General features: G+C 39.1%; 3 protein-coding genes and 2 long non-coding RNA genes across 9 annotated transcripts; 2 read left to right on the top strand and 3 right to left on the bottom strand.

Moving 5' to 3' along the window:
- Positions 1-22616: 22616 nt before the first annotated feature.
- LOC115610025 lies at positions 22617-42404 on the bottom strand. The gene is made up of 3 exons (XR_003992081.2): positions 42223-42404; positions 38392-38537; positions 22617-22856 (listed from the first exon to the last, which is right to left on the bottom strand). It is a non-coding gene; the product is annotated as an uncharacterized LOC115610025 (long non-coding RNA).
- A 361-nt stretch (positions 42405-42765) lies between these two features.
- ID2 (inhibitor of DNA binding 2) lies at positions 42766-46181 on the top strand. Its single transcript, XM_030490961.1, has 4 exons — positions 42766-42996; positions 43661-44373; positions 44615-44679; positions 45357-46181. The coding sequence occupies exons 2-3, from the start codon at positions 44026-44028 to the stop codon at positions 44669-44671; spliced, it is 405 nt and encodes a 134-aa protein (XP_030346821.1). The 5' UTR covers positions 42766-42996; positions 43661-44025; the 3' UTR covers positions 44672-44679; positions 45357-46181.
- A 20764-nt stretch (positions 46182-66945) lies between these two features.
- On the bottom strand, positions 66946-142980 carry KIDINS220 (kinase D interacting substrate 220). 3 transcript variants are annotated; one of them, XM_030490964.1, is made up of 30 exons: positions 142832-142964; positions 134773-134920; positions 129324-129422; positions 127778-127876; positions 126178-126276; positions 125122-125223; positions 124554-124652; positions 123419-123616; positions 121250-121348; positions 118748-118846; positions 118055-118153; positions 116965-117142; positions 116266-116430; positions 114687-114866; positions 114164-114329; positions 113068-113219; positions 111800-112089; positions 110395-110535; positions 109513-109756; positions 109268-109356; positions 108123-108267; positions 105234-105396; positions 89007-89185; positions 87465-87691; positions 82730-82840; positions 81797-81853; positions 74872-75012; positions 73069-73167; positions 71685-71933; positions 66946-69343 (listed from the first exon to the last, which is right to left on the bottom strand). In XM_030490964.1, exons 2-30 carry the CDS (start codon positions 134884-134886, stop codon positions 68072-68074), a joined length of 5355 nt encoding a protein of 1784 aa, XP_030346824.1. In that variant the 5' UTR covers positions 134887-134920; positions 142832-142964; the 3' UTR covers positions 66946-68071. The 3 variants fall into 3 exon arrangements, with proteins under 3 accessions (XP_030346824.1, XP_030346822.1, XP_030346823.1); XM_030490962.1 differs by lacking the exon at positions 81797-81853; XM_030490963.2 differs by lacking the exons at positions 81797-81853; positions 82730-82840 and having other exon boundaries at positions 142832-142980.
- A 4304-nt stretch (positions 142981-147284) lies between these two features.
- On the bottom strand, positions 147285-242711 carry MBOAT2 (membrane bound O-acyltransferase domain containing 2). Of its 2 annotated transcripts, XM_030490965.1 has the most exons (13): positions 242509-242711; positions 224772-224917; positions 221264-221341; positions 186123-186218; positions 180992-181047; positions 172005-172059; positions 171012-171195; positions 164840-165032; positions 162423-162526; positions 162040-162104; positions 157140-157272; positions 154536-154687; positions 147285-153972 (listed from the first exon to the last, which is right to left on the bottom strand). In XM_030490965.1, exons 1-13 carry the CDS (start codon positions 242578-242580, stop codon positions 153750-153752), a joined length of 1557 nt encoding a protein of 518 aa, XP_030346825.1. In that variant the 5' UTR covers positions 242581-242711; the 3' UTR covers positions 147285-153749. The 2 variants fall into 2 exon arrangements, with proteins under 2 accessions (XP_030346825.1, XP_030346826.1); XM_030490966.1 differs by lacking the exon at positions 224772-224917 and having other exon boundaries at positions 242509-242690.
- Positions 242712-260407: 17696 nt separating this feature from the next.
- On the top strand, positions 260408-264996 carry LOC115610029. 2 transcript variants are annotated; one of them, XR_003992082.1, is made up of 3 exons: positions 260408-262173; positions 262909-263056; positions 263316-264996. It is a non-coding gene; the product is annotated as an uncharacterized LOC115610029 (long non-coding RNA). The 2 variants fall into 2 exon arrangements; XR_003992083.1 differs by having other exon boundaries at positions 263340-264996.
- The last annotated feature ends 23362 nt before the right edge of the window (positions 264997-288358 follow it).

Raw genomic sequence — 288358 nt, forward strand, 5'->3', positions numbered from 1 at the left:
CTTACTAATCACACAGAAGATTATTTCTGGTGAAAGAGATTTAAAAATCTAATCTAGTTTTAACCATGTATTCTTATTTAAAGGCTAGAAGGAAAGTATTATTTTACCGATAGTGATCAGAGACACCAGGAGACTTACTTTCCCACAGTTGCATTGTAAGTCTGTGGCCACACTGGCAATTGCATCCACTCAAATTACTATTAATTTTGCTTACAACATCAGTGCCTAAGGACTGCTGAGAATGGAGAGCCTTCAGTCTTGCTAGGCTCTGTACACACAGAGCTGCAGCCAGGCCCTGCCTGGAGCTCTCACGGCCAAAACAAAGAACAATGGAGGAAAGCCCTTAACAAATCCAGCAAATTGTGTGATAGACACAACTTTATAGGAGATCCAGTCATGGGTTTTCCTTAACAGGGTTTAGATAAGGTGAGGTTTGTAGAAATAAAAGAAACAAGGGACTGATGAGGAAGGAGAGATAGGCCAGGAGAGCTGAAGATAAAACAGCACAGATAAGAAGCAAAAATGAAGTGAAAGGACTGTGGGGAGCAGGAAGATGCAGACAGGAGAGAGATGGAGCTCCAGCGAAAGAGGGTGGGGTGCAGAAAATCCTCCAAGAGAGCAAGCTCTCACAGCACCTAACAGTCCCTATTTCAGCAACTCTGGTAGCTGTTCCTCTCTGTGGTTCAGTGGAGGCACCACTTGTGTCCTAACATCCTCTGAGCAAGAGCTCCCTGCACAACTCTGCATTGAGGGAAGGGGGAGGGATGGGCACTGGCCAGAGCCCATCTACTTCCCCATCTCCTCACAGCCAGCTCAGCATTGGCTGCCTCTGCAGCTGCTCTGCCAGCTAAAGAGCTTGGCCACAAGGCCAACCACAAGCCCAAACTTCTTCTCTTGCTAGTTGGTTCACCACTTGTATCTCTCACAACAGGGTGTTGTGAGCACGCCATGAACACATTGAACACTCCTGCTTCTCTTCCATATCCACACCATTTCCCTTTCTGGTTCAGATGAGCCAAAATATATACAACAGATGAGTGAGGAAGATAGGAAAGAGGAGAAAAGATGCATCTTTCTATCTCATCTTCTAGATGGTGTTTTAGGCAAGTGTGCTGACAAACATGCAATCCCTCTAAAAGCTGCTCCTAGTAAACCAAAACTGAATTTGAAGGACAGGCTTCTATCTTTATTATTTTTTCATGAAAACTTTCAAAAAACCAAGATTTCTAAGTCTACTCTACCAGAGGGTTATATCATGCATGCTTTTCCTGCAGACAAAAGGACACAGGCATACCGCAGATCATGGTCTATGATATCTGGAAACAGAAGATGGAGGCGCTGCCACTTACCTTCTTACCCCTGTCCCCTGTGGGAGGAAATGGAGTTCAAGGGGATGGATGTACAACCATTTCTCGTGGTATCTTGCCAATCCTCTGCCCCTGGGTCTATTATGATTAATGCTGATCCACCACCTGGAGTCTGTGTTGGCCGTTCATACTGTTTTTCATGGCGAGTAACCATAGTAAGCATGTGTAATGGATCTCCACCCAGATTTTTTGAGAGTTCTGGGTCTGCTGGAAAGATGAAGCGAAGTTAAACTGGGCCCCAGACCTCACCATGTAACTGAGTCCCTTGTCGATCTGCTCTCTGCTGAAGCACTTGTAGCAAAGGTTCCCTCTCCCTTGTGGGTATATTAGGAGTAGCAGCAAGAAAGGTGTTACAGCAGGGTCGCTTCTCAACATGCAGCAGGTAAGAGAAGATATTTTCTGCTCCTAAGCCATTCTGAACCCTGTTCAGAGGCAAGTTTCCAGAATCCTTCAGACAATGTGACACAGCTTGCTGCCTCTTAAAAGGGTGACCTTCTAACAAGAATATCAAAGTTAGGACAACAGGTTTTTGAAACATTTCAAACATTTTCTTGTGAACCATCATTAAAACGGCCATTAGTGGGTAAGAACAAAACCCTGAGTAAAGGTTAGCCCTCACATGCTTCTGAAAAGCCATGTGTTCTGTTAAACAAAACCATTACAGCACAAGCTGCAAACCATTTCCAACATCCAGAGCCAGAGATCATATAAAACTATCAGATCAGATTTGTATTGTAAAGTTTCTACTAAAATAAAGTCACGCCTGATAACATTGATATACTACATACTATTACATAGGTAAATCAATATTATCATTACCCCCCTGAGTGCAATACTCAAGCTAAGGTTTGGTAATTAAAGCAGACTGCATTTAACAGAATATCAGAAATATTTATGACGTCTTTAAACAATTGCAAGCCTAAAAGCAAGGGCCCTGGTGATTCAAAGTACAAAAGCAGGATTTTGACAGCACTCTGTGGAAAGAGAATTTTCTTTCTCCTTTTAGCACAGCACCATCAGATCCCCTGCATGAAATCCAGCCCTACAATAAATATCCAGGGCACATACAACACACGTATGCACCTAAAGATTCAGCTGTTGCAAACTACTAGTGCTTGCTTGACCTCAGCACAACTGTCCACAGCATCTGAGGATCTGGCCCAAGGAACATATTCCATCAGAAACTGAAAAACTAGTTTTAAGGTGGCTTTTGACAGATTAACAGGGTTGATGTTGTGTTTTAAATGAACGTCCTTTTAGGTCATGACAAGTCTTCAGCATTTTTATGTAACAACAACCATTTAAGCTCATCTGCAAAGTGTTCAGGTCAATGCCAACACACAGTATTGCCAGACTCTGGTGTTCAGGGCTTATAAATTATTACATTTCATTATCCAAACTAATGGTCTACAAACTCAGTTGAGATTTTAAACTTCACCCCACAGAAAGGCAGATTATGAGCTGGGGCTGAGACTGTGGCTTTGACAGAGAGGGCCTGGCTTCACACAAGCCCCACTGATTCTCATGCCTGCCTCCTCACCTAACTTTCCGAGATAGATGCTTTGCTTCCATGCAGACACTGCTGTGAATGGGAAGAACAGGCTCTGCTTTAACAACAGGGTTTTCTTGTCTTTCTGTCCAGTTGCTAAAGTGGGCAGGTCAGTAGGATCAGAGGTTTAGTAAATTTTACAAAATCTGCTATTAATACAGTTTGGGTGTTTGCTTTGGGAGGGGGGCGTTTACTAAACCATTTCATAAAAAGACTCATCTACTCATCTGTTCGTTCTCAAGAAATGTAAACTCCCTAATTCACTGCACATTTAGTTGAAAAACCCATGGCCCTGTGATGTATTCAGAGCTCTACCACCCAGAGCAGCACTGCAGTGTGGTGACACATTAAACAGTATCACTAGTGGAAGCAACTTCTAGGTATAAACAGAAAATCTTTACAAGCAGTGGTCAATTGCTCACTGAAGAAACTCCTGTTAGAGGGTCCTTTCTTTGGCTGATTGCTACCATCCATCTCAAAGAGTCAGCTGCCCCCACCGCAGAGCTCTTCTTCATTCCTATTACAAAGGCTAGAAGGTTAATTCAACCCAATGAAAGCTCTTTATTTTAAGCTGGCTGACATTGCCCTGAAGCAGATTCTCACTGTCTCTTTCCAAAGGACTCTGCTGAGGCAACAGCAGTACAAAAAAAAAAAAAAAAAAAAGAGATGTTGGTAACCAGCAACAAAAACGAAAGAAAATCTGAAACCACTGTGCTGTTCAACAGTGGATGTCTACTACATCCTAAAACACAAAATATCATTCAAAGATGAAATCTGCAAGCAAAACCAATCTTTGCCCACCAGTGCCTTTCCTTTGAAAGAGATCGAAGAAAAAGTAATTTCAGTGAAAAACTACTCCTCCTTTACCTAAACAAAATCTGGAGGAACTCTAGGAATACAGACCTTGGAGAAAATTGATACTTTATAGAAATAAGGTTCTGAAAATTATTAACAACTAGTCAACTTTTCTCATGGCAATGTTAGAATTTGAAGCTAAGGAAAAAGACAGTAAATCTCAGCAGATAGGTCTGAATTACATTTCTATAGTGCTCAGACCTGAAAGGTACCTAGACAGCAGTTTGGCCACAGCAAGTTTTTTGCCTCGATTTTTGTTTCTTTCCTGTGAAACTCTAAAATTGTTTTTTCTTTTTTAATTTCAGGCTGGTTTATGTTCTCCAATTTATTTTTTTTTTTCTTCTGTATAACTGCTCTAAATGGTGACTGCTTTGTTCTATACACAAATTTCAAATTCAGTTTCCAAGGCTTTCTCTTGGAAAATGCCAATTTCCTCTAAAACACTCTTTTTCAATGGGGCGAAAAAAATCTCTGCTTCTTCTCTTGTCTCAGGATGGATCTCATTTCAAACTTGCAGTGATTTGTCACCTTTTATTCCAAATCTTGAAATAGCAAGTCAAGATGAATTTCCAATTAGCCAGATCTTGAAATAAAGAGGATGAGGCACTTCCATGGAGCTTGCATTGGCCTGCAGGTTTCCCCTGTAGCTGTTGATGAAGACCACCTCTTGATGACGGCGGTGTTGGACTTTGCATGAAAGGAGGCTTGAAAGAGTACGAATAACCAGTAGAGAATAAAAACCTTTTCAAAGAATTTAAAACTTCTATTCCACTATTCCATGTCCTCACTGTCAGCAAATCTCAGAACAAATATAAGTTGTGCCGTTCAGTACTAGTATAACTGATTCCTTCATGTTCCCCTCATCCTTATTCTTTTAATAGCAGTCCTATGGAAGGTGAAACCAGGTAACTTCCATTCAGTCTAGGCATGGAAACCAGCACTGCATGATGTGGACAAGCAAGGGTCTCTCTGATTTCAAATGGAGTCTGTGAAACCAAGCAAGACCAGTCCAACACCGTCAGTCCCCAGATGAGGTTTCCCACACCCCTTCGCAGGCATCCCTTAGCCGTGACCTACCTCTTCCCTGCTGCTGCAACCCTGGGTCTTTTTCACACCAGGAAACAGCACTTACACCAAATTGTGAAGTGGTTTTATGAGGTGGAAAGGCACCAGCTAGGGGCTAAAGAAAGGCCAATAAACTCCTCCAACTTGTAACAAAATAACAGATTTAAACCCAGGTCAACTGAGGTGAAGGGCATTAATCGCCTGTATTAACAAGGCTCTGTGTGCCTGCGGCAGCACTCAATTGGAAAAGACAGTACATCTTGCTGTAAAGAAGGCAAATAAACAGCAGCTACAACAACAATTCTTCCCCCAATTTCTTTTACTTTTCATTACACAAGTAATCTGATTTTTATTAAGTCCTCTTCAAAGTCCGTGTGGGCCACCCTTTGTAATAGCGCCTGTTTACCCCAGCATATGTACTCTCACACATACATTACACTGACAAATGCCTGGAAAGGAACTTCAGCCAGTTTTGTTCTTAAGTGATAATCAAAGAAAGCCTCCATCACGTGTTGCGGCAGTGTGAGTCGGCCATACTGGGACGAAGAGTCATGCAGATGTTACCCAAGTGCTTCCATTAACTTAATCTTCCTCAGAAGAGCCCTTCTGCTGCCAAGTACTTAAGAGTGTCACTTGGGATTTAGATGCCATTTTTGCTCACTACTGAAGACTGGTCATGTGTAAGAATTTGCAGCCCTGATAATAGGGTTTACAGAACACCGGGAAAATAGATTACTGGCTGCTGAAACCATTTTAAAAAGACAATGTTACCTTTTACTAGTCTTGAAGTGTTTTCAGGCACGGAAGGCTTAATGATTGTTTATTCCCCTATGTTTTCTAGAACACCAGCTTAGAACAAAATAAGCATCATCATCATAACTGGCTGAGATGCTGATGATATGATACAAGAGGCTATACATCATTAAATGCTTCCCTTCACATCATTTTAAAATATAAATCTGTATTTCGTGATCAGAAAATGCATCAGACTCTTCCAATTGTCCTAGCATACACTGTTATGTCAGTGATGAAACCAGTTTTACTTTTTTCCTTTTTTAACTCAGTTGTTATGTGGGAAGATGTAGTAGTATAAAATAGCAAGAAATAGTATGAGTAAATTTAACTTGAAAAGTTTAGTATGTGTTTTAGAGAAGAGATTAACAAGTTCTATTTTTCTCAACTGTCTTTTTATCTCCATTTTTTTCATCTTGCATTTGCTTCAGCCAAGCAATTCCAACAGTTCAGAAGGACAGATGTTCCATCTCATTCTATTCCCAGACAAGTCACTCTGCAAAATTACATTTCTTTTGAAACATTAGTACAACAGTTTAAAGACCATCAAAAGTTTTAAAGGAGAATTGCAGAGGAATAATCAGCAATGTGTTTGGATCTAGTTTCTATACTGTTGGGGTTTTTTTTGTTGCAGTACCACTCCTCAGTGTGATACAGTTTGAAATGTATTTTCCACCTCTTGGTTCTTCCTGGTTTGTATCTATATAAGTACCACAAGCCTCATCACGATCCATACAGAGTATGCGTATTTATCATATTCAAGGGTGATGTGCTCAGGATGTGTTCAGTGAACCAAGGCATACCAAATACACCTCACAAGGAGAAAAAAAATGATTTAAAATACACTACTGTGCTGACTGGCTAATCAAAGCCTATTCAGTAAGGACATTCAGATCACACAGCTTCATTTCATATCATCACTGTTAATCTGCTTGTGCTAATACAATTCTACAAGAAGGCTAGAGAGGTAGGAAACCTTTGGTTGATTCTCTCAGGAGCCACCCACCTGCACTGGCTCTTCCCGAACAGGTTAGTGATGGCAGAAGAATGAAACACAAAGTCTCAGGAAAAGCAAATTAAGATTTAAAAGCAGTCACTTGAAGTGAGCAACGCTGATGCACAAATCACTGCATGTGGGTGCATCTGTATTACTGCTTTAGCTGGGATCACAAGGATGTTTTTGAGTTAAACCTCCCAACTATCCCCATTTACCGCACTTGAGCTCACACTGCCAGGTGGTCTCAGAGCTAAACCAGAAAGATGTGTCCACATTCTGTCTATGGTACTAGACTAGCATCAGCCTAAGGCAGCCTCCTGAAATGTGCACAGCGTGGGCCCTAGGGCCAGAGCGCTAACAGTTCCTTTCTGCAGATGTGTTGCTATAATTTCCAGGTTCTTCATCAGGTACAAACACTGATGCTTTCAAAATGGAAAAAACACCTCACCTGCATCTTCATGGTTTAAGTCAGGCCACACAAGCTTAAGGAAAGTACAGAATTAGGCCCAGGATCTCAATAATAACTGATCAAATCAAGCAACTCATATGATCTATTAAATACACATTTGATTCTGGCATATAGAAATACATCTCAAATTAGGCTCTTAAAATCCTTTCAATAGATCCCAATTATTTATCAGGAAACACAGACTTAAGTTTACCAACACTGCCCATGTGAATTTGTTGCTTAAAGTCCCAAACCTGCAAACACTTACAAACAAAAACCTCTTCGCACATGAGCATTTTATGTAACACCAGTGTTGCCTACACATAGTAAGCCTTAATGCATACGTCATCATTTTGAGATCAAGACACATAACCAAAATCAAGAACTTCAGGAAGAAAGGCTCATGCTCTTTTGCTCTTACCAAGATCCACAACATGAAATGGTGATCGATGAATTCAGGCCAAAATATTCAGTTTGAGCCAGTTCATGTAGCCTCAGAGAGACACCCAGCTTTATCCACCTTCCCATATCAGACACAGCTTGTTCAAAGCACACTGAAGAATTTGACTCCTAGCTTTTGAACTTCAAAGGCACCACTAGAGATAGCGGCAAGGTGCTTTAACATTTAACTTGGGCTTTTTTTTCCCTCTATTTGTAGCTATTTTGGAGTTAATCACCTAAGATTCCTCTACTGTCAATGGAAAGAAACAGGACACTTCAGGGTATCACCTTTATGTGATCTGAACCCCACTTTTATGGAAGGGCAGTTGACTGTAGCAATAACCAGGTGCAAAAGTGGGAAAATTCCTGCCATCCTAATGTCACTAGGAATTTTACTATTGATTTCAACGTGAACTAATGAAATGAGATTTCAAGGCAATTTTGGATACCCTTTAGTTATTTTGCACTATTTACAGCAGCATTTTGTCTTCTCTCCTTTCTCTAGCAGGAATTGAAAGAAAAAAAAGAAAGGATGCTCATGTTTGAGTGCAGAAATAGAAAATTGTTACTGTGTTAGCCTCCCTGAAAAGCAAGATAGCACTCAGTGGAAAGTGTATTAGGTCAAATCCAATTATTTAGTAACTCCAAAGAGGTTAACGGAATTGCAGCACAGATGAATTTGGTCCACTGTTGCAAATTAAGAAAGTTGAGCTAAATTCTGCCCAAGGTACATGCACTGAAGTAAGACTACACATTTAGCAGATACAAAAAAATTAGCTTGCAGGACACAGGATCAACTCATGCGTGCTCTCGCAGTGTAAATCTCTTGCTAAATGTAGTGGACCTCACTCCTCTAATTTGAAGAAGCAAGATTTGGATTTTTCTCTTTACAGTTACGTATAAATAATGTGATCGCATTAGGAAGATTTTCTGTCATTGCCTTTCCTCCAATTACAAAACAGAATACAGAGGGTAGGGGATATTATGAAATAACAGTATTAGACTGTATCCCAAAGCAAGAATTATATTAAATAAAAAGGGAAATACGAATTTGTTTCATGACTGTGGTGCTTCAGTTTTACTTAGATAATTCTAACAAAAGTAATCACTCATGCCTGATTTACAAATGTGCATGCACTGGACATGGGATGGAAGATCTTAGTAGCCTTCCAGGAAAAATGTGTAAAAGACATGCTCCCTAATAAAAGTAAAACCTGCTTTTATTATTGCATGACTATTCTAATTCATCTAGTATAGGTACAACAATGGACTAAAATAACCTGTAGCTCCATTACACAGAAATAGCCCCTTTCCTAATTTATTTCAGTGTGTTAGGCTTTCCTCTCCAAAACCTATTCCTCAGCTAGAAAGCAAACTTTCACCTAATATTATCTTGCACTAGTTACAGCTAATGCTCTATGCTTAGAAGTTGCAAAACTACATCCCTTATCATTAAACGTAATAGAGCTTATGAACTTTCAGAATCCTGCAGGTATTCTTAGGACTTTGCATAATTGGAAATGCAAACTGGGATCCTTATAGCTATCCAGCTGCCCAGTTCTTAAATTCCACTGAACATGGTACTTGCCTACTTTTGAGGATGTAGACCCCAGTCTCCTCCAGAATAATCCATCAGTACTCACAGAAAGAGGATACCAGCAAGTGTTTTTCAGGCTAAGCCCTGAATGAAAAACGTGGGAAAAAAGGAAAAAACTTCCTGTGAGATGATAACAATTTGTCTTCAAGTATCATCTGCTTTTTAAATTTTCAGACACTAGAAGGACTAAAATATCACATAGATGTTACATTTTAAAAAAGGAAAGTCCTGGAAGTATCAGAAATAAATGGAGTTCTCAGGGGCAAATTCTGCAGCCTTTCAGTGGGAGTCAGCCTGAGGGAGTGGGAGTGGAGCCACACTAATTGGTAACAAAGTCATTCAGTTCACTCCTAGACTGGTACTAATTTCATTATTATACTATATAGAAAAGTGCAATTATTTACAAATAATTTCACAAATAAATTGTCTGAATTTACACATGAATAATTCAGCTCAAAGTTACATTTTGCTCTGCAAAAGGCATTTTTCAGTAGCATACAAAGGCCCAGACTTTAAAAGAAGGGACCGATGCAAACATTGCCTCGGTATGTTCTGTTGATCTTACGTGAGAATTGGTTTAACATTAACAATATACGCCGCACAAAAACTCATATGGGCTGAACATTGCAAGGCTGCCAATTTAATTTGAAATGACTTGACAGAAAATCTCTAGGCCACCAAATGCTATTATAAAGCACTGTATTCTCATTAAAGGTCTGAGCCCTTTTTTTTCTCCCCGAGGGCAAACTCCTCGTGAGGCTGTCCCTCTGGCATAACATGTGATAGAGCTAATCTGTCTTCACTTGGACAGCATTGCGGATATGCAAACCCAGGTGGCACTAATAGGTTTACAGTAATAACTATGGAATTGGATACAGTATGTTACACTGTGAGAAATTCCCACAGATCAATTTTTGTGGTGAAGGTTAACCAACAGACATAGAGCCATAATATTCTTTTTTCATGGGTCTGTTAACAATTTTATGGAAGAAAGACTCTCCCATATTTGGACAGAATATAAATATTTAACTTTTCAAACATAGCTACAATATATGTGCATAAAAAATGCTCTCTTGGAAACACAACTTCTGTTGTCAGTTATTCCAGCACAAATCTGGAGGAATTCCATTGGCTTCAAAGAAAGATACCAATATAAATGAAAGCAGAATATGCCCCCAAAATGTATTTAACATAATATCATGTCATACCATTTTGTTCGTACATTTTAGTGGCACTTTTGTAACTTTATTATTGGAAATTACAATGAGAATAAAATTAGCTGCATAATTATAATGAATGCACTATACAATTGAAAATACCCTTGTTGTAGTAAAGCATTATAGGCAAAGATATAAAATTGTGATCTGACCATTTGTGGTCATTAGGGATCCCATGGTACTCTTTGTAAGATTAGGGGTTTTAATCTCAGTGTGCTGGCCAAATTCCAGCATGGGTAATTACATTCTCTCTACCTAAATTCTCTGCATTTTACCCAAGGTGGTTGCATTTCCATGGTGCATGAAGTGTTCCTTGCACATGGATTTTAAAATTCTGTAATACCCGTTAGCATGAAAGGTGTTATACAAGATGTGATATCCTTGTTACAATTAAGTTAGAGTACATTCATTCCAGAAAATAGAAAAAGCCATCTGTCAATCAACTACAACATTTAATGTACTGATTAAAAACATAATTTCAGCTCAAGAGGCACTCCTGTATTGTGGTATGTTATAGTCTTTGCAGTCATAAATTCCATACCCACGTTAGCTACCACAGATGGAACATATTGAGAAGTTAAACACACAGCACTGGTGACTGAAGAGGATGTATACAACCACACTGCAAATTCACCCAGCTTGTCAGCCCCCAAACAGCACTATTACTAGCTCAAGCCAAAGCATCTGTCTCACTTGAGAATAACAAAGACATCTTCTCATAATCATCTAGGAGAGGGAGTTCTGAAATTAAAAACAAAGCCAGACAAAAGAAATGCATTTCTCAATGCACAGACACATGAGCACTTCAAAAGCTGGGTACCTGTCTACCTGCAGCTAGGATGGTGGGTGAGTGCCTACCCAAGCAATTTATTACTCCTTCAGATGATTCAGGTAGTGCCTCCTACTTCAACACCTACTCATCCTCACTAGTAAGCAAAGACATATGGAAAGAAGGATGATGTACTACACAGCACTACAAGATGGCTTTCCAACCCAGAATGCCACCTCATGTACGCCTTGTGCCTATGATTTTGTCAGCCATTTTCGTTCATCTTTCACATAAAGAAATGGACTGGAAGTAAAATAACACAGAATCACTAGAAAAAGCAGTCGTGAAAAATACTTCCAAGCTTTCCTTTCAACAGCATCTCTTTGTCACATATTTGACACAGTCATCTTTTCCCATAAGAGGCCTAATATTCCTCAAGTACAGAATGAAATCATTAGAGTAGATTTGAGTTTCATACACTTAATTCATCTACTAAAGAGTAAAAAAACCTTTCAGGATTGTTCTAATCATTGATCCAGTAAGTTATGGGCCAGGTCCAGAGATTCTTACTCTAGCAGAATGGCATCTTCATTTGGACTGAGACTGTTGCACCGAAACTAGTCATGTACAATTCAACATAAGTAATGTCTCAGAGTCTAGCCTGGTGAAACCAGACTTGAATATATATATAAATATATATGTTAAGTGATTAACAATTAACACACAAATCACTTGTGCTGAGCGGCGCCATGTGCAATGATTGACACTAAGTGCAGTTGGAAGCAGGAAATCACTGATTTTCAATTAATATTTAAGCAGGAAATCATTTACTATTGATTGTTATTAGGCAGACACTGTTGTACTGAATTAGTGCAAAATGATCTGATACATAAAAAACCTACCATTAATCAAGGTAGTATTAAGTGAATTTAACTGCATACTTCAAACAGTTCTTCTCATTTGTTTAAGCCTTCCACAACAATCTACACAGCCCACTTACACAAGATACAGTTTACTGCTAAGATTAATGTTGTTTTCTATATTTACAAAAAGTCTCATGTGTGGGCCCTCACATCAGAAAAAGACTTTATACAGTGGTTTCTGCTAAAAGGTTGTTTGACAACTGATACTATGCAACTGCCACGGCCAATCCTTTTTCTCTCTAGAGAAAAGTAGAGGTATTTCAGACTCAACATCTGATAAAGATTTCAATAGCTTCTCTTTTTAACTCTGAATCTTCAGATTACCATATTATATCAGTATCATTTTTGTTTGATGTGGGGTCATATTCAACCTGCATATGGCTAACCAGTGTAGTGTCCAAGTTCAAGAGAACAGCATCCCCTTCAGATCACCCATAATCCAGAGCTTGCAGACCTGACTCCGTATGCAGGCAACAAAGAAGTTTGGGAACTTAAACACTCCATGACTGTATTCCCATTTATGCTTTGCATTGTACAGGCATATTAAGATCTGAACTGATCCTATGAAACATAGGCATCTCAGTGAGGTATCCAGTTGGAATACAGTCTCCCTTTGATCCATGTCTTGGCAGTAAGGATGTAAAGACACCTCAAGAGCATTACTCCAGTTGCTTCAGATCTAAATCAAGTCTGCCGCTGCCAGTCTCTTGATGAGGTAAGAAAAACCAAGACAAAAATCTTTCAGGGCTTATATTCTGAACCAATTAAACAGATGAATGAACAGAATGATGAACAGAAATAAACTATTATGTCCATTGAGTATGAAGATATGAGACCCGAATAGACACCTAAGGATACAGGAATGGCTCTCAGTTCTATCAAGCTCTGGTTTGGTATCTTACTTGTAAGATGCCTTCTCACCACGTGTGCTTGCAAAGACACAGGCTCCTCAATGTCTTATTGATCAGAGCCTTCAACTTCAGCAACATCTTCAAGCAACAGAGGAAAATAAAATATTTTTCATCAAAAAATTTAAACACAAAACTTTCAGTAGGAGATTCTTCCTACTTTACTTCTGAGGAAAAAGCCTGGCAGAATCTTCCAGCTTTAGAGAAAGGTCTGACTGAGTTTAAAGCCAACTAATAAATTAGTTAATTAATGAATTGGCAGCTCCTGAAATGGTTGCCACATTTTCAGTTACCCACATCCAAACCCAGCCTTTTATCTGAATTCCTCTCCCCCTTTCAGTAAAATTCCACATCACCTATTCCTACAGTATCACAGCATTAACCTCTGAACTGATCTCAAACAGTTCTCTTTTTTCAAAAAAGATATCCAATCTCCTGTATTACATAGACTCTTGAAACTACACCTTATGCAGTTTTATTCTTCACCAGCTCATCTTCACCTCTCCATCTTTTCTCAGTCCCCAGACATCAGTAGTCATCATTTTCCCATTATGCAACCCACATTTCCCAATACAAATCACAATGCTAAAATCACTGCTCTGCTTTGTTCTGTCCCTGCTTATCTTCATTTACTACTCCCTTTCCTCCCTCTATCATATCTGTCAAAGTTTCCCAACCTCTCCTCCCTCCTTCCAAGCTATCTCTAAAATGCCCCATGTGAATCCTCCTCACATTCTCATCTTTCTACCCCCCCCCCCCCCTTTTAGGCTTTGCTCTCTTTTGTTATTCACCAAGTTACTTTTCTTGTCATGCGCCATTCACTTGCAGTGCATTTCTCCTGCAAAGCATCTTAATCATAATGCTATAGAGAGATTTTTAAATCTCCATTAATAAGAAATGTGAATATATAACCCATGTATTTCGCACAGCTCAATACCTATTGTCTCTCTCAGCCAAGGCTATTGTAGGCTCCATGGGGCAGTCGCATTTTCTCCTTGTATGTCTGTATAGTACCAAGTACTCTCCTGGAGCTCAGCAAATAATAAAGCAGTTGTGTATCTTAAAGGAATGAGATAACGCAGTAATAATGACCATACACATATGCAGTAACTTTTCTCCAGATGGATCCCAAAGCACTCTATACCATTTGCCAATTAACGGTACAAAATAAAGTATTTACATAGGAATCATTTCACCCACGAACAATGGCATAACGCCAGCCATGCCTTAATTGCATAGAGTTACACAATGCAAATTTAAGACAGGAAGTGAAGACACACGTCATATTTCAGGGAGAATTAAGGCTGGTGTATTATAATTACCAGAACTGCTTGTAAAATGCAAATAAATTCTCAAATTTATAAAAAAAGGACAGTTTTTGCTAGAATTTTGGAAACACTCAAACCATGTTTATCTGGTCAGTGAAGGGAACAGTTAAATACACCCCAGACTCTGAGCACTTCCAAGGATTGATGCAATTTAAAGAAAAGGGGGAAAAAGAAAAAGGCAAAAACTGGTGTACTCCTGAATAGCTTTAATAATACTTAAAACTGGAAATTAGCCAGGACCTGGGCCCTCTTCAACAATCGTTGTAGGATTTTACTCATCATAAACTGGGACTTCAGATGACAGGAAATAACATGTTGTGGAAATCTCAAAAAAGCAATTTAACTCTGCATTCACACATTCAGATTAAAATTATAACTGAAGTGAATTAGCTTAATAAGAGATGAAGTAATTCCTGCTCATATTTTTCTACACATCAACAAATTCACAGGCAAGCTTACCACTGATATTTAAACCAAAGTTCCGTAAGTAAAAGCAACACTTAGTCCTCAAAAGGCTTTCAATTGGGTGAAGTCCTGGCATTGGTCAAATCATTCAGAATGTTTTCACTGACTTTAACACAGTCAGAGTTTCACTCACAATCCATGGGATGGAGGACTGAATAATGAAAAAAAAATATTTTGAATAAATTATTCTCTGATTGCTCAAAATTTATGAATAATTTATTTGGAGAAGAGTATTCAACCATAAATAAAGCTCGTCGAAGAGCGGCAAATGTGTTTCTGAGTAATTTATTCAACAATTAATAGAAAGAAAACTATTTGACATCACAAATGTCATTCGAATAGCTCTAGACTACAGTAACTTGGTTTCCAGTTGACTCAGTATGACACTTAGAAAAGTGACAGGTTTTCATGCACACTAAGCTTTCTTTCATTATTTGAGATCCTCTTGTTTCTATTTTTCCCTTTACCCTAGCAAAATAATTTCTTTTTCCAGTACCACCGCCACTGTTGCAGGCCTGAATTGCTTTGACTGCAAGCCCAGTATGCAACTGCAGTACTGGGCTTGAAACGATCTCTCCCTTCGCCAAGAAGCCTGAAGAAAAGGAAAATGAGGATATATACATTTAAATTCCTGAACATATACTAGGTGGGGAGCAGAGAGGAAATTCACCTCAAAACAACAGCATGAGTCAGAGGGAAAACAGAAGAGGTGAGACAAGAGTAGTAGCCGTGTTCCTCCAAAGCCCCTCTTCCACGCATGTCCATGCTTGGCCCTTCATGCCTGGAGGGACCCGGGAGCACCAATGCACAGCCGGAGTGAATTTCCATTCTCAAGCCACAACATGATTCATCGCAACCACTGGCCAACTAGGTTGCTGTTGAAAAGAAACCCTGGCATTTGATGTAATTATGCTTTCTTAAGTATAGCAATGTTAAATGCAGGAAATTCATTTTGTTATCATTGTTTTTCCAATATGCATTTAAAAGGTAGCATTGTGAACACTGGCTGGTGTTACTCCCTCCATGGGATTTTCTCAGTGCCTTGAGCACAGCATAATAGAGTGCACTCATCTTTCAACAAGTCGACACTTTTCCCTCCTCAAACACAACTTAAACAATAAAGGTCAGATTTAAAGACAGAGCAAGACAAACAGCTCTGCTTTTTTCTTTCTTTTTAAGTTATTTGCTAGCATTTAATGAGGATTTCCAGGGTACTGTAAGCCTGTCCAGGTGAAATAGAAATGAATTGCTAAATAGAATTTACCTGAAAAGGAGAGGTGGAAGAAGGGCTGTATGGTATTCTGATAAATATGGAATTGGTCCTCTTTATACACAAGGTGTGCAGAAATTGGTGACTTATTTCTTATGTTCTGAATAAGAAATGGCAAAGTGAAGAGTGAAAAGCAAAAACAACCAAAGCACAAGGCTGTATAATAGCTATTCTAAAGCAAAAAAAGAAAAAGCCAGTACTTTTCAGCCAGATCTGCTTTAAAATAATGGTACATAGAACTGTGTACAATATTTTCTTAATTTAGAAGTTTACAATACAATCTGATTTGGCATCTAGAATATACAATCATCAGCAGAATGTAAATGCTATAATCCTTGTGACAACATCTATATTCTACCTACTCTTTTTGCTGCTATTTTAGCTTGATTCTAAGAAATCATACCACAGCAAGTATTACTTTTATTAATAAAGATTAAGCATAGCTGAGTACCAAAATCCTATTTACCTGAATAAATAACACCCTAGAAATGATTAATACACACAGTAATGTGCACGCTTTCATTTACACATGATATACATCCGTTAACACTCACTGTGGAATAGAAGGTATCAAAGAGCTATGTGCCCTCTATCACTTGAATGAGATTTATTTAGCAGAGTATGATTTTAAAGGTAAGTTCTTTTCGAATACTTGGACTATTTGTTGGCCTGTATCAGACACAGATCAAAGAATGATTTTGGTTGGGATGAATGAGATCTGGAGCTGGAAACAAGATAAAAAATGGGTGGTGTGGTTTATGGTGCAAGTCACTCCTTCAGTGGCATTTATCTATGTAGGTCACACCTGAAGCCACACAGGGCCAAGGACACGATACCACTGGAGGTGCTGTCTCTGGGAGGAGATGTACAGCCCAGGTTAACCTTCATGAAACCAGCAGAAGCATGAGGTCACTGCTGGGAACAAAAGGCAGCAACCAGGGGAACCTGCTGATCACTGAACAGCCCTGGGGCTTACCACAGGCTTGGCGGGATCTCCAATCCTCTGACCTCGCTGATTAGCAAGATGGGAGAAAGGAGGAGATGGAAGGGGTTTGTAAGGAAGATGAAAGAGCAACTGAATCCTGACAAAGCAACCTTCCTAAGAGCCCTGTGTCTAATGTCAGCAGTTAGTTTGTATTTTCACATTTAATTTGGACACTGCTGGACCAAAGTCTCCCAGGCACAACCTGTTACCATGCCGATTTCAACAGTGTTAAAGTGGGATACATTTGTCCTGTTGATTACATTTTAAATTGCCCTCATCTCCTCTTTATGCTTGTAGCATTAGACTGAGGTTTCTTCTCTGCATGTATTTCAAGCAGCAGCCTTGCCACATATTAGAGCATTCACAATACTGACCATTTAACCACCCAACCCCCTGAAAGAAAAGAAGCCTCTTTCTTTCTCCCTCCCATCCCTAGCAGATCAATGTTCAGGTCCTATCCATTCTCTATGGAAATGACCCCTCTGTAAATATCCCGTTACCTAATATTTACCACACTGGTGCAGAGTCCGAAAGGTAAATTTGAAAAGAGGTGATTTCAGCCCTCATAAACAACTAACCAAGAAATGCTTGGGGAACGGCAGGCACGTAGGATTCGTTAGCTGTGGCAGGGCTACAAAAGCCATTCACAACACCCTTGTTGACACTGCTTTACTTCTTCAGGACTCTGCTTGCTAATAAAACTGCAGAAGGATTAACCAAGGAGTTTCACAGAAATCGCCACAAAATGCCTTAGCATTTTTAAGCAGAAAACCCTTGGCACCGATTTTACAGATGACATACTGAAAAGGTTGGGATTTTTCATTGCTTTTTTTTTTTCTCTCTCTCTCTTAAAGAAAATAGGATTAGAGGTAGAGGCTTTTATATTCCACCACTTCTGAGACATATGTTCTGCTCTCCCACCAGTTATGAAGTGATTACTGGAGTGGCACAAACAGATTTTTTTTAACAAAGTAAAGGTGTGATTTTCTCAGGTTCTGTGAGAACATGCACACTTATTTTTACCAACCCAATCTGTTTTCCAGTAGTTTAATGTCCGCAGGGTTTATAAGGCTATCTTAGGTGTCGGATGCAACGCAGCTTGCAGGGTGCTACCTGACTATGGAACTTTAAAGAAAAAGACACAGAGAAAGCAGAAATAATACGAGACTCAAAGTAATTTGGAGACAGATTTAAATATACAAAAAGACTGACCTTTTTTGCCGCTTGCCCATATACAGTTCTCTAAAGCCTGAAGGCTCTCATATCATAAATACTTGCTTCGGTTTAGAAACCTCACTGAAGATTTATCCCTAAATAATTTACATATACAGCCTGACTTTAAAAAGTATTATTTTTACTCCACAAAAAGGAATCTGATCTTATAAACACTCACTGCCAGGAACAGCGATTCCCATGTGGGAAATGGGACTTGATCTCTTGCACCTTGCCTACTTAAGCTGAATGTTACCAAAGGAACAAGAGGAGAGATTTGATTTTATATCAATTCACAGCCATTTTTCAGGTGTAGAAAAACCGAGACAAGGAGATTTCCCTACAATGCTGTGTAGGGAAAGGGTTCACACCTGAACTGGACTGCTCACCCATTCCAGATTCTCAGCCAAAAATCTATAACCACACTGGCAAAAGACATTGCTCCTCTAAGAGACTCTTAAAGCTAAGTTTTGGATTGTTACACCAGGACAAATTTAGAATAACCACTTCAAATGCAGTGAAGTTACTCAGGACCAGAGGAAGTGAGAACAAAATTTGGCAAGGACTTTACAGGGAAGTAGTCAGTTAACATTTAATCCTTGACGAAAATCTTCAGGTCAAGTGTTCACACAAAGAATTTACACTGGTTTAAAAACAGGTTATCTGAAAACCCTTTCATGGATTTATTTCAGACTGGCATAATATCAGCATAGCTCATAATTTAGCAACACAAGCTAAACTGTAGATTTCCAGCCTGGTTGAAATCTATACACTTGAGTGTCTGCAAAGTTATGAAGTACTTTTAAGTGTATAGTATGCCTGATAAAAACTCCTTTTGTTAAATCACTGAAACTTTACAGGTAGACAACAGTCTTACATAAGACAGCATGTCTGAAATACGTTTCTGCTCAATGACTCTACTTTGCAAGTGCTATTAAGAGAAGGTGTTTGCAGGGTATTTTGTTGACACAGGATAGTTCAGCCCTCCTGATCAAGATTTTTCCCAAGAACAGTCTTCATCCTTACCTCTACACTGAGGGATTGGACAGTGAGGTCAAAGTCATTAGTCTCTCACAAAAGCCTTAGCAGGTCCCACTAAGCACGCTCGGTAGGATTTTTTGTTGCTTGTTATTTTGGATGAACAGTACCCCCTCCTTGCAAACTGGGATTTTTAGCGCAGCCTTATATGAGTTAATCAGGCCACACTCACAGAAGCAGCAAGGTCTTGTGTTCAGCAGCAGAGGTGGAGACCCTTTGGTACAGGCATACAGGCACTTCGGACCCCTCTGAAATGCAGCTTACATGAAATGGACAGTTTAACTATAAAATTGATAGGAGAATAAATACTGGGAAAAATTCTACACATTAAAACTTAGAGAGCAGATAATCTTTTTGTAGGAAGCATCTAGAGATAGCCTTGGTCATTTCATTTATAAGACCTCTTACAATGCCAAAGGCACTTCTGACTTCAAAGTTGTTCTTATAGCTTTGTTTTTCCCTTCTTGCCTGTTACAGTATTTCCTACTACCGAAACAGATCCACAGAGACGGAATAGTGATGTTTCACTCATTTTTTTTCACATAAGCTCCCCATCCCCTCTTATCCCACTCATTTCTTTCCTTGGCTTTACCAAATTTCTATCAGACAAAGCTAATATTCCCCTTTTAAAATTTACTATGTATGCTGTGTTATCCCATAACTACACGATGGTCATCTCAAACATCTTGCAGTAAGTATAACAAGTTATTTTTATTTATTTTTACTATCTGCTTATTACCATCATTAAAAGGAAACACAATATAAATTAAAGTGCAATAATCTATGGCAATGCAAAATGTTAAGTATCTGCTTTAGATCCACAGAGGCAAGGAAATTAAAAGAGGCTTAAACTCTGAGCTAATGCTTCATCCCTAATTCATTCTCTTGTGCCCATATATTGAAGTCTCAGCACAATGAATCTGTGAAAGGACACATTAATGTGTTGTGGAACTGGTGTACAATAAATTGATAGGGAATTTAATGTAACTCTGATCAGAGACTGGGCCAGAGATTTCAGTGGTGAGTAATACCAGGCAAAGAATTTATATTTTAATTGAGGCTTTCCTTGAATTTTTGGCTTTAATTCATACTCCAAATACTTTTGGGAAAGAAGGCTTCTGCTGAGGCATCCTATACAAGGCAATGAATGTCTGACAGCAGTTAGCACTTAGTGATTTAATTGCATTGGTATTTCTTAAAAATAAAGGTCATATGTCACAGAACAACATCAGGGTCTGAACCTCTTCTCTTAAAGACTACTGAAAATTATTAAGTCCCATTTACAAGAGGAGGAGCATACCAGTTCTAATATTGCAGAGTATGTTTGTACTCACAAAGGGCTCACAAGATCTCATAATCCTATATTCTAACGAAGCAAAAATATCTTACATGGTATTAACATCAAATCAAACAGAAACTCATGCTCCGTGATAGATATGCTTCACTAAGAGGAGCTTGCTTTTCAAAGTTCTTTCTGCCTCAAGCTTGCTTCTTAGATTTGCTATGAAATGAAACACGAATTTAAAGAGTGGAGATTCAGAAAAAATAGACAAACGGTGTAATCTTTCCACTGTAAATACCCATGCTGAAATGACAAAGGAAAGTAGAAGGTGTATGCAAAATCACTGCAAATAAATTGCTACATGTGCCGTATCTCATAGAACTGCTGAACAGTTTTTATTACATTTTTGTTCATTGGAGATTGCTATAGAGATCTCTGCATTGCAAGTAGCCACACCATTTCAGTGCTTTGCTGTTTCAGAAGAGCAGATTTTCTTGATTAATAACAAAAGGTTTTGTTGGGATCAGAGCTGTTTCCCACCATCTCTATGCAAACCCGGCAACACAAACTGTGTACATTAGCATTTCAAGGAGCCTCCTATTAATGATGGCAAGAAAAGCTCCTCTCGGTGGGTAAAATCCATTTTGTCCTCTCTTGTGACATCTGTTCTAACTTTTAAAGCCAGAAAGGAAACTAGATAATGCCAGAGAGTCTTTTGATTTACTGTATTGGCACTTGTGATGATGCTTCAGACTATAAAAGCGTGTAACCCTAGTGGACATACATGACTGTGTAAATGTGAACATCTGCATATTCCCACAACATAGGGTGAATTGAAGAAGTAATTCCAAAGTTCTTTGTTAAACTTTTAACTAGCCTTTTTTTTTTTTCCAGGATTTCATAATTATGCTTTCAATTACTTCTATACCGTATAAAATTCAACATTTTAAATTGTATTTTTATGTAAATGTTTACTGCTACATATGTTTTTTGAATTAATTTCATTTCCCAAAAGCTTCACTTTTTTTTTTTATGTTTTTTTGTGAGTAAAGACTTTGAAGCAAATGGAGTTGGAGGAACTGAAATATGGTTAAAAAAATAAAACCCAAACAGTGTAGGATAAGAAAAAGTAAACTAAACCCTGCAGATTTCTTACCTCTTTATACCATCTGCGCAGTATTGCTCTTAGGCCTTTTACATTGGTCATCCTGGGAACAAAGCTGAAGGCAGATTCCAGCAGTTTTTCCATTCACTATTCATTCAGAGGTTCATCAGCTCCATATGGATCCAGCCAACTGCTGTGTTAAATCAGAGCCTTTTCCCAGAATTGACATGGTAATGAAGTCATGGTATTGCTCACAGAAAAGGCCTCCATAGGTATTTTCCTCTCTAACAAATCCAGCCTTTTCACCCCATTCACTCCCTAAAATTATCTCATAACGTTACAACATCTGTGAACTGGGTTTTTGCCTTTTAATGTCTAGCATGTTTTATTACATGACTATGCATTACATACTGGTTAACAAGACTCCTACATAACCAAGGAAATAAAATAAACTTGCACTCTTCTTTCTGCAGCTCAGATTATTTCATTCCCTTTACTTTTAATTCATACCTGCTACCTTTATTTTTCTCCAGATAGAGCTGTCCAAAGTAGTGATGTACAAGAAACTTCCATTTTTCTGATTTCTATCAGAAAATGGGTTTCGAAATATTCCAGCATGAAAAATTCTTTAACCACAAAATGGTAAATCCATCAATACAAAAAATTACTAAAGGGAAACTGTGTTAAGGGCAACTATGTTCTAACAGTTTTCTTCATGAGATGTATGGATCTGAATTTTGCTTGAACAGCAATGGTTCAATATTTGATAAAGAATAAATATGCAAAAGATTATTTCTGTAATATGCCATCTGCAATGAATATGTAGGTACTGCCTTGATATGAGAGCACAAGGTTGCTTTATTGGAAAACTACATCTTTCTCATTGTAATAACATACTTCAACAACTGTGATCTATAAAACCAGGTATCATTATAGATGCATACATCCAAGGTTAGCCATATACTGACTAAAGAGAAGAGAACAGTTAGTTACTCACAGTTAGCGTAGTTTTTGAGATGGTTTGTCAATATATATTCAGGTTCTGGTCCGCATATATCCCAGTATCTTTTTTCTGTGTGAGTCAACACTGTGTCCTGGCAGCCTCTGGCATTTTGTATTGGAAAGCAGAAAGATCTGGCACAGATGATCCCCTCTCCTGCGCTCTAGCATAACATGCATCCAACTGCACCTAAGTGAACTTCTGGAACTTGCTGATGCAGAAGGCTGTGGAGGGCGACTGCATCTGTAGGATCATTAAGAAAAAAAAAAAAAAAAAAGAGATAACTTGATGGACCAAAAGTCCATGAACAGATACTGAAAGGGCTAAGCAGGGCTACACTTTAACGTACCTTACACTGCTGCTGAGTGCTAGAAAAGTCAAGGGGAATGGACTGCAGAAAGCAGCCAGGCTGGTATGGTCTCCCTAAATAACATCTCCTGTTTCGCCTTCTGGAGACAGAACATCTGGGCAGCTGGACCTTGGTCTAATCCAGTTAGTGCCAATCCCAAGTTCTTTTTTACATCTTGTGCATGTCACTGAGCCATCAGATCCTAGACCTCAGCATTCGTTCTACTTAAACAATGACTGCAGGACTGCTCTGCCAAAACTGGCATCAAACATGGACCTAGTATTTAAAATAAAGCTGTCTAAAGGTAGACGGAGCATAAGACCAGGTCATAGAGCATCAGGAACAGCTTTGGAGCAGAAACTGAGATTTCTTATTCTCATCCAAGACAAATATTTCATAGTGTCTCCAGTAACAAAAGACACACTATTAGTGAGCGACAATGGTTGTCTTATGGGAGAGCTCCAACTGGGTATGAGACAACCCTGTGGGAGATGTGGGACCACATATAGTCACCGATACCTCAACTAGATCCTGCATTATAACTAGGTGACAACATCTGTGCTGAATTAGTTCCTGGGAAAAAATATTGTTGTCTGTGCATAGTGCAGTAAGGTGCACCAGCATGATTCTCTAGTGTATTTGTTACTCATTTGGAAAAGGAGCAACAAAAAATACTGGTAGACATGTGCTTCTCATGGGTGAATTAACTCAGAAGTATCCATTATTATTGGGACTAGCCAAACAAAGGTCTTTAATCCTCACATCTTTAAGACTGTCATATCCAAGGATACAAAGCTTCAAGTCTGCAGATATTCCTTCTATATGTTTAATGAGGGAGGGCTAGACAGCTGCAAGGCACAGTGACAGCTCCACCAGCACAGTTACTCAGAAACATCACCCTGGGTGCATCCAAATCTGTCCTGGGGTGCATGACAACAGTCCCATGAAGAATAAAGAAGCACTTGATGAGCATGTATAACATCCTTAAAATACTTAGGGCAATTTGGGAAAAATTATTAATCTGTTTGTATAGAAATAGAAAGAAATGCATGAAGAAATAACATCTGCAAAGAAACATTGCAAAGAAAAAACATATGGGACTTCTATAGTAGATGATGCAAAAGAATACCCTTTCCACAATGACTATGTTTTACCTATCCATGAAAAACAGCTGCTGAGTCAGAGCCCACTCCATTTGTCCATGCTTTAGCTTTCAAGTTAACTAAAGTTTCTACCATCTAACACAATGTTAACTGTTCAAGCAGGACATACAGAGCAAAGACAAATACAATACAAGCTACCTACAGGCTTCTCTGGTCCCTCTGAATTCAGACAGGACCCCATCCTGTGCAGTGATACTGGGCCTTGATGTAACAAGTGCTGCAACAAAAATGTGGAACTGAGAGCAAAGCCTAGGCGAGTTTCAAGTCCTGGTTAGTAAATCCTGCTGCGGCAGGCCGGTGTGGCAGCCTTGCACACCAAATGGATGGTTTCTACCATGGTTTTCTGCATGCCCTTTGACACCAGACAGTTATGAAGAGGAAATGTTACCAGCATCCTCAAAAAATCACACACGTGATCTCTGTGGTGCAGTATGTCTCTTCCTCTCCAGGCAGCAGAGTCTCCAAGTTGGTTAAACCCAAGCTCTCCTCCATAGCTAAGAGCTGAGATGTTGACTCGCCCCTCAGACAGCAGCAGAGGGCAGGGGGCAGTGGAGACGAATCCTCAGTGCTAGTGAGGAAGATGCACTTGCTCCAAGTCTCTGAGGACAGATGCTAAAGAAGCTGAGCATTCTCTGTGTCTGGGACACCTACCGACAACTGATCTCAGCCTTTCTTGGAAAGAGCTTTTTAACTAGTCAGTGCACTTGCACTTTAGACCTCTTCCTGACTCAGGCAGAATAGCTGTTTAAATGCAGCCTGGGGCATTGATGTATGGCATTGTGTTGCAACTGCTTCCCCAATACTTGAAAAGGGATTGCTTATCTATTACCCAGGTATTATGCATTTCCCTGCTTGCTTTTTCCTACAGGCTACTATGAAGCACAATGCAATCGTGTTTGAAAGTCTTTTACCCCAATATACATTCACCTCCATGAACAGCTCACACAATGTATTTACAACATCACTACACCTAATATTCTGAGATTGCAATGTAGTATGTCCCTGTCAGCCACCTAGCTATAAACCCTTGGAGATGTATGCCAAAGGTAACTGATGAAGGGAAAGACTGCTGGTTTGAAGTGGGATGCTGGCACCTCCTCAATGTGGTGTTTATTCCTTGGTCAGAGCTGCTCAGCTGTGCTCACATGTAGCACTGCTCTAATCATGAGAGGGTGAGGAGGACCTGAAGAGGCAAATCTGTCTCCGCAGCCAACCAGACCTATATTTGCAGGTGGAAACCTGTATATTCCAGCTCCTTTTTGCAGTGCTTGAACTGCAACTTCTGTACTCAGGGTATGGGCTGCTTGATTTAGTGGCACTACATGAGACAGGAAAAAAATTCCCTTGCCATTCTCCCAGGAGTTAGAGCCATTTTGCTCTTCTATTACACTTATTAGAGTTGTAATGAATGAAAATAAATGAAAACATAATTTGGTTTGGAATCAGACTCGCAGGAGTTTGTAAAGGAAGGCGGAAGCCTTGCTCAGTGCATCCCACGCTGTGTCTCCTTCACATCTACTCATGGATTTGGTACAGCAAGTTGATCAGTTAATTCCAATTTTACTAATGAGCTGGAAAAAAACTCCAACATGAGGACCAGCTTTGCTAGCCCCTTAGAAGAGGACGCGAGCTAACAGACACACAGGCTAGAACATTTTCCCAGCTAGAAGTAGCTGGGATTTGAGGTACAAAAGCTCAAAGCCTGGAGGAGATTCTGCTGCTGTTACCAGTGAAGGAATAAGGAAGGACACTGAAGGATCTTCATACCTGAAATTTTTCCTAAGTATAAGCACTCAATTTACAGAATGTAAAACATTATATGAATCACATGTGTAAAATTAGGACCACAACAAGATAAAAACATTGATTTTTTTTTTCTCCATAGCTCACAGAGTTCAATTCTGCTCTGATGAAACCAGCAGAAATCTTTGCCTTTGTCTTTCAAAGGGTGGACACGTTCTTTTACTCTCCCCTCAGAGAGCCCTCCAGCTTTTCACCTCCTTTACTTTTAGTCCAGCTTTCAACAACAGTCATTCAGTGATTCTTCTAAATTAGCAGTAAGCGTACAGCATTTCTATTTTTTATCTCACTTCTTTTCATCCTTCCTGCCTACTGCTGGTGGGGTTTGGTTTGTTTGTTTGTTTTTTCCCTTCTAGGCATCTCTTTTCAGCTTCCCCTCATCTGCTCCACTCTGGTGTTGCTGTCCTTGCCATTTCTTTACATTCTTGCTTTCTACTTGACATTTGGGTTTAGGTACACCTCATCCACAACATTGTTTGCAATCCAACCACTACCTGCAGCTTTTGTTTGCATTGACTAACAGCTCACCAGTATTTGCTGCCTTTACATTTAGTCCATCACAAGCCACAGGAGACCTGTTTTTCCCACGATTGTCTAGCTCTTGAAATCAAGATTGCAGATAATTTGTAGCATTATAATCAACATATATATAAATCAATAAAGAAATGTAGCTCAAATAATGACCACTCATACTTTTCAAACTACAAAAAAAAAAAAAAAAAAAATCAAAGTAGTAGAATATTTCACTGGTTACTTTAGCATTTATCTTCTAGGTATCTTTTTTGGCCCTCCATAAGAGCATCAGTAGTTCAGATAAACATTAGTGCACAGAACAAGAACACAACCTTAAAATGAGGTACTCATTAACATTAAATTTCATCATCCAGATTCCTTTCCAGTATGCCAAGAAAACCAAGATGAAGGACTGGCAGGAATTTCAGGCGTGCTGTATATATTCGTTTGTAATTTCTTTAAAGATGAGGTGAAAGAAAATATGCTTAGTTGTTTGTAAGACTCTTTAGAAAGAAGCAAAGTTTGCTTTGAAGTTCACAAACTTGTGAGTATTTTAGCTGTGGCTGTGATATTGAACTACTCGAAAAGTGCAGCAGGAACAATCTGTTGCACTATTAATTTAAGAGATCTATATACCTGCACTACTAACGATGCTGTCATTAAGAGGGGTGCTTCCTTCATAAGACCTGATCCTGCAGTGATCTTCATATTGGCAGGTTATCCATCAGTCTGGAACTCACAGATGGATCAGGTACCAAGCCCCTACTTTCTCTTCTTTCCAGTTTGTTTACTTCTTTTGCAACTTGCTTAATTTCATGTCACCTTAGAAATCTCAGCTGGACTCCAACTGATCACACAGCTAACAGTCAGAGGTATGTCAACGTGAAGATACTCGAGTTCACTCACATTTGGCTGATTTAGCCATGTTAACTAGAACCATAGCAGACCCTGGGTACCTGTGCCAGGTAGCAGCAACACCAGAAGCGGATAAACAGACAAAAAGTTCCAAATAAGCAAAACATCTGAGAACCAGGAGCTGGTGCACAGTTTGATATGCACTGACCTGTTTCCCTGTGCTGGGTGCACAGGCCATTCCAGAAAGGCATGATATAGCAAACCAATGACATGTAGGGTGGGAATTAGCTCCTGAAATAAGAGAAACAATTTCAGTGTCTATCTATAGATGTCAACTTGTGAATTAGTGGTCAAATACTACAGAGTCATTCAACTGACTCTAAAGTAGACATGTACTTTTGGGAAGCTGGTTAGACACTCCCTGGAGACTCCTCTGAGTGCACTGAGTAGATGTCTGCTGCCTACTGTTTATGTCACTTGAGGTACAACTAGGTGCCCAAGAAAGCCATGCAGGACTGGCAAGGATGTCACACCATGTATGTGACTCCTTTACCAATATGGAGCAGCAGCTGGAGTACAGACGGGAGAACTGAGCACTTCCAATAGTGCTGGACTCCTACATGCGGACAACTACATCAAGCCTCTGAATGCCGGTACCTTAATCTGTGAGGTGAATCCCATGCTTACTTATAAAAAAGCTCCACAAAAATATATAAGAAGATTTTAAGATGCATCTCTCAGTTTCATGGGACATAGTAGACCTCTGAGAGACAGCAGAACAGTCACCATAGTTTTGGTGGTTTGAGGGGGGTGAATGTCCAGTGCACACTCAACCTTTATAATTGTTCTATATTTTCAAGGGTTATTTTAGTAGAAAAAGGACTGGAAATCTTTTTTAAAGAATCTAGAAAGCCTAAACATTTTCAGAAGCACACAAACATGGGGAGTCAACACATCTGTATGAAGTGTCTCAACTGAACTCCAAAAACATTGCTTCTCAACGAGTAACTCTGGAAGGCTCCACTACAGCCATCTGGACTTTGTGAGAGACTGAAAAACTACATAATTCCTACCACTGGCAGAGACATGCTGTGTGATTGCACTGCAGTGGATGCTGCTGCAGAAGGTCTTACAGATGTTTATGGAGAATAGAAAGGTGCAATCTGGAAAAACAGACAAAAGCTGTAAACCAAATTTTCTGGGCAGTGAAGCCTACAACTCTGCCAGAGATATTCAAGAGTATAAACGCAGCTTTTGAATTGTACGTTATATGCAGCAGGTTGCTGCTGAGAGCCTCAAATGGGAAAGCAGTGGCAGATCACACAGCTTCTTGTATAGCTAGAAAAGTACCTCAACTGCTTTTGGGCAAAAGAGATCCCCAGTTCTGTTTCTCATTGTAATTGATTCCTCACAATTAAGGCTAATCTTTCATTTGATGTTTACTCAGTTTACTGCCTTTCTGCATTCTACACTGACCACATCTGGCATTATGCTTTGTATTTATTCTAGCCAATATACATTTATTCATCAGCTGTGTTTGTTCTAGCTATGGTTGAGATGGCAATCTCATTTTAAGTCTTTACATGCATTGATGGATACATTACCTTTCAGGTGAACCTTCTCATGCCTGTTCTCAGGACAGAACTTAACAATTTTTTCTACAAGTTAGTCCCTTTCAAACCTGTCACATTTAGATGTGAGAACGCGTCATTTAAACAGGAATGCTTTTTGATACGAAGTGCTTTTGTTTTTGAGGCTTTCCATCTTGAAGCAACTCTGAAATTATAGGCAGAAGTATTTCTTCAAATGTTATCATAAACGTGAAAAAGGAAGGCACAAGGCCATATTTAGGAAAGGTAAGGTTTGTAAGGAGAAGGAACACCACCACTCCTGTTCGTGCATGAACTCCAATGGGTGTGAGAATGTTAGCATCACGTTTGCATACAAACAGTTACACAGCACTGAAATGAGTCATGAAAATTCACAGTTTCTAAAATGAGTGGGTATGTTAATGCAATGGTGAGCTTGAGATTTCAATTGAAGATATGCGAAAATATTTACTGTTCTGATTTCAAAAGACTTTTAACTTCTGACCATTATTCCTACCTACTACGACAGCCTATGTAACTTCACTGAAGTCAGATTTTGCCAGTATTTATCTATATAGACCTTTGGAATCATTTTTTTTAAGGGAGCGTGGATTTTTTTTGGTGCAATCCAACATTGCATTTCTGGTGAAATGCATTATATGTCTATTTTGTGGCCACAATATCTGCTTTGTTATTCCCCCTCATAGAAACAATGCTTAAAAACAACACTATGCAACATCTTGAAGGTTATCTGAAGTAGAGCACAGAGCAGTGCTAACCCACTGACAACAGAAGGCACTGAAGAAGACGCGACCCTTCTCATGAAGCTTTACTTCCTGCCTGCAGGAACCACTGAAGTGATAAACCTGTCCATTGCAAGCACACAGCCAGCCTAAAACTAGCATTCAGAGTGGGCAACAGTGTCAGCTGAAGGAGTAACTGGACAGGATTTCTGGAAGCAAAAAAATCAGATGAGCAAAAAGAAAGCAGGGGCAGGCTGGGGCTCGGAATATACAGGATATATGTTTACGAAAGACATCCAGCAAAGAGGTAATAGCGATATCTTATCAAAAAGTCATAAATAAACTTAAATTCTGGTTAAAAAAGGCACTTGGGCTAAGATGCTCAAATGTGCTGTCCAGAAAAGCAAGGAAGGTGCCAGAAAGCTGGGCTTTGTGCAAAGAGAAAGATGGGAAAGAGCTACTGTTTTTTGGAAGAATGCTTCGGTCCTTACTTGCAGACCTATGTCAGGCAGTATTAGAGGATGACTGAAAATGAGTTAGGATGAGTACAGTCTTCTGTCACTATAATGACAAATATAAAAAAACCCAAACATATAAATTAAAAACCTGGGTGCTGTTAACATCCAAGACCCAGGAGACAAAGCAGCAGGCTTACCACAGCTTGAAGAGCTAACTCTCCATTAAAAAGGTTTATAAAAGCAAAGGTAATGTAATAAACAGCAGAAACAACAATGGATTTTTCTTTCTCTAGTACTAAGAAGTGCAATACCTAAACAACTCAGACAACTCTTGGTGATAACTCTGTTCCCATACCAGCTAACCTAAGCACTTACCCATGCCATGGGTAACACTGCTATTGCTCTAGGAGAAGACATCACGTGAGGACTACAGGAACTAAGTACTGTCTGACTTCTGCATCTGTCATCCTCACAAGCTGCCTGATTTTAAAACATTAGCAAAAATGGCAAGGTAACAGCTTGTGTTTGTTCTGTCATCCCCCCACTTCAGGACCCCAGACGCATTGAGAGACAGACTGCGGGTCAGGTTCTGCTCTGCCCCGTTCTTTCTGTAGTTATTTACACCTGTACAAACTGAGTGGAAAACATGCAAAATGGTACCATTTTGTTTTGATAGTGTTTTACCCTCACTTCACAGGGGTGAGAATGAATAGACAGGGTGCAAGGCAGTGGAGAATCAGGGATTCTGTGTATTAAAAAACAGTGCAGACAGCCGCAGAATGTGTCAAACCCCATACAAAAGGACTGTTCGTGCATTCATGCTCAGCATCTGTGATCTGGACAGTATAAACACAAGTCAGTATCTCTGTGCTATGGGGGGCTTATAGGGTTTTGTTTATATAATTTAAAAATCAGCAGACCTGCAAGGCTGAATGTTGCGGGGTGCTTTGCAAACAGCAATCTCACCCGTTCACAGCATTTCAGAAGCCTCCAGAGCATACGCTGAGGAATTCCCTTATTGTTGGTAGATGGTGAAGCCTATTGTCAGATGCCTGATACTGGCTCTCTGCCATGTGATGCTGGAGCCCACAGTTTTAATTAAAAACCCTAAAACAATGTGAAGAATTGCCTGTCTGAAGCTCTGATTAGCTAGGATGCCTGCCCCTTCCATACACAGTTAGGCAAGTAACAGCAACTAGGAAGGAAGCCCTTCTGCCACTCTGAAGGGTTAAGATCTGTGGCTCCACATGCAAGCAAGCCACCCCCCCAAAAATGGACCTTTGATGCTTGAAGCCAAGATGTGTTAACACATTCTGAAAGGGTGGACTCTGCATCAGTCCCCTAGCGAGGCAAGGGAGCTAAATTCACAGATGTGCAAGAGTCATGCAGAATGAAAGAAGAACGGTGGCTAAAAGCAATCTGGTAGAGTTGTGACTGAAGGAGAGGGAAGGTAACAACCAGCAGAGCTGGGAGCTGCTCTTATCTACGTCAGCTGCCAATGACAGGTGGTGATTACTAAACCGGCATTATGGCCTTGTCCTCCCCAGCAGGAAAGGGCTTGACAGCAAAACCACAGCAGAAATAACGTGAGCATGTTTTCACATAGGCTGCCTAGAAAACAATTTAACTTCCACTCTGCCTAGCTATAATCAGCAATGCCCCACAGGCATCAGGGTCAAAGTCCATCTTAAGGAGTAATTTGAAGGAGGACGGCCGGAGAGTATTTTCCAGACCTTTGTTTCAAGCATGGAGGATAGGATGCAGAAAAGCATGAAGATATCTGGGTGGGAAAAGGACTAACACATGGTAAAGGCTGGCATTGCTAGCAGAGCAAAGGTCACGTTCAGCAATGTGCTAAGTTATTAGAGCTGGAAAGAATGGGTGAAGAGGGTCCAAAAAAAGAGCAAGGTTCTTTTTTGCCTGAAGCACATAGGATGTAATGGAGGTTAGGTGCAGGTTTTCCTCTTTAAGTATCTGCTTTGTGAATTGATGGCATTTTTTGTTGTCTGGAAGAAAAACCCATGTATCCTGGGATTTTATTTTGGTCTCCCTCATACTGTAAGCATGCTTGAGAACTATTAAGTTGAACAGCCACTAGTTAAGCAGTTCAAGCTGGTCTCTGACAGGTTTCCCAAGCTGCTTCTAAATGTATTTGGCAAATAAATTCCTCCTCATCTGCTAATTTCAGACTTTTAAAATAATTTAGCTCTCAAGTACATAACATAAAGTGATTATCTTGTTCTTTACAGTCTGAGGGCAGAATCTATTTAGAACCTGAGCAGGCTGGCTACATACAAGTGGAAAGCTTTAGATAAAATTCACTTGCCAACCCAGAGCAGTGAAACAAATTCCCCCTCCACTCTCACGGGCAACTGCTATACTACCTAACTACCAGCTACATTCCCATATACATTCACAACCACACCTGAAGCTGGATCCAAAAGCTGTGAACCGACAGGGAGAGTCATCCTGGGTTTCACTGGATTTGCATCAGGCCCCATGTGCATAAAGCATCAAGACTACTGAGGCTCCATCAAAGGAGTTTCCACAGCCTGTTTCATGTCTAACCCACAGCCACCCCCATAACAGCTGATCCACGCAGACAGCCTGCTCTATTCTATACAGGAATGTACATTTGCAGCTTATACACATGCGCTCAACTCCACAAAACACTACCAAAATAGCAGAAAAGAGAGCAATTGGCACACTGCAGATTGCTCCCTAAAACAATTCTGCAAGGTGTGTTGCTGCTCTCAGTACAGAGCAGAGAGTACCATCTCCCCAAATGGCAATGACTTTACCAGGTTTAAAAAAGGAACGTCTGCATTACAGCAAAAACCACCTAGACAACAGAAAAATTACCTAAAACTTTCCCGTGACATTTGTTTTTCCTTGATGGAATCTATACAAACACTATTGAAAACAAAGCAGAAGCTCACATTAAAAAAAAAAAAAGACAAAACCACTGAAGCAGAGCATGGCCACTCTGTACTAAATAATTTGTTTCTGCAAACAGAGCCAAATACCCCCAAATATTCATCATATCTTTAACATCAGATATGTCTTTAAAGATATCTGATGCTGGATCCTACTGAAACATCCTGTACCCCAAATGATACTAAATAGATAGACGAAGAATGATTTTTCCCATCTTGTGAAACTTCTCAGGACTTCAGCAATCTTACTATCATGCACAAGAAAACCAAGAGTATTCTCTTGAAAATTTTCTCAGGAAACTCTCAAAGAAGTGATCTGATATTTAAAATGCCTGTCAAAAATCAAGGCTTCATATCCTGTTCTTCCCAGTTCAGACCATAACTCAGAATTTTCATTGCACCAGGTGAATGTCTCAAATGACCACTTCTGGAGTGCCTCTTATGTGAGGGTTATAAGGACCTCATTGGATCAGTCTTGAACCTGTATCTCCCATAAGCTACGAAATTTATCTAGCTAGGGCTAAAATCATCACAGTTTACTTCACAAGTTGTCCTAACAGGAGACAGAAATACAGGAAACTTTTTCAGAAGCATTCACTTTCCGGATGATGTTGCTTATTTTAGCTTGTCATTTTAAATGAAAGAAACATAAAGGAATGAATAGAGACCTGAAACTTGAATTCTCCCTCTCCCCTGTTCCCCTTTAATCCTTAGACTTCCTTGTTCCAGCTCCAAGTCCCCATCCAGCTATGACTGGTACTTTCCATGGTCCTCCAGCCCTAACATGCTCAAGCCAACCAATCCGCCACCATCTTTCTTCTGTCCCTCTCTATCAGTGCCACCTGGTCCCTGACAGTCACTTTACTGGCTCTGCACCACCTCGCAAGTTCCCAGCTGGAGAGCAGGAGCTGGAAGCAATCTATGGGCCCTGAAAAGCTTTCTAGAAAGGAGACTAGAATGTCCCTTACTAAAAGGAACTTCTGCCACCCAAGAATCATTTCCCACACTTACTAGAATACCCTCTGTCCTACTCTCAAAAGGGATATTCCCTTTTCAAGGAAAAAAAATTAAATTATAAGCTGTTAACCTTAAACCAGTAGTTGTTTGTGAAGCAGCTGACCAAAAAATGTACTGGTTAATAACTCCAGTTCTGGATGCCAAGCTTGTGATAGATGGAACCTGTACTTCAGAGTGCTTGGCATTTCCATTACATTTTAGATATTTAACAACATCTCCCATTGACTTCCCATGTGGTAAACAGTCTCCTGACAAAAGTCTGCTTTAAATGACTTGTCCATCATCTCACAAAAAAACTTTGTGGCAGAGGCATGGATTGAATTAAGTCCTCCACAGCAGAATTCAGCTGTTTTATGGGAGTGTCTTGCCTCTTTCACAACCCTTTGCATACCTTCCACAATAACTGAGGCAAGGCTCCCACAGAAAACAGCTTCCCTCACTATGTAAGTCTCATCTATGCCGCAAACAAATAAGCACTCCTGCAATCGAAGATTACCACAGTTAACAACAGGCTGAACTATGTCGCAGAAAAGCACAGAGCTTACAACTATGAGCATCTAGCCTAGAGATTACACTCTGTGGCCTGTAAATCCCCAGCACTCCACAAGACCACAGCCAGAACAACTTCTTGGTGAAAGTGTTTCAGTCACCACTCATTTTCTTGCTGCTCTTAAGTTTTTTAATTAAAATGTGTCAAGTCATACACAAAAAACAATAAAATTGGAGAATTTTTGAGGAAGTTTGAGACCATATCAAAACCAGGGTGTCTAGTTAAACCATATGCCAGCCGGGCTAAGGACAGCTGGACTCCGAAGTCAAAAGGGTATCAGGGTAGATCTAGAGTCTTTTAGACTTCTGTATTAGGAAGAAATAAGTCACTACAGAAGCAACGATTTTCCCAATTGCCTGTAAACTAAGTCTTGAAAGACAGGCTTAGAAGTAGACATTAACCAGACATATGCTTTAAGTCAAGTGAGGTGAATCCCATCTCCAGTGCCAAGAGACCTGTAGAGCTGTGAAAGAGAGTAAGAAGCACAAAACTATTGCTATTGAAGTGAAAACAAAGCAGAGTGAGAAGGCAGGAAATTCAGAAACTGCAAGAAGTCCAAATTCTCACTGTTCAACAGGGAATAACTGAGATCCTCAGCTAGGTATAAACCAGCTGTTTTGTTCTGGCCCAAAATATTCTAAGAAGTTTGCACATCCTTTTAATGTTTTCAGACCTCTTGTCTCTGCTGGAAACAATAGCTTGAGGCCTTAAGTAATTTAATTTTGAGTCCATTCCCAATTACTTTTATGTTGCCAAATTTAAACATCTTGGGTGCACATATAGTTTCAGTATTTTGACAAAAAAAGTACAAGGGTTTCTCAACCATGTGTTTTGTAATTGTTGAAGGCATTCAGCCTTATGGAGCAATTGACATGAACAATGTGGCGGAATCATCTCCAACTGTATTTGTAGCTAAAAACTCCTCAGGAGAACATACGACTTTAATTTCACCAAACTGGACTCTCGTCCACCACTGCCTCTACAAGACATATTTTGCAAAACGACTGGACATAAGCCTTTGATGACCTTTGACAAATATTAAATCATAAAAACACATAGCTTGTCTTTTCCTGCAATCATCCATTTGCAAAGAATATATGTGCACTGAACTTCGACTAGCACAAAACCCCACTTGCACTCCTGCAATCTGATAAGAAGGCTGGGTGACCTTTTGCTGATCTCTGATGAAACAATGAGGTACGGATTTGCGATTTACCCTGTAGTACACCTCAGCAGTGCTCCACATCATAAAAAATGAAAAACTATAGCTTTTTGAAACTGAAAATGACATGCTTATCTCTTCACGGCTAGGATTAAAGGTAACACTTTTGAAGACATCCAACCTCCAGTTTTAGAAGTTAGAGACAGATTTTTCCGGGAATGCAAGTGCATGAAATGCAATATACACTTAGTAATATTTTCCACAGTACTTAACTTTTTTTGATTTACATAACGAGCCTTCCAGCTTTCTGAAATTTCCAGTTGTAGCCTCTTTATATCTTCTGACATTTTTTATGCATATTTTTATGCAACTGGCTCCTCTCTTAAAAATAGCACGTAGTGCCTCTAGTCACTTAGACCATCTGCAAAAGAAGTTCGCACGATGACATGTAATAGTTCCACACTGAACTTCCAGGCATCTGGCACCAGGATTCATGAGCGTGAACTAGGGGCACTCATGACCTTTAGGCTCTATGGGCCTCAGAGAAAGCGATACGTCATCCCAGGGCATTTCACCCCACCTATCCATCTCCAGCCTCCCAATGGGAGGAATGACCATTGTACATAGACAGAACTCAACTAACCAACTTTGATTACACACCAAATTTTTAAAGGCTAAAACTGGGGTATGATGCATGAGAAAAATTAGTCATCTACAGTGGAATTCACCTCACTTGGCATCTATAAGTCAGGCTTCTGGTCAAAGTCAGTTGTCTAGCTTCTGCTGAGAACAATGGCCCCCAGTGAGGAGATGCATTCCATCTGGAGAGAGGTGTTGAACAGGCACAGAATGAACCACTCTTTGCAGGTGTCTCTTTTTCTCTCCTCCCACTGACTGCAGAGAGACACCAAACCTCCAAATAGCTGAGATAAGGTGAGATGAACCTCACCCCTCGAGAACGGGTGAGTCTGCCAGGCCAGGCCCAGCATTCAGGCTTCTTGCCATTCAGGAGATGCCTTTACCCCTGAGCTACAATGTCAGGCTCCCTCTTGTTTATAATCCCTCTGGCCCTTTGAAATTTGCATCTGTTTCTTTACCATGGCAAGCTTGAACAGGATGGGTGGGTGTCCTCCACCTTAGCCTTATCTCTAGTCTGGTCATTAGGGGTGCTTTGCAAGCAGGAGGGAGTTTATATCACCTCTGATGAGAAGAACATTGAATCTGAGTCTCTCCCTTCCAGGGCAAGTGCTCTCACGAGAAAAATTGCTTATAAAAAAGCAGCAGTTCTTTTTTTTCTCTCCCCCTGAACTTTTCGACAGCTACAGCTGCTGTGCTTTGTGCTAAGCTCCATGCTGTCAATGTGCATTTAAGCATGATCTGAGCACACCTCCTGGACCAAGCCTCTCAAGAGATTTAGACACATACCTAGTTTGTGATTCCCAGGTGGGTTTATGCAGGCGACAGTCACTAAGAAAGTCAGCTTAACCTAGATAACGCTCATTCTGGGCCTATAACGAAGAGAAGTTTTAACAGCCTAGGAAACTTCACTGGAACTCACATGGTTCAGGAGGACTCGAGAGGGTGCACTTGTATTTGAGATGTGGTACACACAGTTTGCTAAGCTGCACTTCCAGAATCCAAACCCTGAGTGCAATTATGCTCTCCCAACCACAGAAAATTTTGCCTCTATACATTAGTGAAAAAGGATTGAAAATGTTGTGGGTCCTGTCCTGACATAACCAGTAACAATAGCTTTGGTAAAGCACTACATCAGCACTGCTTGTTGCAAGGCTTGCCATCACATAACAGAGATAAATCTGCCTGAAGAGAACAGGAAGGCAAGATTATAGATTCACCAACAATTAGAAGACAGTCTCACTACAGACTCCATTTCTTCTCTATGTTCATGAAACATTGTTACTAGCTAGAACAAGGAGCATACTGTACAAACACATCTATACTCGAAATTATAATAATTTTACAATTTGAAGGGGGGGATGTGGTGTGTGGTGGTGTTTCAGAACATACCTGGAACAGATTTTCAAAATTTTCTCCCACCAATCCAATTCCCCACCCCTCCTTTCTCCAGTGAAATTAAGCCAAGCATTTTGTGATCTCATTCCTACAGACCTGTACCTAAAAATCAAAGATAGGCTAAAGTGGGAGGCTGAGGGGAGCTGGCCCAGCCACCCAGATAACTAACAAAAGAAGCAGCAGCAGCCCATCTTTTATTCCTTGGTTTATTCCTTACCGCATGAGAGGTACCACCAGTAACTTCCTGCCTGGCTCCTCTCCCTGTTGTATTCTAAATGGATTTTGCAGAGAATTGCTGGGGAGTGCAAAATTTGCAACATTTTATACCTATACTAATTTAAAGGTATCACTAGAAAAGCTAGAGAAGATGAAAACCATCTGCTATGTAAGCTATGCACTAAGAAATGAACTTGTTTGATCCCATAACATAAAGTTAGAGAGCCACCTAACTGGTTCACTTCTAAAAGACATGCTACATAACTTAATTAAAACATAGACATAGCACTAATAAAACAGTTCCAGATTTTTAAAAATAAATGTTTCTGCTTTAAAGTAAAAACGTACGAGTTAATACATGGATTTAATACACCCCACTCCAAGAACACTTACTATGCCAGAGAGATAGATGCTGCTTCCAGAAAAATTTTATGTCAGTTTTCTTCAAGTAGCATCAGGTAAGCAACAGCCCTTTGCAGGTGGCAGTTTACGTAGAAATGCCTTCAGGGCACTGGCCCTACTCACAGGAACACGAAATCCTACAAAAGAGAAGAAAATATTAGAACTGAAGTGTCTGAACTTGGACTTGATACAAATGTCCCAGCAAAACCCCACAATACAGGTAGAAACACCCCTCTTTGCAGGGTGGTGCTAGAAAACGCAGTCGAACTAAAAGGCATTCCTGCAGAACAGTAGTTCAGGAGTGTAATCACAAAATGATACCCATGTCGAAACTAAATCAGAACAAAGGCCTGTCCATCCTATAGTCCAGCACTTCTGGCAGAAAGCAGATGTTGAGAAAAAATGCAAAAATACATGTTTTGCCACAATACTTCCCAAGCCTCCAAAAACATGAAGCTTGGGAATACAACAGCAGCAGATGAGGGACGTTTAAAAGTGAGGGTGAGGGGAATGATACTGTACAAAAGCAATGTTATTCCAAAGCATAATGGGGGGAGAGGAGATCTTACAGGTGGCAGATCTGTGGCATTTGCAAACATGGCCCAGAAAAGGATGGAGTTTGGAAATGGGGGTCAGAGAACACATCCATGTGTTCCTTGAAGAACAGAGGGATTCAGAGTGGGGTGGGTGCACCTCGCAGCCAAATGAAGTAGCTGGAAGCGGGACGCAGTGACACCAGCCCAACTGTCCTGAGAGGTGCTGCCAGTGGGATGTGTAGAGCCCTGCCATCAGCAGCCAGGGGTGTCAGGAAGCAGGACTCATGCTCCCAGCAGCACGATTGCTCACTAACAGCCCTGGAGCAGGGAAACGTCACCTGTGTCTGCTGTGGGGCTGCTCACATGGCTTCCTGGCCAGTGGTGCAGAGCAGTGGTGTCCCACCCTTGGATCCACTCCACCGGGACAAGCACCTGGGCTCGGTGAGCCACCGGCAGCGTTCACACACAGCAGCATGCAATGGGCGCGTGGCCGAGAGCTTGTGGCCGCAGCTGTGTCCCTGCCAGCCAGCACTGCTGCGCTGGGGGCATGGGGACAAGAAGGCCCTGCTGCATGGCACAGAGAGGAGCACTGGAGTAGGGGAAAGTGGAAATAAAATTTAAAACAAGACAAAAAATTGCCTTCCCCCAAGGCAGCTGCGGAGTGCAATGAAACCCCCTTTTAGGCACAATCAGCCCTGAGCATCTGGGCAAGGATGAGGTGGGTGCAAAGTGCACGGAGAGGAAATGTGTCAGCTGCAGCATCTGAGAGCAGCGGAGCAAACTCAGACGGGAAATGAGCTTGCAAAGTGCACCCAACAAGATGATCGCGGGGATAAGTTGCTTCTATGGAAACTGCAGCCCGATGAACCAAAAAGCAGTTCGATGGCAAAGTTTTAGCAGGAGTCGGCTCATGCCTGGTTTCAGCTCCGCTCCCCACCCGCTGAAGAAAAAAAGGAAAAAAAGAAGAGAAAAAGCTGCACAATGTGTTTCTTGTTATGCACCAAAAAAAAAAAAAAAAAAAAAAAAGGAAAAAGAAGGCAAAAAAATAAATGGGGACACAGGTTTTTTCCTGTATGGGCTACATCATATTAAGCTGTAAGTTTAGTTCTGGACAAACAATCTCTTGTTGCATCTCTGGGATGGAGGTTAATGAATTCCCACAGATGATGTTGGCCAAACAGTGGTCGGCTTGTGACTTGATTTCCAGCATCATGATGTGAGGGGATCAGTATAGAAAAGCACTTTGAAGGGAAGAGGCTGCCTACAGCAGGATTGTTTCTACAAGCTAATTGTACTGAGTGCAGCTGCACAAAGCTGGATCAACAGTAATAGAAGGCGGCGCAGACTTCCTGACGCCAGCCCCGCAGAGCTCCCACCAACAGCCTGGCAATTCCAGATTGTTTTCCAGACCTTATCTCTCCCCCAACTTTTTTTTTTTTCCCTTTTTTTTTTTCGCGTGTGTCTTTTTTTTTTTTTTCTTTCGCCCCCTTTCTTTTTTTTAATTTTGTGACCTGAACAAAAGTAACAGGAAAATCCTTTGTGAAAGTAGAAAATGCTTCTACAGATCGGTGCCTTTCGCATAAGTTGTAACTAAATATTTTGCGTGCATTACTCTCCCGCTCCGAAGAAAGGAAAGCAAAAAAAACCCCAAACCCCAAACTTTCTAAAACTTTGTTTCAGTGAGTTGGAAACGCGAGGCAAACAAAAGGAACCGGGTGGTTGGTTAAAAGCAGCCGGGTTTAGGGAGATGTTTTACCTGGCACATTGAAAACTCCTGTATCAAAACGTATCTGGACACCCCCCTTCCCCCCATTCCCCCCCATGGCGCGGGGAAGCTGGATGGTGTCAAATGCTTGGAAACGGGCCAAGTTTAACAGATTTTTATTTCAGTCGGGCTTGATGGCTTAAATACGCGGCAATTAAACCTATTTGCATTATTGTTAGATGTCTTAGATAAGTTTCGTTAGAGCAGAGGCTCGAGGTGCATAGGGGGAAGCAGGAGCCCCCCGGACCCCCTCGTCCCGCCTCAGGGGCTGCTGTGGGACCCGGCGCCGCTGCGGGACCCGGGGCTGCTCTGAGGCGGCATTAAGAAGCGAGAGATCGGGCAGCCTGCCCAAAAGGCGTGATTTTTCCTCACAGAAAACACATTTTCTTTCTTTTCTTTTTTTGGGGGTTGTGGGTTCCACAGTACTGAGCCCTCCCGGTCTCTCTCCGCACGGCAGCCCGCCGCCCTCCTTCCCGCCCGGGTCGCGATCGGCGCCGGGATCTCTCCCTCGGACACCCCCCACCCCGCACGCGATTTTGCCCGTTTTACTCGATTCTCTTCTCTTTCTGCAGGAGCCCCCCCCCACATTCCCCTTCCTCCCCCCCGGCATGGCGGGGCGTCCGGCGGCGGCCTCCGCTGCAGGTGCGCCCGGGAGGGGGAAGCGGGGCCGGGCCGCCGCCTGCCGCCGCCGCGGGCGCAGCCCCGGTCGCCATGGCAGCCGCCTGAGCGGCGCCGCCGGGCCCGGGCGGCGCGGGCGGGGGGGGGCGGCGGCAGGGGCTGATGTCACGGGGCTGGCGCCGCGCAGTCCGGGCCGGCCCCGGGCGCGGGGGGGGCGGGGCGGGGCGGGGAGCGTCGCCCGGGGGGAGCGGCGGGGGGGGGGTGTCGCCCCAGGGGTGGCCGCGCACCCGCCGCCGCCACCGCGCACCCCATCGCCGCCGAGGGCTGGCGCCGGGGGCCCCCCACGGCGGGGCGGCCCGCACACCCCCCCCACCCCCGGGAGGGGAACCCCGGGTTTGTGCTTCGGGGGGCGGGGGGGCGGAGGAAAAAGCGGCGCTTTGTGCACGGCGAGCGGCGGGTCTTCTGACCAGATGTTTGCAGCAGCGGTGCGGGGCGGGAACCGGCTGTAAAAATCCCGGCCGAGCACCGAGGCGGACGGGGCTCGCCGGGGCAGCCGCCGCCGCACGGGGAGCCGCGCTCTGGGGAAGAGCCACCGGACGCACCACCGCTGGTTTCGGGGAGCCCCCACCCCGGCGGGGCTTTCGCCGCTGCCAGACCACTCGTGTGAGGGAGAGGGGTCGCGGCCGAAGCTCCTCGCACCGCACCGTAGCAGGGTGAGGGGTGGCGGGAGAAGCCCTCACGTACCGGCGTGCCCGCAGGTTTGCCTCCCCTCGCATAACTTCGCGGTAGCTTGAGCAGCATGCGAAGCCCACAGTACTGAAAACTGGATCTGCCAAGGGATCCTGTGGGGAGCCGGCCGCGCTGTCCGAGCGACAGGCAGTAACCGTAGGAGCAGTGACATACCTGTTTATGTTGGCTATTATTACACCAAAAATAGCGTCAAAATTTCGTCCAGGGGGGCGTTCAGCATACGGAAACACAAGCACGGCAAAGGGTTAAAACCTGTGGCCGCAGAGCAAGTACCAGAAACGCTTGAAATGGAGATTTCAGTTGTGGAAAAGACTCAGGTCGCTCGAAGTGGTGACTTTAACTGAGTCGTTAATTGACGGGATGGGTTTTATCATTATTATTTACTTTATTTAACCGCACCTGGGCATTGTGTTTGCCCTCCCGCAGGCTGGATGTCGGGACTCACCCCCGGCGCTCCAGGACGCGGGAATTCCGCCGCTCGCCGCCCTGCCCCGGGGCGAACACCCCGGGGCGACAGTGGCCACGACCTCCCGCTGGGGATCAACCAGCCCGGGAATGCCGCGGAAATGGGCAAAACCACCGACCTAGCTGCCCGCAGCTTTGTCCCCAGGTACCGGGAGCGTGCGTCCTCCCGCTTCCCCAGCGCAGCGCGCATCAGCCCCGCGCCTGTCTCCTTTGAGCGGTTATGATTGACAGCACCGTCCTCACGGACAGCGTGGATGTGTGCTGTCACTCCGTGCTTGCTTGCGGTGAACACCAATGTCCCTTAAACATCCGGGTGGCTACTACAGAACTGCTGCGTTTTGCGTAGAATTTCATTTGTATTAATTGTATATGTATGTCCACACTGTTCCTCAGGTAGCGTGTGAGAAGAGGGACGGAAGGTGTGTCGGTACGTTACACAGGCATTAGCGTAGGCGACTATAGGTAAATATAATGGGCCTAAACAAAAATAATCGAAGTTTCTTCTCCCGCTAAACACACACATCCCCTTCCACCCCCCTCCCCGATTTTTTCCTCTGGAATGTTTCTGGAAGATGTTTCATTGGCTGCAACCAAGAGCCGCAAAAAGTACAGCGCGTAGTAAGCAAGTATTTGCATTTGTCACCAGAAACAACCGGCGCATCGCTAGTGACAGCGCCGTGTCACCGCACCTACGGGGTGCGGACGAGCCGCCTCGCAAGAGCGATGCCTGTAAAAGCACCCCCAAGTGCACATGTACTTAATGAGCGCCAATGAGCGGCGTCCAGCCTCCCGCGGCGGGGGCCGGCAGCGGTGCGGCTCTGCCGGGGCTCCCGGTGCCCGCGCTCAGCGCGGCGAGGGCTGCACTCGGAGCAGTACAGCGCTCTGTGCTCGCGGTGCTCGCACCTGCAGCCGCTCACTCACGCTGCCGCGTTTCCGACAAGTACGCGCAGACCCCGCTCCACAACAACCCGCAGCGACCCCCGCCAGCCCCTCGCTCCGGCGGTACCGGCTTCCCCGCGCCTGCCCGCTGTACCCTGATGAGGCGGGAGGGGTGCGGCGAGCTCAGGGACCCGGGGCTCCGCGCCGGGCCGCGCGCCAGCGGGCCGCTCACTATTTACTCCCTCAGCTGTGCGGCGCGGCCACGCCCCCTGCCGGGATTGGCTCTCCGGGCGGAAGGCCCGCGCAGCCCCCGCGCTGCCCGCCCCACCAGTGAGGGCGCCCCGGAGTGATGGACGTGCCGCCGGCCGCCAATGGCAGCGAGCGCGGGCTGGGCTCGGCGGCGGCGGCCGTATAAGAGGAGGCCGCGCAGCCCCGCGCCTTAGTGCGAGCTTCAGCAGCGCGCAGGGACGGACAGCAGCGACAACATCGCTCCGGCTGCCCGCACGTCTGCCTGTCCGACCGACCCACTGCCTCTGTCAGCTGCCCGCCGGAGCCGCAATCTCTGCCCGCCGGAACCGAACTGCTCTGCGCTCTCTCCACCCGCCTTTCAGCATGAAAGCCTTCAGCCCGGTGCGGTCCGTCAGGAAAAACGGTCTCTCGGAGCACAACCTGGGCATCTCGCGGAGCAAGACTCCCGTGGATGACCCCATGAGCCTGCTGTACAACATGAATGACTGCTACTCCAAGCTGAAGGAGCTCGTGCCCAGCATCCCGCAGAACAAGAAAGTGAGCAAGATGGAAATCCTGCAGCACGTTATCGACTACATCCTGGACCTGCAGATCGCCCTGGACTCGCACCCCAGCATCGTTAGCCTGCACCACCAGAGACCTGGCCAAAACCCTTCCTCCCGAACTCCTCTGACCACCCTAAACACAGACATCAGCATTCTCTCGCTACAGGTAAGTGCCCTCCACCGAGCCCTCGGCTCCCGCTGGCCGAGGTTGGAGCTGGCGGCACCGGGTGCGGGTCGCTGCGGGGCAGCGCAGGGACATGGCGGTCCCCTCTACCCTCCCGCGGGTCCCCAGCCCGGCGTGCCGCGGGTGAAACCCTTCATGCACCGAGACCCTGTTCTCCCGCTTCCCCGAGTGCGCGAGCACCTCGCCCCCCATGACTTACCCCTTTCTCGTTTTCTCCTCGTAGGCGTCCGAGTTCCCCTCAGAGCTCATGTCGAGCGACAGCAAAGCACTTTGTGGCTGAAGCAAACGGTGAGTGCAGCGCTTCTCGTTTCTAAACTTCAGGCAAAAAGTGCCTCCCTGGGGAACGGGGGGCGTGATGGTTACTTCCAAAAATCGTTCCTAAAAGTTGATTAGGAGATGCCGTTATAATCAGAAAGAAATGAGCCGAAAAACTGAGCCTCGCAGTCCGAAGTGTATTTCGTTGCTAAGGTTGATGAGGCTGCACAGGCTGCTCGGATACTGCTCGCTGCTTAATGCAAATACTCTCGTTATCTTTTCTGGGAGTCTTGGTTTCCTGGGCCAAAGTGACTGATTAAGTTGGGAATCTTGGCACATTTCCTTAAAATTCTGTGATGTGGGATTGTCTGCGCTATCAGTTAAATGAGTGACTGCTTTTAATCAAATAATTGCTGTAAGAGGCAGACTGGCGCCTCCGAGCATTGCAGTTACAGAGATCTAAATAAAGATTGGGCTGCGAATCCTCTTTCTACTCTTTCCCCTCGAGTGTATGTTATTTTAATGTTCAATTTGCGCTTTTGAGAGCGAGTGTGTGAGCGTGTATGTGTTGCATCTGGACGCCAGCGTTTGCCCAATCTCTGAGTGTTTGGTTAAATGTTCAAACTGTGGCTTCCTCTCTGGCGCCAGTCTGTCCGGATCTCTGCCCTGTTAGCGTTCTCTTAAATATGCCTCTTTTCAATCTCTTGCAGGTGTTCCACTGATGAGATTTTTTTTTTTTTTTTTTTTTGCACAAGAAAATGTCTACAGGATCTTTTTTTTTCTTGAGGTGCTGAATTTATTTTTCAGCTGTATCTGGAGGGGAAAATCCACATTCAACTAAAAGGACCTTTTAAAGTTAATGAAGAAGGAAAAAAAAAAAATCAAGATTGATCTTTATCCCCACCCCATTCTTCAACTTGGACTGAACCTAGTTATTTATGAAGAGACTCTTAAATACCCTTTCCCTAGTTGGAAGGCTTCCTTTATATACTATTCCCAACGTGGGGAGCGAAACAAAAATCTCACAAGGAGTTGCCCATTTTAAAGCAGACTTTGCCTTTTTTTCCAAAGGTGGAGCGTGAGTACCAGAAGGATCCAGTGTTCAGTTTTTTTAGGGAAGTCTGTGGTCAGAAATTACCTTTTTGACACAAACCTAGGACTGAATGCTGTGTATATATTTATATATAAATATATATATATGAGTGAAACCTTGTGAACTCTTTAATTAGAGTTTTCTTGTATAGTGGCAGAAATACACATTTCTGCAAAAAGTGTAATGATGTACTTAATCATGCTAAACTTTTTATAAAAGTTTAGTTGTAAACTTAACCCTTTTTATACAAAATAAATCAAGTGTGTTTATTGAACTGATTGCTTGCTTTATTCTTTGGGGACCAACTGCTTGCTTGCTTTGATTTGTGTTGTGGTTTTGATTAATTTTTTTTTTTTCAAATACTTATACATTCTGTTATGACTTTACTGAGTAAAAATTCAAATATGTAGAGAATATAAAGAATAAAATTACCTGAAGTGAATAATAATTCTTGTAACTTGGAAAGTCATTTGAGTGTATATTCCAAACTTCTAAGTGATCTGCCTGTAAAACAGTGTGAAAGGAACTAGAAAAGGAATTTATTACACAGGGAATGCTATTGACAAAGTGTTCGGAAACATACAAAAGCAGTTAATCCTGAGACGTTTCCCTGGGAGTACTGCCTCTCTCCCACCCCTATGGATGATCCAGTTCCCAGTAGTAATGGCCCAGATCTGTTAATTTGTGTTTAGAATAATCACTTGGAATTAAGGGTTATGGGTGGTTGTTAGTCCCCCAACTATTACATTTCTCTAAAAAGGCTTTGAATGTGAGAGTTGGTGATGCGTTAACATGCGATCTAGAGTGATGAAGTGACTGTTGCCTTTCCACACTGGAATGTTCATGCCTCCATGCAATATTTCAATGAAATGGGGTTTCTAATCAGTTGCAGCAGCTTCTCTGTATGACTAAGATACTGAGAATTGAGCTAAATCACTGTTGTGTTACTGATTAAACTTTGGCTGCTCCTAAAGGGATGGACTCTCCATAAGAATTAAATTAAGTTTGAAATAGGAGTCTGAATTCCTGAAAGCCAGTAACAGTTTATTTCTTATTTCTCTTTTGCCCTCTGAAGCTATGTACTATCCCTTACTCATTAAAGGGATGCCTTACTGTGCCCTTTTGACTCCACTGTAGCTATCACTGCTCACTAGATCTGCTTAGTTGTCCTTATCAGATGATGTTCTAATTTAAGCTTACTCATAAACTTGCCTGAAATGGGAAGTTAAGTTTTGAGTCCTATGTATGTTCTGAAAAGAATCACTTGCAATAAGAATGAAGGAAGCTGCAGTGATGCTTTTGGGGCCAGGACAGCTCTCTGGCAGGCACCATGCCTTGGGCCTGAGAGAGTGTGTTTTGGGTTTCTGGGGACACTGAGCAAAAGGCTGGAGCCTCACCTGGGGCAGTAAAACTTTCACCAGCAGGCAGCAGTGGCTGCCTTTCCTTGCCCTTGACACCAAATCCATTCACGTAGGCTGGGAGAAAGCCAGCTCTGATCTCTTAATGCAGGAGCTGCCTTGCCCAAGCAGAAGCGTGCCCTCAGAGGATCAATGCAATCAGGAGACAAGAAGGGTTAGCACAAGCTGGGACAGGGAGCGGGGGGGTGACGGGACACAGAAGATAGAGCTGATCTCCTGCTTTTCCCCATGCCCTCCTCACCCCGTCGAGATGGAGGAGATCTCCCCTGCCAGAACACGCTGGCTGTGCCTCCGGTGGCCAAACCTCGCTACTGTCTCGACATCCGGAGCGCAGGTTTGTCCTAACTTTGTGCAATGAACGTTTAACCCTGACAGCCCAGTAGTAAAATATTTCATTGCCGCAAATCAGCACACCTCCGTCACCAACACGCTCCTTCCTTTCCCTAACTCTGAACAGTAGCAGATTCGGGGCTTTAATCACAGTATCAAGATCTTCATCTTTCCCAACCAGTAACAATCTAATGTAATCGCCACCCAGTTCCTTCCTCAAAACTAATTTTTCACCTTGTTCATTTTAGGGTGAGACCACAGCAAACATCACTTTAAACCCACAGTTTAGTTTACAAAATTAAAGAGCTACAACAGTCAGATCATTGCAATTGTTTTAAGATCAACCCCTTCAGAAACTAAGGCATTCGCACTTTGATATTTTTAAGCTACAGGATGATTAACACACTTGTAGAATGAAACCAATTTCCTTATCATGCGTAGCCAAAAGAGAAATTCACAATTTACAAGGCGTGGGGAGCTGAGCAGGAAAACAAACAAACATGTTTTAAAAAAATGTAAATTAAGAGAGGAAGAAAGATTTTTTTTCCTCTTTCAGAATTAACTAATTCATTGACTCGACAATTCATTCCTGCAGTCAGAACTAGGGGCTTGAGCTGGGTGCTTTGCTTAGAGATTCACTCTTTGGTTTTGTTCTTGAGATTTTGTAGTTCAAGGGTATACAGCAAGGTCAAAGCTGAGTGCTCAAAGCCTTGACATTCATTCTGGAAGTTTCCTTGAAGACGTAGGATGTCTATTCTATAGCATTGTCTCTCCAGAATACATTAGAAAACTCTCTGAGTTTACCCTGTCTCTGGACACAGTTCTCCCAACAGTCCTGCTAACTGACAGGCTGAAGCCAACAGATCAGAGGACCCATACTCAACTACGTGACAGCAGAATAGTTTCAGGAACAATCATATTTAAACACGGAAAAATCTTTTTCAGCAGACCATGTGTGAAAGTTGCAGATGCACCTATAGACACTTCCCCACCAGGAAAAAGGATCCAACAAGAGATTGAAGATCTGCTCAGGGAAGTGGTAGATTCCCCAGCACTGGACACTTTTGAGTTTCAGCTCTACAGCGTGCTGGGACATCAGGTCTAGGTCATGCTTTCCCATGAAATGTTGGCCCAGATGATCCTTGGTCCCTTCCAACCTGGTATTCCATGATTCTAGAATACTGTCTAGACCTTTCTAGGGGCTTCCAAACCAGGCATTGCTTGTGTGTTGCCATTAACAACAATTTGGATTTTCAGGGAACACCTTTGTGTTATAAAGTACATAATGCACTGGCGATGGGTATTCCAGCAGCCCGGGGCTGGCCCACCTCACATCATACCCGGGTGGCAGGAGTCCCTGCACCCCATCACCAGGTAAGGGGAACGCAGAGAGCAGGCGGCTGCGATTTGTCACTCTCCCGCGGGAAATCCGCCTCGTGCCCATCGCACCGAACCCGCGCACCAGCCGCTTGCGGGGCCCGTGCCGGTGCCCGGACAAAGCACGCGGCAGAACGGCGGCTCCGCGCCCCGGCCGGCAGCGCGCGGGCGCGTGGAGGGGCACTGCCCCCTGCCGGCCCCGCGTAGAACGCGCGCCGCGCTCGGGCCCGGCGCGTTCGGCGGAGACGCGTCTTTGAAACGGCAAATGGCTCCGTGCTTCGTGTTTCACGAGTCACCACCGCGGCACGGGGCCTCCCCGGGTGATCTGAACATCACGTTTTACAGCTGCATCTGGGAAACGCTGCTTTAGCTAATTCAGCTCTGCTAGCTGGGAATGTCACTCCCAAGAATTATCGTAGGATCACTGAGCAGTTTGGGTTAGAAGGGATCTTAAAGCTCATCTAGCTACAACCCCCCTGCCATGGGCAGGGACACCTTCCACTAGACCAGGTTGCTCAAAGCCCCATCGGGCCTGGCCTTGAACACGTAGAGGGTAAAGTGGTTTGTAAAAATCTGAAGAAAAGGTTGCATTAAAATAATAAATACTTTGCTTGCACCGTTCTGGGAAAAGCACCATTTGATTAGCACTAGTTTGTATTTGACTCTGGAAAGTAAAACACACTCTCTAAACAATCTGGTATGTGTTAAGGATTCTCCTATACAACAGTCTGGATCAATTCATGCGATGAGGAAAAGATATAAAATAATATACTAATGAGAATTATAATCTTTGTAAGCATCTCTTCCTTATTACTTTCCTTGCTTACTTGCAGAACAAGAAACACTTTATGCGGCTTTTACTGGAAGCTGTAAAGAAGAGGGATAACAGAATGCAACTGTGGTGTGACAAAAGGTTGAATAAACTACATAAACACTGGTACTGAATTTTGTTCAGAAAAAGGTTTTCACAAATGTCCTCTTTAAAACTACTGTTGTGCAAAAGGATCAGTATTTTCTGATTCTACAGAAAAATGAAACCATTGGTTCTTGAAATCCAATTTGTTTTACCCACATTACCATTCTTCTCTCTAGAACAGCCACCTAAGTTATCGTAATTCTAAAGTGTAAGAGCCAAATGTAAACACTATTTCAATAAAACAGAGGTTATATTGCACAGCAATAGCCACTGAAGTGTGAGCCACTTGCTAAAGGAAATCGAAGAAGAAATCCAGAGAGGAAACAAACAAATGCATTTGCTTTTGGAGTCAATCACTGTAGCTGAGAAAAACTCACATTTCAACTGGTTGCTTGCCTTGTAAATAAACATTAAAAATGAGGGGACATGGGGCAAATCGGGTCAAACTGAGAAAAATGAATAGAACAGTGCTGCAGTGGACTTACTGCTGCTAGCTGCCTAGAAAATGGCCCTTTACTTGCTGCCTATCCTCACAAGAATGTGATGAATTAATAGCTAATACAGTATTACATGAAGTTACAGGACCTATCCAGATTAGAAACAATTAAACTACCTAAATTACTTGCCAAAAAGAGAACATTGCTATAGTTTCCAGTAAATATCCCCACAAATTACACCATGTCTGTGGCGAACAGTTTTATGAATACATCAGGTATTTCTACTTAAAACTAAGAGCTTGAGCCAGCTCTTAAGTTTTACTGCTGATGGCAGAACTTCAAAGCTCACACAAAGCTCCTTTTTTTTTTTTTTTTTTTTTTTTTAAACAGACCTGGACTATAATTTCTCTTTCATTTGGAAGAGAACAAATGATTTTGATCCTTACCACCTTGCATTTGAGCAGACTTGGGACCAGTGGTACTGCCACACCGAAGCCCACCTCATGCTGTCCTCTCACTGACAGCTGCAGTAGCTGATGCCTCGGGAAGAGCATAAGACCATCGTTGGGTGATACTTCCTCCACGTGCTCTCAGTATCCTGTGTTCTCTGAGAAGAGCCTTCCTGATATTTTTGGCACATAGATTCACTTTGTTGTACTGTTTGTCAATACAGAACTTGAATAACCCTACCTGAGTTAGTTATACCTGTCATCTTACGTTTTTATCTTCCTGAGAAGAGTGGTAGCGCTTCGAAAGAGGAGAGAGAGAGGGCAGGAAGAAAAGGGGAGGACAAAAATAATGCAAGAAAGACTAAGTGTCTCCCGCATATTAGACTGGGCAAAATCAAAGCAGTGTATGTTACCAGAAAAAAAAAACTAAACAGTAAGGTTAAACTCTAAGTGAGTCTTGGGCAAGTTTCTTTCACTTTTCAACTGAAAAGTCTTGGGCAAGTTCCTTTCACCTGGAGCAGAGAGCCCAGACTGACCATCCACTCAAGTTTATGCCCCACAGGACTGAGCTGGTTTAGCTACCTCTGATACCAGCATCCCAGGGCAATGCAATGTACTGCACAACCTCTGGAAGTGTCCTTCAGCCATATTTTTGTAAGCCTCATGCTGTATGTGAAATTTCAGAAATCTATGTAGTACTTGAAGGGATGTGATTACAGTCTGCTGGAAACCAATGTAGAGAGCAGAGAATACAGGAGAGCCTGTGCTCACCACAGGTGTTGGTGCTGAGGTTTCTGCCACATTCAGACCAGTAGCTTCATACCCAGCTGTAGCATACTATATGCAAAAAAAGACCAAGAATATGAACATTTAAATATTTATTTTTAAGTCTAGATTCAGTGCTAACATTAGTTAATATACAGGAATAAAGCGATGGGAAGGCTATTTAAGAAAAAAATCAGTAAACTACATTTTGCAACTTCTTGGAAAAATATCTCACTTGTGCTTTTGTGTTTCTGCTCACAAGTACGTGATAAAATGCAACTAGGGGTTTGCTTTTGTAGTTAAAAAGTTGGTGTACAACACATTAAGTAAACCTTCCATTAGTACTTTTCAAAGGATGTAACAGTTTGAAGGGTAAATTATATGCCAAATCTATAAATTCAGTCTAGCTCTTGTTAAAAAGCTCTTTTACTGCACATAGATGTTTCCACCCAACAGATACAAAGTAAGTTGCTACACGTGCGGAAACATGTTGTTTACTAATCCTTACTGATTCCCTTTTCACTCAGATTACCCCATCGTTGCTCTTACCACGCTTGCAGAAAAAACTGGAAGTGTTGGTTAGACCTCATCCTGTAAATATTAAAACTTCACAGTAGCTATAAAATTAGATTTCTAAATTCCACTGTAAATCTGCTTCTTCAGTCAAAAAATTTTTAAGAGTTCCTTGGAGATTTAACTTTTTGACTGAATTGAGTGAGTTCAATTCATGCACTGACCGAAGTATCTTTTTATCCTTCCAATCTAAGTGTAATTTAGAAAAAAGCAATGCTTAGAGGAAAAAAAGCTTAATTGTTGACAAGTTTGGGCCTTTGTAATAAATATATACATTAAAACTGTGTATGTTATGTACATAGCACATCCAACATGCAATTAGCAGTTTATTGACAGCATGATGAAAAGTCTCGTAACCTGAATATCTGAAACAGATTGTGGCTAATATTCAGTGGTGCATTGGGGCTTTTTTGGCAGCTTTGAGTATTTACTATTATTACTATTTTAGGGGGGCTCTTGAGGTCAGCAATATTGTCTGAAAAGAGAAAAGAAAGGTAATAAACAGGACTTGCTAGGGGAAAGGAAGCACTTATGGAGAGATATCCAAAGGCAGAAACATGTACGTGCGCTATGAAAGACCTGGAGGAAAGCAGATTTGTGAGTTATGAAACCTAAAAATGACTACAACTTTTCAAATGGAAAAAGAAACTCAGAAGCCAGGCATCGGAGTGAGAAAATGAAGCAGCTACTTGAGGATTTATCGGGGGTTCCGCTGGAAAATGTGAAGTGGCAACAACCTGTCATAAAATAATGGAAATGTGACTAAAAGTGGAAGAACAAGACAAGAAGGAGACATGGGACAGAAAAAAAAAGAGTATAAACCTCCCATCCCGAAATAAAATCAACATAAATCTGCTGGGGGAAGGGAAGAAAAGCAGGTTCTATGAAAAGAATCACAGGTAATGCAAAAGTGGGAAATACAATGAATGATGCAAAGAAGAACTGCCCAGGTAAGAAAAAGGCAGAAGAAAGTATTTTTACAATGTATAAAGTGAATATAGTCACAAATTCTACATGGAAAAAAAAGCAAACCCAAAACAGAGATATTGGAACAAAGGTATGGAAAACTTACTTGTCCTGTGAACTAAGGGAGAGGATGGACTTTATCCTTCAGCCTCACTGAAGAGTTTACAAAGCTTAAAAACCCTATTGTAATTCCACAGTATTTACAAATATAAAATGTTGGTTCCAGCTGGCCTTGAACCTCAATCAGAATGTATTTTCTTTTTCCATTTTGTAAATTATTCACACTGCATAGCCTGGGACAAACTATGATTTTAGCCCTTGATTCTTCTGCCTGCCGTAACTGACCCAATCTAACATTTTTTAAAGGAAAAAATAAGGTAAGTACCTGTAAAAGTATTTCTTAAAAACTTCCTTTTGCAGGTTCATTTGCTAGGAAAATCATGAATGAATCATCTCCAGTAACTCAATTCCTGCCAAGCATACTGTAACAACAAAACATTATCACAGGAAGCATGTAATTCACTTAAAATCAAGGAGAGGAAAAAATAGGTCAAATTTGACAATCTATTTTTTTAGATTCCATACTCAGGTTCATTGAATGGTGTTACTTCTGATTAAATTCTATGTATTTATAACATAGATGACCTCACATACTATTTCAGGGGTTTACCAATAAATGTGTAAATAAACAAGTAATCAGGATATTTTTTACATAGTTCACATAAGGAATAAAAAGTGTTGGGTTTTTGGTTTGGTTTTTTTTTTTTCTTCAGATCTATATGCAGCAAAGGATAAAAAGAACTATTGTTATATAAAAAATAATAGACATGATGAGCAGAGTTTAGTAAATGACAGAAAAGAAAGGAGGACTGACACTAAAATCAAGAGTTCTGTGATCTAAATTTCTCTGTCAATCAAATTTGCAGATGAAAGTTGTTCAGTAGGAAACAATAATATCAGGTTCTTTTGATGTACAATTTTCAGGTTGACAAAGGAAAACCAACTATTTTGGAGGGCGTTAGTCCATGCACCAATCCAAAGGCTAGAGAGGAAGTGGTTGTGAAGATGCAGCATTTTTCCAAACTGAAAAAGGATACATCTGTGGTACAACTGAGAAGCATGACTGCAGAATGTGAGGAGGAGTCTAAGCAAGTTTTCATCTTCTTAGGGTGGGTACCAACACCAGAGAAGGTAGGCCTGTACAGACGTCAATGTAGCTGCCATGGAAAATATATACGAGCCTGTACTGACATCTGGATCTTCACAATCTGACTCCTCTTGATGCCTCAGACAGCTAGTTCAGTCATACCTGCATGAGCTGACCTAACACCAGCAGACTACAGTACAGACATACCCAAAAGCAAATGTCAGAGGGCTTCAGCAGAGATATACTTGGAACTATTACTTCACCTAATCAATTACTGGATATCTGTCCTTATCTTTGAGAGACTGTCACATTGAAATGTAGGACCTAAAAGTAAATGTGGGGTAACTGTGTGGCAATTTGATGTGAGTCATAATAGAAAAAAGGTCTCAAAAAAGAACACTTGCAGAGAGTCCTTCTGATGGAGACACCTCTTTTAATATCCTGCTCAGTGAAATGCTCAGTTTTTATAGACATTCTTCAGTTTCCTGAAGGAAAAAAAACAAACCACTTTAGAAATCTAATCAATTTCAAGTTTAAAAAGTACTAGTTGACTATCTCTTAGTCTCTGAACTACTGTTGAAATGTATTTTTAAGCTTCTACACATTTCTTAAGCACTTAATTACAAGTCAGGAAAGAAAGTCCATTTCATTTGATGCTTGTAAAGTTGGTGAATGATCGAAGTTATAGTGTTTAAGCAGCTCAAACAAGTAATTTATCAGCTGTTGAAGGTGATGAAATAGGGCTTCACTGATGTGGAAGCAAATAACAATCTCGTGGTTAAGACTTTAAACTGTGAGTTATGAGACATAGATCTTAGCCCCAATTTCCCACAGACGTATGTGACCTCTGCAAGTCATTTCACTCCTTCATGTTTCTGTGCATCTGTAAAAATGGGAAATTTAGTTCTCTCTCTCACGAATTCTTATGAACCAGCATGTCCAAAATGTTATGATACTTGGCTACTTTTGTAATGCTAAACAATGGCAGCTACATTCTTGGGCATTAAAATTAGTAATTTTTTATGTGAAATTGTACCTGCCACAAGCTCAAACACTTGTCAGTCATGACTTTGGAATTAAACAGCCTAGAAGCCCTCCCAGAATAGCAACTGCTTTTAGTATTATGTTTTAAAGACAAAGTATCAGTATCATTGGGAGAGATTCCATCGCAATAGGCCAAAGAAAGGTCCTTATCCCATTAGAAGTGTTAATGTAGATTCCAGCACTTGCTTTGCTTATGTGACTCGGTAAAAAAGAGCCAGGAAGAAAGCATAAGCACTGGGCATCCACACATCTCTGTGTAAGGAAAAAGCCATTTCTTTGGGCTGGGTAGATCAGGTAACGTGATTTTCTGTAGACTGCATTTTGCTTAAACAAGCATGTTAGATACACATTCTCGCTCTTTTCTTACCATCCTATAATAGTATAAAGATGATTTAAATTTAGCAGACCCATGAGGAAGTGAGCAATGTAATGTAAACAGTGAGGAGATAATCAAAACAAGAGCCTGAATGATACTGTGACAAAGGAGAGAGAGGGCACTGAAGTACAAAATTCCTTAAGTAGTAAACAGCAAACCACTTTGCTTAGATTTTTCCATGATGCATTCATTTAATATGCTAATAAAATTGTAACATGGAAGCAAAAATGCAACATGAAGATAGGCTGGGTGGAAGGCCACTGTGCAAGATACAGGAATCAGACTTGTGACTGGAAGCCTGGCCATCAAAGGCATGAACAACAAACCATTAATTTGATATGCAAAATATTCTGGCTTGCTCCTCTGAGCTGGCAGCCACTGTATCCCACACAACTGGCATGGTCTGGGGTTTCCCCTCTTCTTGCCACTGCCTCTTTGCCTCCAACCAGCATTGTGTCCCCTGGCACTTTCTATTTTACACTATGCAGTGTGACCTTTTGCATTTGAACTTCTATTTCTGCTCCTCTGAGGGAGAATTTTGCAACTTTTGCTCTTTCATGGGTATTTACACTAATGGAGGCCTACTTCACTAGTGATTTTCCCAGGAAAACACATGGCTTGGCACATGCTGGTTTTCCTTTGGGCATCCCAATGGTGGCGAACACAGTGACAGCTGCTGCTTGAAACACCTTTCTGTGGCTTTTGCCATGTAAAACCAAAAAGTGCAAACCAGAACGGCAGGAGGTCATCTTAGGATTCTTCTCTTTCATCTATTTACTCTCAAGCGCTCCCGGTGAATGAAGTTCCACAACTTCCCTAGGTAACATTGATACTACTTTATTAGAAAGCTTTTATTTTCAGAATATTGGTTGGGGTTTTTTTTTCCACCACAAATCAGAAGCTGATTAGTTTGTGCTCCACTGATGGAGCTTCTTATGATCTTTCTGCAACAATATTTATGTCCATTCAGCCTTCCTTCTTTTAAACTCAACAAATCCAACTCTTTCACTACTAAATACCTCTAAGTCATGTTTCTAGATGTTTTTGCCATTCTCCTCCAGTTGCTTATTAAAGGTGCTCAGGTGTGGACACAGTACACCTTCAGCAGCAGGGAACACCTCTCCTGGATTGCATCATACTCCTATTAATATGCCCCTCAGAGATTTCCTTTTCTTCCCTCTACCTTCAACTGCATCTTGTTAGTTCAGCACTGCTTTACTGGCCACACTAAAATCCCATGGTCTTCTGCAGTGTTTCAGTGGGTTGTACTCCATTTTATATTTCTGCATTTGATTTCACTTTCATAAGTGCAATACTTTATACTTGCCTTTACTGAATGACATCATGTGAATTTACAGTTCTCTATATATCAAGTAATTCTGTCCTTTGGGATAAGGCAGGTTCAGACAAAAGTATACTTTGGAATTCTACCAATAAGGTTGCTAATAAAAATACTGAATAAAAATGAACCAAAGGCTCCCATGTGATCCTACTTTGACATGAGATAATTAATAATCACTCCAAGTCTACTTTTTCAAGCAGCCTCCTTTCAGTGCATTGCATGATTTGGTTAAGCTTCAATGATAAAAGTTTTACTGAAGTTGAACATAGCCCATCTGCTGCACACATCTTCTGCAGGCCAGTTACTCAGTCAAAGGAAATCAGAACAACTTGATAAGGGTCATTCCTGAAAACTCCATATTGACTTTCATACTTGAAGTTTAAATACCTGATGAATAATAAAAGCTTCATGAATAAAGTTCTTGCAGATATCAAAGTAAAGATGACTTGTAATTCCCCAGACCCTCCCCATTTCCTTTAAATATGGTTCCTGGTAGTCCTATCTTCTAATGGCTACATCTACATCACACAGGTGTCTCTCCTTTTCTCCAAGAAAAACGATCATGGTTTAGAGATTGTTTTGACTGGATCCTTAGCTTCAACAGGAAGCAGAGCTAGACCATACTGACTTACGCCAGTCATTGAAATAAAAACAATACGGTTAAATTATTATCTGGACAAAAACCTGTTGGAATGCTGGACAGGTCTAAGTGTTCAGAACCTCCTGTTTCTCATCTCAAAAGTTTTCTTTTTTCTTTTTCTTTTTTAAATAATTATTAATTTCTTAGGATTACACAATTCCCTTGCATAATTCAGTTTTGTAAGATAACTGGGGAGAAGAAAAATATATTCAGAGGTGACCCCTTGGCACTGTTCTAAAACAAGCAAAACAATTATGTGGAGTCCAAGATCTTGAATTATTTTTCTGTTTCTGGAATGATTTTTGTGTTTCTGCTTGGTTTTCTTCAGAGATCATTAAACAAAAAACCTTACAATGGCTAAATGTGAATGCATCTTGATGTTTTTTTAAATGTATTTTCAAATCCAAGTAGTTCTAAGATATCTGAATATATAAACTTCAGTGCTACACAGGATCAATTCGGAAGAATTTAATGACTACCTTTACTTGTGTTTTTTTTCTGAATTCTCTTTCCTTTAGCAGTGATTTACTTTCTTAGAAGTGTTGTTCATTTACATATTTATTGTAATTGCACATGTCCCCAGGTAGTTTAGAATTTTCAGCCTTTGCTCTATCCATGGCATGTGTTCGCACCACATCCTTAGCTCATACTTGAGATATGGGTGCTGTGTCATCTCAGTCCTGGTTCCACTACAGAATTCCAGAGTTCTCAGAAAGACTTACCCTTCAGGGTAACCTATAAATAGCTTTTATCTCCATTTTTAAATATGTATTTAAGTATTACTCTCAGTGACCTAGAAAGGGTGTCCAAGTCCTTATACTAAGACTGATGCCACTATGACTAAGCAGGTTCCACCATAGACACGTCATGTATCATCGTCCTGTTCAGCAGCCTTTTCAGCTATTAACATGATCCTGACTTGATCCTGTGAAGACAAAACACCACCTCTTAACATCCTGGTCATGGAAGAATGGCCTAGGTATGGGAAGCTACATGAAAATTACATTCCCTAGTTAAAATAGAATCCCTTTGGAAGAGGGGAAGCTATAGATCTTCACAGATGCCTTATCCAAAAAAGTGAAGCATGTCTCCGAGAAGTGGTAATGTTATGGTCTTGTATTGAAAATATGTAAAGAGAGACATCTTTTTGCATCAAGTGGCTGAGTTTCGCTATCACAGTCAAGGATTCTTCAGGTTCTAGAAATATGCCATGGGATTACACAGTTCACAGCTAGACCTCAAAATAGGTGTTGATAGATACAAACCACTCCCAAACCCAAACCAAAAAAGCCCTAAGATGTTTTTCCGGGTATTACAGAAAGACTAGAAAGGAGCTCATCATATAGGAGGATGAGTGTCCAACTACTTTATTCAACCTTTCAGCCTGAATGAATCCTTAGGAGGAAAAAATCCTCTGATGTTTCTTCCATCCCCACTCTCCCTTGAATTTCAGGGGCTATTTAAATACAGGTTATGTTTTTTTTGTCTACTGGCCCTTAGGTGCTGATGCTGATGATAATAATATAAGAATCATAAGGTGCGCCCTCAGCAAGTTTGCCGACGACACCAAGCTGTGTGGTTTGGTTGATACGCTGGAGGGAGGGGATGCCATCCAGAGGGACCTTGACACACTTGTGAGGTGGGCCAATGCCAACCTTATGAAGTTTAACCAAGCCAAGTGTAAGGTCCTACACCTGGGTCGGGGCAATCCCAGGCACTGCTACAGGTTGGGCAGAGAAGAGATTCAGAGCAGCCCTGCAGAGAAGGACTTGGGGCTGCTGGTTGACGAGAAGCTTAACATGCGCCGGCAGTGTGCGCTTGCAGCCCAGAAAGCCAACCGTATCCTGGGCTGCATCAAAAGAAGCGTGACCAGCAGGTCGAAGGAGGTGATCCTGCCCCTCTACTCTGCTCTTGTGAGACCTCACTTGGAGTACTGTGTACAGTTCTGGTGTCCTCAACATAAGAAGGACATGGAGCTGTTGGAGCGAGTCCAGAGGAGGGCCACGAGGATGATAAGAGGGCTGGAGCACCTCCCGTATGAAGACAGGCTGAGAGAGTTGGGGCTGTTCAGCCTGGAGAAGAGAAGGCTGCGTGGTGACCTCATAGCAGCCTTCCAGTATCTGAAGGGGGTCTACAAGGATGCTGGGGAGGGACTCTTCCTTAGGGACTGTAGTGGTAGGACAGGGGGAATGGCTTCAAACTTAAACAGGGGAAGCTTAGATTAGCTATAAGGAAAAAGTTCTTTACAGTGAGGGTGGTGAAGCACTGGAATGGGTTGCCCAGGGAGGTTGTGGATGCTCCATCCCTGGCGGTGTTCAAGGCCAGGTTGGACAGAGCCTTGGACCACATGGTTTAGCACAAGGTGTCCCTGCCCATGGCAGGGGGGTTGGAACTAGATGATCTTAAGGTCCTTTCCAACCCTTACGATTCTATGATTCTATGAAGTAGTTTATAGAACCTGAGCAAACTGGTCTTACAATGTTTTTAGAAGCCAACCATTTTAGGCAAAGGAGTCCTGGTCCATTCCAGATGAGCTATCATCACTGACAGGTCTTGCTAAAAGACAACTAGTCCAAACAAAAGTAATATACATTTTTTTCTGAAAGTACAAATATTTTCAAGGATGAGACCAAAATAACAGCCCCCTTCCTATGCTGGAAAATAACAGAAGTGGGACTACCTTCCTAAATTTAAATTTTAAGCATAAACGCCTTCTCTTGCACATCTGGGCTGCACCACCATTGTACTTTCTGCTTGGAAGTGTGTGTACTGTAAATGCAGAAAAGTGAATTCTATGGGTCCTGGTATTGCAAAGAAGCTACCAGGTGCTTAAAGAAATTACTGTACAGAGAAGCCTGAAAGTTGATGTGAAGACTATGGGACACCAAAAAAAAAAAAAAAAAAAAAACATAATTGAACATTGTAGCCATGGACTACAAAATTAAAGACTTCGGTTCATATTAGCATATAAAAAGACCTGATAAAGCTGAGCTAGTCTGCCATCAGGCACAAGAGAGGCAGAAGGTAGCACAGATGGTGAAAACAGAGGAAATTATTCGTGGTTCCTCATCACACCTTGAAAGGAGCTACTGAAAAGATGATGTTGAAAATTAAGACCAGAAGGCCTCCTGGAATAACAAAACCTCTAAACCCTCCTTTATATTCCAAAGGTGTAAATATGTCCTGAGGTTAAATAGGCTTATGATTTGAGCATTTGTCTTTTATAGAAAATTTAAAAAAAAATTAAATTTAAAAAAAAAAAAAATCAACATTTCTTTTTATCTTTCAGAGTAAAAATACCTGAACACTAAAGGTTGGCCCTTAAGTCTTTAAACAAATGTAGAACCTCATAAATGCTAGCATACAAAATGAATGCTCATGAACATAAGTCTTCAAAGTTTGTCTTCAGACAAGGGCTAAAATGTCCTGCACGTTATTTGAAGTGCCATTCAGACCTGCAGCATCAAGCATAGCTTAGAGGTTCATAAGGAAAATTAACCCTTCCTATGTGCAGAATCTTAAACTAACTACTTACATAGCAGATGAGCTGACAACTGTGCTAATCTTATGAGATAACATTGCCTGATTATTTATCAGGAATAGTTGTAAGGAAACAAAGAAGCAGTTTTTTTTCCCCACTAAATAAAGTTTGAAGATTCTTTCCACTGGCAGATATAAAATAGTGCAGGTTTTTAGATGTGTCCATTACTGTCCACAACAAAAACATCAGACAAAATGTATTTTAAAACCAGATTTGTGGACTGTCAATATGTATATCACGTGAATTTTCCAGGACATGAGGAAAAGATGGAGGGAAGTGAGAAAAAAATTTACTGCAGAACCTCAACCTTGCCTAAGTTGTAAAACCTTCCCAGGGTAAAAAAATCACCAAACGAAACTCACCATCCAAGCAGAAACCACCACTGCAGTAAAACAGCATTTTCTGTCACTGCTGAAATGCAAAAAATTGCAGTGCACGGTGGTTCTGAGGTTATGATGAAAAAGTTGAACAGAAAGTAAGTCACGCTGTTACACTGAAACACTTCCAAGTATTCTACACAATGAGATGCTCTGAACACGGCGAGTGAGGGCAAGATAGAACAGAGGCATGTCTGGTAACAAGGGAAAGCAAATATACTTAGTCTCACATGACTGGCATGCCAAAGACAGTCAAAGTTAGAATCTTAACTTTTTGCCAACAAAAGAGGACCACAAACAGGCTGCAAGGTTTACAATCAAACAGAAAGCATAAAGAGAGTGGAAAACGAAAATGCTGAGTGATGACAGCTAACTTAATAGTAATCCTCAGTGTAGATTTCAAGACTTTTCATGGTTTAAATGAACACAAAGGGGGCCTCAAAATAAACCCCCACAACAGTATTTTATTGATATTTTATATTAATAAAAGTCCAACTTGTCTGACAGATGAAAGCTCAGGACTCAATTACTGACTCTTCTAGAAAATATGTATAATTCTGTATTTTACCATTGCTGAGGCGGTAAAGGATTTTTCTGGTGTCCAAAAGGAGGCTAGTAAAATTTTTCTGCTTCACAAAAGTACTACAGCAAATTCAGAAAGATTTGAAGGTGCCACGATATGTAAACAGATTCAAGAATATGTATTGCCTTTAGCCAAGTACAAACCATCACGTTATTTCAGAAGAGAGAAATATTAAAACCCAAAAAAGTTAAATCTCTGCTGATTGCTTTCCTGTAGTTTAATTACTGAGGAAAGGCAGTAAGGCACCACAGAATTTCCACTTTAGTTTTACTGTTCCCCACAGTCAATATTTTATGACTTTGTTTTTATTTCTAGGTCCCAGGGACACATATGAACCATTCAAAGTTTGTTCTTTTCTAAGAAATCATAAGAAATCCTGGACACAAATGGAATCTTACGAGGTACCACAATTATTCCTTTCCTCCTCTTCTTCCATAAACACGTACTCAAGTAATGATATACAGGCACTCTGGTTTACTGACAAACATCGTTCTGCAATCTAAGTTACTTCTGTAAGAAGCAACATGGATTATGTGATATCAGTAATTAGAAAGGAGGAAACATCAAAGAACCCTGTACACAGTGCTATGTAGTGTCAACACTAAGAATTTAGTAACAAAAAGTATGGTGTTGCTAGAACCCCATCTTTAAAAGAAATACACATTCACTCTCAAACACAATTTTTTGTTATGTAAAACTTCACATCCTCTCACCTTGTTTCCCCTCCAAACGACAACGTTCTTCCAAAATATTCCAAAAGGGTTTTTTTCCTTCTACTTCAGAAGAAGGTGACGTAAGTTATGACAAACTAAAGAGAAAGAAATTGGCCAATAGCATTTCCTTTAGAAGTTTATCCAGTGTCGGTGTCATAACAAAACATGCTTTGGGGGGAAAAAAGAACACTTAATGCTTTTTACGGCCCAAACATTTGTTGTTGTAAGTATCAGTCTTATTAAGGAACTACAATCACTTATGACTGAGGAAATACTGCGAAAAACCCTGTACCTCTGAGTCTTTCTGGAAGATGGGTCATAAATTTCTAAAACAAAACTCAACTAAAATACTATGTACATCATAGCAGTCAGACCTGCAAACGAAAACACAGATGATGGATTCAAAGATCAATAAAAACAGAAAACCTCCTCTATCGTTAGTCTTATGTTTTACCACAAAAGGACTGAACCATTACAGCGCCAGAAGCTGTGCTAAGTGGCAATAAACACGTCTCTATTAGAGAATTTCATGTGAAGAGTTTAACAAAGCAATCACAAGCAACCTAAGCAAAAGAGCAACGAAATTAAACAAGAAATATGCTATAGAAAGATATTAAAAATCTATCAGCTTTTCATCAGCTTTACATTGCATTTTGACTCCTGTAACCTGCTTCCATTTGTTAACCAAAGGGCAGAACATATTGCATACTCAGCTTGCATGATAAATGTAATTAATGAAAAAGTTATCTGGATGTTAAATAGCTAAAACAATCTTTTTTACACTGTCTGATAGGTACCCATGTGCCAATTAGTCTTCAGAAAATTCTAGATCTGTTGGACACATGGTCTGATATTATTTATACTTCGTATTAAAATTTTTGAGCACCCACTTCCCTATTTTTTTCTCCTTTTTGTTGAACTTCAGAAACCTCTAAGAACACGTCAAGCTTATGAAACATTCCTGTATTCCCATGGATAAAGATTCTAAGTAAAATTATCCCTATCCTGCCCATAAACTGGTGAAATAGACCTTAATAAAGATTTTGATCTAGAAAATAAAATGCACAAGGCTAACAGAAAACAGTGCTGAAGCTTAGCACAGTCCTTCCAGTCTTCTCTGCTTAACTGGAATCTGAATGTTGCTCCAAGTTTTCCCCACTGCAGCTATTATTTGGCACAGAAAAGACCAAAATCCTCACCGCAGGCTTTATCTTACACTAATTAGCACGTTGTATTTCTCTCACATATCTGAAAATTCCCTACTAGGTATTAACACTTCTATTTACCACAAGTGTGGCTTTCAGTTAGAAGACCTCAAATACCCAGGTATTATTTTCTTTGGCAACTTCTTAGTAATGTATTTAGAAACTTAAAATAAACCTGCCATAGATGATAAAGCTGATGAAAATGATCACCACCACAGGGCGCAACATGCTGGACTATGGATAACAGATGCTATTGGGAACCTCTTCCCGCGTGCCTCATGGCTGTCCAAAGAACTTCCAATATTCTTACCGTAAGGTCCAGAAAGCTTCCCATCAGAGATGCAAAGGTAAAAAAACAGGCTTTGAGGATTCTGTGGACAGAAGTGAACCCCAGACCACAAGAGAAACCACATATTTTCAGCATGCTAAGTGTGTCCCAGAGAAGTTTTCCAAAGATCATATAATGAAAAAAATAAAAGAAGAAACAAACAAAAAAGAATTTGTATTTGAAAAGAAAACTTAAGCTAAGGACTGAAAACTTACTAACAGCACATATATATTCTACTGCATGGGCAAAGGGTGATCAGATATCCCAGACTGACCAGGCCAGGGACAAATTGGAAACCTTTTCCCAGAGTCTCCAGGAATTTTACTATATCATTATTTTGTTGCAAGTTTTACAAGTGGGATGTAGAAATTTCCCTCCCCTCCTTCCTCATAAACTGCAACCTTGGAAAAACGCTGGCAAACAGCCTCAAGAGTCTCACATAAATTCTGGAATGTTACTTGCATCCAATTTTTCCTTTCAAAACAGATTTATTTTCACCCTTCCATGCAAACACATCCAAGCATCAGAACAAGAGGACAAGCCAAACTGTGCTCTTCAGATTCAGTTAGGCAACAAAGTCATGGTTTCAAGTTCCTGTAGTGTTCAGTCATCCAAAATTAGAGTGGATACATAAGCTATCATTACAAAAGTTCTGGAAAGTGGTGAGTACCAGAAATAAGTCTGCAGTTGTCTTACTGTTTTATATTCTTCATCCATTTCCATTCTCCATGGAACTCTTGGGTTCTGTGATTCCCACAAGTCACAGAGCTAACATTTAATATTTCAACACTGGAAATTGTTCATGGTTTCTTAACTCTAAGAATTGTGCAACAAACTCAGCAAGTGAGTAACCATAGTAACCGTGGTAGAGAAAAAAGACAAGTTTCAGTATGAAACTGCAGTGTATTTTTAAGTTTTGCAAATGTTATTTTCATATTCTACATGTGAAAAATTCATTGAACTTGTACAGTAACTAAAGTATATCTCTATTATGTACTAAAAGACACTTCTTACTACTGTGCTGTATTAAGTACTCCATTTCTCTCTCCTCTTTCTTTTCCTCTCTCTTTGTATCAGAGTACTACGCTTCTGTTTTCTTATGAAAACCTGTATAAAAAAAATTAAAAAGATGCTTCAGTGGAGAAGAAAAATGCACTGTCTTGCTATTTTTATGCAAGTAGATTTTAAGAGTCAGTTACATTTACTGTGCTATTAACAATCAGCTTTTGTAACATACTGTCCTTGAACTGGCTATGAAGCACTCATATTTTGCTGATCCTAGGGACTTCGCTAGGAAGGCATTAAATTACAAGCCTGTGAACGCATCTGATTATAGAAACTACAGCATGCATTACTATATAATGCACTTGAAGCAGGTAAAGCAAGCAGGACTGAACCACTGCTTGGAACCGAAACTATTTCGGGTACATACATCCCATACAGGGGCATGGATCTACAGACCCAAAGAGAATACTACATTAAGTCTTGTACAACCTCACACAGACACTTCGCTTGTAACTACTGTTTCTTAGTGATGGTAAGCAATTACACTGGTATTAATGAATACAAGATAGAACACTGCAAAGCTTTCCACTCAACTACCTATTTCATCCCAATGTAGGTATTTTATGAAGACGTGGGGGATAAAACTTTAAGGAAGAAAAAGATCTCAAAATGACACAACAATTTAAAATTCATCCGTCTGGATTATTTAAGGACTTGACCAGACAAAATGATTTGGTATCTTCCATCAATACTGTGTATCTGCCTAAATGAAGGTTACACTTACTGCCCTCTCTTACAAAACAATGTTTGTATCTTTCTGTAAAAAGCTTCTACATCCCAAAACTTTTAGAATGCAGTGTGACTTTTTTTTCCTTTTTCTTAATAGGAAGAACCTAAAAAAACCAACCCAAAACAAACCCAAACAAACGAACAAACAAAAACCCCAAACAAAAAACAAACAAACAAACAAACCACCCAAAAAACTCTGCTCCCAAAGATTCAGGAAAATATCATGAAGCTGCACAGCCACCTGTTTTGTTTTGGGTGGCTTTTTGGTTAAACTAACAATCTTTCTAATAGATAAAGATATGTGCACACAGGTTTCTAGTACTTCTGTAACACTCTGATGAGTACATTTTAATTCGATCAAATAACGCACCAACTTAACAGAACCCAAAAATGTACAGATCATATATCCAGTCCTGTAAGTACGAGATGTCCACAGAATTAAAAAATAAAGAGCATAGATAGAGCCAGTTTTTCTCTGTTGATTCTGGCATAGGAAAGCATCCTCTTGATTTGGATAACAAAGGCCACAACCACATGGTCCCGGCTGGAGACATCTGGTTGGAGATGCACTAGGACAGAGACAAAGCTGTGCAGAACCACCAGCACATGTTAACTGCCACAAACAGCAGGATCACTGCTTTGGACTAGCGGGAGATGGCCACATCTCTGCAGCTCACAGCACTTCCTTTAGAAACGTCTGCTTTGGCAATTCCATTTATCAAATGTATCTTTATACTTGATGCTTATTTAGTATTGTATTATTAACAATACTGGTTTAATGCATTCTTTTAAATTAAATCCATGAAGTACTTTAACCAAAACAACATGGATGTAACATTTTTATCAAGTGAAGAAACAAAATACCGCAATAAATAGAAATCTGGACACAAACCCAGCATGCCAATTTATTTTTTTATTCTCTTTGTACTACGAGAGCCTAGTTTGAACAATTCTTCCTCAAAAACATGCAGATTTCACTGGAGCGTACAAGTAGTTGCTACAATAACATTCAGGTACATTTCTAAGAGGACATAAAAATCTTCAAACACTGTACTTCAGAAATAACGAAACTGGCGCATAGCTCTGACAAGATTCCAAAGGTATACGTTATTTTTAAAATGGCAAACTACTTACTTTTATTTCCCTAACCAAATGACAAACACTGGACCAAGGAAAGATCATGCACAGCAACAGACAGTCCATAAGTTCAGACATCATTCATACTTTACCCTTACAATATTCTAATGTAGCTCAGTTGCTTGCATCTATTTAGACAAGTGACTGTAAAATTATGTACCTATAATAAATAATGGATCCACTAAATCAATGATAAGGCATTACCCTATAAATAACTGCCAATTCCAACGACACGTCAAGACAATGCTCCTTACAAACCTTATCACCACTCTACCCAAAGTTCACAAAGTCAACAGTGATTACTGAACATACAGAGTGTAAAAGCATATATATAGCCAAACAGGTAACTTAGCACTCAAATTTCAACATATATGATATATGTTGCACACATTAATCCACTAATTAATGCAAAGTTTGATAAGGGTGTCACAGGTTGTGATATTTCATCTTCTGGCATCTCTCACATCCAAGAGTAAAGAAGTTTTAACTTTACTTGTAAGTATGCAGACTTAACTGGAATGTTTAGAAGGGATAAGTAATACATATCCCAACAGAAAAGTAAAATCACATCATAATTTTAATAATTAAACCATACTTCTGTAACATCTGCCCCTGAGCAAACCTTTGCACAGTATCTTAAAGAACTGGTTTTCCGTGCTGACAAATACTGCTTTTATATGTGGGGAAGGCCTGAAGTAATTTGCTGCTTGTAAAAAATCCTTCTTCTCTCCAAGAAAATAACTGAAAATAAATCTAGACCTTGTATTACAATATTGAAAGCTTAAACTACAAAGCTTAATGTAACCACACACTGACAAAGAATTCCAAGCAAGCTACAACTCATAGTCATACTCTGTTTTAAACTGGCTGGTTTTTACAGGATACTCTCTCTTTCCTCTCCAAAACCAGCCCCTTCTGAGGCTGTAACAGTATGGAGCTCTGACGAATCTTTTGAAAGCCTGGTATAACTTGAACGCTGGCTCCGCTTGTGAGCAACACTCTTCAGGTTCTCATTCTGAACTGCATTTGAACTTGAACCTGAGCCAGGGTGCAGGATAATTTGAGGTGAATCTCTGATACCTTGCATTTCTTCAAAATTTTGATTAGCTCGATTGTTTGGAGCGCTGTTATTATTTAAGGTTACTGTACTAGGGGTTCTATTTAAATTAAAGACTTTCTGGCAAGCTGGCCAGTTCTCTTCTGGGCTACTTGCAATCAAGCTGCTTTCAGAAGGGCTTTTCTTACCTTCTGAGCAAATAGACATGCGAACCACAGCTGGGTCTTGAAGGCCACTAAGGCTGTGTGGAATTCCTCTCTTTCCACTGTGACTGTCATCTTCAAGCTCAATGAGATTTGCCTTTTCAAGCTGTGAATCATCTGTTCCTTCATTATGGAGGGAATGATTTGGAGAACTTTCGTTGGATCTTACACCAGAATCAGACGAATCTTTTTTATCCAAAAGGGCATCTGTTAAATACTCCTTTGCTTTGATGAAGGTTCTAATAGGTTCAGATCCATGTTCTGGAGATTTGGGCTGCTTTTCAACCTTGCAATCTGTCTTCTTATCCTTACCTTCCTTAAGAAGTGGAGTATTATCTGATTCCTCAGTTCCTGACTCATCTTCATCACTTGGAAGTTTCTGATACCGGAGAGTAACTCCTTTGAGCTTCAAATCTGCAGCCTGGAAAATACTTGTTCTTTCTGAAGACTTCTTTCCTGGGAGAAGCTTGGAACCAGACTGGTCAGATTTTTCATCTTCTTCAGTAATAGGATCCAAAGGAGATGCATCATTAGTAGAAACACCTGAAGTACTGTAATCAACAACATCATTCCTCTTCAGCAAGAAGGACTTTCTTCCATCATCTTGCTTCTGTTCGCCATCTTTTCCTTTATCCTGTTCTGTACTGGAATGCAAGGAACCCCCTGATGTACTCTGCCCCATATAGAAAGCACTTGAGCTATGAGGGGAGGATCTACCACTCACTGTAGTAGAATTAGCACCTCCTTCTAACTGGGACATTTGAGCAATATACTCTCTATACGCATCTCTATATTCTGCCTGTACCTTGTCAGTAAGCTTTGATATTTCAATACTAGAATCTTGAGAGTTAAGACTTGAAAGACTTGGAGTTCTGCGAGTTTGTGACTGGAAAAAAATAAAGAAAGAAGAGAGATAACAGTTAAATGAACTATTTATTTTTACTGATATTTTTAAATTAAATAATTCAATGCATTAAGTATGTGCTTAAATGATTTTTTTGTTGCTGTGAATAGATTATGCAAGTGAAATTGTGAATGCTATAATTAAAATATGCTTACTATAATCATATATATGCAATCACACACACATTCACTAAACTTACAAAGTGTTCTTATTGTTGGTCCCTATAAAGGAAGATTCCAACAAAACAAGCATTTTATCCAGTGCATTTTAGGCTAACTCTTTTGAGTATATAATTATAACAATTGAATTTGTATGTCAAGATGGGCTTTTCTAACACATTTTTGTACATTTACAAAATTAGCATTTTTTATTAAAGACAGAAAGACTTCATCTAAATGCTGAACATCTCTCCAAAGCATTTTTAAAAGATCTGTATCCTACGTACTTCAATATATCCTGGCAATATTCCACTGCATATAGCTGATTTCAGAAAAATCAGTTCTCAGATAAACATATTTCTCTTTGCCCTCAAGTCTGCTCTCTTTTAGTGTGCACATAGAGAAGTCTACAGGCATAGGATCTAAGCCATCTATTAAGTACTAGAATCAAGGTCTAGCTGAACAAAGGAAAGGAGTGGATAACGGCTGAACATATGGCTTCGTGTCACACATATAATAGGGATGCTCACTACCACCAAGTAAAAGATGTGTGGTGCCCCATGCATTGGAGCTGATGCATTGACTTAAGCAGGAAGTGCTTTAGGAAACCTGCTCAACTTTGCAGTGCACAGGAGGGAAGAGTGTGAGCAGTTCTCCACTGAGGAGGGAGGAGTGACAGAGACAACGTGTGATGAACTGACCACAACCTTCATTCCTTGTCTTCCTGCACCACTCAGGGAAGAAGGTAGAGGACTCAGGAGTAAAGGTGAGCCCAGGAAGAAAGGACGGATGGAAGGTGTTTTTAAAATTTGGTTTTATTTCTCATTATACTACTCTGATTTGATTGGTATTAAACTAATTTTCCCAAGCAGAGTCTGCTTTGCCCGTGATAGTAACTGGTGAGTGATCTCCCTCTGTCCTTATCTCGACTCACAAGCTTTTCACTACATCTTCTCTCTCCTGTCCAGCTGAGGAGGGGAGTGATCGAGTAGCTTTGGTGGGCACCTGGCATCCAGCCAGGGTCAACCCACCACAACAGAGAAGCAGCAATATTCTTTTTTATCAGTATCAACTTTAAAAATTCCAGCAGGTGAATTCTCATGTTATCTTAAGGAGAAATTACCTTTCTAATTCTTTTGATTCAAATTCAGATAACTATATGGACATCAGAAGCACTATTTACTTAAACTTTCATTGTAAAGAGTGTTTTAAAAAATGTTTTCTTCTACGTTCTTCTGTGCTTTTGACACAAAATGACGTAACAAACGTGAATCATGCCACTTTGGTTTGGAAAAGCACACATTGATACTCTGTTGCTGGAAATAGGCAGTAAGGCTAATCAGGATCCTACACGCACACAAGCATGCATGACACCCACAGGGGATCTGTGATAGAAATCTAACTCTGAATTCTGAATATTAAAAATATCACCTACAGCTAGTAATTTGGGATATTTTCCTATTCTGATGCACCTTCAAGATTTTCTAATTTAGAGATCCAGAGATTAAAAAGCTGCCGAATGTTTCAATTTGGTTTTTTGTTTTGATTCTTAATTCTAATCTCTATTTAGATACCAGCTCATTTGTCTGGATTTCTTAAAAAGGACAAAAGAAAATCACATACTTTGGGTGATTTCATACGATACAGAAGAAAACTGACCGTAACATGGCAGAAACTGTAGTTAGAGAAGGATGCCAGCTCTAGAGTCTATGAACAGATTATGCACTGATAGGACAAGGCTCTGATGTCATGGTTGTAGTTGTTTTTAAAACCCCCCCCCAATAAATGTATCTGTAATCCTTTGAATAGCATAACATCCACCTAGCACATAGCTAAAATATTTAATACACAAAGCCTGAATACTGTGCTAAGCAGAAATCTTGCAGAACGTCACCCTAAGACAGATGAGAAAAGCATGAGAGTTGATTTTTTTCTTTTGAAGAGTGATTACTGGAACAGATGAACAGTTTTCAGATGGCAAAGGCTAAAGACTGACTCAGAGTGTGGTTAGAGTTCACATGTCTGCAAACAGGTCTTTGCCAAGACTGAGAAATGAAAGTACCTGAAAGTAAGCAGACTTACTTCTTGACCTGTCCATATCCAAGAATGGAAAAAACCCTTTACCACACAGGTAAGGAAGCAAAATACATTTCTCTACTAAATACCTGCCAACTTAAGTTACTGTGTCGTGTAGGAGCTTCATCAAGACCAATTGTGTTGAGTTCTTCAAAGCTGAAGTTAAGTGTGTAAGGAGCTTGACCAGAAAGACCTGTAAGGTCAGTGTGAGGCAACTCAGTATTATGCCCAGGACGACGAGTAAGTTCACTATGAGGAATCGCAGTGCTAATATGCTCAGTTGTTCCACGAGGATCTTCCTGAACAGCCTGGTTTTCTGAATTTCTCATTTCAAGTATCTTAACACAAAAAGAGACAGTAAATTATATAAGTAGAAGTAGTTCTCAAAACTCTCAAAAGAAGAACTCTATTAAAAATAGGAAAAGGAATTCACAACTGTAAAAGTGTACTTGCATATGTGGTTGTGACCATGGAAAACTGTGAAGAAAAAAATCCATCCACAGATCTAGCGCATTCATTGTCTTTACTGCAAATCACATTTTAAAATTTAGGATTTTTTTTTATTTATTTACAAATTATTTTTGTTACTGCCCAGACCCTTAAAAGAAAACACTTAAATTCTTGTAAAACCAAGTAAGTGATAAATTACAAATTTAAAAGCAAACCCAAACACTTCTGATTTATAGCTTAATCAGCCTGAATCTAACAATAAATCTCAATTTGTAATTTTCAGTGTTTTCGAGACTGATTTAGCACTTGAGAGACATACTGTTATTTTCAGAAAGAAAACTGACAATATACTAAAAATACTTAAGAGAAAACACAGTTCGCTGTGATGATAACCCTCACTGTATTTACTCTCAGACTGAGAGGAGGGAAATGGGGGAAATTAGGTATCTATATATATGCTTCCATAATAGTATGCAATGCAGCATTCTCACATTATACAATACATGTCAATTGAATATTGTACATTTATCTCATTGGTTTGACTTTTAGCTTCAGTTTCCTTAAAAATCATGCTTAAGCAATTGTGTGCCATGCACCTCTAACAGCCTGGCTGTCCTCTTCCTCACACTAATGTACTTTGAACTCCCTGACTAACTTTTAACAGAAGGACAGAGGCTTCCAAGAGAATCAAGTTCTGATGATTTCATTAAAATAGGCTAATTGAAGAAGGGAAAAGGGAACTCATGCAGGAAAAAGAGATCTTACAGAAAAAGGAGGCAAAACTGCAGAGTTCACAATCAATTAAGATGCAAATCCATAGGCAACCAGTCCTTCATTAAAGTGCTCAAGACAAAAAGACAAAGTAACAAAATAATACATGCATGCATGTTTTAAGACAATACTTATCTTAAAGATGATGATAAGAAAGAACGGGGGGTGGGGGGGGTATTGGAGGAGAAGATAAGGTTTGTAATATAAAAAGACTAATTTATGATGACCTGAATACTGCAGAGAAAGTCTTACCATGCTCCTGAACAGGTGCCAGTCACCAAAATTCATATTCATCTCTTTTTTCAGTTCATCAATGTTGCACTGAGCCAAGACACGGCCATTTATATTTGCCTAAAACAATAAAACTAAATAATGTAAATTACTGAAACAAGAATTATGGTGTGGCAGTAACAGACTAAAAAGGTAATTAAAATGGAATATATTGATGGGCATTACTAGTGAAATTCCCCAACATCACTCTTAAGTCCAATCCTATATAATAAATACATGCTTTTATAAAGAATGTTTATTGATGATTGCCGATGGACAAGAAGAACTTATATGTCATGCACTATTAAACCCATCAAAAATGTGTACATGAAAAGCAATACAATTGTGTTCTATGAACAGACATAAGGAAATAACACAGCAGTGGTAGAAATTTTCACAGACAATAAACCACATTCATCTGCCTACATTTACCCAGACTCAGAAGACAAATGGACTGGAGACGCCCAAGTATCTGAAGATAATAAGACAATTATGTCCCAGGCATCATCTGACCCCTGGCTTGAGGCATCAAAGATCAAGTACTACCTCCCATCAAGTTCACTCCCTGCATAAATGCAGGCTTATAATCCTCCCATCACCAGGGATACCTGGGGATAGAAGACTAGACTTTTTTCATCATCATTCAGAGATCAACACGGAAGTGCCTGCACACCATTTATGTCAGGCATGTTTATATAGTACTTAACTTCCAATAGCACCAGATTCAATATAGAACCATTTTCATCACATAACAATGATAAGTATTTCTCTTTATACCATGCATCAGTGGATGGACAGAACACAAAAGAGGAACTGTGTCTTAGGATAGTAGCCACAAGACAGAAGATCCAAGTTGAGAGCTCTGCTAAGCCTGACACATCTCAGTGGTTTTGCTCCCATATCCCAGCAGATGGTCTTAATCAGACCAGGAACAAGACCAGGCTGAGCCATTTTCATTCTTCCTTTCTACACGATCTCATAGTAAGAAACGCAAGAATATAAATAAGAGGAATCTTATTGGAGATAACTGATGAGCACATTCTTTTAGCACTCTAGAGCCACCAAAGCAACTGGATTTTTTTGCAGCTATACTTAATGAGCTGCAATCTGACATTCTACTTCTTACTTTAAGCAATGTCGCTGAAGCTTTTTCCTATGATAAACCTGTCTCTTAATCCTTGAATCAACAGCCTCCCTGTATTTTTTAAGATATGATAGGTACCAGGACAAAGAGAGCTCAGCAAAAAGATTCACTAATGACAACCTTCACATTTTTCCCTTCTTTCTTTGTGAAACGAGCACACGGAACAGTGAAAAAAGTAATAAAGACAAAAATGATTCAGTGTTAATGTCTCTGAAAAATGCAGTAGCAGAAAAATGTGATAGGAGATAAACGGAACCATATTCAACGCTCATTTACAACAGAAGAGATGTGCAAATTTCTCATGGGGAAAAAGAAAAGATGTTGCTACCTGGATATAGAACATATTTGCAACCCTATTTATAGACACATGGCAATTCTGAAGCATTTTTCTTGCTTCTTTTCTCACAATAAAGTCTCATCAGCACTTATATTTCTGTTTTTCCTATTTGAGAGAGCACATTTGCTCTGAAAAATATACGCTTGTATTAAAATGTCCTTCAAACAGCATGCGTAGAAGTTAGGATGTTGTTTTGACATCTGATGTGTTTAAATAAGTATTTTCAAGAAAGGAGGCAACTAAATATTTCCATGTTTATCTCCATGTTTAGGTACTGAACAGATTAATGAAATTCAGCTGATACCTTTTTTATAGTTGCAGAGTACTGAGGTAACATGCTCTGATCCAGACCATCTATCTGCTTTAGCTTCTCACACACAGCTTCCACACTCATTGTGCTCAGAGCCACATGTGATACTCCTGCAGTCGACCCTGTGCTCGCTCCCTGCAAGAAGTGAGAAAATGTGCACGTAAGATTCGTTCAAATACTTGGCACACCCAGAATTTCACACCATACACTAACACAAATCAAGCTGTGTTCAACTACATTTTAAAATAAAGAGATGAGAATAAGAATGCACAGGCATTTTTAATTACTATCACACTTATCTATATATTGGCAAACATTTATTTATGGGTATTTATATGAGAAAAAACCTCAACATCCTGGGTCCTGCCTATCTGAGAAAATAACTCTCTCAATGTTACTTAAGAAAAGCAGCATAAAAATCAGAATCAGAAATATTAAGTGAGGGTTAATCAATTTGAAATGCACTTTTACTCAGAGTTTCCCCCCGATTTTAGTATTTAGTTTGGTTTTTGGTGGTTTGATTTTTGGTTTGTTTGTTTTAATAATGCAGACACAATTTAGATTTTCCTGTCTTAAAAACTCCTGGTTTAGAATCAAAGATGACCTAAACCATAATTCCTCAATTACTTGGATTCATTGGGTAACTTTAGCAACACCCATTTTCCAGAGGTTCCTTCAGCTCCATTTATGGAAGATCAGCCAAGGGGCTGTGTACCGCAGTACAGAAACACAGAGCAGCACTGCCACTGCCCTCCAAGATGCTATAAGGATGCTTCATATATCTCAAACTTTGGCAAGATTGAGGTAGAAATTATTCACAGCTCAGATCTGTAACACAGAAGTTGTCCTCTTAGTGTTGACAGCTTCTGGGAATTTCAGAGAAAGCAAAACAAATGCATCTGTAGGTGGTCACTATACCACCTACATACCTATAGTATGTTCTCAAAAAAACCCACATTCTTCCTGGATGAGGACCTGTGCATTAAATAGGAGCAAAGTGCAAAGCTCTAAACAGTTATGCTAGTGATTTCAAATTCCTAAAAGCAAAATCAGAACAATTTTTATCAGCTATGAAATATTTGTATGTCCTCCTCCTGGGAGGAAGGTGGCACCCCCTTTTTTCTGAACGTGAAGTTTGGGTTTCGGCCCTGTAGACCATGCACCGAAAAGCTCATTTTGGGAGGATGCAAAAGAGCTTCTAAAGCTTCAGAACTCATCAATCACATGCATAAACCCTGGGATGTAAAAGTGCATTATGACTATCCAGAGTTCAGTTATATATACTCCTGAAATCACCAATGAAGACTGGTTTAGTCACAATACTTTTTTCTTCCCCCTTTTTTTTTTTAATTTCATTACTTCATAGTTATTTAATCTTTCAGAATATAAATTAATAGATCCAAATATATTGCTTATGAAAACCAAGGATTATCACATAGAATGGCATTAACTATATCGAAATTATCTAAACCACGGTATTTAAGAAGAATTTATTCAAGCATTAATTCCAAGGCAGCAAATCCAAAACCCCATTATCTACTACCATTTAACCTCAGAGTTATTTCTAATTTACTGTTATTGGAGATACCCTGATCTGGGGAGGTAGGCATGCTCCCCACCTTAGCTGCTCTGAGTTTCAAAGTTTAGATGTTATTATATGCAATTCCTTCTAAGTTCTCTGCCAGATGTGCTTGTAATGCACTTAAAACTGGCAAACTATCAACTTCACTCTAGAACATAAGAAGAGGTTGTGGAGACTTCAAGCCTAGCAGTTTGCACGCTTGCCTGAAAACAGAACTGGGGAACTCATCTTTGTTCCTTTGACCATTTACATTTTTATTTGATGCCAACTGGACACTAGACAAATATCTTCTGGGTAGGTAGTCTCCCTAAATTATTGCAGAAAAATTAAGCATTATAATGCCACTACAGTCTAGGCATCTAACTTAGGGGCTTGGTATTCTTTCTGAGGACAAGACAGTTCCAGATTCTGCAATGTTTCCCTAATTAGGTGCTTGCAATACCTAACTAGTTATCATACTAGGCATCTAAAGGAGGAAATGTAGGTCTTAATCTGGTCTGATTTTTAGTACAGCTAAAATCTTCATCATGTTAAAGATGTAAGCCAACCATCAAATGAAGATGATGGAACGAAGCTTCATCCATAAGCTATTTATGATATACTTTTATATACATTTGTATTTTTCCTCTAAAAAATAACTGAGTTTTTCAGAATACCAGTTTTGTCTATTACTTCCCCACTATTTACTATTGGTATGAGTTAGATAATACATCAATAAAGAAAAGTTATTAAGTTAATTCAAATCTTAATTATTTTGTGAAAGGAAGCTTATCAATTGAAATAGAAGAAACTGTTATAGCCAAAATTACACTGTAGCACTACTAAAATAAATGATCCCTAAGCAATGTGTGCAAGCAATTGCCTTTGTTCTCTGAATCCATTAAATACATTATCTATCATATATCTACAAATAAATGAAGAAAAGTTTTAAACACTTCTAATTTAACAGTTCTCCTTCAGATCAAAATATTTTTTACCAATGAAGAACAAGTCATTCTTTCTGCATGCATTTAGAGTTAGTTTCGAAACTTTCCTTTCTGTGTATTAGAAAAAAATACAGAAAAGCGCTAAAATATTTAGACTATTTTTGTTAAAGTGTGAACTGTTGGAAATAGATGCACGTTAATCCAAATCATTCCTTATAAAAAGCATTCTCTGAAGAATAAGTAATGTAATAGCTTTAGGGATATTGTCATCATGTAAGTGAATTAAAATTGTACTTAAACTGACACATTTTTCAGCCTTAGTGGTTTTGTTAGAGATGCTTAGAGAACATTAGTCTGAAAAGTATTTGCCATGCAAAAGCTAAAAGCAGCTTGTCAAAACAAACCTCAAGGCTAGTAATGAGCATTAGTTTACAGACAGCCCAGCATGAAGCGCCAGTATGATAGCTTCCAAAATGACTCTGAAATAAGGGAATGATAATTCACAGAAAGTGGCTGTACCTGTCTGTTTAACCCAGACTTACACAGCTTCGAGAAAAGGACAAGACAGAATGAAAGGAAAACAACAGCTTAAAGTGACATCAGAAAGGTTGAACATACAGATGATGCACTTGGAAGTAAACAGAGGAAATCAGTGTTAGGACACAAATGGGGTATTTTCATAACATGACGAAACATTTAAGATAGACCTCCAGATGAGTATATGCTATATAAATACTATTTTCCTATGAGCAGACTACTCCATTTTGTACTTGTAAGAAAACAATACAATGTATTTTGTTTGCATAAAAGTTTTACATTATATTTCTGATGGAAAATCCTGCTTTTAACCCAACATTTTCCTTCTATTTCAAGGTCACAGTATACCACCAATGGATCTCAAATAACTTTGAAAACCTTACCCATGTCAAACCCTGCCAAAAAAAAAAAAACCAAAACAAAAACAAAGGCAAATCACGCCCCTCCCATTTTCTATGCAGGACTGAAAAAGTACTTCTTTCAAGAACAAATATTCAAAGCACAAAAACACTACATAAAAGCACCTGGAAAATCCACACAAGAAAACTTCCATGCCACACATTTTCATTCATGCTCAGACTTCTGAAAAATGAGAGTATTGTATGTTTGTCTACGCTACATGCGCTGGGCCATGTTAGCTCTCATTCAAAGCACACATACTACATCTTAAGGTAAGATATATTCAATGCAGTATGAAAAAAAATATTCAAACAAAGTAATTATATTGCAACAAGCTGCATCCTAACAAGTCATAATTAACAATGCGAACTAAAGCACACAATTAGGTTTATGACAGAACCACTGCTAACAGTAGTTTGATTTCTAAGATAATAGGGAGTGCTGTGAACAGATACTGATAATGCTACAATCCAGTGATAAACCCTTCAGAAGAGCACTCTAGAAGTTTCTGCAGTTCCTGTTAGAAATAACCATTTTTATAGTAAAGTCAGCAGAAATGCACGTTTGTCTCCATCACAGATGTGCAAAGGCTGACATCTTAAGTCAAGTCTATTTTTGTTAGTGATTTAAGACAATACCCTAAAATGTCTAATCAAACCTACTCTCAGTTTAAAGCCATTCCCCCTTGTCTTATCACTACATGCCCTTGTAAAAAGCCCCTCTCCAGATCTCTTGTAGGCCCCTTTAAAGTATTGGAAGACTGCTCTAACGTCTCGAGTCTTCTCTTCCCCAGGCTGAAGAACTCCAGCTCTCCCAGCCTGTCTTCATAGGAGAGGAGCTCCAGCCCTCTGATCATCTTTGTGGCACTCTCCTGGACTTGCTCAAGCAGATCCGCGCCCATCTTGTGTTAGGGGCTCCACAGCTCAATGCAGCACTACAGGTGGGATCTCATGAGAGTGGAATAGAAGGAGAGAACCACCTCTCTCAACCTGCTGGTCACACTTCTTTTGATGTGGCATACAGCTGGCTTTCTGGGCTGCAAGGACACGCTGCCGGCTCATGTTGAGCTACTCGTCAGTCAACACCCCCAAATCCTTCTCCTCAGGGCCATTCTCAATCCATTCTCCTCCCAGCCTGCAGTTGTGCTTGGGATTGCCCTGACCCAGGTGCAGGACCCTGACATTTATGTTTTGTTCCATTCAGTAAAGTACAGTAAACCGCAGGCTGAGATAGACAAGTCTTATCAGCAGCAGCAGAATCCAAATATGAAAGGTGGTGTAAGTCAAATTCTTGATACAGGATGACCGCTCACAAAATACTTCTGATTTCCACTAAGCTAACCTCCGCTTACGCCGATTTTACAAAACTAATGATTAGGATCTGAAATTTCACGACTTTGTCAACTCCAGCGTCAGACCGACAAGAACAGCAGGGCCTTAACTAGGTCATGTAACATCCTTGACACAGCTCTGCCAGCTCATGCAGTGATTAGCAATGACGAGCTGTATAAAAAAAATTGATACTCCTGACAAAACTGGTGTTTTGCCCTGTAAGACTTCAACATTCAAAATAATAATTATTCTCTATTTTACACACAAGCAAAATTGTAACACTTCTGGCTCCTTGCCAGCCTCGCATGACAGACAGTTTTGATTCTACACGCTCCTCTTGTTTTCAATCACCAAACCAATTACGCATCTTGGTGTTCATTAACTACTTTGTATAGCTTTTTAGTTTATTTCATTACTTTGCATGTCCCAATCCATTTAATAAATAAAAGCTGTATCATTTATACAGTAGCAATGACCCATCAATTAAGAGCTACCTAAATAGCTGGATGAAATTATTGCACCCATCACCTATGGATAATTGCAGGTCCTGACCAGATATGATACTGTTTCCTGTCACAGAAATTTCAATCAAGTCTACAAAAGAAGTGGGTTTAGATAGACGAAACCCTGATGAGGCATCCTGTCAGGCACACAAAATACCATACCCTTTCTAACAATGCTCTTGACAGCTACCCAAGAGATTTTAAAAAATTCAAAATTTTAGATTTACACTGTAGGTTAAATATTGCTAAGTCTTAGAAAACTGTATGATCTGATGTGCTGTACACTATACAGACTGACAGTAGTATACCTTAAACTAAAAACCAAATCTAATAAAATTCTCCACTACCATTATTTCAAACGAAGTTTCTTTTTAATGTTCTAATTCCTATATTTTCTTACCTACAGCCAATAGATTACAGAAATTACACGAGTCTTTTAAATTGCTTTTTGAAACTGCAGCCTATGTGTGTTTGAGATACACACTCAGAGCAGCAAGTAGAAGAGCAACCAGGTGCAGGTCTGCTGCTGGAGCTCATTCACTAGTTTGCCCTGAGACTAAATCCCACTCTTCCAGACTTGTGTCCCTTCTCACATTCACAGATATACACATACTTCAGCCATCATTCTACTACTTTCTCAGAAGTTGTTACTTTTCCTCCTTGCACTGACAAGCTGCAAAGGACTGGAAAGAGAATGAGATACTGAGAATCAAATACAGGGGAGGCATCAGCATCTCCAAAAATGTACTACAAGAAAAACTTACTCCAAAGTCATCCCTTCACACAAGACAGCTAATGACCTGGGAGAGAGAATTTCAAGGTACATTTTCCATTGCAGCGCCCATATGTGGATGCTCAATGAAAGCTATGTGCAGTTAAACAGTTTTGGAATTTGTGTGGGGTTTGGTTTGTTTTTTTTCCACAGCACAACAATGGAAAGACTTTTGTGCAATGGTTTACTTGAAGAGAAAATAACCAAGATCAAACTACAACTCTTGCTAACAACTCTCGGCAGCAAGTATTACAGGAATAAGGGCAATGCCATTAAGCTCTTTGTTTTGGTAATAGATCACGATTTCCCACTGATTCCCACAATTAGAGTTCAACCAGATATCCATAAAGATGACATCTGTCTGTAAATACTTAGGATAAACCAAAAACAAGTTACGGAAAAGGTAGATGTTAGCATTCTGACTCAACAACAAGCTTATGACCAGCAGTTTGATTTCTATTTCTATCAAGAGTTGCTTTATACCATGTTAACTGCAATAGCTTTATGTCACCAGAAGTAGGGATCGGTTGACTATAGCAGAAAAAAACCGCAGTTACTTCTAAAATCTAAGCGCTAAATGACCAGCTGTCATTCTTCACTCTAGCTACCACAACACTCTCTTTACTGAAAGCTCACCACAGCTACTGAGAAAGCTAAGGGGAAATCTACGGGGAAAAATATACAACTTATAAGTGAAATATTAGCTCTTGAATTCATTCATGAACTACATTAGTTTTCGACTACTCTATTTGCCCAACAAAGCCACTGATGCAGTGTTAGCGAACTGCAGTTACGATTAATGCAGACTCATTACTGCTGAAAAAGCAATGAGATGCTAAAATTTCCACACCACATGACTACTCATTTACCATTGAGGGGTCTGTGGGTGAAGGAAGCCCCTCATCAGCATCCTCCTTGATAACATCCTAACAACAACAAAATATTATGGTTTGGGTAAAATGATCAAGGGCTCAACAAAAAGTATGAAGCAAACAGTAAATGAGAATGATCTTGAAATACATAATTCAACAGAAACATTTGTTTTCTTCAAGTGATTAAACATTTTACCACCTTTTAAATAGCTTTGCTTGTTGTATCAATATCCTAGAATTAAAGTGATCGACAAGTAAGGCTTTTACTTTTTTAGCATTCCTTATTTCTTAATTCCATTTGAACAGCCATCTGTCAGTAGAATAAATACTGTTAAATAGGAATTTTGTTATTTTATAGGAAGCTAGAAAAGTCTACTCATTTTTCCTTTTCAATTGGTAAAGTTGAATTACATGTACTTGCAAAACCAAGCTACAACTGATGCATACTTAAGATAAAATGTATTTTGTTTTACTTAAATATTTAAAACATTCCTTTTAACTTTTTAATTTGGCCTTCCAATTTCTAGTATTCTTCACAACATTAAAGGATGTCATTTTATCTTCTCTGGATATGTTACAGAATTTCTATTATTAAAAAAATTGAAGATAAAATTACAATATTACACCATATTGATTTATTTACTATAGTACAGTTGGCATTTTCATTAAAATATTTTCCTGCCAGTATTACAGTCATACTCCTCTAATATTGATACTTAGATGTTAAAATTGGTTTTCCTCTGTGAGGAATTTCTAAAGTTAAAACAAAATACATTTTAGATTACATGTTAATAACACCTTTGCTTAAAATATTTATAATACAGAGCATGTACTTGTCTAATAGTGAATCACCATTAATAACCTTCATTTTCATTACTCACTATATTTATTGTCTAGGTTAGTATTTGAATTATCCTTCAAAATACTTACTAGGCCATTGCTCTGATCTCTGGACAAACTCGTTTTTAGTGGTGGACGTGAGATGAGATGAGAACTGCCAGGGTAATACCTTGGCATGTAAAGATATGGGGCAAAGAATGGCTATGGGAAAAAAAAAAAAACGTAACAAAAAAGGGACAAACAATTACACAAATCAAAATGTAGTAATAAAATAAAAATTATTTCAACAGAACACATCCTTTAGTTGAGTTTAATAAAGTGAAAATAGCAATTACTAACAGCTTGCTTTACTTTTTGCATTGAACAGAATTCAATCACAAGCTCTGGAGCAAGTTCTTCAAAATCCCTCAGCAACCAATCCCCTTCTACTCTCCTCATGGGTGCTCTGGCATGTTTCTCTGGAGGAACAGAGTTGGAGTGGATTTGATAGCTACACTATAACACCTATTTTGAATATGGGAAAAGGATAATTTAAAGACAATTCTGATAATTCCACTCTTTCTGACATGCTAAACTCAAAATCAGATGCTCAGTAAAACTCAGAATGATTCATAATACCCAAGACAATTGTTTGGAAAAAAAGAAAAAGTGCGATACAGAACAGCACCACCAGAACTTCAGACATTTGTGGTCACCAATCTGAAGGCTTCCACCAATACCAGATTTTATAAATCTATAAATAGATTTTCATAGCAGACAGTATTTGAGCTTTGTTTTGTTGGAAATACGTTAATGCATGTTGTTCAATACAAATACCATTTTAAAGGACAATGTTAATTATTACAAAACAAATATAAAAAAAGTAAAACAGAAATACGTTTTCCCCCACACATATCAGTTAAATCTTATCATGATTTTTATAACCAGGTACTTTTTTATCCCTTTTTACTAATAAATTTTGAGAAAACAAACACTATCCAAGTTTCCAAAAGTCTCATCAGCACATCACTGTAAAGGGTCCAAATGAGAACTTTAATAAAGTCACTTCTAGCAGATATAGAGATCTCAAAATTTCAAATACACTTCTATTTGAAGAAATGACTCCATATGCTCCAATCTTTCAAGTGCTAAAACCAAGTGTATAAATACATTTCCTGAAATTCACATGCTACCCACTGGCATGCAACGAAACGTGTGTGTGTGTATGTGTGTATACACGCATGAGCACACATCTGAGAGTTATGAACCTTACAAGTAATGCAGTTAAGAAGTACAAACTGCTTGTCCAATACTGTGAAATTTTGTTTTGACCTATCTGTGAATTTGAGCTTTATTTCAAAAATCTAAGATTTTAATGTCCTTATCAATAATCTTTTAAGGCAATGTACTGAAAAGTAATAGAGTCTTTAGACTTTAGAAAAAGCAGAATTCTAGCGCTCGTTGCTTTTGACTCATTGCCCAGTAATGAAAAAAAAAAGAAACAAACCCCCAAAAACCCAAACCAAACGTACAAATCTCAAAACAATGGCTGTATTACAGATTTCTGATGCTTCTATATACAGCATTTTCAAAATCGTATTATCCAGCTATTTAACAAAACAGAATGTATTGTTTGGTTTGTGTTTCTGCACATGACAAGATTCTGATTAGCCTACTGCACCACATTCAGTATAAAGAACTTTGTGACTCAAGGGCCAATCTATGAGGGAGGAGTAAAATTTGTTGAAATATTCCACTTTGGCTTTGTCAATACGGACTAAAAAACCTCTGCATTCAGAAGCAGCTAGAAATGAACTGACAAATTCAAGTTTAATTCCTGCATAGAGCAGGATTAAACTTAGACGGCATACGCTACAACTCTTGAGTGATTTATGGAAAATACAAATGGTTCTATATTCTTAGCTGCTAAAGGGCATCTTTGCACACTCTTTCACACTATTACCCACAAAAAATTCATATGATCTTACAACATATGAAGTTTCGTGATAGCATCGTAACCATTAGACTAAATGGGGAAGTTTGGTTTGTTTTAAATAGGTAGAAGAACCAATACCTAGCCTTTGCCTTACAGCTATTGGTTAGCATAGGATGGTTCAGAAAATTCACAGATGTAAAATTATTTCACTGCCATAAGGCACAGATTCTACGGTATATTCTAGAAATCAAAATCTATTAAAAAAAACCTCTAGAATATTATTTCTAGAGTAATTTAATGCCTCACTTTTCCACTAACAGCTTAAACCGTGTGGAAGACCCTCAAGCATGAAATACTTAATGATCATACTGCATTCAAGTCCCTAGCTCTCACTGCAAAGCCTATCCTCTGAAACACGCAGCAAGCACCTGTTTGGTGGTTGCGAGTCATCAAACTACAAAGCAATGAAAAAATATTCGGCCAATAGGCAATTATGCCACAATTCTTCCGTAATATCTAATTATGCCTTGAGCCCACTTCAGCTACTTCACTGTTTCCCAACCGTGGGATTAATTCTCTATTATAGGTTTAAACTCTACAGACTCAATCTTCATTTGAAGTACAATAATACAGATATAATGAAAACATGAGATCAATATAAACACACGTTGGACATAAACCAGTGTAGAGCTGTTCTCCAAATCCGCAAATAGGCTATAAAATGTAAGTGTGGTGTTTATTTTTCCAAGATATCAAAGACTTTGCTCAATTTGGTCCTCTTTTGCAAAAAACAGAAGTATTCACAGAGCTGACTTGCCTGCTGCTCTGATCTTCCCCGTAAGAAATATGATCTCCACAAAGATCCACGATAGTAGTGATTTTGAGAAGCTGAACTTGAATCCAGCTTGTTGCCAGGCCATTAGACAGTGGTAAAATGTCCATGTCCAGGATAGTACTATACTGACGGCCAAAGTGCTAAGTTGAAGAGCTGGTAAATGGAACTATTATCTTTCTTTCACAGCTATACAGAGGGAGAATGGGGTTTTTTAACCAAAAATTAATAGATTATGTCACTGGGAGCTAAGATTGGAGCATCTAAAGAACAAAGGAGAAACACACACACATACCAAAAAAAAAAAATAAAAATCGTATGTCCTAAAAATAAACAGTTATTTTCTCCAACAGCTCAAAGGCTTTTTTCTTAAGCACAAACGAATGCTTAAAGACAGCAGGACAGGAACCACTTACTGGTCAGAATAAGGCATTTATCCCCAGAACTTCAAGCATTTTTGCATAAAATTTCAGGCATTTCCACAGAAACATTTGAACCTATTGCGTTGTGTCATACAGGTATATGACCAACCATCCCTCTCCCAGAAACTTCTACTGGGGAAAACCTATTCTTCAGTTGCTGTTCTTTTTATAAACACCACTGAAGGAAACAGCCTTTCAGTCTATACTTCCTACTATTATGCAGTTTTCGTCACTTATCTCAGTATGTGGCATTCGTGACAGTACCTTTATAACTCCAAAGTAATGAATACAGCTCTTTGTCAATACCTGAAAGCGTGAAACACTAAAACCAATTATACCTTAGAAGGGCAGTATAAAATTCCAAAGACAAAGGCCAAACCAAAAGTATTTTAGTCTTCAGCAGGCAAAAAAGCAAGCATGCCTGTAAGCTTGTGTATGCACTTGGTACAAACAACCTGATTGTAAGAACAGTTTATGACCCACTAATAACTGCTTCTGTAATGCTTCTTAGAGCCAAAAACCCATACAAGTTTCAACAATATATCACCCCATACTTTAAACCTTGTCATGCACAGTAACACAGACACAAAAACAGAGCTGCCACACAGCTACTGCATTCTGTGTAACACCTACTTTAACAAAGCTGAGCTAGTATCAGCATGAAGATTTGCGTGGCAAGCATTTATCAGTGTTGGAGTACAAAGTGTATGTCACAAAGTTATTTTCAACAAAACAGAATATCATCACTATATTGAAGGTACAAAAGAATAATTTTAGAACAGATGACTTAAAAAGCTTTGTGCTACGTGTACTCTTTCTGCCTTGGTTAACAAACACTGATTTAGGAACAACTCTGGTTTTTTTCCGGCTTATTAGCTTAAACATATACCTATGGTCAAATCTACTTGAAGTTGAGGCCATTTCCCACACACAGAAGTAAGCTATGACTTTTACCAGCTTTCAACCTTTTTTTTTGCTGATAGGACTGCAGGGGGAAAAAAAAAAAAAAAAAAGTGTAAAAATATTGAATACATCCCACAAAAATTCAAAGTTTAGACTCAATCTGATCACACAGTGAGAATGTTTAAGTGAGCCATGTCCAGGACTATGTTTTCTGAGGCTCACAAATAGCTCAAAAATGTACTTTTAATGCAATTTTTATTAATTCCTTTAAACTAGTGCAACACTGGTTTAGAGAAAAGATCCCAGAATAACTTCAAAAAGAGTCAAAAGGGAAGGCAGACATACATTTTTGTGATGTAGGCCCCCACTTGAGTTTCTGTATGTTTTAACCAAAGTCACCAAGAAAAAGCCGGGATACCTTCCAATGTCTTTGAGCAAGTATGTGAACAATTGAGCACAGTTCACCCCACAAAAATTAATGAGAAAAAGTCAACCTGCAATATCCTATAAGTGAGCTGAGTGTCTCAAAATGATTTGACCTTTTTTCCCCCACGGTAATTTGTTTTTCGGGTGCAGTTTACCACATTTCTCCCCCAGACTACAGTGACTGAACAGTACTGTAAAATTTACCAACTTTGGACTTTTCTCCATGCCTAAATAAAACTTGCATGAGTCTTTTAATATGTTATAGATGACATCTGCAGTATTACCAGATTAAATTAAAAGAACGTTAATTGGTTCTCGATTATTTACCCGATTGTAAAACGGATGCTGAGGTCCTGTCATACCGCTATAATAACTGCTGTGAGGTTGCGGGGATAAAACTCCACTATTGAAAGGTCCATTGAAAGAGGTTGTGGAAGAGCAAGCTGAGGAAGGCTGACTGAACAGAGAGGTCGCTCTAGCAGGTGCCTCGTGTAAAGGCAATGTGGGATAAGGAAGTCCTCCAATATTCATTTGATCTCTTGCAGCACGAACATCTGAAAAATAAAAAAGTAAAAAAGAAAGAGATTTTGCTTGAAGTATTTGAAAAAGTTTTTATTTGTTTGCCAATTCATTGCAGTACATTTTTGTGTATTTAACTCCAATCAGAACTCATCAAGTAGAACGTCAAGCGTCACATTCAGCTGCATTCAGTTGATTTCTCTTGAGGATCACATCTACACAGAAGTCTTTAGGAGACTTAGGACAATATAGCATAAATTTACATAGCATATTAAATGCCTCTGAACATTTTCTCTCAGAGAGAACAAGTTACAAATCCCAACCCAAATGGGAGGAAATGCAGGAATACATCACGCTAAGTATGTCTCTGATGTGATAGTCAGACCTGTGCTGTTTCTGGAGAGATTAACAAGACAGAGCTTGTGAGCGAAGTTGCGCCACCCCACTGTAATTACCAAGTGCAGAGAAGAAAGTTGAGTAAAAGAACAAAACAGATTCCAGCTGAGGACTGAAGAAAAGTGTCATGACAGAAAAGACAGGCAAAAAGAACTATTAATTCCGTAATTCAGTTCCCACCTAGAATACTGACTTGACTCATAAGAATCCTATTTTAAATTCTGGTTTTCTTCATAGCTTTAGCATCTCTTAACAGGCAGAAATGTTAGGATGCTTTATCCTTACTCTAGAGGCAACTGCAATCCCTAAGATCAGACAAGTGCCACAGCATGCGTCACATCAATCCACAGCAGCAATAAGTGCTCAGAATATTTAATGCCAAGCGGAACAGCACATAGCTGAACTGCATTTTTTGAGACTTCAAGCAAGTAAAGAGAACTGTGTAACAATCACTGCACAATAAAAAACACTCACCCTAGGATGAATCTAAATATAATACTATAGCAGACAAAAAAGTAACTCACAGGTACCAACTGCACAGGTATCTAGTAGGGTATACATCCAACAGAGACATTCCACTTTGTTTCACTGGCTTCAATTCTACAGCATCTTACTGGTATTTCAAAATTGTAAACAAAGATCTGGAAGCCAACTTGCATCCGTACTACTAAAATACCACTGTGTATATTGGTTTCCTCCATCTGCTAAAGCAGTCTTCAAATCAAGAAGAGCGAATTCCCCCTCCATAACAGAAGCTTTACTCTAGTATGATCTGGCCTTTACAGCAAAGCTACTAAGTGAAACTGAATGGCCTGTTACTGAAGTCAAATCAGACAATCTGCCGGTCTGATTTGATGAACAAATCAAGATTCTGTGTAACATGCAAAGTAGCTCTACCTAAGGTGAAAAGAAATAACGCAATGTCATTTCCCATTTATTTCACAGGATACTCACCTGCAATAATTTCTCGTAGCTTCGGATCTAAGTTTACAGTACATGGCAAAAAGGTTCTTACATCACGTGCCACAAGAACAGGTGTTCGTGAAGATAAAAATACTTCAAAGTTCCTTATATCTCCATCAATTTCAAGTAGAGGTTCAACATCTTTAGTTGTAGGGATATTCTTTGAAATTCTGGGGGAAAAATTAGATACAACATAAAACAGATTTCTTAGAGTATGACTTCCATTTGCATAGTGATATTGAAAGGTGAAATACTAGCCCACTTGCATACCTGTTCTCCAGAAAACAAACAGAACCCATAAGGAGCTGCACTGTCTGCAGAAATAACAACGTAACATTTTTTGACATGCAAAAAATCTCAAACTGCTAAGTAATCTGACCTGATTGCTTCAGAGAAATCTCAAAGAAGCCATACTGAAGACTAAATTCAGATCGAGAATTTATATATCAGCAACATCAAATCTAAATAAGGGGAAGTTAACATCTGCCAACATTAACTTCAGACATCCATTCAAATTCTGATACCCCAACCAGAAATTCCATGCTTAAAAAAATCTCATTCTTTAACACTTCTTGTAACACGAACACTCAGGCATCTTAAACATTCATTAGAACACAACTGTACATGATTTCATGGTAAAAAGTGGAAAACCAACTGTCTGCTTTCAAGTTATTCACCACCTAAGACAAGAAGCCACTAATAGAGGACAACAGCAAAAACAAGATACATGATCAATATAAGGGACTGCTGATACATTATGACTATTGTCAAGCAATGGTGGGGTTTTTTGTAAGCACTACTATAAAGGAGAGTTTTAGGAAGGAACAAGGAGAAGGATTAAATGTTAGCCTTGTGGAAGTTTATGAAAAGCTCCTACCAAACGCAAGCAAGTGATGAAGCCTGACATGGTGGGTCAGATGGACCAACATTATCTGACATCTCAACTCATATCATCATGACTGGTATCTCATCTGATACCAAATGAGAAATTATAATCTAAATCAAAGATTACTAAAATGAAAAAATGTTTCTCACACCCAGTACAATAAAAATGGAAACAGTGAAAGAATGCACTGAGAATGGTTGACATGGTTATAGTAATGACTATAAAGTGACTATGACAGGACTCTAAATGGATACCAGTGAAGTAACCATGCAGTATTTAAAGTCAAAATAGAAAAAGTGTTACAAGAAAAATAAAACAAACCAACAATTTTATATAAAAATAAAACCAATGATGCATCTCACTAATTAATGGTTTTTCCCAAAGACATATTATGATCGCAGTTCCATGAAAAGGGGAAAGGGGTGACTCAGCATAGACACATTGACTGCTCTTTGAGCTGCTGTAACTTGCTAAAAAGAAGAAGTTAGCATAGTACAAAGAGTCTTCTCTGATTACTGGATAATTAAAGCAGCTGCCAGTGCTGTCATGGGGGAAAGGAGTGCACTGATGCGTGCATGGAGGGAGGAAGGAGCCCTCATGGACACTCAGTAACCTATCCAAGTGCAAGCAAGAATCTCTTACATTAAATAAATACACTCTCATGTGTTCATGAAGAGAAAGGATCACTTAAAAAAAATAAATAAATTCTGGTTGTAATTGAACTGTATTTTTAATACAGCTAATGAACTAAGTCCATCATTAGCTAAACAATCTTATCTTGTTTCACAATTTGTTAGCTTTTTGAAAGCAACCATTTTATCTTTATTTTTAGATCCTCCATAAAAAGTAGAATTTTGTGTACCATGGGATTATTTCAGAGAGAACACTTGCAGATTTACACAGAATATTTAGCATTTAATGTTTGAAGAAAGAAAAGAATCAAAGATCAATGCTACATGCTTGAAGTAAGCGCAACTCTTCCACATTAAAAATGTATTTTAACTGTGTGTTAATCTTTTGATCTGATCTTTTAGGACAGTCTTGCCCTATACTAAAAGTAGAATTAACAAATTCCTATAAATTATAACAGAAAATATCTGAATGGATCATGTACCTAACAGATGGAGGATACTGCCATACAATGTTGTCATTAGCATTATCTATGAGTAACTTTATTCATAATGAGATGTTACTTCTACAGCATTGGAAAATGTAACAGATAGAAAGCATAAAAGCAAGTGCAGCTTATTCTAACAAAGGTTCTGATCCTTTGTTAGATTGTTACAAATGATTGTAAGTCAATATGAGATGTCATCCGGATGGCAGTGGGATTATCCACTCTAGGGAAGTTGTAAGGCTTTACAGGCTCCAACCTTAAAAGAATAAAAGGTGGTGCTTCTGTAAGAGACAAAACTTGACACCCAGAAGTAGGTTAGTTTCAAAGAACAGAAACCACAGAACAGTTCGTTTGCCAACATTGCTTAAAGAAATCTAACAGGAGCTAAAAGTAGTCCTCACCTCAAGGAGTGAATGGTCAAAAAGAAGAAAAAGTAAGAACATTGGCAGTATCAAAGTAAAACTTGTGTACTCACCTGAATCTGAGAATTCTGCATTTTACATGAATATTTAGCTACCTCCTAGGTTTATTATGCCTTACAGAAAACTGCAACTAAACTGACTGCAAATGTGTATCATTTTATTCAAACATGAGAAATGTACAAAACCCCAAACCCACGAATGCACACTTTAGTTATATATATTTACTGTGAGTATTCTAGACAAGTGTTCAATATTGGCATAATTAAAATTAAGTCACTTTTTAAGTCAGGGACTGAAGAGTTAAAGAGTGGCCTACTTCAACACTTAAATCTACAAAATAAAAAGCCAAAAGAGAATGTGACATAGATTTAAATAAAACACACAAAATAAAAAGCCAAAAGAGAATGTGACATAGATTTAAATAAAACACACAGCTGATGAATCACATGAAACAAATTAGCTGAATTTTAATGCCAGCTCTACTTAAGTCTGAATGCGAACAGTGTTCTGAATACGATGAACAAAGCTACTGTTCAGAAGCCAATAGCCCACTGCTGGTGTGCAGATTGAAGTCTCTATTCTAACCTCCTGAGCTCAATGTCTTAAACTACGCCTTTGAAAGAAATATTTATGTAAATTATAATCTTTTGGCAAAGAGCCACAAAAATCATATGTGCCTGTACTTCTCAGATAAAAAAATAAAAGGTTAGCATGTAAAGTACTTTAGGAGCTACTTTTCTAAAACATAAGCACGCCGATCTAAAAATAAGCACTGCGAACACCCTATTCTCATTTCGGGGCTAGATTTTCCTGAGGCAGAAGAATTATTCTTTAAATCAGAAACATCAAAAACTGTCAGTGCTACAGAGCGTCTGTTTCCATGAAAAACTACTTGCATTTAAAAGGAATGAGCCCAAAACAGAACATTACATTGACAGAAGAGAACCTTAAAAATTCATTCCACTTTTCTGCACATGTACTTTCCATGAGCAGCTAAAATTAAAACCTGCTTTCAGTGTGGATTAAGTTATATTCCAACAATGATGGATTATTTCTGTGGGTTTTTTTCCTCAGATAAAAATAATTTAGTGTAAGTACATACACATACATCATCTTATCTTCCATTCAAGAGACTGTAAATTTGCTCCAAATTTTTTCCAGTTTATGTTCATCTTGCACTTGAATGACTGACTTGGAAAGTAACCATCATGGTCCAGCAGTGGCTCCAGCACTAAATGTTGCCAGCACGGCTTAGAAGAAGATGCTAGTACGTGACATAGTTTACCTATTCGCCACCTACTGCAGGAGATGGTTGGCACTACATGATGTGGTCCTTCACCACTCAAACAGGTGGAAGTAAAATGGCAGCAGCATCAGCTACCTTCACCCACTCACTGTGGGTACAGTTTCTTGACTCACTGACTTGACTTCCTGCTTTGACCTAAAATGTGCCTTGTGGCTGCAGACTCTTAGGCTGTTGGCTGTCCCTGGTTACTGTCTCTGAACCTGCTCCGATTTTCCTGTTTGGCTGCTTGGGACTGCAGCCCTTGCTAGCGAGGACAACACCCTGCCTGTCTTGCTGTCATCCTCAGCTCCCAGCTTGCCTTCTCTCATGGAGCAGCCTGCCCTGCAGTCTTCTCTCCAAGTCCTCATACTCTGAAGGGCCATCCTCCCTGCTCTTCCCCAACCTCTCTCCCTGAATGAAAAAGCAAAGAAATTCTACAAATTACTCTTTGCATACCTAATACTTTTTTCCCCTCGTGTTTTACAGGAGCAAGTAACTATGTGGACAAGAGTCATTTAACTTTTGCACTCCATAAAAAGCAACAGACCTAATTAATGGTTATTAAATAATAAAGCAACAGAAGGCATGAGCATGAAGGTATGTTTTATATACCATACGCCTTTTAAATTTTTCTCTCAATACAGTTGAAGACAAAAATGTTGCTTAAGATAATGAAATAGTGTCTCATTAAAAATGACACAAAACTATATTTTCTAAAGGTTTGATACTGAGAAACAGAAAACTAGAAAATCTGGGCCAAATACTAATAATACAGTGCCTTGCTCTGAAGTTATTTATCCCATTCTTCTCATGTCTGTCAGTATAGTGACAGTGCATCTTCATGCACAAGGGTGCATTTTTTCCTGGATTAAAAGCTCTCACACGAAACGCTCCAGAAAATTTGCAGCACTATGAATATGTCAAGAATAGTGCTGCAAACACTGTTTCAAGCTGAAATTTGCAACAGGTCATTTGAAAAAGAGTATTTTCTTATATACACGCTTGTATAAAGGCAGGAATAAAAAGTCATCACACACTCAATACTAAAACATAAGGGAATCGTGTTTTGTCTTAATAAAGACCAAAGAAAAGAAAGCTAAAGTTTGATATATCTATCTAGACAAAATTAGAAACCCCTCAGTGCACATTGAGCTGTAGAGACTTCACTGAACAGATGCAACAACTAACTAAAAACTCCTATTAGCGTAGGTATTCAGGAAAGCTTGCTTTGCAAAACTGACTCTGTGAATTCAAGTTACAGCAGATAAAGCATCTCTTCTGAGTGTTCCTGCTTTTGATCATTTCAGAAAGAAAAACCATTTTGATCCTTAAAAGATTGACATTTATTAAACTAATCTCCCACAGCCAGTATCATGCACTGTCACTGAGCCATATTAAAAAGGCCTATTTTTAATACAGTTTTCCAGAATACACCCTACACTGGCATTCTTTATAATTAAAAGAAGTGTTAATACAGTTACAAATGCTTGGATTCCTTCACAGCTCTGCAGTGCTATTTGAATTACAGAAGGCAAAAGAATTAAAAAAAAAATCATATTTATTACACAGATGGAAAAGCAGCAAAACAGAGTAGCACAGAAGAATCTAAGACTGCTCAAGGCTGCTCTGTAAACAAAAAGTAATTATGTCCCACTAACTGACAAGCCCAACAAGATCACTCACACAAGTGAAATACAAGAATACTGTATTAATCTGTTTTGGTATTTCATCACAGAACATCAGTTACAAAGCTACTTTATGGCTCTATGCAGGGATTCTTTTATTCAATACTTCCATCTGTAGGGCTTCAGAAATTCAGCAAATATTTGCAGGCCTTCTAGCATCAGAAATGGCCATGGTTCACCCAAGCCTCCAGCACAAGATTATTTTCTGTGATATGGCATACAGGTAAACCTCGAGACCAGGCAAAAGGACACTCCTCCAAAAGTCCATGGCAAACACTTCACTCACAGAAGCATGAGTTCTACTTGTCAGAGTAAGTCAAAGACTACTCTGTGTTGCAAATGCTATCCAGAAATGGAAGGCAAAAAGGTACAATTGCTATACTACGTTACCTTTAATAGGTTAATAACCAAAATTCAAGTCGCCAGTACCAAAGACATATTACTTCCTTTATACAGCACGTGAAATACCTGATCTATTCCTTATCTTGCTTTCTGAAGCAGCTTCTTATGACAGAGATGACCTAATGAGAGAATTTTAAGTACAGGCACAGGAGCAAGTTGTTGCAAGAACACTAGAGCATCAGCTTCCAAAGAATTTGATATTGCATGCTCCTGCTCAGTGGTAGGCTTTTACGGCAATATGAGACACCAGTCTTTTCTGAATATAAAGCAAGAATTTTATCTCCTCCTTTTTTGCTGAGAGGTAGATTATGTCACATTTATCATGGGGTAAGAGCCAGGATATGGGCCACTAGCAGTACGTAGCCAAGAGATACATTTCCAGCTTATCATCTTACCTGACTCTCAGGTTTTGAATAAATTTCTACTTCTGACAAAAACATTCAGCAGAGACAAAAAGCCACCGTCTCTGATTTTATTTCGCAATTTTATCAATTCCCCACAAGCACACAAGTCTCATGAATTGACTTATAGAGTTAAAGTCTTCTTCCCTGATATTGTTCATAGTGTTGCTAAAATTAAGGCTTCTATGTTCTACCCTAAACTAGTATCAATCAGTGGTGCTTGAAGGGATTTGAAATAGGCCCAGGAGCATTTTTGAGAGATGTCATTAATGCACATTAACTATACTGTAAGCATTTAAACTTATCTGGAACATATTTTAGAAATATGACTTATAACTCTGTATTACAAAGGTAACTAAAAAGGCTACAAATATTTCTCCGTCTTGTTCTGATTAGCTTTTGCTTCAATCTTTTTTCTCTCCCTGATACCTTTCCACCTGAACTTCCTTCTTACTTGTCATGCCTTCTGGTACTCTCAACCTCTCTTTTATCCCTTGCCTTAGGTAGGTCTATTTAGTAGACAGTTTGGGCAACAATCCTCTATACCTAACCTCGTATGTTGCCTTTTAACATTGAGACTACACTACTAGCACAGTAAGAAACATAATAATTTTATGTGCCCTGCGTTTAAAGTAGGAGGCAATAAAAGGAAACTGGAAAACAAAAAGCAGGTTAAATATTTAGAAGTAATGCCTCTCTGTGAGGTCTACAAGAATATTAAATTGTCTACTTAGAGGAAGTGATTTATTTAAACCTGGCCTGGGCAAAAGATGATTGCAGAGAACATTATAACCGGAGTGATGAATGTGGCACCTTCCACAGCTTTTTCATTTCTATAATCACTAAAGAGCTACACTTCTTAAATTAATACATCAATAGATTTTATACAACTCGCAAATCCCTCAAAAGTTAATTTCAACCTTTTTATTAAAAGGTATTCAAACAGTGTCAAAACTGGAATTAACATAATAACCTTCCAGAAAAGTTACATTTCAAATGATCTTGCTCAATTTTAACATTGCTGGAGATTTGCTGAAAACATGTAACATACTTTTAAAAAAGAATAATTTAATAGATATCCGTCTAAAGCACTGTAATGAAAAAGTAGACAGATAATGCTTATCTTCAGTTTTTATTTTACTTCTTTTCTTCTTACTTATGTATATTAACAAAAAACCCTCAAATGATTTAAACAAAAGCTTTTAGCTCAACACATAATTGCAACAAAATTACAATAATTGTACCAATTAAAATAATCCTGAATGAACAGTTTGTCATCTTAATGTTCCAATGGTTTATAGAAGGATCTACTTAATTAGCTGAAATTGCTTTCCAATGTTAGTATCAAATGTCATTTGTTAAAAGTTGAACGATTTCGAAAATAATTTAACAAAGCAATTTTACAAAACACCAAGAACCAACATTTTCTTTTCAGCTGAATAAAGCAAGCAGATGTGTCATCAAATTGCTATAAAAATAAATGAGCCTTTATATGGGGAAAAAATAAATTTTACTACTAGTGCTACAGAATCCTATTTTCTGATTTTTTATGAAATCAATTTCTTTAATAAAATAATTTCCTATCATTTATGCCTTGGTGGTATTTTTAGTATGCTGTAAATACACCTTCTTAAATTGAAGTAGTAAACAATGAAGGAGAAATATTCAACTGCATGTGAAACAGAAAAATGTTTTAACCTGTCTAAGTGATTTCCTAATTTGATTCACCATGGGCGTATCACACAAAAGATCCAAACTTATCAGTAAAATAGCCACCAATGAAACCACACTACAGAGCTCCAAATCTACAGTAATCAACTGCTGTTCCACTTATAGCTGAAGTAGTTTTTACCAGTTTAATCTGAAAAAGTAAAAAATAAGAAATAGAGGATGAGTTGTCTAGTGACCCCAAATGAAGTATTTCTTTGGCTACCATTGCTAGAGATAACTCTTTCTGTGGTTGCTTCCAAGAAAGATTAACTTCAGTAAAAACACTGGTGAAATAAACCAAACAAAATCATATACCAGTGCTGAAACTGGAAAAACAACATCTAGAACTGAAGAAATGAAGAAACACCAACACTTTCCATCACTGACACATCAGACAGAGTAGATGTCTTCCACAAATTATTCCTTATACTGGTGTAAGTTGCAAAATCATTAAAAAAAAAAAAAAAGTAATAACTGACCTATGGCTAGCTGAGATCCTTTAGCTCCACACACAAAAAAGAATCCTGAATAGAAGAAAGCTATTATGTTATTCTTCTATTTGGTGTGTTCTGTCTTGGCACATCGTTTTGCCATCCAATTCGACATCCATCATAGGTAGCCATGCACACATATGTGCACAAATGTGCAGTAAACTGCAGAGGTTAAATTAAGCCCAAGTGATGGATAAATTATATGTTGCTAAGTTTTAAATAATGGTTACTTACAACTCTGAGGAAAGCACAACCATTTTCTCATCCTGGAAGATATGATCTCCTTTTAAAAAAAAAAAAAAAAAAAAAAAAAAAAAAATCGGAGTTGAGATTCCTTATTTCCATAGTTTCCTTTAGCTTCCCAAAAAGCATGTTTTCAAGGAGATTAAGTATAGGTGGAGATTCTATGAACAGATGGCTCATGAGAGTTTCTTCTATCCTGAGCCAAGCTCTCAGGTTCTAATATTTTGAATGAATACGAATAGTCATGTCACAGAAATTCAGGGACCAGCAACTACTGGCTGATATCCTCACAAACAATTGATAAGCTTTGTCTTAATGCATCAATTTGAGCAAAGCCTAGGCAAAGAATGACAGGCAGGACTGTTCCTCATGACATCTAGCACGACAAGCAGAGTAACATCAGAACTAGCCTTTCTCACAGTTTCACCAGGTAGTAGCTAGAATTATATTCAGAAATATATGGAATCTAGATCCTAACCCCATGAGAGGACAATACTCACCATGGATCTATCTAATTCCTGGGTGAATATTCTACCCCAGTGGTATCCAGATATAGTCATAAGGAAATTCTCATGGATTACTATCAACTTCCTACTGAGATTTTACCCCAAGGGGCCTTGCATAACAGGTAGGTCATCAAATTGCTCTGGTGGCCTGCAGTGTATTCCCTGCCATTTTCTTTTCAATGGCCAACTGGAACTTCATTACAGTGGTCTGTCTAGGCAACTCATCATGCTCACCAGGAGCAGAAGGTTCCTGTGACTTGCCACATAGCCTGCCCCAGCGCTTGGTATAACTAATTAAAACACATCTATCTTCAAATTAAAGTAGCCTTTGCTTCTGCGTTTTGTGTTGAACCTAATCCTTTCCTCCTGCTGCAAACATGCTCAAACCACATTTATTTGTTCAGGCTTTTTAAGGGTTTCAGCTCCTTCAGGATCCTGAACAGGCTCTACGTGCAAGGTAAGCACCACGAGACTCAACTTGGGCCTTGCATTAGCAATTCTGGGCATTCACACTAGCAGAACTCTAGATGATGCAGGAACTTCAGGGGTAAAAATTCACACCATCCATAGCTTTTCAAGTGTTTACACATTTAGTCAGTCATTTTCTGAATTGCATTCTTGAACTCAAGGGGCATACACATGCCTGAGGTTCCACTTTCAGCTGTATAAACCACAACACATGGAACAGACTTTAACCAGTGAAGACAGTCCAGCTACTAACAGATTTAAGAAGTGACAGACTGGTAAATCTGCCATATCTAGAAGAGAGCTCATAGATGCAGAAACTCATCGAGACCTACAGGCAAGAGGGTTACAAAATTACTTTAGTTACTTCTATGAACATCCTCCAAAAGACAAAGTAGTGCAGATTTTGGTTTCTGCCATGATAAGGATATAAAGAGGTAAAATGTCTTCAGCAGATTATCTCATTTAGTGAGCAAACTTAATGAGGAAAGGGAGACAGAAGACATTTCCTCCCACACAATTAGCTTTAACAGCATGATTTTTATCAACAAGGTGGCAATATCAAATCACTGCAATCTACAGCCTTGAGCAGTGGAAAATACCAAGAAACAAAGTAAGATGACTAAAACTCAGAACCTCAAACTGAAATGAACAACTAAGGCCTTGAGGGAAAATAAATAAATTAATCAAACATCTTAGATGAGGAAGACTTGAGAATCAAAAAAAGAGAGAAGAAAGTATTCAAGCAAGACTGGGAGTCTTCACTGCATGGGGAAGCGGCCAGTGATGATATTCACAGCATATTCTGATGTGAGACGAGGGCTTTCCTCATCCTCTTTGCTATCTTTTCTACATTGGTACAACCTTTTTGAAATGCGATGACTAGAATCTCGGAGGATATAATACAGTAGGTATAATACACCACCTTCCTTTTTTATATTGGTTGCTAGTAACTCCTAAAGACACTGTTGCATTTTCTGACCATTGTTGAGCACTGAATGTATTTTTCCAGAGAAATCATCAAAGATTTGTGAATTTCTTTCCTCAGTGCAGATTTTCAGCCCATTACTGTGTCAGCAGGCTTATAGATGAGATTGTTTTTGACAGTATATTATGATATTTATATCCACAATAAGTTTGATCTGCAATTTACTCATAGCTACTTCCACAACACTCTGTGAAACAGCTGTCCTGGTTATAGTCCCACACTGCATCTTCTCCCCCTGCCACACAGTTTACCCGTACATCAGAGAGCACAAGTACAATCTTTGGAAACCATACTCACAAGTTTCTCACGAGACACCCCTATCTTTAGCTTCCTTCTTTTGTGTTCCTGAGGCAATCTTGCCTGTTATTACCTTAAATTTTAATACATTCAAATGTTCTTAGATGAAGACCTGGCTTAAGATTTCCTGAATTTCAAAATACTACACTGCCACCTTCACATGTTTATTGACTCTATTGAGAATTCAGGTTCTTGAAACATTTCTCTGCAAAAGTCACAGTGACTTTCCCCAGTATATCATTTATTTAGATCTGGCACTGACATTTATTCTGGTGTCAAGGATGTTTCATTTAGTCTTCACAAGAAACCACGTTCCCATAGCTGGCTAATTTACAAGTCTGAGAAGTGTCAGCTGCAAACATTCAACAGAAACTTGCTTTAATCTGACAACTTAATTCTCTTACAAAGTCATTTACAGAAAACCTACATATTTTACTCCACTTCAGGGCTTTTAAAATTTGCTTGCTGTGACTTCTGCAAACCATTTTGGCATTACACAAAACCGACATTAGGAAGACTCTTTACAGCAACAGGAAAGAGAATGCAGCACAACATAAATGTAGAGAAATATTAACTGTATGTCAAAGTTATAAATAAAATGGTAAAAATAATTGCATAAAAGGATGGAGAGGTGGGTAATGACAACAGTGGGCTTGACCCCAGAACAACCTAAATACAAAAGGGGAAGGAGAACACAATAGAAAAGGTATCAGAATTAAGAACTTAACCTGGCGAGGAGAGAGAGACTACCTGAAAATCCTGATGATGAGAGATGACTTGAAAAGGCAACACATAAACCCAAAGGAGTAAATGCTGGTATCAATACCAAGTGGAAAGTTAAATCAAGCAAAGATCCAGATCAGCAAAGAGAGAGACTGGAAGTGAGGGGATAGAAGTGAGATGATACAGCAAGTGGGTTTAACAAATCAAACGAGTAAAGACATTTATCTCCAGAATCCGGACTGAAAGCCAACAATGCAGACTCAGGCACTTTTTTATTTTCAAGATCTGACACAATTACAAAGCACATGCTTGTTCGCCTCTGTGAAAGAATTACAACATAGCATCTCTACCTGTTACTAAGAGAGAAGTCTAAGCAACTCCAGTTCATAAAGATTGCTCAGAGGTGCCTCTGCCACAAACTGAACCCTAATTCTGGTTTGGGTTTTTTTTGTTTGGTTTGGTCTTTGTTTTTTGTCTTTAAGACCCTGGGAAAACGTTGCCAGCATAACATTCAGTAGGTTTTCCAATCTCTGCAACGCATGATACAGTAAAGATACACTACTCGCGACAGAACTGGTCTCATGCTTCCCCCAACAATCCTTCACAATAAAAATACATTAGTTAGCTTTTTTTTTTAAGTAACAAATTGAAGCATAGAGATATGGGTATATTTATTTAGTAACCAAACTGAGATACCAATTTTTTTTCTTGAGTACTCCACCAACTGAAAGCAGAGCTCTCATTAGCTTCAGATACAGCTGAAGTAAGAGCATTTACTACTATCAGCCTACAGAACCATAAGTGGTATACCACCTCCCAACAGAGGCACAAATACTGTCCAAGCGAAAGCTATAACAGACGTGACTAGCACAGCATCACACAAACTCTGATGAACAATCCTAGAGCAGCTTTCAATTATCTTAGTTTTCCTGTTGCATTCTTTTCAACTGCAACAGACAGCACTGAGATGTGTCAGAAAAGAGCCTTCCCCGTTACTACATAGCCTGTCTACACAGTTTGCAAAATTAAACTCTGGACATTACAAGATGGGAATCTCATGGAGGCAAAACAGCATATGCTCATATAAATCATAATCCATACATAGAGGCAATTAACTGCAGAGGCTACTTTTATTCTTTAAATCCTTAATGCTTGACTACTTGGTTCTTTTCATTTTACTATACTTTTTGTATGTTGCAGAGAAATTGTTTATTCTTTAAAATACTAAAACCCAAAGCATCTAGTGAAAGAGATCACTAACGTGAAATATGAATAGAGAACATGCTAAGACAAACAAGCGAACAGAAGCTGTCAGTTAGGCTGGACAGTCATTCTGCTGGTGCCACCTGCCGGCACACCACCACGATACACACACGTACTTCACTCTCCCGCTGAACCACACTGCCTACAGTATCAGCAGTACTGGTAGTAAAGAGCTGGTTGTAATCTGCCTCCAAAGATACAGCAGTGAAACAACATGGAGTTTAATATCACTTCAGTGCACACACAAATTATCTACTGTAACTCTTCAGCTGATAGTACCAGTAACAGATCAATCCATTGTGTTAAACCTCTGCCGCGCACAGTTAGCGGTTAAGAGCACAACAGTGTTCGCACTGCAAGATTCCTAAGTTTTTTAGCATATGGGATTTTACAAGTTGGAAAAGTAATTCTTCTATCAAAGCATTCTCCTTATACAGAGAATGGAATCAGGTCTGAAACTCCTACACTTAACAGAACCTACAAGATTCTTTTCATCCAAGGGAGATGTTCAAGCAGACCCCTCTCCCCTGATACACTTAAAAGTTCAGAAATGCAGCAAAACCAAAGAAGAATTTGCACTGGTACAATGAAGAGTAGTTTGACACAAATCATTCAATACTAGGAAATTATATTCTTCTTCCTGTGCTAAAGTACCAAAATATATATACATAAAAAAATCCTTGCACAATAAAAGGCAGGGAAGAAGTACCACAAATTCAGTATAGGAACAGAAGCTAAAGGTATCAAAATCTGGTATCTATTTATGAGACTCCAAAAGGGAAAGCTGCTTTATAAAGTAGAAAACAGAAACTGAAGTTTTAAAGGAGGAACTAAAGTAAATAACCCTACTTTAAACTGATACAGAAACAAATATTCAAGCCAAGTGACTTCAAATAGTTGTAGATAAAAATAATAATGACACAGAAAGGATTATTTTTGATAAAACAGAATTTTTAAAGCATTAGATAATCCTAGAGAAGAGTTCACAGACCTTTTCGTATTCAGCATACGGTAAAGATCACAATCCGAATCACCACAGACGAGATTTCAGCTGTCACTACATCAACAGTTATATATTTAGCTCCTTACAGAGGTCAACACAAGTGACTGAGAGACAACAACTCTCTTCCTGAGCATGAGGCAACGTTATTATTATGAACCTTTTTATTTTTACAGTTAAGTAGTCAAAGAAACTCAGACTTGTAGCTTTATTTTTTCCATATCAAATGATGCTGGTGGTATTTTGGTAAAGAGAGACTCCTGAATACTGGTCCTCTTTTCCTTTTCCTTGTTTTCCTGGTATTTCAGGCAGAATACAAACAGCTTTACTTAAAAGATCGTCACCTTCCTTTCCCCAGTATAAGGTACAAGTTCTTCACTGTTTCTTCACATTACAGATCCTAGTTTTATAACATCAATATATATATAAATATATTTATACATATATAACTTGTCAATAATGAATTGGCACTCCACTCAAGTGGCTACATTGCTTCCAAACACAACCTGCATAGCAAGAGGCCCAACAACATAGCAAGAGTCATGGATCTCCTCCACACCTGTACTAACAAACCCTGACACACTCCAGTTGGCACTGAGTATCAACAGCTCAAGTGTCTGTAGTAACAGCAAATAATCCAGAACCTAAATAAATCATTCACATTCAATTGTCCTTTCCTTCTCCTCCTGTTAGTTTACTAAAGATTTAACATTAGTTTATACTGGAACACCTAGCACCCATTTATGAGAACAAATCAGGACTCTTAATACCTCCTTTGGTTTATCAGAAAACATAAATGTTGTTATGACTTGAAGATAGCTTTGGACTTTGATCACTCCAAAGAAATTTATTACTGTTGATGCTAATAATCAAAAGGCTGTAATGAGTTTGTTCAATAAATACTGAAAATACAAAATTGTGAAATATGCCATATGGCAAATCTAAATACAGAGAAGTGAGAAATATCTACAGCAAGGGTACTGGAAAGCATGACAGGAGAGGGAATCCCTGATGATTCTGAATTATTGTATTTACCTGATCACATAAGCATATATGACACCAGCTGTCTAAACTCACAATGGAGAGGTGGGTTCCCATTACTTTATACGCAATTTCACAGGTATCTTACACTCATAGAAAAAACATAAAGCCCAGAAACTGAATCCATTCTCTAGAGGAAAGTGTTTTCTAATCATGCACCTGTTTATCTCTGAAGTTTGATTTTTCAGAAACAAACCTCCCAGCTTGAAGCTACTTCAGTCTTTGGACGTTGTGGAGGAATTGCTTATTCTTTGAAATACTGAAAACCAAAGCATCTAGTGAAAGAGATCACTAACATGAAATATGAATAGAGAACATCCTAAGACAAACAAGCAAACAGGAGCTGTCTTTGCCCTCTTTGTCTATCTTCAATCCTCAGCCTCACCATGCCCACTCCACCTGAGTCCCTCGTTCAGCTCCTAATCTCACTTCGACTTTCGTAACACAACTCAATTCAATCATCTTTCCCAATCAATCCTAATTTTATTTTCGACACTTCAACCATTTCCATCCCATCCCAGACCCTCATCCAGTTCATCTTCTCCTATTCCATAACTATTAGTGCAAGGCACCTTCCCAGAATTTTCTATCCAAGTTCATTCTCCTCTCCATTCTTTCCCAAGACCCTGCAAAGTCTCAAGATTTTCTGGTAACTTGTTCAATCAATTCCAGTCTTTCCTCTTTACCTCAGCTGTTCTTTTCATCTGATCTCAGTTATTTCAAACCCTTCTTTCTTCTCACTGACTTTCATTCTCAGATTCTGCTTTCTTCCTATAGGCCCAAATCCCACTCACATTCTTCCTCTTGCATCTCTCCCACTGCCATCAACACACTTCACATAATCCACAAGTCCTTTCTTACAAGCAGCCTGGTTCTGGTGAGGCATGTTCATTGGCAACACAAGGACCATTTGCTCTCAGCTGCAACACTTGAATAGCTCTGTTGGACAGCAACTTATATCAGCAATGGAGAAAGACATGCTTCACTTCAATACCCCGTAACTGCAGCAAAAGGCACTGCCATAGCCCCACGCACACTTGCTATGCACCAAAATTATCTCAAGAGACAGAAAGGCTATCTGTGAAAGACTTCAGCACCCATTCATATGTGGGGCATTAAACAGCAATGAAAGTAATTTAAAAGTTTCCAAAAGTTAACAGAAGAGACTAAGATTGCGGCAATTTTTGATTATAACCTGGTAGCTGGTTGAAAGCCATGTTATTCTAATAATCATTAATAATGATCAGTATTTTAATCATTGAAAGGGCATACCATTGCCAGAATAACACCTACCTCTCGTAGATGGTTTTTAAAGTCAGCTGATCTGGAACACCTTCAGTCTCTTCAAGATGCAGTATGAGCCATGACGTTCTATACGGCCACTGCTCTGTGAGATTGATCCAACTAGCCAGTCTATCCCAATTGAATGTGATCTGATTAGCTCTCAATAAACGACCTAATATAACAGGGAAGGAGAGAAGAAACAAAGGAATTTTCTTTTTTTTTCCCATTATGAAAAATCCCCCCTACCAAGTAACAGCCATGAAAGTGCTTTAACCTGATCGCTGAACTTTCTGGTATTGTATTTTTAGCTCAGTAAGTTCAAAATCATCCCAAGTCACATCTAAAAACATCATTTCACAACCTAATAAAAAGTTTTGCAAACACTGGTCAGAACACAACTCTCCAAAACTGTCAACTTCAGCTCCCGGTTAAACACACACTTCTACCATCCTACTAAAAGTGAATCTCAAGTTACTTTAACAAAACTCAATAGAGAATTTCACAGAGCATTAATTTCTCAATCTAAACACGAAAATCATGCTAATCCTGTGAAAGATTTTCTGTGCGCTGGCATATGAAGTATGGTCAAAATAAGTTAAGAATACAACTGCCATCTTCAATAGCCAATAAAGTAAAATTTGTAACTATAAACAAAAGACTGTTTCAAGTTAATAAGGCAAAGTACAGATTAAAAATAAAGCTGATTCTAAAAACCAGAAAAAGTTAATGCTACAGTTTATGCATTTCAAGTTTCAGCAAGTTTTCTAGAATTGCATTATTAATACTGGTGTTGATGTGCAACTTACAGCCTGAAGGCTCTGCTTATGAAGCTGTTCATGAAATCACCGTATATAACCACAGACTGTAGTACACTAAGAGTGTTCTTGCAGGGATTGGTTTGTTTTTACAACTAACAGTTTGTGATTTTGTTATAGTTTCACATCTGCATTATAATCCGGCAAAACCAGACATTTCATGCTACAAATTGTAATGACAATGCTACAGCACCGCACATTTATTTAAAAGATTAGCTCAGAATTTTAGAGCTGTTGTTGCATATGAATGATTACTAAAAAAAGGAAAAGGCAGGGGAAAATGAGGAAAATGACACATTAACACTCTTCTATTAATTATGCTAGCATCAGTTTATGGAATAAAAAATAACCCATGGGTTATTTTTACTCAATTTAGAACAGCCTTTACATTTAATTCTTCATAACCTTAGTGAAGCTATATTAGGACAATCTGAACTGTGCAAGCATTGGAAATGGAACTGCAGAGACAGCCAACCCCTCTGTGTTATCCACGTTGGTTCAGCAGAGCTGAACCTCAGCTCAGACATACAATTACATTCTGGTAGCATACTTCCTACTGAGATGATCACCTAGGCACTACACCAGACCTGAACCAATTGCACCTACTTGTGACATGCTGGAAATAAGTACTTCCAAATGCAAAGGTTGGGCAATGGACGCAGCATTGATATTCCTGTAGCAGATTTCTGCCACCAAATGGATCAGCAAGTTCAGTTTTGGCCTGTACTACTACTCTGTGCATCTACTGGTAAAGCAAACACCCTACATGCGACCTTGAGTGGTCGCAGCAGTTTTCTTAGCTCCAGTATGTGTTGTGCAATAGAGATGGGTTGATTTCTGAGCTGCAGCCAATGCAGGCAACATGGCTACCATCACCCAATGAAGAATTTAATGCCAAATCTGTTGAACCCATCCTTGATACGCCTCCAGGCACTGTGATACTTCTGTATCTGTGAAAGTTTTCTTCCATCAGAGCGAAAAAGTGTTTCACTACCACCTGGTGAATAATGGCAGTTTTCTACAAGGGTACCCATCCTAATCATAAACATTCAGAATACAAAGCCTGGAACAGAAAAAAAAATGAAATTTAATCCTTTGGAGTTAAGGATACTGAAATTAACCTCAAGCTTTTGACAGGATGTTTTTTTTATGGTTAAAGCCAGTTCTGAGTAAATGTCCAAGTTGTCCAGAAACCTCATTCTGTACAATAGCAACTGCTTAGGTAAAAGCTTCAGAACATAAGTAAGAACAATATTCTCTTTTGTTATTCCAGCCCCTGGTGATTCATTGCTTGCTTTCTATTAGTACTTGATGAATTTTACTTTTCAGGTATTTGATTGTTTCTGAATCCATGTAAGTTTCCTACATCTATATGATACTGTTGCAGAGTTATGCATTTTGCTATAAACAGTGTGAAACGTAACTCAATTCTTTTGTTCTGAAAGGCTATTCGGTGCCTTTATTGTCTGTAATAGAAAAGACAGTAATAATCATTCCCCATTCACTTCCTACATGAAACATGTTTTTATCATACTTCCGTAACTCCTTTACCAATTGTTTACAGTTTTTAAACCTCAAAGACACCAATATCTTGATTATTTTTTGTTGAAGCAGAAGAGGTCATAAAATGCTATCATGAGCCCCAGACAACCATTCAGGGGAAAAAGAACTCCAAATATCCATAGCAAACATGTAAAGGATACATACCTGGGGTTGCCTTGCAGTTTACCTTCTAAGATACCAGCGCCACAAGCTTTGTTCACATCAGAGTATTACAAACTTGAAAAATGTATATAATTATCCCACTTCAAAATTAAAAATATAAAACTTCCTAAAAATGTAGACAAGAATCATTTGCCTCCCAACTGAAGGCAAAGAAACAACAAACAAATATTTTTTTTAATTCTACATGGAATAGTCTATAAGTTTGCTTGCACTCTAGAAGATTTTGCTTCGGAAGAATTTTGAAAATACACACGGACTGACTTTAGTTAAATTCAGTTTACACACTAAAAAGTCTGAGTGTAACTACAAGCAAACCAAACACAATACTGTGTACCATACACAAACATGCCACACTTACCTGTCACTGAAACAATATTTAGCAACCTTCTCATGGTCTGAGGACTGATATCACTGAACCAATCCTCTGTAACCAACAGCTTGGTCAAATCAAAAGACATCTGGCGGGTAATGGTACGTTGTATCTGGCGTCTTCGGTAAGTATCCTGATAATGACACGAAAAGGCAAAGAATTCCGACTAGTATTGAAAACTTTAATGTATTTGAAATACTTCAGTTTTACTTGATTATATAGTTAGAACCTTTGTGAGAATATGTATCTGTGAGGCTGCCATTTATACCATAAAAATATTTATCAAAACTTAATTTTGATTTAGCAGCGTAACAGTTGAATGTGGTTTCCATATAAGCCAAGAACTGAGAAGAGTTACACGCTTTACTTCCATGCCAACTCTGAGAGGGTAAAACAGAGCAACACAGTGAGATACTTTGTATAAAAGTTACTAATTTCAGCATTGCAATCACTGTTTCCTACTACCTCTATAAGAAGTTAATGCCATCCATTTACTAATTACATCCTAAAATTAAAGTAAACATCAAGTTCCTCCGCTACAGAACTCTCCAAGTCTCTACCTGTGGCAGCACAAAAACCTCAGGATCTTCAGACTCTGCATTGCTTTTTACTACTTCCTAGATACCTTTTATTCAACCACTTTCTGATTTTACATAAAGATGGGAAAACAGAACAGAAAGCAGAAAAGAAAGTGTGGTGGACATGTTGCAGTAAAAGTCTAGTACTGTAATATTCTAAATTCCTTGATTTGCTCAATTACTGCCCCTTGTTGATATATCCTGTAACCAAGTGATACCAGCCTTGTACACAAAAATTCAAAATATACATCGATAAATAGATAGATCATAGCTACTGCCAGTATGCTGTACCACCTCATCATTCACAGAGAGCTGAATTTCAGTATTTGTGGAAAAGAGTACTGGTGAGGAGTGCTTTTTCCTCTTTGATAGAGCACCAGTCTAGTGATTTAAGAATGTACTTTTCCTACATGGATCATTTACAATAATTTTGTAAGAATCATTTGATAACTCTTCCGAGCTGACATAATTAAAAACATGAAAGAAAAAGAAAATAATAGAAAAGAAAAAAAAGGTATTACCAGCATGTCCATCTAGTCTAAAAAGCTTTCTCACCCGCCTATTGAGAGCAGTTTTGCTACCAAGCTTGCTCATTTCTCCAAGACTGTTCTGAGAAACTCTCCTGTCAACCTCTTCATGTAATCCTATGGAAAGGAAAATGAATGGCAGGCATTTTTCTCCATTCATATACATTTGACTGACTTATAAAAATAACATTAATGAGCTACCAATTATTTAAACAGTTTGTTCCAAACCTAGATATTTGGAACATTGGTTTTGGAACTCCTGCATAACCTTACCTGCATTGTCTGTATAAGGAATATCTCCATTGGTTGTCGAAGCTACCATCAGTTTTTTTGCATTACTAAGCCCCCTGCTATTCAGAAAAACAGGCAAATGGACTATGTTTCGCATGTAATCATGTCCATTTATGTTTGAATCACGTAGAACACTGTTGAGATTCTGGTTAATAGCCTTTATAATAATGTGTGGGTCACTTGCAAAAATAGCAATAAATGGGCCTTTTGAAAACAAGACTCGCACCTGTAAAGAAGCAAACAGTACACCTCGTTAATAATAATTAATAGTAACTGTGGATCATTTGAACATCTGACTCAGCATTTTATATTCATTCAGCTCAAGTTATAAGCTTGAGAGGACAAGAGATGTACAGACATGTCAGTTTCTTCAATATGAGGTATCTAGGAACTTATCCACAACTAGGAATAAGTATACTTGACAAATTAGCAGTAGTAGCTAGAGTCGAAGTCATCACCAAGAAGGTATCGTGCAGTTATGTCCTGGCTCCCCTCAATATTTAGCATTTAAGTATTTTTCATCTGAAGTAATTCAAAAGTAAGTACAAAAAACTCTACAAACATCCAAAGTTTGTTGCAACAGAATATTACTCTGCAATAATTTACATTGATTACTTCAAAACTTGTCACAGGTATCAACAGGTACAGCCCTACTGGGATTTAATTTTCAACTTTAAAAACCCATTGCTCTTAGTACTACAGCTATGCCAATACACACAAACATTAAAAGACTACAACACACAGCATCTGTATACATGCCTTCTTTCTACAGAAAATATACAACAACTGTATGTATCTGAGCTCATCTATGGAAAAGATCATACACATGATCCAGAGATCATTCTTATACAATGATCAACTCACAGTATCGAGCATTTGTAAAACTTTATCCTGTTCACAAGCATCCAATCCATCAATAATTACAACAAGTCTTGTTTGGTTCTGAGTGAAGCTGTCAATGGTTTTTGCCATTCTGGCCATCAGTTCCACTTCACATTTCAAAACCTGTAAAAATGAAAAGCGAAGAAGGAAAAGACATCTCTATAATACTTAAAACTCACAAAAATGCACACAGTTCCTTTTGCAGATTGCTACTTATCCCAAAAATACTTCAGTAAGATTACAAAAATAAACACATATAAATATCTAAACTGAAAGTCCTAAAATGTCACTTCCAAAATTTTAATTTCCTGTTTGCACAGAAATGTATGACATATTCCACTTTAATGTAACAAGCTATCCTTATTTAGATTCCATTACAATGTTATTTAAAAATAAAGTAATAAGCACTGTAAATCAGTATTTCAAGAGTAAACAAAGGGGTATTTGTAGCTTCAGCTAATCCACTTACATATAACAACTACCCTTAACATAGAAACAAAGGAGGAATTCACCTGTCCTAATTTCAGCAACTAACATATAGACATTAAAATCTCATCTATTTGCCACTACATTGATCTTGAATGTGCATATTAACATGACATAAGTTATATGAATAACTCTCCACAACTACCCACGTCTCTCACTGCAAAGGATAAACCTAACTCCTAAATGGCTGAAGTTATGCCAGCTAAATATCACTCAAAAGACAATTGTCAAGAAACACAGTAGCAAGACACAGATACTATCTTCTGTGCTACAAAAATACATGCACAACAAACTGTTATACAACGTATTAACTGTAATCTACAGAGGTAATCATCACAACAGGCTGAGACAGTTGGGCTTGTTCAGCCTGGAGAAGACTCAGATGAGACCTTAGAGCAGCCTTCCAGTACCTAATAGGGGCCTACAAGAAAGCTGGAGAAGGACTTTTTACAAGGCCACATAGACATAGGACAAAGGGGGAATGGTTTCAAGCTGAAAGGGGAGGTTTAAATTAGGCATTAGGAAAAAAATTCTTCCCTGTAAGGGTGGTGAGGCACTGGCACAGGTTGGCCAAAGAAATTGTGGGTGCCCCATCCCTGGAAGTGTTCAAGACCAGACTGGATGGGGCCTTGAGCAATCCAGTCTAGTGGAAGGTGTCCCTGCCCATAACAGGGTGGGGGTGGAACTGGATGATCTTTTATGTCCCTTCCAACCCAAACCGTTCCATGATGCTAGAGTTTATATTCAAATAGAAGTGCTCCCTTCAGTAAAACCTCACCAAGGCTCATTCTAATGTTGTAAAACTTGGCCCGATCAAATAAATGGTGCCTCATCTTGAGAAGGCTATGGGTTTGGAGTTTTGTTTCAATTCTTTTAATGGCCAGTGCATGTAAATACTTACCTTCATGAACCCCTCACTTTTCAACTTGTGAAGCTTGGAGGCAGCGTTGTGAAGACGTTTTCTTTGAGAATTCAGAACTGAATCCATCACTTGCCACCACGTGCGACAATTCAAGATAAAGGCCAAACCAACAACACAGGTAACCGTTATAAGAAAAACATTCACAGTCATGTTGGCTGGTTCTACATTAAAAATTGCCAGCAAGGCAATTGCAGAAACAACACAGGACAAGATGAACAGGAAAATCACAAAGGATGGGAGACAGCAAGTTTTCTTCCATTTCTTTTTACCTAGGAGACAAGAATTTGCTATTAAAATGAATGTAAAATGTAATTTCAAGTGAGTAAAAAAAAAATCTATTAACTTACATACTTCTCATAAACACTAACTTGCACAAAAAGTCACTGCAGTATAACCAACCAGTCACAAACATGCGGAAAAAAATTGTTTAAATTTCCCAGAATTCTTGGAAATCCTGAAGCTGATATATTCCCTGAATCTTCAGTTCACTTCCATCATTTCAGGAAATCCATACCAGATGGAAATGATCTTTACTAAATAGATTTCAATCAGTAGTATCATCCCTTTTGTGGTCTCTCTCAGTAAGTGTATTTATCCAAGGTCAGAGAAGCTGAACTCGAAGTAGAAAGAAGTCCTCTATGAATTGAAAATTACCCTCAAGAACTCCCTTTCTTCACAGTATCATACTGTGTTCTGCATATTTTTTCAGAAATCTGCAGACAGGACAGAAGAAAAAAGTTTTTTCCATTTGGATCAAGTAGGAATATTTCATCCCATCTGATCAGCACTGATTACAGGAGTTTATGGCTTTGGACCAACATTTGCTATACATTATTTCCAAGAATAAAAAGTAGACACTCACAAAAGCATTGAATTAAAATACAATAAACAAAACTTCTCTTAGCAATACATAAAAAACATTTCCCTTTATCTGACTCAGACGCAATTGCTATGAAAAAAATACCATGCTGCATCTAGAAGGATGCAATATAAATATGCATATCCATTGACACCTCTGAAAACTATACTTCACAGAAGATATTCTTTTCTTATATTAATAAAATCAAGATGAACAGAGAAAACAGGGCATTTTTCTCGCCAAAACAATACAAAGAGCTTCCCCTTCTGTATAAATTTCTGCATGGCTACAACGGTTTCTAACAAGAGCTTATAATGTGGCAAACAGAACCCTTGATAACAGTGCATTGACATGGAATAATTGGAAATGTCATTCAGGTAATAAAAACCTTGTGTATCTTCTGTCTTGAAAACTCGAAATAGCCTTGTTGCTAAGAAACCAAATTCCCTTTCGCAGGCATCAGAGAGGGTAGCAATCATCTCAGCCAATGAAGTTTCTCCACCTACACTGGACAGTCTATTGTAGTCAGTGAACAAAAATCTGAGATAGAGAAAAAACATGGTTTTGTATACTTCGGAAACCTTCAAATATTTTCTGGCAACCAAAACAAAAATATTCCCACATCTCTGCAGCTGAAAAATTTTTCAAGTGGCACGAAACATAAAATACTTAAATACTTATTTCTTTTTTTAACTTCTACATGGAATTTAAGTATTTATTTCTAAACTCTACTACATGGAATTTAAATATTTCTTTATTTCTTCTTGTTATCAACCTCCTCTTTGCCCCACTTCCTATTGTAAGACTTGATTTCTTAATAAGGTAACAATGATCACATCACTAACAGCATCTCAAACAGCAGTAAAAACATAAAAATATCTTTATGATACCAAACATAATCTTGACAAGTATTTTCAAAACTCCATCACAAGCTATTTTCAAATACTTATTGAGGATTAAAGAAAAAAAATCAGAACAAGATCACATAATAGCATCATGAGGCTAAAATACAAGTCTCTAAACAAGAGGAGTAAACAAAACTATAAAACACATGGCATAACTTTTCTTGCTTTTAGGTAAGCTAGAAGCTGTGAGCAGTCTGATGCTCTGCTTAGGAAAAAGGCAAAAAGACATCAACAGAAGTAATCAGTAAAACAAGCTTTAAACTTAATACATGGTAAGCTGTAGCAGAAAACTGAATTCTTATTTTGTCTGTTAGGTATATTTATTAGTATGATAATCAAAACCCCTAATACTGAAAAGCAGCAGCTTTCAACAACTTTGCCACAGGGTAGTGAAAACACCCCTATTTTCTTCACTCCTAAAAATTTCACTACATGCTCTCCCAATGCTACTGTTTTTCAAACAGAAATCTCAACCACTTTTCATAGGAAGATAAACACACACATTAATACACGCAGTTTTAAAAGTATCAGAGTGAACCTGAATTATTCATTCAAGAGTAAATAAATGAAATAACTAACCTGACAGGTAAAGCTTTAGTGGTTTGCTCTGGTAATTCTGGTGGGTTCACAAACATGAGTTTGAGAAGCAACTCTAAATATCCAATATGTCTTGCCAACCTCGCACTTAACACCCAGGCCCAGTTCCACCTCTCACCTTCCCTTCGGCCACCAAAGTAAATTACAGCTGAAAATAAGAAAAGATGTTACAGCTACATTTTAGTCAATGTTCACAACCGAATGAACTATGAAGTTTGAACAGATAAGGTACACAGTTGTGTAAAAAGAGTTGAATGAATTTTTAACAGTTAAAGCTAAAAATGAGAAGGGTAAGAGTAACATAATGAAGTTAATACACAAAAATTGGCTGTTTTCAAGAATGCCCTCTCACAAATTACATGCAAAACACAAGGAAAGGGTCTGAAGGGGTCCTATTTTCTACAAAAACTTTTAGTATTTTTTTTGAATCACAAAACATGTCTACAAAGCAATACTGAACTACAAAACTAAATGAAAACTTTCACAAACTTCATGTAAGACTTACTAAAGAAAATGTAGAGAACCGCTAATAAGCTGAGTGACACTGCTATTCCAAGCTTTGCATCCACTGTGAAAGCAAGCAATAAACCCAAACCTCCACACAGCAAAAGTGTGAGGAATACAATAAGCCAGGAGAACTGAAACAAAGGTTCAATCTGCTGTCCTGCAAAAGTCTTCATTTCATCTAAAATGAAAAGACAAAGACCGCTTAACATGTGAAATCGTTCTAGAACAGAAAGCAAAAAGGGTATTATAATGATCATCTTTGAAATGAAACACTTTTTCACTAAACTGTACAACTTTTTCCCATTACTGCTTGAATTCTTCTTCAAACATTCATTCAAAACTATAAGTTTTCATCCATGCAATGACCGAAACCATTCAAATACATAATACTTGCTTGCACTGCTTGCTGCAGGCTTTCTACTTTGAAAGTGTATTAAAAGTCATGCGATCTCCTATCCTCCTTCAGAAGCTTAAAACATGTTTTATGACCCCAAGAAAAATAAATCCACCGTATCTGTCAAAAAACCACAACAACCCCCAAAGCATCCATCACTGAAATCTGGACCATGTTCCTCAAACAAGCAGATATATAACAGAAGATGTAAAGGCCTCAGCATCTATTTCTGTTTGCTCATTCACAATTACTAAAATAGGAATTCCCAAAGAGACTTATTTAGGATCTATTGAATAAGAAACATTAAACACACAATTCAGAACAAAAAGATGAATGAGGAACAGGAAGAAAATAGTGAAATAGGCATTTTAAAAATGTAAGAGCTCTTCAACAATAAACATTAAAAATGCACACCGCTTCTTGTTTATGATATGGGGCATGAGGTGAACAAAATAAAAATGCAGAGACCCCATTCTGACTAACACAGAAGCTTTAAAAACACCGAAATCACAGAAAGCAAGCAACATCAAGACTGCTGTAAGTATTCTGAATTATACTGTAACATCTCAGAAAAATCTCCTTCTTTAGAAAAAGCTAAAGCTGTAAATAAGACGCCTATTTCCACTGTGAAAAACATTGACTCTCTTCATTTACTGCATTTGCCTTCCTGTCATTTCAGAAAGTTCAAAAAGCTCAAAGTAAATAAGGGGAAAGGGGAAGGAAACTGGACGCAGTCAAAATACACTACAGGGAAAAAAAATGTTAATAGCCTGGAATTTGTTCTTAAACATTAAAAAAAAAAAAAAAATATATATATATATATATATGACACATAGAAGGCACAATAAATAAATACTGCAGTAAACCAAATCCAATCCTGATCTGACACACGAACACCCCCAGCAAGGCACATTTAAGCAGCATGCTTTTAGCAGTACCTAAAGGGTAGATTCATTACTGCAGAAGCCCAGAAGACAATAGACAGCAATACTTAAAGACTGTCTTGATATTGTACAAATGAACAAAGCACCCTATGGATGAACTGACCACACTGCAATTTAAATCCTTTCATTACAGAGACTAGATACAACATTACATGGACCTATGTCTGTTGCAAAAACTAGTAATTCCCATGTGTTGCTTTTCATAGGTAAATTCTAACCTACAGAAAATCAACTTTTACCTTCCAGTTTCTTGAGCAGGAAAGATTTTCCACTACCCCACTGTGCATATAAGCCTACACAGATAGGTGGCTGCATTGTTGGTTCACTGAGAATATCAGCCAAAGCACTGCTGTACAGATCGTAACCCAGCATGTCACCATCGGATTCCGTGGGAGACAAATGTCCTGTAATATATATACTATGTTACAGATCCTTGCTTTAAGAAACCTCAATACGACAATTTTCATACCTAAAATCATGACAGGTTCACCTATATTTCTACATATACTCCTTCATAAAATAACTGTTATTATTGGCACATTCTTGCTCAAAAGAATTTTAAATCATCCACAAAAATATCATATAATTATCAAAACCATCAAAGCTTACCACAAAAGGCTCAAACAAAATCCCAAATCACAGCAAGTCAAAGAAAATAAGTCCTACACAAGCAAGACATAAGTAAAAATGAAACAATCACCAGAAGTTGCACCATATCTAGTGCCAAAAGTCAAAAATAAAAAGTGCATTTGACCGTTGTTAGGCTTTTAGAATGCTGATTTTTTTTTTTGCTGATTTTTTTTTAATGTTCTATTAGTTACAACATTAAAAAAACTAAACAGTTACCGCTTTGCCATGCAGAATTGAATAAACAGGATTCTCAATATACAAGTGGTAAAAAGAAAAAAAAGGATATAAAATTAAATACTTATGCTTACTGGCTCCAAATATCTGTGTTAAAATACTCTTCTGGTGGCTACAATCAATATTGTAAGGTGTTTCTCCCGCTTTGTTGGGTCTGTAAAGCAATCTACCATCTTTTGGATTTCTTAAGAGTAATTCGGCAAGCTTACGGCTTCTTCCACGAATGGCAATATGAAGTGGAGTATCTCCTTTCTGCAATTAAGTGAAAAACTAATAATATCTAACACGAATTCTTAAGAGTATAAACAGACCATATGTTCCAGTTGTTTCAGATGTGTTATTTACTTAAAATACATCTTAAGGTATTCTCAGCGGCATTAATGCCTTACGGCAAGCACTTTTTCCCCTTGACAAAGCATTACAAAAGTTTCAGAAAAGACATGTGAAAAGGCAGTTCTTATAATGCTAAATCTAAGGCACTTATCTTCTTTCTTAAACATGTACAATGATATCTTAAGGCTCATGAAAACTGTAGTCTCTATTTAGAAACAAGTGTCTACTAGGAAATTCAGAGACCTGTTGAGAACAAGAGATACTGCTTGTTAGAATTATTTCAGTGTCTGCTCAGACTTCTAACATTAAAACAACATTATTACTTATTTGCCCTAAATTTAATACAAAGAGGTTAAAAAGGTATCAAATAAATGTTTCTGTGTCTAAAAGGTTTACAGTTAAAGTAAGTAATGCATAAGAGGACAGCAACAAACCATTGTATTTGTCCTTGGCATTGTTTAGTTTAATGTCTACTAATCGAAATCAGTGACAAGTAACAACCATTCTCTATGCTCTTTTTCAAGTGTATTAAGAATTAGCATTATTATCTATGAAATGTTTACTCCTGACCCAGATTTTTTTCTTCTCATATTGCTAAAAGCAACCTACTGCAAAACAAAAAATCAATATATTAATGGTGGGAATTAACTCATATTTAAGTATTCTGACCTATATAATTATTAAGCGTGTGGGAGACTACACATTTAAGCATTAAGGTCTGTCTGATTATTAAGCGTATGGGAAACTCTTTCTGTATTAGCCTTGACAGATCACGACAAAATTCTGCTGCAAATGTAAAATGATTAAATGCACTAAATAAACACTCTTTACCTTATCTACAGCAGAGACCTTAGCTCCTTTATCCAGAAGAAGCTCTACTATTTCAATATTTCTCATCTTGGTTGCCTTTATAAGTGGTGTTTCTCCATCCTAAAAAGGAAAAGTAGGCCTAGTAAGATCTTCTCTGTATATTCAAACCCGAGCAAAAACTAGTGATAGCATAACAAAATACATCTCAAACTTTTAAGATAATTCAGAGCAAATTACAGACCCTGTATTCTAGATTGATTAGAATCACAGAACAAAATACATTTCTATATACATTCAGTGTCAAAGAGAGAAAAAACAGATTCAGATATAACACAAGATATTTCAAAAGAGACTCATGGAAGAGGTGATTCACTGCTCTACATACTACCCCTTCTATTTGTTTTATTCCTGCACATGCAGTAAAAATGGTGGGTTGAACTTTCATGTTTAGTTGTATCAGAAACCTCTTTCTTCAGTTTCCAGTAGTGCTCTCTACTCTATTGCTGCCCAGGTCAATGATGCTGAGGTGAAGTACCCACACTTTCCCTGCTATTGAGTTTTAGTAGTAGGTGATGTTTATCAACAAAGGGGACATTACCACTGCTGAAAATAAATTCCATATCTCAGAAGAGTATTAGGATCTTAACATCACACAGGATTTGAAAAGAGAACGGATATTAAACAAAACAATTCAATTAAAATTCTAATCATCACCTTGGTACACGTTTCAGTATCAGGGTTGCATTGCAAGATATCCCTCACCATTGTAGCATTTCCTTTCTCAACTGCCCAATATAAAGCAGTTTTATTATCCTGGGAAAAAAAAAAAAAAGAGTATTAAATGTTAACAGTACCGTCATTCAGCTGGATTAATTTAAAAAATTGTATATAAAGTATAACCATTATATTGAAAACAGCACATAACAGCAAATTTGAGCATAGCTGTAGGAAAAGGAAAACACCACCAAACCTAACTGGCACACTAATAGAACTGAGAGGGGAAAATGGAAACCTGGCTAGAGAATACAAATTACTTTAAAAAGCCATGCAAAACATATGAAGAGCTTTAACAATCCAAGCAGATTCAACCTTTCTTGAAACAGTTTCCGAAACTATACATATTCAGTTGTAACTCAAATATTCAAGTTTTCTAATCAAGTAAACCCACTTTTTCCAGTGTTGTCCCTTTTTATTTTAGTCATGTTTCTCTGGGGCTTGCTTTCTTTTAATTTAAAAAAGAAAATTCTCCTCTATTAGAACATGAAAGTGGTAACCACTTTTAAGCCTTAAAAAAAAAAAAAATAACTCCTTTTTGTTCTCAATTTTACAGTATAGCTTTAATAAAACTCCTGAACTGGTTGGCAGGCCTAAAAACAGGCCATGCAAGCTGAAAGGCTGTAGAAGAAGATGGAGATGAAAGTCAACACAAAGCACCAGCATGCAGATCAACCATACACGGTACAGCTGAAGCAGGTGGGATGGTTGATAGCTGCAAATCTTCCTGTGTCATCTTATTTTCTTTTTCCCCAGTGATCTATCCCAGAAACTCTCCATGCCTCCAATCTTTATGTAGCCTAGTGACTGCACCATGACTCTTTCTGTTTGATGCACACTGTGTAGAGACATTTAAGAAAAGCCTCTGAACACACACCTCCTTCTAAGCAGGAATGGCAAAGTCCGCCTTGCAGCCTTCTCCCTTGCTTGTTTCTTTCATTTGCAGCAATTTCTCTCCCACTTGTGGGCTTCACTGACTTTAAAGCCTGTCTTGACAGTTTAACAATCCCAGTTACTAGGATTTCTTTCTTCTGGTCACCTGAGTCTCACGTCCTCCATCCTTCCATCAGGTGGCTTCCAACAAGACACCAGCCTGAGAAAGCTGACTCCTGACCAGCAACATCAGCTGCACAGCCAGGGCTTATCAGAAGGGCTAGAAAGCACACCAAGTGCAAGTCCCCCACAGCCCCAGCACTCACTCCCAGAGCCCTGTAGTCACATTCTATCTGCTCCAGGTCTCCCCGACTAGTGCCCATATGAATGAATATATGCAGCAAGGAGCACAGTTGCTGTACAAGACCCTGCAATCTTTCTGGAACATCACAGATTTGGGCAGGCAGCATATCTCCCCAGATTAGCTGGTCCTAATCTAAAGATCTGAAGCGCGCAGCCAGAATCCTCCTCTGATGGTATTCACCCCTGCTGTGTCGACAAGTTTTCTCCGTATGTTTTCTCACAAATGTTTTCTCCAGATTAACCACTGCAAATGGCTATACAGACACCCCTACAGAGCCAGAAGTCACAAGCTTCCCGCCCCCGAGGAGGCTGGGTCCTCTTGCTACTGCTGTATTGCCTTGGTCATATCAAAAGCTCCACATTTTCAGACCCACATCTGAGACACGCAGTTCCAAGTTTCCAATAGCAGGTTAAAGGAAAATATCCAAATGCTACTTTTTCACCAAACTAAAAGCTTCTTAGCTTCTTGAGGAGGCTCTGCACCAAGAGCAGGAACTGAATCTTCGCAGCTTAGTGACCAAGTTAGTTTTGTGTTAAAACTTGGCAGAACATATATGCCTGCAAGTGGAGTGATTTGAATAGTCTCAAGCAAAAGAAAGCAAGTTGACTGCACAATAAAAACAAATATCATGCTGAATAAGAGAGCTTTCAGTAAAAAAATAAAAACCTTAATCAAAGGACAAAAAAAGAAGGAAGGGGAAGATAAAAAGCATGGAAATCGCTGACAACACTGCTTAACATGAGAAAGGAAGTTAGTGAAGGAGACAAGAACCAACCAAGCACAGTGACAGAACTGCACTGACAAGAGGTATAATCTAAGGTGTATTATATTTTCATATATTGATAGTAAGAATTAAAATATTAAGTATTAAAATAACAGTACTGGGGGGGTAAAGTATTTCATTTTTTAAATGGTTCAGTAGTGCAGCTGAAATAAGCTCAAGTTACATCTTTTACTTTTCAACCATTATACAGATTAACTGAAAAAACTGTTGCTTAACAAGTCACTGCAATTACATATGTCTTAGATCTTAAAAACTGCAGAGCAACATGGTGTATTTTTAGTGTCTGATGGGCATCTGAGTTTCCCATAGAGTAGACTGAGCAAGTTTTTAAAGCCCTGGTTTTAGAAACACAGTATAATTGTTTGGTATTCAAATTCACATCCTGCTTAAGAACTACTCCAACATTTAAGTCGTACTTTACCTGACCTCTGATATCTATATCAGCATATTTATGGAGCAGGGCCCTCACAATTTCCACATGACCTCCTCTGACAGCCCCAATCAGCACTGTATCGCCACTCTAGAAAAATAGTGAAAAAGTATTGAAGATGAATTAATACTATTTAGCAAATAAAAATGCAACACAGAATAAACTATAGCCTCAGAATACACATTATGCCTATTTACATTAAGAAATCTGCACCCATTTTAAAGATACAAAAAATAGTTCTATATCTGCAAAAGAATCAGAAGACAAAATTCTGGACTCTATTTTTTATATTTTTTTGCAAAGAGATTAAATATTATATACTTATGGTAAAAATCCCACCCCAAAAATAGGTCCACCTTAAACCACTATCTTAGAAAGTAACAGCACAAACTAATAATGAACATGACAAAAATCTAGCTGTTCTCTATGTTCATAGGAAGACCAATCACTCACAGTAATAACTGCTTTACAATCAAACAAGAATGTTGGCTGTCTCCTGTAGATGCTTCACAACCGACAAAAGCATTTTACAGGATTTTGTCCCTTTTTTTGTGCAGGTTTGACTGATATCCTGTTCATATGCCCTATGCTGGTATAAAGAAAAAGAAGCAACAGCCTGATTTTATCTCAAATTGATTAAAAGAAAAAATATTTCGCTGTGGTAAATGGAGTTGTATATATGTAAAACAAAGCTACAATTCTGCTTAAGGCTTCTGGTTTTAACGCACTTAAGAATAGCCAGAATTTCGAAGAATGAAATTGTGACATTATCTAATACTTCCTTTATGATAAAACAGGAAAAATAAATAAAAGTAGAGCTAAATCACAAGTGTGGAACTCAGTTAGAAAGCTCACTAGTATCAGATCCCCTATCAGTCACTGTTGCTACATACCTGGCCGCAAAACAAGAGATTTTCCTTATCAAAACCTACTCCAGCATCTGAAACTAAGACTACTCATTGTTTGATGTATTTTTGGAATACAGTCAGCTAAACTGAAAGCTGTAACTTATCCTTCCTAAAAGCACACAAATGCAGACAGATGTAGAATTCTGTGACAGAAGAGGTGGGAAAGGAGACTGCAATGTATTTTCTTAAATATTTAAGTTTTGCTTTGATATGTCCCCAAGATCAAATTTGTTGCCACAAACAATACTTAAGCCGTTATGTACCGAGCTGCAGAAATGCACTAAGCTGACACTTGAAATACAGGAAAATGCATCCAAAACACTTTTAAAATTATGAGGCAAATATTAGGAAGTTTTCCTCTCTTCTCTGCAACACCAAGCTATTAAATTTAGGGATTGGGCATTCAGCCTCAGAACTGTATTACTGCTCTGAACTGAACCCACTTATCTTGACAGAGGCACCTAAGCTTAGATGTCTAACCACATATAGCCCCAAGGGTGTGGTGCCTGGCCTGCCTCTGACGTTGCAGAAAAGCTTATCAAGAGGACACTGCAGACAGTTCAAGCACCTACAAAGCAAACAAATAAATCCCTGAGTGGCTAGAAAGCAGATTCATGCCCTGGGCACTGCCCATACTGCATGCCTCTACTGAGCAATGCAATATCAGCCCAGGCACACAGTGCAGCTTTCAACAGTCACATTTACATGTCTTAACCCAGAGCTGAAGTCTTCCTGTAATATATGCAAGTTTCCTGGTCAAAAGTTTCATTGTAAAATATAAACATAGATGCTGAATGAAATAAATTCTGGGGGTTTTTAATAATACCCGTTGTTCTACAATTTTAACAGCATTGCCTCGTGTGTTAATACACAAACCCCCCACACCAAATCTGCAAGTTAGTTCGGTCTTATGTTAGAGATACAACAAATATACAACCATAAATCATTTCCATGCCCTAGGGAAACTCACAATTCAAGAATCTCAAAGAAAACAAAAAAACCAAAACAAACAAAAAAAAAGAGTAGTTTCTATAGTTTCTCCTTTACCTTCACACAGCAACATTTGCCACTGAACATACTTGTAAAATAGTAATACATAAAAATACCCCTAGGTGGCAGCAAACTTAGAAAGCCAGTAAAACCAAAACCATATACCCACAAATTCATGTACGCTGGTATCTCAACATATATTATTACTAGATATATATATAAAACCACAACTATGAATCATTTGAAATTAAAATTTACTCACTCTATCTGGAATGTTCACATAAGTTCCAGCATCAAGAAGATCCTGCACAATTTCAGTATGTCCCTCCTTTGATGCAATCATCAAAGCCGTATTTCCATCTTTATCTGTTAAGTTGACATTTGGGTTCCTCTTCAGTATTTCTTTTACTGAGTCAGTGTAGCCACCCTTCACTGCCACAATAAGTGCAGTCATAGAATTCTTTAAACAAAGCCAACAGATTTCATTGTAGAGTGGATATAGAAATCATCATATCAGCAGTTTAAATAACAGAACACTCACTGACATTCTTTTCTTAACCATCCAACTGTTACTTCAGTTTTATGTTTTAAATTGCACTTGCTATGCTTTTTTAAAAAAAGTAAATAAACTAAGTACTATAGTTGAGAACACTTCAAACGCAAACAATAAAGCTCAGTTTATTCTATCTCCCAAACGTTATACACTCGGCAAAATCATTTTCTTGTCTTATGGGAACATGGTGTCATCAGAGTACCCAGGTCTGTCAACACTGTTCACAAAGAGGTTTTTTTGAAGAACTTCAGAAATAATCATATGAATACCAAAAGTTGTCCTAATTTTTCACTTAGCTTCGATTGAGGGTTTGCGGTTTTTTTTAAACAAGCATTTTAAGTGTCTTATACAACTAAAAATAAAGTCTGTTTTATTTAAAAACAATACGCAGCTGAAACCTTCTAAAAAATTTCCTATTTCTGAAAAGGCACCACAGCCATTATTATTTTCAAAAGACATTTTGTGCTCAATTTACTTTTCAAATATCACCAAGGAATAAGTTGTTTGATGTATCAGGCTCGGGTACAGAACAAATTTTGATAGTGTTAACCTTCAGAGAACAATAACCTGAATTCATTTATAGTCATTAAAATTTACACTTTACATAACAGCGTGTCGCCTGTCAATACAACTCCCTAGTTACAGAATATTTTCATTAAAAGGCAAAACGAAGCCTTTTAATAAAATCTTCACACGTAGCTTGCAATTAGCTGGAAAGTAATATATTCCAACAACAACATTTCATCCTGTTTCACGTACTTCTTGGTATTTGTATTATAAAATGAAACTGGACACAGACGTATATACCCACACCTTAACCACTGGAAAACGAACAGTTACTTACAGCTCCTTCTTGATCAACATCAGCTCCCATCTGCAGTAAGTATTTCACACACTCCAAATGACCCTTCCTCGCTGCCCAAACGAGTGGGGTAGTTCCATACTGAAAAAAACATTTATAACATTTTATCATATTGCTCTCTGTATTTAGTATCCCCTACAATCTAGTATTTATCCTATACTTTATTGCTTTAGTTTTTACAAATATATAATTTGGTCTCATGAATTAACACAGGCATTTGAAAAGCCATTTTGACTTTTTCTTTGTAAATGATAGCTATAAGAACTATTTTTCTATGCAACCTACGATAGCAAGGTTTCCAATAGCTTAAAAACCAGAAATATGTTCCACTGCAAGAAATGTTCACAACACCTTCAGCATACTATGGAAAAACTTCTTGCAAGTATAGTGACTTACTCTAGCACACTCATTCTAATCTCATAGACAAAATATAACAGCGGGTGTTTTTCCAATCAAAAGCTCATAGATTTTTAGGTTTTTAAAAAAATGTACTTTTACAAGGAGTGTATCAAGCATTAATGAAATTAAATATGATATAAATATAACTTACTTTGTCAGAGCAGTTCACTTTAGCTCCATGTTGCAGTAAGAGATGTACTATTTCTGAGTGGCCTCGTCCTGCTGCCCAAATAATTGGATAAACGCTGTATTGCTTAGAATTAAAAACAAAACCAAAAAACCCCACGTGAAATAAAATTAGCCTTAACAATATTGATCACAATGCTCCAAGAGACAATAAACCCATAGAAGAAGGAATATACAGAAATAAATCTAACTACATATCAATAATTGTTGCTGAATATATGGTCGAGATGATATTTAGGAAAATGGCTACTGTTTGGAATCGATTTTGGTTTATAACTCCTTAAACAAGGTTTAAGAATTCACATCCTTCTGTTTATATAAACAATTGTAATGTAAGAAGGAAGCAGCAACCAAATGCTATGTAACATCCCCAAGGAATCGGGACTGCAGACCAGTCATGTCACACATGCAGAAACTGCACATGCAAACCAGATGAAATCAACAATCATAAAAGTAAGTCACTAGTGTTCTTCGTTGACTGTTCATTGTTGCCTCGAATATTAGAGAGCTGACAGTATAAACAAATTGTTCATTCAAGTTTAAACATGCCCATACTTTATAGAAAATGTTTATAAAATGAAATGAATCTCAAAATCTTAGGTTTTTAATTCTCTCTCGTGTACGGTACGTATTTATAAGCCCATTTGATAACTATTATGAATAATTAAAATACTGTTTCCAAGTTGCACATATTAGTTACTCCATTAACCTCTATAGATGCAGAAAAATGAAAATTGTTATTCAAGTAGCATTAGAGACACTATTTTTCTATTATTTCCTCTCCTGCTAATTTGAATCTTATTATGAGCTATATAGTCATCTGCTTTAATTAAAGAAAAAACTAAAATTCAGAAAATAAGCGGCTGTCATGCAGGTTATTAAAGCAAGCCCTTTATAAATAGTGATTAATGTTCTATTGCAAAAAAAAAAAAAAAAAGTAAAATGTTTAAGCAATAAGACAAATGTACAATTCAGGACTTTAAACACTTGGGAGGAGGGGGTGTTTAAGACTAAAACTTACCATTCCTGTGATGTTTGGATTTGCTCCTTTCTCAAGCAGGAGTTTAGCTACTTCGGTACGGCCTTTATATGATGCCCACATCAGGGCAGTCCACCCTCCCTGGCAAATACAATTCAAAGAAGTGTAAAAACTGAAAAATATTCTTTAGAAACCTAATTAGTGACTTTCATTTCATTTTGTATTTGTCCTAAGCTTGGTTTGCAAGTCCAAAACATAGTAAGGACTAACTACACAACCCTGTAATCCTACTTATGTAGGATAAATAGCAAGCACATGTATGAAAGTACTGATTTCCTGCTGTTGCAAAACTTGGGAGAATATTGTGTCCTGAATGTTCCTGAATTTGCTGTAAACACTCTATTCAGGCTTGAAGTGCACACAAGTGGATAAACAAACACAGAAAACAAGCACTACCTTAAAAAACCAACAAAAAAAATCTAGAATCCAGATCAATTAACATGGAGGGTTTCCTTTTGATTTGTGTAACAGACAGCTGGCCTTCAGAAAGCACCAATGTAACAATTTAGTTCTTTTTCAGGAAGAAGCAAATCAGTGTCATCTTAAGGGAGTAATAACAGCAACTAATTTCAAACTGCACTGGAGTATGTATTTAAGCTTGTAAAGTAGCAGACAACAAGGATTCACCACCTAAGGCATTTGACAGGTCAGGTAACGAAAATAAATTTTAAAATAACATTTTTAAAATATGCTTCTGCTAAATGTGAACACAATTTTTATTTCTTCCTTCATAATACACTTTTAGAGAGGTAAAAAAACAAATCCCTCTTAGATTGACAGAGGCCTAGAAATCAACCACTGGCCACGTAGATGTGCTTAACGCTACTCTTATGAAATTCCAGATTAGTAGGGTATGTCAAGATGCCTCAGCTTTCAGAGTGGAACTTCCATTAAAGGAAGCACTTGTACTCTCCCCTTGTGGTTTTCCATACTCTAACTTAAGTCAAATATTAGTCCTTGCAGTACCTAATTTCCTCTTTGGCCAATGAAGACAAGTCTATAGCTCTTCAGAGGCATCTAACCTTCCAACCATGTAAGCAACTTCTGTAATTGTTTAGGCGGACCTCACTACCGCCTACTTTCCCATACAAAAAATTCAAGAAGATGAATGAAAACAAATTCCAGGATGCTGAGAACACGGACTGCTCTATGGATAATCATGGTTGTCCAGAGAAAAAGTAAATATGGACAGGTATCTTCTGGGAAAAGGTAACATCTCTTTTACCAAAACACTTAAGAAAAAGCCACCACTACCAAATAAAAACATCAACAAACCACCCCCCCTACAGTCCCCCAAAACACAGCCAAAAATCAAACTGTTCTTCAGGTTAGTTTTTTTCCAAAGCAAATTAAGAGGAACAAAGCGTCTCTAGAAAACAAGTTGCCTTCCTTAACACTAAAGCAACTATTTTAAAGCTGTAAAAACAGTATTTAACCATATATTCTATTCCATTTTAACAGCACTGAGCACACAATTGAAGAATAGAAAATCTTTGATTTGTTTTCAGAACTGAAAATCAACAATTCTCAAAATTACTGTTCTTACTAAAAACTTTTATTTTTACACTAGGACAACACATACCAAATCCCGATGCTCCAAATTGACATTATGATCAAGTAGTTCTGCTACAATAGCTGTATGTCCTTCTTTAGCTGCTGAAATGAGAGCTGTCCAGTTATCCTAGAAAAAGGAACACACATTTTTAAGTGATATTCAATATTTCAATAAAATTACTGTGTTTAACCCACAACAGGAAATCCACAACCCCTTTTAAAAGCTGTCCTTTAGGAGAAAAAAAAAAAAAGTAATAAACTCATAGACTACCTGCCAGTTATACACATGAAAAATACAAACTAACAGCTACTCCAAATCTCCCTTCCAATTATCTCCTTTCCTACCTATCACTTTCCACTCTTCAGTTCACTGCAGGTTAACTTCTTAAAAATTTTATGGAGGAAGCAACACCTACAGAGAATGAGGTCAAAACATTAAGAACTGCTGGGTGGGGAAGAGATGGCAACCAAGATCACAGAAAATGGCAGTGGTCTGTCTCCACGTACACTGGGTGACAGCACCCAAGGGGCTAATATGCAGGGAATTTGGAGCACAGCTTCTTAGCTTCCTGACTTCAGGAGATATGTTTCCTCTTGCATTACACTTATCCATTCACTGCTCAAACCATGTCCACCAGCAGTGGATTACTGCTTTATGTGCTATACACATATAAATAAATCAAGAGTTTATATGGTAACTGTTCTTCCTGTAAGTATAGGAACTCTAACATCTACAGCACATGTAATGAAATGTCTCAAAAAAGAGAGACTTTTTTGTCTGATTGCATTTTTGGTTTGGTTTTTTTGTGGGTTTGTGTTGGGGGTATTTTGGTTTGTTTTGTTTAATTATAGGTTTTCCTGGATGTCCACACTGCTACAATTAAACTAAGCACAGAAATAAAAAACCCACAAGCATCATCCTTTTCCTATTTCTCACTCTTCATTGGAACATACAGACCTTTGAACACTTTTTAACACCACCTCTGTCCTAGTCACCCTTTCTGGGCATCTTTCACCTCCCTCAACGGTAGGAAGACGATTCATAAATTTGGAATCCTTCTCTGCCACTGTTCTGGCTTTCACCTGAAATAATCATTTAACCTAAAATCTCCCTTAGCATTTATTGAAAAAGACCAAAACCAAGAGGGGGGAATAAAAAAGAAATCCCAACATACCACATCACCACTGAGATGAGCAAAATCACTTGGACCTCATCTTTGATGCTGTATTTCTCTATTCTGCCTACATTTTTATGTCAACTACTGCCAACCTTAACCGTACTCCTATATCTAACTATAGCTTTCTAGTACTAATTTCCCAGAAGAAACAGCAGCAGAATTCAGCAGAGACCCTCAGACATTTAAAGTGTCTTAAATATCCCGATTCTTTATGAGGAATCAAACCAGAGGAATACAGAGCCAAGCAATTTTGGATAAAATTTCTCTTATACGTCATCATTTTCCACCTTCTTTTTTTCCCCTCCCCTCAACCAAACTAAACTTTTCTTCGCGTGCCTCCTGAAATTTCTTCTTCTGCTGCTGTTAGGTACCATCACATAAAGCACTAATACTTACTGCATCTTCCAAGTTGCAATTAGCTCCCTTCTTGAGAAGCTCCTGGACAATTTCTAAATTGCCTTGCTCAGCAGCCAACATGAGTGGAGTCTGGCCATTCTGAAACCAAAATGATAGGAAAAGTGATGCATTGGAAAGAGATGCAAATGATGCATATGCACCAACAATAAAAGGCCAAAAACTACAGAGCTATGCTAAGTCGTTCCTGTTTTTTAATTGCCAGCAAGAACCAGTGAGAAGGACTCCTTTTCAAACCACGCAGTAAATATGCAATAAGAACAGAGATTGTGATATTCAACCCTGTCTCATAGTAGATAAAAAAGCCGAACCAAACAGCCACACACGTTTCAGACATTTAAAATGACTAGCTGAAAAAAAGTTGCATTGTTAAGTAACTTTCTTTCTGAATGATTTTCCTACTGAAGACATGTTTAATACAGCCTGTTACACCTTTACATCTTGAAGTAGCTCTGTTGCATTGTTTAGAAATGAATAAATCAATCAGTTTAGCCTAGGAACCACAATGGCCATTAAAACATACACTGGTTCAGAGTAACAGTAAGATTTCTTGCTCAAGTCTTAGAAAAAAAGAGTCAAGTTATACACAATGCTTTTGTCTGACAGTGTTCCAAATACAGACATAATTCCTGTCCTGTGCAACACAGATTCTTAACAGCCAGCTTCATCTCAGGGAAGATGAAAGACATAAAAGCTGTTTTATTTGCTTTCAGTGATGTTTTAAAAGTCCGTTACAATCTCTCACCCTTCCATCAGCCTATTTCTGTGCCAGCAAACTTCTGAGATACAACTGCTCTGCATTCAAAATGATACCTTTGCTTTCAGCTCCTAAAGTATATTTTGTTATCGACAAGCAGGAGTACTTAGGTCTGGTCATTTAAAAAAAAAACAAAGCAAACAAAACCAGAGAACAGCTCTCTTTGGAAAAGAGAAGAGTCGTAACTTTTGCTCTTTAAAGCGATTTCTTTCTACGCAAGTTAATATTTTGGGAAGACACACGCCAAGTGATTTGGGAAATAATGCCTCACCAATCTGACTGCCTTTTGTGATAACATCATTGGCTTGGTGGACCAAGAGTGGAGATACTGTTTATCCCACCTCTAGTAAAGATTTACAAACTCTCTCCCACAACATCCACATAGACAACTAATGAAATATGGACTAGATAAATGGATGGTGAGGTGGACTGAACCTGGCTGAACTGAGAGGCTCAGAGGGCTGTGATCAGTGGCACAATGTCCTGTTGGAGGCCAGTCAGTAGCCCAGTACTACAGGAGTCAGTACTGGAGTCCTGTTCAAGCCCTTTATTAAGGGCCTGGTCAGTGGGACAGAGTGCACCCTCAGTACCTTTGCAGTCAAAACACAGCTGGGAGGAGTGGCTGATGCACCAGATGCCTGTGCTGCCATCAAGAGGGACCTTGACAGGCTGGGGTACAAGGTTCCCCTCTGCCCCAATGTACTGAGTGGAGGTGTCCAGGTTTTGGTATTGAGGTAGCTGCACCAGGTCTCTGTAAAGAGAGGGTGGGACTGCCCTGTGCTGGACACAGCCAATTCCAGCTGGCTCCAAGCAACTCACCTCAGAACACAGGACTAGATAATCTCCAGAGGTCCCTTCCAAGCAGTGCTTTAGAAATACACACAAACATCCCTATTTCAGCTAGAGCATTCTTCTTACCTCCTTCTGAACACTTATTATTGTTATCACTGTGATCATCTTCCACAGGTGGATAACACAAACCAAACAAAAGTATCTCTGGGCAAGAAGAGGTTGTGAATGGGAAGATGATCCCCTCCTGCAAGAAGTATCATACAGTTGTAGACTGTCTCTGGTATTCTTAAGACAAATGGAAAACTTCTCTATAGGGGTACTGAAAACATCCTTCCCTTTTTCCTAGAAGATGCTCAAATACAGATCCAGTGTTTTAGCAAATCATGAAGATTTCACCAACACAGAAACAAAAGATAATTACTATGCTTGTGACATCCACATTAATTCTCAAAAGCTGCCCAAGAGTCTATAGACACTCCACAACAACTAAATGCTCATATTTCTCACAAGCACATCAAGTACTGTGTATCTGTACATCACAGCTAAGCCTAAGTACTGGAATACCAAATTACAAAGGGTCAGACCTGTATCTCTTTAAGGAAGTTATTCAGTGGTGTTATCTTACAGATTAGCGCTCTCTTGCAATCTGTGAGAGAACAGCAGATTCAGAAGAAAAGATGCAGAAGGTACTTCAGCATCAAGAGCAGAAGAGCAGAAGGAAAGACACAACAAAGGAAACTGGAGGCTGTTAGGATCAAAGTGTATCACACAAGGCAAGCATCTGTAATTAGTTGTTAAGTAATCAATGTATCTGGTGTAAGAGAAGAATACGCACAGGAGAAAGGACGCACAGGAAAAAGGCAGAGAGACTGAGACTTGCTCCACTTAACTGAAACTGTTGGTCTTAATCCAACCAAAGCGTCCATACACAAACTGACCAGAACATCCCAGTGTTTCTGGCAACTGATCACAGTCAAGATATAAAGGGTTGGTAACAATGTGGGTGATCCTACCATTGGACAAGACACTGCAGCCTGGGAGGTCCTGGCACTAGCAAATCTTGGCTTGAGTGCCAGCAATCTTTTTAGACCTACTCCACTGGTATTCCTGGTTTGGTATTTTGTTTTTAGCCAAGACAAAAATATGTTTTGGCAGGTCCAAAACTGGAAACAGAATTGCAGTCAATGCCACTGAATTCCAATGAAGAGCTAGCACTTGAACAATACTCCTATCATTAAAATGTACGAACAGTCTGTTCCTAACCCAGGTTTAAAACTGATGCAAACCATACATGTCTCCAATGCAATGTATCAGAGGACTGGGAAAAAAAAAAAGGTATCAGGGAAATGATCTCTGCAAAAAAGGCAGTTACTGAAACCCACGAGTGCACTTAGTCCCATCAAGAAGAGAAGAAAAATTCAGAAAAGAAGGTGAAAACAGTGAGACTGTTGATAAAGTCAACACAGTCTATCTGTCTGATTTTGGCCATGTTGTCAATCAAGACAAACTACCAGCAGAGGGAACAGACTATTCCTCTTCTCAGACAGACTGCTTTCCAGCTGGTGAGGTTCATGTGTCTGCTCCGAAACGGAAAAATCCCCCCATTATAAACTCCTCAGCATACGCATGTACACAGCACGAAATGAATGTGCCGACAATGAAAGCAAAGTGTCTTAAGTGAAACTAGATCTAGTAACTACAATAAGGCTAAATTCTGCACATTGATTTCACATTTGCATGATGCGTTTTGGTTTCAAGTAATATACAGCATTCAATTTCTTTCCAAAAATATTCTCTCCATCTTACACAGGTTTAAAAAAAATAATGCAACAGAACATGCATTTTCCAAGACTTACTTTAAAAAAAGAGATTAATTGGAAAGGCAGTCTTCCACACACTACAAGGTGAGTAAAAAGTCTGCCTGCACTGTCAGACTCAATGGCTAATGGTCAGCTGTTGACAGTAACTACTGCCCAGTTGGGAGAGCTTGATTTGGGGCTAACACTGTAACATCTTCATCAATACCCAGAATCATGAGACAGAAAGTGCTCTAAGCAAGTTTACAGACCACCCCAAGCTATGATGAGCAGCTGACTGGCCAGAGAGCAGGGATGCGTTCAGGGGAAATTCAACGTGCTGGAGAACTGGGCTGACAACCCTCCTGCAGTTCAACAAAGGCAAATGCAGAGACTGGACCAGACTGACCCCATGCAGCAGTACTGGCTAGGGACTGCCTGCCTGGGGAGTCGCACTGCAGAAACAGGCATGAGGCCCCGATGGACAAGAGGGCCATGAATCAGCAGTGAGCCCCTGCAGCAACAAAGGCAAATCAAATCCTGGGCTGCACTAACAACAGCACAGCTAGCCCTCTACTCAACACTGGTGAGGCTGAATCCACCATTTAGGTGTCCCAGTAGAGAGACTCCCAACAACAGAGAGATCTGCAGAGTCCAGCAATGGTGTCACTCAGATGGTTGAGAGGCTGGAGTACAAGACATGCAAGCAGGAAGTGAGAGCTCGATTTGTTCAGTCTGGAAAGCAAAAGAGTAAGGGGCATCAATATCAGTCTCGGACTACCTGGAAAGAAGGAGAATCTTAGAAGACAAAGGCAGATTCTTCTCAGAGATATACAAGAAAACAAGAAGCAGCAGTCACAAGATGCAGCAAAGGGTATTCCAATAAAACATAAGGAAAATGTTTTTAAACAAAGAGCGGTTAAGCACCGGAGTATTGCCCAGAGAGGCTGCAGGTTCTCCATCCTTTTGAGGACTTTCAAATTTTGCTTGTTAAGTCCCTGAGCAACCTGATGCACCAATGAAGCTAGTCCTGCAATCAGGAGGAGACTGAACCCACTGATCTCCAGAGGTCCTTTCTACCCTGAATTCTTCTATAAATCTGATTTTCAGAATATGCCACCTAAATTGACAAGGGTCCACTTCTACAACATTATTTAGGAAATCAGAACTAAAATGAAAATTAATGATATAAGCTCTACATCCAGATGAAAGAAAAGTCCAGACACTTACAAACCAGAAAATCTACTACAGAAGATAAAATAGTCAAAACATCTAAACTTAATTGTAAATACACATATCAAGATAACCTGAACTTTAAACATCATGCAAAACAATGTAAACAGTCACTAGCAACAGACATTTGCATGAATCAAACCTCCCAAGATTCCTCTCAGGAATCTTGAGTGCAGTATAAATGAAACTACAGCTCATTCACTTAAATTGCTGGTGGTGGTATGCCCAAAACAGACTAAATCAGATGACAAAGCAGAAGCTAACAATTACTGCTCTACCTCAGGATTCCAAATAATCCACATTTAAACTCCCTACTGTGTATCAAGACCTCCTGTGTAATCCTGGTAAAGTCATTTAATCCTCCTGGTTACATCTAGACTTACTTTCTAGATACATATCTTTTCATCCAGATGAGCATCTGGCTGGAATGAATTCCAATATATACTCCTACTTGGACTGTATAACAGCTTCTCTTGCCTGGAAACCAGGATGTGGGAAAAAGTTGTAATCATCACAAGTTTCACCCCAAAATGGGCAGAGCAAGAAAGTACATGCAGCTAGATCTGTGAACTAAGAAACAGTTCCTAGGCACAGAAATACACATATAATCTCCACTTACAAAGTAAGCATGGAGCCACATTTTCCAGCTCAGAAGACAACTCAGAAAAACAATACAATGAAAGATGCTGAGGTGCTGACAGAGCTTGAACACGGTGTTCAGTCTATGCAAAGATTAGCAATCACTTGAAAATAAAACTGGAATTCACATCTTAAGAGACCAGTGTGATCCCACTAATTCATTTTGTAACTAAAAGTTGCAATATGAAACCACCCTTTCAAAAAATGGTCTTACCTCATTTCTCTCATCCACATCCCTGCACTTCTCCAGAAGCGCTTTCAGAGCAGGGACATTTCCTTCTTCTACATAGGTCAACAGGCTCTGACTCATCAGACTTGCCATCTTCATGCAGTATTTAAAATACTTCTGTAAAAAAGCTTATCTGTATTTAGGAAAGGAGAAAAAAGGCAAGCGTAAGTAAAGGCTGCGAGTTAACTCTGACATTAGGAAGCATGAATTGTACATGCCCATAAGTTATTGGCTGGGTAGGAACACCCGCCATTCTCCCTTAAGAGAACACTGTGGAGAAATGTGAACTGAAATGCACTACATCTCAATGAAAAGTCAATTGCTGAATCTTTCCAGTTCTTAGAAAATTACAGAAATTATTCTGATTTTTAGATATTCTCCAAATAAGCGTTTTGAATGGAATGCACAGTAGTCTTTCATTTGCATAATGTTTTCTGCATATATAACACTATAGGAATATCCGTATATGTTACATACTTTATATATATGCTAGTTATTTACAATATAACCCTTACCCCTTTTGCACATAAGAATAACATTGAGAATATTCAGCACTATGAAATATAATGAAATATCTAACTTGCAGCCATATGGAACTCTGAGAAACACCATTTATTAAATCAGTTATCACCAACTTTACCCAGACATGCCTACATGTGATGGCACAGTGTTAACTTGCCAGTCAAAATTAACATAGCTGCTGTTGACTTGTTTTATAATTTTAACCTCTAGTATGTAAGACAGGAAAGTTTTTTCTTGGTTAAGGCAGACCACTAAGAACCATTTAAGACTTCATAAAAGGCTGTGGGCTAGTAAGTTCAGAGAACCAGAAGTATTGTTGCACCAAATTCATATACATATGGCTCCAGAAGCTGAATTATGCACTCCACCTAAATTAAGTTTTAGTGGACGCAGAACAAGTTGCGTGGCTACACACAGGACTCCACCTATCTCCTACCACCTTTCTCCCGGTGGCTAAAGCCCACTGGATGGGCTACTCTTCACCAGGAAGAAGCCAAAGACCAGTGGCTTTCCCACGCAAAGGTTCTAATCTTTATTCTCACATAAAAGCAGCCAGTGAATTCTTGCGCACTCCCAACATTAACCCAAAAGAGACAAGAGGAAGCCAGCAGGAAGCTCACGATGCTTAACACGGAGAAGTTAACTTAAATTTAGATATTTTTAACAAACAACCTATCTCCACCACCTTTTCTCCTTTAGCAAGTGAGTATATAGAGACAAAGACACTATTGTCAGGGTATGTTAGACACAACCTGAGCTCACCTATCACAGAATCATAAAACGGCTTGGGCTGGAGGGGACCTTAAAGATCATCTATTTCCAGCCCCCACCACCATGAGCAGGGACACCTTCCATTAGACCAGGTTGCTCAAAGCCCCATCCAACCTGGCCTTGAACACTTCTATAGCACCACAGCCATCAGATGACCCACACATAAAAATGTCTTGTTCATAAACGTGCCAGCAAAGAAGCCAACATGCCCAGGTTAGTTAAGATGCTGGCAGCTCTGGGTACACATATAACTTTAGGCACACACGAGTGCCTAGTGACAAAAGAAACTATAAACTATGTACATTTTAGATCTGCAAGCAGAAAAACATGAGAAGGAGAAGAGAAGAAAAGGAATAACTGTGACTTCCACTGTTAAATTTGGCCTTAAAATGCAGGTTGTAGTTTAAGGGACAAATTCCAAAAAGGATTTAGGCATCTGAACTTTCCATACACCAAATGTCTACCTACCATGTAAAAATACACAAATCAAATCTTATCATTCAGACATTATTTAAAATTCAAACCTAAAATCAGTTAAAAAAAAAATAATAATAATGTAGATTTGCCATACAAAGCCCAGCAACACTTATACTGGGCACTACACAAATAGCCAGCTCTCTCCCACAAAAAAGTTATAAATAAACTAAGAACACAAAATGTCTGTCACATTCACCATGCAGTTAAAGTACCATCACACAAAGTGGGGTGAGCAATACAACAATGGTGTCATATAATTGTCTTTATTTTTTCAGTAGGAGGAAGAGCTAATTGACAGGTTGCAAACCTAAAAAACCACCAACTAAACCACATCAAAAATGGAAGGTTGAAAAGAAGCAATGACTGTAGTGACTCAGTGCCCACATACACGCTCCTACTGCCGTTTCAGATACAAAAATACCAGAGAAATCAGCATCTTGCGTGGCACCCAGATGCCAGTCCAAAACAGCCTGCCTCCCTCATGGCTTGCGCCAGTATTTTACAGCCCTATGCAGATGTCTTGCGTATTCTTGGGCACCTAAAATGATGTTGTTTATGTGCAGGCTCCTGAATTCCATCATTTTGTACATATTTTGACAGAAATTCATAAAACGTGACTTTGCCACTAGCTCCACTGCTACCATAGACATTTTCTGATTCCCCTGTGCAGTGTTCCAGCTTCTCTTTTGTAGCTGTACCTTAAATCCTCTTGCTATTTTCCATACTAAATATTAAATTGGAAACCACATTAAAAAACATCAGCAAAACATGACTACAATGTCTCACTGAGTTAATACTCTGTAGTTGCTATCAATTAATTCTTAGCTAGTGTGAAAAGGAAAAATATATTCAGTGTTGCTTCTTCAAAGTAAGATTTTTCCCTTGATGCTCCCTACTGCCATGTATTAAAGAGGCAAAGGCAGCCTTGCTGCACTGTAGATAAGTATCCTGCTTCAGAACTTACTTACTGCTCGAACTGCCAGTTATTAAGACAGCGCAACTTCTGCCTCAGTGTAGATCTGAATCCTTAGAGGCAACTTAAACCTTTGACTAACAGCAAAACACCTGATGCTAAAGAACACACCTAGAGCTGTATTTACAAGCTCAATGTTAATATTACCTTTTTTAAAATGACAAAAGCTTTGTAGGGGTGAACCACCTACAAGTACATTAATAGTTTTTGTCCCCTATGCCTCACTGTCACATAATAACTCCTTCTTCAAATTAATAAGTCTTATTTTACAAAAACAAGCACAGCAAAATCAAATATAATAATTTTTAAATTTTATATCCTCATGCTTTCATTTGCCACTTTTCAGGCAAGCTTCTTAAAAGCATCCAAAAAATTAACATCACTGGAAGGCTTTAGGAAGGCACTGGTTAGGGAGACAGCAACATAAATTTCCATTTAAAATGCAACCTAAATTCACCAAATTAATCGATGCCTCAGTATTCTTCTCATCCTTACGTAAACCAGTGGGAAAAAAAAAACCAACAACAACAACAACAACAACAACAACAACAACAAAAAAAAAAAAACCCAAAACAAAACACAGGGAAAAAAGGGGGGGGGGGGGGGGGGGAAAGTACCTCCCTCCACTCCATAAGCTAAAAAACAAACCAAAACAGAACAAAAAGCCACCACCCTGTGAATAAATATATGTAAAAAAGGTTCATGTTGTTTGGAAGTTTTACTTATTATTTCTCCCCAAGACTCACAGAATCACAGAATGGTTTGGGTTGGAAAGGACCTTAAGATCATCCAGTTCCAACCCCCCTGCCATGGGCAGGGAGCTTCACCCTAGACCATGTCACCCAAGGCTCTGTCCAACCTGGCCTTGAACACTGCCAGGATGGAACATTTACCACTTCTTTGGGCAACCTGTTCCAGTGCCTCACCACTCTCACAGTAAAGAACTTCTTCCTTACATCTAACCTGAACTTCCCCTGTTTAAGCTTGAACCCATTACTCCTTGTCCTATCACCACAGTACCTGATGAAGAGTCCCTCTCTGGCATCCTTGTAACCCTTTACATGCCTAAAATCAGGCTGAAGTTTGTTCACAATATTTTCACTTATGACAGTAAGCCAATATAAATTGAGCATAGCCACAGTCCTCTTTTTTTATTAAATAGGATTTATGTTGTTATGTTATGAAAATTAAGCACTGTACTTCATATGGGTGCTGGACACTAAGGTGTGATTTCTTCCAATGCTTAAGATTTCTTTTAAATTGCTATAAATGATTCGAAACAAGACTCTGAGCTACATTCTCTAGCTAGATAAATAACTATTCTGGCCCCTCCAATGGAAAAAACTCCTGAAATATGTACTCGTACACTTTTCAAAATAGACAACCCTAGACCAACAACAAACAAACAAAACCACACAAAACCAAACAACAACCCAATAACTTACCCTTTACCAAAATAAAGGATGAGAACTTCATCTCTGCCCAATTTTACAAATCTAGTGCAAAACCAGTCCCATTCAAGAGCATCCAATACATATACAGTCCTTAACTGCTCAATTAACTTGGTTCTTTGACATGGCAGAAGTATTTTCACAACCTATAACAAAACTTCCAATTAAAACCAGGAGCCCATTTGGAAACTGATGCCCTTTCCAAAAAGGGTTGCTGTTTTTTCCTCCTACCAAAGCAAGCTGATTCCCAGCTCTTCATTCACAGTCCAAACTTTAAGGCTTGGAAATCTCACAATGTCCTGAGGCAGCAAATTTTGGTATTTTATAAGACTAACACCACACTAAGAACTGTGAAAAGACATATTAAGAGCACAAATGCTCAGGTGAAGGTAATACTTGCACAAGGATTAACCTGTTTGTGTAAGGCTCTCATCCTGAGCTGAAGCACACGTTATCACTGTTTTGGAAAGACTGCAAAAATTTGCTGATTTACAAAAACTCTCTCAACTGCACGAATACTGACTTGCAGAGGCCCTGATAACTCAGATCTGAAGATATTTAATGTACTCTCAGAATCTTATACCAGTATTAATTACTACACACTGTTTTCCCAATTCACCATCTTTTTCATAGCCCTGTCCACTATATTTTTAAGTGAGCTGTGATCATTTATGAATAAATATCAAAACTGGTCAAACACTAGCGTTATTGAGAAGACCTTTTTTCTTGGTTCATTTTCAATAGGTAATAGTGACTGACATGAAATTTATACTTTTTATCATCTGATAAGAAAAATTGCCACTTTCTTTTCAACATGTTTCTATTTCCAGATATAAAACCTTCCCAACATGCGATACTGTGACAGATCTTTCAGTTAACCGTAAAAGGAAATAATTACAGTGCTGCTGAAATCTGGGCATGTACAAATCAGATACAGAAACATGCAGTATTTTGCCCTTAGGAACTGGAAATGTCATCTTTCCAAATCAGAATTTAAAGAACCGTAGAATGCAGAAGAATTGTACATATAAACTGTATTATAAAACACTAACATCAATCAGTTTCATATGCTTACACTTTTATACTTTATGATGGCATTTAAAAACAAAAAACATGTTGGAACATCACCTTTACTCACACTGCAAAGAATCTTGCTAATACAAGCATTACCCACCCTTTATGACACCTTGCTGTAATCACTTGCTAAATGGACATACTTCATAAACATTAAGAGAACACAAGTCAGGCATCACATGAAGCTGTAAATATTTTTAACTGTTCTTTCTATAGGGACTGAGTCAAGCAGGATTCTGTTCAAAGAACAGATTTTCAAAACAATTGAAATGAGGCTCTAAAATATTAATTTCTGGCACTGGAACAGGTTGCCCAAAGAAGTGGCAAATGCTCCATCCCTGGCAGTATTCAAGGCCAGGTTGTACAGAGCCTTGGGCCACATGGTCTAGGGTGAGGTCCAGTGTGAGGGGGATTGGAACTAGGTGATCTTAAGATCCTTTCCTAAGGTCCTATTCTATGATTCAGAGGCAGAAAGGAATAACTCCAAGTTTCCACAAGCAGCCTACACCCACACCTCCTCTCCAAGGCCTGAATTTCCATTATGACTAATGACCTTATGCTGATTTTCAGCTTTTCCTTATTTATCTGGGAACACTGATTCTACTTCTCTCAGCCACATTTGTTATCCAGATGGGAAGCATTGTAATAAATTCTACATTTGTTATTTTGTATCAGAGAACAAATAGTATATTTGGAAAATACAAAAAGACACAAAGAAATAACTAAAAATAGAGACACACTCATTCTTGTTCTGAAGCCCATAGCCTCTAGAACTAAAAAACGTTTGCAAAAAAAGGAGGACCGATGGTTGGAACCATTAGCACAGTACACACTAAAAAATACAGGAAAATTAAGATACACAAGTCATTCTTTTCCACCTTATGCACTCAAGACAACGGCCACTTCCAAATACTGTTGTTTTGGATTTCTAATTGTTATTTGGGGAGGGGTTTTTTTTGGTACATAAAATAATCAAGACTAGGGATTACATCCAAAAAACTGGAAAGACACAAATACATATTTAAATAACAAGTCACCATTTTCATCTGATAGCAACTATCAGATATGGCTATGTTCTATCCTGGTTTAAAACATCTGTTAAAAGAAAGGGTTTATGAAGTATCTGACAATGGGATTTAAACCTGATCAGAGAAACTAGTCTACTTTTAAGACAGAACTCAAATATGGACAATGAACAATAAGGTATTGCTAAAAACAGCTGAATTCTGAGAGAAAATTCAATTCCTGTACAAAATGCTTAGTCCTACGAAACACTATTTCAGGTTTTAAATAGTTCAAGTAAAAGAAAATAAACACAAACAGGTACCAATATTAAGTTCTTTAAAAAATTCCACCAACCAATATAAATCAATTCTGGCAAAGCCCATATAAAACAGACACAAGCGCAAGGAATTCCACACCATCATCTTACATAGTCTCATAAAGCCAACACGTTTCTCATCGTAAAATCAAGGGTTTGTTAAGTCGCAGGCAAGTTCTGTGGCAAAAATCCAACTGTGAGAGTATTTTCACCTAAGGAAAAAGTCAGTTATGTGATGTAGATATTCCTGTTAAAAAATTTTTAAACGAATATGGCCACATTTCATAAGCTGTGGTTGCACAAGGTTTCAAGTAATTTGAACTTTTTAACCACCAACTTGTTTTAAATCACCACCACTGCAGAATAAAGAATAAATGCCTATCCAATGCACAAATACGCGGGTTTTCTTACACATTGTGATATGATAAAAAACTTCCATTTTAGCTTTCCATTTCTTTACTATTTCATTGGGGGAGGGGGAGGGATAATTAATCCCATGATTCAAACGCTTTTCCAGCAAAAGACATACTACTCTATTATTCCCCCCATCAATCCTTTGCGCAAAGCATATATGGGAAATCACTTTTCCCAGCCAATTTTTAGGCATATATGAAAAGTGGCAAAGCCCTACCCTTAAAGAGATTTTGCTGCTCAACTTCCTCAGTGGTTCCCAGCAGCAGAACCAGAGCCAACGGGAACAAAGCAAAACAAAACACTGAAGGTCCTGTTTGAACACCAGGAAACACTTTTTCACTGTGAGGGTGAACCAGCACCGGCACAGGCTGCCCAGGGAGATTGTGGAGCCTCCATCCTTGGAGATACACAAAAGCCATCTGGACACAGTCCTGGGCAACCTGCTCTTGGTGGCCCTGCTTAAGCAGGCGGGTTGGACCAGACGACCTCCGGACGTCCCTCCCTATCTCAACCATCCCGTGATTCTTTACCTTGGAAATTAGATGCCAAACCTTCCTGACAGGTCGAGCTCGCATCTACCTTTCCGAGTCAACAAAAGGAGAGGAAAACGATACAAGAGGCTCCCCCACCGCCGGGGACGGTACTGACAGCGCCAGCCGGCCGTGCCTGCGGCACCCCACGGGCCGTTTTATCTCCGGTAAGCCGTCTCCGCCATCCACAAGAGAGGGCCCTGTCCGCCGCCACACACCTCGCCGCCGGAGCCCCAGTGGCTGGCCCGGCCGGAACGGCCCGGGCACCGCCGCTGCTCCCGGGCCCGCCGGGTCCGGGGCGGGAGCGGGCCAGGCCCGCCAGTCCTCCGCAACCGCAGGAGGACTGCGGTCATCCCCCTCCCGCAGCGACACCGGGCCGGGCGCGGCCGTGAGGAGGGGCCCGCGGCGGCCTTTGTTTGGCAGCGGTGAGCCCCCTCCCCCGTGCCCTTCCCCTGTCCTTCCGCGCCCCGCCCGCGCTGTCCGCGCTCCCCATCTTCCTCTCGCCACTCACCCCACAGCCGAAGGGACTCGGCCCCCGCGGACGGCTCCCCGCGACCAGCCGGAGACTAAGGAGGAGGCAACGGCGCCGACGACTCCTCACTTCCCCCCGGCAGCGGCAGCCATCTTACCTCCCTCTGCCCTCCTCCCCACTCCGCGCGAGTCACGTGGGCTGGGGGGCGGCACTACCCTGAGGGCGGGCGGCGGCCGCTGCCGGGGTCCTGTTAGCGCCGTGCCCGCGGGTCAGCCCGGAAGGCTCGCGTTGAGCAGCCCGCAGGGCTGCTGCGCTAATAACCCTGTGTAACCGGCTAATAACGGCACCCAATAAAACCCTGCCCGGGAGCCCTGCGGCTGTGAGTCACCGCGCTCCGCCGCGTCCCCGCCGCCCCGGCAGCGGTGAGGGCGGGAAGAGGCTGACGAGAGCTGGCACCGCCGGGAGAGTACCTGGAGAACGGTGCCTTAGCGTTCGCCCCCGGGCTGCTCTCTGAAAGAAAAGGGAGGGGGGAAATGCCAGCGAAAGCGTGATTTGCAAATTGAAGGTGAGGGCTGCCTTGGTAAACATGGAGGGGGAGGGAAGTACCGCACCTCAGCACCCCCCAAACCTTGAGATGCACTAGCTTCTCCCCGACCTCCCCCACAGCCCAAATGCCTGAGCAGCTTCGCGAGCATTTTGACAGCTCACCTCACAGCGCAGCGGCGGGTGTGGCGGCAGCCTTCTGATGCCATCTCCAGCGTGGTCTAGGAGTCTTCAATCTGTACTTTCTGTGATAAAATTCACCCAGTGACTGCAAAAGGTCAGTTCCAGCTTCAGCACCGTCCAAATCCGTAACGATCCATCTTTAACTCATTTGGACAACTGGATGAGAGATGACCTCTAATGAATACAACAATAATATCTCCCGCAGAGATCGCAGAATCTAGCTTAAACCTGGGATGGCAACAAACCAGCAAGGGAAGGGAGCACAGCCCCCATACTGCTGCTTATTTCTAAAGGTAACTGATTCCCAAGGGTCAAAGCATTGATTTAAAATCTTTACACCACCGAGATCTTCCATCTCTCTAAAAAGCCATGACTGTTAGCTTCTTAAAGAAACACCTGACAGTGCTTCCTGTATATCCCAAATACTCACAAATAGAAAGTGTGCTGTAAGTCCCTTTGCTGACTTTCTAAAACATGATTTCTCCTATTGCCTGAAGAAATTCTTGCACCTAAATAAATGACTTCTTTACATGCACAAAAGTTGTTAACACAGGGCAAAAGAGCAAGCTGTGGAAATCAAAGCTAGATCCACTTAGATCTGGCACTAAAACACCGGCTCAGCTAAAAAACCTAGGAGAAATTAAGGACAAAAAGCACATTGTTATTTACACAACAGAAATGCAACCTGAACAATGGAAGATGAATGAATCCCTGCAGTTACTGCTGGGCTGAAGTGCTCACTGTGTGCTACCTAAGGGCCACTACAAAAGGCTGAGGTCCTGATGTGTCAAGCATCTGTATAATCTTATGTATGTAATAGAAACTACAGTCTGATAAGACTCCTTATGCTAGCCTCTTAACATTTTCAAAATATTACTTTTTTTTTTTTTTCCCCCAGAGTTCATACTAAAAATGTATGTTAATCATTCACTTCAGGATCTCCTCAACGCCTAAATCCATATTCCAGTACCATAGCATTTCCACTCACCAGGTGTTAGCTGTGTTCTGACCACACAACTACAAACATATCAGGCAGAGACAGTAGCTCCTTCCCTCCAGTGTACCAAGGAACTGTGCGCACATCAGGAATAGGAGGCCGAGAAGGCAGAGTTCTCTGTACAGGTCTTAGCTTTCTTCCCCTTTTGCTATAGATCAGTCCAACTCCTGACACCCTTTTGCTCTTCTACTCATACCCTACGCTCACATTAGGAACAACACTTTGCCCACTAGTGATTATTTCACATAGACAATGAAACATGGTCCCACTGAAGGGTTGAAATGAATCTATTTTCACACAAAGCAGGCTACTTCTCATCAAATACTTTTTTTGTTATGATAAGGCATATAAACAATCTCTTAACAGTTGTCCCCAAAACCTTCTGTCATATAATTAATATAATTAATACAGTTTAAGTCACACTTAGCTGTAAGTCTATAAAGTATAGAATTACATTTTTTTATGATGCTTTTTAGAAAGGTAATAACTGTTGATGTTTGTAAACTGCTGCAGTAGAGTATATAAACTGACAAAATATAACATTTTCTTCCAAGCCATTTTCTTTTTTCAGCTTTTCCACCTCCTGCAGGATTTCACAGAATCCCAGAATGATTGAGGTTGGAAAGGACCTCTGGAGGGCCAAAAATCCTGGATAAAATTTAGCAAGACTCAAAAAAACCACAAAAAACCAACCAAACACCAAAACCCAACCCAAATGCCCAAAACAAAAAAAACAAACAAAAAAAAAAACCCACACCGAAACACCCCCACACACACACACAAAACCCCCAGTAAGTACATTTTTCAAGTAATTCTTAACCTTTCTGTTTAGGCTCCCTCATAGCAGATGTATGATTTTTGATCTTTTAGTTTTTAAACAGATAAAAAGTTTAGCTGCCACAGTAAACGAGCTTGTCTCAGGCACATAATTGCCCCACTATTTCAGATTTCAACATTACCCAATAGAAATATAAATTAAAAAATATTGCTGTGCTTTAATTATTAATAATCTTATTATTCTGATTATAATTACTGTCATACTTAAAAGCATTTTCTTTCCTTCCTCCAATTTTCTCAGCTTAAATTGATCAAAATCACAGCCATGTAACATGCCTATTTTTGCCATCAGACAAAAGCAGTAATATGGGAAGAGGCTGTTACGGGGTAGAGTACATGGGCAGCCATGTTACTGTGTAAAAACCCAAATGTTAAAGTAAGCAATGGAGGGCAAACCAGGAGAATCTGACACAAAGACCACCAATTTCAAACAAAAGGGAAGCTGGCATGGAATTCTCCCTCATGAAATGAGTTATTAATCACCAGTCAAGTCATTTAGGTATCCCATCAGGAAATCCCTAGGAAAATACTGCTTTAAGTATGTGTAATACAGGAGTGTGTTGTTTGGTCGTTTGTTTTTTTCTTTAATCTCGTGCTTGATTTGTATTTAAATGTTATTTTTATGACAGCAGAATAACTAGAACGAAAATGTGGAGAGTCCTTTTACTGTCATGGTTTATCTAGTTTGGAAAGATAACGAGTAACCCACAGAGAGAAACCACTCTTTTGCTACTCTATATGAGCATCCTAGGAATATCTCTAAGATGTACTGGCAGACCTTTCTGAGGGCACAGATCTCCAACTCTTCTATAGCAAGAAGGCCAAAGACATATTCCCCTAGAACTACTTCTGTATTCTATACAGAAACATCCTGCACGTTATCAGGAAGTTACTCAGATGGAATTAAGTTAATTATAGGCACAAGAAAATATGTGCTGGCTCCGGGATATTCTTAATCAGGACTCTTTCTGTTCAGTACCTAAAAGAGCAGAGTTAAAAATTTCCGTCATAAGAATAATCAGATTCATCAACATTTTATAATCCTGAAGTAGTAGCAGAAAGCTACTTTTTACCTTAATCTGTTCAAATTATTTTTTCATTAAATGCAGTAATGTTTAGTTCATAAAGATACTTTTCATCCATTCCTCTGTACTCGAAGAAACAGATCTTTGTAAGGATGCCTTCACAACATTACATTGGCTTTACAAGGTGTGCACTGAAGCTGAATTAATACTAGATCAAGAGAAGAGAGAAAATTACTCAGTATGAGACAGGAAGTGACGGAAACAGCCCTTGTTTAGTAGTGACATATAATACCCCTTCTTTTCTGTAATAATCTAAACACACATTGTAAAGAACCTGTAGGTGAAGGAGTCTCCGCCTGCTTTAGCATACTGTCACCAGCCAACAGAAACCACCACAGTGGAGTCCTAGTAAAGTTTGCAAAAGCAAGAAAATGCACATGTATGGTACACATTTAGTCCTGCTTCTTCAGAATCACCAATTAAGGCACCAGCTTGTTCAAAACGCTGATTTTGACTTGTTAGTTATGTGGTTTCCATTTCTCAAGTTAAAAATGCCTGAGCTGTCATATTCAGAAGAAGTGCACATGAGATATATGCTTTGAGGTGGAGGGTTTAAAGTTGAGTAAGTACCTTTCTCCAGTAGCAAGAGGCCAGACTTGAAATTCTATTTACCAGCTCTACTGGAAAATAATTATATACATATATTTATATATAAGCTCTAAAAAACAAATGAAAAAAGCAATTTTAAAATAGAACACTCCAAATAACAGAGTACATGCATGTAAATGCATGCATCATAATGTTTAATAACCTAAAAGGAGAAACTGCATTAAAATACTTCTGCTCTTTAGCACTCATTAAAAGACAGACACCAAAGAATTTAGAAAAACAAGTTCACTTTTTTTTAAACTACAGTTTAATTAGATTTAAAGACACAAATTAGAAAAAAACATTTATAGGCAAGTTAAAAACACCTTTAAAACATAACAGCATGCTGCTTCTGCAGCACTGCTGAGACAAATTAGAAATAAGTAATTATTAAAATATCACAATCACAGTGTAACTAACAGTGGTATTTTAATTTTACCATACACCAACACTTAGTTTATGGATCTGTTGAAAAATAACACTTTTTAAAAAATATATATTTTGGAATAATAAAAATGAAATTCACTGACAATGCATTATAATCTGAACCAGGAAAGGCAAATTTAGGAATACTGTAGCTATCCACTTTGAGGGGTGTTTTCTCACCTTAACGTATGGGTGGTTGTAGGCATAACTACTTCTGCATTGAGGTAAAACTATTCCCTTCAATCTGTAACCAAGGCAGGAGAGAAACAATTTCCATATTTTAAATTCTTAAATTGAATAACTTAGTACAACATCTTTGAACAATGCTATATTTACCCATCTTACACTATTTTTCATTCAACACGTTTTGAATGTTCTCTAACTGATCTAGAACACAACTGAGGTCTGGGATTTAAGAATAACTACCTAATTACTATTGTACCATTTTGACGCCTTTGTCACAGTAAGACACGTCAGAAGATTCTCCGTAGGAATAGTCAACACCACCGGGCAAAAGAAGGTACAAAGAAAAGATGTAAAGAGAACTCAAACACATAGAAAGGCAAAATATGCATAGGCAAATACTCCTTAACTTTTTGTGACAAAAGATTGTTGCACCTTTAATACGTAGTGTTGCACTATCCTGATCACTGGTCTTTGGGCACCCTGTTTCTCTTTGTTTTAGATTACATCGTCACAGTTTGGAAGCCTAATCCAACTAGAGCATGGATCACAGCTATCTGTTCATATGACAGTGTAGTGAAACCTAAATTAAAATCCAGCTTGGGGCATTTCTCCCTCAGAGAACAAAAGGAAGGAAGATTGTGCAGATGTCTCTTTTGCCAAGAGGTTCACCTGGAATAAGGTGCTGAACCGAGCCACTTTTAATATAAAGTTTCCTCCGAAAGTGGCTCTCAGATTTCAGTCATGTATCTGAAGTCGAGTTCTGTACTCATAGCCTGCAGCAGAATATCCCGTAAGAGTTGGTTTGCAACAGAGTAAAAGCAGCCCTTTACTTTCCACTTAGAGTGTAACCAACAGATTCTATCTTCACTTCAGGAAGCAGTAAGGTTAGTACTCTGAGAGCAGAGCCCAGGAACCTTCAGCAGATGCACTACAGAACCAGAAGGCGCAACACTAGCCTCATGTAGATACCGACATGGCCTACTTTAAGTGTATTTATGCACACTGTATGTAACTTCAGTTTGTTAATTCATAAAGTTCACACAATGTTTATATGGACATATACATGGATTTAGAAAATTCTAAAAATGTCTAAAACCAAAACCAGACCTAAGTCACTGGACACACAGCTAATGCACAGATGATGCTGAAGTGCCAAAATTTGCTTTTGCACATTTATATAGCCAAAATGAGCAAAAATATCTTTAAATACTTAATGGGATAAAAATCGATACAGTTAATAATTAGATTTTGTAAAAAATATACGAAAAGCTGATCTCAAAACAAGATTTTATTTTTTTTTTTATTTAGTTTTGACCATAATAATCAACTGTTGCAGTATTTGCAGTTGTAATATGGCAGGGTGACTGTGGATGCCTGGATTTCATGATGTTTGCCCAATGTCTTGATTAAACCAGCAAACACATCAAAAAATCCAGGCAGGTGTACCATAGAGTGGCTGCAGCCTGGGTAACAAGCAAGCAGATCCTCTGTCAAGCTCTACATATATGGTTAGCTCCCTCCAGGAACGCAAATCCTCCCAGCCACTGATGGATGTTTCTTAGCAGAGGCTTCTTCACAGCCAGCTTTTCCACCATGACTATGAACATGATCAAGACCAACAGTGCAAACTAGCTTAGATATTAGATATATATATTAGATCTGGTAATCTAATGAAATCCAGCTCAATTCACTTGGTAATCTAATGAGAGCAGGCTCAATTCACATGAGCATCTGCTTAGATAATTATTTAGCATAGCATTTAAATACTTTTTCAACTTTAAATAGATATAGCCAATTGATTTTTTTACCAGGAAATTAAAAAATACTTCCAAGTGCTGTTCAAAGTGTTACTGGAGCTAAATACACAAATAAAGGCTAATCATGTAGTGAAATACTGTGATGAATCAGCACAGAACCATTATATATTTTTTATACTTCAGAGTCTGCTTCATATCAAAAATCCTTAAATTTATTTCCATCTGTTTTTCTAACACTGATCACTTTTCAATACAAATGCCAGTATTTCCAAATTGTCATTGAAAATGAAAAAACTTCTCAAACCTGATTTCAGAATTCAATGAGAATTACAAAGTGAAAGACTTAAGGACAGGGGAAATGAAAGCCTAAATTAATAACTTGTGCTTTTAAATTTCTCATTTAAGGCCAACTTAGAAAGTTGAGCACGTGAAAGTTTACATGTAAGCAACTGTGACACATTTGCAGGTGAATGTGAGGACACATTGGACCATGTTTAAACAAATTGTCAACAATTTGTTTGCAAAGGTTCCGAGAGAAAAATTCAGACTCTGTTAAAATTACTTTTGATATGAATTTGACAGGATGTGAAGATCTCATAAGGGTCTCCTCTGCATCAGAGGACATTTTAACACTAACCGAATCAATGCCATCAAAAGAGGCACAACTACCTACTGTGCATCCTGTCATACAAGCATAGCAGTTATATTCATATGACTTATTCCCACAGGAGAAACAAGTTATTTCAGTGTAAAGTTTTTCTAATAAATAATATACTTACTGGTAAAACTCCTACCACAAGTCAGTGTAGAGCAGGGAATGTACAAATATCTCTTTGTAAAGTCTTCTCACTAATATGAATTCTTATCAAGAGCATATTGAAATGCATACCAATATTTTTACATGGTAATATATTTTAAAATGTCACCTATTACTGAAACCTTGTCTACATGTCAACTTAAGGAATGGCCATGGAAGAATAAGTTTCCTGAATAAGGGCATACCTGTAACTGTAAAGCTAACAAAGCCTTCCCGATTACAACAGTAGTAGGCACCACTGACAGTATTATTTAAATATAACTCTTTCATTAATACAGAATCATAAAGGTTAAAAAAGGTTACACAAGCAAATAGTTACTATCAGGGTTACTACATTTACTAACATTAACTCATTAAGTGCCTGAATGAATTGTTCACAATAGGCAAATATCTGCAAAGCACCATAAAATTATGAATGATATGTTGTATTTACTTTTCATAATGTGCTGACCTGCAATACAGAAAACACTTTTACTTTTTGGATATATGTTAGTTAATAAGTGAAAGAACACTTAAAACCATGTTTTCCTTCATGCCCAAAACTTTTCTAGGAAATTTACTTTTTCCCGTTTTTCTCAGCAAGAGCAATAGTAAATCACCACCATCTTTTCAAATTCAGTATTATAAAATGATGTGTGTAAAATCTAAAAATTATCTAAAGCATCGGGGCTGGCTGCTCTCGGCTTTGGATGGATAAAAAGATCCAGTGTGATAGCAAGGCAGAAAACTAGTAAAGCAGAGGGAGAGCAACAACAAAACCCCAGTTTGACTGAAATCAGAGTGCTGCCATTAGAACAGAAAAACCTCTTTCCATAGTCCCCAAGAGACTTTATTTGCATGAAGAGCAGGTTTTGGTTCAAAGTACTTTTATATTCAGCGATGCCATTTAAAGGGTAAAATCTAGGACACTACACTTCAAAATAAATTCTGTCCAGAACTAATTAACTGCCATAATTTTCTTGTATTGCAATTATTTAAGGGGTTCAAATCATGAAGAAAAAAGTCATATCTAATTTTGAAACCCATATATCTTACCCCTTGTGCCTGACTAAATAATGTACTTATTTTCTTAGCTGGTTTAACTTCCCCACATACAAAAGTTCTAAACAAAACTGTTCCTGTGAATCCACTCACGCTGAAGTACAAGCCTTCACTATCCTAAACCTGCCTATCTTCTGGGAGCACTTACAACTATGTTCGTATTTCAGAATGAAGAATTAGTAAGCCTCCACCACACACATGGGCACGCACGCAAAACGAGAGTACCAGAACATTAATGGGAAACTAATGGCACATTAGATGATGTACTGGCATTCAAAAGTGCTTGTTTGGGTAGATACGTAGGCTGCACCACAAACGAATTTAAGATCAACAGCAACAAATGCTGAAAGAATCAACCCCAACTTTGCTCACCCCCTCAGAAATGTGCAATTCTAATTTCTTACTTTATGTAAATGTCCCTTCAGGAACAGAAAGGGGGAAAATATCTTTCCTGATTCTGTATCTAACTAAGGATAATCAAACATAAATTAGTGTGCCCTTACTGATAACCAACAGAAAAAAAGCCCCACAACTCCATGTCAAAGAGGCATGTGACAACCACGACCCCATGTAACGGGAGGTCTACTTGGGTAAGGAAAGTAAGGATTTAGGCGTCAAATTATTTTATCTTAAAGATAACACAGCTGTCACTGAAACAACAAACATCCCTGCTCATCTGAACAGACTCATCCACTCTCATATTTAATTCCCCCTTTCTAATTGTGTAGGTTAATTAGCACTAACCTATACTTATGGAAAAGGTATGTTATCCTCCTGGAGTTTTAGGCAAGGAGCCGAAGGCCAGAGAACTAGCACAGCAAGGAAACAACTCTGACCTGACTTCGGATCTGGATCTTGAGAGAATAAGCCAGAAATACTGTGACTCTTTTTGCATGGTAGTATCCCCAAATCTGAGGACCATCATTGCACTTCTGATACTAAGATTATTGACCCCATTAGTACCAGATATTTGATAAAAAGTTTAAGGTTCAAAATATTATGACAAAATTTTTCTCCTCATTCATTTGTAGGTTATTAATCAACAAGCTGCATTATTTTTCTCTGGTAGTATTTTGTGTCAGTTTTAAAGCTAAAAGAAAAAAAAACATGTAGATAAACAGTTTGTGTTTACTTAAAAAAATTATATGAAAATACAGAATATAAAGAATTAAAATGTAGCCCTTTAACAGTAGTACTCTAGCAGGGACCACCGTCACAATAAATGGTCTGGAATAGATATAACCACTGAATTATTCCCTAGACACATTTCCATGATTCAGTAAATCAGCTATTCTGAAGGATTTCTTTCTTTCATTATGTCACTGACAAATGAGATGTGAACTTTGCATCTAAAATTCTAATTTGAAGAAAAAGCTTTTCCTCAAATTCATATACTTCTTTGGATAAAGGGCCATCAATTATCAAGTATACAGAAACTGGTTATTATAGCAATTTCATGTTTGACCATGTTTGCACTAGGGCTCAAGGTAATTTCACTGCTTTATACAGAAAGCATCAACTAACTGCTGTATGCCTGAAAATTGAAAATAAGTATTAAAAATCATGTTTTGTAAAACAGTTCTATTCTAGAACAAGTATTTCTGCTATTTAAGAGTAAAAATGCACTTTCGTTGAAATCCTGGTGCTTGCACATTGGGTTCTGTGTCCTACATCTGCCTTCTCTAGCTGCAAAGCCCACCTGGCAGTGATTTATTGGTTTTAAGTGCTTGAAAGTAAAAGAAACCTAGATTAGGGCTATCAAGCCCTAGAAAATGTGAACCTTTAGGTGCTTTACTTTTTGTTAATCCATTCAGAAGGGCTATGTGTAATTATACTCTTTATCAAAGAAACCTAACTATAATTTGGCATCAGTAATGTTTACAGTTCTGTAATGTACTGTAATAGTTTGAGATACTTTAAGAAAACCCTCCAAATACTGAGATGCTTATTGCAATTCTCTTTTAAAGATTCAAATGCCTTCTAATGACTTTGCGTTTCCTATTTTTATCTTCTTTATAGCATATAGTATTATATATTTGAAATACGCTTTCCACATAAAATCAAACTTGAAAATACCCACTTAGAAACAATATTTCAGTAAATAGAGGGTTTAAGGCAAGTCATTCATTTGGAAAAATCCATTTCCATTTGTTAATCCTAGATTGACACAATTTTATTCCACCCCATCAGTGCCTTGGGATACAACGTACATTCAGCAAAGGGCACACATATGACCCTATGGACATACGTTGCAAGTCCTGAGTGCCCATTGAAATAATGGTAATATCTTCATATAAGGCGTGACCCACAGGGACATGGCATGGGAGGGGTTATTTTGTTTTGTTTCCAGTCTTGCTATTGTATGTGATTTTCCTAGGTAGGTAATGCATTCTTTTCTTACTAAACATCTTTGCAAACAAATACAAACCCCTTTAAAAGGTGCTAAAAATGGGTTTCTGAAAACATACAAAATATATTCATCATAGTATTTCCTCAATCACTGTTTCAATGCTTGATATCTGCAGGTTATTTCTTGCTTCTGACTGAAACTATTATTTGTTGTGGAATAACTGTTCTTTTGCAAAAGATTTTCTTCTTCTAGTTTTTTGGACCAAACGGGCTGGACGTTTTCATGCCTTTTACTTCCTTTTTGAGTTCTTTTCAGTGGAAATACCAACAACACCAGGATGCTGGCAATATGAAGACAGAAATAGCAGGAGCTAAAAACCAAACAAAAATAGTAATTCAGTAAAACTTGAACCACTCTCACAGGATACTTAAGGAATACACTGTCAAAACCTACTTGCATTATTTGCACGTAAGACAGGAAGATATTAATATTTCCTTTAAGAAAAGTAATATAGGGGAAATCAGAAAGTAAGTCTTCCCTCATAGTACGTGGTGCTGTAACAGAGATGTAAAGTGAATACAAGTCTGCTTTCAACTTTTCTTTTTTTTTTTTTACAAGTTACTTTTGGGAAGTCATTATCTAGTCTCACTATAAAACCGTTCAAGTGCACACAGTAATCCCAAAGGTGCTCTCTGGTTTTGTTTTTGGTTTTTCTCCCTCCCCACTCCCCCCCAGCTCCAGGAAATAGAAGTCCATTATAACAGGAAAACGAGAGCACTTTCTGGTTTCTCACAACACAAACTCTGTTTGAGCACTAGAACAGAAATACGGTTTGCTCAGCTAACAAATCAATTGTAATTTTTGCCAAAAAAGCTTCAGAAATCTGATGCCACAGAAAATACAAGAAAAAGGAAATAGGTAGAATGTGCTTACCTGTAAAAGGTGATAGAGGGTTTTACAGAGAGCAGTACAAATGGCACGACTGTGTAACTTATTGCTACTTGAGTTGCCATCCACGTTACAATATCATAACATAGTTTAACAGCAGGAGAGTCAACAAAATAGTGTCTGATATTGTTTCTTATCTGAAAAAGCAGATAATAGCAAGTTAGCTTAGGAATAACTTGAAGAGCTATCTTACTGTACAGAGTTTGCTGCGCTTCCACAAAATTCATAGAATGAATTTAAATGCTACAGCTTGGTCAAGCATCTTTGAACTATCCAAAATGCCCATCAACTTTAATAGGAATCAGTTCAGGTTCCCTGCCTTTTAGGACAGCATGCTTCATCCAGCACAGGAATGTAAGTATTTATGAATTTAAGCAGAATTTAAGTGAATCCCCCCTAAATCCAATGCTACTTTGGACTGCTTGTCTGAATGAGGCAGACATTCTATCCCATCAAGCCATTCTGTAAATAGAGTGTTGGAGTAAACGAAAGCCAGAGTGCTTCTGTTGAAAGCTTGTATATGGTAAGCCTTTTTCACGTACTTGCTAATAAGATGCATTTTAGGAGAAGTAGGGTATAAATCAGAATATACAAAACATTAGGTCTAATGACATATTTCAGGAGTCTCAACAACTACTAGCATCAAGGAGACTATTATAAAATTACTCAATTTTCTATGCTGAGTCTTTTGTTCGTAAAATTCTGCGCGAACAATGGAATACTGAAGGTATTAAAAAACATCCAAAACCCACACTGGTTTGGGTTCAGTTATATTTAAGTCTAAAATTAGAAAGACACCAGTAGATATTCATCCCTCCTTCCTTCAAATGAACTGTCACCCTTGCTCACACTCCTATTTTCTGACACTCTTATTTGAGCTTTGTGCAGCTGCCACCTTCCAGTCACCTGCATTCTGAAAAGTTGCACACCAAAGTATACAGTTTAGCTTCTCCAATCTTCAGTTTCTCTAGAACTCCTCGTTCAGAAGAATATATCCAAGGCTAGCTCCTGCTGATTTCATTCTTGATGTTAAAAACCTTTTTTAGTCTTCCTGTCCTCCTTACCCAAATTCACCTGTAGAAGTAATTCTAGCCACATTCCTTTCATCCTGCCATCTCCCCCCAGTTTTCTGCTATGGTCACGTGCAATGACTTGCTCCTGAGTTCTGTAAAACCTGGATGAAGTTCGTCAGATTTTCTTGTAGAGAAATCTGGTATTTTAGCACTTGAAGGACAACTTTCAAGGTTAAATCTATAATTACCCCTAGTAACACCTGATTATGAAATGTGTAATGATTAAAGGCTGTAAAATGAGTTGAACACATTCATAGGCATGACAGGAGAAAATAATGTGGATCGGAGCTGCTAAACTTTGCAGTTAAAGGCTAGTAGAGGTAAACATGCTGGAGTACCTCCACCCTATCTCATCAGTTAATACTAAGTACCTGTTAACATGGAACTCAAAATATTTTTATTCAATATAGCCTATTGATTGATGCAATCAATGTGGGTTGTATTGACTTACTAGCAAAGCCCAGAACGAGGTGCAGTGAGCACTCCGATTTAGCGGACTCATCTTACTGAAAGAACACAACAACTTCTACCTGTGTAGTGTCTTCTGTCCCTGAACCTTGGCTTTTGCACCAGTCCCTAGCTGACAAATGTCAAATTTCACTGTGAAAAAGTCTGGAAAGGAGAAGAGAGCTATAACTATTGTAAAGAAAGGAGTCAATTCTGTCAGACAAGGACTATACCCACATCTTTGGGAATAAAGAGGAGTGTCTGTTTTATTACTGTAAGTAACCATCCAAATGTGAAGTACCACCTTCCCCTAGCTATAAGAGCAATAAAGAACAGCCTGCTTCATTTCTCATTCTGCTGGTTCTTTCAACAGAAAAGCGGTCTGTTATGCTGCTCTGAGCTGACATGTGATTGTTCCTCTTTTGCATTGAGAAACTGAAAAACCTGCCTCTGTTCTTCGCAGCTTTCTCAAGCAGAACTGTGAGAGATTTCTTGGCAGATTTGCTGGTTCCATATGGTTCTGAATAAGAGTTTCAAAGGCTCGTTAATATGACTGCACTGCTGGCTGGCCAGTTTTGGATAATAACTGCACGAGAGATTTTTATCTGCTGGTTGAGGGGGAGCATTCTTTAGTTACCATCTTTGCAACAGTACTGGATGGAAGTTAGGGAGCGGATGGACTCTGTTAATATATAGCATTGGCTCCCAAATTTTAAGCTACTTATCAGTGATTTTTTTTCATCATCAGAAAGTTTTTTCAAAATGATCTTGGATAACATTATTCTTTTCAGCATGGCATAACAATACACAATCAGTTAATACAGAGGAAGAGCTTCCACAAAAGATATGATACAAAGACTTTACAGACTCTGTACAGTCTTGCTTGTTTCCACTGATCAACCCCTTTCCATGGTTAATCATTGCCACTCTCTCATATCTAAGAAAAGCAAACACCACTACCAAACAGACTGTACATCAACTGTAAAGTGCATCTTTGGACTACAGAACATGACCAATTTCCTTTTACAACACTTACTATTATTTAAGAAGATACTTGGTTGGTACTCACAGCTCGTGCTGCTAGTGTCATTAGTACTCCTGTTAAGAATGTTAAGTAATATCCTGGGTAAACCCCGTGCCAGATGGCAGAAAGGATGAAGGTTTGGATCGTCGGGCTGAAGGTGGCGCGCTCATAGCACACTCTGGCAAATCAAAGACAATTCAAGACAAATTACATGAGACAAATCACTAAAAGTCTTCCCAGTCATCAATTATACATTTATACTTTTAGTAGTTTCTTCTCCAACACACCATTTCCAATGCAATTGCAGCTTACTATTATAGAATAATGTTGCCGCTACATTATGACTTACAGAAAATACGTGAAGCTATTCGCAGCTCCCAGTTTAACCCCTCAGTGCTAACCTATTCTCACTGCCACCACATACAGTACTTATTTATAATGAAATGATACACAAGCATCCAAAGACAGGTGTTGGTGTTAATAAGGGATCTTGGGCCATCCAAGAACGTGTTTGAAATGCTGCACTGTAAGGCAGAGCATCCCACAAATTTTTGCGATGAGTCAGATGTATATTTTTCATAAAATGAAAGCAGCTTATAGGAGAAGGGAAAAATAACTATGTTTGACTGTGTAACGGAGAGACTGCAGTGGAAAATGTATCTGTGTATGGCAATTAGGTGAGCATGATGATGAAATTACAATTAATGACTCTAAGGATGTGAGAATATCAAATAAGGAGAATGCTGAACTCTGCTATTTAAAAATTGAGACTCTGAGTTATTAGGCAAGGTCCTACAGTCAGAAATTCTAAAAGGAAGAAGGGAAAAATGAATCCAAAACAGGTAGTTCCTAGAAGACAACATTAAATGACACAATGACAAACCATCGTGATATGGAAGAATGATAGGAAACATGGTAAGTTCCTGATATGGCTTCATCAAGAGTTCTTTAATGCCTTTAATGATCTGAAAACCAAAAAGCAATAGGAAATATGGAAACAGATACACACTAACATGAAGCAAAACCAAACACCACAAGCATGCATGAACAAAAATCTAAAGCTAACATACAAAAATGAGTTTTAACTGAAATGGCCAAAGACACATGTAAAAAGGTAGACACATGTAAAAAGGCTTTTATAAACACACAGCAAGTAATAGAGGAAGTGAATGTATGTCTATGATTCAAAGATGACAACCTAATGATACAGAGGGACGAAACATTCACTACTAATGTAACTACTTTACTACAACTTCCATATACACAAAAGATTGCTGACCCAAAGGATACAGTTAATGTCAAAGAGAAGAAGGTAAAAAGCCAAGATCTAAATAGGGGAAGAACAAAAGTGTATTTTGCTGATTTAGTATATTCCAGTCAAATACATCTGGAGAGCTTTATTCTATGAGGTCTTCAGTGCGGGGTACCAGCTCAACGGCTCCACTAGCAATGGCCATTAAGATGAGAACATGGAGTTATCGGGGTACAGGCGCATGCATGTGTAATAGACAAAGCTATCTGAGGACATTTGCCCAAAACAGACCAACTCAGAGAGGAAAGTAACATAAGCCAGACTAAACAGTAACCAGGGAATGTGGAAGAGACTTTTGACACAAAGAATTCGTCAGCCTAGAAAGTACAAAAGCATTAGGAAAATTTGCAACAAGTCAGGGAGACATCTTGGAGCAAAATGCTAGCCATCAAAACCTGGTCTGACACTGACAGAAGTCGCCCCACCAGCATCATGACCTCTGTCTTGGCCAAGGCAGAGCATCCTCCCTGGTAGATACCAAGTGGCCTAGATCCAGCCAGGGGCCCATCACGCAGTATGCAATACACAGGGAGCAATGTCTCATCCCTGTCAGCTGTGTACATGTGAACTCGTGGTATGCTTTTCTAATAGGCACATGAATCCAAGGTTCCCATAGAGCTGGAAAACTGGCATCTCCCACAGGCAGTACACACAAGCAGGTGCCCACAGTTCCAAAAGGAGGGATGGTTTTGTATCTCACATGTCCTTGGAATTGGAAGTGCAGTTTGCATATAACTGTGTGTGTACAAGCGTGCTTTTTAAACTCCTGGGATTAGTTACAGAGGAGTGTTAAGAAATGTTTTCTGAACCGGAACACTGAACACGTAGAAAGCGTTATGTGTTCTAGTACCGATATTAATTCTGAATGCATATTTCACTGAGTGGTGGTTAATTATGTCTCATTAAAAACATTGATACATGGCTTCAATCTTTTTTGGTTTAACTACTTTATGCAAATTTTCCCCTGCAAAGCATTCAGGAGCTTAACTGGCCAAAGTCAGACAAGATATTCACTAGGCTTCGATTTCAAAGAGCAAAAAGTAAGCTTAAACTCCTCCATGGATTTTTCAATAACAAGTAGTGTTGAAATGCTTCACTTGACATTCCTAAAAGCAAACCAAGGAAACAATGGTCATCACGACAGGCTGAGAAAATCTATTCAAATACAGGTAGTTCAGGTGAACTTATCCATAATTTGCTCCAGAAGTGGAAAGAGCATCAACTGTTCAGGAAGGTACTGCTTTTGGTCTGGTTCTATACTGTCATTACTAGCTTGGGTGGTAGACTGAGTAGTATATTTTTCCACTTTGTCTTCCCTTCTTTTTTTTGGGAGGGTGGGAGGTGGTTTGGACAAGGTTGTCGTTGTTTTCTTAGCAGACAGAGCACTAGAATCCAAAATTATCTCAACAGACTTGAATGATGTTCTGAAATCAACAAGATGAAGTCCAAAGTATAGACCATCTAACAAGAAAAGTAGAAGATATAAACGAGTACCCATTCCTGAAGAATGTAGCCAAATATGAATGAACAGTATGACACACTAATTATCAGCTGAGCATGAATCAACAGTACATGCTGCTGCAAAAAAGATGTAATACTGCGACGTATTAGAGTGTTATCTAAAGACAATGTAGGTAATCAATCCACTCAAATCATTCAACCCTGCCAGTAACAAGCCAGGGAAAGACCTCGGAAGTTGTAGCAGAAGTATTACATCCACTGTAAGAAGACAGGAAGTTAGGACAGATGCCAGAAGAGAGCAACAAAAACCACAAAGGTTTTGCAAACATGATCAAAGGCAAATGGAATTAGGCATTTTCTTTGGAAAAAAGAATGAACAGGCTGAGGAGGAACATAACGGCTTCCCCAGTCAGAAAACATCATCATCATATGTATTTTTGATATACGCTACTATGTAAATATTTTCACTTGCTTGCTTGTAACCTTTGAACTGCAGTATTTTGTGATCTACATTAAATGTTTATTAAACTTCTTTATCATTTGTAGGTCTGTTAACTTTGTTTTTACACTCTATCAAGGTTTAAGTCCTGTAATTCTGATGGTCTGGTTTCTCTTTAGAGAGTATTAGAAAAGAACAGAACAAATGCTGATGTCTGGTATTTCACATTAGATAAATGGCTAAATTTCAGGTACTACTATAAATGGTAAATAAGTGAGGTATTAAAAGTGGATGTTTAAAGTAATACATGAGCTTGTGTTCTATTCAAACTGTTGCAGTGTTGCAACTAACCAGATCACTGGTAATATAATATATATTCTGTATTAATACTTATGGTCCTCATATAATCATTAAAACAACCTTTTCGTTGCAACAAAACATCCACCTGTCTCCCTTTCACCGTGGCAGAATCGATATGGATTTAGACTATCCTCTCAGATTCTTCTACCACTCTTCTTAAACATACTTGAGGAGGCGCTTTATTTTTTTTTTCTTCCCATCTTTTAATGTCAGCCTGTGCAATTGTTTTGCATTTTTTTCTTTCAACAGAAATGTTACTCTTCAGCACTAAAAGCAGTTTCATTTAGAATCATTTCATTTAGGAGATTTGAAAGTTTTTTGAAACACAAAAAAACCTTTTCCTATTAAGTTTTAACACTGATAAACTTCTCTTCTCTAACTAAAGTGCATTTTAAAATAGCTAAAGAGCTCACTTGCTTTATTAGATGATACATTTCAATACCTGCAAGCATGCAACTCTTCTTTGCTGACTGTCCCAGCAATAGATTCTATTGCCTATTGAGCCAACTAGAATAACAACATAAAATTCAGCTTGTTTTTAATTCGGTCAGAAAAATATTTAGGGAAGAAACTACAGCAGAAAAAGAAATACTAAATACACTAGAAAGAAATCTGGTGGAAGAAACATTCTGTTCCCAGTTATCCTAGAGAAGAGATAAAGTCCTCTGAATGATCCAAAGATAGGGGTTCTCAGTTAAACTTGTGTCTATTGATAAAAGATCAACCGAACAGAGACTTGGAGAAGGGAAACCACACCTGTGTGCTACTCAAGAACACTTTTTTGCTTTTGAGTTAGCACAAAATAGTAGTAAAAGCAGAAAGATGTAGTTCACGGGGTAGTCACTATACCTGTTCCCCAGACAAGGAAAAAAGTGCATCTAAGGGATATTAATTTGCATTTTTTATTAACAGCACATTGTAGGGTTTGATATTTGCCATGCACTCACTATGGAAGGAGCACAGAAAGTTGCCTCACAGAATGTATGGAAGTTCCTATATCGCTGTGTGGCTAAAACATCACAGAGCTTCCAGAGGCTAAAGATGTACATTTTGCCTGCTGCTCACAGCAACATGCACTGCTTTCAATGCGAAGAGAGAGCAAAACAAGAGATGCCTCCACAGATCAGTAGTTTTAGATTCCTTATGACCAGTGAAGAACAACACAATTTCTATCATAACCTGATAGAAACTTACTCTAAAAAAGAAGCTCTAAATTAGAGGCTTTAATTCAAATATTACAAGAAGAATGTCCCGTGCAGTTGCTAAACAACTGATGTTTTGTGAGGTTTAGCTTTAAGTGTTAGATTACCTTCAAAGAAATATTTATCTAAGAAATGGCAGTGGAGAAAAGCTTTCCTTTAATAAATAAATACCTTTTAAGCCAAAGAGCTGTTTGGATATTCCAGTTATCAAGAAACATCTTGAAACTTGTGGAAAACTGTAAAATAAAAACAAATTATTTCTGTGATTGTAAAGTTACAAAAATATATAAATTATAAAAAGTCCCCTGACTTTGATGAGTTGAATAAAGTACTCACTTAACTACTTATAACCACAAAATGTTTTTGAAGTCAACTGACAAGCAGAACATATTCAAAACACTATTTTCCATCCTTTCCTAAGGGTGTGAACACGTCATTTCTGACTTAGAACATACTTACTATCTCAAGGAACAAAACGCGTAGGAAAAGTTACTGAAATTACAAGCAACTACCTACATGGGCACGTATTTCATGTGAAAGAGCCAGAAACAAACCTCTATTTGCTGGATTCTCAGATTTGATATTAGATCCCAACGCGTCACTCCATTTTTATCATAGCCTCTAAAACCAAACCCTGCTGCATTATTAATTGCATCTGCTGCAATGAAACAAAAAGAAACAGATTAATTATAAACTGCCTGTGTTACAAATCATGCATCCTACATGTAGTTTGTTAAAAATATTTATCACATTTTAAAATGCTATTTGGGTTTTTTTAAATACTGAGGATCACTGTATCAGAACATAATCCAAGCAACACACTGGCTTTCAATTAAAAAACTAAAGAATGCAAGGTAGCTCTATGCACTTCCCAGTGTAGATGTCCCTTCTCTCTCATAACACCTACTTAGACTTGCTTGATCAACTAGACAGAAAAACAAACTCAATGACATGCATCAAGACTATGAAACACTGGCTGGTTGTAATGATTTGAGATAGCAGCTCAACACTCAGATGTGTGTCTTTGGTCATCACTACACAGCTACATCCTATTAGCTCAGAAATGATCTAAAGCACTGCAATTAGATTGTCATCTTTCAAATTACACCCAGCAAGGAAAGAGAAATTACTTTCTTTGTATTACCATATTAAAAGAACTTACAATAGTAATATGTAAGAAATTTGGTGGTTTTTTTTGCATTTACCTTTCTTCTCAACAACTTTCCCAAGGCATTAATCCAGTGTATTTGGAAAGTAAAAGAAACAATTGACTCAAACAGTTCCTTTCCTGAAGCTTAGTTTCTCCAGTTACCTACTAGTCTGGAAGTGGGCTTTGTGACACTTGATTTAATATAGGCTAATTTATAATATTGTTATTTTCTCATCAAAAACAATTTTAAAAACCACCTTTGAAAGCAACAAAACTTGCTGCTATTTATCTGATATCACTGATGTTGACTTTAAATACCAGACAATGGTTTTATGCTCAATTAGAAACAGCTGAAGACATGAACTTCATAATCTCTTCCTAGCTAGAGCAAAGACTACAACTAGAGGAAGTACTCATTTCATTAACCAGCATTTTAGTAAGTATTCATTTTAAGTAATTAGTTTCACTAACAGATTCTTTTCTTCAGTGTAAAGAACAGTAATGTATAACTCCAAAGTATAACATCCAGTAGAACTGTTATGGCCTCTCACATTCTACTCATACCATTAGAAGTTTAGATGAGGTGAAGTGGAAGGGAGAAAGAAAAAAAGCTATTTATCAAACTAAAAGTACAGAGTTGATACAGTTTATTTTCTTTAGTATTTTACCAAAGGAATGCTAGCTCTACACTGCTGGTAAGTGCATAACGAGAAATTAATCTGAAGTGTTATAGAGAAAAAAACCCAACAAAGATTATTCATTTTTCAGATGACTCTTACTCTTTACAGACGATGATACTGGTGCATAAGAGCCCAATATGCAAAATTATTTCATTCCACAACAAGCCCCAGAACTACTATATCCAGACAAGCTGAAAGCACTTCATTCATTGACCAGGAATGAAACCAGCAGCTGTAAATGAGTCATGCTGCTCTGCTACACTAAAGCTTTCTTTATTGCATTGTTTCCCACAGATTCTCTCTCAAAAGAGTTATGAAACAAATATCTAAAACTGGAGAGGAGGAGGAAGCTGATGAAATCTGGTTTGTGAGCCACTTTCAAGATGTCAGTTTACAAAAATACAGCATTTTGCTGTTGTATGTGTTGAGGTTTTACTTTTCAAGTAACATGACCTGAAAATCAAAACATTCTTTAAACTATATCATCTATTCAGAGTCTTAAAACAGTGACTATGGGTGTTATCCCGTCAGTCATTAGAACTTTTAGTGAATAAAGACTAAAACTGAAATATCACCCATCAAATTCTGAAAATACTACTGCAAATGCCATCTACTGTTAACAACACTGATATATCTGAATTTCAATATATTTTTCCTTTGTGCTTGAATAACACCAAGCAAATTACTGATAACTAACCACAGAAAGAGGCTTAGAATAAGCTTTCAGATGTGCCAAAATGAAGGTATAAAAAACCAAACCAAAATGAACCAAACCAGGGCTTGTACATCAGAATAGATTCACAATATTTTTAAAAAAGAAACAAAAAATCATTGCTCATTATAAAATTATTACTCTCCAAAAAACCCCTTATGTTTCAATCAGATTTGTTCAGGAGACCATGATCCCATTTGCAACACTGTCACAACACTCTGCTTAGATTTATGGAAAGTTTTGTTTCTCAAGAAGGGAGACACCATTCAAAATACTTTGACAATACCTCATACTACTTATATGTAATCACGTTTTCCTAAAGCCTCAAGAGGGCACTGTCACTTTTTAATACATACTTAGTGTGCAGCATCTCAAATGAAACTCAGTACATACACTTTCATTTATTTTTTTTAATATATACACACTTACCCAAAGTCCATGCAAAATAATACTTGGGTCTGGCAGCCATAAGAGACACGTACAGGTAGAAAAACCTTATGGGCCATGATGCTGTAGCTCTGAAGTTATCATCAATGTTGTATTCCACAGGCAAAGTTTCTGTAATTGTCATGTGGAAGAGTAAGGACAGTCCACAGATTAAGAGCTTCTGTGCCACAGCTATCTGAAAAGTTTAAGATGGGAGACTTTGTAAGCTTCCTTTTTGTTAATCTTCTGGAAACAAAGGCAGATTATAATCCTCTTTCCCTAAACAGATGTATATACATGCCAATTTTTCAGTAATGTATACTACTGGCTTTAAAATAGTTGGTAACATTTTATAGAGGCTCAAGGAATAGTTATCTGAAGTCGTGAGCACTGCTACTTCTGGTAAACACAGCAAATCCAATCTGACGACAGTGAGCCTCTACAAACCCTGTCAATAATGGGAACACCCTTTGCAACTCCCAATCTTTTTTTCTTATTTTAGTGTCAAATTACTGAAGCAAGTAAGTTGATAAGACATCAACACAAAGCATATAAAGTAGGACAAGAGGACTACAATTATTGCAGAGATTCCAAAAAACAGTGGCAAAGCTTCAGTTAATTTTCAGTAATCTTTGGCATAATGCAGGTGTTTGATTGCTGCCCAACCCAATGTATCAATCATTTCTATTAGATTATTACAATATATGAATTCTAAACCAACTAAAATACTGAAACAGTTTATGAATTTTCAGCCAAAACACCTCAGTTCTATATAGACCTGTTTTCCCAACTAGACTGTTCATGCTATAAGGAGTCAAATCATATGCTCACAGACACGTAAAAATATATTGTTTCGGTAAGAACTGGACTCAGATTTTCTCAAAATACAATTTTACCACAACCGCCACACTAAAGAACAATCTTTAGGAAAACATTTGTAAGGTTCTATTACAAAAACACAGAGAGCAATAATGCATGGCGTTGACTGCTTTCAGTCACTAGTCTGATCCACATCCCAAGGGCAGATACCATGTTCCGTGCAAGCTCCTAAAGTAACACACTAACCGAGCAGCTAGGAAAGAGAAGCTTGAAAGCTAGTTCATTTAAATGTAATTTTCAAGTTCTGACTGTAAGTGGTATCAATATTTAAGCATTACAGTTTTAATTTACATTTCAATTTTACAGACACTGAACTTGTCGAGAAAACAGTCAATCCAGCTATTTTTATTTGAAGCATCAGAACAAAAAGATAACAAGAATCCTTTTTCTGTCCCTCCTGCTTCCAGTATACTTGCCCAGACTTTTAAGGGTAACATCCTGCTTCAATTAGAGTGCAGCTTCACATGTCTAATTTCAAAATAAAGAGTGATTCTGTTCCATGATACAGAATGGAGCATTAAGTGCCCAATTGAAAACAGATTTCTGCAAGGCCCAAGATAACAACAATTCACCCAGTCACGAGATGTAAGTGGTGGTGCAACCTGATTAAAAAATTAGACTTGGAAAAGCTGTAAAAAAGTGAGAGATACAACTGTGGATATTGCATAGTTCTCACACGGCTCGTGTCAGAAGATATTTCAGAGAGGATCAGAAAACCCAGCTAATTAAACAAACCAGCTGGTTAATTCAAGGGGCAACTACCTACTAACAGCTAAAACTGGTGTTTAATTATTCTTTTCCACTTGCTTTCTGACAAACTTCATTTCAGTATTTTATTCTATTACAGGAGTTCAAAGTAAGGACTTTCTGTCCTGGTTTCGGCTGTGATAGTTAATTTTCTTCCTAGTAGCTGGTACAGGGCTGTGTTTTGGATTTAGTCTGAGAATAATGCTGATAACACACTGATGCTTTAATTGTGAATCTTTAACTTTGGTGTGCAATATTTGATACATACAAAAGTTAGATATTTGCAAATACCAAAAGGCATCACCCTAAAGCTCTGAAGACAGTTGCAAGGATTTAACTTCAAAGTTTTAATTAAAAGTCATAATCAATTTACCATGAGAAACAGTATTTATAGGCTGGTAACATTAACATTCAAGTTAAAACCTACCCATATAAAATAGATGTTTTCCATCTGAAGATTTTTACAAAGTCTCAGAATATGTTTTGTCAACTTGTAAGTAAAGTTCTCTCTGTTTAAAGGACTGCTTTTGCCACTGCTGATATTTACCATTTTTTCTGTTGGTAAATAGAAGTCATCGATCTGCCTATTCAACCCAAGATGTGCTTAATAGCTCTTAGAAGGTTTTTAACTAAATTGTGGAGGTGAACGCCCTTCTTTTAAGAAGAAGCATCAGTTTCAACAAAACTCATCTTCAGAAAAAATAAGCATACAGGGCTCTGCCATAAACTACTTTTAACAAAATTATTTTGGCAATTTTTAGTTTGTACTTGTAAAAAAAAAAAATACTGAGGAACCAGGGTTTTTTTTAATCTATTTATTTCATATTTAAATGCTGTATTTCTGCAATTTAGCAGCAATGTTTCGGTGCAGGGACAAGAACTACTTTAATCATAATTATAAATCTCAGCCCCTAAGTCAAGCTGATCCCACTTACAGGGATCAGTATCAGGGATATTAGCATCCTTAGCAAACAGTGACGGAGATAATCTCCTGCTTCTACAAAGACTGTGAGCTGCAGTCCCTGTCTTCTCACCTTGAGTGCAAGGGTTTTTTTGCCTTTTCCTTCTAGTGAGTCAGATTAGAGAAACAAGTCAGGTGGAAAACCAGAGTTTGGGCTTGGGTTTTGGTTTTTGTTTAGGTTTGGGATTGGTTTTTTTTGGGTGGGGGATGTTGTGCTGTTTGGTTTTGTTGTTGTTGTGTGGGGTTTGCTTTTTTGTTTTCCTTTGGTTTGTTTTTAAATAACAACTTAGTTTAAGGCTGGATCAAATCATCTGAATCAGACCACCGCGTAGCACAAAGCATGTTAGGACTACTAGGATAAGCAAAGGTCCTTACCTTGCACGGACCCTACCCCAAAGACAGCATATTCAGCAAGAGTTTATACTTTGGTTGGCCTAAATAGTTTATTAAACTATAGCCTCAGGCTTTTTTATAGCACTCAAGTTTTGAACACATTTACGTACAAATAAAAGTCCTCACCTGACAAAATAATCTATAGTTCAATCACCAATATAAATGCATTAGGTAAAACATTAATTCACTTCCTATTGCTTAATTAACTAGGTGAGTGATCTAAACTTCTTTGCTGTAAATGGGTAATCACTGGATCACATTCACAGGAGGGCTGGTCAGTTTTTACAAGGATGAAGTAACAAATTTGAAAGTGTAAACTTTAACTTTCTTTCCCTTTCAAGTTTCTAAATATGAAAATAACTATTGCATTAAGGCATTAAAGGACTATAAGCTGCAGGATAACTTTGACCTCAAATGAAGCAGAACATACACTTTATTTTACAACAGCAAGAGTAGAAAGGCCTGGCTCATTTAGTTCTTATGAACAAAAACTGGGCATAACCTCTATATATAAAAAAAAAAAAAAAAAGAATTATGATCAATGCTAAGAAAGGAAATTGGTACTTCAGCTACAAAACAGTGCCAGGACAAAAACAAATGTGCATAAACTAGATGGGACTATAATTAGCTTGAAAGCTAGATATCTAATAAGAGAAAGGAGTTCAGGAACAGCTTTCTAATTGAAGCAATAAATGTAAGAGTCACTGAGCTCAAAGATTTTGTAAATATATTACTGTATAAATATGTATAATAGATTTAAATTATACAAAAAAGTAGAAAAGGATCTTAAACCTTTTATTTGAATGGACTTGTTCTTGGTTGATAAAGAATCAATAAGGAGCTCAATGCAATATTGAACTATATTAAAGCATATTATTCTGGGGAGGTTAGCACCTCAGATAAAAATTATAGGTAACTAAGGAAGAGCTTTATAACCTGTAGGAAGAGTCTGCATAATAAGCAAGAAAGCAGATATCTGCTGACAGGATTCTTGTATTTTAAGGGTAGCCATAATAAAAAGAAACTTACAAAGACAGATATTAATTTCTGAGAGTTGACACCACTTTGAGCACCAACAATTGATAGCTTGCAAAAAGGCACAATAGGAGGGATATAAGAAATAAGTTTTAGTACGCTGACTTGATTCATTTAACATGCAATGAACACAGCAATAATACTAAACCAAGTTAACATCATGCAGTCAACACACAGTATAGAGGAGGAGGCTGCCATGAACTACTTTGGTTATGTAATTATATTTAACAAGAAATAAAACTTACTGTAACTCAGCTGAAGGATTTTTTTTTCATTTACTACTTTCACATTTGCTGATCCCCATTACATTCCTTTTTTTTTGAGTTCCTAACAATTTATTCTTGTTGAAATGAGAATCAAGGAACAAATTTAAAGTATTAATATGAAGTTAATGGTATTTAAACATTCTTCTAGATCAAGACAATGAATATTTTAATTGATGCAGCAAATGCAGTAATATTATATTATCCATATTTCTCCAGAAGCACACTATACTCACTGGTATTACAAAACGCAGCCAGATTTCTCTAACACCAGTGGGGAGATGAAATAACAGCACAGACAGCTTCTCTTTATGTCGAAGCTAATGCAACATAAATTGCAAAAAGTTTCAAGCATTTCAGGAGCAATTTACTTTAAGGAAAACCACTTACCTGAAAGAGGAATCCATCATAGGTTTACATTTATTTCTATTGACTTTGTTCAGATTACTAGCAAGATTATGTGGTAAAAAGCTAGGTCGTCCTACCAGGCAACCAGTAGATGCGTGTCTGGAAGTACTGATACTGCCAGATTAGTTCTATTTATTTGCAGTAATTTTATTACATATTTTTCTGCAGAAATAGTATTTTAATAATAAGATGTGATGCCTCAACTGATACAATGTTTAAAAGCAAAAACATGTGTCTGCAACTTTGTCAAGACAACAATGCAGACTGTAGACTATGAGGTGCCAACCTATGCAAGGAATTCTCCTGTGTCTTTTGCCTTTCCTACTTGCTCCACAGCAGTTCTATGAGCTTAGGTGCTTTGTCACCATGTGGAGTAATTTAAACGGTTATCATCCTCCAGCCACTAGTTTACATTCATTTGGTCCAAGTTACTACAACCACACAAGACTAGTAGAATGGAATGTGCAAAGAGTCCTCATCTACATTCAAAGGAGATGACACAACCTAGTGGGAAGCACTCCGTGTTAGCCCAGCTGTGGGATGGTAACCTCTAGATGGGCGGAATGCCTTCATCTGCTCCAGCAACAGTTGGTCATCCACAAGATAAGCAGAAAGCAGGTAATTGATGCTGGAATAATGAAAGCCATTTATCTATCTGAAGATTTCCATGCTAATTCTGCTTTTCAAGTGAGGTAATAATTATCTTAGTCAGACACAAATTTTAAAGTCTGACACACTCCTATTTAAGAGAATAGGAAAAGAGGGAAAGGTAGCATTTGGTACCCTAAAATTTAAAAAGCACAAGCTAACAAGCCATACAATCTCTCTTGCAAGGTATGATCAACTGGACTTGTGTACGTATTTGGCCTCTTTTCCAATAACAGAAGAAAGAGAAAAAAGAAATGTATGGATTACTAGCCACAGTGTTCTGGCTATTCCATCTTTTACTACACCTTCAGATTAAAATCCATCTTTAACACTTCTCTACATGAATCAAAGCAAGAAAAATGAAACTGTTCTATAACTATTTTTCAGTTTGTTACATGAGTGTTTTCTACTTGCTGCAAGACGACGTTAAAAAGCAATAGAATTTGAGAACGTTCATGGAAATTTGCTGGAACTTTTAAGTCTCAGCTTTCAAATGACAAAATGTGCACTTCAGCCTTACTAGGACGTTTCTTTATGGACAGTATATGCTTTGAAAGAATCATGCATGAACTGTTTTAATCTAAAGACAGCTTTTTACCATATAAGCTTGTTAGGAAGCTTCAGTTTAATCTGCTTTTATCCACAAGATCCAGCCTGGAAACATGGAGAAAACCTGCCTTAAAAAAGAATAAGTATTTAACTTTGTGAATAGGGAACTATACTGTTGATGAATGAACTCCAGATACAGCTCAGAAGTTATGCCTGTAAATGAACAGTGCAAACCAAGCTTTCCATGCAATGATTACGTAAGCATCAGCACTGCAAGAGTCATACATCTTACATTTGGGGAAGGATCCGTTTGTTCATATTTGGTATCTTCCTTCCCATTTGCTTCAGACTGTTGCAGTTGGTATGATCTGCCTTCAATGAAAGTAATATAGTCTTTGTAAGAGCATAACGGGCCTGCCAGGATACCCATGAAATTACAGTTGTAACTTAAATACTCCAGGAGACTTGGCATGCGTCTGTAATTCAAAGACAAGCAACTCGTGAGATGGAATGTGTAGTTCTACAGAATTTCTACAGCAGGAAAAGTCATACTCCATGTTATTGCTTACTCTAACTGCAGTAAAACCACATGTAGAAAAGCAGTTTGTGTGTCTCTTGTAACCACAGCTTAAAACATTCTACACATACTATTTCTTTCCAATCTGTACTGAGCATTTTCAGATAAATCTCCTGAACTCTGGCGACTCCTCACACAGTAGAGATGTCTGAAGCTGAGCCTGGGGAAGGAGAAGGAAGGGTGTGTTTCCCCACGTGTTTGTTCAACTCTGTTTTCTTTTTTACCTCAATAGCTGAATCAGTAAACAAAGGTTTGTGTTAACTGGCAATAATTTCAATTAAAGAAAATGGCTCAAGTCAAGACTGTTTTGCCCAGGACAACATGCTATTTTCAAGTCTCCTGAATAAAGAAAGGAGAAAAGGTAAGTACTAAAAGACAGAATTAAACAAGCATGTTCCTTCACCAGCTACTTTAAATGTGTACTGAAAGTTAACTAGTCTCCTGCCTGATATGGCATTAACTTGCATAGACTGCATAGAATTTAGAATGTTTTTCTTAAATAAGAATAAAACTTAATTCTAGTGATATTTTCCAGAATAGATGTATGAATTAAGCTATAAACATAAAAAGCATGGATCCATTTTACATGGGTAAACTCTCTATCTTGAATATAAACTGTAGCAATTCCAGAGAGCATTAAGGCAGCACACAAAACACCAGCTTCTTCCCACCCCAAAACTAGACTCCCAGAGATGCCTGAAAGCCTACCTTACAGCCAAGCACCTCTGCGATGGAGTCAAATCTTCATTTTTCCGAAACATTCCTAGGGAAGAGGACAGGGAAAAGGAAAAATAAAGAAAAGCTAAACCCCCACACATGAATTAGTGGTTTCTTTACTCACCAGAGCAAGCCTCATGCTGCAATGTAATTTCTTAAGCCCTCAAGCAATTTCAGAGGTACTATATCATGTAAAATTTTTGCTGGAATTGGATCAAACAATTCTTACTGTTGACAAAATTACAAACTCTCATATCCTCAGTTATACCCAACAGCACCCAAACCTGAAATCACATGGACTTCAGGAAAGCATTAAGAAGGATTGTAGTAAGCATTGACAAACAATTCCCCTACACTGATTAAGATTTCAAAGTCTGCAGGTTTTAAACACCGTTATTCCCAGCCCTGGAAATTGGATAAGCCCCAAACCTCTTTCAACATTGCAGTAACTCAGGAACATCACACTAGTCACTGCACTCTTGATGTATAGTATGAACACAGTCCAAGATAGTTTTAAACAATCCAAAAGTTAAGGCAGACCTCTAGGGCACTTTCATGCTGCAAGTAAAGATCGCAAACAAGGTCCAGTGAGAACAGTAAAAGGTGCTCAAGTCTCTTTCATGAGCACTAAGGAGAAGCCCTCACCCCTGCTAGCAGAAGGGGGCAGGCCAAGTCTAAATTCATCAGCAAGACTGAATTTACCTTCCTGCCATATAGGCCACTTTCGGAAATACTGGTGGCCTACCCCTGAAAGACAGGCTTCAAAATTTGTACTCCTGTAAAAAAGTAAAAAATATGACCTTCAACACTTCAAATTATTATAAACCACACTAACTCAGGGGCAGAGACAAGGCAGAGCTCTTTCCTTCAGACAGTCCTGGTTTATACCACAGCACTGCTTGCCAAAATGACTGACTGCTTCAGCTCCTTCTGCAGCCCCTCCACTGGCTCAGACATTAGTGCACAGATCCATTCCCCACCATTCACATTCGCAAGTTTCCTTTGCCATCACAAGCACTAAGAAATTTATTTTTATGAGCACAGTTTCCCAAAGGAAACGAAGTTATGGAATCCCATGTGAATTACCTTCCTCCCTAGCAGTGCCTAAACTCAACAAACAATTTCTAACCAAGTTTGATGAAAGTGCAGAGGTAATACAGATATGAAATCCCAATGTGCTCTATGAAAATAGGCGATTCTAGAGAAGATCCTCCTCCAGTCACAGAAAAGTTGCCTTCAGCCCCAGCCCTTGATGCCAGTAAATCCAGAGGGGAGCCCTTATATTTGATCCAAGCATTAGGGGAATTTTAACTGGAGCCAATTTTTATTTTTTTAGATATCAAAATCAGTCAAGCTTAAGACAAAGAAAGATCGGGGGGCAGAGGGGAAGTCAAACCTCATTTAATTCTATGACTCATAGAAATACTTGTTACCTAAAAAGAAGATAACTCTGTTGTTTTCATATGACTCCAAGAACTGTGACCTATACACACTTTAAAACTGCACTTCTAGTCTTAAAAGCAACTGAGAATACAGAGGGGTTAGCAACTTGCCATGTCCTCTCCTCCAATACGACCTAGAAAAATACCTTCCTTGGTCCTGATCCTTCAGTGTGCAAAGTCACCCTCATTCAAGGCAAGAAATTCAAAGACAAAGCATCACTCCTAACTTCATGAAGGCAGCTTCATTTCCCCATTATTACATTTCACATCATCTCCTTGCAAAAATCTCTGTGCCGTAACTGTGCTCAACAAAAAAATGTAGGAGAAGCATTTTGAAAGGCCCTTTAACTTTCAAGGCCATAAGATTACAGTTCTCAGGCAGTGAATCTTTGAATGTAACACAAAAACTATACATAGATGTAGATCACATGACATGACTACTCTAGGGAAGAAGCCCATACACAGCCTTCAGTCTCTCACAGCATATACAATGCAAACTGACCGGAGCAGGAGCATCCTTCACTTACTCCATGTGAGTATTCGCACCCTTTAGTCAGAAAGTGGATGCAGTCACCAAGTGTGTTCAAATAAACTTGCATAAAGCCAGACTAACCACTAAATAAAGGTAATTAGACAAAAGATTTCACATCATTTATGTGGTACAAAAAAGCAGTCCAAAAACCTGAAGCAGAAAAATCTAACCACTGAAATATGACCTATACTTTTGGAGAGGTGAGGAAGAAAGAATTGGCATATTTAAACTGGGTTCCAGTTATATACCTATGTAAGAAGTCACTTAAGGCCTAAATAACCTGGTGAACAATACAATTGTTGTCTCAAACATACCACAAACAAGTAAGCCTCCATGATTTTTTCATTCCCCTATCTCACTAAAGTCTCCCTCCAGCCAGCAATTTCTTTGAGGTCACTTCAGTGATTTTCCTTGAATTAGTTTGTTGCAGGTTTCTTTCATTTAAATGTCTTCTCAGTGGCTTGAAGGCCCATTTATCACCTCTGCATAGCATGCAAGAACAAGGAAACAATTGATCTCTGCCTCTGTCATACTCTTGAAAGTTTTCAAGAAGCTACTGTTAAGAGTTTTTAATTCATAGAAAATACATATGGAAAAGGTGCTCTTACGTTGATGCTTATCTAATTAAAGATGAATTAATAGGTATACATCCAGTATTTCCCAGGCAGTGTATCTGCCCACGGGAACAGAAGCCTCAATCATAGCTCTTCCCTACCTACTTTGCATTGGAGATGAAGAAACCCCACTTTAACAGCACACCACTGACTAGGGAGCTCATGAAGTTTTATAATCTTTCTCTGGGGATTATGACAATTGTTTTCTCCTGTCCTAAAACAGGACTATTGCAATCGCTGCAGCTTTTAGTTGCTACCACCTCACACAGTGGGGAATAGAGAAAATGGGTTTTATTGATCATCTGTTAGAGAGGTGAAATCATTTGGTCACTCAGCAACCATAACTCAGTTCTCTCATCTGTAAAGTAAGAAATACTCCTATGCTCCTTCCTTGGTAAAAGAACTTTGTAATTCATCAGTAGCAAAATTTATCATCTCCAGTGGTTTAGACCATGAGGAAGTTGCATCTTTTCATTCCTCCTCAAGGGATCGCATCCTAATGGTACCAAAATCACATCTTAAGGTATACACCAATATCCTGCCGTATCGGCTTTATTAAGGCATATTATGACTACTATCATGCTCTCACTATAATAATACAATGTTTACAATTGTATCATAGCACCACCCCAGCTTTGCTGTTAATCTGCTTGAATATATCCACCTTTGTATTTGCACGGAATCTGGCTAATCAGTTACTTATTAATATTGCTTAGATATAAGCCTGTATTACAATAATAATACTTCAATATGGAGATCATATCGTAGACTCTTTTGTAATTACAGTCAATTCTGAGGTTGTGAAATGGATCACTGGCTAAGCCCAAACGCATGCTGTTATTAAAATAGTTTAAGACCTGAAGACAGGCAGACAATAACAGTTTTAGCTGTTACTAGCACATTAGCAGCATCAAAAGCAAACAGATATAGATGCCAGCTCAGTAAAAACACAAAGAAACTACAAAAAGCAAGAAAAATCAGAAGTATTGATATCCAGAGAGCCATGCAAGCAAATATTGGTCCAGAACAAAACTTGAAGAGTTCAGAGGGGAGAAATACAATATAATTCTTTTAAAAACTAATGTATATGTACTGTAATCAAAGTTATTTGGTAACAGATACTGAAACAATAATGTCCATGCTGTCACTAACACAAGAGGGAGCACCTAAGGAAAAGAAAACAGATCAAGAGACAATTGGAGAAAGAGCATTAAAAGAAACTCCTGGACATAAGAAGAAAGCATCAAGTTACCAAAACTACAGATCCACACACCACAGCAGTTTCACTGACATAATTAACAGACAAATTAGAAAACAACATTCTTGGTTAAACAGCTGCAGCTTTTTTGCTGTAATACCAGCATTTCTAAAGTGGAATTGGGTCATGATGACCTATCAAAAACCCGTAAGAATATCTAGTTCTACATACATAAGTAGAAGTCTCTATCTCAAGAGTTGTTCAATTTTCTCTTGCTCATACTTTCCCAACAGTAACGATCCAAATACACTTTTTAATATAATAATATGAAAGCCTATTTGAAATCAGAAAAGTGCATTAACAGTTTATGGGACCTTTATTTTGACAAAGATAACAATATTCTTAACTGACCACCTCACTACAACAAAAAAAACCCCACTTAATCAAAGAAGCTGGCCAAAACACGATGTGTTCCTTTTTACCACAGGGTCATGTTGTGACAATCAGCAATTCAGCTTGGTAATCCTGTTTTGGTTTTGTAGGTATTTACTTTAAATAAATTTGAAGTATCACATCATGTATGAAATACATAAGCTGTTCAAGTGCTTTAGTACATCCACATTTCCAGCCTTTGAGCCAGAGCAGACCAATACTAAAGTCGCCTGCAAGCCTTTAGAGAGATGTAGTGTCTTTCGGCTGAATATGAGAATTATTTGCCTCTGATAAAAATGAAAGAATCTAGTTAACTGAAAATAAAAGAGAAATATTTGTATCAACTAAACCAAGAAGCATTCTTCAATACTTCTGACACTATTATATTGTTGAAGAACAGCTAACCAAACCACCACCATTAATGTAATAGCAGGTACTGCACATTGGATGGGACTGCTCCTTAGCTGCAAACCAACAAGAAATTTGCTTTCTAATTTAAATTATAATTAAAAAAGATCCGAAAAACCTCCAAAGTAGTAGTGTAGTATCCCAACTAATACAGTGTTTGCACATAAGTTTCTCCAACATCACCTTTGTTTCTTTTTCCTCATCTTCCCATTTTCCATGTATTTTACCTATCCACTGAAATCTCTCTCCTCTCAGGGGCCGTACTAGACAGAGGCTATGCTTTCATTATTTTGCAGGGAGAAATAGGCTCTAATAGCCTATTTGGAAATCTTACAGCTTTGTAATAGTAGAATAGCAATATGAGGAAAACCAGCATAAAATAATCCCACCATTAGCCTAATAGCTTGATGATGGAGCAAAGTAAATGAGACCTAAAATACTGGTGTAAGGCTCGCCTTTAACTGCATTTCACCAATACATCATTCAAACTAAAAGGCAGAGGTTAAAAAAAAAAAAAAAAAAAAAAAAAAAAAAAGAAAAATCATTCGAGTTGCATATTCCCTGTGCCCTTCACCTCCTTTTAGTTCTCACAGTAAATGCAGTGTCTTACAAAACCAGCATCGATATCTACTCTATTGTTTTTAAAAATGGAGAGCATCAGACACATAGGAGGAAATAATAATTAAGGGGGGTGAAAAAAGCCAGCAAGCAGTACTCCAGGAAAAGCACATTTAAAAGATTAGCAAGTACAGAGCTGAAACCCCAGGGCATAAGGAAGGGATGGGAGAAGGGTACACACAGGAGCAAAGAGTTTAATTTTTTGTGGTTGGAAAGGATATGAGAAGCTGCTGGGAACCAAGAAGCAGCTGACAGAAGAGTGTTATGGTTCTGCTGTCCTACCTGTATCTAGCCATACATATTTATGGAAAAATGCAACATAGTAATATGAAAAAATACTTTGGAAGAATTAGATTTCATGTTTAGTAGATCAGTATTAAATTTTCCTTTAAAGTTTTATGTATTATTTAGTTTAAATTAAAGAAATTAGAACAAATTTGAAGGAAGCTGTGAGAAGATTTTTTCCCTTTTAAATATCAAATACCAAGTCTAACGTTCCCTGGTTTTGCTGGCTGAATCTCTTGGAGATTCAAAAATAAATACATTGTGAGCTCCAGAACTTCAATGGGTTATGAATATAAACATTTGAAGAGACTTTTTGTTTAAGATTCGTTAAGCACTAGAATTAAAAACAAGCTGCCAAAGCGCATAGAGATTAGCAAGATTAGGTTTGGATGTGGGTCTTTTCCTGTAAAGAGCCCTCATCTCCTGCAGACTTGCAGTAAAATGAGTGAGGCTCTGTGTGGATGGGTGGGTTATAAGCAAAAAGATAAAATGCTGTATGAGTTCACTGCAAGATGCAGAGTTAGGCAGTGACAATATCTCTCTTCTTCTCCCCTGCTTAACTTCTAGTACCTTAAAATTGCAAAAGCTTCTCTACTTGCCACCATCTCTCAGCTAGAAATTTCTTGCGCAAGTATAATCCTCCATTTTATAGCCTTTCTAATCTGCACATGTAGACAAGGCCCTTACTTCTAGAGCAAACGCAATGCAATTTTCCTTCTCCAAAATATGCCAGTCTAAAATTTTATGAAAATTCAGAATATAGGATCTGAAGTACAAAAAAGTTCTTCTCCCTTAACTCTGACATTAGCCTAAAGTGTTGCATAAATAAATCTAAATCTTGCCGTAAAGTATGAACACTGCCACAAGCAGTCTCCAAATAATGCAAAAACCTTTCTGCCTTTAGAATATACAAGTGTAATTCCGAAGATAACCAACAAGAAATACAAAGCAAAACTGAACATACTGACTACTCATTTTTGGCAGCATTCATTTAAGCAACAAGAAACTCTAAGAAGGCAAGAACTATCAAGGGCTTCAGTTCCAAATGTCAGAGTACGCCAAAGGTATACTCCAAATTTACTCAGATGTAAATCTGTGATCCATGCAACCTTCTGAAGGTAGTATTACACAGCAAGCTTAAAACAATCTATGCAACTTGCATAGCATTTTCCTGCTTAAAAAAAACCCCACAGTGAGTGCACAGGGATGTAACAGTTACAGGGATAGTTGTTATTTATTTATGGGATTCGATACTGGCATTCAACTTGGAATCAAGCATATCCACTTTACTAGACAGACTCTTTAATATGCAGCATGAGTGAGCGGCCTTCATGATTACATCCAGTTCTCTTCAGGACTTTCAAATCTAACACTGAAACCAGCTGAACACAATGAACAGGCTGCCAAGAAAAGATCAAGTCCAGATGTCTCTTTACCACAAAGCCAAACTAACTACAACTAGAGTTTTGAAGCTTACCAAGATCTTCCAATACACAAACACCTTACTTTCAGATCTTTATTTTCATTACCTCTCCTTGGCTGTATGTAAAAAACAAGGGGGGTGGGGAATAAAGTAATCTGTAATTAATATAGCCAAGCTGATATGACTACAGGCTCAGAGTACCATTAATCACTTATACTGATTTTCAACATTTTGTCCTAGCCCATCAGTATATGTAAAAGTATTTTCCAGTGGAAGCATGGACCTTCATACAGTGAACAAAAGCCCACTTACAGCAGGCGTGTTTTCAATAATTTCTCATGATGGACCCCTTTTAAGTTGTCTATGGTTAAAAATAATTGCTTCAGTATAATCTCCATTTCCCCTGTGCATCTTTTCTTTTCATTTCCTGACACCAAACTAGCAGTTGCTCCTGAATTCACATTGGTCACATCAACTTCTGAAAGCCATGCTCACATTTTGTTCCCAGCAATGGTCATCATCCAACTCAAGGACAATTGCAATCAGACAGAAAGTTTTCCAATATAATATCAGCTACTCCCCCCGGGCTGGCAAAGACTAAAAAGGATCTCTGATATGAGGTCAGCAAGGAACAAAATTTCAAGGTTTATTCTCAGAACTCAATTGTATCTACAAGAAATTTAGACAGAAAGTAAACTGGGCTTATGAGGAAAATACAAATTATCTGAATTAAGTAGGGAAAAAAAGGACAGCCTGGTTTGTGAAGAAAGTCAAGAATACATCTAACTAAATGTAACATTTGTTCCAAGATTACCACATGCTTTTCTCATACCACAAATCCACTATTTGTGTATGATGTCAGCAAATTGAGAACAGCTCTTTCCCCCAGCAAAATAAGAGAAAGCATTTATCCTGGATACTAGAATTATTACTTCCTTATAATTATCTGTTTCATCTAGCTTGTGTACTCTGTAGTCTAATTGATTATAGCTTGCAAGACTAATACTTTTGAATGTATTTTCTCTGGAAGTTAAACCTCAACTAGATATGCCTTGCATTATTTATATTAACCTATACATGAATTCTTACAAAAAGGTGTTTTCCTGACTTTTCATATTCGTCAGTGTTCTTTCCTACAGGCTTCTCTAGACAGTGTTGACAAGAACAGAAAAAAAAAAATGGAACACCAACAGGACTAAAGCTAGGATGCATATGAGACAAAAACATATTAAACTCCACACATAGCGTTACTAAAGACATTTCAGAAGAACAGCTGGCTTGATCCAGGTGGCTGGGGCTACACTCCCAAATCTTCAACCAACAGCTGGAGCTCCAAGTGATTCAAGCTAATTGGCAAGATTTATTGGATGATATTATCAAACTTTAAAATGAAAATTACCCCTTTGAATTTAAAGGTAACTGAACATTTAGGTACCCTACCCAGGGAAACCCACAGTAGGATTCATTTTTGTCATAACTACGGCCCACTTATCTGATACATAAATCAGAGAGGAGAAAAGACAGAAACAGTTAGATAATCTCCCTGTTCATACTGACACGTTCGTAGCAAGTGTAATTATGATAATAAACAAAATGAAACACATTACAAAAATCAGCATACATGGCACATATTAGCCTTTTAAGAGGTGCTCAACAACTGAAGTGACATGTACTTTTCCTAGCAATTTGTCAGCAACAGTGATTTCTGAATTTATTCAGCCAATTCTCAGGATCAATACCCCAGCCCAAAAAAATGTCAGTAGTCTTTGGCTACTGGGCCCAGACGTGCCGTTGGTCTTCTGATAAATAGTATCTTCTGCACAATATAAGCATTTTCAAAGTTTTGTAGCATCTGAGCAACATTTCTTGGTACTTCCATTAGTAAGCATCAAAAGAATCAACTGAGATACAAAAATAAGTTTTGTCATAACACACACACTGGACTGAAGTAACCCACTGACTCATGACTAACTTTCCTAAAATGTATTTTCTATGGATAATTAAACATGGTTTAAAAAAATCTTACCATCATGAATCTCGAATGCCAAACTAGTGATCTTCTGTGTAATTATCATCATTGGACTGTTCAAAAAAAAGAAAGAATAATTTAGAAAAAAGTTCAGCTTTTCTTTCACATGTACATATCAGGGAAAGTTTATATTAATAGTCCAGGTTAGTTACTCTCAACTGGAAGATTTTCAATGCAAGGATAAAGTGATTAGTTCCTGGAGCTCAAACCATTTCAGATTTTTCAATGCAATGAAAATAATTTAATCCTTAGATACAGTATTTGATAACCTCTGCCTTTTATGGCTGCATTAGGTTCCACAAACATAGTCAAAGTGTTTCAGATTTATTTTCCACTAACATAGTTTATTTTTTTACAGTGGGAAGAGTAAATTAAAAAGGGCAATAAGAGCAATTATGTACATTGTAAATTCCAGCAGCACTAAGGAAAGGACAATAAAAATATACCAAGGTTGAAGAGTACTATAAATTATTTAGATATGCAGACCACTTCCACTGTTTCTACTAACACCCAGTCCTATGCTTAATTTTTTGTATAGAATTATTTTTTGCTTCAAGTAAACATATCTGGCAAAACAAAACCCCAGCACAATTATGTTGGCTCCAACATAAAAAAGTTCAGTTTGTTTTGAATTTGGTACACTTGAGCAGATCTTAAATTGTCCAAGATATTCTTCCCTAGCTAAGCGAGTCAGCATTATATGGAGAAATTATACAATCTTCGTAGCACTTCAGAGTTCTTGACTGATGCAAATCCCAGCATTGAGAACCCCTTAACTGGGGGCAGGGAGAGGATGGGGGAGAGCATGAAGTAAACTATTAGATTTTAAAAATTTAACTTTGAAATCAGATCTCAAAAATGTATCAGGGACTCTATTTAACTCATAGTTTCTGAACTGGAGACAAAACAAAACCCCACCACGACAAAACAATGTTACTGTAGGATGTGCACATAGTTTTGTTCGAGACTTTTGACTGCACTTGGCCTTTTTAGAACATATTAAAGTTAGCACAGAAAAACAAATCCAAGAGCCATCAAGCTCTCCTTCATTGACAGGGAAATGCCAGTATTTTGCCAGATGGCTCAGTCTGACAAATTAACTTTTTTTAATGTTATGGCTATTTCAAAACACACAATACTTTCAGTCCACAAAATGCCATCAGGGAAAAAGGGTTTTCCCTGCTGTACTGTCAGCGCCCAAAAATCCTGACACCAAGACTACAGTGACAGGCAAGGGTCAGCAAGGAAAAAACACTAAACAAAACCAGTCTGGAAATCCCTCGTATCTCTTTCTACCATTTAAGTTGTAGACTTGCCTGGTGCTGGCAGAAATCACCAATTGATTCTGAACATAATGGGTTATCCTTCTGCAAGTGGACATGTGACAGCATGGATCCTGCCTGGTGGAAGGATGGAGCCCAGGAGGAGTTCTGTCAGACCTCACATTAATTCTAGCTGTCTAGCAGATACATCTGTCATTGTTATCATAGCAGACACCAGTGTTCTTTCGCTTCTCAAGTGGCTATTCCAGTATCATCAAGGATTTGGCTGAGGAGCAACAATCTAGACACTAAAAGAGGAAGAGTCCTTCCTGGAACAGGGAGGCTGGGAACCAGAATTTTAATGATCCATTTTAGGTGCTGCCAGAAAGGCAAAGGGGGCAGTGGAAGGCTCACTGGCAGCTGGGATCTGTTAGTACCGCAGCCAGGACCACACGGCTCTGCACAAGCAATTGCACCTCCAGCATAAGGTCTCCTCAACTGTTTCCACTGCCAGTGCATTGATACCTTCCTTCAAACTTTTTGCAGATTCTCTGGGACACCTCGGATGGCATGCTAGGAGAAATATCTAAGTAAACAGACATTCAAAATTCTTTTGGGGCTAACTACTACACAAATCCATGCCAACATCTTTGTGCTAGGGTTCAACAGCTGGTTAGGCAACTTTTGTTATTTACTTGAGATTATTGTCTTCCCCCAGAACTAGAGGAAATTGGCAGAAAATAGCCCCTTTCAGTTCATCTTCTTTCTCCCCCTGTTTTGGAAGTAATCTCTGTCTCAGGCCTCAAGGGAGCAGACACAGTATATTGCCAGATGCATATATCAAGCTCCCAAACTAGTGCATGAAAAGATGGTTTAAATCAGGCAGCTCTAACATACAATCAGAGATTTGGATCTAGGCTTCAGAACAGTTCTATCCAGAGCACAGCTTTGAATGTGTTTAGACCTAGCAGAAATCTCTGAGCCAACACCAGACCAGGAGTCACATTTGAGCAATGATGTGCTCAAGCTCTACTAATAGTTTTGAGAGAAGCAACAAAAAAGTGCAATTATACTGTTTCTAGAGTCAGCTCAGAGCCTTGATCACTGTCAAGGTTGTACGTTTTGGCCCTACAGTGAACTGGAAGGGACAGCATTTGGATTACAGTTTCACTTGTAATGGTGAAGGTTTAATTCAACCCTAACCAGTGAACCTAGTTTTAAAGTGTCTTTATGCATGTGCCTATGTCACAAGCTCCCATTATAGCCAGTGGAGACGTAGCAATAGTCAGGGGCATCTGGCAAGTGACCCACTTCACACTAAGGTAGGTAGATAGTGGTAGGGCAGCTGAAAAGCCCTTCAGGCTCTACTGTCTACATCAGTTATAACTCCACTGACTACAACTGAAACTTGGATATGTGGCTTGAAGGCAGACACTTGGATGTAGGAATAAATGTAGAAAGACCCGGGGAACTACAGACCAGTCAGTCTCACCTCTGTGCCTGGCAAAATCTTGGAACAGTTTCTCCTGGAAAACATGCTAAGGCACATGAAAAACAACGAGGTGGTTGGTGACAGCCAACATGGCTTCACTAAGGGGAAATCCTGCCTGACCAATTTGGTGGCCTTCTATGATGGAGCCACGGAACTGATGGACAGCGGCAGAGCAGTTGATGTCATCTACCTGGACTTGTGCAAAGCATTCGACACTGTCCCACATGACATCCTTGTCTCTAAATTGGAGAGACATCAATTTGATAGATGGACCACTCGGTGGATAAAAAACTGGCTCGATGGCCGCACGCAAAGAGTTGTGGTAAATGGCTCGATGTCCAGTTGGAAACCTGTAACGAGTGGTGTCCCTCAGGGATCGGTGTTGGGACCGGTCCTGTTCAACATCTTTGTTGGTGACATGGACAGTGGGATTGAGTGCGCCCTCAGCAAGTTTGCCGACGACACCAAGCTGTGTGGTTCGGTTGATACGCTGGAGGGAGGGGATGCCATCCAGAGGGACCTTGACACCCTTGTGAGGTGGGCCGATGCCAACCTTATGAAGTTTAACCAAGCCAAGTGCAAGGTCCTACACCTGGGTCGGGGCAACCCCAGGCACTGCTACAGGCTGGGCAGAGAAGAGATTCAGAGCAGCCCTGCAGAAAAGGACTTGGGGGTGTTGGTTGACGAGAAGCTTAACATGAGCCGGCTTCAGTGTGCGCTTGCAGCCCAGAAAGCCAACCGTATCCTGGGCTGCATCAAAAGAAGCGTGACCAGCAGGTCGAAGGAGGTGATCCTGCCTCTCTACTCTGCTCTTGTGAGACCCCACTTGGAGTACTGTGTACAGTTCTGGTGTCCTCAACATAAAAAGGACATGGAGCTGTTGGAGCGAGTCCAGAGGAGGGCCACGAGGATGATAAGAGGGCTGGAGCACCTCCCGTATGAAGACAGGCTGAGAGAGTTGGGGCTGTTCAGCCTGGAGAAGAGAAGGCTGCGTGGAGACCTCATAGCAGTCTTCCAGTATCTGAAGTGGGTCTACAAGGATGCTGGGGAGGGACTCTTCGTTAGGGACTGTAGTGGTAGGACAAGGGGTAATGGGTTCAAACTTAAACAGAGGAAGTTTAGATTAGATATAAGGAAGAAGTTCTTTACAGTGAGGGTGGTGAAGCACTGGAATGGGTTGCCCAGGGAGGTTGTGGGTGCTCCATCCCTGGCGGTGTTCAAGGCCAGGTTGGACAGAGCCTTGAGCCACGTGGTTTAGCACAAGGTGTCCCTGCCCATGGCAGGGGGGTTGGAACTAGATGATCTTAAGGTCCTTTCCAACCCTTACGATTCTATGATTCTATGATTCTATGTTTCAGAAGGTAAGACCCAGCTAAACATGACAGAAAAGATGAACTTAACCATAAAGCTTTTGGCTTCAGCCTACAAGTTAAGTTTCTGGACTACATACCTGTTACCAATGAAGACTGAAAAAATAACAAGGCTACCAAGCACAACTCTACTACACAAGTAATACTAAATTACAAAGACCACTGCCATTCATAGTGTTCCTGAAAAGTATTTACTGCATTTTTTTTAAGCAGACTGGCAAATATTCCCGATCTCTTCCCTCCTCCCCCTCCCAAAAAATAAAAAATAAACACACACTTTCCTTTAAATCAAGAAAAGCACAATCACAGTGGCAAACTCATTTATAGGAAATGTGCCTCAGTTCCTCGTGTCTGAAGTAAAAAGGAGAATCACCCATGTTGTTTATTTACTTTACCTATTTACTTCTCTTTTGCTCCTAGTTACTGCTGAAGTCAAATATAGGTATAAGTTCATAACATAAAATGAGAGCACATATAGATAAGTTTCTATTTCTAAGGGCTGTGTCACTGCTCCACCACACAGGTGCCTCTCTCCTTAGCTTTCTCTTTCTGGAACAGCTAACATAAAAACAAAAAAGAAAGAAGCTAAAAAGCTAAATTCCATAAAACATTCAGATTTTCCTCACAAAGTGATATCAGACTGTGCCAGGCACACAAGTACATCAGTACAATTCAAGTTCCATCATGTTCTCATGGGTGGTAACACAGTTTTAGGGGAAAAAAACAAAAGCAAAACAATTCTGCACCAAACCCTTTATGCCCTTCAGACAGGAACAGCAGGCAACAGACAAGGCATTAGTGGTTCTGACAGGACACAACTGCTCCCCAAATTCTCAATTTGCATGATTAAACCATAGCTACTTATATATTTGCATGTGTACCAAGACACATGCACATGCCCAGCTTTCTCACAAAGTTTAAAAGGTTGACACACTTAACTTGTCAAAACACCAGGTACAGTAGCAATCAGGAGGACAAGATGGAAAGATTATTTTTCTTCTTACCCAGAAAAATCAGCAGAATACTGTCCATAATCAAAGATATAGACTCTAGTAATTTGGCACACAGTGAGGTATCCCAAAGCAAAAACAAAGCAATACCTGGAAGGAAAATGGAAAAATAAGCCTTTCAATTAAAAACCATAAACATTTCTCCATTGAATAAACTACCATTTAAGTAGAGTATTACATAATTGGAGTGTGTAATTACACCTTCATTCTGGTTGGAGTTTTTTGGCAATATTTATTCTACGCAAGCACATCAACTTGTTTTTAAATGTGTACAGTACTCACAAATTCTAATTGTCATTACCAAAAAATATTTATTCATATAAATAAAACAGAATTTATAACTTCAAGTACCACTGTAAAAACTGGAAGTCCTATAAAGAGAAAATTAATCTGTAAAGTTGGGGTTTTTTTTAGTTCAAATTAATTTTTCTCTCTGAGTATAAAAATGTGGCAAATTACACATCAAGCAATTTCAATTAAATGTATTTCTATACATTCAACATTCAGTACCACAAATCCCACTGCTGCTGTTTTCAAAGGAACTAGAAAAGGCAATTTTCAAGTACAAATATTAGAAGATATCCGAGTGAAAAAGGAAGAGGATGCCTTCATGCCTCCTGTTAAAGCTGATCCTCAGCAAACTAACAACCACCTTATGGAAGTATTATAAATTTAGTTTCACATGTAATTTTTTCAGGTCAGTGTTAGGATCCCCCCTGCCTTTTTAAGATGTACAACAGCACACTAGTGAGAACTGCTTTGCCAACACACCTCACAAAACCTGCCAGATATTCTTTGCAGTTAAAAAGGATGGAGAATGTCAGCAGCAACTTAACTAATCCCTTTGGACTTTACGTATGAACTTCACAGTCTTGAAGATTTCCACATAACTTGGGAAACATTCATGGTAATGTAATCAAACACTTGTTTCATGTTCACAAGACTAATGTGCAACCCCTACAGCAGACCATATTACACATTCAGAGTTCATACATCACATGGAAAATCATGACTAGGACCTAGGTGAAACAGTGAGGGACACCACAGGAAGACCTTGGAACGTGCTTTTCCTCCCTTTTCCAAACAAATTTTTTTGCCAAAAAAAGTGTTAATGTAAATAATTCTAAAGTCTTAGAAATTATTCTTTAATCTGAAAGTTGCAGTTTAACCTTTAATTAGGAGTTGTGCTAGATATAAACCACGTAATATGTTTAAACATCCAACCTCCAAATTACGGATTACCTTATATATCAGTAGCTAACCACACGTCTTCCTTTTTTGGGGAAAAAAACCCCAAAATAAAACAAACCAAACACATTTAAGGTGCCTGTTTTAGCAACCGTTTATTTTCCATTTTCATGAATATTAATAATCCAGAAACTGTATTATGTTGGGTGGCTAACTGGTACAAAAGTATAATAAGAATTCAACAAAATTACAAAATAATTGGCTTATAATTATACTAAATCATTTCAGCAAGAAAAACAATTTAACACAATTAAATGATATGTAGAGGACTGCAGGTGTCAGGAACGTGATACAACATAGAACTCTAAAAATTTTGGAATTAAAATTTTTCTGAGATATTTTAACAAAACCTACCCACCCCACACACCCCCTGCAAACCCAACAGACAAAACCCAGGTTTCAGATGGATGAGGAGTTTGTGAGTTGCAATCAATCCCAGTTATTCCATTCACTAAAAATTCAGTACGATTTTCAGCTTTACCAACCTCTCAGTTTACATGCTAAACAACCCCAGATTAAAAATGACTTGCTACATGTAGAGATAACTACAAACTCAGCCACGGATAACCGTACTAAAAAGCCAAGGAAAAAATAAAACACTGTAGTTCTCTTGAAGAGAATCTCATTTTATCCCCACAGACAGGATCATGTATTCATTAACAATAGTCTATTTACAGTATATTGCAACAGGTCTAAAATAAACAGAATTGCAAAAGTAACTAACTACAGCTTTCATAACTTAAAGTGTCATCCATAGCAGCAATACCTACTTTGTTAGGATGAGAAACACTCTTGTGTCATTAGGCCACAACCTCAGATGGAAGAAAACAGACACCAGTTTCTACTTCGTATAGTTTATGTCTTAAACCATTTATGCTGTTTTTAAACGAGACATTACAAAGACTTCCTTTTGCAAGCAGGAAGGCTACGCTGGTAAGTACAACCGAAATAAAACTAATGAAGTAAAGCACTGAGAAGCCAGGAAACCTTAGGTTCTTTTCTATATAGTTATTACGATACAATCCTATGTGAACATGCAACTGCAAATTCCTGTCTCACTGAAGAAACACGTCATTATTCGTGATATCTTTTAAAAGCTTGGCATTCAAGTTTAAGACACATCCAGTCATTTTACTTGTTGCATACCTCCCACATGCTGCACTCGAGAAGTTTGGGATTTCCCCATGAGCATTTCCTCAGTTCTTCTCCATGCATTCAAGTGTTTAATAAAAATTGCATTCCTCTTTAAGATGAATTTTGTGATACTCAATGTTACCCCAGTTCTACATATATGAGGAAATTGAGAAATAGAGAGATTACATTGGTCTGAATACCAAACGGGGGAGATGCAAGGTCAATTATCGGGCAAACTTATCTGTTATGAAGTTGAAGAAAGGACATCACCAGTACATTTCAGTCACATATACACAAATCTATTCCCAGGCGTTCCACGAAAGGTGAAGGATTCTATTTGTAGCTAATAGAAGTAGTTTAAATCACATTGTAGTGCCCTGCACTTAGGAACAGACTGAGGCAAAAATGCTACCCAATTATCGAACAGCGAAATGTGCAGGGCAGTTTAAAGGTTACTTTTTCATCTGCAGGTTCCTGTGGCTTAAATGCCTTCCAGCTTCTACAGCAAGTTAACTTTCTGCAGTGAAATCCCTGGCTTGGAAGATGAGGGGAGAGCAACAGGTGTTGCCTATTGACTTCAGAAAAGCTTTTGATGCTTGAGATTCTCACGAACGAGCTGGTGGTGCATAGGGCTGGATGAGCAGACAGTCAAGTGGATTGAAAACAGGGTGAATGGCCAGGCCTAGAAGGGGGTGATGGGTGGCACAAAGTTGATTTGGAGGCCTGTAATTATCTGTGAACCCCAGGGATCAATACTGGGTCTGATCCTCTAACATCTTTATTTATGATTTGGATGATGGCGCAGAGTGCAGCCTCAGCAAGTTTGATAATGACACCAAACTGTGATGAGTGACCAATACACCAGAAGATTTTGCTACCATCTAAAGGAACCCCGACAGGTTGGAGGAATGAACTGACAGGAACCTCATGACGGTCAACAAGGAGAAGTGCAAAGTCCTGCACCTGAGGAAGTACACCACCAGGCACCAATATATGCTGGTAGCCACTCAGCTGGAAAGCAGCATGGCAGAAAAGGACCTGAGGGAACTTGTGGACACCAAGTTGAACATGAGGCAGCAACACATCCTTGCAGTAAAGAAGGCAAGGGGGAGGGACAGAGCTATCCCAACATCTTTAAAGAAGAAAACATCATTTGCTATGACACTTGAGCAGGAGCCCAGGTGGCACCTTGCCTTGAGGAAGCCAGAAACATCTGTCAGATCTAGCATCTGCTATCCTTCCCAATACCCTCTTCCAAAGCAAAACCTAACTTTACTATGAAAATCCCAGTTCATAAGAACAGTGAGAAAATAACACATCCCTTCCTGCCTTCATGATTACACAGCATTTCTCTGGTTTTGGAGTATGCTGACCAAAATGTCAGCCACGTGGGTACTTCCAGATCTCCTGGAAATACACATTAGCCATCATGACGAAGATGGTGGAATTTTTCACAATTCAGTTACTATCCATGCTGAAGTTGTAGTGCAGAAATGGAGGAAAAATAAAAGGCAACTTAAGCTCCTCACTGAGATTCCAGATTCCATTGTACACTCTAAACCAAAATCTGCCTTCCCACAGAGCAGTGAAACTTGTTGCTATGTTGCATTCACCAAACACAACTGCAAATTTTCACTATCTTTCAACTATGTCAGCCACCAGTTCCAAGTTACACGCAGCTTGGAAGACTTCAAATTTTTAACTGATGAGGAAAACACAGGAACTTGCAACCCATACAATGCTTTTCACCTTCCAAGTGCATCTCTGCATGTTAGCCATGCCATACATCCTTTGTTGATGAGAAATGTCATTTAATCAGGGGAAGTTCAGCAATATGTTCTCCCTGCAGGAGATTTTAAAAGCTTACAACAGCTTGCGTCATTCCTGTTGTTTCTCCTGGAGGTTTGTGGTGTAACTTGCTGATCATCTGAACTCTCATACAAATCCAGCTTTACTTTAAAACACTCAAAATAGATCTGAAAGTGCTTTGAAAACTTTCTAAAGTATTCTTACTGCTTCTTACCCTCTTCAAAGACTCATTCTCCAAAACCACCCCTTAGATCAGAAAGTTGAGTAAGGTTTTGGAAAGCTCATCAACTTGAAGTTTTACCCAACTACAATACGATTAACTACAGGCTGTACATGAATGCAATGGTTTTACCCAAGCCTAAGTTTTTTCCTTCAGAAAAGCAGTTGGTCTTAAAAGTCAATGTTACTCTATACCTGCTACTTGGTGAATAATATTTTTAATATGTTCTATCCATTAAATTCTACCATTCCTTTAAAAGAAACATACCAAGTAAACTAATTAGTTTTTTGAAAAGTATATTCTAATACATAAAATATAACTTTTAACATACTATATACACATATTACAGTATATAGAAAATGCTAAGTAAGCAGCCTCTCCAAGTAGTACTCTACAGAAGGTGCACATCAAGAGAATTAATTCTATTAAAAAGAATCCTCTATTAGCAAAGAAAATATATTACCCTATATTATTATTTCTTATCCAGTCATTTTGTCAAGTAACATTAATCAACAGAAATATGAGGGCTTTTTATGCATATATATAGCCATAAAGATTCCTTATATGTGTATGTATACACATATACACACACACATACAGATATATAGGCTTCAGTTCCTTCACATTACATGAACCTTCTTTCAGTTTCCAGCTCAACATACATTTTCTATCACACTTTCTACTGCTAAACTGGAGTAGCTACATTAAATAGATTTCTGAAGTACCATTTCTGCTAATACAGAAAACCTCAGCCTCATATCTCTGTGCTATCCCTCTTTTTTATCATTCTTACAAGTTTAGCAGCGTCAACAGAACATCAACACCAGCACTGCTCATCTACTTCAGTGCAAAGCAGTCTGACTTTGTTTGAACAGCTGATTTATTTTATTTTTTCCTACAGGCAATGCCTTTTTATCCAGCATTGCATTATAAATTTGCTCCACATGATACACCTACCCTCCTGCCCACCACATCGTCTGTAACAGAGAAGGACATAAAGGCCACACACAAGTGGCAGTACCAGGTCAGGGAAGCCTCCATCTAGCCCAGGATCAGGACTGTGCCTTCCCCAAAGCAGCAGCTAAACCACAGATGCCTGAGAAAGCAGATGAGCAGAACAAGCATCAGAAACTACTTCCCAATGCTCTCCCAGACTCAAACCATTCGCACCTTGAAGAGCTGGATTCAAAAATGCCATCCAAGCATATAACAACCCTCAGCATACTACTCCTCTACCAAACTTTTGCTCCAAAGCACACATCTCCATCACCCTCTGTTGCTCCAAATACACCTGAGAAAGATCCATTAATTTCTGTATTTTCAGCATAATTATGCACAAATTTGATAGCACAGAAAAAGCCAGCAGAACCTGCTTATATAAAGCTTTCATGATTCTATATTCTGTGGTTTAACAGCAGAACCCCCAGCTTTTATCCGTGTCCCTCAGAAACTTTGGGTGGCCAGCTAAGAAAGAGCAAGAATATCTATCTGCAGGTTAGTTTTAGAGCTTATCTGCTGATGGGGTAAGCGAGGCTGCACACAGGCCCAGGGTAACCATAACATCCATTAGTTGATTGTATTTACATAAGCAGGTGTAGGAGTTGCATTTTTGTTCAATTTTACCCTTTGGGGCAATCAGCATCTTAGTTATAAAAATATTTTGTCAAGTACCTACCATACCTATCTCCATTTGCACAAAATGCAGCAAAAATAGAACTGTGACCTTGACAAAAGCATGCTTTGGGAGATGTCATAACAGCTTCTGTTATTTTAGGCTCTTCCCATGCAGTGGAAGGACATCAGTAAATGCTATTTTGCTGGAAGAAATTTAAACAAACCAATCAACACAAGGCACCTTTTCACCAGCTAGTTGGCAGTTACGGACTTAGTCTAGAAATGAAGGTTTCATGTCAAGATCTGCTCCTTCCATTATCTTAGGAAATAACACTTTTTTTAAATTTTTTTTTAAATATGCAATTCTTCAGTTTCAAAAGGCAGCCCTGTCCGCCATGTAACATTACACTGCTCTGATTTTTAGGAAAGGTTACAGAATAGCCTCTGAGTTTTCCCTGTCCTGTGCTGAAACTTGCTGCCTGGATTGGTTTGTTTGTTTTTCCTCCTGCTGTGGCAACATAAAAAACATTAAAAATTAAATCCTCCCTAGTGTCAGAACTGTATTTTTATCATAATGCAGCTATACTGTTTTAATTCTAATGAGCAAAATTAGTTTTCACTGTTCACACAGAGAAACTCAACTCTATGCAGTTAGAATATACAATATTTTGTTTGCAAAACTTCAGAGGGGAAAGAACACATCAAGCAAAAAGGTCCAAAAAGCCAAAGCTAAACATCTATCTAATTCTGTAATTATCACTTATAAGCCAATAAAAATATGATTGGAATTAGCCAAGTTTTGACTAAGAATCACAAGATAAGCTAAGCTGCCCCAATCTGCTGTTGATACATCAATAAAAGACTCCTATTTACACAATTCGCTCTAACATACATCGGTGTTACTCAGAAAATTGATCAGTTTTATGAAGTAGTCAGTAACAGACTCGGAGCGTGTGGTCTTAACCAAGTCCCAGTCCTCTCTGTAATTTGAGAAACCACTCTAAAATGTGAGCAATATTAATCTTTTAGAGCCAGTTGGATGCCTTCTGATCCACACTCTAGTCTGTCCTTTCTGATCACTTCAAGCAGAGATCCAAAACGCACTGAAGAAAACAAACAAACCAAAACACAAAAGCAGACTGCCTGTGAGCCCATTTCCAGAGAAGGAAGAGTTCATACCATCCTGCTTTGGTGACAAGCAATCCAGCTATCCCACCCCTCTTTGACCCTCAGTTGAAGATTTTTGGGTCTCATAACCAATTCAAAGCAAATTTAACAAGTGGACAGTTTTCCAACATTTAGACGCAACAAGGGAGTGTAGCGATAGAACAAGAGGGAATGGCTTGACACTCAAAGAGGGTAGATTTAGATAAGATATGAAGAAATAATTCTTCACTATGAGGGTGGTGAGGCATTGGAACAGGTTGCCCAGAGAAGCTGTGGATGCCCCTGGAAGCTTTCAAGAGCAGGTTGGATGGGGCTTTCAGCAACATGGTCTAGTGGAAGGTGTCCCTGCCTGTAATAGGGGGGTTGGAACTACATGATCTTTAGGGTCCCTTCCAAACAAAACCATTCTATGATTCTATGGCCAACAGTCCTACACAACATATGGCACAATGGCTGCATGTGGCCTCCAATGCCACTTGCTTGGCCTGCCTACCACTGCAGCGCAGTGGCTTGCTAGGTGGCCACCATGTACTGGCATGCATCAGGCCCACACCTCTGGATTGCACGTGTCTACACTGGGCTTTGCTCAGCCGGTAGAGAAAAAGCTATCCAGGTCCATCAGTTTCCTGCATAGGGTCAGACACACAAAGCCATGGGACGCGAGGTTTCATTGGCTCCGCTGCTGCTGAAGCATTTGCAATGCTTTTTCTTGTTTTGTTTACTACAGATTTGCTGTGGAAGTTATCACTTGCCTAATGTATTTTGATGTTCTGCTACATAATGGCAACATAATGGCTTAGTAAAGTAGATCTTGAATCAAGCTAAATTACACAATCATTCCATTTATAGCTACACGCCATATCCCAAATGCAACATTAATATATGACAAATACAACACAGATATTCTTGTCAAAAACAAGTACTAGAACTTGGTATTTTCCACGTGCTCCTAAGTTTACACTCTCTCACTTTCCAACCTCTCACCCTACTCCCTCCAAATCTGGAACATCTCAAGGACAAGGAGATCAGATTCAGGCTCTTGTACATGGGAGAAACATCATTTACAACTAAATGGTGGGGGATGGGGGGAGAGAAGAGGAAAGAGGTTGTTTCCATGTCTTCCCTGGGATGGAAGAAACATGTTGTGCACTTCATTCTTACTCTAAGTCTCCAAAGGAACATAGATCAGGAAGGGTGGGAATAGAAAAATTTATTTTAGCCCTTATCAGACTCAAAGCTGAGAGCTAAAGCTGACCCTATCCAAAATCTTAATGTTAAATGGAGAAGAGACATAAGAGGTCACTTAAGTTCTCTCTCACTTGAAAAACCATAGTGTGTCATATCAACCCCTATTTCTGCAATACCTTGAAAGTATAACAGTAAACAACGCAGATAAGAGCACTAGATCTGACATTTTATAGTTTAAAAAGTTGACAATAGCACATAGCACTTAAAAATACACAGCAAAGAAGAAAGCCTAACAGCTTCACAACACAAAACATGTAACGGCAGAACTCCCTGATGCTGGAATCTACCTTACGAACCCCAGATGAAGGAAGGACGCTCCTGGCACATTTTCTGACAAAGATAAATACTCATGGCAGCTATTTTATTTCTAAGTTCCACAAACACTTCTACACTGGTGCTGTGAATTTTCATCTGTTCACCCACTTTTCTATATAATATTTGCCTAACTACATGATGTTTCATCATCACAGCATGTAAGTGATTTTATGCTTCCTCTTTCTTCCATGTGATACATAAGTAACCTTCTTTCAAACATCAGAACCATGCCCAGTATCTTTACTTCTGTAAACAAGCAGAAACTTAAAGCACATAGGCAGAAAGAGGCAGAGATAGGTCTCTTTAGGAGCTAGGCAGCAACTCAACTTCTGTAGAATATTTTTAAGGAAATAAAGATGTTATTACAGAACATCGACAATAATAGGACTATTGTAAGTACTAAAGTACAGCCCTACTAGTCATAATAGTTTAGCAAGTGTAAACATGAACTAACACAAAATTTTTTCAACACTAAACCATTTTATTTCAGTGGATCGTAAAGCTTCATACACGAACCCACAGCCAGTAAAACAGAACAAGTTCTCTGCTGGCAAAACCTTACTGAAGTCAATCATTAAACCCGTTACTGCCGTCAACTCGGTACTTGGCAAGTATCATCTTGGATAAAGATAAGAGGGAGCTGTTACTGCCATTCATCCACTCACCACCCTGCTCTAGCCACACACCCGCCCTGTACCCCATGCACACCCCCAAGTGCTGCAGCTATTGCTCCTTCCCGGCTGAAGAGCAGAGCTGATTCCCAGCTGCCTCAGCCCCCCAAAGCTCTGCTGCAACCCCCACCCTTGCCTGGAGACACACCACCTGAGACAAAGAAACAGCGCAATTGCAACAGCGCCCGGAGAGAGGGGGAAGCTTTGCTCACTCATGAGGTCATGCCAGCTGGAATTTGTGTTCAGCCAGCCAGGAGACATTTTCTGCATGTGTTAAGGATGGCAGCAGCTGGGAAGCATACGGGATATGATTTGCTGAGAAGGTGGTTGTGCAGCCAGAATCAGTGCATGGGGCCGCTAGCAGATTAATAAACAACTCGAATTCCTGCAAGGTGGAGTATGCAAAGTGAAAGGCCAAGGGAATCAAATTTAGTTACAGGAACAGAATATGTGAATTATTCCAATAGGAAAGGAAAGCCAGGAGCTTGTGCTAACAACCTAACACAGCTGCATTTCCTTTTAGAACAATTCTGAAAACAAAACACCCTCTTTTACAGAGGAACTTTATCAGAGGGGGTGATGGTACAATAGAGTACATAGGGCGGGAAATAGATCCCACCCTATTTCTTGCCTTGCCTTCAGGAAGGAATCAAACAGTTCTTTGATTTTAACAGGCCACTGAATCAACTGCAAGCTCCACAGCTGGTCTGACCTGCACCAGAGCTGCAGCCCTATTGCTTCCCAAGCTATCTGCATCATCTCGCATCAGACACATATCTCAAGCAGCACAATAGCTGGAATAAAAGCTTTCTGAAAAATCTGATTTACTTAAAACATAACTTAAACGAAATGCCTGCTTTGCTCCAACACTTAACATTCCTTTAACCCGGAAGGCTGGAAAAAGCAATCCTTTTAGGTGACTTGGTTCATTTCTGTCCAATTTTCTCCACCCCTCCTCTCAGCTAAGTTAAGCACCACAATCACACAACAGTTTTCTATCTTCTACATCCTTTAATCAATGCATGGCCATGCATATAACATTCACATGATGCATCAACTTCACCACTGTCACAGTAGTTGTCATATGTTCCTGCAGAATCACATGTAGAGATCAAAGTCAGCTGTCTCCTGCTCCCAGCCAGGAGAAAATCTGTGGGTAGCTCCCTTTTCTTTGCTCTGTGGTGAAGTCTGACACCAGTTACAGGATGGCAACTTCTATTTTCATGCAGATTTCTCTTCTCCCACATGACAATAGAAACACTATTGACTAGTTCCAGGGATGAATTTGAGATACTCCACAAAGAGCAATATGCAATAGAAATGGCATGGCAAGACACCAATCCAAAGCAGAAGTGAACTCTCTGCATAATGGTTATTTGTAGTCCTACCGTACACGCATAAGGAAATACCTCAGACTGATGGCTACGAAGAATCAGTACCTGTAGATTGTTGCATGCAAGTACACAAAGAACCCATTATGAGAAAAGCCTTGCATTTATCTTTAGAATATTTTTCCTTCTTCCAGTTAACAATGGGAAGCCAAAAGAAGAAAATTAATTACTCAATGACAGTCCAAGTCATGGCACAATCATTCATGGGAGTGTCATGCATTAACCCCAGGCAAACAATAATTATTCACAGCTACATTTATGATCCCTAAGTAACTGTATTCTCAGAATATTTACTTATATATTACACAAGTTTATAATTACATAAACTATGCTTTTTCTTAGTTTTGATTTACTTGGATACTGTCTTGATCCTATCTCCATACACACATTTGAAGTTCACTGCACTTTCAGCCAACACTAGCCACTGAACTGCTTGCACTCCACTTTGTAATCTCCCCGTTCTTCAGTTAAGGCGTACAAAACCACTTGCGTCTGTGATCTTTTAACAGCTTCAAAACCTTCCCTAAAATGCCTAGAGCAATCATGTTATCTCACAAGTAACTAAAAATAAAAAATAAATTTAAAGAAAATCAGAATTGCTCAGTTTGTTCCAGACAAAAGAATCATGAGACCTGTCCCTAACAACATACTGTATAAAATCAGCTAGCAGAAACTTTGGGGTAGATTTAATCACAATATACACTAGTGGAAGAGGCTACATTTCTGTATAAATGCAGTTTTCTTGTCAATGCTAAGATAGATAAGGAATGTCAGATTGTTCAATTATCCTCTGAGATATGAAATCAAAATCATGAATTATTCACCTGTATGTACACCCCTATTAGTGCCATTTGTCTATCAGTCCTCATCAAGGTGTTCCATTACCTTCCTGAATTATTCTTTCTCATTTCCTAGAACTCACTACAGATCTCAACTTTCCAGTCACTCAGAAAAGTCATTTAAAATTCTCCTCAAGGAAATAAATAATAATCAACCTTACTTCAACGATTTCTTTGTCCCATCACTCAAACACTTTGCATACTCACTGATGATCTGGAAATTTCCTCATACTACCAGTTTATTCTGTTTCCTACAAGTAGGATGTGACCGAACACAATGAGCCACTTTTTATGTGAGCTAACACCAGCTTTTTTTCTTGTCACAAATAGGGTGTCCAAGCAAATGAACTTCTCACTCCTGAATCTTTTGTAACACTGACTTTTTGATGAACAACATCTTTTGCTGCTAGCAGGACTGCCTGGAGGCTGCAAGTTATGTACAAGGAAGGTATCTGCAATCATTTTGCTAGCTCAAAGCTTCCTTTATGAAAATTTTTATTACTTAAATTCCTACATCCACAGGTAATACAAAAGTTACCAGAGAATTCTAAAGAGACATTTATGAATTTTAAACCTGAGCTACAAAAAAAGAGACTGAGAAGAGAGTTTGTCTCAGATTTGTATTTTTCATGACTAGTACTAGTCTGAATTGAGAAATACGCTCAGATTTCTTTTTAATCGTAATTCTAGACATTATGCAGTGAAAAACTCTGTATTTAGACTATTAAAAGCCAAATATAATCACTTAGCAGTTTGTTAAACTTAGAGCAACAGTCAAGAAAATAATTTACACGAAATAGTTTACACCTATCTGTTCACAGCAAGAAATACGTTACACATATAGAAGCAGATTACTATTATTGCAGTGACAAAGGCCCCACTGCGCATTAGATAATTCACCATAACATTGCTAAACAGGCAGCACAGACAGGCAGAACAATCAAGGGAGAGATCTGAATCCCAGCAGCCTAGGAGACCCATCACAGACTCATCACACAATTACAAAGACCAAACCAAGATCCACACATACAAGTGTTCCTATTTATATAGTTGTTCTTTAGGCATTCAAATTCCTGTTGTATAAATCCACAGAACCTTGATATTTAGCAGCTACATTTACAGAGCTGTTTCAATCTCTCTGACTGTCCCATATATGAAACATGAATAGAAATCCTTACCTAGTTCACAAGAGCATTCTATGAATAAGCGCATTAAAGACTACAGGAAGACCCAAGTACTAAACTTGTTTACTCTCCAAACCAAGTTTTGTTAGAAAGCATCAAACATATGTATAAATTCTGTTCAAGCTAAGTAAAATCACTAATTTTCAGATAGAAGAGAACTTTTAATTCCATTCTAAACATGTTAAACTCCACATCAACCCTTCAAACCTAAAAATAGTGTGATTGCCAGTCAGTCAGAAATTTAATATGCATCCAGAAGCTCCTATGCTGCACTTGCCAGGAATGTCAAGACTTTGAAAAATAACATACATTATAACAGTCAAGACAAACTCATCTGTAACACAAGCACACAGTGCACGCTCTCCAATTATTCATTACTGTGATGCCTGGCAGTGACACTGCAGTTAAGCTTCCTTTTGTGTTTCCATTAAAACCAAATTTGAAGAAAAAAATTTAGCTAAATGTGCATAGGAAAAACCAGTTTAACCTTTTTGGAGTTTATGACACTTATTAGTGACTCAAGAATGTGAGGGGAAGTGGACTGTATCTTTTAAGCAAAGAGAATTTCATACTGGTTCGGCCACTGAAATCTGTAGGTATCTAGTCACAGAGTAATGAGAACTTCCCCATGAGGGGTTTGAATCAGCTGTATTCTATTCATATGGAACAAAATATACTGTCTTTATATGCCTATTTTTTGCCTTAGTTATTTGATAATCAGTTATGTTTTCAAAATGTGAATAAATCTCATTGCTCGACCTTAAGACCACCAGGTATTCCTTCAGCCAGGGCTAAATTTAAATAACTATTTGGTACTAAGAGTCCTAGCTCTGCAACCATTTATAATGCTCTTGCTCTACTAGTTATCCTACCTTTCGATGTTGGAATGGTTGAGAAGGCATTCTGTAAAGACAGTATTAGTCTGAAAACAAATTCTGTTTAGGCTTTTTTGTCACTTGGAAAATTTAAATCATATTAGTTTGAAAAAATGTCAAGATGGAATGCTTTTCAAACTTCTGCTAGGTGTTAGGGACAAATACTGTTTGCAGTAACGCCATTTCACAGAGTCTTATGTCAGCACACACATTCAAACAAGAAGCAAGAGGAAGAAAAAAGTTGGTGGCAGTCTTGTGAGAAGAGCACATAATTAAATACAAGCAAACAGATTGTAAGATTCATGTTATGCTTCGGTGAGTTTAGCTGAATGCCAGAACCATGTCATACTTCATCTCTGGAGATGCAAAGATAACAGGAAAAGTGTAGACTGAAAAAGGATGGGGAAAAAGCATCAACAGAAGTCATCATGAGAAAAAGCAATCTACTTCAAGCAGCATCAACTGTAAACGACACCCACCAGAGGAAGCTTCAGTCTTGTCACAATTCACAGTAAATTAATTACTTAATAGCTAAAGAGAACAGTAGTAAACTTATCAGGTTGGTTTACTAAAGTATTTTCAGTCTATATGAAGGCTCTATCATGCCTTCAAGAAGGCTCTATCATGTGGATCAGATATTTCTATTACAGCTGAAAGCAGCCTTCGGCTACTAATAAATTAAGATCAGTGACATAGCCAAAAAATCAACAGCATTCCCTTAAGTTATTTGTACCTTTGCCAGAGAAGGCATTTGTAGGAGATCATAAACATATTAACACACCTCTAGCCTAAACTCGTTATTGCCACTACATACAGACATGCTACATCTCTGCAATGACTCAGTTTAATTCTCAAATTGCTTACATTATTTCAACAGTGAAGCAATAAAACCTGTGAATGCAATTATATCGAAAAAAATTATGTCCATATGTCTCTTCTGAAATCTATGACTGCAAGATTAAAGGGACAAAGATTTTAATCCAAAGGAGTAGCTATTCATCACTGCCCAAACCATACTGGACCACTGCAAAAACCACGAGACCAGATTTGTAAGGAAGAGAATGAAACCTCCGACTATCAGAACTGGTAATAGAAGCCCACAGCTTTGTACTTTGTTAGCCCAAGGTATGTTATATGAAGTGGTAATAAAATACATTAATCACAGTCAATTTTAATTCAATGTGGACAATGGGGCGTATGGTAGGTTTTCCTTCTCTAGGCCCACTTTCATCTTTTATACTTCTACTCCTGGCTGATTATCAGCTTGAAAGACAAACAGTATTGGATGGTGACAGTTATTCAGACCCAACAGGATAAAGTCCTGAGTAACCTCACCTGACCCCATTGCTGACCCTGCTTTGAGCAGGAGGCTGGATCAGAAACTTCTTAAGATCCCCACCACCTAAAACCTCTCATTCTATGAGTTTGCTCTGTTTACTTAACTGTTAATTTAACAGTGTACGTAACTGTTGATTTTCTAAGATAAAACATGGTAAGGGAAACAAGCAACTTCTACTAAAGTTTGACATCAAATACTAACATAGCTGTATTCCAATCATAAAATAGTAATGCCTAACAGCTTCTTGCCCCCAAACAAGTTAATTTTCCTCAAAAAAATCAAAATCCTTCCTTGCACTTGTGAGAGAGGAGAGTTGTGCAAGAGGAGTACCACAGGGTGCTGGGTGAAGCAGACCTTACTGAAAGAAGTTACACCACAGTGATCAATGCTGGAGCACAACTGAGATGTTGCTGAATGGGGATAAATGCAACAACAATAGTTTTTTACATCGTTTCAACCCTACAGTATATATATGTCACCATATAGATTATAAAATAGTTGTATTTATGGAATTATACCAGAAGCACTGTGATTTAAAATCCCAATATTTTAATGTGATAGTAGAAACATGTACCTCTTATACAAACTTGTAACGTCTTAAAATGTGAATTTAAATAGAAGATTCTATTGCTCTGTAAGCATCACAGTTAAACCTCAGATTTCTCTTAGTGGTCCACACATTTACCTTGAAATATCCGGTTTTAAATTGCAGAAGTCCGTAACTATGAAAGCAAATGTTTCATCTCAACTTTTAGTATAGCTGACAGATTGTAGAAAAATGCAGTTTTAATAAAGATGACAAATATTTGTAAAGATAGTTTGACAGAATTAACTTGGGAAATGACAGGGGAGCATCAGAGAGGAAAAGACTCAAAAAGATTGCTAAATTTAGTAACCATATGTCCCACCAGACACTATGATTTGCTGTGGGAAATCACCATTAAAGAAGTCTCCACATGTGCATGCCCCAAAACAGTCAAAGCAGGCCAGGAGTTATGCAAAGTACCCAGAGTTAGCCGCAGTTTTAAAATAAAGTGTCTGGATTCTGCACCCTCCCCCCATCCCTTACAGAAAGCTTTCCAGAAGTGTTATAAAGTCTTTATTTTTATGGGGTGGAGGGAAGGACAGGGGGGACAGGACACAGAGGTGGACACGGCATACAACATAACCACATACATATGCATTACTAGAACAAGAACTAGAAGCTTACATTTTAAACAGAAAAATCTGAGAGCAAGTAGGGCAGGCAGAACAAAAAGCACATCCCTCCCTCTGTTCCTTGTGTCCTTGGCAGACAGGCCCATACTTCCAGCCAATTCTACTATTTTCTGAACAGTAACAGATTCTGCTCAATTACCCCAGTCCCTCGGATGCTCTCCCTGTCCCCTCTGAGGCTCAGCCACCGGCTCCTGGCCCCTCACCGAAGCCTCACAGCCTCTAGATAAGCCATGGGCATCAGCAGCTCCCTCTGCAACTCTCCTTTTGCCACACTTCAGCAATTTCCCCATCTCTTAGTCCCCAAGTCTTGTCACAGGAAAAGGCAATTTCCCCCTTCATACAAGAGATCCACCTATCCTTGTCTGAAAAGGAAGCAGGAAGTCATGATGCATTTTATTCCCTGCAATTATTTTGGTACTTCTTAGGCATTTTTGTTTTACATAAGAGATCAACCCAATGGTGCACTTAAATCGGTATCTTTGTCAGGAACTGATAAATCAGAAGTGGATATGAGAACCACATAGCACAATAGCTCAGACTAGAAAAAACCTGGTTAGAAGACAAACGTTACTTTCATAGTGAAAGTATGGGAGGTCCATTAGGAGACCTATTAAGAAGGCAAAAAACAGGCAGGAGTGACAAGAAATAATGTCAGGAATATAGCTCAAAACATTCAGATGAGAATCAAGAAAAGTGATTACAAGAATCAACTTTGAATGGAAAACATCTTATGACTCTCAATCTTCAACAAAATCACCCACTCTTGATTTTGGAATACATTTAATTAAACAAGTTCTTGGTTTAACTGGGGGGAATACTATGTCTGTGCTGTATCAGTAGCTAGGTAAGATGAATTTAAAAATCTCCCTTTAAAAGTTTACCTTATGAAGGCTTTATCTGAATTCCTTACAGCTGGAAACCATTTTAGATTTTGATGCCTAGCATTTATAAAGCTCCCAGAATCCTTTCTCTCTGGTAAGGATATTGAAGCCCTTCTTGGCATTCTCCTATGATCTTGGCCCCAGGAAAATCCTAGAAAATGAAAATCTAGATTTCAACTATGAACTGAGATAGAAGCAGACACTTGCATGTTTTGGAAGTGGAATTTTAAAAACTATTTGGTTTTACATTCTCCATGAGAGAAGTAAACAAGCTGCCTTTCATATCCTGGGCATATGCATCTTTATGCATAGCCCAAACTAGGTATATCATTAAAAGTCGATACTTATTCAGGGCAACAGATTGCCAGGAACAAAAATACTCTTTTTAGGAATGGCTATCCCTATTGGACAGGTCAGACCTAATTCCTGCTTCTTCTACTTTCTCAGCAACAATAAAACATCAAATCCAGCTTTCCACCTCAGAACCCTTCCCAGTCTTCTCCGCACTGTCGTACAACAGAAGTGCAATTTCTCCTATGAAGACAAACAGCTTTAGACAGGTTCTGATCTTACATCTCTTCTAGTTAACTTCTTTTTCAATATTACCAACTCAAATGTCTTCAATTTCTCCTTGGAGTTTTCCAAGGTACTTGAGTTTTTCTAACCTTCTCCAGATCCTCAGTAATTGTGCAGTACTCCACATGAAATAAAGTCCTTGACACTGGGTTCTCTATGACAGCACATTCCCTATTCATGCAAGGACACTTACATGAATAATTGTACAATGAATAATATTATTCTCCACTTCACACAGCTTGCTTTATGAAGTTCCCTTGGAGATCCCTCCATTATATATAGATCCCATTCCTAATTTCAAGCTATGTTGTATGCACAGTTGAACAACCTCAACTCAAATAAGTATTGTTTGCTTTTACAGTGCTGAACTAAGCCTCTCATTTTTTTGTCCGTTTATTGTCTTCCATTAGTTCTAAAGTTCCTCAAACTCTTCCTTTGTCTGAAGAAAACAGAATTACCTGCAACTGTTCTCCGAATTAGGCGAAGTGTTGCCAGCAGGTCAAGGGAAGTGATCCATCCCCTCTACTGGTGAGGTCACAGTGGGGTAGCGCATCCAGTCTGGGCTCCTCAGCACAAGGGAGATGTAGAAATACTTGAGTGAGTCCAATGAAGGTCCCCCCAAGGAAAATGAAAGGACTGGAACATCTCTCCTACGAGAATAGGCTGCGAGAGGTTTAGTGCATGGTGTCCCTGTCCAGGACAGGGGGGTTGGAACTAGGTGATTTTAAGGTCCTTTCCAACCCAAACCATTCTGTGATTCTATGACTGTTCAGCCTGGAGAAGGGAAGGCCCAAGGGGATCTCATCAATGCATATAAATACGTGAAGGGAAGGTGCAAAGAAGATGTAGCAAGGCTCTTTGAAGAGGCAAAGGGCACAGAAGGTCCTGTCTGAATAACAGGAAACACTGTTACTTTGAGAGTGACTGAACACTGGCACAGGTTGCTGACAGAGGTTGTGGAGTCTCCATCCTTGGAGATACACAAAAGCCATCTGAACATAGATTTGGGCAACATCCTCTGATTGGTCCTGCTTCAGCAGGGAAGTTACACCAGATTACCTCCAGAGGTCCCTTCTAACATCAGCCATTCTGATTCTGTGATTTTTTTCATGGGTTTCTTTTCCAGATCATTAATACATCTAATTGAGTCGTAGGATTGCTAAACTTTTACCCAGAAGACTATTTCTACTAGCTTCCTCTTACAGGCGATACTTAATAGACAGCAGCCCATTGTCTCTAACAAACACTCAATGCTTAAGAGCAACTCACAAGAAGCTGTTTTCAATCCATCTTTTCTTCTAACAGTTACAATATGTTCAAAAACATACAAATTGAATAGCCTGTAAATCATAAAGGCTTCATTGCCAATTTCAGAAAACAAATTCTAAGACTCAAACAATGAGAAGAAAGCAGACTTGACAAATCAAAATAAAAGTTAAATATAAAAGTTATTAAGCTAATTGCAGCTTCGTCATATAGTCATCCGCTGAGAAAAATTTAGCTTGGGTAACATTTTCTCAAATCAAAAAAGGGCTAAGATTGTTTAGAACCTTATCTTTAAAATTAGAAAGGGGAACTCAGAAAACTATAGACCTGTACACTTGATATCAAGGGGTTTTGGGGAGATTTTGTGGGAGATTTTTTTTCGGGGGTGGGGTGGTATTTGTTTGGGGTTTGTTCCCCCCCTGCCCAGTATGTATTCATAAACACCTAGAAGGTAACTAGTACAATACAACTGACTGAAAGGCTGGTCCAGAAGAAGTACTATCAAAATAGCCTATTTCTAATGACCTGGTTAGATGACTGCAACTTACAGATGTGGTCTGCAATATGTGCCATACCACGCACAGTTAAAGCCTAATGACTGCCATGACCAAACCTACCCTATACAGCCAGCATGAAGTACAGGTATGCATACAGCCAGTTACTCTGTCTTAATCCTAATGTTCAAGTCCCTGGAGACTACCTGCCAATATCCAAATTGTACAAAAAAAAAAAAAAAAAAATGTATAATTTGATGATGTTTCATCAATAAGGATGTATCAGATATAGTTCTGCTAACTGAAATAGGAAACATTTAAGTATTTTGGTAACAGTAAGTACAGTAATTATATCTGCAGGTGGACATTAAATTAGAAAAACTGCACTTAGTCAATCACAAAACCAAGTTACTTTGGAAAAAAAAATTAAGAAAGGCTTAAAAGCATCAGATGGGGTTGAATTAAATTGTGTGCAAAAGCACAATTTTGGCTGTAAATGATCAACCATACAAATGTGTAATGGAAACCAACTATTAGGTAGCATTAGAGAGAAAAGAATCTGTGGAAAATCACAGCATTGCAAAACAGACAGAATAAGCTTTTTACTCTGCTTAGCATTACAAACACCTCAATGTGTTTTGAAAAGCACATCTCCAAATGACATAGAATAACTGGAAGAAGTCCAAAAGCAGCTACACAAAAATGGAAAGAGGTCTTGAAAACACAACCTGAAGAGAGATTCAAATAGACTTGCCCAGGCTTTACTGGACTGAAAGGAGACAATATAATTAGAAGATTGCTGCAAATGGCAAGGGAATACACTTTCCTACACAGATGAAGAGGCTCAAGCTACAGAACATTTAGACTAAGCTTAAGCTAGTTTCTAGGAGAACCTAACCACGACCATAGTTAAGCACGTATAGAGAGTGCCTAACAAGACTGAAAGCTCTTGTGGTTTTTTTAATTATTATTTTTGATAATCATTATGTTTAAAAGATCTCAAACTGCCTTTGACTAGATAAACTCTCAAATCCCTTCCAGCCTCCTTTTTCATAATTCTACTACTGGGTTTTGTTTCCCAAATAAACATTTTTAGAAATGAGAGAAAAGGAATCTGCCTTAAAAGTTGTCCTGTGTGTAGATGAAGAGACACATGTATTTAAAGTATTTATAATTTAGAGCCTGTTAAAAGCTCAGATGCAATAGTGAGATAAAACAGCTGTGGGAGCCAGTCAAGATGCTGATGATCTGGCAACACAAACTCAAGAATAGGAATGAAAGAGACACACCCATGGGAGTCGTTTGTGTGTCATAACATTTTAGTACTACTTAGCTTTCTTTTAAATGCTTCCAACCTTGTCAAACCAAGGTTACGTTTCCTGCTGAGGTTCCTTTTTTTTTTCCATTATAGAATCATGTAGCTGGTTTTGAACACATATTCCATACACTAAACGTTTAATTAAGGAGTTCAGCTTTGCTGTGAGGGTGGGCAGTCTACACCTCTCCTATCTCTTGATCAATGCAAATATTTTTGAGTGAGAATGAGGCTTTAGCACGAGTAATTTCAGAAGCATTTGTTTGTAAGAGGGAGGTAACCCATAATCTTTTTTCTATGTTCTAATTCACAAATTGTTCAAATACTTTGTGTATCAAGTTTCTTTGCAATAAGCCACAGAACACACCATTAAATGCAAAAATAAAATTCAAGCAGCGTAGAAAATTGAACTGAGCTGAAGTTCTCACACTTTTTTTCCCTTCTACATGTATCTCAATTACTCCACATGCTTTTCTCCAGGAAAAGCCAGATGGAACATTTCTTATTAATACCTTTGGGAAAGCAGGGACTGTAAGAAAGAGGACAGAATCTCTGAAGAAATTCAGAAATCCAAATTCTATGCTTAGAATACTAGCTTCCTTAATTTCCAGAAAGAGGGAAGAAAACATGGAGCAAGTTACAAATCTAGTAATAGAACTATGGCATTCAAGTCCTAAACGTGTCCTGAATGAGAATATAAAGTTTGTGGCCAAAGCAACATTGACAGTAGTCCTCAGTGAGACAAGCTATTCCTAAAACTCTCATAAAAACGCCAAATATGCATATTTACCCCAGGAACAGATGTAAAGACATTGTGGATTAAAAGACTGAAAGTTCTATTTCATCAAAAGCTTTGCTCCTCCTCCTTGAGCAGTGATCTTGGACTCTACAGCAGAACTGCATCCACACACTGATTCTCAATAAGACATGCCCTGATCAGCACAATAAGAAAGAAGCAGGCAGAGAAGCATGAAGAAAGATGAAGGCTTCTTCCTTCAAAAAGGCACTTCCAAGAGCGTTGATCCGTTGACGTAAGTCTTACTGTTTTTTTCCTTTTCTGCAACTGGGAGAAGACAGCGTCAGAAGAAACGGAATACTGTTTCTGGTCTACTCCTGCTGATCTCTTCATAGTCTACCTAGTCTGCCAAAGGGTATAAGAATCAAAACCAAAGTAACACACTTAAAAGCAAAGAAAGCTTCTGTATTTAAGAAAAAATAAAACAGAACAAACCCTAAATTGAAAGTACTTGTAATACTCTTCAGCTCAGAACAAGCCTTCAGTTTTCAATTAACATTTTAATAGTGACAAATCATCAAGAATCAATCTCTTTCTAAAAGTCTGAGCTCATCTAAGAGGAAGGTTTACACTTGCTTCATTTAAATGGTGATCTCCACACTAGTAGCTGGTCCATAGACTTTCTGCACCCTGTATTTTAGACAGCTTTGTGTCCCAGTGGAATACCTGGGAATAGGACAGGCAGGTGTCTGAAATGATTTCTAGGTTGCTGAGGAAGTCCAGAAATGCTCCCTTACTATCTAGAAATGTGTCCTGTGGATTTGAAGCTCTCTTTAGGCAATATCTGGAAATCACATTTCATTGTATCTATCTAGTTCAAGTATCAGGAAGATAGTATCTTTCATTACTGCAGCCAAAAAATCTCCAAAATAGCCTATGACATTTAAAGGGTAAAGCTGCTATTCTCCTTTTAGAAATTGTCCCCCCCTCTCCAAGGTTCAGCTGGAAAGTATGATACAAAGATTTTATTTTTTTAATAATAATAATTGTATTTGTAGAAAAAAATAACAGCTACCAATTAATGGTAAAGCCAGAGGACCTGCTTCCTGCTCACCTTTCATGCTGTACTTCCCTTTGCTTTGCTTTTGATATGCTGAACAATGTCAGACTACAAAATGACAGGTAGCAATGACACAAGGATTTGTGGGGTTTGCGGTTTTGTTACTGTTTGTTTTGCGAGGTTTTTGGTTAGGTTTTGGAGTGGGGGGTGGGAGTGGGGTTGGGAGTTTCTGGTTTGGTTTTCAGGGGTTTGGGGTTTGTCTGCTTGCCTGGGTTTTTTACAACTAAAGCACTCAAGCAAGGAGGATTATCTCCAAATGGTCTTTTAAAAGAACCTTAGAGGAAATGAGATTCCGTAACAGCATCATGTATTTGGGAGAGTAGTTAATCCCTTCAAAAAGAAGAACAGGAGCATTAAAATAATTTGGAAGTAGTTGGCTTTCTAATACTGTCATATACTTGTTATCACAAAAGCCTGTAAAAGTCATGCAACAACTTCTTTCCTGACTGAAGCCAAAAGGGCCTTCCTCTGCCCAAACTTAGGTGAGAGTCTGACCTGCAGAAAGCACTTATAACATGTTATATCCATATAACATGGATACAGGAAAACACAAAAGCACTAAATACGTAACAGTCAGATAAACACCACCAGCTCAAATTCAAGAAAAATTAATGTGCCACTCTAACCGGAAAGCAGGGAAAGGCATGGCAGTGCACAAACAAAAGGTCAAGACACCAGTGTTCTACAGAATGACAGGAAAGGCAGGCAGTAGGTGGATGGAAAACAGCAAGGAGGTGCATCCCTCACAGGAATGCAACCATTAGCAGGTTCTCAGAAAGGTCCAGCTGGTGAAGTGGAACATGTGTGTACAAGAGAGTGGCTAAGTTGGCTAGTTTCAAGTGCATAAGCATAGCATTAGCTTCCTTTCACTAAGAAACTGAAGGGAAGGAAAAAACTAAAAACAAAACAACACAACCCACACAAAGCCCATCTTGCATTTCTTTTTTAAGAAAGGGGACCAGAAAGGGATTGAACTGTGAAGGAACAATTAACCCCGTTAATACTAAAATGAGGACCTGATCTTTGGAAATCTGCAAGTGTCTTAAGGTACTAAAGAATTAAAAAGTTAAAAACCAAAACTGAACATGCAATAAAATAAACCAGTATGGCTCAGATACAGCAAATAGGCAAATAATGTGGCTAAAAAGATTTGTACAAAAGCAAATTGGGATTGTTTTGAAGCTGGTAGACTTAAATATCGTAATAGGTTTTCTTAAGGGAACAGAGCTAGGCTCTTGGAGTGGTGCCCAGTGACAGGACCAGAGGCAGTGCGCACAAACTAAAACACAGAAGGTGCTGTCCCAACAGCAGGGAACACATTTTTACTGTGAGGGTGACCAAGCACTGGCACACATTTCCCACAGACATCGTGTAGTCTCTGTCTCCTTAGAGGTAGATAAAAGCCAACTGGACATGGTCTTGGACAACTAGCTTTAGGTGGCCCTGCTTAAGCAGGAGGGTGACGTCCAGAAGTTCCTTCCAACCTCAACCATCCTCTGATTCTGCAAAGACTTTTCAGGCTAATACAATTAATAAAACAGATTATTTCAGGTAAGCATTAGAAAACTAGGACTTGGTCCTGTATGAGTCAATCCTGGAACCCCAAGCCTAAAACCTTGCCATCAGAAAAATCAGATGCTGGCAGAGCAGACAAAGCAACCAGTTGCTGCAGGGGAAGGCTCACTGTTGAGCCTTTAATGAGAACTGTCTGGTTTATACTGAGGCTACCACCCATTTTCTCCTCTGCCTCCTCAGAACTCCTGGCATCTAAAGCATTCAGCGTCTATCTGGCAGGAGTCCCATTCTGGAATCCTTCAGGCTCTTTCTAAGAGATGGGGTACTTTGAGCTTCTCTGGCACAACTAATCAATATTTCCATTTGCAAAAGATTCCTTTTGGCAGAGAATTCTTAACTGACCACACTGATAGTTCAAGGATTGTCTGCTGAAGTTACCCAATGACAAAGCCTGATTACTCAGAGATCAACAGGTCAGGACAACAATAAATACACAAAGTCCGTAATTCAAATACTTTTTGTTTGGGTTGTTTGGTATCCTTTTTCCCACCTTCACTCAACTGCCAAATGAAGCAGAAGTTGCAGGAGTTATCTGTTAATCACTACCTACAATTCTTAAGCACAGCTGCACACAGGGACAGGAACATGGCAAGAATTCTCACTACCAAGGAGAGCAAAGAAACCTATATGGGTTGGTCAGTGACTTGATTAAATGCCATTTCAAACATTTGTCATCACTGTTGATGTCCCGTGACATGGGAACTGACGCAGTCTATCCAGAACAAACCAGACGTCTGCCACGCTGTTCCTGTGTTTGCAGATGGTGAAGAAGAAAAAGAACAATTAAGACACAGAAACTCTCTCCTGAATGTTCACATATTTTCACTCTTAATACGAGAAAGTAAGGAAAGAAAATCCAATATGTGATTACGAAACATTGAAGAAATATATTATGGATAATCAGATAACAGTTTAATTTCATGAAGACCACAAGTACACACCAAGTCATTACTGTTCTCACAAAAGATACTTTAAAACAACTGGTCTCAGTGCTGATCTGAAGATTTTTCCAAGAAATATAATAATAGATGTTTCTATATCAGTCAACACCTATATGAGAAGATTCAAAAGATAAAAAATTATTTTACTTCTTGATTCTGCTTCTCACACGCCTGAGGAAGGGATCTATTAAGTCAACGCTGACAGTATTTCTACCATTTCCCATTTTACCAATGTTAGGAAGCATCACTTCCCTCATAACCAACACATTATTATTAACTGCTAAAATACATGGGGTTTACTACTTCCAGCAAAAGAATCTCCTGTAAAATAAGAACTGGTCAGGGACTGCATCTGATTTTCGTGTGTTTTGGATGATTTATGTTTTACTTTGTATTTCAATCTTTATTCATGAGACGATAGCGTTTAGGAACAGAAATAATTTCATAGGCTTGAGCTACCCACACTTCTACACTGCAAAGGGAATACCTTTGCAGCATCTTTGAAAAATGCACTGAGTAGTTATATGAATAGCAAAGCATAGCTGGCACAACAAACTAAACTTAATCTGCTTCTAGGTGCCTTAGGCTCCTTCATTTAGGCCCTTCTACTGTTTATACAGATTGTGTCACATACACTAATTGCTCAAACATGAAGTGTGGAAAAATGCCAGAAAAACTAAACAGCTTCCAAAGCCACATACTTTATACCAAGCCAACATCAGAAAAAAGCCTTATTTCAAGCCACTTTCCAGAAGCCATCTATGAAGCAAGTTTTGCCTTCACACCCTTTTGAAAGATTTAGAAAGCCTTTGGAGATACCCTACCTGGATATGGATGTTGTTACTTCAGACATTTATATAAGACACATCAAAATCTGTTATTCTGCTCCCCAGCAGCTAGGAATGATGAAGAAGCCACTGGCTTCTGACTGCAGCTCTCACAGCAGCTTGGTAGCAAGGCCCTCCTGTTCTCCTGGAAAGCTCCCTCAGGCTCAGGAATATAACACACCGCATTACATTCACACGGACAGATTCTAATTTTGTTACCATATAAAGTGATAAGAAGTTACTGTGAGGACAATTCTTAAGAAATCAAAATCACACTGTTTACATTAATTTCTGAAGCAAACCTTCCAGTGAAGCTCCTACAGTCAAGACAACTGAAAAACAATGCCCTCAAGACCACAATTTTACATGACTGTCCTCCGTCTGCAGAAGAATGTGCCTACAGCATTTTCTGGTCAGCCTTCCAGAGCACCATGGTCACATAGAGAAAGACAGCCAAAGGAGCCTGGACTTTGTTTCGTTGCAATTGGAGACAAAAAGTGAATACTGCTGATCAATGAGCCCTACCTCCATCCTGTAGGAAGAAAAAACAGAAAAAAAAACAACAAAAAACAAAAAACACAAACAAACAAACAACAACAAAAACAAAAAAAAACCCACAAAGAAATGTCTCTATGGGGTTTTATTTTGATTTATTAAAATATATTTACCAAGTTTTAGCTGGTATCTGTACAACTTACATGAGCAAATGGCAGAATCTTACTAGTTCTCAATATATGCACACCACCTCATTCATACCTCACAAGACACCCTTAAAGCATTCAATAGATTGTGGGCTGCTTTAAAGATGAAAAACTCTACACAGAAGCAGTAATAGCAATCACAAAAAAATTAGCACTTGATATCAAAGCCAGAAGTCAGTGACTAGACACATGGATGATGCCACATCATACATTAAATGTGGGATCCCAAATGGATACCGTGGTGGAGGGAAGCAGAAAAGGGAACACTTGATGAACTGAAAAGCCAGGATAAAACTGGGATTTAAAAAATCACAGACATTCCTAGGAAGAGCAGAATACCAAGAAAAAGAAAGCCAGCTACATGACTGTTGTTTAAAATTGTGCATTACTTGTATGTGTTGTGCATTCCTATGTGACACTATCTATTAATAAAACAGATTATTCACTCTAAGAAATCATACACTGAAATATCCAGAGCTTCCTTTTGCAAGCCTACTGACTTCACAGTTCTTGTTGTGCCTGTGATTAGTCATGACTGTGCAAACTGCTTAGCACTTGGCTATACTAACAATTTTTTATTTCAACCACAGCTTTGAAGATTAACACCATGCTACATTGTCCAAAGTACTTGTATCTTCTTACCAGATGCAGACACACAGCAAACCTGCTTTAGTACCATTTTGTTAGTATTTCCCAGCCAATAGAACACCAAAAGCTCCCCTACCACTTGAGATTTAAGGTAGGAATCATGGAGCCATTTACATTATCTTTTTTTATTTACCCACTTGCTTTTCAACATAATTAAGCACAACTTTTAAATAGCAAAGTTTGAAATTTGCTGTCACAAAACAGAAGCTTCCCAGCTAAAAACTATGCCAACTGATATATAAGGAAATGGGATTTCTTACACATAGCCCTCCCAAAACTTCCAGGTAATTTATCCATACTGAAAAGACTGTAAGTAAATCCCTGGCATATCTTCTCACAGCATAGAAGACTAGAATGTATTTTTTGTTTGAGTACTGGAAACACGTTTGTTTTCAAAAGCAGTTGAAAAGTGAATTGGAAGTAAAACCAAACTTCACATATCAAATACGCCTTCAAACATTTCTTTATTACTCAGGCTGGCTTCCACCTGTTTGTACTGACTTAAAGACACAAGTCATATTTTCTCTTGGCCCAGTCTTTGTTTTGCATGTTTCACACTTACTTCCCTTTTTATATTGATACTCTCTTAAAAAAGGACAGGAAGACAGCCTACTACAAGTACTTCTTGCCTAACATTGTCTCCTTCTACCAAAATAACTATCTCAATTGCAGTTGGTTTATTTCCCTTTAAATTGAGATGTGCCTAAGAATTAAGTTAACAATGCTAAATCTGTGCAGTTACCCTGAAATTTGACAATAGTGTTTAATTACTGGGTGGGGGAAAATTAAAGAATAAAAAAAGCTTTTGTAGTGAGTCCAGATCATATCAGAAAACTAAGCTGCATGAAGTCACCTCAAATTTTAAGCTATAATAGACATTGAAGCAAGACACCAAAAGGAAATAGCTAGCATGCTTATGACAACTGGAACTATCCAGGATCCTGTTCGTAAGGAAGACTTGGGTTTCACGGAGCAACCTGCTTTAGTTGGTCCTGCTTTGAACAGAGGAATTGGACTCGGAAAAGCTTCCATCCTCAGCTATTCTATGACTCTGTGATCTCATCTTTGACTTCCACTAAAGACATTTGATCTGCAAAACCTATCAGCTTTAAATGTTATATGAAACTTACTAACATGTTGAACTGAGACACTGGATTTTAAAATGAAGAAGTTTGTATTTTTTAACTATCAATGCTTTTCATTTACATCCACCTTCCCTTAATGGAAACAACACACACATTTGTGTGTGTGTGTGTGTGTGCGTGTGTGTTTTGTTGTGCATTCGTAACAAGGGTCATCATCATTTATTCAAACATCTTTCAGCTCCAACACAGACACTTCGTACACCACCACCTGCAGTTCTGCAGGCAAAACTGACTTGCATAATTCACAGTCAACAGCTCCATTAAGGACAATGAGATGATTATTTGCTGCGCTTGTCATAATTACTGAAGTGAAATTTGTCTCAAAGACAAGATATTTCACCAAAGAATAAAAAAAAACTATGCAAAAGCATGTATTTAGGGAAGAAGGTTGACTATAATACACAGAATCCTTGCATCTAGTCTTTCTATCACAAACACCACTGGTTCAATTCAGTCAATACCATGCAACCAGAATTTTTAATCAACTCTTCTTAGTGGCAGTCTTTGCCAGGAGCTGAAGAAGAACATAGCTTTCACTGAACTATTCTAGGGGCAGAATTTATTCTGCCACTTCATTTTGTAGGGAGCCTGATTTATTTGACATCAATGGTTTGTTGAGGTAATAAACCATGCAGCAATGATACCATGACTCAGAGCTCATTTGCTAGCAGTCAAGTTGCTTGGCAGCATGACAGGCAGAGTAATGTGCGTTGAAGAAGAAGTATCTATATAGATGCTACAGCTTTCAGAGATTACCAAACAAACACAGAGACCAGAAAACATTTACTCTATCAATTTTCTTTTGCTTGATTGTGCACAGCTTCACTTTGAGCACAAAGACTATAAAAAAATGAAATCTGTGCAAGCCAAAAAAGCAATAGCTACTGAGTCCCGACAGATTTCTAACACACCCAGCCATTTTAGACTACTGCTTCCTTCCTGGAAAAGGTTATCCTCTATATGCTTACAGAAACCAAGTACACAGTCTGGAAAAAAAACAGTACTTATCAATTTAAAGTTTAGGGAAATAAGAGAACTGTCTTTCAGATAAACATCAATACTCAATAATGTATAGCTACTTCATAGAGCAGAAGTCCAGAATTTTTTTTATCTGAGTTCTCTGAAGTGTAATGATAGAGGTTTTATATGCCAACACCACTGTTAAAATGCCTCTCTTCTGAGAACTCCATTCTTTGAATAACTTCAGCCACAAAGTAAAAACTAAAATTAAAAAAAAAAAAAAAAAGGGAGGGGGGGAGAGGGGGAGGAGGGGAGAGATTTAAACCCAGACTAATTTAGGCTCTTTTTCCTGGAAAGACAAAGTATACAATCACAATTTTTTCTAGTTCCATTAAGGTAGCATATGCTCCTTTTGTACCAAAGCAACCGAAGTGGTTACAACACTTCAGAAATGTCTTAGAGTTTGCATTATTATCAATTATCTTTTATCAGCCTTTCTACTTCAGCGTCAACCTTCACAAAGCTGCAGACACTATATGATTCCCGTCCTTCCTTCTTTCTCCCTATATGTACATGGGGGACACACACCAAAGATTAAATAAATGTATTTAAATCCTTATTTAAAAATAAGGAAAAAAAAAAAAAACCCCAAACCAAAAAACCTCCCACAAACTAGTTCTCTTTGCACTCCATTTCTGCAATTACAAAAAATATGATCAATAAAGTCCTTTCCATTCAAACATTCCAATTCTAAGAAAGATGAATATATCAAATTATTTTTCAACTTACACTTTTATTGTTTCAAGTAATGCATTGAATTCTACCCCAGCATAGCCAGGAGAGTTACAGGAAGTTATCAAAGTGGATGAACTTGAAATATCTATGTAAAACAAATACTTTCAAAAGAAAATCATACAGATTACTAGGAAATTCCTTCTGTCATGGTTTAAGGTGTTTACTTCAACAAGTGCTCACTTTTCAAGCCACTGAAGACAGCGATCTATCTGAACAGCTATTTTTGTCAAATCTGCAGCATACAGAGAATCACTGTCTGGTGCCAGTCAGTGTTGCCATTCACACTCTTCAGAACACAAAAGTGTGATCTCTAGGTAAGCATGAGAAAAATCAAACATATAACAAATTATGATGATAAATTAGTCTATAAAGCACACTCAAGGAAAAAAAAACCTCAAACAAAACCAAAGAAAATCAGAACCTCTAGCACTATTAAACACAGTTTCCAAGCTCCACAAAAATAAACAGGGATATAAGGGGCTTTGTTGTTGTGGGTTTGTTTTTAAATTTGGTAGGTCAGTTTTAAAGTGTAAGTTGTTTTGATGAGCAATTTTATGTAGAAGTGATGCAAAGCGCATGTGGGAGGAAGCTATTAAATTTCAAAGAACTATAGGATATGCCCCATGCAAGTCCTATTCCCACACGATACTAAGGTAGCAGCAGCAGGTTACAAGAATTTGAGTTGTGCAGAGCTCTCATCTGCTCAGTCAACTCAAGTTAAGATGTTCTCAAGTAGATCATCTGATTTAACCATATAAAGAACAAATTTGGCAGTTAAGGACAAAATTAAGAGCCATGAAAAATTTTAATGAAAACATGGAGCCAGTTTCAGATCACGAGCTTTGCTTATTAATGTGTGATAGTTCTATTTTAACTCTGTGTTTACCTTTTTAACATATGCATACAAAATAAGCTACATTCTTGAAGAAGTGTTCACCTCTGCGAACAGACAAGAAAAGTCTGCCATTACACAAGCAAAACCTCAAAGATTTTCTCTAACCAGGAAGGGCATCTAGTAGCCAGACCATATGCTTTGCTACTAAAAAACCCCAACCAAACACACACCCCCCTCCAAAAAAACCCCACCAAAACAAGAAAAAAAAATCAAAGGAAAAAAAGAAAAAAAAAAAAATCAGACCAACAGCTTAGCAACCAATTCAAGAAGAGGTGAAACACCCCTCTGCGTACAGCCCCAATAGTATTCCTGATAGCAGAAAAGAGTTTCCATCTAAAGGAAAACAGCACTCTTGCTTTCAGTACTATTAACTCAACTTTTTGTAATGCTTTGTCTGCTAAAACAGAAGTTCTCTAAATTTTTATCTCCAGTTTAAATAGTTCACTGTCTTGCAGTTCCTTGATAAGAACCCAGTAAGGTTCTTAACAATACTTTGTTTCAGTTCCCTAAATCATTTCAATGGCTCTTCACATAAGATTGAATATTTCCAAATTATTCCTAAATCCAAGCTTGGCTACTGGAACAATTAGTTGATAACTATTGAAATATGCTCCTAAATATGGCTACTCATTAGACTTGGTGCTTATTTTTAAAAGGGGAGGATAAATGTCTAAGCATATTGTAGAAATTATGATGTTTAATATCTATCTGATTTTCATCTACACAAAAAAGTGTTTTCTAATCAAAAACTTCATAAAATTTTAACAGGTTGGGGGTTTTTTTTGCATTTAACATAGAACTGCTAAGACAACAAAAATTGCTACTAGAACACTACTTGTTTTCTTCAGTTTTTGCGTTAAGGCTACAGAATGAATAGATCTCGTCTTCCTCCATCTTGAATTTATCCTTGGCTGAATAAGAACATCCTTAATATTTTTCATCTCTCGATTAGTTGAACTTCAAATAAGTTTCTTAGTTACACTAACTGTATAGCACAAATGCAGAAAAATTGTGTTTGCGTATGCAGAACAGTTTACAGCTACTAATACCTCAAATTCTGAATCCGGGTATTCTCAGTGTTGTGTCCACTGTCCTTTGGCAGTTACCTATGTACCAGGCATTTTTATTCAAATGACATAAATTACAAATTTGTAACTGAGAAGTTATACCAGACAGCTTACAGTTGTCCAGATGCCCTCACACCTTCAAAGAACTGTAATTACAGTGGCGGGCTTCCAATCCTAGATTTGCTAAGAATTATTATCAGAAATTGATAGCATTTCTTAGTCAAACCCTTAAAGATTGTTAGATATTGTTATTTCAGTCTTTTGATTTGAGGATGACTAATTTTAGATTGTTGTTTCAAACTCTCTATCGCACAGAAAAGAAAAAAAGAAATCTTTATCCACATCATGTATGTTCTTCATAGACCAAGACACCTGTGATCAACTCAAAAGCAGGCAGCAATAAAAAAAAAGAAGAAAAAAAGACCAAAACAAAACAACAAACTTACATTTACCTTGGTCAAGGGCCTTTGGAAAAAGCAAAAGTTCAAAAAACAGCCTAATTCCCATTTTCAAAAATCATTTCAGCTTATGATGTTCTCACTTCTGAAGAAGCAAAGATGCTTACAAAACGTTGCCAATAACTCAGGACGAGAGTAGTTTGCCTTATCCATTTTGTATTTCACTGAAAACATAACTTTCTAACAATACCTAACCTAATTTTTACAACAATCTAAGCTGTAGGCTAAATAGCAGTCGAACCTGTCTATCAGCATGTCAGGACATTCAGCATTATTAAACACCTGACTGACAAAATAAGTGCCTTGATTAACATGCTGAATTAATTAGTTCACTCTGATGAACAAGAATAACTTGTCTCTTTGAAATCTTGGGGTTTCAAAGATCAAACCATCAAGTTTCCTCCACCCCTCCTTTGTCAAATGTCCCACTGTTTATCAAAGCCACAGCAAGAAATGAAGGAGAAGGGGAGCAAGGCATTGTTGTCCTGGCTTTGGCTAGGAGGGGGAAGGGAACTTAGTGAGGACTAAACTTCGCAAATCCCAAGGAAAGGGATGACCAGAAGGCACCTCCACAAGGGCCAGACCAGTTACAACCAAAGTTTGTTTACTCAAATTCAAATCTCTTTACATTACCATGTTCAAGCAGCTCACTCACATGACCACACGTACCGTACAAAGAATTGTAACTGCAACAAAATCAAATAGAACCATGGAACAGTTGAGCTTGGGAAGGACCTCTGGAGGTCATCTGGTCCAACCCCCCTGCTCAAGCAGGGCCACTAAGAGCCAGCTGCCCAGGACTGTATCCAGACATTCCTTCAGTAAAAAATACAGGCGTAAAGGGATAACAAGAGGCATCACCTCTTTTGGGATACTGTGGCAATGGAGGGAGCAAACCTTGTACAGTCTTGCCTGTATCACCTATTAGAAATGGCTTCTGGAGTTCGCACACAGCATCCAAGTATTGTCCACAAACTGAAGTAAAAAATTACTCCATTTGTTAGATTATTTTATTCCCCTCCACTAAAAGAGCTTTCTAGTTTTACCCTGTGGTATGTCAGTTCATACTGTGGTAAAGCAACATAAGCCCAGTAGTCAAATCTAAGTTTTACCTTCCCAACCGCACAGTAACTAAGAGTAACAGAGAACATGCGTACACAGTTGTGCATAGTACAGCAAACATTTATGCAGTCAGGCTATGCAGTTAAACCAGCTGGCATGAAATGAGAGGATGAGAAACTATAGAGTTCCCGTGCTCCAATGCAGGAATATCAAAGACATGCCTACCTGCCTCTCACTGTTAGGGAAGTAAATCACCGCTAGATTTCCTTTTAGAAACCTATGTAATTTGTTATGATAAAAACTCAAGTATTCCTGCCTGGTACCTCCCTTTTCAGCATTTAACTACATTGGTAATTTCTTTTAAAATGTTAAGCTACATAAGTTGTAATTTACATTTGTATATATCTGAAGAGAAATTGATGCAAAAAAGTTCTTTAAAATAACTTCTAATGAAGTTAGAATACAAACCAGCCATACAACCCAATGAAGTTCTCACATCTGCAGTACTTTGAATACCTCAGGCTCTGTAGAAAATCCTGAAAATAAGAGCCCAATATGGGATATTTCAAAAGACACTAAAATTATACTCAGTAACAGAGTATACAGAAGCAGAGTGTTCTAATAGGCAGGATCATGAACTAAGGCCACCCTGGCTTTGCACTTCCTGTGTAAAGCAATTTTCCTTTTTGGTACTTTTATCAGTATCTTTCCTGACAGCCTCACATACTGCAGGAACCTATTCAAGCAAGGATTTGCTATTTTACTAAACATTTATGCAGGAATTAACACAGTGGGAACCTAATTTGGTTCCAAGCTCTAGACTAGTGGAATAATAAAACATATGCATACAGTAATAAGAGAAATGTCTTTCCTGCTTTTAAGAATGATTGAAGAAGAGAAACAAGTGCCATTCTATATGGATTCAGATAAAGCTAATCTAATCATGCATTCAAGCATAACTAAAATAATGGCCTACATATGCAATTTTACAAACAGTACCTAAAAAAACCTCTCAAATTCTGTTTCCGTCAGACATCTTTCTTCTACCAGCACTGGCTGTTATCAGATTATATTTGTACAGTCGACTCATTTGTGAGACACCTACAATTAGGTATGATAAAGTAATGGGGGGGAAAAAAAAAATCAGAATGCTGAGAACACAAAAGAAGTCTCAGTGGGATATTACCAATTGTAACAAGTTTTAGATATTCCAAAGAGCTGGCAAAAATACCCGAATAAGCCATTTTCTTTCCTGGAAATAAAACCATGGTTAGCAGAATTCAAATACTGAAATACTATGATACAACCAGAAATACAGCATATGTGCACAGTGACAAAAAAAACCCTTAACAGTAGCATTCTTGTAAAAGCAAAGAAAAAATTTTTAGAATGGAAACTTACTTGTGCATATTTTCCACTCCTATTATGATCATGATATAGTAGGAAATTCCACTTTGTATAACAAAATGTAAGGCATACCTAGGAGAGAAAAAGCCAAAAACAAACCAGTAAACCCTCACAGCATTTTCATTAGTGACAATAAACCGCATGCACTTATTTATTTAATGTGAAATTAAAGAGGCTCAAATTTTAACTCCATCACTGCTTCCAAAAACCCCTTTTGTTCTGCTAAGGTTTCCTGCAGCCCTCCCTCTGTTGACGGCTTCCCCCTTTAGCAGAGGACAGAGAGCAGTAATGAACAAAAACTACAGACTTATCTAGATGTATCCAGCTCATAAACAAGCATATAGTAAATGCAGATAATCCTTAAATTACAAGGTATATGTCTGATAAAACTTCCACTTCGTATTATTTCACGCATTTTGTGGTTCAATTTCCACAATCATCTTTTTACCAGTTTGCAACAATAGGTATTTTGGTTAAGGCCAACAATATCTTAGTATCCAAAATATAAGTATATGGGAAGATTTCCTAGACAATAGAAATGGTAACTCTGTCCACCCAGTCTCTTTGCCCCAAGTTCTCTATAATCAATAGAGGGATCGTGGTGATGATGGTCTCAAAAACACAAACAAAAAACCCTACAACACCAACAACCCACAGATGTATTTCACAAAGGTGCTCTAACCTCATCTACTTATTTTTTTTTCCATAGCTTAACACCATAGCTACTGACAGGCTAAGCAAGTTGGGGCTGTTCAGCCCGGAGAAGCGAAGGCTGCGTGGAGACCTCATAGCAGCCTTCCAGTATCTGAAGGGAGTCTACGAGGATGCTGGGGAGGGACTCTTCATCAGGGACTATAGTGGTAGGACAAGGAGTAATGGGTTCAAGCTTAAACAGGGGAAGTTCAGGTTAGATGTAAGGAAGACGTTCTTTACTGTGAGGGTGGTGAGGCACTGGAACAGGTTGCCCAAAGAAGTGGCAAATGCTCCATCTGTGGCAGAGTTCAAGGCCAGGTTTCACAGAGCCTTGGGCGACATGGTCTAGGGTGAGGTGCCCCTGCCCACGGCAGGGGGGTTGGAACTAGATGATCTTAAGGTCCTTTCCAACCTTAAGCATTCTATGATTCTATGATTCAGTATGCTAGTAGAGAACTGGTGGCAAACCACTACCAGTGATTGAGGAACAGTGTCTGATCTTCAGTAAGTTGACTCTCTTTCACTTTAGTACTTTAAGTGTCTCAGTAGCATACTTGGATGTGCTCAAGTGACACACTGATCTAGTTTCAGTATTTTTCCCATAATAACCTGCCTAAAAAGCAACTACTATTTTGCTATACTGATACTGTTGTCTTTCAGCTTATCAACGATTTCCTAATTTCACTCCTCACCTATTCACAAGAAAATGCCTTCAAAGACTTTCAACAAGAAACCCAGTTCTAGCCAGCTAAAATCCTACAAAGTCTACGCACAATGAACCAAGGGAGAACAGTTCACTTGCATATTAACTGACCTTGAGAATCTTGACTTTTTAATGGAAGATCCAATCTGCACACGCTCCCATGCTTCACTACTAGCTAGTTTCATCTAAGATATGACTACCTAAAATTCAAATGCACATTTAATATAAGCAATTGCCAATTAAAAAAAAATATTTACTTTTTCTTTTCATATCAGCCATGTATTAGCAACGCTGTGTGGCAAAGGCAGGCATTAGTGAAATGGCAAAAATATAAGTTTAAGAGGTTTGCTTCTTAAATGGAGGGAGGAACACAATATATCAAAGCCTGAAAAAGTGTGGGTTGATGAGGAGTACCATACCAAGATTATAGTCTCTGAAAATATTTGTCTTTCAGAGTTGTTAACGGTAGCAATATGATTATCTCCAATTAAAAAAAGGGATGCATAGAAACACACAACATGAAATAGTAAATTTTAGCTATACACGAAGGGTATTCTAGGCCTTTTATACTGTTTGCTATTATCCCAATGAACTATCCCTTCTTTTTCTGTCCCACCATCACAAGCACTACAAAGGTGACTGAAAAATAACACAACTGAAATTGACAAAGACATAATGACTAATAAAAGGGTGCAGATTTCAAACTATTGCATACATTTAGGTTTGGATGAGATGGTCTACAAATCTGTTTTTACTATAAACTCTTACTATATAAAAAACCCCAGTAACAGTTTCCCGTCTTGCACTCAACACATTATAACACAATTGAAGAGTCATGGAAGGTGTATGACAGGACTGTAACCTGTATGTGTACTTGATTCCTTGGGGAGGGGTAAGGGGAACCAAACAAAAGAAAACCTTCAAGGACATGCTTGTATAATACATACTTAAGCAATAGGAAAAAGAGTTGGCACAAGTGCAAATGCCACTTGTATAAACTTTTTTAAAGAATGCATACTTCTAACATTTCAAATTATGTTCATCTACATTTTTAAAAAGCTTTTAGTTCCACGATTCTAAGAAAAAAAATAATCCCAAACTTCTATTAAACTAGAAATTCATTGCTAAAATAATTGCTTTAAGTATGATCTAAAGCAAACTAGAATAATCTGGATTTCTACTATGACATAATATCTCTCTCTGATTTCTTTTCCAGGGCATACTGCCAATGAGAGGCTTCTACAAATCTTTATTTATATCTGTTGGGGGTGGAGGTTGTTTCTTTCCAAAGTCTCCCATCCCCAAATTTCAGATATGAATATATTGTTAACATTTTCCAATTAAAACTTACAATTAATGTTTTCTGTTTCCAAAGGAATGGATACAGAATGTGCTTCTACAGTTTACACAGCTGTCACAAAAACCACACACAGTAGCACCTATCTCCCATATCATCCTCCTCATTTGGTGCTAAAACTGGAAGTCTTTGGCATCAGATTGTTCTCTCAAAGCAGAACACCACAGCCAAAAGTTTAAGTAATGCATGGGAGTTAATGGAATTATATAAACAAGTGAATTGCACATGTAAATCCACCTGCACAACAGCTTGATTAATTCTTCCTAGTTCAGTAATACTCTACAATAGTCAGTATAAATAAGTCTTCCATACACTTAAAGCCGAGCAAGCGCTTTGTTCACAATGCAATAAAACAAAACTGGCAATTAATCTTAAACCATCTTGGGGACATGAGAGCCATTTAATAAGCTAACTTTAAAGAAAAAAATAAATTCACCAAACTAAATGTATATACTTTACTATGTACGCTTTACTAGCCCTACTAACATTCTGGCTCGCTACACTCTGAAAAGATCAAGATGTGAAAACAGAAAACTTGTATTCAGAAAAAAACCCAACAAAACAAAGCAACAAAACCACCACACCCTCCCTCTAAAACATCAGAAAATTTAAGCTCATTTCTGTACCTTTGCAGCAGCTAAACCCCACAGAATTAGGTAATAAGGTTCTTCATAACAAAACTTTGCTTCTCTGCAAACAAGAAATGAAAAATTACAAGCCCCTCAAAATGGAATTTCATTGCCACTTACCATCCAAAACAAAAAAGTGCAAGATAAAGGCCCAAGAGGGTTGCAACAACATGCCTTATAAATGGGCTAGTTTTGCTTGAATGAAGGTATGTTCGAAACCAAACAGCCGCAAGCAAGGCAAACAGTTGGCACACTACAAAGTTGACCTGCATAAGAGAGAAAAGAAAAATGTTTCTCACACTTGTGTATAAAATTGAATAAAAATATCTGCACACTATTAACAATTTGCAGAACCCTTGATTGTGCCATGGTTCTTACCACAGCATATAAGTCTCAAAGAGCTTCTCCTGGGATCCCTTCGCCCCTAAAGCACAGACATGCGCTCCTCTGAGCAGCTAAGAAGAAACGATACATCAAACCTGTAGAGGCAATCTGTGCATGAATCAAGGGAAACAAACAAAGGAAGTATTTTCCTGCAAATTTTCTATATACTAAACCACTCTACCACCCATGGAATAGTTTTTACTCTCCCAGTAATGTGAATATAGGAGTTGGGGTTTTATTTGGTGGTTTGCCTTTTTTTGTTTGGTTGGTTTTTTAAGTGAGCATGACTTGGAAATACATATCAGCTACACTAATCATTGGCATATCACTTCAGTGGCCAGAAGCAGAGTTCAATGAAGTGCACTTCAGTGGTACATAATGAGATAAACAGCTTGCTTGCACATTCAAGTAGGATAGGTTCAGAAATTCCTCCTCCCTTCAGGCCATTTATTCTAGAAGATAGAAAATCTCATGTACACTAAATATTTAAACATATTAGGGCACTGAAAGCAAAAGTAGAATTAAAAATAAAAATAAAAAAATAAATAAATAAATAAGTATACTCCCAAAAAACCACCCAACCAGTGAGTAAAAAGAATCACTCTGTGGCCTAAAAAAAAAAAAAAAAAAAAAAATCTAACAGTAAGGGCATGATAAAGAAATAATTTTCCCAAATACAGCAACCACTACCAAAACTGGCTTAAGCTACAAAAAGCCAGATGAATTCCTTTATTTAGAAAAGAAAATCTCCCCCCTCCATGGATTTTTATCTTCCATAGAAAACTGCCTAACAATTTTCTGTGTCTAACAGCAGCATCCCATGTCATTGCAAGTAAACAGCTTGGGGACCACTGCTTCAGGTCGTAAGCACTTCAGTACAAGAAGCTTGCACATGCTTGACTAGCCCTTAGCATAACAGCATTTATGCCTGTTTGATATCACTTAGCTGAAATATATACTTAATACCACAGGGTACGATGACAATACTGACATGCTCACGAAAGCAGACAACATTAATGGTTGCAGCAACATGGTGCGCACCTCCAGTACTATAATTCAGCTAGTCCATTCTTTCATGATTTTTCAGCCAAGCTTCAGGCAATAACAGGTAAGGGTGAGAGTATACAAACATGATTCTATTTAAAGTAGAAGCTAAATAACACCAACCACCTACAGAAGTCTCATCTTTGTAACCATAGCATAGATTGCCCATTTGCAAATCCAAGGATAGTTTCCCTCATTCTGAACCATCCTAAAACCTTCCATAAGGCCAAGTTACACAGGCAAGCGCTATCAGGGAAAGAAGCTCAGAAGGCAGGGCTGCGCTTTTTAACAGGAGCAGTTCCCTAAACTAAACCATCATGCACACTTTTCTATCCATTCTCTTTCTCCCACATTTCCATTATGCTTTTAACTGTGTTTGAAAAATCCTAAATAAATGAGGCACTATTCTTTCAGGGCATAACTTGACCTGTTTTCTCTCCTTTATGAGCAATGATGCAAATGAAACAAAGCAAGGTTTGTAACTCAAGATGAGTGGATTTAGTGGGAAAGTCTCATACGAAACAGTCAAGTTTAATGAACCACTGAAATGGAAAATAACTAATAATGTTTTTAAAAAAAGAGGTCAAGAAAGAAAAAATTAAAGCCAAAATAATTAACTATGCATTCAGTATCGATATTTGTTTCGGATAGTTATTACAGAAATTCTTCTACGTATACCACAGAGCCTGTTTCTGACCCAAGGAACTTGCACCCTAGACAGAAGGGGGAGGGAAACAAAAGCAAAAAAACTGGGACAGATATGCAGTAAAGCTGAGGTTAAGAGGCAGAGGGCAGAAATGGGCATGAAGACCTGTCCATAAGCAGGCAAGTTAGCATTCAGTAAAACCAGCAATATCCAGACATCAATTCTTTGGCTGCATTACAGACTATTTACCAACTGATGTCTCATGATGCACTTTTTCACATGAGCCCTCAAAGCAAGCTAGCAAGACCCAGGGAAGAAGAAAACTCATCACCTGGGTCTTTCTGATACCATGGCAAAGGGTAGAAGTGCTTGGCATCTCTGATCTGTATCATCATCTCTACAGGAGCAGACAAAAGCAAAACAACAAACCTTGAATTTCAAAATTCAGGATGAGCCTGCAGGCTTAGGAACATGGAAAATCCTCATATAAAACATGCAAAGAGAATACCTTTAGACCAGCACCACAAGCAAAACTTCCAGAGACATCAATTCGTGATGTCAGTGTTTTGAACACACAACTAAATAACTGAAGCAGCACAATCTTGTTCTGAAAGCCTTCCTTGTAAGTGACTCCAAAACCACCAGTGGGTATTTTTAAACTGCTCCTCCCAAAATCTGCACAAACATATGTGTAACTGGAAACATAAAAGACATCACCACAACGTTCACACACCACCCTGCATTCCTTCTCTACTCTTACCGATGTAATCCCTACGGTTGCCTCACAGCACACTGAAATGCAGATTACAAAGCACCAATGGTTCTGCAGACTTGTATCACATCAAATCCTCCCAAAGCTTTAAATACAGCTATGTAAAACCAAGCTATGCAGCAGTTCGGATTTGAAAGCCATGCAACTTCGTTTTAGCCTTTATACATACCTACTTCCGATAATATTCATTCTGCTGCTTTATTCCGTTTTCCCCAGCAGGATTTCTGATTCATTCAGCAAATGGACAATTGCCCAGTTTTTACCCTCATCCTATGACCCATTAAATGCTTACCATCTGCATCCTACACTGAATAGAAAACCCTTACATTTCCCCATAGACATGTTTATGCAGATCTGTCCATAGCGTGGGAAGACTACATACAATAAATGTAAACTTTGCGAGATCAGTATTCCCATTCCTGTTCTAAAGGTGGGTGGCTGGCATGCAATGATGAAAAGTCCAAAGGGTAAAATAAATGCCCACTAACTTTGGATGCCAAATTTCAGACACTTCAGTGCCTAGTTTTTCAGTCAGTACTACTTTTAACAGAACTTTAACTGGAACTGTGCTTTGAAAATGTAACTTCAGCTGCTATCCTGAATATCCAGCATGGCTATAAATCAGGTGCAAAGTATCTCAAAATGAAAGCAAATTGATCATCACTATGACTCTTTTTCATTATACTGTTTCTCCAGGTCACTTGAGATCTGGTTTACTGGCGATTTATATTCTGAATAAGGGAAGGAGCTCATGTGGAAGAGTTCGTGACTACTACTGGGCCATGTTACAGTCACAGAGGTAATCTCTAGCTGACATTTTCTGACTTTTGAGCCATCTGCTATCCCAGGTAATATATTTACTTGGTAAACATTTTGAATATCTGATTTCTTACATTTTAGAAAAAAATGGAAACCATAACATTTCCACCACAAAGTCAAAGCTTATCAGTTTGCACTTACCTGTGACTTTCAGTTCAAAGCACAGATTTCTACCACTTCAGCTACCAGAAAAATATACTCATTTCCACACAGAAATAAGATCAATCCTATGCCAGTACTATAGGTGGTAGAAAGAGGAACGGACTGTGGGTTCCCAAATTCCATCCCACGCACTTCCAACTCCAGCAGCCAGACAATGCATGCATCTACATAGTCTTTTAGTTCAGATTAGGAGAGGGCTTCTGAAGCAAGCCTCCCAGTTGTCCACACTTCAGCTCCTTTGGCATGCATTGCACAGTGCTGTCCAAATACACAAGCCTGATTTCTTTCAGGCGAAACTGAACTAGATCTGCTCCAAAGGTAAGTGGACATTTAGCCTATGGACTGACCCAGGCAAAAGTAGTATTTCCCAAAATTATTATAGCATCAACACTGGATCCTCAGTGCCCACCACTTCATTCCACAGGAACACTTCTCCTGTACTGCAGTACTTGCTGAAGTAAACAAAGCCAGAATTTAAGATTTAGCCTTTTCTGAATTACATCTCCCACCTTTATCCACACAGACCAGTGTGGAGCGGACATACAGCTCCACTCTATCCCCATGCTGAGATACACGAAGAACTGAAGATACATATTTTGCCTTGAAATAGAGCACAAAAATTATCAAGCTTCCTAGAAAGCAAAGAGCCATTCAAAGAGCAAGTGAGCAGGCACAAGGCCAGAACTGGACATGACCATCTTAAAAGCTTCCACAAAAACCAAGCACTTAAGCAAGTGGTTATTTTGTTGGCAAACATCATATACAGTAACTTTAACATCTGGGAGGGATATATTTGCATACCACTCAGAAAACTTGTGTCAAGCTCTTATAATGTTGTGAGTATGGGCAAAATACAACTTTTAAACACCTCATAACTTGGTCAGATGTGAGCAGAACACCCACAAAGAACAAAGACTACGCATTCCCCAAAGCTGCATGATTCATTCCTCAAACCAAAGTCTAATGTGCCTTCCCAAAGTCATAAAACCTGCTCCAATAAGCAGCTCCAGTTTTATAGACAAAATTGAAAACAAAACCGAAACAACAACAAAAAGAAGAGATCCCAAAATACTGATCCACTTAGAGCGGAGCCTTTCTAGTGGAAAACAAAATCTGAAAGGCCTGGAATGACAAGTTTCACCCCGAGTAGTTATAATTTAGCACGTGTATAAGAAAACAAACACTGAATTTTTTACCTGTCCTCAGGTACAGGTCACAACAACAGCTTATGAGAGTAACACCTCAAAGTTGCATATAGAGAGTGGTGTGTAATGCAAAGTTACGTGCACGTAAGAATAAAAATTTTACAGTGATAATGCAAATTATCATCACTGGTTATTCAGCAATGATTAATGTAGGTGTGGGTTAAATACCACTTTGACACATTAAGCTACTACAAAACCTGCTGTGTGTATTCTAGCAATTTAAAAGTCCAATCCACTTTTTTGGTGCGAGACCAGTCATACAGCCAGTGCAGTTCACAGGCACACTTTGTGCCAAATGTAAGAGTAAAACATGAGCACAAATTCACAGTTTCAATGTTTGGAATAGCTACATAAAATTCAAATCCGTTATATCATTAACTGCATTAAGCTATCTACATAACAAGTTTTCCGTTTGCATGACCTGTTCAAAAGTCAATAGAAAGTTTATAATAAAACTTTCAAAGACATTTATTCTAGTCTGTTAAAAATTTAAATGTAATTTATGCCATGCATTTGTAAAAAACAAAGTTACTTCTTAGGAAAAAAAGTGTTTGAGGCATCAATTCTTTACATAAAGCAAAAGAAAAATAGAAAAAGATCACTGACTGCTACAAGGATTTTCAACATCAAGATGAAGTTTTGGTAAAACATTTTATTTGAGCAGCTAGAAATCTCCAACCTTCCAACACAGGCAGCATCTTAAAAAATTTCTTTAATGGTTTATTAAAGCCCATGTTAAAAAGAAATATAGAAAAGATTATTTCTCTTATGAAACTAACTTTTAGTACGTGGAATTTTTCTGCACTAATTCAGATTTTAGGCTAAGCTTCCTCTTCTCATCTATACTTTAATGTCAAAAGCCAATCACTGCAGCCAAGCAGTAGAATCCTTCTACTTCACAGCACAGAAGGCATTTGCCTCATTCAACAAGCAGCCAAAGCAGTGAGGGAATTTTATTGATATAAATAATTCCTAACTAGATGGCACAAATTAATCATACAGGCCCACACAGCCTACAATCCACTGAGAAGTAGCAACATAACGGCATGAAGTTTTGCTTACTCCTCCAGCAAGGCATGGAGAACACCCAGAACAACAACATGCACTATAAAGCACCTCACAGGAAGAACAGTGGCCTAGCAGGTGGAGCACCAAATGCAATACAGGAATATGGCATTTTACTCTCTCTTATGCCAATGACCCATATCAACTCTTTGGAAGTTACCCTGTCTTTGTATTTGTTTATTTTCTCATTTTTAAGGAATCTTCTCTGATCATAAGGAAAAATATATTCAAACCTCTAAACTGCAGTCAATGCCTGTGGCCTCAATAAAACACGTTGGATGAATTAAAGCTGAAGGGGAGTTTTTGGTTGGTTGGTTTGTTTGGGTTTGTGGGAGTTTTGGTTTGTTTGTTTTGTGAGAGTTTAAAGCCTTTTTTGAGTTTTATTTATTTATTTATTTAAGAAGGCAGTTTAGTTCTTACTGCTGCTGAAACAGGCTTTGGAAAAAGATTACCCAAACATAAGCAGAAGCACTGAAGCCTACCTGATCATACATCGAGCCTAAACCAACAGTTTTAAGATGCAAGATGCTTCATAGGCAACACTCAAGAACCTGTGCAGACAATGAGTCTGCAGCCAGAGATTTAGAGTTTTCCGCCCATTTTGCCACACCATGGTATGTTTCTTCCGCAGAATTCAGTTTTTCTAAGCTGCAAGATGCCAGCATTACTTGTCTCCAACCCTGTAGCCTTTTTTGGTCCCCCACTCTACCGCAGAGACAAAGTTATCACACATGCTTCCTGCTTTGTCTGACAATGTTAGTGAGCAAGGTGCATTGAGCAGCATTCCTATTCATATACCTTTAGAATACTTTTCAACAACTACAGTTATTAGAGAGAAAATACATTTTAAAAAATTAATAATTTTAGAATATGAACTAAAAAAATTCTTTGAAAAGAGCTCTTGCAAGAGCTACAAGATCAAGACAGAATAATGTACATTTTCTTTAACAAGAAGCACTGATCTTCAAGCTGGGGCTTTGACTTCTTTCTAACTTCATAGGGCTATTTTAGCAGTAACATTTTTAAACACAAACCCCTCCCAGCATCATATTTGTTGACACATACTTGTAACAATTGCCAAACCTTATCACAATTAATGAAGCCTCAGTTGTGCCTCGTTTCACAAATATAAGGATTTCCTTGTTCTTGCTGCCAGTTAGGTCAAAACCATTTCTCCTTTCCACCAAAACAGTCAGTTGAGGAATTAAAAACATCTACAGATGTTCACAAAAAGCTACTTATAGTACAGGAGAGCTGATCTTTCTCTACAGCAACCAGAGAGCGGTGAAGATGGATCTTCTGTCCAATTTCTAACTTTCATCCAGTATAAAAGGATGAAACAGCTTGCACAATTATCCAATAATTGCCTGCTGCTAACTAAGAATTGAAAAGTGAGAATAACCATTATTTGAAACCAACGATCGACTTGCCAACTATTGCCTGAAAACTGCTGCACAGATATTTAAAAAAAAATCCACAGTAAAGCTGAAAAAAACAATTCCATGACAAGAATCAAAATCAAAGTGTTTAGTAATATTCTTCAATTTACTGGGAAATGTCAAAAAGAGAAGTCCGGAGACACTGGCACAGGTATAGAATCATAGAATCGTAAGGGTTGGAAAGGACCTTAAGATCATCTACTTCCAAACCCCCTGCCATGGGCAGGGACACCTCACACTAGACCATGTCACCCAAGGCTCCGTCCAACCTGGCCTTGAACACTGCATTTACCACTACTTTGGGCAACCTATTCCAGTGCCTCACCACTCTCACAGTAAAGAACTTTGCTCTTATATCTAACCTGAACTTCCCCTGTTTAAGTCGGAACCCATTGCCCTATTGTCCTATTGCTACAGACCCTGGCAAAGAGCCCCAGGAGTACCTGATAAAGTTGAAGGATACTTGAGAGTAATTCAGAGAATGTTTCTTCTCTAACTGACAGGAAGAAAGAGGTATTCTTCTTTCTACTCAAAGATCATAGATCTTGGGGTAATGCTTTAAAGGCATTTTTCAGTCAAATAAAAACCAGTGCTATACATGATGAAAACATAACTAATTTACACTCCTGCCCTGAAGTCTCAACCTTACTTCATGGGTGAAATACTAGGAAATGGAGGATAAGCAGCAGTGGTTATTTTGGGGTAGGATGAGATGTTTATGTTAAGGCAATGTGTTCTTTGTAGCAAAGACTGTGTTACTGCATGTTTATACAGCACCCAATGTGAAGGGACACTCATTTTCAGATGAGATTTCCAAGTACAGCCCTCTAACAACAGCCACTTCCTTCAAGTGCGTACTCTAACCATTTGCATTAGTCAACTTTAACAACACTGGCAAAAGCTCTTTAATGTTGCACAAATATACTTCATCTTCATATTAATTTACTGGCAGCTGTAAGGATTTTTTCATCAAATTCTGAATGCTTTCTTTCCAAGCTCATTTCAGTCCAAAACATCAAAAACACTCATGACACACATTAATAACACTATGTCTATTTCCAGTATTAACTTAAAGTTTCTAGCTTGTAAGTGCTAAGTACGCTGGAGAGAGTGAAGGACATCAAGAACATGATGTACACACTAGTAATGTGGTTGGTGCAATAAATGAGCATCAAATCCAATAAGCTTTTTCGAACAGGGCTTTCTAAATCATTACTCAGAATTATTCTAAGGAAAAACTGTCTGATTAAAAGATGTCAAATGAAACATCAATGTATACATTCTATATTGAAAACAACCAAAACTAATTCAGTCAGGATAGGAAGACGTCACTGAGGAGTGTTCTCTGATGGGCTCTTTAGGATTCGGCATTCTAGATACTGAGCTGTCACACATTAACAGCTACTTATTCACAGGAATAGCCTAAATCTAGGAAGCAAGATTGGTTCAAAGGTGAAATTGGATTAAGAATATTGGTTTGGGGGTTTCGCTTGTGTTTTTTTGTTTTGTTCTCTCCTCAAAATCAGTAAGGACCTGAAACACTTGCTCTATTGAGGAAAAACTGGTTTGGCCAGTTAAGGGTTGCAGATCTCAGAGTACCAGGGGAAAAAGGGTTTACAATATCCAAACACAACAGCCTGGTATTATGTTGGCAAAACACAGTTCCGAAACAAAGACCAACTCAGAAGCATGACTTTTATTGCACATGCACATAGTGATTAACCTCAAAATCTCTACTCTTTGTCACATGAGTATCAGCAGCATACAGGATGTTCAAATGTGTATTTGAATGGCAAGTTTTTATTTTAATGCTGAGAGAACCCCTACAGTGCCTGAAATTTTGTAAACACTTTACAATTTCCTAGCCATTTAAAAATAAAGCAAAATAACTAACATCTATGGAGGTATCCTACTTAAATGCAACCAGAAACAGACACTGTATCCATTAAGATACACCTCACTTCTATTATAGTCTGCTGATATGTGAGAAACTGAAATCCATCTTAAAATAAGAAAAAAAACAGAGAAAGCAACATACTCTCTTGTCCATATAGCCTGCAGAATTTGAGTAACAGCAGTAGTCACTTTGATTAGCAACTAAAACAAATATTCACCATCTTCAAAATGGTCAGCTTCTCAGTGTTCTTGGGAATGGGGGAGCGAACAGAAAGGGCTTCACCATGCTCTGCCTTGAATGAACTACTGTTCAACTCAGACACTCTCTACTCCTCCGTGTCTATTATCCTCCTGCTCTTCCCAATTCAGCAATCATCAGCATGAAATCAGCCACCTACAAAGTCTTCGAGCACCACAACGGAAGGCCTCTAAACATTTACAATACACAGCAACCTGTGGAAGTAAGGGACACCAGTTTGAGCTGCTACAGCTTTTCATATTAATTCAATTTTATTTTATAATATTTTGTTGACATTTAGAATTATGCTTCTATATTAAAAGATTTTATCTAACTTCTTACATTCAGTCCCATTACAGATAATCATTTGTTAACATACTCTAAGGCTAGACCTTCTACAGATCTGTAGCCACCACTGGGCTTCTAATAAATTCCTGTAGATTCACGGTGGCCTCAACTTCTTTCTAGTTTTTTCCCACCATGAAGAATAAAAACCCATTCACTATAGTCTGGACTGTCAGTCCACTTTGAGTGATATGCTTAGTCTTCACTGAATTTTATATATATATATGTGTGTGTGTGTGTGTGTGTATATGATTCTCAGGAGGCAATAGAAATTAAGTAGAATTTGAGTATTTGAGATTTGAGAATCTGCCGGAAGGCAGATCAGAAAGATTAAATGATCTATACAGATAGCATTACCAGTATAGACTATACTGCTGTAGCCAAACAACCAGTGTGCTCACAAGCTGGGTTTCAGAATAAGAGTATCACCTTCTTTTTAGGCCACCTTAACTAGAAATAAAAGGAAACACCAAAATCCCAACTGCAGCAAATTATACCATTACTGCCAAACCGAAATAGCTCTTCATCTTTGGATATATTATTCCAGAATAAAAGGTAGAGGTATGGATGTTTTCTCCTGAAAAAGGTGGCTTAGCTGCCAAAAGCATCACTTAAAATGTGCAGGCATAACTAGCATTTATCTAAATTTGCAGACAAATTGAAACTGCCAAACAGCTCTGTTCACTTGAGCAAGTGCTACAAGACTAGTAATGATAACTACTGCTGAATTTAAAGTATTTTCCGAAGGAACATTAAATACCTATAGTGAAGTACCACATCAACATTCATTGTAAAATAAATACTGTAAAGGTGCACACATTAAGCAAACAGGTTTTCACCTGGGTATGTGTCAGTTTTCTCACCTTGCAGGAGAAGGTAAACCCCCGCAGTCTAGACTCCCTTATTCAAAGGCTTGGAAAACAAGTTAAAAAAACCTGAGCAACTGTTACTCAGGAAAAGCACACGTTAGTCAAAACAATGAATGTGAAGACAACAGGCTGAAAAGGATGTATGACAAGTGCTTCATCAGGTCAACACAGGAACAGGTAACCAGGAGTTAAAGTCAACAAATATTAAGGCTAATGAATGATAAAGATGATTCATTAATTTCAGTGTTATCAGTTTTCAGAATTCTTAGTTTAAGTCAGCACATACCCAAGAAAAAGCCTACAGAAGAAAAGATCTACATAGCTGTGGTAGAGTAGACTTACAGCAGTAACACTTCAAAACCAAACAGAAACCAACACTGTGGTAACCATGTACTCAGGAACTGACTCGTTATGCCTTACTGTTCATTCTTTATTAGCCTGTTCTTTGGGCACTCCAGCATTTCTTTTCAACATCCCAAGACTGCAGTATTTCTGTAGCAATTCCTAAACCATATTTCGAATTCAGAAAGGGTTTGTACTATAGCGAACATAGGTCAGTAATTGTTCACACGTATGCCACCTAAATGAATTGCCTAAAGATGGGAAAAACAATTTGACGAAACAAAGGAGGTGACTATACTCTGTTTGGGTAAAGACTTTATTTTAGCTGTTTACTGTAGCAACCCTGAGCTGTAATTATATTTGAGTTTTTCCACTGCTTCACAAAAGTCTGGAGAAAACATACTCAGTATGAAAGTGCGTGAGAATATATCAGACTGAAAATTCACTGCTGTCTCCCTAAAAATTAAAGAATAGAATAGCTCTACACTTTACATCCACACGATATTAATGACCATGAATTAGAGGTATTTCTTTCTTGTACTAAATCTTTCTACTACTCAATAAGCGGCTCATCTTTTCCAACTCTGTAACCAGTGTCTATTTTCTTTACCAACTCTGTTCATTATAATTTTCACTCCTTCAAGATAGCCACTTTCTCTTGCCAATTTTTTCTCTTATCTCAACAGTTTCACCCTTCTCTACACATTTTTAATTGCAGAGTAATTTCAACAAACAGTACTTGAAGAGTTAAGTCAACACATAAACATTAATACTAAAATCTGGGAAAGGTGTCACTGCAGAGAGACTAGGACCCTTCTAATGATATATTCTTGCCCTTCCACTAGCTCAAAGGGAAGTTCAGAAACCAATAAAAACTTCACTGGTAAATCCAAACAATTCAAAACTTGTATCATTGAGAACAGCACATACAGAACGGAGAACAGGACTCTCTTTCCAGCTTCTTTTCACCCACTGGGGTCTCCATCTATTGCCATGGGAAATCATGCTTTGCTATCCACCCTTCATTTTTCTGATAGCTGCTAGCAGCAAATGAGGAAAATACAGGGCAAAGTAGGGGCACAAGTTTTTTATCCTACCACTCCCTTATCTTCAGAGTTTGGATTTTACACACCCATGAAGGCTACTTTTACTCACTTCATTACTCCTAAGTTTCCTGGGTCACATCAGAAAAATCAATAATATGCAGCTCCATATTTCACAGCTACAAACAAGGATATAAGAATCAATGGTGAAAGAGAATAAAAATTCTTTCTTATAGTTTCATAATGCTTAAGATAAATATTAGGCCATCTAAATTCTGGACAGCTATACAGGACAAGCTTTTTGATTTCCACTCCATGTTTAGACAAAATGGTTTTTATCAGACTAAAACATTCAAGTCCTCAGGAGGCTACATCAGGTTGCCTTGGCAGAAAACATGGGAGGCTGAGGCATCGCTAATGCCCAAAACTTTGAAATAAAAGATATAACAAGGAGACACATCCAATATTCCCTGCAGGCAAATCCTGTCCACTGTCCTTTAAGGCAACAAGGTGAACCACGAAGGCTCAAGATACATCAATGGTAAGTGCTTGTGCATGGAATCAGTGTGTTAGGGCACATTGAAAGCAACCCAGGTAACCCTCTGCACAAGGAAGCATATACAGAAAATTATGCAGAGACGTAGATGCAGCAGACACACCTGTGATCACTAAATAAATGAAGTTCACATGGTTTATACAGTTCATGTGTAGAAGGACTTGGATTTTTATGCCTATTCTGATTAAGGAAGGTTGATGACACTCATGTAGAAAATTATATTTATTCTACACAAATGAGCAAATTCATTCACATAAAAGCTAAAATTAGACTGAGGGAAGAGAAAAGTGCAGAAATAGCACAGTTTGGTTTTTTTTTTAATTGTTTTTGTTGAAAAACTACTGCTTATCTTTACATCCTGGATTTTAATTGAAGTGCATAATCATAAGCATGATGTTCTGCTCAGTCCACACATTTTCACACAGCTATACTACTAGGAGTTGGAGCCATACTCTTTCTTTTCTTATCTGGAAGATAAACCTTTAAGTTAGCTTAGTTGATCCAGTTGTTCAGACCATATATCAGGATCTCGAGATCAATCTCTTCAACAACCCATGCAAAAAGTTGATGCTCACAAGTCGTTGTAGTCAGTCTCCTATCTCCCCAGCTCAGCTGTTCCTCCTACAGTTATCTATTTCTATGGCAAACAAAGGGCAGTAATAACCCTCATAATTTTTGCCCATCTTCAGCTTTATAAATTTTGCTCCCTCTGGTGGAAGCAATGAACACAAAGATTATTCTCTGAACTCACCCCACAGAGATGTAAAGCCAAGAAGAAAGTTTTGCTCTCCTAGAAACAAACATTCTCACCTCACAGCAAATTTAAATATATCCAATTTAATGACAGGTAAGCTGACATGTCATCATGGGAAATCATTTGTCAACAGACAATCAGCAAGACAGTGCCAGCACTAGAAATAGACCAAGGTCATTTGTGAGGCTTTACCTCAGAGAAAGAGGAAAGCAGCAGACACACAAATATGACATGAGTACAGACAGGAAGAAACAGAAGGCTAGGCAAGAGATCTAACTATAATAAAATAATTCAAATTACAACCTCAATGAATGCATCGCATGATTCTCTAGCAGACACATTTTTATTATGATAACCCTTCCCATACTTCCCTTTAGCTGACAGGGATGGGAAAGACATACCTACTTTTATTTCCTCCATCTCCTAAAAAGACAGAAGGAATATTAAGGAACATTAGCATTCATCCACTCATTCATTGACTTTAAGGACCCAAGGTGACACAGTTGTTGAAACCATGCTTCCTTTGCCAAGTAGCTGTTGCAGCAACAGTAGCAACTCAGCTCTACACAACCGCTCGCTCGCTCTGCCCTGGTGCGGTGGGGAAAAGAATTGGAGAAGTGGGAAAACTCATGTGCTGAGATAAAGGCAGTTTAATAGGTAAAGCAAAGCAAAATATCGAATTCATCCACTACTTCCCATCGGAGGCAGTTGTTCAGCCATCTCCAGGAAAGCAGAGCTTCATCACATGTAAAGGTAACTTGGGACTACAAACCACCATCACTCTGAACATCTTCCCTTCCTTCTCCTTCCCTCAGCTCTATATGATGAGCATGACATCATGTGGTATGGAATATCCCTTAGGTTAATTGGGGTCAGCTGTCCTGGCTGTGTCCCCTCTCAACTCCTTGAGCACCCATAGGCTTCTCACTGGTGGGGTGGGGTGAGGAGCAGAAAAGGCCTTGACTCTGTGTAAGCACTGCTCAGTAGTAACGAAAACATCCCTGTGTTATCAACACCATTTCTATCACAAATCCAAAACAGCCCCATACTGGCTACTATGAAGAAAATTAACTCTACTCCAGCTCAAACCAGCACAGTAGCAATCTTAGGTTCTCCAGGAAGTGAAAAGATATAGTTCTTATGAACTATATCTTTTATGAAAAGCCTCTTATGAGATTTTTCACCCCTGTGGAGTGATTTTTTTCCCCTGTAACAAAACACAAAAGAAAGATGTGAAAGTTTGTCGTAGGTTCTTGTTCACACCAAGCCTCTTGCCTTGCGCCAAACAACTGAAAATAACAACAGAAAAATTGGAACAAGAAGCCTACCCAAGAAGCTTTTCCAAGTAGCCATTTTAGTTAACTTGGTGCCAGAAAAAATAAGAGCCAGAGAAAGGGTTAACATGGTGACAAATTATCACATACCACCTTGTTGTGGGCTACACACAGCAGCAGAAAACAAGTTCTTCTCCATTCCTCTAGTGAACTAGTACTCTAATACCAAAAAGAAAACTTTAAGAACAGCAATCTGCTAAAGCAACAAGGCTTTTCTCTTGTAACACAGTCGGGCCCATAGAGGAGGCTGTTCTTACAGGTGTGTCAAATGGCTGTGATGGAGCTGTCATCCTTCATCTTTCACACTGACCTCCAGCTAGCTCACCACCACCACTCTCAAACAAAACTGTGCCTCTAGTTCTACCAAGCATTAAGTCAAAAAGTAATAAATTTCTCACACTCCATCCGCACACATATATGGATTTAATTAGCTCAATCGTAAAGAGAACAGCTTCACCTGTAACTGAAATTTCTACTTCCATTCACTGCCAAATAGGCAAGGTTCTGCCATTCACTTGTTTGAACACCCAGACAGTTGAGTAACACCGACAAATGCTATCTGGATTCATCCTCCCAGAGCTACGTGCCTTTGCCTTCACTAAAACTTTGTAGGAGGATAATTAGACCATAATGGCTTAAACATAAATCACAATCTCAACATTTTGCATATAAAAATTAGTATCTACTTGTGGTCAAAACTGAAACATGGGAGTGGAGAAACAAATCCCATTCACCTCATCTATTCTGAGTGTTGGTGTTATTCTGGAGTGCCTATTTTAGGTACCTGCCGTACTGGTCTGACTGTAGTCACCATACAGATTAGGATCAAGTAGCAGAAACAAACCATTAATCAGAAAACCTTTATTCTTTTATTTTGTTTTTTTTTTTAAAAGCACTGCTACATTTTCATAGAGTATGCATGTAGTATCACCAAATGCCATGCATAATCTTTGAGCACACACCAAAGAGTATCAGCATTTTCCTTCTCTGCCCTCATTCCCTCCTTCACTGCCTTTGATTTGATTCCACTGAACACATTTCACATTCTTTCTGTATTACAAACTTACTATCAAGATAGACTCCCGAGCTGAGAGGTTACAAAAAGTGCACTTTGCCTTCTTTCTTTTAGTCAGTTATAGATGCATTCTCCTCGATGCAGCATAATTTTGTAACTCCAGTTTACACTCCAGTCATAATCAGTGCTCTTCATACACAACTGGACCCACATTATGTACAGTCCACTAGTGTCTAAAAACAAAAAGTACATATGATTTTTAACTGCTTATAACAAATCTTTTAAACCATGTGTTTAGCCACCCTCCATTGCGATTATCCCCAAAAGCTTCAACAGAGCTCAACTAGTGTTTCAGAAAAACATCTTGGCTTTACAGGAGCATCTGTTGTGAAACATCCAATACAGGGAAGTTTTCTAGTCGTTGATAAAAATTAACTTTGTTATCATCAAAACGCCACATCCACAACATTTAAAATAGATTTGGTAGAAGCTGCACTACGTCATGAAGCAATTAGATTTATGACTACTATAATGAACACATAAGACGCCAGCATCACGCCATTAAAAGATGGTAATCTCTTGGTTTACAGGACCCTGTAAGAAGCTACACACTCTATGAAAAGAAGTGCCCGTCACACACCAAGAGCAGCTCACAGCCCGCACGTCTGAGGCACCAGGCATGTGGTGCCACTGATCCCAGGTGCAGGTATCGCTGCACGTTGTGCACAGTATCTGTTCCATCACAGTGAGCTCAGTTTCAACTTGCTCCACTTTTGTCAGTTTTCTAGATCCTTTTTCATGGATATCTTTAACCTAAGGTTCCATTCAAACAAATGGCTGAGGAAGACGGAAGGGGAGAAAGAATAGTTCAGTCACTTCCAAAATTCATTCATTAGAATGCTCCTTCCTCTGTATTTAGTTTCCAGTTATTTTTCTCGCTTATTAAGTGTATTTTGTCAACCCAAACCACCAATTTTTCTCTCTACATAAGCACAGGCTGTTTCCCTTGATGTGTTTCATTCATTCGTACATTAATGGAGATGTGAATTTTAGTAATGATTCCTCGTATGGAATTTCGTGGTGCTAAAAGATTTATAGGAGTTACTTAAGGTTACTGTACTTATGCACTCACAAACACATGAATATTCTGTAGATTATGGAGGTTTAGACCACTTCCCACACAAAAAAACATTCCTGCACAACTTCAGTCATTAAACTCTGCAAACCTCAGTTTCCCAATCCCACTTTGTGATGTTCTGATGTTCAGTGCAGACGACAGGATTAACAACCTTCAGGAATTTCTATGCCACTCGGACAAAAGACACCACAGAAGCGCTCTGCCTACAAAGTACGTACAAAATTCCCCGCAGCATTGTGTGCAGCACACGTTAGCGTCTAAGGCAGCACGTAAACACCGCCGGCACGCGCACCTAGACACAGTACGCCGCTTCGCGCTGGCCATGACTGCCCACCCTTCGCCCTGCCGAGCCGACACCGGACCCGCGCCCAGCTGCGGAGCCACATCTGGCCCCAGTGGGATGCGAACCAGCCGGCGCGGCGCCGCGCAGCCCCGCGGCCTGACCCCGGGGGCGCGCTCCGCCAGGGGTTGCCGGCCGCGCTGCCGGACCGGCGGGCGCAAGGCGGGCGTGCGGCGCGAGCGCACCTGCACGCGGAGCGCGGCTCCCCGCCCCGGCGCCCCCCCGCGGGCCGCGGCTGCCCCGATCCCCTCACCCCGCGGGGCGAGGGGAACCACCGCCCTCCCCACGGACCCCTGGAGGCGGGGAGGATGGAGAGGCCCCGGGGGGGATGGGGCGGGACGGGACAGCGCGGAGATGGGGGGGGGCGCTCGCACGGCACGGCGGGCAGCGCCGCCCCTCCCCGGCGAGCCCCCGGGAGACAGCAGCGGGGCAGGCGCCTCCCCATCCTCACCTGGTCCACGGGCAGCCGCACGGCGTTGCTGAGGGGCTGCAGCAGCGTGGAGCCCGTGGTGCTGGTGGCCATGGCGAGAGCGCCTCCTCCCGCCCGGGGAGAACGGGCGATGAGGCCGGGGAATCGCTCCCCGCCGGGGCTCCCGCGGCGGCAGCAACAACGGCGGCGGCGGCGCGAACAGCCCCAGCCCCGCACGGCGCCGTGACAACAAGGGGCCGGCGCGGCCCCGCCGCTGACTGGCAGCGCTGGCGGCCAACCCGCGCGCGGCGCCGCCGCCAAGTGACAGGCGGGTTCGCCCAATGCCCGCCTCTCGGTGGGGGGGGGGCGGGACCAGGCGGATCCCCGCCGCGGACACGGCTCGGCGCGGGGGGCCAGAGGGGGAAGATGGTGCCCGGGCGGGCGGGGGTCGGTGGGGTAAATCACGGGGCGAGGGACGGCCCCGCGGCGGCCGCACCGCGCTGAGGGCGGGCAGAAGCTACGCGGAGCGCGCAGGTACCGCGCAGGGCCCAGAGCGGCCTCGCCCTGCGGTAGGCGGGGCTGCGCGGGGCAGGGGCCCGGCCGCGCCTGTCCCCGGCCGCGCCCGTCCGCGGCGTGCGGAGCGCTGAGCGCTGAGCGCTGAGCTCCGCCGAGGTGTGAGTGACCGCGTCGAGGGCGCGGCAGGGGAAAGGGGAACCTAAGGGGAAACGGCACCTTCCAGGGTAGCTTGACAGGGGAGCCCCCCAAGGAAGCGGGATACTGGCCGCACCAGTGGGGTCGGTGCCAGGCGGCAGGCGGGAAGCCGGGGTGTTACCTGTGGAGGTACCTGTCGCTGAGGGCAGCACAAAACCATGTGGGCACAGGTGCATGTTGAGGTAACAAGAGATCAGTCCCCCACTCTGCTTCTAAGCATTTCCCCTTCACCAGGAAGGGTACAGAGGCAGCTCAGCACTCAGTAGCTGCAGGCACAGTGGTGGATAAGTGATGGATACGCACAAGGTGTGAGGGTGGCATGGCACCCTGAAGAAGCCACAAAAAATGGGTGAAACCCCTTTTTCCTACAGCCACCCATTGACTTACGGAAGTGTGTCTATCGTGTAATAAGCCACAAGTTTTTAGCTTATTAACAGCCTGATTCTTAAATACAGAAGCCTGAAATAGTACAAACCATACCCAAAGAAGTGGTAAATGTTCCATTCCTGGCAGTGTTCAAGCCCAAGTTAGACAGAGTCTTGTGCAACATGGTCTAGTGTGAGGTGTCCCTGCCCCCGGCAGGGGGGTTGGAACTACGTGATCTTAAGGTTCTTTCCAACCCAAACCATTCTATGATTCTAGGCATGAGTACTTTGTCAGCAGGTTCAGCCTAGCAGTGCAGGTCCCTTTAAAGAAAGCTAGAAGTGATGTGGTGATGCCAATAGTAAGGCAGCACAACTCTTCTGCCAGTCCAGTCAACTCTATACAATGTGAAACAAAGCAAAACTTGGAGTGAAGGGTTTGGGTTGGGTAGTGCAGCAAATTCCACCAGATGAACTTGTGCAGTAGGCCACTCACTAAATCATTCTGGATTAGTGTCCTGCCTGCCTCTTTTACTTTAGAGCTTTCTACAGATTTTTTTTTTTAGGAAGCAACTGTAGCCTTAAGTGTTCTAAGTCATGTGGCATAGGAATATGCTGCTCTTATCTATAAAACCGCTCAAGAATCCTGGGTCTCGAGAGAAACCTGTAAGTTATTCCTTGCATTTTATAAAACGTTTTTTATCATTCTTGCATATTATACCTCCAAACCATGCTGTGAAAATGCAAAAATTTCACTGTTTTTAAGTATGTGAGAGATGAAATGCCATGTCCGATATCATGCAAACAGTCTGAATCGTGTCTGGAGTAGTGGTTAGGTATAGTGATTTACACAGCCATTTATGTTCACCATTAATGCTAATTGGCAGTAGCAGGAAAATGGAGGTAAGTGTAATTACCAGAAATATCCGTTGTTTCTCTTACTGAATTGCAGACCACACTCTGTACGTATGTTTTACCTTGTGGTAAGGTCTTTTATCTGCATTTAAAGAGACTGGTTAATAGGTAGAAATAAGTGAGTTTAATTAGATTTCTTCACTGCGTGACAGGCAATTACAATTGTGGTAGCATCTGCAGTTTCAGAAGCAATAGCATGATGCTTTTGTAGTAATGCAAAGAGAGCTGCTTTCAGGAAGGGGGGAGGGAAAAACAAAAATCAACCCTTCCCCAATTAATTCTGAAACAGTCCCTTAAATCTAAACCTGAAAATTATATATACATGTGAGTAACTTCATAGGAGTGCAGTGCCACTAGGCTCAGTACAGTCTGCTTTACGCTATATGTATGTATATAAAGACTAAGCTCATTTTATGTGATTTTCTTTTAGTAAGGGGATGTATAACTATGCACAAATCTTTGGAAATCTTAACCTAAACATTCTTGAATGAAGCCACAAATGAGCTGCTTTAGAAAAGGCTGATAGCTAATTCTGAATCATAGTCTAGTCACAAGAAATGATTCTGGTGCATCTATATAAATCCATGGGGTGGTATTACTGAGACTTTCACAAAATAATCACAGCAAATAATCGACCTACTGAATGAACTCCTTACTGTCAATTAACAAAATGCCCAAAACCAAGCTCATGATATCACAGCATCAATGTCATTTGGTTTTATCACACAACCCTTCATTTTCTGGTCATTTTTATTATTTTTTCAATGTGTGGTTCTTGCAATGCTCAGAAAACACAAAAATATGCTTCCCTGTATGACTCCTGAGATCATGGGAGTTCATACTTAAAAGATACATTTATCTATACTGTAAATCACAGTATCATAGACTCACAAAAGGGTTTGGGTTGGAAGAGACCTTAAAGCTCATCTGGTTCCAACCCGCTGCCATGGGCAGAGACACCTTCCACTAGACCAGGTTGCTCCAAGCCCCGTCCAGCCTGGCTTGAACACTGCCAGGGATGGGGCAGCCACAACTTCATTATAAATAGTTTGCATCTATGGCATTGTTACATAATTACATCTTTCACTTGTTTCCAGGGGAGGAATGTGGTGTTTTGGGAAGATGTTCTTGTGTTCTTATTTAGGAAGGTGTGTGCTGGGGAAGGCAATGTCAAAGAAATACATCTTGAAAATAGTCACCACAGGAAGTGCTGATGGGAGAGAATGGTTACATGAAAGAATAACAGGGGTCCTGCCCTACAGAGCTTAAAATCTATGTTTGCAATTAAAAGTGAAGCATACAAATGTTGGTTGAGAAGAAAGCAACAGGAAAATAAGCAATTTATGCCAGAGAAAAAGTAGCTTGTCTTTGATGTCTGCTGTAAAATGTATGGTAAGGGCTTTCGTGGGCACTGCAGTAAAACTAGGTCTTCTGCTTTTCTTTTTTCCTTGAAAGAAGAGTTCATTACGTATGTTTTCAGAGCACTTCCTGCTTGTGTGAGAATACTATGTTGTGTGTGGGAAGATGAAGCATTGGCTGGCAATAAGGTAGCGTTCTGCATCACAGTGACACAGTAACAGTGCAACTAGTCCTGAAAGTTAAACATGGTGTGAGAAAGCAAGCTGGTGAGGGATACAAAGAAGCTAATGTACCCAGAGAGTGAAACTTTCACCTAAGTGGGACGGTATTCAGTAAACATTACTTACTTTCCTACTGTCTTAAATATTTGCATGTAAGTGAACAAGAAGTGGTACTTCCACAGTGAAATTCTTTCCACCAAAGGCTGTCAGTTAAAAGCAGGACATGTTGATTCAAATAATCCTTGGAGAGTGTCTTGGCATACGATGATCTTCTGATGTTCTGCTATTAAGCTTTTACGGTCCCGTAAGTGCTCATAGTTCTTAGGTATAAAAATAATCACAAAGACATCTCTCAGCCCTACAGAGATTACTTAATCTCATTACTGATTAAGAATTACTTAATTCTGGTTACTAAATCAGAATGATGTAACCTCACTAGAGGTTTCCTGTAAACTGTGTTTATTTGAGTAACAAATTAAGATATTCAGGTATTTACAGTACCATTTATCCCATATGACATTCTACAGTAAAGAACAAAGAGAGAAGAGCTGTGGCAGAGGACAGGAAGGGATGACGGGACAAAGTTACTAGATGTAACACTGCATACAGTTCTAGTTCCTCTGTTTGATAAAGGTTGCTCTGGGAACACATTCACAATTGGAAAATAGGAACAACTATTGAAATTCCTTTCAGGAATGCAGATGAAAAGGAAGATGAGTTTCAGTATTAGGTACAGAGAGATGCTCTCTCTTCCATAGTATAGTCTTATTTTAGCCTTACCTATGTGGTTTTGTTTAGCCTAAAATATTTGAGACTTCATTATGAAAAGAAGAACATTTCTGCAAAAGCTGATGCCAGTCAAACTGAATTGCTGTTCATAAAAAAGATCTACTATTGAAATTTTGGCATTTGTATCTTTGTTTCACCCTTTCTCCAGAGCAGTCTTTTGCCACCTCTTCAAATATTCTGTACAGCCTCATATGCATCAGTTCTGAACTAATATAACCTTTAATTAGCCAGTTCTGCTACATTAGTAATTTAGTGCCCAGTAGGAATTCCTCATGATGCAGGCTCAAGTAACATTTGTTTGGCTCTCTACTTATTAGGAAAAATACAAATAGCTTCCTAAGGTTTAGTTACAAGACAGCTAAAATCTCCCTGTGGCTCTTTCAGATTTTTGGCTTGTTCTTTTGCTTTGGTCTTAGAGCTGCTCTGAGAGTGAGCAAGCTTCTCTGGTTTTAAGGCAACAATCAGTTTCTGTCTTAAAACTGATTTGGATCAACTTTCTTTCCTTTCAGTGCTTAAATTATGTAAATTCTGTGATGGGGAAGTACATCAGTGTCTCTCGAAAACAGAGACTCATGTTCACCTCAGACCATTTTGATTTTCAATTATATGACGAAGCCTGGTAACAGAATCAGGCAGAGCTTCTAAAGGAGGATGAGTGAAAGCTCACTTTGCTGTTCAGCTGTAAATACCAACACTCAGGTACAGATCTTAGAAATTATAATTTCCTTGCTAAAGGAACTTCCTGCTTTCATGACAAGGACAAACCAATTGACTTCAACAAGAAGTTACCTTGATAAATAAGCTGCCTTTTCAAAGCAAATTCTACTCTTATTCTTTATGGGGAAACAGGACAAACTGACAGCGTACAGTGTTTCAGAGTGTAATAACTGCTGCCACATGCAATTGGGGGATTGTTGTCACTCTGATGATTGAAAAATTTGGGGAATAGAAGCCCTTTCTGCAGAACTGAAATAAAAGCATTGAACTTCAAAGCTAAGTTTAAGAACTCATAACAACTCAGTTATGAGTTGCTCAGTTGTTTTGAGCTTAATTAGGCATTTAGCAGACCATGGGAAATATGGTGAAGAGGAAACGATGGTGATAACCTTGCAAGGAACCTACTACTGTAAAACAGTAGTAAAGAACTGTCATTGATAGACACCTTCTGGGCATTATTGATTTAACTATTAAAAAACTCACATTCATATTAAACACATGAATAAATGTACAGTGAATACATCATTCAGTTTCATTTCCTGTCATACTGTAACAGCAGGGCACGGAAATAACTGCTTTTAACAAGTTTCTCAAGTTTCTGGGCTGTCTTTGTATTGTGTCTCCTTGGCTGAAAGGGAAGACTTGACTTTCACTTCTATCTGATGTTACAGGTTCTCAAACTGATCCTTGCTGCTTAGGGAGCTCAGTTCCCAAGGTTCCTCCCACTTGCCCTAGGTGAGTGCAACAAGATAGGACTAATACTCTTCTTTATTTGGATTGTTTCTGAAATAATAATACGCCTTATTCATCCCAGAGTTGCCTGTAATGCCAAGATAAGCTTCCAGAGTGAAGCGAGTTTTTTCTAAGAGCAAAGGTTGAAGTGTAGGAGGGGGTGCAAAGTAAATAACAAAAATGCAATTTAAAATTAGGCTTACCAAGTAAGTTTTCAGTTGCTTCAGGTTCACAGTTAACTTCAAGGAGAGAAAGGGAGGACAATGGAACTTTCTTTTTCTGTCCCCCAGGACTGGCTTGCCCTAAATAGCTTTCTTAGTCCCTATGGTCATTGCTACTTAGTGTGGTGTGGTCCTCCCTGCTCTTATGAATTATCATGTTCAGTCCTGTTTGTGTTTCCATTCAGTAAGAAGTAGGATTTTATCCTTAAGGGGTTTCTGGGCTTAGCTCTTGTGCATTCATTAGGGCTTAAATTGTCCTGCTATTTTTAGAATATTTTGTCAGTTTTTGCTCTAAGATGTCTTCAGTGTCCACGCATCTTATTAGATTTGTTTGCCATTCATTTTAAATTGTTTATGAAAATGGCACATATCTACACTAGAAAGAATAGGGTTGGTCATGCAACACTTCATTCCAACCCCTCTCATCATTCCTACTATTCCCATATCCACAAACAATTTTGAGGCTCCTGCTCTTAAAATTCCTCCCTTGTTACTTCTGACTCTGGCAGTGTCAGTCAGCACAGCTTGAAGTACCTCCTCTTTGCCAGCCAGTAAGTCATGCTGGACTGACTGCTCAGCAGCCAAAACTGGCGGTGTGTGTTGGAATCGGGGTGAATGTCAGGTAATGAGTGGGAAGCAGGTACTCGGGACATTAGACCTGTCAGCCACAGCCTGGAACAGCGCAGTGCAATTGAACTTGTCGCTGGGGCAGAGCCTGAGTGTTTCTGCAATTTTTCCAGGACTCACCTGCTTCCCCAATGCCTTCTCCTTGTTCTGCACGACAAGCAAGAAACTGTTGCTGCCTGTTCTGGTGGGTGAGCCTTCCCTTTTCAGAGCAGCAGCATAGGGGAAGCTTTGCTCAGCTTGGAGATCTAGAGACCTTAGAGGAAATAGACCTAGAGCGTCACAGCACTCAGCCACTGACTGTAAAAATACCTTACTGAGATTTAAATTTGTTAGTTGCATCTTAGCTTGATGTTCTGTCTGCCAAGTGTCCCTCTGTGAGCCTGTGGGCATTGTCCAAACACACGTTTGTGAGAGAATTGTCATAATAACACAGTCACAACACACCCAAAGCTTCAATGAGTAATGTTCTGGGAACAGTAGCCAAAGTTGCATATTAGCATTCATGTTTCTGAGAGTTGTTTCAAGTCATATACAAGCTCAGATATGTGTTCCATTTATGTAAGCAGTGTTATTTGCATAAGTAAAGCCAGGAGTTGTTCAAGCAGCAGTCTCTCTAAATTTGCACTCTGTGAACCTGCAACACTCTAGGAATTGCTTTTTCAGAAAACCTATCTAGGAAACTGAAGAAGCATTTTAATAAATTAAGTACAGTAATTGATAAATATAAACTAACTTTTTTCCTTGTCAGTTCAGTTAAATGGTTATCACATTAGATACATTTACCCCACTGTATTTTATTCAGTGCTTCATTCTTTTCACCCCCTAAGCTATATAAGAGCAGAGTTTTTTGAATTGGTATTTATGATGATAGTAAATTTATCATGTTTCTAAAACATACTTTAATGGGGGGATATTTAGGGCCTTGAAAGATTTAACAGCCTGAATGAATAGGCAGTATTCCATCTCTTGCTTTACGTCAGTAGCACCTTCAGCACTTTTATGAAGATTAGGATATATGTCTGCGTATAACAAAACCTGTTCATAATACCACCTTGCTGTACTCTGTTATGGGGGTCAGAATAGTCCATTTTGTAACATTTTGTCTATATGTCTTTGTTGTAGAGCAAACGTTTGACGTTGCTGCTTGGTTTGTTTCATCCTGCTCCTAGTTTTGACCTTTTTATTAACAAATTATAATCACATTTGCTTTTAATAAGGAATTATGAGCGCTAAAGATTTTGTAGCAGCAGTGCCTCTGTCACCTTGTCTTGTTTAAATGTGAAGTACAATTATCACAAAACTGAAAGAATAATGAAGAAGCTTAACTGTTCCTGGTTTTCTTCTAGAAGTACCACATTAAAGTGAAATTCCATGAAAGAACATAGAACAGACAACAAATTTTAAAGTACATAGTTATTCTGTAGAAATCCCTATCACAAAATAAAAACCATTCGAAAGGTCTTTTGAAAAATACTAGCAATGATAGACATAGTTTAAAATCACAAGGGACATAAACATTTAAGCTTTGGACTTAATTAAGCTAAGGACTTGTTATCTGTTCTGTGGAAGAAACTTGGGTGTAGAATGTTATGTAAGTGACTTCTCAGATGTTCTGCACCTTTTTGAAAGATGCTAGAGAGAAAAAGGATGTCAGACCACTGATCTGATTCTGTAGTGCAGTAAAGTTATTCCATCTCTTCCTAACTATACCAGTTCCTATTAGAGAGTTACTGTGTCATAGAGAAGAAATACTAACTTCAGGATCCCGCAGTATATGACATCGTGGGGGACCCTTGAAGCTGAACAGAGCCATGTTCCTGCAATGCTCCAGTTGAGTTAATACCATGAATCGTGTGATTGATGTTCTCGGGGCAGCACTCCTGCTGTTTTAAACAGGAAGCTCTTCCAGTACTGCCTCAGTTCAGCAAACGAGGCCACTTCCTTAACAATACAATAACAGGAATTTGATCAGAAACTTCAAAATTCAGTTCTTGAAGGCATGAAGATTATTGCTTTCATTCTTGCATTATCTCCAGTATTTAGCTATAAAAGCTATGGGTTTTGTTTGAAAAAAATGCTTTTTTCATATTCTTTTCACAAGGAGGAATTTGCCTTTTTTATGATTGCTAAAATATTGTTCCAGTTTTGTGAGAGATTTGTCATTCTTCTTCTTTTCCTTAGGCTAGATTTAGGTTTCAAATATCACAATATGATTCTGCAGGAACATGCCCTCAGCTGCTTCTAACAGTTTTTCATCTTTTAATACCCACATGTGGTTCACTGCAAAGAAAAACAGTAGCTTTAGATTTTGTTCAGGGTTGGTCGAGAGGCAACCCTCAGTCACTGCCTGTATTCATTTGCTACTTCTAATAAAGATACAATAAATAGTACACCTAAATAAAATGGAATGATTTATACTGCAGAACTAAATTATTTGCCTTGGGTTTTACTGGTAAGATTTCAGGGAACCCAGGCCATGGAGAACAGTGGAAAAGTCTGGAGCTCTGAAGACTTATTCTCAGTAGAGAAGGATCCAGTTAGGAAATACTTAAACAAATAGAGCATGCATAAGCCTGTAGGATTTGGTGGGATTCATCCATGCATGCAGGCTGCTCTCAATTATATCTGGAATGTCATGGCAATCAGAGGAGGTTCCTGGAGTCTATAAGAAAGCAAATATCCCACCTGTCTTCCAGAAGGGCAAGAAGGAGAATCCAGGGAACTGCAAGCCCATCAGCCTCACTTCAGCCTCTGGGAGGGTAGTACAACAAATTCTCATGGAAGCTCCTTTCAAATATATCATGACAAGATGATTAGGAGTTGTCAGCATGATATAAGTGGGAAAATGAAAATGAGAGATGGGCCAGTCTCTTGTTCGTGACCCTTATAATGTTCAACAGAGGGAAGTGGCAAGTCCAAATGCCAATGCAGCGAGTGAGGATAGACCCTGTGCACTAGTACATGTTGAAGCCTGGAAAGCAGCTTTGCAGAAAAGAGCCCAGGTTGCCTTGCAGGCAAAGAGCCAGCATCCTGGGCATTGCCAGCAGGTCAGAGGAAGTGATTCTTCCTCTAGTGAGGCACTGGTGAGGCCACAGCTTGACTGCTGTGTCCAGTTCCGGGCTCCCCAGCATAAGAGATATGTGCACATAGTAGAGAAGGTTCAGTGCAGAGTCATAAAGATAATTCAGAGAATGCAGCATGTGTCATACAAGGAGAGGCTGAGAGAACTGGGATTGTATAGCCTAGAGAAAAGAAGGCTTGGGAGATCGTATCAATGTGTGTAAATACTGAAAGGGAGGTAGTAAAAGGTAACAGAATCAGCACCTTTTCACTGCTGCCCAGAAAGGACAAGTGGCAATGGGCACAAATTGAAAGACAGGAAGTTCCACCTAAATATAAGAAATAACTTCTTTACAGAGAGGGTGGTCAAACACTGAAACAGATTTCCCAGAGGGGTTGTGGAGTCTTCAGATCCTTGAAACCCAAGTGGATCAGGATCTGAGCAGCCTGCTGTAGTGGACCTACCTTTGAGCAGGGTGGGGCCTGAACTAGACAATCTGGTGAGGTCATGCCTTGTATATTACTATTCTGTGATTCTATCAAATTAGAAAGGGCTGAGATAAATTCTGTCATTTACAAATGGAGGATAAGAGCATAAGGAGCCAGCTAAAGTCTCGAGGTACATTGTTGACTAGGAGTTTCTATTCCAGAATACAGGATTTGTGCATATTAGGAGTGAAATACACGTGAATGGACAAATGTTTGCAGAGCAGACTTCAACAGTTCCTTTTGGCACTCTATGCTAAGTCGCTAGTAGATGTCTTCCAGATTGGAATTCCCAATTGTAGAGAGATCTTTGAATGAAAAAGTAATTTAAAATCCTTTTCAATTTCTGTTGAAATCTGTTAATTCAAGGAACCTGCTGGGAAACCCTATGATACAACCATGCACAGATTGGTATTTTTAATGTGTGTTTGAAGAACTCAAACTGCCAAGTCTAAAAAAATTGCAAGTTGTAGCTTTTATGTATATGTGCAACAGTGTCACTAAAGAGGAAATAGCATAAAGATGCTTCTCTCCACCCTTTTACTGAGTCTTTGTTTAGCAGCTCATGTGCACTTTCTGACCCTCTGGATTTTGGATTTGTCTGGGCTGGTGCCATGTTTTGGACAGCACTAGGCGTGGTACTCAGGTAAATCACTCCTTTTTCTGCAGTTTATTCCTTGCTGTGGTTATACCTACTCTGGATTAAGTTCTCTTCCCTTTTTTATTTGTTTTGTTTCCTTTATTTCCCCTCCCATCTCCTCGGGCATGGCACAGCATGTATCTGGAGACACATCACACTCAAGCTTCAGTTTCTCCCCTGATTGAGAGGTTCTACAGCCATTCTTCAACAACTGAGACATTTCTCTTGGACCTACACTATCGGCTCTGCAGGCCTTAGCAGAGATTCAGCAACTTCCCTTTTCTTTCATGATAGGCTCCAATAGTGTCTTTTGAGCCAACATGCAATTAGCCTGTCCAGAACAACTGCAAAGGCTTTCCCTTTTCTCTTCAGCAACAGATGGGTGCTTGCGTGTTTGGGAAAGAAGATAAAGGCTGGACCTGTATTTCTCTGCCATCTGCTTCCTTGACAACCTCTCTCTTTAAACTGTGTTATGGAAGAGGACCAGCGGGGTCTTCAGCATGATGGTTCTACATAAACAAATAAAAAGGCATGGTTCCATGGTTCTAAAGTTTTACAGTAAAAAGAGAAAAATGTCATGAAAATCAGTTAAATCATCAAGGCTTGACACAGGTATGTAAGTTGAACAAGGATAAAGCTGCATCACGTAAGATAGAAAGTGTTCGTCAATTCAATCTTTGCAATATATAATTATTTAACTCATGTATACGATTCCACCTATAAATCCTAAAAAAAAGCCAAAATGTCATGTATCAAATTCTGCAGCACTATAAAACAGAAGCATAGAGATATGGATTTTATACCTGACATGAAAAAGCCTGTTGACAGATGTGCTTGTGTTGAAGGGATCACAAGGTCTAAACTGCTTAATTGCATCGTTCTCCCTCTTGCTCATGTATACTTGGGTTTGTCCTGCAAGTTGAGAAGCTTTTTTAATCCCCTGCTGCTTTCTGAAACTTATGCGAGGTCATAATATCCATGTGCATGCTGTGCTGCTTGACCGTCTGGCTGTGTTATCCTGGGAGGAGCATTGCCAGTTTCCTACAGGACCCATTAAAACAGCCTTTTCCTTTGAGAAAGTGATTTGTGTTTCTCTATCAGCCCAAAGCTAGGGACTATTTTAATCCTCCAAAGTCTGCACTTTACTGACCTAGAATCAGACTTTCATGCTTACTGCTGTGGAGAATAACAAAAAGAAAAACATGGATCTTTACATGTGCAAGTGATGTTTTCTTTTTGGGGAACAACGCACAGACATGTTGTACAGAGTCATTACAGCATTAAGGAGGAGATAAGGCAGGAAGGAAGGAAGCAGTACAGATGTGGAAGATCTAATCCATGGCTACATAGAGGGCTTTTCAGAGCAGGATAACTCTTGTTGCTTACATTGTTCATACTTCTCCTGGCAGACAGAACAATATCAGTGCTCCCAGAACCTCTGCCTGAGGAACTTGCCTCAAATCTCTAGTGTCTTAGACAAGAAATGGTAGAGATTGTCTACCCTGGGCTGATGTTGGCAAGTCAATAGATTACTAAAGGCCCAATAGATAAACCATGTTATTAGGAACACACCCAAAATATTAGCTAGTTTTTAGAATGTTACAGAATACAAATGTCCACTTGAATGTACAATTTGAAAGAGCCAAGTTAACCTCAAAAAGTAGTATTCCTTTGTCCTGCAGAATTAGGAATCTGTTGGGGAACATTCATAAATATCCATAGGGATGGAGTCTCCACTTCAACTTGTTCTGCAACAAGTGAGCACTTGGCTCCTTGGACAGCCAAAACCTTCTGCCACACGTATAGCTCTCTGTCACAGTTTCGGTGGAACTGAGCCTGTCATCTCCTGACATGGCCTGAAAGCAACCTCACGTGGGGGACATGCAGAACATTTTGTTCTTAGTTGCTCAAGGTAGCAGAGTTCCACAGTCATAAAGCAGTCACGTAGGCGATGCTGACCTGGGCCAAGACAGGCTAGTGAAATTAATGTTGAACATGTTTACTTCCCTGCTAGTTATAGGGACTTTCAAAAGTAATTGCCTGCAACCATGTACAGTGTTAAGTTGCAAAATACCTTGCAACACATCCTCATTTCTTGCAGGCTGTGTGATGTATATTTGCTTAAGCTTCTAGTGTCTGGTGACTGTTGTGCCCAGGGTGTTTTGCCACAGATTAATTTTCAGACTTCATTAGGCAAGCATTTAATTACTGTGGGGAACAATATGACATGTTTAAACAGAAAAACCTACTAAATTCACAAGGTGTACAGGAAACCGTTTAAGGAGCCCCATCACGTTGCTAAGAAAAAGTAAATGTACTTTCTAACTGGGAATGTATGCAAGTAAACCAGAATTCAACTTCTGAAATGTTAGGACTGGAGCATGAGTTGTGGTTTTTTCTGCATTTGAGGGTTTTCTTTTCCCCTACACCTTTTCTTTATTTGGTATGGACTAATGAGGCTGCCTGACCACTATGTGAGGTCACATAAGCATCTCCTAAATCCTTGTCTGCCTTTTTCATTTTCTGAGAAGCCACAGACCAAAGATTCAGAGGAGTCTGGGATGCCTGCCTCTGAACCTGGAGGGGGACTTGTGAGACAAGGACCATGTGTCCTTATATCTGTAGAAGCTGTTCCTCAGAGCCCCGGCAAAAGTGCTAGTGCTGGGACTTGCACATACTCTTCTTGTTCCTGCCTGAGTGTTTATGGACCTTCATCACCGAACCAATGCTCAAAGCGGTTTTGGTCTACTTCCACCAAAGTATTCCTCTTTCCAGAACCCTGCCAAGGTTTGCAATTCCCATATGCCTGCAATAACTTCTGTGATTTTTTGCCTCTTAATTTGGGTATAAAGGTACATTTTCTGCTGGCCTCACACTATGGTGACCCTGTACTCATTCTCCTGTTTCTATGGTGTCTTCTATGGGAAAAACCAGTCCCTTCGGTGTTCTTTTTCCGCTATTAAGACACGGATTTTCAGTGCGAGAACGAATTACTTCTACATTACAGGATCGCAGCTTGCAGATTTAATTTTATTTTGTGTCATTTCACCTTTGAGCTCAGCAGTCCTCGGAGGCTTCTGCTAAAATGTGTCAAGGTGACAAGAGACCGTATTGTGAGAAGGTGTTTTTCATTTGTTGCTTTGTTTAAATCACTTTTACAAGCTTCCTGACTTCTAATGGAAAATGGTTTGCCTCTCAGCATTAATGTGGCTAAACAGATAATTAGAGCCTCAGCCTTGGGCCTGTTTGACTTTCTCAGAGCCCAGACAACCCACTGGTGATATAAATATCTTAGAGATCCTGAATGGGGAAGAGAGGAAATCTTCAAGGCCAGCATGGCCTAAGCATTTTCTTCAGGCTGGGCAAAGTCTTTTAGTAGCCTTATGAACACATAATGTAAGTAAAATGAGAAATATTCTGAATTACAGGTGCTCAAACACAAACTGCACTATTAATTGACCAAATCCATTGCCTAAAATGCTTTCTCCCTTAAATATTGTCAATTATTACTTTGTATCTGGATCTGGAAGAATCCTGATCTGAAGTAACTACCTTTTGAATGTACCTGCCAACCAGCCTTCTCAACTGTCCTTCCAAGGACCGTTTATCTGCCACAGCAGAGGAAGAAGTGACTGGTATGCAGTTTATCACCAGGATCTCCCATGATATAGCTCTACTACTGTGAATGCTCAAAGGAACCCTTGCCAAAAAGCGCTGGCTGCTGCAGTGCCTGGGATGGCTTCCATCTGAACCAGACCAGCGGTACAGACCTCTGGTGATTTTTAACATTAACAAATGTCACCCACTAATACAGCCTCACAATTGAAAAGTTGAATCACAACCTAACTTTGTAAAAAAACTTTTCCTTAGACTAATTCACAAGCACTGTGCTTATGCAGATGATGATGGTGATGATAATGATTGTTTATTATTAGCAAAGTACAGGTTGCAGCATTTCCCACAACAAACTGCATTCACTTAGAGGACAACCCTCTATGAAAACAATATCTTTAGTATAAATTAACCAAGAAGAAAGAAGTTAAAGGAAATGGTTGACTTTAACAGTTCTGCAGCATTGGTGCTGTTACGTTACTTTGGTTTGGGTCACTGAGACAGTGTTGGAGAAGCTGCCATTCTCATGGGTTCTGAAACAGCAGATGCATCAAAGATGTCTCAGTGTGAAGAAAGTGGCCAATAAGTATCCCAGGCATTCTCTTCTAGGGGAAAAATATTGGGTTAGATTGTTTCCTTTGCAGATTACTATACCACACTTGGCTGGAGGCAGCAGTCAAACCAGGTAACGCAACATGTTATCAGCTGTTATGTGAGTTCGCCATACTTCTAGAATCAGAGAGTGGTTTGGATTAGAAGGGGTGTTAAAGCTCATCCAGTTACAACCCCCTGCCATGGGCAGGGACACCTTCCACTAGACCAGGTTGCTCAAAGCCCTGTCCAACTGGCCTTGAACACTGCCAGGGATGGGGCAGCCACATATTTGTCGGCAAGTGCTGCAATCATGACAAAACCAGCCTTTTTGTTGTTTGAACATTTATGCATATAATTGCATGTTTAAAAATATTTTTATCTTTGTGTGGCAATTGCTGAGATATGTTTTATTACATAATAAAAAAACAAAAACAAAAACAAAACAAAACCAAAAACAAAACCAAACCACTCTGGCAATTCAAAGTGATACAATTGCTCAGTTTATGTATATAAAACCCACCTCCTGTTGGCAGTCATCCATGCAAGTATCAGGGATAAACTCATTACGTAGTTTCTTCCATTGTTCAAACCCAGTCAATCTGTGAGGAGGACAGAATCCTTTCTAACAGCAAGGCTCTCTGTAGCCCTCTATCCAGAAATCTCCTCCCCATTGTACAGAAGTTTTCCTCAAACAGTAACAAAATCAGTGTCTGCTGTTCTGGAGGTCTCATTCAGAGCACAGAAGGGTTTCTCCCAGTGCACTGGGTCCCCTGATAATTCTCTAGCATCAGGGGTAACCGTTTGAGGAGGTTGCTCCACATCTGTTGGGACAACTGGCCACATTTGTGCTGTGGTAACCTCATGGCATGCCCTTCTACTCTCCTCCCTTTTTACTCCTCTGAAAGGAGGAAAAAAAGATAAAAAAGATAGATCTTTTTTCTCTGTGAAAAAAGATAGGATTGCAGAAAGTTCTGTGCTGAAGGCAATATAAGCACTTTACTGGGCTCTATATAGCAAAGACTTGAAGCCAGGGCATGCCCAGGCATGGTTCAGACCTGTTGCCTTTCAGGAAGTTAGCATCATATGTCTGATGCTCTCCTCAGATTGCTATGTGCCACCTCCCTCAAGACAGCATTGCTGCAACATGCTTAATTTATCAGCTGAGCTCATGAGGCTTTTTGTGTCCCTGCTGGGATCTGACTGGGATTTGACTGCACTCTTCCTATCCATCAGCTGTTGTCAGGAACATATGACTTGGGCTGGCAGCCTGGGGCAGCCCACAATAATGAGAGGCTGAAAGCCAAACACCAAATTCTACAGTACTGCCTCAGTAAAGCAGTGGAATGGGAAAGTTTCTCAAAAGGCAGAAGAGCAGGAGATTTGGGGGATGCCGAGTGGAGGATGGACTAGCTTAAATCCCAGCAGCTTGTGGTTCCACTGCAGCCATGGTGCAAAAGAGCAGGATAAAGTGGGGACAGCAGCTGAAGCAGGTGTAGGAGTGAAATGTGAGTCCCTGAGTCAGGCTGCCTTTACGCCACAGAGCAAATATAGGAGCCTGGAGGGCAGCTGCTTCTTGGGTGTTCTGGACAAAAGCAGGAGCAGGAACTCACACCCAAGCAGACATTGGTAAGCAGTTACCAGTGTGTTCTAGAGGAGGCCCTGCCACGGCAGTGCCTGCAGAGCTGCTGGAGCACCGTCAGGCACATCTGTGACTGTGCAGCTCTGCAACACAGCTTCACCATGGCCAGCAAGAGGCCATCGGCTTTGTCCTGAGTCTGCAAGGCCTCAGGCTCTGCCTGTACTGTTCTTCACCTGCCTGCAGCTTTGTTTTACTTGGATTAGCCATGACAGCAATTTCTGTCACTGATCAGGTGTCTGTACCTAAGGTGTTTTACTGTAGTTTATCTTTGTGTGGTAGAACAATAATTTTATATAGACAACAGTAACAAGCAGTTGCTCTGGGTAGAAAGTAACATTTACAGCTCTGACGCCACGATGTTCTGTAGAGCAATGCAAGGCTGGTACAGTGGCAGAGGTGTTGAGAAGTGGAGACACGGGATGTGGGATAGAGACGTGCTAGGTGGGGTGGGTGGTAAGGAATGGGGCACAGGCTGGCACTGGAGACCCAACAGCCGTAAACAGCTCTGTAACAGTCAGCTAAAAGAACCTGCAGACCTGGAGCTGGATAAAGCTGGATTTAGGAGTAACGAAGAAAACAAAGAAATAGAAATACACATGTAGATGGGACCATATACAGTAAATCTGGATGTTACCTGCACCTATAGACCAATTAAGAAAGACAAAGGTGTAAATGTGTGTTAGCAAACATACATATATGACCCTAAGTAGAAGGAAGAAAGGAAGACTACTATTACTGTAATTTTCATATATAAATATCCTACCTGCATTATTATTTTTTGGTTTTCTGTAATAATCAGATCTAGACTGATGGCGGTTCCTGAATTAAACTGCATTATAGTAACAATAAATTCTTGCCTTTCCTTATACATATAAGGAATGCTTCTTTTTTGCCCATAAGCAAGATTTTAAACATAACAAAACTGAACACACGTTTTCTTTATTTGTGTAGCTCTTGCAGTGTCCCAGGCAGAGAAGTACTAATCTGAGTGGACTGTTGGCGGAGCAGCCCAGGTCCTCTCCCAAGGTGTGGCTGAGAGGGCAACTAGCAAATGCATGGCCGAAGGGAACCAAGTACTTACCTCATCTTGATTCATCCAGCACATAGAATCATAGATTCATAGAATAGTTAGGGTTGGAAAGGACCTTAAGATCATCTACTTCCAACCCCCCTGCCATGGGCACGGATGCCTCACCCTAGACCATGTCTTCCAAGGCTCTGTCCAACCTGGCCTTGAACACTGCCAGGGATGGAGCATTTATCTCTTCTCTGGGCAGCCTGTGCCAGTGCCTCACCACCCTCACAGTAAAGAACTTCTTCCTCGTGTTTTCGCTATGTGAGTACACCCTTGTTTCCCATGGATTTTAATCTTGAGATTTCTTAATTCATGATCTAATTATGTACTTTTGACACTACCATACAACCATTGTCCTTGGTATGATTTTTTCTCTTCTTTTCAGTGTTCTGAAGTAAACCTCTAGATTGAACACAAGATTACTCAGGAGTTCAGATTTTAATGCTAATTTTTGTTTAAAGATAAACAATAGTAATTACTACTAATTGCATGTGTACAGTTGTTCTTACCCAGGAAGCGCACAGTGCTTTACAAATGTTGATGGACTCAGCCTTGTAGTGCCAAGAAAACGTAAGTAAGCATAAATTCAGGCACTCAGCACGAACCAAATCTGGTAATACTGGTGTGTAATAAAAGTGTGTAATGGTTTATGATGATTTACTAAGCCCATTGACTCACTATGTAACCAAAACCTGGCTAAAGGAACTAGGGAGTGGCTGTGTAGGACAAGTGGCAAGGATTGTACAGCCGAGAAGGGTTTGCTAGGGCGGGACACTGTAGACACAAGCCAGAAAGCTTGAATTGGTATTTATTTCCCCACTTTATTTCTTTTTTATGGTTGTCAAATTCCAGAAAGGGACAAGTTACATTGAATGTGTCATTGAGCAGGTTGGGCTCAACATCATGTTAGAACTGCATTTGTTTTGAGATAGGAAACTTGAAGAAGAAAGCATATGAAGAATATTGGAGCAGCAAGTATTGCCTCAGCAAAACCAGCTTCTGGCTTTATTTGACAACCATCTTGAGTATTTCCTTCTATAAATTAATCAAATCAATGTATAAGCACTGTTACATTGTTTGCCCTTACAACTCACATTGGAGAGTTTTTTTTCAGAAACTCACTAGTTTGGTGTTCTAATGTCAGGAAAAATCAACTTGGGTACCTTGATACCCACTGTGTGCTTTAATTTGAACAGCACACTTCCTTTTATGTGCTTCTTTAAATCAAAATTTACTTTAAAGTCCCATTCCCAGTGATGGTCCTGCACTGGGACCTGCCCTTATGAAGTACCTAGCATTTTTTGCTGGTTCTGATGTTTTAAATCATCTGTGTGTTATTTTCTTCACTCGTTGCCAGTGCCCTAAAGTAATCAGTGTAAGTAATTTCGCCTAAGTGCAATCATTTTACTACAGTGAATTGCATTTGCTATCACTTTGCTATGTGTGTTGAAGAGGTTTTCCTTGATTCTCCCATTCATACATTTCTGCATTGTTTTGAATTAGCCACTCAGCCTGCTGGATTGGATTGACAGCTCAGAATTCAGCACTCACTTGTCCTGCCCTGCATTACGGGATTTTTTCCTTTTCCGTTGGCAAAGTTCATGCATCGTTAACAGAAGGAATGGAGATCAAATTAACAAAGCTGTACACTTCCTCTGCCGGCATTAAATAAATGCTGTACATTTCAAGTCATTTTAGCCATTCAATCCATGTTAAGCTATTTTCAAAGACTGTTGGCCAGCCAGGGGAACCTCCTGCTAAGCTCTGCTATTCTTACAGAAAAAATGTTGCACCTGCATTTGGAATCGTTTATTGATTTTGCTTTCTAAGTACAGCTAAAAATCAAATACAAAATGTGACTGAAAAACAAGCTAAGGGTTTCCAGTGCTATCTAACATGAATCACAACTTGTCTCCAGCCAGTGACTGACTCCACCCCACAAGGCAGGTAAGTCTGAAGTTTAACAGACTCCAATGCACGCCTCATGCAATTCACATGTTTTAATATCTTCCACTATTAACATCTTCCAATATAACTCTAATACTAGAATTACTTTATTCTAATATTTATTAAGCAAGAGTACATATTGTGTGGTAGACAGTTTTTGCCACACAGCTAGGTGGCCCCTGCTTAGGCTGTTATGACAAATTGTTCTGAATAGAATGCACTGCAAATCAGTAATTAATCTAGTAACAAATTGGTTTTAGCTGCAGTCACTCAGCTTTGTTGTGGAAAAATAAGAAAAGCTTATTAGAAAACAAGGTTATGTTTGTGGAATAGGTCTAATGTAATAGCATTAATGAGCATATGAAGTTGGCAGCTTGTAGAACTCGTGTTGAGTCAAAAGTCATTCTGTAGATAGATAAATTTGTTTTAAACTTATATACTGCTGGGATATCAGCATCGTTGTTTGTGATCAAATGTCTGCTGAGAAGCTCTATTGAGATAGACATTGAATGACATCGCTGCAGCTTCAGTTGACTAATACCGACTGATAGCTTGGACCAGTTTTAGCACAGACAGCAGGCTTTCCAGAAGCTGCCAGTGTGTTCCTTTCATGTCTGGTTTGGGGCCTTCTGCATTTCCAGTGACATTTGCATTGTGCAGAATAAGTACTGTGAGCCATCCCACTTCCAGTGTCCCTTTTTCTTGATCAGCATAGTAAGTTCCCCTTCACCACAGGTAAAAAGGACAAGCCACGGACTGAACAAGGAAGCCTCCAGCTGTGAGTTAAGACTGTGGCTACTGAGTGACCCTGTGTTTGAATGTTACTTCTTTGTACCGCTCGTGAGCGTGGTTGTCATGAAAATCAGATTCTTCAGCAGAACTGGTGAGAAGCCCTGTTACAATTTCAAAGCGTATTACTGTTTTCTAAATTCAGAAAATAATAAATTTTGGTGAAAAATAACAGGTGTATAATTTTATGTCCTAGCATGGGATATACAGGTGCCAGGAAATGACTACTAGTTTTTTGTACAAAGAAAAGTACATATTCTTTATAAAACTTGTTTGACTTAGCAGCTTTTAAAGTCATTAACCTTTGTTAACGTGATCAGTTATGGATTAAGAGCCCTCATTTTGTCCCCCAGACACAAAGATATTTGTCCCTGCAGCTTCTACAAGGAACAGAGGAAGGTTATGAAGGAGTCACTGCCGGAAAGAGTATACCTAGAGCATCTTCATCTTGTTGATTATCAGTCCTTAATGCTAACCAGCCTGCAGTGGTCAGTGGGAGAAGGCAATGAATAAGGCAGGAAAGAGACAAGCAGGAAGTTCGGATGCTACAAGCCATTTTCGCAGAAATAAGTTGAGAAATGCAGTGACAGACCAATGCTGTGGAAAGGCACACTGACAGCATGACCCATGCGCTCACTCCCATCGCTGTTGACTGCTCCTGTTAGCACTTAAGTTCAGTCAGGATACATGGATGGACTGCCAGGGCTGTACGGTAGAGTTTTGCAGCACCATTTGCCTGTCACTGAACTGGGAAATCCAGGGCAGGGAACTCATGATGGGCTCTGTTGGAAGTCAGACCCAGTACTCCAGTGGGAATGCTATATAAAGATCCCCGGTAACAAGTTGTGTGAAAACATGGGCCTATTTGCTCAAATGAGCAAGGAAGGAAATATCTTCTCCTTAGGCAATTGGGAATGCTAGGGGAATATTCTCTTATTTTGGGAGATTTTGCTTCCATAGTTCATGAGAATTGTTAGCCCACGAGAAAAAGAGTTTAACCATAACCTAAGGGACTGTTGAATGTCTGTGGGATGTTCTTTTGAAATGCTGAAAGAGAAATCATGTCTTTTACAGCAAGGCTAGAGATTAGCCTTTGCCTTTGCATCACTAAGTGTTCCAGGGAGAAACGCCTGCTATTGTACAACACTGGGGGAGAGCAAAGAATTATTTCTGGGGAGGGAATAAAAGAACAGCTCAAAAGGATGCAGGTGAAGGTATGAAGCAGCCAAGGAAACAAATCCTCCCATTTGTGGCCAGAAGAAAACAATATTTAAGGACTATGCTGTAAGCAAGGAAACATGTTTGTACCTGACTTTATTAGGGATAATTGTATGGACTCCAGATTCTGATATGTATAGGTCAAACTGTATTTGAGTAACATTTTCCAGAAAAACAGTAGCAACAAACTTACATAAGACAATGAAACTTTCACAGAAATAAAGTGATGGAAGATTGCGATGAAAGACCAATAAGCATGAGGAATGATCAAAAGAAAGTTCTTCTGACCCACCAATCTGTAATTAGGCAGAGGGAAATTGTAGTTCCATTAATGATGAGGGGTTTATGCTTTGTGAGGGTAGAAGATGGAAGGACACCACTTCCATCATCTGGACCACCAGTTCCATTTGTTGCTTTGGCAGTCTGCATCCTCACCAGTTCAGGCTGCACAGAGCAGAGTTCAGAGACCCGAGCACCACCTCTTTGCTTCAGGTATTGCTGGTGAAATGAATTCTGCCTTCACAAACCTCTATAGCTTTTAGAAATCTGTCAGGTTCTCTGAGAGAAGTAAAGTTCTTTCCCTCATGATTGTAAGTGCTATGGAAAATCAGAAACTGAGGTTTCCAAAGATAAATAGCCAGGAATATACGAATTCTTCAAGATCTCTGTGGTCCAATTAAACCATTTTCTTTATGAAGACTCAGCTCATGAAAAACTGAGTATACTAATAAAACTGTGAGTCATCGTGCCTTTCTTATTGATTCTTGTTATCTTTCTGTATCTGAGGCAATAATAAACATGATTTATGTGCACTGTGTTTAATTTCCTGTGGTGTTTTAATCTTACGCTGGTGTGGGGGAAAAGCCAATGAAGATGGATGGTGAGCAGAATGCAAACTGTGAGGCAGGCAGCAAATGTGGACAGAAATTTCCACATATCTCATATTGCAGAGATAAGTAACACTTTTACATCTCTAAAGCTGATGCAATTTAGACTATATTAAAAGAGAAAGAATTATGTGACTGGTAAGGCAAAAAGATGGTCCCATCTGTACCCACAAAAAATGCCCATTTAAATCCCATTGTGCAGATGAATCATCATATGGTGCTTTATACAGAGGAGCATTGCTTCCCTCCACAGCACTGCTGACCAGGAACAAGTTTCTGTGCGGATGTCTTCTGTAAAGTCCAGATAATCTAATCTGTACTGCTACAGCAGTTCTCCTCACTGAACCACACGGACAATGTGACACACACGGCACCACAGGGACTGCCAGTGCCCTCAGCGCATTTCCTATGTCCCATGGGTGTTTGATGGATAGCTGCCTAGAAACAGGCTGTGGGCTCCCTGGTGGCGTCGTTCACAAGAAATTACTTCAATCTTCTGAAGTATAGGCACACTAGAGGAAAATTATTGCAGGCTATTTTCTGGTTCCTTCTTTTTGGATACACTGTTGGCGCTTTTTTATTTTGAAACAACATTGAAATAGGCCATGGTAGCCACCCCTTTCATTTACTGGCTCTGATAATACCCTCTGTATGGCTGTGTTCCAGTTACTTTAACTATTTAACTAAATGCTATGTATCTTTGCACAGGGGACAGTTAAGCCTACAGCTTCTGACAGAGCTGTGACCCTTGTGCCCCCGTGCGGACCTCTGCATGGAGGTACATGATACAAAAGAGGCCCGTGAGAATTTGAATGAAGAAGTGATGCCAGAGCATTTGACTGAAATGGGTATCAGTGCTGAGGATGGCTACCAGGAAAGTGCTTTAGAGTGAAAGTGCAAATACATATTGACTTCTGTTCCTCATAAGATTACTTACCATGGCTCAAGAAGCCAAGAGCATTGATTTGAAAACACGTCGGTCATGGATACAGAAAACTTAGAGGCAAAGAAATTAGACTTCTAGAAATGTCACATACCTTTGCAGAGAAAGCCTCAGAGAGAAAGAAAAATGCCTTTCTAACGAGCAGCTATTTGTAGGGCAGTTGCACCCACTAGAGAGGAACATCCTGGGAAGCCCAGCTTTGTCTCTAGTTGTTGTTTTTGGAATAAGAAAAAGGTCACATTCTAAGGCAACAATAGCTTAAGCCTTTGTGAGCAGCTCCTTCTTTATGGTTCATTTTGTGGTCTCACCAGTAAATTATATTACTTTTTCTTCCAGGGAAAGGCAGCCCTACAGTTACAGAAAAGCCTTTTGGGTTCTATTCCTCAGCTCTGTTATCCCTCCCTTTTCCAGTGAACACAGAGATCCTTAACCTACTTTTACGTTATTTAGAAGCTCAGAGCCTGTGCCTGCTCTCTTTGAGAACAACTGGAATGCTGCCATTGACTTCAAAAAGAACATGGGCAGGCTTCTCGTTAGTTAACATTCGTAAAGTGCTTGGAGGTACTTAGGCAACAGATGTTACATAAATGCGATTAATATTGTAACTTTGCTATCAATACTGCTATGCCAAACTGCAGCTTGGGCAGCGGACATTTAATTCACACTGCAGTGCCGGCTGTTTGCAGGATTAGGGTTTAGGTAAATGCAAGATAAAGAGTCTTTCCAAATTCAATGCAACTATTCATCTGCATAAATAAAGCTTTTACCTTAGTCTCCTAAATAAGGAAAACTCTTGTTTGTGTGTTTCTGTTTGTGTGAAAACTCTTCTAGAAGTATATATTAACCAAGCTCTTTATTTCTGGTACAGTTATAAAACATAGGTGTTCAGATGTTGTAGACAAATTTAGTTTAACATATAATTGCTTAAATAATTTCAATTCTGTAGTGGAGTTCAGTCATCAAACTGAGTAATAAGGATGGGTATTTTCTCTACCCCACCTCTATTCAAATTCAGCCAAGTCAGTATTTTATGCCTGTAAAAGCTTTACACTGAAGTTTGGAGAGAAATGTTGTATACAGGTTCTTCCTTGTTAATTTTTTTTTTTTATTAAGTGATAAGGTCAGTGATAGGCAGTGCCTGATACATAATGCATTGAACCTGAAGATCCTTCAGACTGGGCTTCCATTTTGCAGGGAGAAGACAGGGAAAGCAGTTCTGTCAGTTTCGGATGTCTAGGGAGTGCTGGCTCCATTCTTTCTATGCACCTCTACATCTGTCATTTACATTTGTTCACAATGCTGGAGAGAACCTTCTTGTCACTGCAGTACAACTTCCTGCATAAATTGCCACAGGGCTGCCCAGCATTAGCTGTTGTCTAAACCAGAGCACAAATAACCTGTCTTGATGTCAAAATTGATGCAAACAAGCAAGGAACTGCAACCTTTAAATGCTCTCAGTGTTAAAAAATTGTTCCTTATTTATAGTCAGACAGTATCTAGCACCAGTGCCATTTGCATGTAACACAGAGGGGTGTTTCTCCCCTGTGTTGAGCACAGCCATTTATAAAGGCAGATCCAGTCCTGCCTAGAAGGTACCCATCAGTCATCCCTTGTGCAGCTCCACTGAAACAAATAAGAGTTTGCCTGAGAGACCCTGCTAAATGTAATCTACCCTTTAAAATACATTTGGATCATTCACCTAATGCATTTTGTCTTTAGGTTTTGAAATAAGACTTGTTCCCAATTATGTAACTTCTTTTTCTCTACAGCACTTCACAGGAGTGGACAATTGTTGACTAGGAGGTGGTGTGCATCAGAGAACCAGGGCACTGATTGAAGAACACGCTTGAAGGACTACATGGACTTGTCATTTACAACAACTTGATTTTTTTTAGTTCAAATGATTATACTCATGAACTGAGGCAAGAGAAGTAGAATATAGAACAGCACAGAGACAAAACCAGCAGCACATTGCACTACATGGAAAGCTGTAGATTTGTTTTATGCTTTCTCAGAACATTCAGGAAATATTTTGTTACACTTGGGACTCGCACCCTCTTAATTCAAACAGACTCTAACCTAATCAAATAAATATTGTAGCAGTGAAAATCCTTATGTTAAGCACAAGAAGTTTTGTGGTAAAACAAGAAACACAAAAAGCTGTCCAGACATTATATGTCATCTAACTAACTTGTTAGAGCTGATTTATTAATGGGAATGTCTACCTATATGAACTGTTATTTGTCTCAATTTTAAGAAGGATCTTAAATATATATAAAGTCCACCCAAATGCTGAGTATTCTTTTTGTGATCACAAAGCCTCTCTCACTACTAAACAGCTCCAGCTTGTTGAGACAATCACCTGTGCTACCACCGCAGTGGGCAGAGAGTCTGACGTGATGACCACGGAAGATAGCAAATCTTGGCGTCTTTATGGGTTTGGACACCGCTCTCACAGGTGAACTGGATTATTAGTTTCAATGCTCTGCTCAGGTTTTGTTTCCTTTTGAGCTCATAAAACACTTGACCTGCATCATTCTGGTTCTAGGATTGACGATCTGGTTAATAATGCGCACATGAAGATTTTTTATGTGAACCTTTTTTTTCTTTCTTTGCTCATTTCAATCCCAAATAAAGCCATACAGCCATAAGCAAGCTTGGAACAATATTTAGCAAATGTTCTGATTTGAGTGGTATCTATATTAATTTCAAATCATGCCTTGTTTTGCAATTATATGGCCACACTATTTGTAATTCACCAATGTTCTGTTATTCACCACATTATGCAGTTTATTGCTGAACAGTTTACTATTTCTGAGTTTATTTTTAATCAGTTTACTGTTCAGCAGTTAAGCGACAACATATGTACGTGGGCACTGAGAGGAGACTGACTCTGGGCTGTAGAAAGGAGCCAACATTTTCAATTACATGGTCACCGTACTATTTCTGCCCTTTAGCAGAAAGGTAACATCCAGACTCCAAAATAAGATACTAACATTTTATTGCTAATGTTGGCCTGGCTACGGAAAATAGATTTAAACTGTTACAGTCCTAATGAGTTCACCGCAGTAACTTAATTAAGTGATTGAACATGACAGGCAGTGCATTGTAGAGGGATTATTGCATGCCTTTAATAAAACATAAAATAAAAAGGCAGGTATTTCAGCTAGCAAGAAACCTCTGAAAACAAACCTCCTGTTCACCTAGTTGAAACAAAAGAAACTAACAGAATTTTAAAAAAGCAGGAAAGAAAATAGGTCAGTCTTGCATTTAGTAGTCTGAGGACATTTATCACCACTTGGAAAAATCTGCCCAGATACTGTATTTATTTCTCATAACATATTGCATGGTGATTTTTATACTGGAACAAAAAAATTGTTCAAGCAATGGTTCTGAGTATTCTGACAAAGAGCATGAATCATTAGGGAACCGACCTCAAGGTGTTGAGATGGAGACAACTTCTTTCATGGAGGCTTGGCTGCAGAGGCAGTGCAAAGAAATAGTATTAACAGCTAGGAGCTGGTGGAATGGAGCCCAGTTTACTTGAGCCAAGCCCTATATCATTGTCAGAAGTTTGCTAGACCGAAGTGATGATATGAATAGCAGCAGATAAATTTCTATTGACTAAGGACTTGGGTCTAGATGCAGTTATAAAATACAGAAATGCCCAAATCACTTATTTCACTAAAATTATGAGAAGAGCTGAAATTCTGCCATGTTAATAAGAAGAATTTTATTTGCATAAGCCTGGTACTTACCACTCTACTGATAGGGACTACTAGCATTTTTGTATTGTAATGCCTTCAAGACCTTAACTTCAGTCTTTCTCACCTAAATGTAATATGTTAGAAAAGGAATTTAATGATTAGGTCAGTTAGAGCCAAAACAGGAGGATATGAAGCTACTCTACTTTTTAAAGTTTTTGAGATTAGTATGCTGCAGACTGCATGGAGAAGTAATAAAACTCTGATTAACACAGTTTCAATGTAGAGCAATTAAACAAAAAGTAACATGGAGGGTACTGTGCTTGCGTTTGCAAAAGGGTTTGGTTTTCTTTTGATGCCTGCTTTTCTGTTTGAGCTCTACTATGAGGTCTCACTGGACTGTATTCAGTCTTCAGTATCTGAAGGGCACTGATCGTCCCTGTAGAAAACCTGATCAGTGTCAGGTGTAGGCAGTAGTTAGGTACCAACATACTCATTTGACACAGACTCTTTACTCTATTGATACTGTATTGTATTTTGAAGGCTATTCAAAAATGAAACCATGAACCTCAGCTTTCTCCCCATAGAGTCCTTGGACTTACCACTGGCATCAAATATATCAAATATTCCCCTCCCATCTTATATCTAATGTCAGTGATAAACTGTCTTCACAGCAGCATGTGCTGTCCATTAAAGAACAGAAAATTAAAACATGAATTGCTCGACCTATCCTGGAGTTAGCAAGTGGTCAAAATGAAGAAGACACCATTCCTATTGAGTTGACTGACACCTGAACAACCATGGACATACAAGTCCATGCTGATGAAGGAGAAGAAGAGCTGTGAAGGTGCCTGATGCACTCCTCATCTAAATGCCATGAGGGCATTTTTGCCACTCTGGCACCAGAGCAAGAGCTGACATTCCCTTTGCTTCCCTTTCCTGTTATCTTTCTGCTATGCTCCCTTCCTCGAGCTGAGGAAAATCACATTAGGAACATACTGTGCTTTCTATGTTTAGATTTCTAATTAGTTTACTCAATAGAGTAAGTATAATTATCCTCATTTTGAACCATCATAAGACAATGAAAAAATTTGCTCAACATCTCACCCTAAATTATTTATATATATGCTTTTATATCTATGAAAATCCTACTGATGTATTCCTTTTATTAATATCTTCTTGCAGTTAGTTCCACATGCTAACTGTGCCCCACATCTCACTTTCAAGCATTTATTCCCAAGTAAACTCCATACTAGAGTTCTGCCCACATCGCACCAGACAACTCACTGCAGAGGGGGAGAGGCACAGCCACCCAGCCACGGCAGTGAGGCAATGTGCCCCCCAGGGCACCACATCCTCTGCAAAGTAATGAACACTTTGAATTTGTCCCTGTTTACTCTGATAAACCAGGGAAAAAACCCCAAAACAACAGATGTATGTTGACATGGAATTTCTCTCAGTCAGTTATTTGTAAGCACACCACTTCTCACAGCAAATATAAAGTGATGCACTTAGAGGTTAAATAATTTTAAAAAGACAGTCTGTGGCTGATGAATCCAACCCAGTTTTCTGGGTTACCACTCTTTGTCGTAATGAAGGACTGAAAAGTTGCACTCATAAGCCACAGTCATTCAGAAAGTTCAGTTTTCCCTTTTTAATTTTTTTTTTCCCCAGCTCTATTTTATGTGACTTTTTTAAAGAGAATGTTTAAAGGAACCTTGAAAAAGGTTTTTGGCAATTTCCTCCACAGTGGCACATGTATTCTGTTCAGCAGAGTCATTGCGCTGGAGCATACAAAACCCCAGCTTTCATTTGTCGGGACTGACTTTTAAGAAGCTTTTTCACCAGTGCATACAATTTGGTCTGTGTGTCCTCTTTTGTAGCCATTATTAACTCACAGTGTGGGTTATAAACCCAAGCTTCCTCATCTGGTGCCAACTGGCATCTGTCACCACTCTCTCCTTATCTGCTACCTCTGCCAGTTCCCAGTTTTAAATGAGGCCACGCCACGCTATCGTCAGGATTAGACCTAATGCACTGAGTTCTGTCTGCCCTGTTTATTTTTACCAACTTATTTAGATTTCCAGTCCGGGCATCTGAGCTCCAGAAATGTTGGTATTTAATGAGCAGTAAATCCACACAAATGCAAAGCCTGACTATTTTCTCTTGTATTTGTCTCTCTGTTCTTGGAGAGGATGGAAGAGATGCAAAATCCTACAGCACAGGAAGCTCTGCACAAATTACTTCCATACCACTGCCATGCGCATATCCACGTGCTAGAAGGACCAGGGGAGACAAGGAAGGACAATTTCCAGCCCATGACAAGAGAGACCCGGAGCAGACTGAGCTAGTGCTTTGCAGCTATTGACCAGAGAATCGTACTCCTACTGTTTCCTAAACATCCTGGATGGATGAGCAAATAAACGGATTTATAACTTCCTCCTCTAACGCATAATGGTGATTAGATAAAAACATTGTATGAACCATTTATAACCCTGATCTGAAACTGACGGAGCAAAATCCCAACCACGTCAGATGCCAAAGCGCAAAGAGCAGTGACACAAACATGAGATATAAATTTTGGTTCCAATCCATGGAAGAATTTTAAGGAGCTCCCTTCAGAGAAAGAGAGCACCTAGTAGCTCCTTAAGGCCAATGCCTATGTATCCTCACCCCTTTTTCCTAAGGGTTTTGGTCTAGTCCATTTTTAGACACAACCAATATCTTACTAAATATTTCAGATAGAAATTGTGCTGCTGGAAAATAGTTTCCTTCACAGTCAAAACAGAGTTCTCCTCAGTTTCCTCCCTTCACGTCTCTTCTTACTACTGCACAAATTTTTTTCAGCATCGTGGGTGTTTACACCTTTTCTAATACTTATTTGCTTGTTAAATCCCTCAGTACCCTCTTTACCCTCCTTAAATTCCACACCATAACTTTTTGATTTATCAACTCACTAGTCAGAAAGTAGTTACAAAACCATCAGGGTACCATTAAGAAAATAAGGCTAGTCAGGTTAAGGAAAAAAATGGAAATTAAGCAAGCCTGCAAAGCAAAAATCTGGGCAACACTTCCAGAGGATGTTATAGATAGTAAAATTTTATACACGTCCAGGAAGCAATTAGCTTCATGGAAGAAAACCACTTCAAGTGCTGTAGAACAGAAAAATTTTGCCTCAGTAAGTCAGTTAGTTGCAGCTCACTGAAGGATAGGTAGTGGACTGGGAAGAGTCACCACATGCTTTCCTTGTTCGTCCACTGCTTCCTAAGCGTCTGGTGTCAGTCACTTTCCTGGAAAGACTAATGAACTAGGTGGACCTTTGGCCTGATTCAATACATCAGTTCTTACGTTTTTTTATTATCCATTTGGGATGGGTGGATTGCTTATTTGATTCATTAAATTAATCTACTGAATCACATAGAAACCGTGCCAAGGAAACAAATTGCTGTATTCATCATAATGTTCCTGGGAAGAGGTCAACAGTGCAGAGCAGCACTTCTGGATTCATAGAGGTATAGTTTGTTAGCCTTGGGAAGGAGTTTGAGAAAGAGCTGCTCAAGGTGTGTGCTTGCATGGGCAAGAGAGAAAGAATGGGCAAGTGCACAAAAGCAGAAGCGTCACTTGGATTTTGCTCTTCATGTATGTCACATAAGAGAAACTCTTGTGACAGATGACAGATAGATCTCTGTGAAACTTCAGTGAGAAGCTGTATGAACAAGGAAGCCAGGTAGCATTGCCTTTAGGGGAGCCCAGGTGAGGCCTGGTGGTGACAAGGCCACTGCCTGCAAGAGCTGTGAGGTGATGCTGGCAAGGAGCTGGAAGAAGGAAGCAGTGTTCAGCTCCATCAGTGCCTCTGCTAGCAGGATGCTCTGCTTACAAAAGCGCAGGACAGTGCTCCTTACAAGCAAAACATCAGCATCCTGCGGTGCAACACTGCTTTAAGCTATAGAGGAGTCATGTTTTCCCTGCGTGAAGTTCATCAGGCTGAGCTCCAGGTCACTGGCTGAGGTTTCACCAATTGAAACTTGCACTTTCAGGCCATTACAATCTCAGTATTGCATTTTCTCATACAGAGATTCCCTTTTCCTCACTTTCTTCTTTTTCTGTTTCACTTAATGGTGATGCATGGCTTGTATCATTCTTGGCACAAGCTAATTAAAGGTAAGTAAGTGCCCTGAGCTTAGTGACTGTACCTGGGTCAGAAGAAGGTGAAACAGTTAATAGAGACTCATGGACACAAACCAGAATAGATTTCAGATCTCTGTTTTCTTACCACTTCATAGAAACCTATATTTATTTAGTCTAAGGAAGTGAAATTCAGTATTGGAATTAATGGGTTTTCTTTTCATAATCAGAGTAATTAAAAAAATTAGATTACTGAAGTTTCAAAAATAAATAATATTTCACCATACTTGATTGTTCTTGTAAGCTTAAATGCAGTGATTTATTGAGAAATATTAAGCCCAAAGACTTGATATATATCACTTGCTACTGGAAGAAAAATTGTCCAAACCAGCCAACCTCCAGCTTCATTCGTTACCACCTGTTTCCTTGATCACTTTACATATTCTAGGTATTTAATCTATTCTATGACTTGGGATAAGATGGTGACAAGCATCTGTGTTTTTCCATTCAGTTCAGGCTATTTTTTTGCATTTGGGGAAGGGAGAAAAATATTATCTCTGTTCCTATCAGTTTCATTGCTCTGATGCACTTCACTCCTGGTTTTCTGTACTTCACTTCTCTTTCCAGTCTATAAAATACTTAGGCCAAGTGCACCACTCTAAACTGATTCATACACGCTGAAGACAGGTCTCAAGAGCTCATGAATAAAAGAACCTTGTTCATCTATTTGTTTTCACCTTATTAAGCCAAAGACAGATTATATTAAATTATGTATTCAGTTGTATTACAATCATCTTAGTACACGTGTCTGCAGTAGTCAGCAACTTAAAAACATATGCTTATATAGATAGCTTTATGCTTGAGATATTTACAGTGGGTTTGGGGGTTATTCAAGAACCAAAATCCTCATGTGTGTTTGTATATGCAGGAACAGGGTCACAGCTTTCTGGGAAGTCATTTCCAGACAGGAACATGATACGCTATGTTTCACACTGTGACAGATCTTGCAGTAATACTCAAATCTTCAAGAAAGATTCTCACAAGAGCATGACTCAAACCAGCCTTGACTGTCAGCATGAGTAAGGGATCAAATGCTCAGATTAAAAAAAAAGAAGTATTAAAGCAAGAAACCAAAGCAGTGTAACTATTCTCTGGTATAGGAAGCTGCTGATGAGCAAAACCCAGCTGCAACCTAGCTGACGTAAACATGGGGATTGACAATTAAATGGAAAAATATAGATAATGAAGAAATACTAGATGGAGGACCAGTTAAAGAGTTTACATAACCTGACCTTGCCTTAAACCAGATGATCAGAGAGAAACTAATAAACCAGAATAACTCATGAGAACATATCTGATGTGTTCAACCTTTGCAGAGATCAGAAAAGCCTCATTTTGAGGTTTGGTATTTCGATTACAAGAGTGTAGCTGTGATTTGTGGAGTAATATCTATATCAAATATTTTTCATGGTAAAAACTATTGAAAAATATACATTTTCACAAAGCAGGACTTGCTTAAAACATTTAAAAGGTTTTAAGCAATACTTTTGATTTTCTCTTTTCAATCCTAACTTTAGAACTATTTACCAAACTTCGCATTTTACTTATTTTTTGGTGATTACAGCAGGTTTTCTACATTATTTTGATTTGATAAGTGAAAATTCTACTTCTCTCTGAAGTGTCATAAACTGCCTTATGTGTTGCTGTATTAGACAAATGAAAAATATTTTTAATTGTATCAGTGTAGCTATATGAAGTCACAAGCTTCTCATGACTGAGCCATATATTATTGATGTACCTGATTAGTTATATATATATTACACATTTTCTACAGAAATCTCAGAGAGAAGTTGGTCTGAAACTGGACAAAAAAAGTTGGTCTGTGTGTATCTGTAACCTTTGGGATATGGTGGTCTTCCTGTTTAAGCTGACCACCACATGAACTGTGTGCCTGATGTGCTGTGTTGATGTGTGTGTCATGATGTTGTTATGCACCTACTACACCATGTCAGTGACCACAGTGGATTTATTTAACATGCACTTTATAGCTGTGCTCCTGTGCTCTGTGGATCTGCCTGGGATTTCATATGATACAAATTCTGTCTCTTTTTCAATGAATTTACCCTTTTAGCCATTGTTTACTAGGTCTCTCCTCAGCCTCCTCTCACCACATGAAACAAGTGCAGCTCCCTTAACCCTGCCTTGTTGGCCCTATACTGTAGGCCCCTAACAATCCTGGCACGCTCCCCTCCATCTTCTCAGCATCCATCCTAACTGGACAAAAAAACTAACTCTGAAAGGTGTATTTCTGTTGGAGCCTCACCAACACTGAGCAGAGAGGGACAAGGCAGAGACACCAAGAGTGCGAAGATATACATATAAACCTGCTAAGGACATCTTCATTTAGGAGTAAAGTGTCTTTAGAAAGTTCAGCAGCAGGCTAAGATCACCCTTACCCTGGTCAGGAACACTGCGTCAGGGCGTAGCTCTTTGGAGCCTGCACAACAGGACTTTGCTCTTTCTCCTTTGTGTTCATTTTCTTTAATGTTATCAGCTGATAAACTTTCGAAAGTGCTTCTTTAATAACCAGATACAAACACTGCACCAGCTGAAGACTGCTGCCACCCAGCAGTCGGGGCAGGCAATTCAGGTAAAACTTCTTAGTTCACTCACGGGCTGATCCTAATGGCAAGGGTGGGAAAGTGATCCTCAGTCAGGACCAGTAGCTATTTCAGCTCCAAAGGACAAATACAGTGACATACATGCCTGACTGGTGACAATAGTGAACAACTACCAGACAGATCAAATTAACTCTTTGTCTACAGCTACAGCTGTCTACTCTACAGCTACTGTCAAGTGTGATTTGATCAGTTCTTGCCCATCTTTTCTGATGCTTTCCACTCACCCTAATTGCTGAGGTGTTATGCAGAACTATGGTTCTGCCCAGTCAGGGGCTTCATCACATCTGCCATGGGCAGCCAACCCTCCTCAGCATCCCCTCTTACTTCTGGTCTTCAAACTGCTGCAATTTATGCCATTGCTAAGCCAGTTCATTACAAGTAGCATTCTAGATAAGATGTAGTTGTTTACCAGCACTCACCCCAGGGGAACGGCATCTCAAAACCACTGTTATATTTTCATTTAAGTAGGTGTAACCACACTCTGGTGAATTTAAAATACATCTCCCCCTGAATTCAAAACACATCAATTTCTGGCTTTCCCAGGGATTTGCTTCAGGTTTGTACCATCTCTTGGTGACCACAGCTGTTCCTCCATGTCTCTGTATGCTGCTTCAAGCTATGTAAAGAATTGCTAACACACGGTAAGGCCTACATATCCAGCCTGGTGAGTAAATATTGCTTTCTCGTGTAATGAGTGATTACTGGACCTGATGGAGGATTCTCCAGATGACTGGGGTTATGAGGTCTGTGAACCCTGGTTACAGCTTTTCCCACAACTGGAGGGATTAGGATGTTTTTTCCAGTTCAGATTCTCTCTCGCCACAGATTACAGGTGAACTCATGCTGCAGCTGGTCTTTCAGCCATGGTATTTATAGCTTTCGTCTCCAGGCCCAGGCCATCTAGTTTCATGAAAGTTTCAGGAATTGAGGGTGGAATTACGGAGCTGCATTTAGGCACTCAGGTTTAGATGGGCAGGATCTCCCTCTGGAGGCCTTACACAGACACTGCTCCTCTCTCTTGGTTGCACAGAGACCTGTGGGAGAAGAGCTTTGAAATGCTGCTGCAAATCAGATCTCTCGCCAGAACTGGTTGTCCTTGCTTTCTTACAACACCAGTCCTTCTGCCAAATGTGGCTGCAATTTGCCAGCAGCTCCAAAAGCTCATGGACAGAGAGCTCTCCCCCCAAACGGAGATGAGGCTGTTTCTGAATGCTGGACATGGGGCCAGGGCTGCCAAGCAAGCAGTGCCCAGCAGCACTGGGGGCTCCTCTCTCGGTTTTGCTCAGGAGGGTTCCCCAGCTTATCTGAAAAGTGGCATCAACGTTAGAGTGGGGATAAAGAAATCTGATGATGGAAAACGAGTCTTGCAAAGAAGATAAGGAACCAGATGAAACTCTAAACAAACCCATAATGATGCTTCTAATAAAAATGTTTGAAAAGCATAAAAGAAAGCCAGCATTAATTACTTAAGTCTTTAGACATGTTCAACGATTAGTGTCACATGTATTACAGAATTACATACTTACTTCATTATCAGAGTCTCCCACCTGACGTGTCGAATCACTCCTCTTTTTTTTTGTTTTTCCAAATACACTTGGCACACAATAATGTATGTCTGGGCATAGGAAGAAAGCTACCAGTTTTTCCCAACAAAATATTCTGGATGTTCTAAAAGGTTTACAGTTGTGAGTCCAAACACAATAAACATGCCTTTTTTTCTGTTAACTGAAGTAATTTGTATGAAGAACTTAGAATCAACCTTTATTGTAGAGACTGTGTTGGATTAAATGAGTTTCACTTAGTACTTTTTACTCTTCTTATACTTCTTATTTTTTACTTTCATGTGTCTTTTGAACTCATGTTCATCAGGTATCCCACTAATAAGCTGGCCTCAGTTACACTTTTAAAGGATGTCGTCAGTCTAAAACCTGGTGAGTTGCAAAAGTTGTCTGAAAAGCTATGCTATAATATCAATCCCTGTGTATAAATGAAAGGCTTCCATTAAATTTCAGCCAGTTTAGCTGGTATAGAATGTCTGACTAAAAAAGTATTTAGGCTAAATTTTTTTTTGAAATTCTGTTAGCAAACTGAACATCTCAAAATCAGAAAGCACCTTTAGTACATTTAAGATGAGATTTTTTTAATAAAACATAATAGATTTTTCTCAGATTTTAGAAGTATGTCTAAGCTAAAAATATATAATAAAAATCAACCCATGATCTGAAGGGAAGATTGCAGTGCACAGCCATAAATGTAACAAAAGCTATGGCTTGGATAGTAAGAATAATTTTGAGATATAAGTTATTGGAATTTAAAATGTTTGTCTGCTGCGTTAGTGACTTTGGAATCAAGTAAAAGGAAAGGCAAGCAAAAATACAGCTCCTATACTAACTAAATGCAGAATTTAGTTCTATCACTAAGAGGCGCTGCTGCATAAGAGCCACGGTCTATTCTTGCCACACTGTGAGGTGTAGCCAAGGGTAAATATCTGCGACACACAGATTATTTTTCTTCTACGCTGGAAGGTGTATGTATTATCTACATGTATCTATGTCTGAATTAATATCGTTCTTTCAACAACGAAAAAAAATCTTTCCGGCGGAAAATATCTTCCTTCAGAACTGTCCTTTATTTTCACTCTGTTATAGAAGGTTTTATGTTGGACTTACTTAATCTCAGAAATCGTTATGAAAGTTATGATGCTACAGACAGCAAATTCTTCGTGTCTGAGGCTGTGTAAGTCCTCAAGCTGGTAATTTACATGAAAAGGAGTTTTAGACCTATAGAATCAATTCCATTTTCATGAGAGGATCTAAGGACAGGCCACAGTGCTTTTACACTATGATACACAGAGCATGCAATATTTCACTCCTTCATTTGCAAAGATGGAGTTGCAGGAGGGGGCATAGCTAAGCCAGAAAAATACATAAACATTGTTAAAGTTGTCTACACAGATAAGGTGACTGTTACCAGCTTGTACAAGCTGTTGTCATTTGGCAAGGAGGTTTCTCAGCAGAGTTCACAGCAAGATGAATGTGGACTGGGATGGAGCAGGGTAGGAATCTTGGGAAGGATTTGCAGGCGAGGAGGGTAAATTCACCCATAAAACTCATTATCAGTACAAGACTAAAACGACCCCAGCTCCAGGGTGCAGCCAGTTATGTATCATCTAGAAAGTACAGGTTGGGCTTAGTACACTTGATTTGGTTTTGCTCTTTCCGTTCTTGCTGTGGACGCTCTGGAAATCTCAAAGATAAAAATATTAGATTATAAGATGGTACGTAGTCCTTATGGCTCTTCTAAGGTGTTTTTTAAGAAGAAAAAGGGAAACACAAACAGTACTTCACTCCTTGAAGAACTGCAGAGAAGAATTTATGGCTGTAAGTACTGATTAAGCAAGAAACTATCCATGTCTTCAAGAAAGTGTCCGACATGTAAAAGCTTGTATGACAATCTGAACTCAATCAATTTATAGTTTGTCACAATTGCTCTGTATACCATTCTCCTGTTAAAAGCTAACTTAACAGCCTTGTCTTTTGAAACTGTTTCTGCTTCATTATTCAAAAAAAAAAAAAAAAAAGGCACAAACCATAAGAAAGAAAAGGGAGATAAACTGCATTTGTAAAGGCTCTGGTAGCTATAGGCTCTTTGCATCATTTGCTTCAGGAAGAAATAAAACAAACTAACACAGAGAAAGCAGTAGTTACAACCATAACAGTGTTCACTGCTTCCCACTCCTCGCAGATTGTTTAACAACTAAATTAGAGGAGGGATGTTCTTCTTTTGTGATCAGTGATGTTGGAACTATAAAGCAAAACACTTTCCAAAGAAGTGAGTTTAAGGTTATGGTTTTAAACGCAGCAAAGCTGTTCCAATAGCAAGCTGCTGCTAAAATGCAGTCCCCTTCCCCACTCTTGGCCTTAGCCCTTGTGCTGATGCTTGCCTGAACCTATCACAAACCAGTTAAAAAAATCTAAACTAACAGAAAACACACCACCAAGTGAAAGAATACAAGTCAGTATGTTTTTGCTAGTTCAACTCCCTCAGCTCCTGCACTAGGTGGTCAGACAAGCACCAGCGCAAGGGAGGGCATGGGAACAGGTGGCTGCAGCATGGGGATGGAATCAAGAAGGGATGTCCATTTAGGCAGCAGTTGTTGCCTCAGCTTACATGGGTCATCAAATTGAAACCTACCCCTTTCTGCCTTTTATTTCCCTTTTGTGAATGATTTTTGTGTAGCCCTTCTCTTGTGCATGAAGAGTCTTTTAAGATTTCTGATTTTCATCTCTCTGACGAAGGTCCTCTTCAGACATTAACTATTATAGAATATCTGGCTATACTCTTAGCATTCACATCCCATGCCTGTGGAAACTCCAATTACTCCTGTGAGAACAGGGTTTTCTTTTAATTTTAAAATCCTGCTGTTCTTTTGGCCTCGGGTGGCTGAAAGTTCCTGATGTTATTTAACATTGTGCAAAAAAATGTCTTTTGTTAGTTTCAGAGTGATAGCTCATTTGTGACAATTTGTAAGTAGGAGACGGTGGCAGCATCAAGATGCAAAATTCAGTACATACAGAGAACAGCTGAGCAGGAAAATGGCTCAGCCTCCTCAAGTAGAGGAGGATTTATAATTGTCAACATACAGAGTAGAAACATAGTAAAAATTTTCAGTGGAACTTCACCTATTTTAATTGCAACTGCATTTTAGTTATACAAATACTAAAGGTGTTTGTTGGAAATTCTGCCTAATTACCAGTATATCCTTGTATAACTATTTGCCACAGTAGCAAATTATCAAGACACCATCAAAGCAGACCATACGCAAGGCTTTTCTGTGTCTTTGTCCTTGGCAGTTGTAATAAAGCTGCATATCCATTCAGAAGGGTAAGGGTATACCAGCAGGGATGGCTTCAGAGTTTGTTTTCATCTATCAGCACTAAGAGTTTGGTGGAAAACATTCTGAATAATGATTAATTGATGATATAATGATTGTATTTCTAAGTACATTGCTTTCCCATGAGCTCTGTCTTTAACCACATCCCAGCATAGCATTAGCACTGTCTTTTGCTTTATTGTTCAAGTTCAGTCATTCTTTCCATTTCTAGAGGCACTGCAGAATTCATAATTGAACAACTCCATGTAAAGGAAAAATGCCTTCTGCCATAATTAAACACACTATTTGCTGCAAACATTGCAATAAATCAATCAACATGCTGAAATTCGTTCAAATTACTATAATTCTTGTATCTCAAACTCTGATAATGGTCCTTTCAATTCAAAGCCCGTAAACAATGGTTAAATAAGAAATAACGCAAAGGAATGGTAAAGGGAGGAAAAGGATAATTTCTCTGGAAACATAGTGACCGTTTTGTATTCCATCCAAAATGTCTAGGAACAGCAAGGCAGTGACTGTATGTTAACCACTGAGCAAACCACACAGCATTTAACTTTCACCTTCCCCTGGTATAAAATTCAGAATAATAATCCTGCTGCATGATGCAACTCCTACTTAACTTCCCCTGGTGTTTTTAATTGTATAAGGATGTAAAACACATAATAAGCTCTTCTGCTAGTCCCTAGCTTTGAGAAAATAAATAAATAAAGTGATGAGCAGCAGAGAAGTATTGTAAGAACTCCAGGTTGATCATTATGTTTATAATTTTTTCCTGTAGCCAGGGTGATCAGAAGCTAGCCTTTAACTAAAATTATGTCAATTCCTCCTCTATCACTTCTAGAACTGGGCCTTAAGAAGATAAACAACGCTCCTAAGACTTGTGATAACATCAGCAGAATTAGCATAGCATGGAAATGTAGCTTATGAGGAATATTACGCAGCGAAGAGGAAAAACTACAGTGCAAGAGTATGGCAGTCACTTCAACATTAAACATTTTTCAGGTCACAGGCACTGTTGTCTGTGCTGATTCATCCACACATCACATGGTTTTTGATTCTTTTTTCCCAATTAAATAAAACGGGATCTTATTATCTCATTGTTTTTCTGGCAAGGACTCTGCGTTTTCCTCTTGTGCTTCTTGAAAAGAGATGTAGATTCTTAAACAGCTTGGCATCTAACAGAAATGATCTCATTCTTTAAATCTGTAGCATCAAATCAGGACAGAAATAACCTTTGAGTGCAATGAATATTTTTGACAAGATTAAGGTCCCACACAGGAAATGGGACACAGAATTGGTCTTTAAATCTTTGATATGTGTCTCTCAGAAGAAAGCTGAATTGACTTTTGGAAACAAAGGAGGAAGTGGACTTAGAATTTTCTTGTGGCTGTACCATAATTAAAGTTATTGTTGCCAGGCTGATTTACACTCACTAAAAGCTTCTACTTTCTCTTTTGACTGCATGAGCAATTTGACTGCAGGACAGAGTAAGTTTTCAGTAGCCTGGGTAATCCTTGCTCTTCCTACCCATCACTAAAACCATTCTTTACATTAGTGTAGCTTTCAGCTGCATTCAGATCTGAAAGCAGAACTCTTAACAGTTGCTGAAATAAATTCCAAAATATTGTGACTAATGCTATACACAGAGCTATAAATCATCATGTCAATAAAGGGTAAAGTCTAAAAAAAAATATCTCTGCAGTCCTAAGATACAGGAATTTTAATATAAACCCTGAAGTATCAGGGGTTTTCAGGGCTATTTCTGGCTCTATGAGTGACAGAGTCCTCAGCAGGCAACAGAAGCAGAGACCACGTAGGTATATGTGTGCAGCTCCTGCTTCCTGCACACCACTGCTTAACACCAAAGCATAAAGTGATTTTCGGAAGTGAGATGAATAACTTCCCTCAGGAGTTCTTTGAGGGGGTTGGTTTGGTGTTTTGGGGTGGGGTTTTTTTTGTTTGTTTGTTTGGGGTTTTTTGTTTGTTTCTTTTTCTTTTTTGAGTAAATTTTTTTGAGTAAATTTTCTGGGTAAGGTGGAACAGTCTGAACCTCCAAGAAGGAGAGGAACAGCTGTGAGTGGAAGAAATGTTCCTGCTCAGAAAGGGCTGTCTTTCTCATATCTACTTGAAAAGCAGTTATATTTCTATACATGTGCCTGTGTACTCTAGAATATAATTTATTGCAATAACAAACAGGATACTACGGTCTCTGAAAAGAGCTGCAAGAGGCTTTAGAGCAGCAGCAGGGTGGAAAGAACCTCATCCCTCCTGCAGCAGCCAGGAGGAACAGCAGCCAACCTAGTGTAAAACCAAACTACAGTCAGTGGTCTTGGTTAATCTCAAGCTAAGTCCCACTGCAATCATTGAAGCAAACAGTATTCGACAAACTCCTGTGATGGTTCTGCCACAAAGGCTACTTACTACCTGACTTTCCGCCTCAAACTCCCTCTTTTCCCAGCATCCTGGCAGTTACCCGGACCATCAAATGGGGACCAAGTGTCTTTGCTCTTTTTTCGGGGAAGATGGAATTGAGGAGGAGGCAGGAATTTCATGGCTATGTGAAAAGAACCCCTGTTCCGTGGGTCATGGAGAACCATATCCAGCAAATTGTGTGTTCAGCCTCCCCTGATGTCAAGTGTCAGAATACAGTGCTCCAGCTGGACAACAAACCAGCCGTTTCACAAGCATTTCAGGGCCAGGCTGTCTTGTGTGCTGCGGTCACAGGCTCAAGATGACTTGGAACTGAGCTCTATCAATATCTATCTTTAGGCCCTCCTCATTAATTTCACAGTTTCCTTGAAGAGCTGACAAAATTGCTTGAAAATAAAGCAGCTTTGCCCATATGTAGATGCTGACAATTTCATAAATAATTAAGTGCTGGTCAGAAACAAAAATGCTGAGACTTTTAATATTTTGCCCTAAATCAGGACCAAAAGTAGCACTTTTTTTTTCCTAAAATGAGAAATTCTAAAATATTTGAACTATAAATGTAAAAGTTATAAAAAGGCATTGTAACATAGAACTGAAACATTTCCTTCCTTAACACATTAACCTTTTAGAGAGGCAGAACAAAACAACATTTGCTTGAATATATTTTCAATTTTTCACTGATTTTTTCCTTTTTACCTGCATTACTCCATTTTAGAGAGAGGGTATGAAACAGATCAACACCATCACCATGCAGCCACCATGCTGGGCTCTTATCAGGCACTTTGTATCACTGTGGTCTACACCTGCACAAATAGATACGCCCAAGCTTGAGGTACCATGACAGGAGATCATACCCTTTTTGTCAACCAAGACTGGGTCATATAGATATGAAATGGGCAAAGCTATGACCAGAAGCTGAAAGGGCTTTGCCAGACCAGGCTAACCAGCCTCACACTCTCAATTAAAATGCTCTATGAATACACCAAACCTTTTGAAATTTCAAGCTGCATTCGAATACACCTGAGATGATCCCCCTACCGCTGCCCTGGCTCAGGACAAAAAGGAAGAAGTTTCTTGTCCAAGCAATTATGAACAGGGATGTTTTGGCTGTTATTCTCTATTTTGCTCCCAAAGTAAGTTTTCCCATCTCTTATTGTCTGTTCATATGCACCCCGGCAGGTCTACCTGACTGACACCATCTGCTACTCCTGTGCTCAGGGAAAGAAATTAGTCTCTTCAGCCTCTGTAGGGAACCATATGAAAACAAATGCTGAAAACCTAGTTGGTGTCTCTAACATACTACAAAGGCTTAAACCAGTGATATTTATATCTTGAGTTGCATTAAATTTAGGCTGTGGGCAAATGTCCAAATCTTCTTGCAAGTTGTTGCAAACATGTGTTGACAATAAATATGTGACATGAGTATCCAGGATGTCTATGAGGAAGAGGTGTTAAAATAACATTTCTGCAGAAAACTATTTGTAATATATCCTTAGAAACTTGTAGCTGAAGTATGTTTGTTACCTTGCCATAATTTGTAGATCTACTAAGGCCCGAACTTTGGGGGGGGGGGGGGGCAGGAAGAAAAAAGGTCTTTTTAAAAAACAAGAAATCCCTCACTATTTAAACAAATAGAATAAGAATTGATTGGAGTGGGGGAAGTATGACTGAAAATTAATCCCCCCTTATAGGATTCCTTCTCTATACTTTGTCTTTTCATCTGGGATGCATCATTGCTTTATTGTGATGCTTTGGGTCAGTTTGATTTTTATCTGAACTGATAAGGAAGCATATATCCTTAAGGAAAAAAAAGAATATTAGTTAATTGTACCAGAATTAACTAGCTGGGTTTCATGAGGAAACTTGCTGAGAAGCTTCAAAGGGTTTTTAATAAAATGGGTGCTGTAGTTCCTGGGAGCTAAAAAAAATTAATGAGTGCTCAGAGCTTGAAATGTTAGATCTTATTCAAAAAGGTCTGGAGGGTGGTAACCTACAATAGCAGTTACTAATATTCTTACTTCCTTTGCTTTAAGGAGAAATATCTCCATAGCTGTGAAATCAGCAGCTTAGAAAATTCTTAAATTACATGCTACATAGCTTTATTGGCCGCTTTATTCAAGCCATAGCAGTGTCAGAAGCTATTTGCTTCATACAACACCTCTCTGATAAGACTGTGGGCAGGTATCTTGGCATTAAAGCTATTAGACTGTGGTGGATTTCATGGAGTTTAGGAATACGTTTTTCTTAAGCATTTTATTTCTTTCAGACAGTAAAATTAGAATAAAACATATGCTCATCTTTCTTTAATCAAGGCATATTCTGAAGGACCTCCGACCCAGCTCTTATTGTTACTGTGATCTTTTTCTGCTTGCAGGGGACAATAACCCGACGCTTCTCCAGCAGACATCCCCTTGAAAGAGACCTTGAACCTTTTCCTGAAAGATCTGTTCCCATTTGATGCTGTCAGATTAAGTTTCTGTATTTCAAGACAGCATTCCCCTGTGGGTGACTGGGGCTTTTCTGCCTTTCCTAATAGTTTTTTCCTACTACTTCCAAGCAGTGGGACAGGATCAGTATCTTTCTGGAAGTTCTCTGGCAGTTTCCAAAAGTGCTAAGTCACAATTAGACATGCAGTACCACGCACCACAGATTGTCTGCCATCCATAGGGGAAGACACAGACTTAATATCTTTCTGCCTGAAGGCGTTTTCCTCACTGTCCTGCCCTGAATCAAGCACTAAATTATATCCCAGAAAGTGAATATAAAATAGTAAGTATCAGAGTGGTACTATATTTACCTTGAATTTACAGCAATGTGTATTACCTAGCAAGGTGCAGGGCAAAGGGAATTCATGTCCCCTATACCTACAGAGTATCATTGTGCTAAGTGATTTCCAGATGTAACATCTAAACATAACACAGTTTTGAAGGTTGTTATCATGGCTTGCTACAAAGGTGGTAGATACCACACAGTCTTAAAAAAACCCACAAGAAGTTACCAACAGACACTACGTTATCATTAGTAGGCAGTTTTGGCCGAGAGATTTCTGTGAAGACTAAAAATGGTAAGTACTCTCTAGTCATAATTAACTCCAGTCCTGTGGACAGTAAAGGTCAGAACTGAAATATCTGGCAGATTTAGAGACTGACTGCATGTTGCTGTGACCTAATTCTATCCAACTTACTACAGAGACTTCTTTGTCACAACCAGCAACATGATTCAGTTAGAATGGGAAAAAAAAAATCTGCTGATTTCTACAATTTCTCTCTTGTGTAAGAAGACAAAAAAAATAACATATCTGAGCTGACCACCATCACCACAGTGAACTTGTATCACCATTCAAATGCTATCCAGTGACAGAAAACATTTCCTCACTCACCTTAAAGTGATTGTGATAAGCTAATTATGTATTTTATACTCTGTTAGATGATTGTCTGCCTATGTGTAAAGGAGATCTTGTGTCTTCAAGGTTGGCAGTATACATGTTCACACTTCAAATAATACCTTCTCATTAAGCAAACCCAAAGCTGCCTTTAGAGACAACCTGTTGCAGCCAGACTGCAAGCATTGGCCTCCGGGCAAAAATGGAGGTGGCAATTGGTTTGTGTATGGAATTGAAAAGTATTGGTCTTAAGCCTTCAGTTAAGCTTTCCTCTGACAGTTGTGGAAGGAAAGATTGAGCGGCCTTTTTCCATTCTTTAGCTATTATTAGTTGACATTATTTCTGTAGTTCCACCATCACGCACCTTTTTCCTTGGCTTTCAGTTTACTGCTGAAAGGAATGGCTAAACAGAGACTATCCATGAGGCATCTCCTTCACTTTACTGACAATTACGTGTAGCAAGTAGGGAACTATAAAGCAGTGAGATAAAAGAACAAATGTGGTATTTTAAAGAACAGCACTGAAGATGCTATATCACAGTATGTAGATATAAAGGCTTACTGTGGGAGCAGCTGGGTTTGCTGCCCCAACTGCTTACTGATGTGTGCAAGGAGGTATTGTTTTAAACAATGTGTGAGCTTTACTGCCATGGGGACGCCACATACATGTTCCACTTCCACGAGGAAGAGCAGAAATGGCCTTGCTGGTTGCAAAACTGCGGAGAATGGTTGCCACTAATGAGGCTTTGCTTTTTTTGCTCTTCTGTAGAAAATAGTCAGCAGATCTTTTTCATTCACAGGCAGAAAAGAAAGGGTAGGGGAAGATGCTGACTTCCAGACTCTGCAAATGCTAATAGAAAATGTAGTCCAGTGACAGGCAATTTATTTATTGTCATTCTGTTGTGACATCACTATATTAATTCCCACCACTGTGGGAGGATTAGATACTATGCATTCAAGTGGTCTTAAGTGTAGAAATAAGCTGCCTTCCAAAGTCAATTAAACTGTCCTGGAAAGCGCCCATCACCTTGGTGTACAAGAACCCATTAATACAGTGAAGGTGGGATGCAGTTGGGAGGGATAAATTTCAGGGGACATTTAGTTGAAACTAATGGAATGTAGGTACAAAGCCT

The sequence above is a fragment of the Strigops habroptila genome, chromosome 6, assembly GCF_004027225.2.
Source record: "Strigops habroptila isolate Jane chromosome 6, bStrHab1.2.pri, whole genome shotgun sequence".
Taxonomy (NCBI): Eukaryota; Metazoa; Chordata; class Aves; order Psittaciformes; family Psittacidae; genus Strigops; species Strigops habroptila.

Excerpts from the sequence above, each read along its gene's own strand:
- ID2 (XM_030490961.1), top strand. The coding sequence starts at position 44,026 with ATGAAAGCCTTCAGCCCGGTGCGGTCCGTCAGGAAAAACGGTCTCTCG. Across the intron at positions 44,374-44,614 it reads TCAGCATTCTCTCGCTACAG|GCGTCCGAGTTCCCCTCAGA; the intron begins GTAAGTGCCCTC and ends TTCTCCTCGTAG.
- KIDINS220 (XM_030490964.1), bottom strand. The coding sequence starts at position 134,886 with ATGAAGATGGCAAGTCTGATGAGTCAGAGCCTGTTGACCTATGTAGAA. Across the intron at positions 114,330-114,686 it reads GGTTCTCTACATTTTCTTTA|CTGTAATTTACTTTGGTGGC; the intron begins GTAAGTCTTACA and ends TCTTATTTTCAG. Across the intron at positions 109,357-109,512 it reads TCCTTATACAGACAATGCAG|GATTACATGAAGAGGTTGAC; the intron begins GTAAGGTTATGC and ends TCCTTTCCATAG.
- MBOAT2 (XM_030490965.1), bottom strand. The coding sequence starts at position 242,580 with ATGGCCACCAGCACCACGGGCTCCACGCTGCTGCAGCCCCTCAGCAAC. Across the intron at positions 181,048-186,122 it reads TATTCTGCTGATTTTTCTGG|TCCAATGATGATAATTACAC; the intron begins GTAAGAAGAAAA and ends TTTTTTGAACAG. Across the intron at positions 171,196-172,004 it reads CAGAGGTGCTTGGCTGTAAG|ACGCATGCCAAGTCTCCTGG; the intron begins GTAGGCTTTCAG and ends TTTGAATTACAG.